This window comes from Meleagris gallopavo, chromosome 10, assembly GCF_905368555.1.
Source record: "Meleagris gallopavo chromosome 10, MGAL_WU_HG_1.1, whole genome shotgun sequence".
Taxonomy (NCBI): Eukaryota; Metazoa; Chordata; class Aves; order Galliformes; family Phasianidae; genus Meleagris; species Meleagris gallopavo.
Genome location: NC_139413.1, coordinates 12,699,414 through 12,963,023, shown reverse-complemented (window position 1 = coordinate 12,963,023; position 263,610 = coordinate 12,699,414). Strand labels below are relative to the sequence as shown.

Below are 263,610 nucleotides of genomic sequence, written 5' to 3'. Positions count from 1 at the left end.
GCAGCAGACAGAAGCGCGAGGTAGTATTTTCTCGTTGGACGATCAGGTTTAAATTACGCGCACGTGAATCACTCGGAGTTTTTACTTTTACCTCATCTGATCGCGGCACGACTGCCGTTTGGTGCGGTTCTTCTGACAGCCACGGGCCGCCAGGAGAGCTCCCAGCCTTTGGGCGACCGCTGCCGCGCCAGCAGTGAGCTCAAACCCCGCGGGAAGATCAAAAAGGGAAACCTTTGAGCGCGGTTAGAAGCGCATTCTGCATGGCATCCCTCTGACCGCACAAAGCCAACGTCAGCGCTCCGCGCGCGACAAAGCAGCTGGGGCGTGCGGGGCAATCCGGCTCATTATGTGTAAATCTCTTATCTTCGCCCTATTTTTCCACATTCTTTATTACCGGGGCTGTTTGTATGGAAAGAGGATTTGTACAAGAATTATTCCCCACCTGAAATCGTAATCCTCTTTGTGACATTACTGTAATAACTTCTTCAGCAACCACATGTAGTATCATAAATGTGTGCTGATGACTTCAGCTGGAAACCGGCAGAAACGAGCCACAAGGAGACACAATCTGTTTTCTTGGAAACATAGACTATAATCTTACAAACATTCTTGCACATGAATTATTGTAAGCATATGTGTAGTCCTATTAAACTTCCCAAGCCTAAATTATCCCTTGTGTAATTCCACCATAATCTATGGAATTAATGTGGCTCAACGGAAAACTATCAAATACACATTTCTATCTGCACTCGGCTCAGTGGCAGAAGCCGTGTAATGGGGCGACTCTGCAACCAGTCCTGGCCTGGGAGGGGTCTTCTCTTTCCTACCCATCTGATCCTGATGAAGTGCCTGGGTTTAATTATCAGGCTCAGCTGGGGAGGAGCTGGATGGTTTCTCTGAAGGATGGAGGTTGCTGGGTAGAGCTACATAGCATGTATGAAGTTCATTTGCCAGCATGGCTTTTCTGGTGGGTTTCATCCTGGGGAGAGCAGAGCCCTTTGCTGGGAGAGGGTGCTGCCAGCAATAGGGCTGGGGGAGGAAGTCCTTGGGGAGTGAGCACAGTTCTGCCTGGAGAACTGGGTTCTTCCTGGGTGGGAGCGACCCTCCTTGGGAGCTGCGTGGCTTGGGAGTGCTGCAGCAGGAGCTGTGCCCCTTGGTGAAGGCAGTGGAGGGTTGTGCTGCTGTATGACTGATGGAGCTTGCTGGCCTGCAGGTAATAACATTGTGAGCTGGCTAAAGAACATGTTTTCCAGTAACTCAGTGCTTTAAGGAAGGGAAGAAACTCTTTAAGTTTTCTGAGTCGCAGCTGTTCATCTTTGAGCTTGAGGGAAAAAAAATACTGAGTCAGTTCTGATCTGGTGAGGCAAAGGACAAAGCTGTGCTCCTGCTTCCCTCTGATGTGCTTAACTGAAAGGAAAGGTGCTAAGACCAACTGCAGTCCCCCTGAACTTGGTAGCGACTATCCTGGCTGTCCTGTCCCCTCTCAGTCCTGGTATTGTCAAATGGCCTGTCCTGTCCCACAGTGCTGGAGATGCAACTGCTTGCTGAAATTTTAGCCTGATTAACTAAGGTGGGGGTTTGAAGTTATTAAAAGTGCTGCAGGATAGATACAGCTGGTAACTGCAGCAAGGCTCACATCTCCCTGCTGGTTGATTCCAGTTCACAACAGCATGCAGTAGCAAGCATTAAAAACTGCCTAATAAGAACTCTACAGAACAGGTAGTGGTGAACTCTGTCAGTACCCAGAACTGTCCTTCACCTTTCATTTACTAGGATTCCTTTTGAAAACAATCAGTGATGAGTTGTATAACATCTGCTGACCTGAAAGATCTATTTAAAACAGTGCTGTATTCATATAGCTAATTGTAACTATTCTGGAGGATCTCAAGGGGCACAAAGTCCTGACCTCTGTGCTGTAATTAAGCACGGCACACTGTATGTATGCCTGTGTGCCTGTTTTAACACACTGTTCTCATCCCACCTGGGACTCTCTTGCCTTGCAGAACAATTACAGATGCTATGAGGTGTTTGTAGCCCACTCCTCTTTCCTCTAGAGCAAACTGTGGAAGACAACATTTTCTTGGTTGTCGTTAACTCTACCTAAGAGGCTGGCATTTACAAGTGTTCCAAATCAACAGCAAGAAAATTAAATTTGCTCCCTTCTTGCAAGTACTACAATCTGAAACATGGGGCCAGATCTAGCCTTGACAGAGTATCATCTGACATCTATGTTCTGTGTTTTTCCTGTATTGTTTGAGTAAATTCCCTTATATGGAGATGTCTTCAGTGATGCATGCAATGCCAAAATGTTCTGAGAATTGTAAAGGACCAAACCTAAAATACCACAGTAGAAAAAAGAAATAGAAACCAAGACTCCCTTGAGAGGGAGTGGTGGTGAAAATCCCTGATTTGGGAAGGGATTTTAACCATGGCTTTTGGAAGCTGTAAGATTGGAACCCTAAGTCTTCTTACTGGGAAAGATTCTCCTCTGTATTTAACTTTTTACAGTGTAAATGTTATCCACATTCACAAGAAAGTAACTTCCTGAAGTGAAAGACTTATACACATTTGTAGTTGTAGAGATTCAGCTTTCTTTAAGGTATTCAGCTTAAACATCTAGATGTTTGGTTCTTAATTCACTGCTTTTTTCATCGTATCTAATGCTGAAATTCTTTTCTGTCCTCTCATGAAAATACAGTTTTATTTTGCTTTGCATCAGGTGAGGAGAGCTGTTGACCAATAAGCTTAAGGTGGATGTTTGTGCTTTTATTTTTTTTATTTTTGAGATTCACAACCTTCTCTTAAAATGTAATAGCTGCATTCTTATCAGTGGGAGGATAGCTTGGCAGTAGTATAATGCCATATTACATTCCTGGATAGAGTTAATATTAAGAAAAAAAAAATAAAAACAACAAAACCAAACCTTATCTGCAGCACATTTGGTGCTATGGATTTCCTCCCCTCCACACCACTCCTAAATGTGAATGACAGGCTTGCTTTTTGTGTTGTTTTTTAATTCAATAAAACTAATACACGATTAGAAGGCAAAGGAGGACTTCAGACTGCTTGCTAAGCAAAATCACTGAAATCTCACAGTTTCCTTCTCTAAGGATCATAATAGCAAGTAAATTTGCTAGCTTACAGCAGATGGGAGGGATAAGTGAATCTCTGAACCTATTTGGCAGTCTTCATTTCCTGATCAGCAAGACCTAAAGCACTCCCAGACAACCTGTGTCACCAGCATATGTGTACTCGTTTTATTCCATTTGTCAACAAACTAAAGGATAACAAACATCTGCTTTATTTCAGGGGTATTTACCTACAAGAACACTGTAGCAAAGCACACAAAGGAAATGCATGCATGCGTGGATAATATGTTACCATTATTTACCTTTGTGACTTTGTAACAGAGATGAGAAACGTATCTTCCTTTTTCCTTTATGCTTGTGAAGGAAAGGACTGCTCTTTGACATGTCTCCATAAAGCAGGCTTTGGTAGGCAGGCTCTTGGCGCTGTCTTCAGGCTCTTGTTAGAGAGCACACTAGACCCATTAAGAAACAGTGTCCATTTTTTCTTAATTATTTTGTTTCTGATAGCTCTTCTGACAACTTCCCATGTGGAATGTACTCTCCGCTGTCCTGTTGTTCCCAAAACTCAGCAGACAGCTCCTGGCAGCCATCAGAAGGCCGAGCTCTGTGCCCGCTGAGCAGCACACACAAGGACCCTTCCTCCCTGTGACAGGGAGCAGAGAATGTGTGCATACCCAGCAGAGGTAGCTTGGAGATAAATTAATTGGTATAATGCTAGTACAGAATGCCTTTGAAAAGTGCTCCTGTGGCTGTGATGCAGTGAAGTGCACAGTGAACGTGTGTGTCTGTAACTTGCTGTAGCCTTGAACTTTCCTTATTTTTCTATTAACAAACTCCTGACTATTTCCTGACTATTTATTTTCATGGGTGAGTTTTCTGTCCAGTTTCCGAGGAGATCATCCTTCTAGGGAGTTAGGGGATATTTTGTGCTTCCATAGTTTTTGGCACTTAGCTACCACTTAAACTTTCCATACATGTAACAAGAGGCAATTGCTTGCTCTTCAGGATGTAGACAGACGTTTCACATTTACTACTTGGCTCCTGTCTGCTCGACATGACCTGAGCTTGATCCGAACACTTGATCTTCTTCCTCCAAACCCCAATACTTGGTTTCCCTGCCACTTGGGCATATTGTCCTTACTTTTGTTTGAGTACAGCTCTTACTAGGATCCGGATGAAGTGGTCAACCAGTTTTTAATTTAACTAATTAAACTATATTGTCCTATGAATAGGTTGGTATTTTAATAGTTGAAATCTTCACATTTGCTTATTGAAAACAAGGCTACACCTGAGCAGTGTTGATATTTTAAGGAGATGTTAAATTACGCAGCAGTGCTGTTGTTTTCCTTGTCAAAATCTGGATGTGGAAAAGAGAAATAGAAAACCTTTTCCTTGTTGCCTAGTTCTGTGACTTCTTTCAATTTTAATTATCTAGGCTGTATTTTCTAGGTGAGACTAATTTCAAATGAGAAGTACCTCCCACCCCTGACATAGTGCCCCTAAAAACTTGAGGAAATCTGCTTTCTTTTGACCTTAGTTCATTGTGCTTCTTCAGACTTCCATGGGAAGGCTTTACTTAGCAGAAGTTAGTATAAACAGTACACAAATAATATTCAGAATCCTTACACAGACTGACATGATGCAAAGGAGAAAAGGCTGACGAGTGCTGCACATGACGAGTGAATGGCTGAGACAGAGTGGCATTTAGCCAGGGGCTTACTGCTACAGAGAGGAGACTCAGTTTGCACAATAGTAAGGATCCCAAATCTGTTTGGATAGGAGAGCTTTCAAATAATCAGTGTCACTGTTAATGTACTTCAGTAGATGTCAGAGGATGTGATTCAGACTTTGGGGGAAAAAGAGAATTTGCAATAGCTGATGTTCAGATAACTGAGACTGTACCGGAATACAGGATCATGAGGTTTTTAGCTGCTTCATCCCAGATCATTAATCTTGTCCATTTTATGCTTGTATTGTATCCCACAAAACTTCAGACTTTCCAGGATATGTTGAGTGTGGGTGGTTTTTGGATTTTTTATGTGTGTGTGTACGTGTGGTGAGGAGAACTCTTTTCCTTCCCAAGCTGTTAGAGAAGCTTAATATATGAGTACTGAAGTAGTTATCCAACTAAAAGTAGTGAACTTTTAATGAAAGAGATACTGCGTTTTAAACAATAGGTGATAATAATACCATGTACTTTGTGCTAGGTGTGCTCGCTCAGTAGGAAACGCAGAATTGGAGCCACTTCTGTTCTGTACATGCAGTTCTCCTGTGTTTTGCCTGTTGACCTGCCTCCAAAAGGGGATGGGAGGGAAGAGCTGAATGCAAGCAGAAAATACGGGTATTGTTTATGTGCAAATACAAAGGAAGCTTCTAGTTACAAAGATTAAAAATGTTAAGTAAATAGCTTTATTTGGTATCTTCATTCTGTAATATACTTCCTTTAGAGAAAAAAGCTTGGAAAACAAGCATGATATTCTAGAAGTGTGACATCATAGGCAGCACATCTCAGTGTTACAGACTGGTCATAAATTCAGCCTGCACAGTATGAAAAGCTTAATTGCTTTGTATTACACATCCTGAATTTTTGAAAAACAAAACTAGAAGAAGAAGAGGAGGAAGGTGGCAGTAATAACTTATTTCTCTCCAGAATTATCTGTTAAATCTCCCCTTAAGTAGTTCTTTACATAGAAACTGCTCTCTGTATTTCCTCAAGATTGATATTCCACTCCTATTCTTATTAAACCAAGGTAAAAGCTAGATGGAGTTTGTCAGGAATTCTCTCTAGTCCGGAGATAAATTAAAAATCTGCTCCGCGTTGTGATCTTGTTCTTAGATAATTATCTTAGCAAACTAATGGAAAACTTCTAAATCTGTGACAGAAAAGCAGAGGATACCTACACCAGTAGTTTATCATGGAATCTGTTATATACCTAACTACACTGAGAAATCTGACTGGTATCCTTTCACAGACGGTACTTAATGAATTCTTACAAATTTTAATTAGAGCTGTTAAGATACCACTTAAAGAACTGCTTTTATAAATATTGCAGCATTATTTCTAGCATCTTGCTTTTCAACATAATTATTAAAAGAAAACCAAAAAACATTAACTATGATTTCCAGCTGCTATGCTTTTTTTTTTTTTTTTTTTTTTTTTTTTTTTTTAATGGTTGCTTGCAAAAACAGACCCTGTTTGCTTCCATTGAACAGTAATCTCTGGACTTCATCTTGGCAATGAATGTTGGGGAGGTATCTTTTAAGCCACTGGATTTGAGGTTAGGACATTCATTTCTGTGTCAGCTGACATCCCAAGCTGGATCATAAATGAAAAGCAGTGGAGTTCAATTGAGCTGTATAACAATAAAGCAGGAAACAGTAATTGCCAAACTACTGGCAACACAAACTAGAATTTACAGTAGTGCTAACTGAGCAGATCACACTGATGTAACACTGCAAATAGCCATGCTTTCTGAAATGAAAGAGAAGGTTTCTGTTTTTAGGAATCTACTGTGCACCAAAGCATGGAAGCAGCAGAATATTGCACAACAGTACATCTAGTTCTAGCTATCTACTCTCTTTAATTACTTCTGAAATTATTTATGACTATTCTGATACCTGCAACTTCATGGCTTGGACTAAAATACTTCCAAAATCTTTATCTTGATTAAAAAAACAATAACAATAAAGCAGTAATGCAATGATCTGATGGATAGTGCAAGACCAAATTCATCTATGACAATTACCTCTTTCTCTCTTTATGAATTAAGTCTATACAAAATCTGCTACAGCACTTGTACAGTTAAATCTAAACTAAGTGCTTGAACCCTGTTCCAGAAGACCACTGTGTTGCAGTCATGAGTATCTGATCTCTGTGGTTTGAGAAAAATTCAAATGAAATACTCTGGGTGGAACAGTGACAAGAATATGGCAGTTCTGGACAGAGAACTGGGATGGTTCAGTCTTGAGAACAGGAAGCTCAGGGGAGACCTTATCACTCTTTACAGCTCCTGAATGGAGGCTGTAGCAGTGTGGGGGCTGGCCTTTTCTCCCAGGTCGCAGAGACAAGATGAGAGATGATGGCCTTAAGTTGTGCCAGGGGAGGTTTACGTTGGATATTAGGAGAAACTTATTCTTGGAAAGAGTGGTGAGATATTGGAGCAGGCTGCCTAGGGAGACGGTGCAGTCACAGAAAAGGGTAGACATGAGGTTTAGTGGGCCTTAATGATTCTGTGATTGGTGTTTGTGCTACTGTTAATAAAGCATTCACTTGCAATAGACTTCTTAAATATGTATATTGTTTAAACTGAAACATAACTTGCAGAGATCCCCTCACTTTCCCCATTTTTGTCTGTTTAGTCTCTCTGCTTCAAGTCTCTTTCTGTTTGGATAATAAATGCCAAACATCTCCTTTAGCTTTGTTCCTCGGGTAGGAGCAAAGATAGCAAAAGCATGCACAAAACTAATGCTATCAGTCAACAAATAAATCTTTTTAAATATGTGCAAAGTTAAAGTCCATCGGTGGTATGACTAAACGTAGAATTGCTTATTTTTGTTACGTGCATATTTTGGTCTGGTCCACTAACTGGACTGCAGAATGTGCTAAACATTCTTTTATTGAATATAGAGAGGTAGGAAAAAGAAGGCAAGACAATAATTGTGAAATTTTGCACTGTGAAACATAGAATTTAAATAATCATGTTGGCAAAGGCCCATTTTTCTGTATCGCATGACACTTTCTCTTTGTTCTCCATTACCCTGCAGTGCAAGGTGAAAATGCAGATGAAAAATGCAGTCCAAAGGCATTCCAGTAAAAGCTACTGGTGTGCCTGTCCCTTATTAAGCTGTTTTCTGCAAGATGACTTACCTTCTATTGACTTCAACAGGGACTGGTCATGAGACTATCATTATGCTATAGGGAAGTCTGGTGATAAAAAGGAAGTTGCATCCAAGTTCCAGAAAGGCCTAGGTTCAAATTGTGTTGCAGATAACCAGAATGGCTTGCTGCTTTCTTTTCTGGATCCCCACCTGCCTTCTGGAACAATCATTTATTGGTGTCATATCCAGCCTCAGCATGGGCCAGCAACAAGAGAGGAGTAGCAAAGTGCAGAATGAGCCAATGTTTCTTCAAACACTTTACATGGTGCTTTCTTGTGCTCTGACTGACTGTGGCCAAGTACTAGCAGTCTTCTAAATTCTGTGACCACCAGATGTAGAGTAAGGTTATAGTTTAGTTTTGTTTAAATGTGAAAGGCTTTGCTTTCTGTTGTAAAATTTCAGGTTTTTTTTCCTGTCCCAAAATACAGACACTCTCCAGTGCCATACTCTGCTGACAAATAAGCTTTGTTTAACTTGTCTTTGTGTTCATCACATGTAAGCCATCCTTCGTTCACACAGCATTATTAAATGAATGAAAGCTGGAACGATAACAAAAAACTAATGTCCTAGGGAATGGGTATCTTAAACACTACATTCAACGGCCAGTTCATAAACTTTCAGATTAATTTCAGGAAATCAGGGGTAGATTAAATGTTGTACATTATTCTTAGAGCTGAGAAGTCTCTAATACATACCTCAATGATCAAAACTCTTGCTTCGTGGCTGGTGACGTCCCTTCTTTGACTGAAAGGGAAGACTGCCTGTGTTCAGACTAACAGCAAATACAATACAGGGATGGTATTAACTCATTCTGCTCTGATCTTCACAACTCAGAGAGTAGTTTTACAACCAACTGTAGGAAACACACATGAAAAGAATTGCATTGTTTATCCCTGATATACTGCCTTAGGTTTTTATCTAACATTGGCTATTTTACATTTCAAATCTGCAAAATAAGTTGTAAAGCAAAGAAATAATCTTTTAAGCTTCTTTTCTAATCTAGAATCAACTTTTCTCCCATATAATTATTTTATTGCAGTCCAACTGGTTCTCCTCTTTTATTTCCCCCCTCTTTCTTTCTAAAATAAAATTAACCTGTTTTTAATGCATATGCAATATATGTTCTCCCTGAGAAGACAACCAGGTAAAAAGTGAAACAACTCTGAGTATTTAATGCTTGTCAACTAATGCATATCTAGATAAAACTATCTGATAACTGAAACTCATTTTAAATTTGGCTTCCAGGCTTGGACTCAGTGAAGGAATTTTTGTATGCCTTCTGTTCTCTTCTGAATTTTTGCCAGTTTTGATGATGATATTTCCATAAAGTCATATTTGTTTTCTTTGAAGAATGTATTTGTTCCCTATTTTGCTTTAGATCCACAAGATACTGCTTTCCTCTTTCAGAAATAGGGAAAGAAGAGGTAACAGATTTTACTTCAAACTCTGTCACGTATGTAACATGAACATATTTGCCTCAAAGTTAGTATTTAAGGGAAAAAATGATTCACAGCAAAACCTCAGAAGCTAAACATTAGGAATTCAGTCAGGAACTTCTAAGTTTGTGAAGCAGGCCATCAGAAGTTTTTTTTGTGTTTCACTGCTGGGAGCAGGAAGAATGCAGTTTTCCTTCAGAACAATGACAGTTTGACCGTACCCACCTACTACAAACAAAAGATAAGAGCTATTCAATAACAAAACCACGGCTTACTTGCTCTCCACTGTGCTTTTGCAGAGAACTAGCGGTTACATGAGATGATCTTTTCAAGGAAAAGTTAATCTGGTTGATAACAGACTTTTCTTTACCAGAATTAAAGCCAGGAACTCTTTTCTACATTCTGTCCCCTATAGTTAGAAATGCAGTCTCTTGTTGCAGGCTTTCATCAAAGTTAGGCTGTGATGCATTCAGTTCTGAGCTGTCCTAAGTAGTTCTAGCTGCCTTAACTTTACAAAGTGTTGCACCATTCCTAACACAAGTTCTTACTCTGACTTAATGTAACCTGCAGAAGTTTCCTTAACTCAAGTTGGCAACTGATTCCATAAGGAAAATAGTGACAAATACAAGGAAGTAAGTACTATCCCCCTCTCTCATACCCTCATACGTGAGCTGATTATTCAGGTTAAAAACTAGTTTAAATTCTCTATTTTGACTAGAATTTCCAGATTGATCAAACTGAGTAAATAACTTGGGCAAACACAGGCAGAGATCCTTTTGGCTTTGCTCTCCTTAAGGCTGCCAGTAAAGCTAGGGGAACAATGTCTCCCCAAGGCTGAAGATCAGACAGCTTCACATCACAAGGCATGGAGCAGTTCAGTTTTTCAGAAGACACTCTTGTGAAGAAATCAACTGCTACTTTCTGAGCTTTTACAAGGGAGGTAACAAGTCCAAGCAGGCAAGTGATCCTTAAAGTAATTGCTGTACAGGTGACAGGTGAAAGAAAATCTTTGGAACTCTCTGGTGTTCAATGCCAAACTCATGAAATTTATGAATCCACGGTTTGAAAGCACACCAAACTCCCAAATCCTGCACCAAGCAGGGCTGTAAGGGGCAGTACAGCAGCCGGAGATGCTCCCACCCAGGGCAAAATCCAGAGCAGAGTGAAGGATGGGATCTGTTCTGCTCTACTCTAACAGAAGCAGCCTGTGAATGCAGAGCTGCCTGAGCCGGGCCTGTGTTTGTGTGCTTGGCCCAGGAGCCTGCCTTGCTGCCAGGCCAGCGGGCGTCTTGGGGCGGATGTAGAGCATGAATGGGAGCATTCATTGCCTTTCTCTTCTCGTGCTTCTCTAAGCCTTGGGGCGTGATGCTGTACCACTGCCCTAACCAGGGATAGAGGAAGGGGCTGCCTCTATCCTCCTTCCCCTCTACTCCAGTTCCCTTGCAAAACTAAAAGCAAGGTTCAGCCCAGAGAGGGCTAATCAAAAATAAAGTACCATTAGTCATAATAAAGTCCAGCATATCTCAAATTTACTGAACTATCTGCAACTAGGCAGAAAGTCCTGATAAGACTCCCAGTTTGGGAGAGAAAAAAGACATTAAGCAGGTCGCAATCACTTTAGTCAGGTCATTTTCAAGGACTCTAATATGTACTGTACATAGATTCCTTCCCACATGTTCTTAAGCTATTAAATGCTCCTTAATGTCAGACACAATCTGGGGTAAAACCCACGTAAAGTGTCTGTTCTGAACTCACATGTGCCCACATCAATGGACTCTCGTTGTGCCTCTCCCACTACTAAGGAGCTTGTTGGACAGGTTGTAAGGGCTGGTTTCCCGCAGGGCCTCACAATAGCAATTTTCAGCATAATGTCTTCCAAAAAGCAAAATATTCCTATAACTCCTGTTTCCTGACAGCGGACCTACATTTTCTCCTCAGCTAAATGCCATTCCCTGCCCAAGTAATGGCTGCAACTTTTCTGACATCCAACTGAGATGGGGTTCCTTCCATCTGTGATGGTATGAGGGGCTTGCTACAATGGCTCTGTGAGGCAGCCTTGCTTTTTCCCTGAGATTTTTGCTTTGTGTATGTTTCTGTAGCCAGACACATAGCTCTGTGTGTGCACAGATGACAGATGTGTTTATATTGCTTTAGAGGTAGAACAGTATGTAGAGCTACATTTCGTTGGACTAATGTGAAATATTAAAGTAGGCTTTCACACGCTTAGCTCCAACAAAACCTGTTTTAAAAATAGTTCCTATGTATAGTACCATTTTCCATAACAAAATCTTAGGAGCATTTCATACTGATGAAAGTAAGGTGCTTAAAACGTGAAAACAGAATATTCTGAAAGACAAATTCACTGTGTGAGGTAAAGGGAAGAGAATCTCTGTTCTTCCACCTACAACAGACAGTAACACTTTTTTCCTCTATATATTAGAACCCAAACCAGTTCAATTCTCCCAAGTGACAGTTTGTTTTCTGTGATATAAACCTGATAGGGACTTTGTTGTGTAGGCTTTGAAGAAAGTGCTTCTTACATCCATAAATGCTGTGCCTGTAGCATGACACTTGTCACCTTTTTATTTAAGGGCCGGGCAAAAAATTTTCAGAAGGTGTGCTACAGATTATAAAAGACAGTTTTGACAGGCCCAGAGGAAAAGTGATACTGGTTGAATGCTTTGGGGGGGGGAAGGAGGGCTTGGAAGACTGTAGAGCACAAACTGTCAAGTAGCCAACTTAATATAACTGTTTCCTTTATACTCTAAGGATTCACAAGGGACTTCGCTGCTAGCATACAGGAAATCAAGTCTGTTGTGCTAGAACAAGACTTTGTTTCTTACAATTTAGAAAACTACACAAAGTTTCCTTACAGGAAATGTTACAATTCATACAAATTTCCATATTTATTTGTAGACAAAAATTGCTATTCACATAGCAGGAAAACTAGATGAAAGCAGAAACAGCATAGACTTACTGCCATTATGGGTATTGGTGCACAGACCTTCATGATGGTGATAAATACAACTACACAAAAGTGTACTGTAATGTAGAGATATCTTTATTACCATCTGTTTTTCCAGTACAGGCCTAATTTTTAATAGGAATCTTTGAAAATAAATTATGTTACACTAATGAATTTCTTCAGTGAGGAGCCTTAAGAGTTTATTTTAGGTAAAGCCTGTCCTCTGTTATACTATTCGACCAAGATAAACTGACTTAGGATATTTTTCCTTCAGTGCAGGCCATTGAACAATGAAGTAATCCGAAAAATAGTAAAGAATTTTTCCAGACAGGGATAAAGTTTCCACGCGGCAGATGCTTTCTACGTACACAATGATTGCTCTTTTCATTCCTAGAAGCCCAAGAAGAAGAGCAGATATACAGACAGGAACACATGTTCCCGGTCCATTGCACAATATCTAAAAGAGATGAAACATTTTACAAAATGAAACATTATTTTTTTCATATGGTTAAGAATTAAAACTGTACGCATTCTTTTAATACTACGTTTACACCCCCATCCCCTGTAAAAAAAAAAAAAATAAAAAAATTCCAAAGATAGTTAAAATAAACAGAAGAGGCAATTGAATACATTAAAAAAAAAGGAGTGGGTTCGAGGGGGAGGTGTAATCCAAAGGCATTATTTCTAAGTAGCTGCCAAAAAATATCTTCTTTCATTACATGTCAAGGAAGAGGAGAAGAGTTCTGAAATGGTACAGCCCATTTCTAGGAAGGAAGCAGAAAGAACTCCTGGACTCCTGGATATATACTTACAGCTTTGTGCTGTATCACTCACAAGATTTGTTCCAGATTAAGGCATAATAAGGCCAAATAAATTTAATTAAGATTATTAAACCTGGCATTCAATTATGAACTTCTTGAACTTTGGCTTAAGTCAGCAAAACACTTAAAAGAGTTAGAAAAAAATGTGCTAATAAATTAGGATCTTCATCAAAACCTGCTAGTTGATAGGCACAATCAGATTATTTCTTTCTTTCTTTAAGCATACGTTAGTATTCACCTACATGCCTTTCTTATGTATACTTATTTCTAGGTATATGTCACATATTTGTAGCAGAGGATCTCAAATTCACTTAAAAATATTAAGAACAAAATAAAGTGGTCTTTCAAACTTAGACATTGGTAAACTGACAAAAATCTTGCTTAAAACTAAAAGCTTTAAAGCAGGATATGCATTATGTGCACTACTTGAGAATCAAAACTTATTTCAGGCAAGGAATTTCTTACTAAATTTAACAGCTACCATGTAATCAATACTTTTCTGCACAGCTGGGGGGTATGTGGAAATAAAGAGCTCTTTTACAAATCATGGCCCTCTACCCTATGAACTTACATTTTTGTTCCAAGTTCACCAGCTTGTGAAAAATATTATATTAGTAGGGAGGGAAAAGAAAAACATCAGAATTTCTGTATCAGGGCTGTAGTGAATATTTCAGAATGCTTCCTTTCCTGCTTTGTGGCAAGATCCCAGTGACAAGCTGGCTGACAGCACCTTGCCTCAGTGAAATGCAGGCACTTCTGATACTGCCAAGTTCCAGACCTGACTGCAAATACTGTCCTTTGCCTGTGAGATGGGCCCAGAAATTTAGCCTGGGGAAGTGATGACCATGATGTAAAGTTTTCTTATCAGAATCAACAGAACTGAATATTGTATGTGAAGTTATTCTGATTTTATTGTTGCTCTTAATTGAACTATTTATTCACCCAAGACTCGCTGAGTTGCCTGGCAGTCCCTCTGAAACAACGCACTGTCTACTGTTCTAATCTTGAAATGCTTGTATAAGAAAATCACAAATACTTGCGTAAGAAAATTCCACAGTGTAACTTTAATGTCAACAATCATATAGCTAAGAAGTGAATAAGCTGAACACATCCAATTTGCATACAACATTTCTGAAATGAGAATAATAAACTGGTTTCAAACCTCCCCTGCTGAACTTGCTTTCAAGTAAATCCATGCTGGAGCTTAAAAGCATACTCTACAATCTGCTGAGAACGAAAATCTGGGTCTTATATATATTTGGCATGGCAAATAAGGACATGAACCAACCACACTCTGCCTTTTAGCATTTCAAAGAAACTGTTCCATACCTGTGAACTAAACCATGTATTTTGCCCTATTTCTTGCCAAGTTTGATTAATTTGCTCTGATGTTGATCCTGTTACTGGTATACAGCTACTGATACCTAAATTTAAGCATGTTTGGGTAATAGCATTTGTTAATAATTGCATTCTTTAGTAATAGCATTTGTTACTGTAGACATAGGCACATGAATCAACCTGGAGTGTTTTTGGGAGTTCACAGAGCAAGAAAAACATCAGGGTTTTTGCTGCAGAACTATGCTGTTTCAGGCAAATATATAAGAAGAACTGAAACAGTTAAAAAAAAAAAAAGTATTTACTGCTTTTTCTTGTAAGTTAAATATTCCGTCTGACTATTGTTTTCACGTTCAAGATTCTACTTTAAATAGACAGATAAAAATGCATACCACTGCTAAACAGAAAATCCCTTATCCTCTCCTTGAGTAGAGCTACGTGCAGTACCAACACTGGCTTGTTCTTGCTGCTGCCCCACACCTTTCCCTGCTGCATTACGCTCCCATCCCCTCCCTTGTCCTTCCCTCACTGTCTGCACTCTGCTCAGCCATGGAGATGCCTTCACCCATTCTTTCTTCCTTCATCTTTTTGCTTTCCATGCTCTTCTCCCTCTGCAGCCCTGCTCTCAGGCAGACCATCTCCTGGGCTTGCACTGGCTCACCCTGGCTGTCTAAAGCAACAACAGTTTCCCATTGCTCCCTTACTTTCCATCATCTGACACAAAAAGTAACATTAGGATTCAGGTCTGGTAGAAATTCTAACATTCTCCTTGTCTCAGAAGCTGAGGGTGGTAAAACAGGTTTTATAAAAGCCAAATTATTATAATAATGGTCTTTATCAACATACTGTGCCATACACTTCACCTTCTCTAGGCTTTTTGACGTTTGGTATTCTTGTCTCTGGGTGAACACACACAAAACTAAATATTGGAATGAATTCAAACTAAGCGTACTTAGAAAAAACAGTGTAACCAAATAATATTTAAATAGGTCTGTCTGCTAATCTATGTAGATCTGTAGACCACATTGAGATGGTGTTTTTGCTTTGCTGAGGTAAGAGCCAGAAAAGAAAAGATCAAAATGAAAATCACAATGAAACCTCTTCACTGCATATGTTTTTTGATATGACAATTTACATCTCCTACTAGCTGTTAAGAAGTTATAATCCGCTTCTCAGATGCCCTTTGATTTGCAGAAAACTATTTTCACAGGGAAAAGGATCAGAAAAATTATGGAGTTTCTAAAATAATCTGTAATAAAACATTATCTGACCATAGCTCTTAAGTCCTCTGCTCCTTCCTCTTCCACACGTACCCCTTCAAACAAGATGGAGCACTTGTGACAGGATCTCTGCATGCATAATGTCCATAAGGTACCCCGGCTATGATGCTCACATTCTAAAATTCTCTGTCTTAGGAATCCTCCCCTGAAACAGACTGGTATAAACCTGCTGAACTCTATGGACAAATAGATCTCTATCTGACTTAAGGGTCGTGATCTTTAAGTCAGAACTATGAATCAACCTTTCTCATCATTAAAAATTAACCTTCAGTCAACCCTAAGAGACATGTCATACTGGAACAATCAGAGCTGCAAACCCTTCCAAAAATCTTGTCTGGCCAGTTCTGCTTACACCCTCTCACAGTCACCAGGAAGAGCCAACAGCATTCCCACTGCTTGCAATTCAGCATCAGATGCTCATCAGTAGATATACAGGAGGAACTTCTGAGAAAATAGCATGTATGTTCTAAGGAAGAAGAACCACTGCAGATCTGTGCAGATCTGAAAGGAGAAGGGCCTCTCCAAGGTCAATCTGGAAATTCAGGGCAAGTGTTTCCCAATATCTATTTACTTTAGCTACAAGGCTGCATGTAGAATATTTGCATTACATGAGATATGTCTCTAAAGACATCTCATTTACTTGGTTCAGCGTCCCTCAAAGAGGCACAGAAAAAGAGGAGAAAATTGTCAGACAATTTTTGTGTGGCTTTTGTGACTTGAGCTGCAAGAGCCCAAGGACTTCCTTGGCCACTGGCCTACCTCAAGCCAACAAGCTGCATGGAATCACTGCAGACGCCAGCACAGCAGCTCTCTTTACACCTTTTGCATTCACCTTTAATATAAAGAAGTTTCCAGATAACTCTTAAACAGGCTGCCTGGCATCACAGCAAGGCCTGTAAGCTAACGTCTATATACCACAATCCTCACGTGGTTCAACATAAGCAGTCTTCTGAATGGTAAACAAATCAATCTGCTTATTAGTGGAGGCTTGTAAGTAAAGGGTCAGTATATAACATTTATACTTAGTGACTCGATACAACTGACTTCATATTCATCACTTTCACATGAAAATGGAATCGTTCTTGCCTTTGTATTTCAGATATTTTCTACAGCTGCTAAAAGAAAAGAAGCTAAGCCGACAGGCTGGCACGTGGGGAACTCTGGCACACGGCACCAGTGCAGATAAAAACTTCTTTAGAGCTGGTGAATGCAGCACTGTAGCAGAGTGACATTTACCAGCTAAAACACTGAAATACAGCTTCACTGGGACTAAATGTCAGGCCACTGGTTAAAAACAAAACCAAGAAAAGCAGAAAACTTGCAGTTTTTCATGTAAATATGTAAACATATATTTGCTGTATATCCTTAATGGACAAGCATTTGACTACTGCGTGTATTCCCAGATTAAAATAATCAATTAGACCTCCCTGCTGCTCTGGTAATGCCCTTTCCTAACCACACTAAGAAGTCTGAGAAAAGGATGTGGTTGGTGAAGACAGCTAATCAAAGAGGCAAAGGAGAGCAGAATGATACAGGATTGACCCAAATCGGGTTATTGTATGATCTTTGTTTATCTGTGCAACAAAAGAGACCTACTTTTTTAATAAAGTAAGGAAAAAAAAATTACAACATAAGAAAAATTAGATATTTTATGCTCCCTAGAAAGAAATGTAGGACTAAAAATGGTTACTTATAAATTCCGTTTTCTTCATATTTTTGCTAGACTGCTAAAACTCATCTTTTGTTGTAAATACTTCATTTAAACAGCTTATTAACATTTGGGAACAGAAAGTAATGGTTCAGGCTGTGAAAGGCCAGAAGATATCTCTGAGGTTTGTCAGAAAGGTCAAGGAAATCTAAACAGCCATTCCTGATATTTTAAGGAAGGAAAGGGAAAAGGAAAGGAATTAAAAAAAAAAAAAAAGAAGGAAAACAGGGGAGAAAGAGAGGAAATGAGAAACTGGTTTGAATGACAATTGAAAAGCAGTCGACACAGAAGACAAAGGAGTTTTAAAACATGACCATACTGCAATGTACTCATAGAACAGATTTGTGAAATAAGCTTTTCTATTTGCAAATAAGACTTTATTTAAAAACACACAAATAATTAAATTTCTCTCTCAAGAGGAAGGAGCATAAATCATTCTTGCTCATCTCTGAGGAACAGCTTGAACCATCTACAGATGTGACAAAGCTCTTTGGCCAAGGCTATTGCCTGCAGACCCTTGATTCGGACACTGATTTCTACAAGTTTCCCACTTCACTGTAGAATGCAAATTCTGGCTTTGGAATGGGATTTCAAACATCAGCAAGAAGATGTACCAACTAGAGAAAGCTGCTAAAAGGCAAGTCAAGTCATCTGTGCATTTTCATTTTAACTGCATGTTCTTAGTTGATGACAGACACCCAAATGTTGTGTTGTCGATAGTCTGACTTGCATAACAAAAATAAATAATGAAGCTCCTTAGCAACTTATAATGTATAAAACCTTGGGAGAATCAGCTTTAGAAAACCCTCAAGACAAGGACAGACAAAAAAGCAAGCCTTTCACAAACTCAGTAGAAATAACAATAAATAAACACAATTCAGTGAGACACAAATACAGAACTCTAACAGGGGCAGAATGCACTGTCTTGATACAAAGAAATCTCCTTCAGGAAACTGCAAATCTGACCATAGAATAACTTGAAGGATCTCTCAGAAACAAAGGAAACAGAGCAGAAAGAATGGTTACAATGACAGGGAAACCAAACAGTCAGACTTAGTGAAAATGCAAAGGTCCTTGGACTCTGAAGGGAAAACTACAAGAAAAACCATAATAACAATCTTATTTTTACATATGGTCCAGTGTTGAATATTTAAGGAGTTTATTCCCTGTTACGAATTCAGAGTGTAATAAATGTATTTGTGGGTGTTTTGTTTGGGGGGGGGGAGGGGGGAGTTAAATGTTTCCTGTGGCACAAGAAGTAGAATCTACAATTAATTCATTTGTACTGCCATGCAAATTATAGAATCTCACAAGCTTACCACCACTTGCTTGTTTTTAGTACCATCTTACTGTATTGAAAAATCCACATTTATGTACTGTAAAGTACTCAGCTGAACAATTTCTTACTTCATCTACAGAAGTACCAAGCAGCTACATAGGTAGGTGTAATGCAGCTTCTTGTCTCAGCTGTGTTACCTTGCCCTGCCTGAAGACCCTCAGGGACCTGATTCAACTCACCTGGAGCCTGTGAGAAACACAACTGAGTGCACTGGCTGTGCTGCAGCTCTCTCAATATTTGATACTCTTTTAATGAAAAAATTAATAAAAAGTATTGGTGAACAAATATTTCAGCTTTTAATTGTAAATATATTTACACTATGAGCCTAAGATTGAGCTGCAAGCCTGATGAGCCGAGAAACTTGGGTTGTACTCATGGCTCTGCTGTGGATTCAGCATGAGATTTAGTATATGATGCTTTCTCTTACATTGGTAATTTCTATCTTACCACCAGAAAAACAATCATTTACTTCTCAGAGAGGATGCATCAAGATTCCTGTATATCCCTTTCACTGAAGTTCTCCAGGTATGGTAAGAATTGCTTTTATGAGCATGCATTTGTATGGGTGGCTAACACAGAAAAACTGTGACTTTTTCATAGCAAGCAACTCTAAAAGGTTTTAAAAAATCAACTGTTAGTGTATGTGGAGGTATTGCAGGTATGACAGCAATCAGATATTCTAGAAAATGTATGTTTATTTATGTCATGGTTTCATGATTTTTGGTTATCAGTATTCCACATCATAACATCATGTAATGCACTGGGGGTTTGACTGCTGATGCTCAAGTTCCGGGTGCCTGATAACCAAAAATCATGAAACCATGACAATTTAGTAATCACAAAGGGGAAAAAAAAAAGAAAGAAATGTTAGAATTTAAAGGAAAAAGGGAAAAACTACTAAGCTTAATGTAAGTATGAGAGAAGGAGCATCCTTGTTCAGTCTTCTCCTATTTCAACCGTTTTACATGTCTGAAAATTCAAGGTTTGAACCTCAAGGAATACTACCTTAGTATTTTAAATCTTTTTCAATTTTTTTTGTTTTTTGTTTTTTTTTTTTTAAGCAGGATCCTTTTCCAATAATTCCTTGCTATTACTGTTATTGATGGGGGGAGAAGAAAGTCACTTTCCATTTGAATACTATAAAGGTCAGTGAAAAACTTACTAGTTTATTCCTTTACAAGAATGAAAATACTACTCTGTTCACCTTCCCCTGCAAACTGTAAAAAAAAAAAAAAAAAACCAGCTAAAATTTCACACTATTTCCTGTTTATCTGTACCTACAGAACACAGACTAGGACAAAAAATCTACATGTGTAGTTTGGTGTAAAACAGGCAATTAAAGTAGAATGAATTATACCTGGATACACTTTTATCTTCTACTCTCTCAATCATGTGAATGATCATGAGTACAAAAGATAGTTACAGTTCTCTATAGCAAGAGCTTGTGTTCAAGCTAATCAGTGGCTACAGCCTATAGAACTGCAAGGAAAATATTTATCGTCCACTTCTGGGCATTTTATTGCTAAATTCCATTGTTATTATCACATAATATCCACAGTAGGTGAGAGGCTCTTCAGAACAAGCAGAGACTTGTGTAGTTCTGCAAGCAGATTACCTAACTAGGATAAATCAGACCAGTGAATACCAGAATGGGAGAGAGATGTGGAAGAGTAATGACTTAAATTAGAATGTGCAGTTGGTTTCCTAATGTGCAGTATCTTTTCTCTGCTTTGATGGGAGTATTATTTTCATCACAGACTAAAAAAAGTTGGAGAAAACGAGACAGAAATCCTAGCTGGGATTTTCTCTAGGGGAGAAAAGCAGTAGTTTCTTGAAAGACTATGGACCAAATCCACAACAGGATTTAATTATGACAGCACTAGGTATCATCACTTCTGCCTTCTAGGCGCTCAGTTGCCTGGCTCCAAGTTCTCAGCCACTGTACTCAGAAGCAGGGAGCCCAGATGATGCGTTTCATGTCAATCTTGGTGCATAAAGCAGTTTCTGGATCTTAGCAGAGCTCGAGAATGTGGCTACTTGATACTGTCAAGATGTAAATAACTCAAGTCTGCTTCTGGGTGTGCCTAAGGGCTTAACTGTTGGAAAGAAAGATAACTTGGGTCAAGAAAAGCCTCTGGAGTTAGGCACAACAGCCTGGGGAAGAAAGTGTTAGAATCAAGATTTAGATGCATGTAGAGATGTGCAAGTTTGACTTCTTTTTTTTTTAAATGAAGCTAATTTTAAGCTTAACCATCCTGTATTTCAGACCAAAGGTGGCAGGTCCATAAATGGAAAAAAAAGGTTTCTGGAGAAGTAATTTCCACCCACATATGATGCTTCTGTAGATACACGGAAGCAGAACGGGACATGTGAGCACAGTGTATTACTTAGATAGTTGTCATGCATAAAATAAAAATAACAGAACCAATCAATTGAAAATAATAATGAAGGACAGGTAAGAAAGTTGTACTAATACCCAAGTCTGTTGGAATGTTTGTGTTGGTTATTACAGCTTTAATTCAACAACAAGACTGTCAGTGAGACCAGACAACATCATTATCTCTGTCTGGAGCCTGCGTGAAGAAACAGTGACAGAAGTGACACTCAAAAGAAAACGAGAGAAGAATAGAAGGTTGCTTAAAAAAGAACAAGATCACAACGGCAGACGCAGACCAGAGAATAAACTCCCTGCCTACATTACCATGGAATGGGTCTGTGGTTTATTGCCACTACTGCTAAATTAATGGGAAGTAAAATTCTGACTTTGCGTAGAAGTTGCTCATAATGCAACTCAGCAAAGCGTTTTTGCCAAGTAAGTGAAATAGCAGTTACCAAGCCACACCTTCAGCTACAAACGGTGAGTACTAAGTGTCTTTCAGCAAGCCAGTGCTCTAAGCATTGCCTGAGTGTCAGCCTGACAAAGATCTTGGTCAGAGAGCCACGACAGATATTTCTAACCTTTTAGAATCTATTTAAAAGTAAGGGCATAACTCATCTCCTCATATAGAAAAATACTGCTTATTATAGTAGATTGCTTCTACTTGGAAACAGTCCCAAGATTAGATTCAACCATACATACTGCTAACTGACCTAACATGAGCCTTTAATTGCAAATATCAACGTGTCTTTCATTAGCCAAGCATTCATTTAATTAGAACTTGAAGTATGTGTTTTAAGTTAGCTAAAACTATTTTCAATGCACATTAATATCTTTGAGGCTACTGCAATACTAATTGCACTTGCTATAGCAAGAATCTACATGAAACACCTGCCTGAAATCTCAATTTTTACTGCTATTGCTGTCACCCCTCTGAAATACAGTGTGTATAAGCATGTGCAACTGGCAGTCACAGGAGGCAGAGCGACAAGCTGGCGTAAAGTTGGTAACTTGAACGGTTTTAGATGTCTCTGAGTGTTCAGCAGAGGGTAATTCTATGTTGTGGCTACAGGGTAGCTGTACACAGCATACATGATACAAGGCGGAGGGGGAAATTAAATTCATATTCATTAACACTGAGAAGTTAAACAGATTTGGACTGCTCAACTTTGTTTTCTTTTTAGAATATACAGCTTATATCACTGACAGTGTTAATCTGATATTCTTGCTCTTGCCCGCTTTGATTGTTTTGATCTTAGAAGAACAATAGTAGATCAGACAGTGTAAAATCGGTCTGGTCTAAAAGAATTATAAGCAGGGGAGAAGGATTCAGTATACAAAAGAATGTACCAGATAGTCTTAATACTGCATTACACAAAGTTCGCTTGTTGTGAAGTGAATAGAGAAAAAAATGCCACCACCCAGATTTTGTAGTTTTCCACCAAGTTCCAATAAGAACCGTGATATACGGGACAATAACTTATTATTTGCCATAGTAATTTGTTGAAGTGCTGTGAACTTAAGACATTCTGGGCAGAGCGCAAAGAACGGAACGTCTTAGTTAAATGAAATAATGATCTCCTTTCACATAGCATACTGTGAACACTTCTGTAACAACTTGAGAAACTCGTTGCAGTGATTTTAACCAGTCTGGGGACCAGGCGTGTGTAATGGGATGTGCAGGCCTCACATGAGTCATACAAGAATTGGTAGGCTGCTGGAAGCATAATCAGCTGTGCAGATTTCAGGCTTCTATAAAGTTTAAAAGGGAGAGTCCCATTCAGCTGACAGCTGGTGGGAGGGAGACAGCACAGCTTGCTGTACTTGCTGTGCAAATGTAAACTTCTTACTAGAGACTTCCCACGGGAAGGAGGCTCTAAAGTGGAAGGACCGCCTTCTCTGCCTGGATTAACCCCAGCTTTTCCAAATAGCAGTGGGCTGAAAATATCTGCTTATCTCAGGCCCTGTAGAGTACTGAAGCAGCAAACGTAGGATGTGCAGTGCGGTAAAGAATGGACCTATGGAGCTTCACGTAGCATTTCTACACAATTTCAATACACTGAAGGAGCCAAGCTCTGACCCAATAAGCATACACCCCACCTGTGGCTGAAAATGAGGGCTGGGTGCAATCTCTGGACAGTATTCTATCATGTGGTGCACCTGTAGCCCTTGTTTTCAGCTTAAATTTCAGGTATGCCAGAGTAACTGGAATGACCGTGTGCCAGCTAAAGGGCTAGATCACCTGAAGACCTGCTTTCAGGGCTGGCAAATCTCAGACACAATAAGGACAATGGTTCTGTGAGCAACAAGAAAACTGAAGACTGGGACCTTCTGAACTACTGACTGTAAGCATATCATAGTAAGACTGTAGCATTATCCCCTCTTGGACATCAAATAATCTACACAAGATCCAATAATTTTCTCTGTCTTTGGGGAAATCTCAGTGTGGCTTGTCTACTTTCCTGTAACTGCTTGAGAAGGATTTGCATCTTTCCCTAGATAGCAGATCTTCTAACCCTTCACTTTGGTTTTAAGTTTCTTCTCAACCTTTCTCTCAGTGAAGGCAATAAAAATCACTCTTCTCTGACCAGCTGCCTGTTTTCATGGTAGGAGTTTGCAGTCTTTGTAGCTATGATTGCACATTAAATCTGGCTGTGGATGACGGTGTTACGAGTTTTTTGTGGGGGAAAGAAGGTGTAGACAGAGTGTGCTGGCAGAAGCCTTGCTTTCCTGGAATTTCAGGCCTCTGCACAGGAAGCCTATGTAAGGTTGACATGTTGTAAAAACTGCCCAGCATAGACGTGCCTGCAAAACATTTTGACACCTATATTTCTGGAGTTCTGTATTTGGCTTTAAGAACATAAGACAATCATCACTTCTGACGTCTTAATTTTGTTACTTGGTTTAATATCTCTAAAGGGATTTAACTTTGCAGAGTGCAGATGCTCATAACTCAGAAATGGGCCTCTTGAAGATGATCTCAAACTGCACAACTAAACTAACTTTACATTTCTTAAACTCTCTGGAGGCCCGCTTTAAGTGTGGGTCAAGTCCTGCAAGACAGTAAAGGTCTCTTGGAAGATGTTTAGTTCTTTCTGAACTCACTGTCTTGAAGAAGAGTTAGATGAAACTGTTTTCTTATGCAAAGTTAACTAAGAAGCTTTGCCAGAAGATTTTGAGAGATACAAAGGGAACGTAGTGCTTAAGTGAATAAATGCATACGAAGTAACTTCTGTGCAGCTAGGTTTGTGTTTCCCCCTTACAGCTCTTTTGGCTTGATAGATAAGCTTGGGTTGGCATAGTTAACATATCTGCTACAAATCTTGCCTTTGTGCACTTAAAAGGTTTCAGCTCCTTTTGCAGTACTTCTCTTATCCTGCATTCCTTGCGCTGAAACTGCAACACTTATTCTTTTCCCTAGATTTTGGGTGTCTGGAGAAGAGTTCATTCGAAGGATTGAGCCTGTGTTCTTCAAACTTGCAAATGTTCCTGACAAGCCTAAAAACAAGTGTAAGGATTTGGGGACCACATATACATACAAATGAATTAGAAGCAATTCAAATGCATCATTTCCTCCTGCAGTTCAAGAAAGAATGGTCTCCTTGACTGAAAATATACAGTACCTGTAAGCTCTGCTGTTTAAAATGATGAAGCTCTCAGCATGATGTAATCGTGTGCTTGTTTCTAAACTCAGCATTGATTTCCAGGCCAAAAGTTTTAGATGGATCTTGTAAACTCCACCCTTTCTAGGTCTTTATTAATCATTTACATTCTGCCATGAGCGGGGGAGAACATTTTCCTCTAAAGGCGATTAAATATTAAGAGTTGTTTTGCATATCATACAGAATCTTTTCACTGGTAATGGTGAAGCATTTCAATTCCTGTATCACTTTACTTTGATAAGTGTTTTAAAATCTTTATAGCTTTCTGACTTAGTATGTTTTAAAGAATTCCTAGACTATGAGATACATACACAAGTATCTTGTAGTAGAGTATACAAGTAGTATACAAGCTACTCTGAAGCGGCATAAAGCTAAAGATACTTCTGATAATGGCAGTACCAGCTGCTGTCATGGGCAATGATGGTACCTGGCAAAAAAATCCTCCTCTTCAGCCCACTTTTAATCGTGGATAAAGAATCTTAGGACAGAATTTTGAACTAGTGGTTTCCTTAAAGACTGCAATGGTCTTAAGTCTTACAGGGCTTGATAAAATGTATTCTTAATTCTATGAGGACAAGTGTTTTATGGAAGCATTTGGCTTTCACTTTAAATTCCTCCCATAAACAAAAGAACCACAGAATTACATTTGTAATTTCCTGCTCCTACAATGTATCCTGTTGACACTTTTGATAATACAATAAAGCTACAGAGTGGGATTTTCCAGTTTCTTTTGCAATATTTGGTTTTAGAAACATATATATATATATATATATATATATATATATAAAATGAAACCAGTGGCATAGCAAAGCAATTCCTAAACATTTTATGCCTTTTAATTATAAACTGTCTGCTTCATGTAAACATCCCTCTACTATTTCCCCCTGAAAATGAAAAATCACTGTAAAGAAAAGTAACCCGTCCCCTCCTTCCTCCCAACTTTATCTCCAGTTTCCAAAACAACTTTGGAAAACAAGGACTGGAAAGAAGCTACTTCTGTTGTTCTGCACATTAAACTGCTCTAAAATCGAGGAAGCAAGGAGTTTTTGATCTTATAGGAGCTGACCGATATTACTGAAACTGATGAGATCAAATTATTCACAGCAGCTTCTCTAAATTTTCAAAATAGCTCAAATACATTTGAGCCTCTTTATAAATCGCCATACAGTTCACAGTTGGAGCTAAAACATTCTGTGTACAAACATCCTTTGTGTGTGTATATATGTTGCTACTAAATTATGCAAAATAACTTGTAATTGCACAAGTTCATACAGGTTTCACCGAAATATTATATTTGAAAAACACATTAAAACAGTCATTTGAAATTCTGATAAAATCTCTTTTTAACCATGAGCTTGGATATCTGATACCTTAATATGACAAACTCAGCAGAAGGTCAGCTTTCACTGAAGTTTTACTTAAAGAATTGTAGGACTTAAACCTGTGAGTCCAACGTGTGACCTTTTGAGAGCTGCATTAATACAAAACTTTATTGATCCGATATGTCATATTACTTTATTTCTATAATCTGACAAACCTGAATTCTGACCCAATTAAGCGTGTGGAATGCTTAAAAATATATTTTGTAATTAGCACGGGATTGCAGTTTTGTGAGCAGCTTGAAAAGATTACCGAAAGTGAGAGGAATCTGGTTGCCACTGTGGCAATGATGTTTTTGTCATCAGATGAGATAATTAATTGTCAGTCAGCCAAAGACTAAGTAAATATGCGTGTAGCTGAAAAGTCTATGCAAACAGAAGAACTGAATCTGTACATATTCCTTCTGCTCTGAACCTGTCTGTTCCAGACTGGTCATACCATTTCAGGAGTGAAACCAGCTGACAGTATAACCAGGTTTTCAGGCAGAGTTTGTGCTGTTGCAATCCTGAAGAGATACGATCAAGTACCTGCAACCTTGTTTGAGCTAGCTTTGCCAGCATTAATAAGGGAGGGACAAGCTCCCTGGTGTTACCTGAAAACTCTGAGAAGGGAGACTGGTATTTGCTAATCTAATTCACAAAAACTGCAACCTATTCTGTTTCTTGGTATATGGCAACTATTCTTTCAGCTTTTAAAATAAAAAAAATGTATGGCCTGTAAAATGTACATCTAAGCAAATATATGAGATACAATCTGCAATGACTGGGTATTCCAAACGCTTTTGTGATTAGATTATTAAGTTCTTAGCAAATTAAAATTTACCTACCAAATCTGGTTTCAGTCTGTACGTCAAAGGAAGGGAATAAAGTATGGAGTATGCGGTTGTTACCACGGAGGAGGTCCAAGACTGTCTAACCTCACGGCTTCTGGGAATGCGATCAAGGGTGAACTGGAAGAGAGCACGATGGAGCTGAATTGTTATTTCTCGAAGAATGTTCTTGTTCCTTCTATTGAGTTATTAGACCTGTCTGTGCCAACATTTTTTTAATTTTTAAGTCTAGCATGGAAATGTTTGGGTAGATGCCTTATTCAGTATTGTGCTTAGCACTCCTGGTGATGAGGTTAAACGAAATACTAGAACTATATATCAATTTTTTGAATCGTTTCTAATGTTACTTTAAAACATTCCTAACTTCAAAAACAATTCGGCTGGAGCAATTCGTCTGCTGTACGTTAACTTAGTGCCCCTCCTAGCGGCCACCGAGACACGTTCCCAGGTTTCAGAAGCCACGGTCCAAATTAGGTGGCTCTCTTCTATTACTTGCTTCGATTCTATGTGGATTTACATTGTAGAAAATATAACAACGTTTCTCAATTAATGTCTGGTGCATACTGTTAAAAATCTAACAGCAGATATCTCTGTCCTTTAAATGAGTACTCAGTAATTATTCAGAAGAATATAAAGATGCATACACAAAATGCAAAATATTTGCCTAAAGAAACAAGAATAACATCATTATAGAAAAAAATAAGTTTAAGAAATGTTTTTTCTTTGTTCTTTTCCTAGAAAAAGGTAAAGATCTTTCACTGTGTGTAACGGGTATCAAATTAACAAAATACAGATGTTTTTTGTTTGTCTGAGAACGCCGTGTAGTCAGGCTAGTCAGGCTTCCTGTGCTCTTCTCAAGTGACACAGAGAAATCCCACTTAAAAATTATTGCTGCAGCAGAGGTCAGTCCTGATGCCAATTAAATTTTTTATTGTTTAGATGAAAAATAAATACATTACAGTGCACTCTCCAGTGATACTGATGTTGTTTAGGTCTGGACGTAGTCACTAACTTCCTTCACATGGGACACAGATCACTACTGCTCTGGCAGAACTCATATAGAGAGTGAGAGACTCTAAATATTACTATAAGCACTCCCCATATAAAACTCCCCATTTACTGCAAATGCAACGTTTCTAAGTAAAAGAGCTTAGTCCTAGTGATTTGTGACCAAGAGTGTTACCAATAGCTGTACATGAAATACAAACTACATATCAGTCCTGAATAGCAGTAGCTGAGGGCTTTATTACACACAGTGGAAAGAATTAAACACAAAACCTTACAAAGGCAGAATATTAAACTAACTTTCTTAACTGAAATCTTGTTTCATTGCAATAAAGTTTTTTAATTGTAATAATGTTATTACCAGATGCCATTAACAGATGTTACAAACTTGTTGTTTTGCTCTATTTGAGGTGTTGAAACTGACTGCATTAGTATGATGACAAAATACAGAAAAACAAACATGCCCCCTGCTCTCTACTCAACAGGATTCTCTCTCTTTTTCAAAGGTTTGAAACAGATCAGATGATGAAAAGAAATGCTCTTAAGTGGAGTTTAGACTTTTGTGTGGTATTACATCCTGCAATAAATATATATGAAAAGGTAGTTTTAGGCAGATCAAGCCTGAGTGGAACTATTCAGATGCTCCCTTTCACCGTAAGAATGGTGTTAAATAGTTAATTTGCCAAAGTCCTGTACATAATTTTCTTCGTGATAAGCAACTGATTTCAGCAAAACTTGGAAGGAACCCCAAATAGTATCAAAGTAGCAATTTACAGGTAGCATTCAAGTAAACATCAAACTGATTTCATCTGTACTCTTCAAAATACACCTCTGAAACTTTTCATTCTGCGGTCCATATTACATGTTGGAACTTCAGCCCATGTGTCAGTCAATTATTGAATATTAAGCTGGGGAAGAAAAATGGAATTTTGTTTAAAAGCTACTGCCAGGTGTTTCTGCAATCCCTGTCTCTCATCTAATGGAACACTGTTAGTATTCTGAACAAAGACCACTCCTGCATCTTTTCTTGGAAAACTGCACAGCGTGTACGCAGTATCAGACATAGACAAGCTGTGCTCCTATCTTCTGTGGTCTCATACTATTGCATTTCTTTTTCAGCACTTCTGTAATGGAGTCAGAGACCTTGCTGTTGTTTGAGGACAAACGTGCCAGACTGGGAATTCAATAATGGTTGATGGAGTACTGTAATTTTAAAACCAGTAATGTAGTCTTTACCTAATTAACAGTACTGTTTTGCAAGCATGCAGAGAAAAGTTGATGAAAAATCACCCCTGCTATAAATTATTACAGTATCCTCAACTGAACATTCCACAGACCTTCCAAATAACCTGGCTTTATGCAGTCCCTTTTCATGCTGAGGAACAAGATTTCCTATCATGATAACTTTCATGATACATGGGAACACAGAGTAGCATATATGATCAAATTACACGAAGGCTAGTGAATCAGGCTCCTCTTCTCAGACACGATGAATGGGAGTATAAGATCCTGTGAAGAATGTGCGTTCTTCAGTCTATATATCTAAGTTCTCTTTCTGCTGCTAGACTAGGTCATTGAGAGCTCAAGTATGTTCTCTGTGCTGAGTGGAGGTAACCTGGGTATCAGCTGTGGCAGCAACCAAATACAACAGCTGTGATTATGGGGTAGAGAGAAGAGAAAGGTAAGTGATAGTGGGACCAGAGATGTCATAAAGAGGTTTTTTTTATTTTCTTTTCCAAAAGATTTAGTGGGTAGAGGTGCAGCATTTTGTTTCTTGTAAGGAAGATGTTGCTTCTGGCTTCCTTTCCCTCTCCCTGAATTCTCTAGCTTTTAGAATTGGGATGAGCCATACATCAAAAAGAGAAATTGGTTATATTTGTGGGTCTTTTACGCAGTAATTTGCTAAATGAATACACTGACTTTCTCTTCAATCATCATTATAACCTGTCTTCTGTTCAGTTCTTAGTTCTGGAAAATATACTTCCTTGACAAGAAGAGGAAGAGAATGACTGTAGATTGAAGCTGTCAGAGTATTCCCCTTTGTTGACTCAAAACTACAAGAAGCCACTAACACATTATTTTTAAATGCATACGATGCATACGTATTCCAGCAGTCAGTGCCAAAATATGTTTTGGCTAAGAGCATACTCTGAAAGTTAGCAAATGTATGTGATAGGCACGTGACCTTTGCTTTCCAAATTCATCTTCTATTTTTGCTCTGAATGTTTTTCCTCAGTGGAAAAAGAATGGCCAAAATAAAGAGAGCATCTGCTGTGCAGACAGCAAACTCAGATGCGGCCAACTATGTTCCTCTGGCTTTCAGCGCTCAAGGAAAATATAACTACATGATGTGTTAGAAGTTGGAGGGAGTCAGAACGTGAAGTTGCTTGGCAAAACTAAGTATACAAGTGGAAAAAATGCATAACCTTTTAAAACTCAAAATATTTTTAAGAAATGTAATGACCTAGGTTTGGACATTTTTCAGGTAAGTGAATTGGGAGTTCAGCATTCACTCAGGTGATCAGTCAGAAAGCTACTGGCAGTAAGATGTATTACCTTCTTTTTAAACACCTCTCTAACTAACGCTCAGTTTTAAAACCATATCAAATCACAGTTCAGAAACACACAAGAGGAATACAATTCCAAGTACATTTTTTTTAGATAAAGCATTTTAGAAAACACTTATCTCAAAAACAATTTCACCAAGGGAAAAGGCCAAACTGAAAAACACAAAAAACAGCAAACCACCATATTTCTGTCTCCATACTTTTATATCTACAAGCAACACGTCTAACTCATTTACAAAACCAAAAGAAACTTATTCTTAGTGTGCTTTTCTTAAGCAATAGATTCCCTTCTTTCTATAGTTACTTTCATTACAATTACGCTTCCCCATTGTTTTTTATCAATTATAACATTGACCAGAGGTAAAGATCATTTCAAAACTAAGTAAGGTGGCAGTAAATGGCATTGGTTATTTTCAGGTATTTTGCATTTTCAGGGTCTATCTAGTTCAGCATTAATCAACTGTGTTTATTTGGCTCACTTTTAGCAACCTAAGAAATGGTATATACAGAGTGGCACTTCAGCTGAACTTCAGTGGCAGTGATTATCAATCACTAGAAAATCAAAAGCACATGTTGATCTTAAAAATAACCTTTTAAAGAACTTCTTCCAAATTGCCTTGAATTAGAACGTCACACTAAGATCAAATTATCTTACAAAAATATACTTAACAATTTACCTGGGAATTGGAGAACCTTTCAGCCCTTTTTTGTTCGAAAGAACGTATTTTAGCTTCACTCATCTTATCAGAGTCTGCAAGAATATAACATCTAGGAGAGTATGACTCTGACAAACAACTGAGCAATCTCAGGATTTCTGTTGTGTGCCCTCCTGCAAAAACAAAATATGCTGCTGTTAGTATATGAAATATTTTGTAATTTTCAAATTTTTCAGCTGAATTAGTCACTTTTACTTTTAAAGCTTATTAGTACTAATAATATTGGTAACACTCTTCTAAAATGATAAGACTCAATTAAAAGATGATTGAGTAACACGAAGGCAATTCAGTTCCCAGTCAGCTAAACTGATGGAAGTGTTTCAGTTAAATGAGATCACACATAAATGAGATGTTTAATGTCCTGTACATGATGTAAAATTAATTTGGAAGTTGCACTGTAGTCCATATTAAAAAACCACACCCTAGTGCGACTGTCCAAATAAAACTGCACGAGAGCTCACTCGTGGCTGCGCTGTGGAGCAGAGACTGAGCACACTGAGTGCAGGCAGAATTCAGGGACTGCGCTATCCCAGCTTGTAATGTTGAAAACACGCTGGCAATGATTTCTGAAGCTAAGCCAGGGTAAAAGCTGAGTGCCAGGACACAAACAGTCTGGTCCCAGCCAAAGGCTTCACCTACCGCCCTTGAATGGGTGTTGACAACCTTCTAACTGCAAGGTCACTTTGTTCAGGAGCTGAACAGGCAGTAAACCAAAGAGAAGGGGAGACTGTACTCTTGCTATGGCGTAGGGCTGATCTTTTCACCTGTTTGGTTTCCAGAACTGAAGCTATGTGAATAACCGTAACACTGAAGTGGGGAGGGGGTCACCTGGGGATCAGTTTGGCTAGATCAGAACACCAAGCCCTGAAATATGTGTATGGCCATTTACTAGGTCTGTTACCTTTGATTCTGCCAGAAGCTGCAGACCAAAATCATGAACTGAATGTATTCCTGCTATCTCGGGTTGCATTTCATCAGCCTCCTAAGAGACCTTCGCTTTCAAAGACAGGTGTTCTGAGCTGGCAAACATCTGACGAGCACGGAGCCACGCTGCTGGGCTGGCACAGAAATGTGGCACCTTCCTGCGTGATCTATGCAGTGTTTTACAAACACTGGAGGGCTTTTCTCTGCAGCAACGGCTTATTGAAGCCTTCAATAATTTCAGTGCAACCTTCCAAGTATTTCCAAGAGCAGGAGATTCTGAATTCAAAAAAGTCTCGAACAATTGATAATGACATAATGTTGGTCAGTATTCTGGCAGCAGCACGACAGCAGGGTTAGTTCCTCACCGTCAGTGTGAAACGCGCGCAATGCTGAGGAGATGAGCCCGAGGCTGCTCTGGCCACATCCGCTGCCAGTTTTCAGGGAAATCTAATTTATTGGAGGGAACGGACCGTTCAGCAGCCCGGGGGAGGTAATCGAGGTGCAGCCGCAGAACTCGAGGGGCGAAGAGGCGGGCCGGGCTGGGGTCTGTCTGCCGCTCCTCACAGCGGCGCGCCGCGACTGCAGCTCCCGGCGTGCACTGCGGCACAACGCCAGCCCCGCGTTCGGCCTCGCGCCGCGCTGCGTGCCGGGAGCCGTAGTTCCCGCGCCCGCCGCGAGCTCCCCGAGCAGCGCCTCACTCACCGGAGCCGGCCACCACCAGCAGCCTGAGAGGGGCCGTTCGCCGTCCGCGGCGTCTCCTCGCCAGGAGCGCCCAGGGGACGAGCAGCAAGGGCAGCAGCAGGAGGAGGAAGGCCGCGGTGCCGAACGGGAGCGAAGGCTGCATGGCGGCACCCGCCGCCCCGCGGGGAAGCGCCTCCTGGCAGACGGCGGCCGGCGCGGCCCAAACCTCCCCGCGGCCGCACGAGAGCCGGGGGGGCGGCGGGGCGCCGAGGCGGAGCGGGGCCGGGTGCCGGCAGGGGCGGCGCGTGCGGGCGGCGGGGGCTGACCCGGCGCTGTCGGACGGCGAGAGCGGACAGCGATGCGCGCGGCCCCGCGCCCGTCCTCGGCGTGCGCCGCGCTCTCGCCTGTGCGCATCGGTAGGCGCGCACCGCTGCCCGTCCTCTGGCGCTGCACGGAGCGCAGGCCGGCGCGCGGGAGCGAGCTTTGCCCAGGTACGTATGCGCGTAGCGCCTAACGATGCGTGGAGCAGGAATAGTAATGCTTTACTGCCGCTCACGGTTCTCGGTTTGATTTGTTCTAATGCTTCAGCCCTGGATTTCTGTACGAAGCCTGCGGCACCAGATCTGCGCTCTTCCCGTCCCTGCAGCGTCCAGCTTTGTGCGGACGGCTGAGCGCAGGACTGATCTCGGGCGAGGGGTGCCGTTGCTGGCAAAGCGAGGGTTGCGTTTGGTGATTAGGGAAGAGGGACCTCCGTCAGAGCCGTCCTTCAGCCTAGCAGGTAGGGTCGGCGCGCTCCAGAACTTCTTGGAGCGGTCCGGCGCCGCGGCTCTGTGGATGGTGTGTCAGCCACGTGCCGGTAACCGCTGTGCGCGCCTGCCTCGTGTGCGCGGACACGGGAGATCCAACGCTGCAGTTTTAGCCTCGGAAGCTGGACGGTTCTCTGTCATTTGTCACAAAAACGTGTGCCAGCCATGGGCTCGAGTAACTGCTGCGTCATTTACAAATAAGGTGCGTGCTTCCCAGCTACCGTCCGCCGGCTTAGGAGCTGAGTGAATCCTCCTGATTCATGGCCAGCAGTTCTTCACGTTATGTGCTGTCCTTTCTCACTCGGTACAACGTGTAATTAGGCAATCGTCTGAAGCAGACTATTAAAAGTATTGCCATAGCACGATCTTCCACTCAGATGAGTAACTGTCTTATAGCCAGCCTCACAAAAGCAATTGCTACTTAATCATCACTGACATTTGGAAACAGCAAGGCTTTAATTAATAGTTCTGTTGGGGATGTATAAATCTCAAAAATTATTTTTGCTTTCCACTTAATTAGCTTCACAAAACTAATAATTAGGAACAATAGAGATACGTGACCTTACATTACAGAAGAAAGGAAGAAAGCAATGGGGTCCTCTTTTGGAAAATAACTACTATGTTAAAACAAGTTAGCAAGTTGTACAGGCAATTTAATCCTATTTTTGTCTGTTTTGGTATCTTTCTCCTCTCACGCTTTTTTCAGTGAAAAGAATGTCCTTAATGTAAAATATATCCCAATTTACTACAGGGAGTGTAGATAGCAACTGTTTTTATTTAATAATTTCTTTTTTCAGGGCTTTTCTTACAGCTTCTCTTTGCTCTATTTTTATTTTTATTTTTTCATATTGTAAGAAGTTCTAAGGAGCTGCCCTTTGTTGGGCTTTGTATTCTGAAAAACAATCTTGAAATCTTGGCAGCAGAGAGTAATATGAAAAATTTGAATTTATTTTCATCTTTTTGTGTTATTTCCCCTGTATATGTATACTTCTTTCTATGCTGAATACCTCTGTGAGGATGTTTTGGTGAAATTCATTAAAAACTATTCTAGGCCTGGTAAATTTGGAAGATTTATTTATTTATTTATTTGGTTGAGCAAGTTGTTTAGAAACAAGAGGAAAAGGTAAGAGTGATACGCACCTGTTCCTTGAACTAGGAAACTGAGGATCTGATGATTGTGTGTATACAAAGCAAAGACGCTGAGTTTCAAGGAGTCTAGAAAGGTAACAATAAGCTCCTAGGACAAGTGCTGGAAGTCTTAGTCACTGGGAATTCTGCTTGAATACCAGATATAGCTTTCAAGTAGCATACGCAACTGATTGCAAAGCTTGAGGGAAGAGCCAGAGTTTGGTGAGGCCAGTTAAAATAACTGTTTAAAGACCAAATAGGCAATCTGCAACCTGCAAACCTAAAGCTTTCAGATGTTTTATTACTTTTATTCTTTTTGAAAGCTGAGTGAGCCTGTAAAGATATCATCTGCAGTGTAACACTGCTAATTATGTCTTTTGTATTTCAGTAGGACTTTTTTTTTTTTTTTCCAGTGTGTTTGTGTTCTTTCATATCGCAGCAACTCCCTGCTTACAGTCAGTGTCCTGGAGCAGGAAAATAGCAGGCTCAGTCCTGTAGGAGTTAAGTAGCTCAATAGATGGAGCGGGCAGGTTGCTCTCCATTTGGCTGTGTTGCACACGCAGTCATCAGTTCCCTGTCCAAGTGCCTTGAGAATGCTTTGTCTCAGCATGGGATATGCATGTAAAAGTTAATAATAGAAAGCAGCAACTCTCCTGAAGATTAGCACATTGTGGTCACACTGACTAAATGATGTGAAGCAGGTGAGGTATGAGGTACAAGGAAGACCACAGTTAGTGACAGACAACAGTTCTCAAGTCTGTAAATGAAAAATGCTGCCACTGAATGCAGAATCTATTTGTGTGAGAGAAGCAGTGCAGTCGCCCTGAAGTAATTTGTCAGAAAGTGATGTCAGTGCAGTAATTGCAAAGGCTCTTTCCAGTACTTCTGCTGCATATGCAGAAAGTACCTTTGAACTTTGTCACTGGAGGAGAAATTATCCAGATTTATTCTATGTAACTGATTGCTGTTATCCAAAAGAAAATAACTTCTAAACTCACAGATAGGGGGAAAAAAAAAAAAAAAAAAAAAGCAATACCATTTTTTTTAAATCTGTTTTTTCCTATTTATTATTGTATGAAGAAAAACATGCTGCGGTCCTTTTTGTGTGTGAATGTTCTCTGTGGAATATTCTTACTCGTACATCTGCTGCATGTCTCCAAGAAACTCTTTTCCTGCAACTAAAGTACACCTTGTGTTCATGCTTTCTTAACTGGCACTTTGATTGCTTCATTTCTCCTTCTAATGATAAGTTCTAGAAGTAGGCATAAAAAGTATAATGAATGTAAAATTAATTAAAAAAAAATAAGAAAATGAAGTACTTGTGTTGTTCAGATGATATGTGGCTTTTGGTGCCTTCTTAGATAAATATTTTCTAAATTCCTTGCCCATTTGATGAGTTTTTTCAGGTTGTTCGGTCTGCGATTTTTACTCCAAAGTAACTTAAGGTAGAGTAAGTAGATGAAGTGATTCCGGTCAAAATCTTCATACAGCATTCCTAGAGTTTAATGATATTAGACTAGAAGGCTTGTTCAGGGGATTCTTGCCAGCCCCAGGGAACGTGCCCCGCACATACTTCTTGCACTTGCTTTCTTAAATGTGGTCATTTTGCTGTGTTTTGACTGAGAATGCAGCTCCACAAACATCTCCAGCAGCACAATTGGAGGGTAAACTACCAAAACAGTTCGAGGTTGGGTGACGAAAAGGGCAGGAACCTGTCAGCCAGGCTTTGCCACTGGAAAGATTGCCCTATGGAACAGTTTATCATGTAAAACCTCAGTCATGTTATGTATCTAAATATTCTCAGCTTCTGCAGGATAATTTTGTATGTGAAGGGATTTGGAAGACAAAATGTTATATAAGTGAACAATTTCTGCAGGAAACTTTTTTTTTTTTTTTTACATGCTTCCAATGTTACCTAGAAACTTAAAAGAGAAGTGATATTATGTTCTCTGATTAGAGAAAAAACTTCTGACTGGGTTCCTTATCAATCTTTTCTCATGCTAGAGTTGTAGAGCTGTGTCTGGAAGATTTTAGAACAATACCAGTGTCAAGAATGTTGTGACAAATTCCCCTGTTGGGAAGGGAAGGGACTATTAAAGTTGCGAACTGGAATGCTGTGCACCAGCTAGGGACAAGGTGGAGCAGGCAGCTGGTCAGTGTCCAAGTGAGAGGTGACCTCATGTAATGGCAGCACCAGGGTGTATCAGAGTCAGTCTGGCAAAATGCGTCCCTTTTAGCTCCAGTCACTTTCAATTATTTTGTTTGGACTAAGTTTACTTTTACTTTTTTGTGAGTCAGAAACTTAAAAAGCTGCTATCATTGCAATTATAGTAATGCAATCTTAGAAGCTCTGACTAGTATTTGGGATCAATAACATCTGTATGTTCACATTACAGTTAGTGCTGTGCTTCCTGGCATCACAACATTTCTCATATGTATTTAAGATGTTTCTCGTTTGTTTAAACACAGAAAAAACATTTGCAAACACTTGAACAGTGCTTGACCCCACTGGCTGAAAAGCTGGAACAAAATCTCTCAAATAATGAGATTAATTCTCTAAATTAAATTGCCTTCTTTCTTCCATTCACATTTGCCATTCTTTCCCTTTTAATTTCCAGTAGTGTGCTCTGGTGTCTAATGCTGCCGTCGGTGGCAGACAACAAAGTGGGTGTTAGCTTACAGCTAAATAAGGAAGGTATCCTTCCCTCCAGCTGCCTGCAGATTTTACGTTTCTTTAGAAATACCCAGATTTCCCTTTTTGGCTGTGACAAGTCTCTGTATGTGGTCTGTGGGAATGGGCGGGGAGGGAAGAGGCTGCTTATGGAAGTCTCTCTGGGCCAAAGTACCACCTATGAATTTGCAATCAAAGTAGCAACTTGTAGGAAAAATGTTTTTCTGTGCTATGCACGAGGTACGCTGCTACCAGATGTCCCATCAGCCCTGTCTGACAGCACACCAGCGAGCCAGCATTGCTCCAGTGACCCCACATTTGGTAGCAGCGTGGACATGTTCTGAATGTGGTTTCAGGAAGCATGAACATTCATGGTATACAGCACCAAAAGTGCATACTGCAGCTTGCCCTGATTACTGGGTAGTACACTTAGGGAGCGGTCCTGCAACATAATGTAAACTCGTGTTCTTTGATCTATTCAAAGTGCTGGGAGAAAGAGGCTATTGTTTCACAGCTCAGAAGTACTGAGCAGCCTGGAGATCACTGGCTGCTCAGCCTGGACAAATAAGTTCCTCCCCACTCCCCCCTTTCTTCTTTGTGTATATTTATATTCCTAAAAATAAGTATGGAGTCTGATACTACCTTCCTGGAAATAAATCTTCAAGTCTGCTTATAATGTAAAAAGGAATTTGCAGCGTACTCACTGGTGAGGTTGTAGGATTCTCTTCACGTTTCCTGCTCCACTGAAACTAGTGAGTTCCCATGGATCTGTGAGCAGAATGTGAGGGCACGCATTTGCTTTGCTTTCTTTGGATCCCTGCTGCCAGGAGAAAATTGGCCATTGCTAATGCTGCTGGTGGAGGGAGGCAGCCTTATCTATGACCTCATCCATCAGCTTGCATCAGCATATTCTTCCTCCTCTCAGAGGTACCTGGAAATTAGTACTTGGGTGATGCTGCTGGCATCTCAGGTCTGTTTGTAGGTTCCAGTACTCTGCCCTCAGCATGTTCGGGCTTTAAGGTTTTAATGTTTCTCACCTTTTACGCTCTCTTTATTCCCTGCTTATTAAGATATGAAATGTGATGCCCTCCACAGTAAAGATGAGTTCCTGAGGCGAAAGAGGAAACATTTCTGAGTGGTTAAAATTACGGAAGATCTGGAATTGAATTAGTAAAAGTACTGGAGCTGGAAAAAAAAGGATCATATAAAGAGGGAAGAGATGATGTGCTCTGGTTTTGTTCTGTGCTGTATTTGGTTCTCATTTCTCTCCCTCCCCTTTTTCTTTTGTCTTTACAGTTATATTTTAAAATGTCATTTATTGACTGTTGTTTTGGGGATGCTGCCAGGTATGGCTGGAGGTCTGGGGATTGGTCCAGACCCTGTTAAAGGCAATTTAGTGTAATGACTCCATGAGCTCTCCATGGAAATTGAATTCTTTGTAGGTTACAAAGACTGGTCAAGTTACTTCAGTATTTCAGTTTGTACAAGCCTGTGTATTGATGTTGTAAGACAATATATTAAAAATTTGGAATCCGCCATTCCTTCTTTTGCTATTTTCTGTTTTGTTACGAACATGTAAGAAGTCCAGCAAACTATTAATGAAAAGCTCTCACAGTTAACGATCCAAATAGAACAAGATAACTTGCCTTCTGCACTACATTTTAAGTCTTCAATTATGTGATCAATACACCATTTAAAAACAGGTAATTTTTTGTTTGTTTGTTTGTTTCTCCATCAACCTCAGATGATGCATAATGCTGTTCTCTCAATGAATAAATGAATTAGGAAATTATACACAATTTGCATCAAGTATTGTGAATTTAATGCATGTGCCATGTGGATTGGTCTGTTCCTGTTGTTGTGAATTAAACAATGATAACGAGACAATTGCTTAGAGCTAAGAAATTATGTTAAGTATTTTGCTGACTGACTGTTTAGGTATGACTGAAAAGAAGTAAAACTTATGCTTGAAAACACTCAGGAGATGTCACGGTAGCTCCTGATTTACTAATGCTGGATTAAAGACAAGTTAAAAAAAAAAAAAGTAGAATTTCAAGATAGAGATCTTGCATGAGATTTCATATTATTTTAAGAACACTTTGAAGACAAATTGTTTTCTTTTCTTCTGGACCTTTGAATCTGAGGACTGGTATGATAGGAGATCCCAGCAGTTTTTACACAGGAGTTAGCCATGCCAAGAGTGTGTTCATGCATTGAAATATTTTTGTTTGTTTTGCATCTGATTGAGAAACCATCAGGTAAACTGCAATCGCCTTTCAGAAGTCCTGTCCATGAGAAGTACAGTTTGTTCAAAACAACACGGAGAAGTTCCTGGCTCTGGAATTCCCTTCCCTGTGTGTTTGTTTTGGTAGTCAAGATCAGCATCGGGAGAAGCCGTGATCCTTGCAACTTCCACAGCATGGACAGGGAATGTGTTCTCTTCCAGATTATTTTATTGTTGCAGTATGCAGGAATTACTGGGACGGTTGCTGTACAAATGTAAGATGTCCCTGCTTTAAGGAGATGCAATTATTATTATTTTTTTTTTTAAACAAAGATTAATATTATGTGAAGAGCAGTGTATTGCCTGGCTTCTTGTATTTTCTTTAGGATAATTTGACAAATAAGTGTTTGTTTAGTGCCCAGATTGCCTACATTTGTGATGATTAGCTGTTCTGAGTTCTGAACGTGGTGCACATGCACTGGTGCATGCAGTGAGTCGAATGCTCGCTGTGTGCACGTGGAGTGCACAGCGTCCCTGACCTGTGTGTGGCACAATGCACGTGTGGGCCTTGGGATGGAGCAGCCAGGTCCTCGTACGTGTGGCCTGCTGCCCAAGATAGCTTGGATGTGAAGGCTCTTGCTGTCAGTGGGGTGTTCTTGTTTCTGCTGGGCATAGTTTCCACATAGTTTTTACATGGAAAGAAGAAAGAAGACATTGCCAGAGGATCTCCAGATGTGTAACTCTTGTAACTCCACAAATCAAGTGAACAAGTGCTGAAATGTAGCATCTTTATGAAATCCAGTAGTATTATTGTAGCAAAGTGAGCAGTAAAACAAGAATAAATGTACAACGCTGGACAGAAAGAGTGGTGTTGTAATTGGTGAATATTAAATTTCCAGAAAAATGGCACTGTATACAATTACATGGTGTATTTGTTGCAATTCACAGAGACTTTCTGAACTCATTTACAATGTATACGTGATATGTTTTTATGTTGACACTTCCACCTTAGCTTTACTTATACATATTACATAGACAATGAGATTATTTTTCTTGTTTTCTTAACTCATTATTTATTGTCTTTGTATATTCAGTTTCTTTCCTAATATTTGTAGATATCTGAGTAAGTTGACCAGAGTGAGTGCTGCTTGTCTGTAAAAAAAAAAAAAAAAAAAAAAAAAAAGTTTATGGTGTTTGAATAGTGTCAGTGGAAATGGAGGCCTAAAAACTTTCCCCGCTGGGTCTGAAAGGAAAGCTTTAGTTCTGTGTTTCAGCATGAAATGATGTAAATTCAGTGTTTCTTCTCTTTTTATATCTTTCTTACCAGGGCTGCTGTTTAGATAAGAGATTTGCAAGTTAAAGGACAGAGCACGAGCTCCTTCACGTGACCAGAGCTGCACAGGGACTTGTTTGAAATAATGTCCAGATCAAGGCTGTAGACAGAAGGAAAATCTCTAAACCTGCTGGTAGCAATGGAAACTAAGAATTAAACTCTAGGTAAGAAGCTCATAATTGGTAAGAGTGCCAATAAAAATTTGTTTTAAATAAATTACAGCATTAACAATTCCACAGCAGGATTTTTGCAAAAAAATATTATCAGCAAAAAATAAAGAGTAGTACATTCTGGAGCTTTGAAACAGATACATTTAGGTCATAAAGTATACTTGCTTTAGAAGCAATGTATTATCACCATTAACATTTACTCCCCAAAAAGAAATTTAAAAGGCTTAATATGTAAGAGATCAATTTAAAGATCATGTTGTTTTCTGAAAAGTTTACAGTAACTGTAAATATTTTTCAATATTGTATTAGCAAACTGTATGGGGCTGCTGAATCAGGGCCTGAACCTCTGATTGATCACCTGAGGCGAGCAATGAGTCAGCCATGGGAGCACAGGTGAAGGCAATTCACCTGTGCTGCAGGAAGGGGTGGAGCCTGGCTGCACCTCTCCTAGACCCATTTAAGAGCTGACTGCCAGGGGGGAAGGATCTCTTCTGGAGATCTGCTCCATCGGAGTCTATTTCACGAGCCCAGGATAGGGTGAGCGTTTTTTCTTTTCTTATTCCAATATAATAATTACATCAGCCAAGCTCCTGGATATACTATACCATCTGTATATTCATTGATTGTACACTGCTATACCATAACACCGGTATATTTATTAATTGTACAGCAAACCATGTAGAAATTTTTTTTTTTTTTTTAAATTCAGGATATTTAAAATGGATTTCAATAGCATTTAGACATAAGTAACGTGCGTGCAGGAGGTTTTGTTATTTCTTTGTGCTGCTGAGTAGTTTTCCTTCATTTCCTCAAGACTCACAGACCAGCAAAGGGTGGAAAACTCAGGGAAAAGAATAGATTTGCTTTTGTAGAATCTTAAAAATTGACCAAAATACTTGGGAGGAGCTGTATTGTCTGAAGAAACTATATAACACTTTCAGATTAAAGACATTTTAATGTCAGATATGTTATAAACCTATCTTTTTGCACCATGGTACGTTCTGAAAAAGGCCTCGTTGGATGCAGGGAGCTGCTATGGCATGTGCCAAAGCTGAGACTGATCTACGAGAGGCTTAGAAGCTGCCTTTAGCATGCAGATGAGTGATACTCTCCCAAGTGTGCATTCTCCCTCATTACCTGATGTGCTGCTTCTGAACATCTGATGCTGTCATGTACAATGGAATACCTAGGGTGAACACGTGGTTTTATTCTCTACTTAAATTATGCTAATTTTAATTAACAGCCTGCCTATTAAAGAGGCATTGCTTTCTGACCCTTTGCATGTTGAATGGCTGGGAAATAATTTGCTTGGTTGTAGTGCTGCTTGGCTCCAATTTCATGCTTTTCAATTGCATGCCATTACAAAATACATCTCCCATTTTCTGCTGTTCTGACATCACCAAATTCCAGTCGCTACCCCATTCCACAGTGCTCTTGTTGCTAAGAGCGTCAGCTATCACAATGCAGAAGGAAATATATGCATGCAAAGAAAATAGTCTTGAATGATTTCAGGCTCCCTCCTGCTGCTTTCAGGATTAGGGAATCTCGTGGATTAGGGAACCAAGTAGCAGCATTAATTTCAGAGCTCTCTAGGTTAAGCCTTTGGGAATTGAAAAACCCTTAGTTTGCTGATCCTAAGGATGCATCCAGGTGCAGCATTGTTTATTAAAGGGCAAAGGGCATAAGTGACAAAGCTGCAGTGCTGCCTTTATTACTTCATTGCTCAGATGTGTCTTTCGGGGACATCAGGGGAAAGAAAATGCATGGAGAAGTGTGAGGCCAATAGTGATAGAAGAAAATACTGTGACAGAAAAGGAAAAGGGGAGAGGAAATAGAGGATAAAGCAGGAAAGGCAAAAAGAAAAAAAAACACAAACTGGTGTAATGCAGTTTGATGTTTTTTCATAGTGCTGACATGATGTGTCAGCGTAGCAGTTTGTACCGCAGGATGATAAACTCACCCTACGCTGTTTTACAGGTCCTCAGTAGCTTCTGGATGGTTATACTTGGGACAGTATCACCAGTAGAGAGGGTAATGCTGCAGGTGAGGTGTAACTAAATGAAGGAGACAGCGTGTGTTGAGAGATAAATGGAGAAGACAGAAAAACTGGAAGAAAAACTGAAGAAGGGTGGCTGAGATATAGGAAGAGGTTAGCGACCAGACAGCTTTCCAGAACAAGCCTTTGTTTGAGCACTGAGAGAGTAAGTACTGCTGTCAGAAATGCTGTTTCAAATGGGGAGGTGACTGGAGCTAGGAGAGCTGAATTAACTGATCTGAGATGGAAAAGGGAGCGTGTGTTTAGAGGAAATAAACTAGTGCAGGAGAAAACTAAGATATTGTTTAATACACTGTTACTCAAATATGTGACAAGAAATGATATAGTGACCTGTGCTGGAAAGGTAAGATTTACATTCCATGGTACTTAATCTGAATGTGTGTAACACAGCATGCATCGATGTACAAAACATGTGTGCTGTGTGGAAAGAGAAGATATTGTACTGAGCTGCATACTTGCCTGAAAAAAAGTAACTGGGAACATGCAGAGCATATGTGGGGAAGCATACAGAAACAGTGTGTTTTCTCTATGCATTTTTTGTTTTTGGGCTGTGGGGAAGGTGTGGTAGGAGAAGGAGTTGTGTTGTTATTTTTTAAATGGCACCTTTTTTCTGATTTGCAATCACCATTTCCCTGCCATTTTCCAGCTATTTTAGCTAAGACCAAATTTAGATCCTTTCTTTTCAGTGTCTTTTCAGCCATGGGTTGTCTATATTAAATGCTGTAACATTAGCTGCCTACAGTTACTGTGATTATACTCCAGGGGTGGCCTGAGCAATTTTCGGACAATGGAGTTGGCTCTTTTCTTAAGCATACCAGTCTAACTGTTGGCTTCAGTGCAGTTGCTCTTGATTCACAACATTGTGAAAGGAGAATTGTGCTTGCTCTTTCATACATTCCTTCATCTCCACGATGTTTTTGCTTACATGTATAATTGATTCTCTGGGAATATCTCCTGCTGCTGACAGGTAGATTTCCTAAGATGAAAATAAATTTAAGCTTTTTTTAAGTTACTGAATTCAATCCATTGCTGCTATAACACCATGCTATATAATTTCTTTCATAAACTGATCAGGTTGTGCTTTAAACATTAAGGTTCTATTCTTAATTTGGATGGAAAGGTTAGTCATGTCCTAAGTTCAAAGCCAGAACTGAAATAATTTTCAGCTGCTGTGGAAGTACTGTGCTTTCTCACATATGCCTCACTTTTCAGTATGGTGGCTGTGATAAAAGTTTCACACTCTGCAGAGGCAAGCTCAGCTCTGAGACAACACAGTTCTGAAATAACAGGCGTACTTAGAAAGGGCGCCATGGGGTTTTCTATTCATTGTCACCTCTCAGATTTTAGTAGGAGGTACAAGCCATCATCTGACAACAAATTTCTGCCATACCTGGAGTGCTACTCTGTTTGTCAGTTACAGAAGGAGAAGGATATGGAATAGGTGTGTAAAACTTGGCTGAAGATGAGCTGCTACTTTTCTTTGACAACCCATCTTAGCAGATCCACTCCATTTCAGCCAGATTTGTTCCTCATTTGTTGAATTTTTTAGCTAGTTGGCATGAAGCTTAAGATCATCAGTGTAACCAAGAGGTTTTGTTGCATGGATGAAAGGAGTCCATTTTTTTTTTTCTCTTAGGTAGTGTAAATAAGAGGATTTAACTGAAACCAACAGAATGCTGTTATTGTAGTACCTCCATGTCTTCCCTGCCTTCCCAATGCTCTTTCAGCATATCTGCTCTTTTATGAAGATGGAAAATAATTTCTTTTTCTTGCCCCTTGTTCCTTTATCTCTATGCTACACCTCAGCTTAGCAACTCTGTTGTCCTTACTTCCTTTCCCAGCTGAAGCTTTGCTCCAGGAGTTAAATTTGTTATTGGGAAATGTCTTGACAGTTACTATTACTGGGGCAACCGCAAAGGGAGTGATAAAAATGCGCATAAGGCATATAGAAGCCAGTTGGCTATGTCACTACTGTGGTTACTGTTTATCCCACCCTTTGGGTACTGTATTTCCAATGCAAATAACAGGTGCACTAGATGCAGCAGCAGGCCTCCTAGCAGTGCTTGGTGCAAATGCTCTGAGTGGTTGTGCTGTGAGTTCATCAGTGACTTAGATGCTGGACAAGAAGGTGTACAAAGTAAATTTGTGGATAACACTAGACTGGGAGGAATCTAGTTGAATCCCTCAAGGATGGAGAGGCCTTGCAGACAGACCTTGGCAAATTAGGGAGCTGCATGAAGTTGAACAAGAGCAAGTACCAGATTGTGCACCTGGGACAGGGCAACTCTGGATATGTGTACAGACTAGGGGATGAGAGGCTGGAAGGCAGGTCCATAGAAAGGGATCTGGGGTTTCTGACTGATGGCGCATTGAATATCAGTCAGCAATGTGTGCTGGCAGCCAACGGGACAGTTGTACCCTGGTGTGCATCAGGACCAACACTGCCATCAAGCAAGAGGAGGGGTTGTCTTGTTTTGCTCTGTGCTGTGCAACCTCACCTCTGTGAGCACTGTGTGGAGATTTCGATGCCACAATATCAGAAGGATGGAAAGCTATGAGAGAGCATCCAGAGAAGGACTACAAAGATGTTGAAGGATCTGGAGGTCAAGGCATATGTGGAGCAGCTAAGACCCCTGAGTTTGCTCAGCCCAGAACAGTGGCTGAGGGAGGCTTCGTGGTGGCCGCAGCTCCTCACAAGGAGCAGATGGGCAGTGCTGAGTTCTGCTGTCTCTGACAGAGCCCGAGGGAATGGCATGGAGCTGAGCCAGGGGAGGGGTAGGTGGGGGTTAGGAGCAGGGTCTGCACTAGAGGGCAGCAGGCATTATCTCCAAACCTGCATGAGTTCAGGAAGCTTTTGGTCAGCACTGTCAGACATAGGGTTTGGGTCCTGTCTGGAGTCAGGAATTGGACTCTGATCCTTCCAACTCAGGATATTTCTGTGATTCATGCAACACTTTATGAGAGTGTAAAGTTACTATCTTGATTTTGTTGGAGTTTCCTTGCCCATGCAATACTGGCATAGTGTGTTTGCACAGAATACTTCTTGGGGTTTGCTGGATGTAGGACATCTAAGTTGAAGCTGCTGAAAATATGCAGTAACATCCAATTCTAAATGTATAGGCAGTGCTCAGAATCTTCCTGCAGGACATTTCTAGCTGAAAAAGAGGACAGATAACCAAACTAAGTTAGCCTGAGCACACAGTAACCATATTTAAACATGTCTACAGCCTTTTCTTCTGCTGCAATGCCTTTGTACCTCCTTAGCCGGTTCTCTTTTATCTGCAAATCCTTTTTGTCAAAAGGATGAGAGAGATCCCACAGGGAGAGCAGTTGCCAGCCAGGAATTCTCAGTGCATCATCATCTGTCAGCTTTCCAGTCAGCTTTGCTCAACAAAGCACATGTGGCTGTTGAAAGACAGCATTGCTCCTGGTGTTCAACAGTGCTCATTGTGGGCCAAGATGAAAGCAGCGAGGCAGGTCAGACGAGTTTCACCCACACGCTGTGCTGGCCCAAAGGAATTGTTTGGTAAGATGTGTACTACACAGGCCTGATATAGAGGTCTGGGGAGTGACTGGTTTGTCTTCTAAATGCTTCCTAACTCTGTAGGTGATGAGTTATTTTGAGGTTTAAAACTCTGATAGGTGGTCTGGCAGTTATCTGTTCAGATTAAGACACTACCATGTTCGTCTGCCTGCTTTACCCTGCTGCTTGGTACTACCACACTGATGGAAGAGCCTCCAGGTCACAAGCTGGCATATTAAACAATTACCTCCTTTAATTGTTGTGCTCTGCTAGAGCAATCATGACCTCAGGCAGCTGGGAGAAAGAACACCTTAAGACAAGGCTTAAGAAATATACCAGAGCTCGTTGGTCAGAGCCTCTGGTTGTGAGCTGTAAGCAGAAAGTCTTTGCCAGACCTGCCTCTCCGTGTCCCTGCAGGCTTGAGAACAGCCATTGCTGCCTTTGCTGGTGCCACAGACTTTTGGTCACCCCAGAGGCCTACTGCTCATTTGAATGGAAGATGCAGTCATTGTAGTCATTTTGCTTAGGAAGGGCAAGGTATATACAAAATATGTACAGAGAAGCACATACAGGGTATGCACAAAGAAATTTTAAATTTGGTGATACAGGACTAAGCAAAAATTGAGGCCTGCTCATTGGAAAGTGAATTTCTGAAGAAAATACTCTTCAGACTTTTCTAGTTTGCCATTTTGAAAGTGGTTTATGATCCCACCATACTGTTCTTAGGTTTTATTGGCTCTTCTGTTTCATCAGAAACCCTAGACATGCATAATAGAGGGCAGGTTGAAATATTCCACTCTATGAAGAATAAGTTGATACAACAGAGTAAAATATGCGAGTTTTTTTAATCCCAATTTTGTTAAGAAATTTTGTGTATGTGCTATTGCTGTGTTTTTTTTTTTTTTTTTTTTGTCCATCTGTTTGATGCTGGAAGAAGGTTGGAAGCAGGATTAAGATCTCCTGCTTTACTCAGCTGAGTATGTCATGTGGAATTTTGTTACCAAAATGCTGCAGGAGTCGGTCAGCTGTAGGACACAAGTCCAGCTGAAGTCAAGCTTCAGCAATCCGGGTCTTTACACAGATTCTTACCTGGTGGTTGATTTATTAGTTCAGCAATGGATTAAGCTTTAAAGAACTACAGGTGCTGGGGATGTGCCCTGCCCACCTCCTACAGGTTTCCAGTAAGGCAATGTCAGTTTCGCTTCTGTCTTTGAGCCTTTGCATTCCTGCTGTGAGAGACATCTTGCAAGAGAGATTAACAAGCACAGCTGGGATAGATGGTTTCTTGGGCAACGGCAGCTGATCCTTTTGCAATGTACATCTGAATTCCTTAATGTTATATTTGTTGAGAGAACTTATACTTTTTTTTTTTATCTTAAAGATTGGACATCCTTGCTGGAAAAAGGAAGTTAAAGTGGTTTAGGATGCATTTGATAAAGGTTTCAAAAGGAAGCAATTCTGAGCATTTTGTTTCCTGCTTGGTAAGATTTACCATTTCCTGGAAGAAGTTAACCAAGTCCATTAATCTTCATAGTATTTAATTTTGTTAATGCAATTTTGCTTTGATTTTTTTTTTTTAAATACGGTGTAACGGCTCAAAGATGCAAAATGAATAATAATTTAAACAAAATCAGAGCATTTGATTTCAAAACCAGCAAGTATCAGCAGTACCTGCACTCTGCACGACCCAGGATCACGGGTACTGCACCCTTCATACGTACGGTGTGGTCGAGGAACATTTTTCCCATGAAATATTTTCGGCGGTGGGGCTAGAGAAAGGCGCGGTGACTGGAATTCTGTCGAAGGGCGAAACGCTCTGCATAGCAGCCCTTTTTCCTCCCTCGACACGTAAGCCATTCTCAGCCCCGCGCATTTAGCAGAATTTGGGGTCCAGAGTCCAGAGCGGCGCATCGAGCCGGCAGCCTGCGGAGAGGCGGTGAGAGCGCTCGGGGGGGCGGGCGCGGTGCTGTCGGGAAGCCCCAGGGAGGGAGGGAGGCAGCGGCACGGCCGTCTCCCGCGGCTGACAGCGAGCGGTGCGGCCGTTCCGGTTCGCGTTGGGCTTTTGGCTCGGTGCGGCAACGCCACCGCGGCGTGGCGCTGCGGTGTGCCCGCACCCCGCCGCTACCGCAGCCGCCGCCGCGCCCCGGTCCGCCGTGCCCGTCGGCGCCGCCTCCCGCGGGCGCGGTCCGCCGAGGGCTGCGGGGCCGGGGTCGGGGGAGCCGCCCTCCCCTGGCGGAGCCCCGCGGCAGGTGGCGGCTCGGCCGCTTTAAGGCTGCGCCTGCCGTAACCCGAGCATCCCGTGCGGGAAGGGCCGGTCTTGCCGCCGCCGAGAGGCACGGCTGCAGCTCGGCCCCGGTAGCTCCGCTAGCCCCGCTTTCAGGTGCGGCGGTCGGGAAGAGTGGGCGCTCACACCAATTCTGTCTCCCCTCCCGGCTCAGTTAGCCGGCGAGGACGAGCGGACCGAGGTTGCGGAGCGGAGGTAAAGGCGCAGGGGCGGCGCAGCTCAGCCCCTTCGTTCCCACCCCTGCCGGGCTGCGCGGCGGCTTCCTCCCTCCTTCCCTCCCTCTCTCTGTCTCGGCGACCGTCCCGCACTGAGCCGCCCCCAGCCCGCGGGCCGCAGCTGGCGGCGCTGGGGGCCGTAGCAGCGCGGAGCGCAGCGGACGTCTTCCTCCCGCGGCCGACAGCAGGGTGGCCCTCCGCTCGGGCCGGCCCTGCCCCTGCCCTTACCCCCCCCCGCGGGGTCCCGCCGCTCCCGGCTGAGTGCACTTCGAGGTAACGCGGCCCCGGGCCGCTGCTCGCGCGTTCCTGCGGGGCTCCGGTGCCGCGCCTCGGGACCGCTCCGAGAAGTTCTCTCTTTCCTACCTTCTTTGTTTTCCCCCTTGCTTCCCCGCTGAGAACTTCTCGCAGTGTGTGAGGAGATGAATGTTTCGGATAAATGACATAGCAACACGTAGCTCGCCTCGGTACCAAACTGCGTCGCGTCGGGTCGCTGCCACGGCGCTCCGGAGCATAGTCGTAAGTGGAGCTTGGCGTGTAAATGTCCTTACATAGAACAGGGAATGTCTTAAGCTATAATTGTTATTGCTTTTCTTCGTGTCTCCCTTCTTCTGCTGCGATGTGGTAGGGATATTTCCTGCATTTCCTACTGAGCTGAGCTAACAAGTGCAGTCCCAAGCTAATCAGGGCAATAGAAAATGCAGTTCAGACCCAACGGCACTCGAGCATTGCAGCTGGTTTATTATTAGGTTTATTATAATGTGTGCCAACAGTCAGCAGTACCACAGCGTTCTTTGGAAATTACCATAGTAAGGTTTACAAAGGTTGGGTTGAGCTGTGAGTTTTAACCAAACCAGGAGAGCACGGTGCTGAGCGGAATGCCTTGGTATTGCAGTTTTACCACGTTATCTTGTTTGGAAAGTGATCCTGTTTGTCTTGCAGTCCAGCCTGGCAGAGGTGAGGGCTGTGGGCCTTGTGCCTCTATACTGGGTCTGTGGCAGAGCAGCATGTCTTACCGTTCTGATGGGAAAGGCTGATGTGAGCAGAGGAACACCAATCTGAGCAGGACATAAATGCCGAGTGCCATTGATGGCACAAGTGCTGGGTAACTCTCCTCCTCCTTTATGCTCTCAGTAAGTGCTGGCCTCTTGCTATCAGAAGTTGCTAATTGTTTCATACGGGGGGTGAATGAATTCTGAGTTTATATATGTCTATTTAATGGTTTTCTTCTCTGTTTTTTTCCCCGACTTTCAAGTTGAAACAGAATGTGAGGAAAAGCACGTGATGTTAATACCAGATGAAAGGATTGTATTTTCAGTTCGTTCTGAGTACGACTGAAAAGTGACGTTATTAGCTCTTTCAAAATTACTGGGGTCGGTAGAACAGTTTGATACTGTGCTGCTAGAGGTGGTGTCTGACTAACACCTTTCTCGCTGTTGTCAGCTTCCAGTGTTTGATAATATTTATTTACCTAAAGTATACTTTGAAAGATGCAAGAGTGAAGTTGTAATTACTGTCTAACTGAATGGTTAAGACAATAATCTGGGTAAGCCAGAAGACTGCTGTTCAATAACTTAATGGTGAGGATCCAACTCTGTTACATTACTCTTTTCCTGTGTTGCAAAGTAGTTACACCAACTCTCCCCACTATGAGCTGGCTGAATGGTAATCAATGACTGTGCAGTTTGGGGGATAAAGTGTCTGCTCATATATAATCCATGCCATTCTGTGTCCAGGTCAGACTTTGCTGGAATGCCATGAGAAAATACTGGGGCAGAGGGTCACAGCGTATTTGAAAGCTGCTTTTGATTTCCTAACTTTGGCTCTTCTCCTTGGGGCAAAGAAACTATATGTAATCAGAAGTGTATTATGTTTTTTTTTTTTTTTTTTTTTTAAGTAATAAAGTTTAGTTCAGCAAGGTGAATGTTTTTTCTTATTTAAAAGAGAAGATGATAAGCAACAGTTAATTTTCATGGTGAGTGGGATACAGTTGAAAACAACTTAGACATATGAGAAAGTGTCTATAGCTGAACTGTTCTTCTGTCTCATATAAAACATGGTGTTTGCAGGTGGTCCTTGAAGTGAATTAAAAAACAGCATTCTTTAATTTGCTGAAGTAAAATATGGAATTATTCCCGGACTTTGGCACTTGAACAGTGTTTTGATAAGGCACGTATGAAATCACCTTCTGAAATCAGTATTGCAAAACTCTTCTGAGTATCTGTCGGAGCAACCAGGGACTGGGTGACTGGTTTCTCCTCTGCTGCCATGGTACCTTCCTTCCTTGCCAGCGTCCCATTTCTGTACTGCTGCTGTAAGTGCTGGGTAGTGTATGTACATCATACTTTCAGAGTCTGAGCATGCACTTTCCACACGACTGCTTTTTCCTAAATTCCCCATACGATGTCCATAGAAGAAAGATTAGAAGAAAGGTTAACTCCTTGAAAGTCATTTCTTGCAGTGGATGATTGGGAGTCTTCTGTTTAATTCCATAATCTCCTGTACTAGGATGAACACCCGCCATGCACTGAAATATCACTTACCTAATGAACTCTTCAGGTGTTGAGGAGTGCTGGCGCTGCAGGAGAAATCTCTTGGACAAAAGAAAGCCATGTTTATGTCAGTGCCTTTGAAAATCAGAGGTATTGGTGTAACCATTGCAGGTGAATACAATTGGTAGCATGAGAATTGTTATCTTCAGTTAAAAGGATGTAGGAGAGGACTTCCTACAAATTAAATGATGTGATAACAAAGTTCCAGCCCCAGGAGCACAGTCTGGAATGGGCATCGCTCAGTGCTCCTCAGTAGGTTTACATCGGAGGCTATAAAGTTGAAGTGATTGATTTATTCTTTCAAATTGAGAAGTATTAGAAAATCAGACTTAGCCCCCAGAGTTTCCAGTATTAAAATTTATATAAAACTTGATTTGTTTTTTGTGTACTCTTTGTCAGTGGAGAAATGTAGGGAGAATGGCATGGAAGTGCTTGAGAGAACACGGGATGTACAGGCTCGTGTTTGAAACCAAAGTTCCGGTACAGTGCCCTCAAATATGTTCTAGAGTAATCCACTGCTGAGCTAGAACTGGTCATCAGATAACCAGGGTACATTGCAATGTGTATGCTTTCAAATTTTAATTTGGAGTAAAAGGCTCTCTGTGAACTGAACCTTCTCATTGTGCTCACTTAACTACAGTTTGTATTGGGTTGCACTGCAGATCTGGAGCATGTAGGCTGACTTCTCAGTGTTAATGTAAAACATATTTCCATACATTCGCTCACCATCTACCCTACATACTTAAATGAGTGTACCTATTTTTTTTTTTTTACAAGTTGCTATTTTAAATAAAGGACTTTTATTCTTTTCTTTCCTTTGTTCTCCCAGGTGCTCATTTCTTTCCATCTGCAATGCAGATATAATTCCAAAAATCAAATGCACATTCCCTCATTCCACAATGCACGTGAAATGAATGCGGACAACAGTGTATTATATCATTCTATCAGTTTTTTTTTCTTAATGGTTTGTTTTTGTTTTTTACCACCAGGTTGTTGTAGTAATATCAAATTATGCTAACCTGTAAGTCTTCAATTTGCTTTTAGATGTGACAGCAGTTAGCTAAATAATGATCTAAATAGCCATCTAAATAGTTTTAAACAAAACATTTGGCTTGTGAGTGTTTTCTAATTTGTGTTCAACTTAATACAAATTGACTTTTGTAAGAGTTTGTGGCCTTTGTAAGTCTTGGAATATGAAACACTTCACACACATCAAACCAGACACATGTTTGTGACGTCTGGGAAATACCACTCTGCCCTGTGATGTGCTGGAGATGTATGAGGAATGACTGAAGCATTTAGCAACTGGCATTTGTGTTTGGAATTGTTTAGCTATTGGTTTAGGCCTCATGAAGTAGTGAGGCGGTCCAGCATCTGAAACCATTGGTTCTGATGACGGGAAGCTCCTTGCTATGTCCAAAGATTAGGCTTTTGTGTAAAGAAGAAGAAAGCCTGAATGGCATTGCCTGCACGATATTGCAAGGAGAAGCCCTCAGGCACAAAAGTGCAAATCGAGAAATCCTGTCTCTGTAAAGTGCAGAAATGTAGAGCTGCAGCAAGGCTGTTGCTTACTGAAGCCGCCTCAGCTGGCCTGAAAATCTCTGCCATGCTTATGTGACTTCACTGGCACTTTTTGAAGTGCTGTTGGCAGCACTTTAAAAACAAGCAAAACACTACATTAAAAAAAAAAAAAAAAAAAGCTACAACTTTTACATTAAAAAATATAAGTCTGGGGATACTTTTATACTTTTAGTGAATAGTGTTTCCATTGAGAAGTTAGCTATCAAAGATGCTCTGCTGCTTTAAGTTGAATGGTTGATGGACTGAAATTAACAACTTCTTCTCTTCACAGGCTGAAGAACAATGGCTTCCTTCAGCAACCTGACTATTGGTATTGCTCTTGCCAGTTTTACCATATTCCAGCTCCTGTTCCATGTTTTAAGCTCTTGGGTATCCACGCGGATAACACCTGGTTTTAGCAATCTCAGCCAAAAAAGGAAGATTGAATGGAATTCAAGGTAAAGTGTTCAAAACAAATGGTAGCTAATGAACTACCACCTGTGTGTGTATGTATCAAAAAAACTACAGATAAGGATATTGGTTAAACATGCACAAAGATTAGCAGGACAGTTCTATGCGCTTAACAAAGTCTGCATGTCGAAGAAAAATCTCCTCCTTGGACATGGAGTTACAAACACCTGTATATTAAGCGGTTCTTTAGATCATGATGCTCAAGTGAAAAAGGAAGTAAAAGAAAATAGTGATTGGTGAGAGGTACTAAGTTAATGTGGATTAATTTTAGATGACTTCTCATGATGCTTCTAGTTAGAGAATGAGTACGAAATTCCTTTCACCCAGACATACATGAAAATCATATCTATTTCAATTTATTCTATGACCTTACTGATGGTATTTCTCTGGGTCATGCTTTTGTGTGCAAAGCAAGTTACTCTCATTTCTCACTACTACTACACTGCATCCTGCTTTAGATAGGTTTTCCAAGATATTTGCTAAATTGTCATTGTAGTATTGTGGTGAGGCAGAGTTATGCTACAGCTTCAGGACAGCTACATCTGTGTTTTGATGAGGAAGGGGAGGAGGATGTTGTGAGATGTAGGGTAAGTGTTCAGAAAGGAGTTGTGGAAAATTGGTCTAAAAACCTGCCTTGCTCCCTTTGTGTCTCTACAGTCCTGCCATTGGTATGTGTGTACTTGTGCTACTCCTGTCCCTTGGACAGGGCATAGGCAGCAGCTTGTGCAGCCCTGTAAACCTTTCCTGGGGTGGGTGCTGTCCTCTATTTTAAGCTATAAAGGAAGTATAGAGTAGTAACTGCAAACAGAATAATCACTGAGGTTTTATTTCAGAATACTACTTTGAAATATTATGTCTAGTACAAAAGTTCCTCCAACCAGAATGAATTGGTACAGTATAACTTCATGATCAAGTGGCCTATTAAACTTCTAAAATATTTTTCTCAAATTCTGTGTTGAGAAGTACGTGCTGTACAGCTGTTACTGCACTCAGAAAGCATTATCATTATTGCTCTCCCTCCCCTGTTCTCTTTAAAGGCATTATCAAGTGGATGCTTTTAAAGTTATTTCCTTGTCTGTGCGACGTTAGTAACTCAAATAGTTTCATCCTCCATTTGGCAAATGTCTGCCTGCAGTGCTTTTAAAGACACCATCTTAATTTCAGTCCGATCTTTGAATAATTGTGTAGCTACCAAAACATCTTTCTAGATTGCCAGCTCATGATATCAGTCCAAACTGAGTTTTATCTCTGTGATAGAAATTGACAATAAAGTCCAACAGGGAAACTAAACTTTTATCATATTGGAGCTGAACTTTTGTCTCAAAGCCACATCAAGTGACCCCTAAATTGCATAATAAGGTTTCTGAGGACATACCTCATGCCTGGTAGCATTATGGTAAGTTGCAGAGCTTTGCATAACAACACACAAGTTGTTTCACAGATCACAAGTTGTGCTGGGAATAAGCTGCCCTGTAATCTCTGGGCTACTTTGCAGTAAGGTGCTTAATTACTCAAATTGAAAGAGCACCTCAAGCTGTGCCCTTCTTTTTAACTTCTTTCCACAATTTTTCTTAGAGCAGGATGTTGATGTTATCCGCACAGATAAGTTGCGGTTCAGTTCTGGAATTAAGAGGCATGAAATGTGAGGCAGCTCATCAGCAGTTTGTTGGTTGTATATCTGAGGAGAGCGCAGGATGAAAGAAGGGCTGATGGTGCTGGTGATTCTGCAAGAGAGGTTGGCTGTTAACTCTGCTAGCCAAGCACAGCGCTTCACCACACTGCTTCCTCACTTCAGCGTCTCACTGAAGTGAAGAAACGCCCCACGGAGTATCTTATGTGTTCATAGAACAGACAGACACGTGTGTACTGTGCATATGGCCGTGCATGTGGAGGAAGTTACTATCCCCTGTTAAAATGAGTTTGATTAGCTTAAATGTTTTAAAAGTAGATGTTTGCTCTTCTGTCTTACATTCAGCTGCTCTAGGGAGGGCTCAGACAAATGGTTCTGTTGGCAGTCCTGAAGGAAACTGGCACAGAGGATGGTCATGCATTTTTATCAGCTCAGCTGGGTCTGGAAGACGGCATCTGCCTGAAATGAACTGTAGCATTGAAAATATGTTGTTAGTTTTGAGAGTTTTGTGAATCGAGCATTTGAGCTGCAGCTCTGAATCATGTTTTCTGTATTGTCAGTTTGTTTATTCTGACCTTCCAAGAGTTAAGAACCAATAAAGAAACTGATTCTGGGATCTTTAAATATGCACATTCTCAAATTGAATTAAAAGTTGCACAGAGGTACTGTAACTTTCTAATTTGTCATGCACAAGTTCCTGTCACCTCTTCTACAATATATATTTGTACTACTATTATGCAGTTGTGAAAGTACAAAGATTTGGTAGGAAAAGAATAAGTATGCAGTTTACCAGTGCACCTGTTATTTTTTTTCTTTGCAGTTTAATGAGGAGTTAAAGGATGCAGGCTTTGACAGTAATTTCAAAGAAATGTACTGAGCTTGATAGCTTGACCTAGTTTTCTCTTCTTCTGTGGAGAAACTTCAAAGTCCAGAACTAAGGAAGAAATTTGCTTTTTTTCTTTTTTCCTTTTGTTTTTTCTTCTTTTTTTTTTTTCCTCTTCAAGTGCTGTGTTTGTATATAGCTTGTAAGCTTATCCAAACTAAGGTTTGAATAAATGGCCACTCCTAAGACAAACTGCAACTGCAAACTAATGAAGTATAAGCTAGGACAAATTTTACTTCTTTCAGTGCTGTGCTCTCCTAAAGTTTAAAAAATCCCAGGTATTTCTCAAGCACTAATCTTGCATGCCATCCTTTGTTTTTAAAAGGATGCAAAGTTCCTGGTCTTATGTAGTTCTGTGTTGTGAGAGTTGATGTTTTAATTAAACCACTAATTATCATTAAAATTCTGATAACAGAATTTTACTTTATTTAAAGGAAAAATATATATATAAAACCTGTGCTGTAATAGATAAATGTTCACACTCAGCCTGTTGCATTGGATAGCCAGACCGTGTTTACCTCCATCCATTTTCTGGCATATGATTGAAAAAGCTGTTGAAAGTAGCATGATGACACTTCTTAAGCAAATGGTAAATAGGGACTTCTTTTATGAGAAGTGATAGAATTTTCTGATACCAATAAAAGATAATACATCCCTTGGAAACAGACTAAATCCCTTTTTATTCAGCAAACCTTCTAGAGGGGAGAAAAAAAAAAAAAAAAAGACAGGACCTGGCCGTACCTGGGGTCTGCCTGCCTCCAGCACAGGGTGTGCACTTGTGGGCCTGGTTGATAACTGTGACTTAGTGTAAGACAGGAGGAGTATCAAATAGTGCAAGTGAGGCTGCAGGCTGGTAAGAAGCTGCTGCTGTTACGTCTCGGGTATGCAGCTGCAGCTCTTGGTTACACAAGTTTACTTTTTGAGGGCCGGAATCTACTTCAAGCGCCCTAGAAATTCTTTCTGAAATTTTCACCAATAGGATTTTCACTTAATGGCCCTCTTTGCAAAACCCAGACTCAGGAGAATTATTTTTGGGTAATCTTGATGCCTGAAAGGAGGTACTCACAGGCCAATCTGAGTATAAAATCGAGGTGTTTTCCTGTAGGCTTTTCATCAAAAGAAGCAATGCAGTATTTGAGAACTGGATGTGCCTTTGTCTTTAAGTATTTATTAACATATAGGTTAATTTGAAAAACAAAAAACACCTGTAGATCTCAGTTACTTTTCTTTAAAACCACTCTTTCTCTTCAGTGCTCATCCCCCACTCCCCCATCAGAAGATACTTCTTTATGACTGCCTTTCCCACCTGTCACTGTGTAAGCAGTAAAGCAGAGATGCAATGGGGCATGGCTTTGGGTGTATTCTACCTGCGGTGCAATACAGGCGGTTGTCACTGGCAGTATCTCCTTGTGACTGTGATCTGTTTTTCAGGACAGTGTCCACATTCCATGCCTTGGTGGTTGGTGGATTTTGTCTGTATATTTTGTTGTACGATGAAGCTGTTAATGCTGACCATCTCTGGTAAGATGTGTTACTTATATGTTGTGTTTACACAATCAAATAACGTAATAGAGCATGGAAAAAATATCCTGCAGTGTATTAATTAGTGTAGTAAATGTTTTATTTCCCTTTAAAATATACAGTTTGATGTATTTACTTTTGTCCATACTACTTCACAATTCTAGATTATTTTGTCAGTGCTAATGCCCTTAGTGTATTGTCTCTGTGAAGTGGGATAGATACCATGCAGTCAATTGATTTGTAATTGCATATTACTAATCCTTAGGACTGAGAGTCTAACTCAGTTGGCAAGACTGAAACTATACTACTTAGTACAATTATTTTTAAATGAAATTGAAGTTGTCTTCCAAGTCATGGGGGAAGGAGGGAAGTGGAGCCTACTATCTCTATAAAATACATTTGTAAAAGGTGAGAAGTTAGGATGTTATACTGTAGCCTCCCAAAAGGCTACTACCAAGAAGTATGAAGGAGTTCTAAGGGATTCTATCTTTATAGGGAATAGAATTTTTTAATCAATAGATTTCAAATGTTTTCTCTATTTATCAAATATTTCATCTTAAGCTTCCTTTTTTTTTTTTTTTAATGCCTAGTTCTATTGAATTACATTGTTTTGTTTCATGCTTACTTTTGTGGGGCAGGATATGTCTCTTGCTTTGCTTAATTGGTATTTTGACATTTCATTCATTACCTTCTGGAAGTCTCCCTCTGGAAGAGGCCATGTTACTCCTGAAGAGTAATTAACTACTACAAGTTTCATTTCATATTTCTGCCATAGGGTGCTGGTTTTAACTTTGTTGTAGGTCTACAGTAAGATTCAGTTTAAACTCATGTAAATTTAACATATGATTCTTACTTTGCTCTTTGGTACTGTAAACTAATGACAGTGTGGTATGGACTAGACAAGATTGGGTGCTTGAAGCTATGAATTCTGATGGTATCTCTGCCACTGATTTCTTATGTAGCTTTCTTAAACGTAACACTGTTTCATAAAGCAAATATGAACAACGCTGGCCTCTTACTTTTGTAGTGATACATGATTAATTTGTTGCTTTGACTTTTTTTTCATTGTATTCTGGTGTCTTTGGAGTGACTATATACAATCTCTGGTATCTTACGAGATCGTTAACCTTGTTTAAAAGCAGTAGGTTATTATAACTTGATCTCTGTATGGATTGTGGTAAGCTTTATCATATACAAAATTCTATCTTGGTTGGCCTGAGTAGACCTTCTAAACAGTACAAAAGAAGTAAGAGTGATAGAAATAAGTATCACTTGCTGGTGATAAATTGTCTGCATGCTTACTAAATTATCCTGGTGTATAAAAAATCAAATTAATTAGAAAACTAAATTTTCAAAAATTATCTTTAATTCTTAATAAGTTTAAGAAAGGCTGTGAGATATTTTTATGTACTGCTTTGAAAACTTAACCTCATTTATGGAGCCTTAGCATCCTATATTATGTAAAAAATACCATAGGACAAAATCAATTTTTTTGGGAAGGAAATTATTATGTATTTCTACTTCTGCTTCTAAATAGTTCTTCTGTTTGGATACACTTATAATGACGATTATAATGAATTAAAACTTTGTGTTGTGCTTCTTCTGTCAGAAACTACCAGTGAAGCCAGAATCACAGGTCAGTTTCCTCAGAAAACTGCAGGTGCATATCTTCTTCTAAGGCTGACTTTCATGTTACTCTTGAAAAGGAGATAGCTAGCATTTGTCTCTGCATTTTTCCATATGTTGTGCTGATTCCCTTTCTGTGGTGACTCAAGCCCTCACTGACCGTACAGAGCTTTAATGAATTTTCAGTCTGCTTTATGACCTGGATGTACTTTAGATTTTAATCTGTCACTTTTCCATTGATTCATGGTTGAATTCACATAGTTTTGAATTTAACTGGATATGGCTGAAGAGGAAAAAGCAAATTCTAAGGAACTGCTGTAAGGCTGTTCCATCATGGAAATCAAATGCCCTTCTGAAATGCAGTCATAAGCTATGGAGCTCATATCTTCTGCAGATATGAAAGATGCATGAGCCTTTCGTTAGGAGTGTCTTATAAGCAGTGAAGAAGCATTTGAGTCTAGTTTCAATAGTTTGTGTGTGCCCAGAAATCCTTAATGCTGCTTTTACTCATGTAGTCTGAAAGCATTACACTGGTGCTCCAATTTTAGACCACTGTCACTCCTGCCTTCTGCTTATTACCACAATCTTTGTATAGCCATTGACTGTATAATCATGTCCATTTATTCTCTGCAGGATTTGTATCTTTTATATCAGTAATGGAAAGCCATAGGTTCCCATCTTCAACGTATATCAGCCTTACTTCTGGTCTCATGCGAGGCTTAAATGCATGGTGATGACAATACATGTAGGTATTGAAGGGGTTCAGGACTCCACCTAAAGCACCGGGTGCAATGGAGAGAGGATGTGGTGTTGCTGTCAGGTAGTGCCTGAAACTAGATACAGTAGATCCTAACAAAAGATGATAAAGACTGGACCATGCGTATGCCACGGAGGTTCATCAGCCTGATGTTTTTATACCTTTTTTGATGGTCTGAGACTTCCCCTAAGTCCTAGTCCCGTCTTGCCATATTTTCTATATGTTAAGAGAATAGCTAGCTAGCATAAGTAATGTAGAAATTGTTTCTGAGGTGATGAGAATAACATGGTAGAAAATGTGTAGGTGTAGAGATTAGATAATGAGAGGGAGAAGGTGTGAAGCTACGACTTAATTCACGTATTTGCAAGAGAGCAGGTTTCTTTGTACCACTCTCCACTTTGCAGTCATCAACCTTTTTTAAATTAAAGTATTTTTATCTAGTAGACTGTATCTGAAAAATATCTGCAAAAAAAAGCTTGAAGAAAGTTGACTGGGCATCCTTGTGTTTTATCTCCCTGTGTGTGTTCCTGTAATTCATTTGCTGCACATAACCTCCTAAGCAGTCGTAAAGGAGACCTCTTCTGCTTGTTCAAGTCACTCCCTGTTTGTCATTCCTGGCACTTGCCTGCGTCAAAACTGTGCTGCACATACCAGGGCTCATAAACTTGACAGCATTTCCTGTCCGAGCTGATAGATCAGGAAATCCAGAACATTTTAGACTGAATTCTATATTTTCTGTTAACTGAGATTAATTTGGGATTGTAATGGACTTTTCTTGAAGGTACTGACAGATGACAGCTGTGCTTGCTGTCAGATTGGTCCAGAAAGTCTGGACAGGACTTGTTGCAAGGTTACAGTTCTTTCAGAAATGCTGATGGGAAATTTTGGGCAGCCCACATCTTATGAATCTGTTGACACGTCACTTGAAGCTCAGTGTATTTTTTACACAAAACACATCTAGATTAGATGTGATAATAAATAATTTTTTAAATTATTATTATTAAAACAAAGAAAAGATCTTTGGGCAGAGGAAAGGAGAATTGCTTGCTTAACTCCTCAAGGTAGTAGTGCACAGAGGACAATGGAAAAAAGACCAAACAGTATTTACTTGCTGTAATGTGAATGCTTGTTCTTGAACAACGTTCACAAGTCTTGTGATTTTGAACATGCTGGAGGGACTTCGGTTTTTTATTTGCTATTAAGAGCTTTGCTGAATCTTTGGCACCAAAAGGGAAGGTACAGAAGATGTGAAACTGCTCTGAAAAACATTTTTGCTGAAAGGTTCTTTGGCTTCAAAGAACAGGCAAATAATTCCTTTCGTGTCTCCTTCTATTCTGTTTATTCATGCAAGCATTCGTCCTCTCACAGATATGAAAAGCACTAGCTGAGAGAGATATTTTTGTCATCTGTCACAAAGTTTTAATACTTGCAGAAGAAAAAAATGGAGATGAAGACCGTCAATCAGAGTGCTGTGATGCTGTCTGGGCTGTTTGCTTCTATTTACTGTTGTCAGAGAAGCTGGCCCAGGGCACTCGTTGGGTTTTAGTTCTGGTGTGTAGCCAGAGGCAGACCAGGGACAGTTAGCAGATGTTTTATATCTGCCTGGAAGGGAATCCATTTATCTAACTTTGATCTGTGGCCAAATCTCACGATGTTTGTCCCAACAGTAAGACATTAAATAATCTCGTGGACGTGATGATGTTTGATACGTGTATGTCCTCTGCAAATTACCTTGTTTTAAAGGTTTAACTGTGCATTTTTTGGTATGTTTACAGGGGTGACCCTTCAATTGTGAAACTGAATATTGCTATTACCACAGGCTACCTCATTTCTGGTAATTATGCAACATCATCTTCATAACACACTCAACCTGTTTATTTATATTGAGTCACTATCCTATCTATTTACATTTTATCTTGAGACACTGTTCTGGAGATGTGATGTGTACAAGAATTTTAAAAGCCACAGCAAAAGCTGTATTGTAATGGATTGTGGGGTTGTGGTGAAATTGCAGGATGTGAAAGATGGGAATGGTGTCTCCCCAGGCAGTAAGGGAATGCCATGGCGTGGCTTTGTGATGGTTTGGTACCCAACCATCAATTCCAGTTCAGATTGTACTTTAGCCACTTCAGAAGGTATGGAAGTGGCTTACTTCAGAGCAGCAGAAACTCAATACATAACCCTCAATACAAGTTGAGGGAAATGATGCCACTGGATCTCACTTGCCCACCTTCTAATCTCACTTCAAAGGAAAATTAAGTCACATATAAAACTTGAAAATTTAGAATTATTTTTTTTAATACAGCATTAATATTTAAATATGTTGATGTTCTGAATTATTGACTTTCAACTAAAATTGGCATGGGAATTTTGCAAAGAAACTATTTGGAACTTTTATTTTGTGTGGGGAATTGCTGACTTGCCAAAATAAAAACTCTTTAGCTTGGACAATTTTCTGGGAAAACTTGCCTAGTTTGAATGGAGTCTTTCACCAGAGACTATGCTGTATACTAAATTGTCTCTTGCAGTTGATTTCTCACTAATGGGATTGGTGAAAAGCACACGCGGTTCAAGTCTCTGATTTGTCTGTGAGAGGAACTTCATCTTCCATGTTTAAATTCATTGGTATCTATTTCTAAATAGTTATGCATTAGGCTTTCATTATGAATTAATGAATGCCTTGGAACAGAGACCTGAACTTGGCCACTCATTCTCTTCCTTATGTAGTTAATGTTTAATTATTAATATGTAGTGGAGCAGCTATATCAGATAATACGGAGTCCTGCCTGAGAACAGCTTGTTTAAAGAGATCAAGGCACTCACTGCAGATAGGAAAAGCATAATGGTAAGGTCTTTGATTCTGAACCTTGATCACTAGTATTCCATTCAAGTACCAAGTATTCATTTATTTGGAGAAAGAAGAGGCAGAAATTGCTTATTCCAGTATAGAACAGAAAATTTTCTGAAATTTCAGACAATCACAGGACAAGAAGAACTTTTCTGTCAAAGTTTTCTTTACAGCAGTAACTCAAAAACACTATATTACTTCTGCAGTAACTGGGAAGGTCTGCTTAAATAAAGTGAGCGTGCTTCTCATTCCAAGTATTTCTTGCACAGGGTTAATGGTCCCCTGTTTGCAAGTATAAAGTTTTGACTCACTAGTTCTTCACAGTTGATTCTTGCTTTTATTGTAGGCATTTCTACATTAGCTATATATGTCCTTTCCTTTCACACTCCTCTTTTTTTTGTCACTTGTTTCAAATTCATGGATTTATAAGTGTGAGTTCTTCATATCAGATTCTGGATCCACCATTTCCTTCCAGAATACTTCAGCTAAAGGTATTGTCCTCATGTTCTGTTGATATGGAAGATAACTTATGGCAGCTGTTGGAATAACATGTGCTTAATATGTTGTCAGAACTTTTACTGGAAAAAAATCTTCAGGATAAAGTGTGTTTCTACTGGTAGTGTGCACTGGCATTCATACCTCTAAAAACTAAGAGAAACACTATTCTCAAGTAAATGGTAGTATACTAACTTGCTTTTTAACATTATTTATTTTCTCTTGTAGATTTGTTGCTTATTATTTGCTACTGGAAGGCAATTGGTGACAAATTTTTTGTAATACATCACTTGGCAGCTCTGTATGCTTATTATTTTGTACTGGTGAGTGCCGTATTCTTTAGTAATGTAACAAGCAGATGAGAATGGAGACAATGCTTTTATGAATCTCATTTCCTTAATGTTTAAAAAGGTTATTTGCTGATTGGTGTGTTAACTTCATGATAGGCATATTTATATCTTCAATAAAGAGGTCACAAAATCACAAGTGTGAACACTTAGTTGGAAAACCAGGAGAAGATGGTTTCAAATGTTTTGCTTGTGATTGTATTTTTAAGACCGTTGGTCAGTGATGTCTCACTCTGAGCAGCTGGATGTGGTTCTTCTGTAGATTATTCTTTTTATTTAATTGCAGCGACAAAAACAAAGAAACAAAAAAACAGAAAACCTTTGTTTTTGTACACACTTATGTCACCTAGACATGAACACTTTATTATTATGGTAGGTAGGATTATGAAATGTATCTCACTTTTGGTTATTAAGCAGCTGGCATACAGCACATGTTAATATGTAATATACGTATACTAAACTGAAAAATGAACAATCATATGAAGTTCCCAATTGTAGATGATAAATCAAGTGACTGTATCCGCTGTTTAGCTTAGACTAACTTTAAGCTTTGTTATAACTGAGATTTCTCAGTAAGTGTATGTTTTTTGTTTGTTTTGTTTTTATGAAGGTTGATGCTGACCCTCTGAGACTTTTTCTAAGATTGCTTTGGTGGGGAAGCAGTTGATGATTCACTGTATATATCTTTCAATATCTGTGGCATATGTACATGCATTGATGATAAAAGGGGAAGAAAAGGATATTCTTCTAGGGCGAAGACTAACTCGATTACTCTTTGCTGCTGATTTACTGCTGGAATTGCTAAGATGCCTTTGTGATTTGCTAGAAAACCTGCTGACCTTCAGAGTAATGCTGCTAAATCTCTTCTGAAAAGCTCATTCAGTAAATGAAGAAATCCTATAAAATACAATTTACTTCACTTACCACATCTTTTTCACTAGCTAGTTCATGAATCCCAGGCTTAAAATATTTAAAAATGTGTTGAGATGTCAGATTACAGCCAAATTTAAACCATCTAAAGGGAATGAAGTACACTGACAAGTAAATACTCTGTTTCGGGTTGAAGGTAATTAGATCTAATATTGTCATGGATGAAACTGAATTAGAACTGGATATTAGAGAAATGAAAATATCACTACTGAGACTAATCTCTGATGCAGAAAAATAGTTATTTCTAGAGTAAATAAAGTAGTTATTTCTGGAGTAAATAATATAGCGTGAACTTTAAGCTCAATTTATTATTTGGGTCCAACTCTCCCGCTGGATGTCTATGTCTGTGCCATGGGTTGTTTAGGAATAAGGCTGAATTTTCTTTATCTCTACACCTGCCAACTGCTGCTTGCCCAGTCCTAGTGGAGTGGGATACTATTTCCAGCTCATAACACAACCAGAAGATAAGATAGAGAAGCCTGTGTACTTTGTCATTTAGAGGTAGGTGTTCAGTTACAATGTGTTTTGGTGGAAAAGTTCCATGCTGTTATCTGGATACCAACATAGGGAAGACAAAGTCTTCCAGCTTAGGGGATGTGGCAGGGACTGCAACACAACTGGTAGAAAGGATTTTCCTTTCAGAAGGCAGGAGAGAATTTCAAGGGCTTTGTGTGCCCTTTCTGCTGCCAAATAAGAGCCAATAATATATCCTGATGTAGGTAAGTTCCATTCTGAAAACAATTCAGGGACATTCTTCACCTTACTGATTTTGTTTGAGTTTGTTTAAACATGAGAAATCCAGAATATTTACAATCCTCTTAAATAGTAGCAGTACCATCATAGTTATATCCTACCAATTCCTGTGCCAGTCTGCTCTAGCTGACTTTCCATTTCCTCTTATTTCTACATCTTTCAAAGATTTATTTAAAAACAAAAACAAACAAACAAACAAAAAAGCTACTGATTCATGGTATTTAAAGGACAACAGCATCTTCTGTAGAAAGCTTTATTTTGAAATTTTATGGAAGATTGCCACAGCTAAGAAACTTGCGTACTGACAATGTTAATCAGGCATTTGGGTCATTGTATAATTCTGTGTACATTTGAGGACTTCATTCAAGGTTCATCTGCTAGATTGTTGATCTCTGTCTGCTTTGTCTTTGTCCAACCAGAGCAAAGGTCTGCTGGCTTATTTTGGGAACTTCCGTCTGCTTGCAGAATTCTCCACTCCTTTTGTCAATCAGCGGTAAGTAGCTGTGGAGTTTTTACACAATTCTTTACATTTTTATCTATATTATACAGGAAGGTTTTGTCATTGAATAGCTGCTAAAAGTGAATTTTCATTTATTTAGAGTTTTTACTATCTGGAAATCTATTTTGCTATGAAAACATTTAGCTGCTGTTGCTGCACAGCTGGTGTGCTCACCCCTGAGTTCTTTCTTAAAGCAGACCAACCTTCATATGAAATGCCAGATTTTCATTCTTCTGTTATAAAAATAGTTCTGGATTCTGAACTCTTAAATTAGAAGAGTAGTAAAGCATCTAAATGCAGCTGTGGTAGTTAAACTTTACACTTGTGATCAGAGAAGAAAGTCTGCTAAAGAGCAGGAGGCTCTTTAGCAGACTTCAGTGACAGTGGAAGACTGCTGTGGCTTCTGGTTGTAGCATCACACTCAAACTGCTGCTGTGAGAATCAGGGAAGGCATGATAATGCCAAGGAGGGCAGTCCCTGGAATTTCCCAGTGCTCTGGGCTGGGTGTCCTCTACTGCTCTGCAGCTGCTGTGACCCAACTGGGGACACCAACATGCCCCAGGACTTCACCTCGAGAGCAGGACTTCAGTATAGCATGGAGCTGCTGCCATATCCTCCTCCTCCTCTTCCATGTTTTTCTTTTGTTTGTGGTGTAGGATCAGATCTGACAGTGCACCGCATACCCATTCCCATCCTTTTTGGGGTGTTTCTACTTTACTGATCCTTCTTGTGCAGTGTCTATTTTCCTTTCCAGGTGTCAGATAGAGAAAGGGTGAGGGTGATAAGAAAAAGGGTCTATAAGCCTTCAGACAAGATGTCTGCGTATTATCTATTACTACGTTGTGATTGTCAACTCTGAAAGAGTTTAAGAGACTGTAGCATTCCTCACGTTTCTAAGAATGTAAAAAACAAAAAGGAAGGATTGTGCTGAGGACCCTTCTGAATGTTGGCAAATTCAACTTAGAGGAGGGTAGGTAATGGAGCTCTGCAGGGCTATTTCCAGTTGTCCATGGGAAGACTGTTGTGGTTTAATTCAGGCTAACCAAGGAGTGAATAAACACTTCTTCAAGCTTGTTTTATAGGAGAATAAGAAAGCAGGAGGTAGTGTATTCTGAAGGTAGTATTATATTCTAGATTTCTCTATTGGTGCTCATGTCCCAGTCATTGTTCTCATAACTGACTTTTATCAAGATAGGATTTCATATTGGAAATGGATGCTTACCTTTCAAATTTATTAAAAGTAGTATATATTATACTTTTAAATGCCTGTGGTGAGACTGTGTCCTTGAAAACCCACATCTACTGCTTTCTGAGAAAAACAGAAGTCTCTGCAGAGATGATAAGGTCCTTCACACTGAGAGATGTCATCTCATTAGTGTATGGTTTTTTTCCCATTACATTTGAAAAGGCAGCAAGTAGTGGATAATGATAATGATTTACATTAAACTTCTTGTTTGCATTCTTAATATTACCAAAAAAGAGCAGTATTAAAATATAAAATGATAGTCTAATCTCGGAACTGAAGTATTTTCTTTGTTTTGGTGTTGTTAGGGGTATTTACTTCAAGGTTGTCCCCATTGCAAGCATTTAGATCTTTTTATGTTCATGTCAACATTTATGCAGTTAATTATAAACTGTGTTGGGTAAAATGTTAACAATCACTGAGATTTACTTATATTTTTTGAATTTGCTGGGAGAGGGAAGTCTTTGAGCAGATGTCCAGTCACTCTTTTCTCCAGCAGTTACTTATCTTGGCACATTGCTGTGGACTTCAAAAACTTTCTTTGATGTTACTTCTGGAATCTGCATTATATGTACTGAGGAAAATATAGGCTCTGTCTCACCAAACATGCCAGGTCTCTGTCAGCCCAGCGTTTTGGTGGGAAGGTGTCCAGCTTCCTGATCAGGCTATCACCTGGAGAGCCTGGAGTTTGTATCAGCTGCATTCTTAACTGATTCCTGGTGTGTTTCCGTTAGAGCTGGATGTCTGGCAAGTCTTTTTAGTATATCAGTAATTATGTAGGTTGCAATCTGCGGATAATTAAAGTTGACTTTATTTTTTACAAGTTTTTAACTTGTTATTTTGTTTAATAGCTTTACCCCTGTACCTTTTTGAAAACAAATTGGTTATCCCACTTCCTCCTTCCCAATTGCTGTCATGAATACGTTGATTCATGTTATTTTCCTGTCTTTAACCTGCCATTGTTGCTCAGTTTTTCCTTGCATTTATTTATTATGTGTGAACGTGCCTCGCTCCAATTATAGGAGAGAGAAGAGAGAAGGTTCTTTAATATATATGTGTACTCAACGGTGAGATTAAGACACCATGGGTCTGACCAGCTTATTACAAATCCTAGTTGTTTTGGGAGACAGGGAAGGGAAGACGGATGATAAAAGCAAGCAGTTTTTGTAGAAAGCAAGAGAGAAGCCACCACCATAGGTCCAGTGTGGTTTGTAGTGCATCTGTAGATCCCAAAAACTCATCTGGTCACCATGGGGGATGGGAGAAAGACAGGAAGCTTTGCACAGTAGCAGCAAGCAGGGCCCAGGAGGGGGTTCTTTCTGAAGGGTTTTTTTTTCTCTTAGGGAATTCCTCTGCCAAAGGTTCTTTCGCTTTGGGAGTTTCTCTCCTCCAAAGGTTTCTTTTCTTTGGGAGTTCTCCAGAGTCCTTAGTTTAGTGGGAACCTTTCATCCTCCGCTTTTCAGTTTCTTTTTTTAATTCTTTTCTCTCTGTTAGCATGACACGCTTGGCCCAACAGATAAGCCAACATGGAGTGATGCCTTTGTTGCCATGCACAAGCATTATTGCCTTTGCAGTGGTCAGCTTCTTCAAGCTGCACCCCTGAAAAAGACTGCTTGTCCCGCTTCTGCTTATCTTTACACTCATAAGCAGAAGTACTATGGCACGGTGACACCCACCACTCACCCCTGAGATCTATGAAATATTACACCTCTATTTTATTACCATATCCAAATACAATGTTAGGATTGCTTTCAGGAGAGAAATATTTTTTTTAATTGCCTGTAGGTGCAAATTATAATAAAAAGCAATAAATTTGAATTTACCACCTTAAAAGTTATTTTAAATTATAGTGTAATGGTCATTGGCATACATAGTGGTCTTGAGCTGACTTACAATTTGAACTGGGATTTTCTATGTGTTATCCTACACGTAATGTTCTTGATATCACACAGTACTTAACTGGGGGGGGGGGGGGGGGGAAGAGCCAAGCAGAAGAATTTGCAAAGTAAGCCAAGAAACTGTGCAATAACTTAGAAATACAAGCAATAATTTAGAAATACAAGGTAAAAACAATTAAAAAATACATGCTTAATTAAGAGAAATAAAATCTTCAATTAAGTGGACTTAAGTGTGCCTGCCATCTGTGAATACTTCTTTTGCAGGTGGTTTTTTGAAGTACTGGGATATCCCAAATCTTCAAAGGCTAACATGATCAATGGTGTGCTGATGACAGTTGTGTTCTTCGTGGTGAGGATTGCCGTCATGCCTATGTATTACAGCCGTGTATTTTCTTCGTTTGGAACTGAGGGTTTCCAGAGATTAGGATTTGCAGCCCAGAGCGCCTGGATTATCTCAAGTGTTGTCTTGGATGTTATGAACTTGATGTGGATGGTCAAAATTACGAAAGGTTGCTACAAAGTTATTTGTCTTGTTGGACAGGAGGAAGCCAAAACTCATAAAAATGGAAAATCTGACTAGAGATCATATGCATAAACAGAAATTTCTGCTATGAAAATTACTTGGGTTCACTGAACCAGTGCACATTTCTGCCATGGAATGCTCCTCTTAAGGAAACAAGGTATTACCTCTGTACTGACTCTTTCCCTAGCCACACTGCCTGCGCACCCAGGGCCACGCTTTAAGGATCTTCTCTAAAGAGGAATAGAAGCAAACGTTCACAGAAATGAATGCTACATGTTCTGAGCACTTAACAAACTACTGAAATGAGGAAGGAGCAGACTGGTTACTTGGCTGTTGTCCACCAGTGTGTTTGAAGTGTTTCACTCAGGTTTCTCAGATTAATGTGTTTTATAAATCTAGTGAATGTTGATATCTCTCTTTTATAAAAACATAAACAAAACTCCCCAAATTCATGATATGGTGCAATTTTCCTGGCAAGTTTCTATATTTTCTTCTAGGAATAACAATCAAGATTTCATTCTTGAGAACTTTTTAATTTTTGCAAGAGATGCTAAAAGTCTAGCTTGATTCTGTGAAGTCTTTTACTGCTTTTTGTTCTGCCTTGTATGAATGCAAACCATTTGGGGAAATTTATGAAATAATTTTATCTAAAATGCTGTATTATAAGGCCATACGAGATATCTTAAGAGTGGTTAAAATTCTCTGATTTTTATAGGAAGGATTCATTTCTGCTTTTTTAGATTACATGCAAGAGCACATCTACTAAATCAGCCGTAGAAATGAGTTCATAAGTTAGAATGGTAAATGATGTTTGGGAACAGCATAATTCTTACTGGAGTGCTTTTTTCCTTTGCTGCTATTGCCTTTGAGAGTTAACCATTGACTTTCGGGATATGAAGCTTACTTAGAAAAAGATAAAATTATTCTGTATATGTGCCATGGAACTTACAATGAGCCTTTTTTTTTTTTTTTTCATATATCACACAAGTGACCCATTAGATATGATTGCTGATTTTTATTCTCACGTTTTCTTTGTTAATCACATCTGAGCTGTTGACTAAAGAACATTCTTGAATTAACAGTGCCAAGCTTCTTGTTAGTTATACCTTCTAACAAGGTGTGCTAAATGTACACATTTTCACTCGGTACTTCAGTACACATACCAAGTATTGTAGCATAAGAAATTTATTTTTAAACAAAGAGATAAATATTTATGGGATATTTTGTTTTCCTTTTTTCCTGTTCCCCTTAACAAAGCTGTTAACCAGTCCTTACCTCTGCAGACCACAGTGTCATTGCACCAACACTACGATGCTTTTGGGTGAGAAACAGGGTTTGTCTCCCAGGAATCAGATGTCATTGAACCCCAGAGAGAACCCCACACACTGTAGTGCCTTATAGCCAAGGCAGCTGTGTTGAGTTCCCAGTTCCAGGGATGTCAGAGAGTATTGTTTGAGAGGCACAATACTGGCTTTTATCTGCTTGGTTTCACTGGGCAGACGTTTTCCAGTACTGTTTCCAATCCTGCCCTCTTGAGGGAGATGTCTAAGATTGCTTGTTCAGTTCTACAATCACCTTCAAATTAAGTAAATTCCAACATTTTGGAGAACATGCTTGAAAGTAGAAGTATCCTTGTATTTTATTCAGGAAGTAGGATGAAAAACTGGTAGGGAAGATGAGTTGAAGCAGCTTTTAAGATGACAACCCATGAAAGCTTCTTGAAGTTCATCTCATCTTCACATTAATCTTTGGCGTCTTAGTTTTGTTTTGCTTTATTTTCAGTGTAGAGCATTCACTAAAGCAATTAATTTCCTTCTAGATAGATTTGTGCATCATAGGGGGGAAGTCAAGCAGTAATAAGGTTGTTTTATAAGTAGATTGGAAATGGAAAAACAAGCCTGCAGAGTACATATTGGACAACAACCCAAAATAGAAGGGCATTGAGATAATTATTTAGAAGATGCGATCTTTTGGATTGCTGCATGAAATTAACGTAATTAGAACAACATTTTACAATGCATTCGGTTTCATTTTTCTATTGTGATATTTCAGTGTATTACTGTTCAGTCCTGATGCATCTACCATGTGTGAGTAGGCAACTGTCTAAGGAAAAAGCATTATAAACACTTATATATTTAGTGAGAACTGTAGTCAGCAGTTTGCAAAATTGTACTGTAATGAATGCATTAGGATAGAGCACTCCTACTTGCCACTACAAGCTTATAATACAGCAGATTAGATGGCCTCGGCGCCTATTTTTTCAATTACACTTTCTTAATTTAAAAATGATGTTGAAATATTGACATCATTTTGCGTTGCAAGCTTGTCTCTTTGCTTTTTTCATGCAAGAAGTGCATGATTAGTAGGATTTTCATAAATGTTATCTCCAGAATGTAATATTACTTTAATAGTGGCTTAAAACTTCTATTTTAACACTTGCATTGTAAAGCAGACAGTTGGTATATCACCAGGTGTCTTTGCCATGGAGGTATTGAATGGATGGAATTAGCTTAGTAAAAATGCTCAAAAATCACATTTTATTTTTTTATTCTTCAGTACCGCATTACATATAATTGGTGTGGTGATCATGGGAGCGCCTGTTTGTACCAGTAGGGCTGTATGTAAATATGCCAATTTCTCTTTTCTATGGCTTTACGTTTTCATCTGAAGATGGATAAATACTGCTCTCAGAGCTACTATAGGGGAATGGTAGGTCAAGTTTTGCTTTTACAATTGATTTGTGGAAGCAGTACTTGCAGAGGGGAAAAATACTTCAAATCCTCATTTTCTTGGTGAGTGTTCCAGCAGATTTCAGTGAAGTCAAAAGCGGATTTTCAGTGAAGTCATCGTACAGAGATGTTTAATGGGTATCTGTACACATACTTAGTGATACGAATTTTATCTCTGAAACCTACTCTACCTCTATAAGTAAATGCTCTTTGGGGTGAGCTCAGCACTTTCTTAATTGCTTATAAATAGAATCTACTGAATAATGAAAGATATTCTATGAGCAGGAAAAATGCAGGGAGCTGATTGATATATATAAATTCTTATCAATTCCAAATTTTATGTCAAAGTTTATTAAAAATAAATTAATTATAATGTCTGGAAGATAATAGTTTCCATTCTTACATTAAAAATCATGGTGAAGCATTATTCATACGGAAAAAATAATATTAACCTCTGAGTAAAAGCTTACGTGAGTGAGCAGATACGTTGAAGCATGTTTAGAGAAGAGAGGTGGAGGAGATGCTGAGTACACCTGCTGCTGTGGCTGGGACAATGGTAGAATGACAAGCAGCAGAAAGGTTATGTATTCCTGTATCTCTGTAATGGTAGAAAGTGAAACTAAAATTTCTTTTCAAGCTGTATAAAAAGGCTTCTAAGTTATTGATTGCTGTATGAAGATGACTTGTGTGTTCAACTATACGTACATACAAGCTTTCTGTGAAAGGTCTTTTAGTAGAAAAGTTTGTAAAATTGTTTTGTAAAGCTTCTGCTGAGCCATTCAGAGGAAAATAAAGGGCTGACTGAAAATTACTCCAGCTTAAGGTCTATTACAGTGTTCAGCAACCGAGAAAGCCATGTAGAGAGGAACTAGAATTTTCAGATGAGCAATACAAACGTAGAAGGCTATGAGAAGTATGTGTAGCCCTCTTTCCTATTTGTAATAGCCTTCCATAGAACTTCATTAACCAGTTGCAAGGAACTTCACAAGGCAGGACTTGTTCTTGGTAGAGTGTCTCTACCCATGGAATGCATTTGACAGCTGGAGAAAGAACAGTACTTTGCTGCTGAGGTCCTGGCACCAGTCAAATGGAAAAAAATTATTAATATTTACTAACTTTAATATTCATCCAAACCCTGGGTGAAATCTCTTTGCTGGACAGGGGAAGATCATATGATTTTCTGAATGCAACTTGAGAAGTCTTTTTATGGAGCAAAGAAAGAAAGATGTGCTGCTTGGGATGTTTAGAGCTCTGGGATTAAGCATCAAATCAATACTTTTAGGTGATAACACTTATGATTTCTTATCCATTTAAAATCTCTACTAGCTACCTCCTTTGGCATTCTTGCTCTATTTATAATAACCAAGCACTTTATTGCTCAGTAAAGAATGGAAGGTAGCTATGAAGAATAACTTGTATTGTTTGGTTTAAGAAATATTTTGTCAAAATTCCTTCTGAGATCAGCTTCATGGTGTGGTGTCCTAAGAGGGCATCTGATAGCAATGTACATAAATTTTTAATCTACTTGTAATATAAAGGAAATGTCTTTAAGAGAGTGGTTTATGAGGAGTTCAGCATGCCTCGGTATCAACCATATAATGATTCAGTGTGCTATTTATAACTTCTTAGTCATTGAAATTGAAAATATAAAAACAAATAAAATATTCTGTAGTGTATCTTTATTTTTAATCTCTGTGTGGGATGTCAAAAACTGTACTTGTCTTGTGGATGGCACATGCCTTTATGAGCCTATAAATATTTAAGTATATGAAAATCTGCACCCAAGTGGAACATGTTGCATGGAAATTGTCTTCTAAGTTTAAAAATTTTGTTATTGAAAAAATTCTGATTGTTTAAATGCAACATTTAAATATCAGCAGTAAGCTCCAATACAGAGCATAACACTTTGAATGCAATGCAGGAGATGCTGGTTTTGTTCATTGTAACACTATTCAAGTTTGACAAGAGAAATCCATTATATGATAGGGAGAGGGTAGAGAAGGGCTAATCCTGAGCTCTGGTATAATTTGCACATTTAATACACATACATGCAAATATCCTGGATTTGTTTCTAGCATGTGTAAACCAAACAGTGTTTAATGTCTACAGATACCTATATGGGGAGAATGATTTAACATGTAAGCACAGTTAGACTGATGCAAAAGCAAATTACAATCTGTTGGGAACAAGTGAGTTATGATTTAGGCATAAGTAATAGTCTGTAATTTAAAAATGTTCATGTAATCTTCAAGAGAGACTCAACAAATATGGTATACCTCTGCTCTGATGCAGAGCAAGAGTGAAAACTGATCGTTCTTCCAGGCTGATTTCTGGAAAACCATGACAATCTGATTTGCGGAGAAAAGACTGATACTGTCACAGAATGTTAGGATCATATTATTAAATTCAAATAGTAATGTGGCCTGATTGTAGTGGCAATCCTTATCACTGCACAAGAACTTAAGAATGCAATATAGTAATTCTGAAGATTGGTTACAACGGTGAACAGGTGTAGTAAGGTGAATGGTTAAATACAATGCATTTAAATCTTCCTTTTGCTATAAAATTCTGAACTGTGTTTGCATTTCAGTATACTGTAGAGCATTTTTGTATTTGGTTTGAACAGTCTAGGAGCTTGCATTATATTGGCTGATTTTTTTCTTTGATATATGCAATAATGTCAATGAGCAATAAATTGCATGATGTATGCAAGGTATTGTTACTTCATAATAAAAAGAACAGAGTTGCTTATTTTGTGAATTTTTCTTTCTTATTGGGGTAATAACTTATGTATCTATAATAAATGCATCATAAAAAAATGACTTGTTTTGGGTTAAGCTGAGAAACAGCTGGCTTGTACAATACCTTGAAGTTGCTGCACCTTGCTTTATGTGCGAAGAGAGAAGGGAGTCTAAGCCAGGTGTGTAGGAGTGGGTGGACTTAGAAAGGGTGAAATGCTGTGTAGGACCTCACTGTGGCCAGGAATGTGACTTCAACTATAAATTGTTGCGTATTGTGGAAAAGCTTATGTTTATATTGGACAGTATTAATTATATCATAATGTGTTATAATACATTTCAGGAAATAAGCCAAACGCTTCTCTGCAGGCTGTGGGTATAAAGAGCTACTGTCATCTGTGTTATAGATGCCATGCATTACACAGTTCTTTCCTGAATACTGAGATGTGCAATTAAGTTCCTTAATTCTCAGTTTCTCTATGAGCAGAGATTGTACGCCTGGGAACCACAAACTGCATGGAGAAGCCTGGTGGTTTCTCTGAGCTTGCTCAAAGGAAGCTGCTGCTGTTGTGTATCTTAACTTTTGGCTATTGCTTGTATTTCTCTAAGCTTTTGAGTTATGCACTGATTAAATTTCTAGAAGAAAACACAGTGATTTTTACAATTTTTATTTCCTCTCATGTCTTAAGGGGAATCTTGTGGTATTTGTAAATGATATTCTTAGGTTACTTATTTTATACTTTCTGTAGAAAACTTGTCGTTTACCGTTTGATCTGTCTGCAGTGACTCAGGCTGGGAATGTCTGGAAGCCTTCCTTAGGGTCAGATGCTATATAGGTCAGATTTCCAACTGCTTGGGAAAGGACAATGAGGCTCGGTGGGATACTGTTGTTCAGCACCGGATGGCTTTTAGCACTGAATGGAGGAAAGGAAGGTCTAAAAGTGGCTGGGAACAAGGGATGCCGTTCTGTGAGCTGTTCTCAGTCGCACAAATGCAACAAATCTTGTTGAAAGCGTGAGAAACCCCGCCTGAGATATAGAGGTGGATATACAAAATGTTTCCCATGTCATTTTCTGGTGCATAGCTCCCCCATTTTATATATATATATACACACATACATACATACACACACATATATATACATATATGTATATACACGCACATATACATATATTTATATATAAATATAATTTTTGTGTGTGTGAATTTTGCATTCTTTTTGAAATTTTCCTCTGTTTTTGGTACTTGTATTGGTGCAATAATTCCAAACTAGGGGTTTTGTTTTGCTTGTTTTACATCTTCACAGTAACAGGGTTTCTGTCATTTTCTAAGGATGGATATTGTGAGTGTACTCTGGTTTTGCTCGGCTTTTCTGGAGTCCACAGAGGATACTTAAGGGCAGAGTGTGTACTTTCTTGAGGCTGTCACACTGTTCTTTGCAGGGCTTTACTCTGAGATAGAAGTATTTGCTGCAGAAACTCCGTGACGGACACGAGAAGATGTCTTTTTTAATTCGGGTGCTTAAAACGACTGTGCTCTTACAGTCTTGCGTGCTACAGCTGAATGCCAGCAGCCCTGAGCAGCGCAGGCTGCCGCCGTCCGCCCGCTACAGGCTCCCTGGCGGCGCAGGGGAGCTCAGCCCGCCTTCCCGCTCCGCCCGCAGCGTGGCGCTGTGCCGGACAGGCCGCCTTCAGCCGGCGGCAGCCCCCGCCTGGGAGAGCGGCCCAGGCACGACGGCGCCCCTGCGGTGGGCGGGAGCGGCTGTTGCGCAGGCGCGGTGCGGGCCGGCGCTCTCGCGAGGCGCGCGTCTACGGGGTCGCCGGGGGGCGCCGGCCGGGCAGAGGTGAGCGCGGGCGAAGGGAAGCGGAGCGACTCGACGCGGGAAGCGGCGGGAGGAGCGGTGGGGCGCGGGCTGTGGCACCGGGCCGGACCCGGCCCCTGTTGGCGAAGGGGGGCGGGCCTGACCTTGCCTGCGGGTGAGTGCGGTCACGGTGTGTGTTACGGGTCACGGAGTGCTTCCTGCAGCGAGGCGAGGCCCGGGGCTGCCGTTGCCAGGAGGCGCGGGCGCGGCAGGAGCCCGCTGCGTGCGGTATCGCCCGGGGGCTGCGGGCAGCGCCGCGCTGAAAGCCGGGGAAGGGGCGCGAGCGGAGCGTCCCTCCTGTGCTCCGCTATACGCGCTGTGGAGGCCGCGGGTTTTATTCAGGCAGTGCGTTTATGGCTCACAGTGTTTTTTTGTTAGTTATTATGGATGTGTTTTTAAGCAGTTTGTGATGCTGCGGTGTATCTGAACGTGCGTTCACTATAGTGAGAAATGAACATAGGTTTCTTTACAGGTATTTGCTTTATTCTTTTGTTTAGAAACTTGAACTGAAAGGCCTGATTTCAGCAGCCATGGGACTGTCTGCATCCGCCCCAGCGGCCACAGCTCAGTCAGCAGCCGAGCCATCCAAACAGCACCAGGCAGCCTCTCCACCTTCAGAATGCCCCATGCATCGGGAGAAAGCGAGAGGTAACTGTGCTTGAAAGCTAGTGAAGTTAGCTCTTACACTGAAAGCTCAAAGGTATTTGACAGGAAAGAAAAACAACTGCATTAAGAACTTGAGCCTGTCCCCCACCCAGGGTGACTTGCAGGTAGCAGTTGATGACAAGAACTCAGCTGTCCCCCAGAGGAGGTGTCTGCTGCAGAACCTGTGGGCTGCTCCTGCTCTGCTTTCCCCAGAGGGGCCCAGCAGGGCTTTGGGGCACTTCCATGTGGGGCCAGATTGGTGCCCATGCCCCTTTGGGGGTTGTCCCTGGGAGCAGGTGGTTGTGCATCAAGGAAGGGGCAGCAGAAGGGGGCGATGAGGTCAGTGTCTGGGGAAGGACGATGTCAGCTCTTTGCTGGCAGAATGAACACAAGTTGGATTCACATCGCTTTGGAAATCTTGGTGACAAACAGCGTGGTGTAGCAGCCTGCCATGGAGCAGGGTGTAAGCATTCAGGGCCTGTGTGAGAAGCTTAGGTTTGAGCGCGGCGTTGGATGCTAAAACAGGCAAGACAAAAATATTTACGAAAGTTGGAAAGTGTTCTAAAACACGAAATAAAAAGTAAAATAGCATTCTTGTATTTACACTAGTATTTGATGAACTGTTTTCCGTCTCCTGTTTTAGAGACTTCATTTTGTAATAAAACATATAATGTTTTTTCCTATATTTTAGGTTGTCCGATGCACATGAAGACTTCTGACCGTAGGGCTGAGGACACAGATAATGTTCCTGCACATCAGGAAAGAGCATATGAATATGTAGCGTGTCCTGTCAAGTCTGGGACATCTCAAGCAAACAGTGACATAGATCCTAGCAATATGGTAACTTTCACTTGGTTCAGATGTTTTCTTCACTCTCGTTTCTTCTGAAATCCAAAAATGTAAATACTGGATGCTGTGTAAAATGGGAACTCTGGCAAATAACGTTCTTTTTTCCATTTTAAAACTGCATTTTCTGATTGTTTATCCAAATATTTTTGGATATTTAATTTTTTAATTTAATTTAAACCAATATAGGGTTGAAGACTCTCTTCTTTAAAGTTGAATCTTTTTTGATAAAAAGTGGTTTTACAGTTTGTAAATATTTTATGCCATGTATTTCTGTTTGTTACGTACAAGCATGGTTCTTAAGTTACATCAGTGGTCTTAGGTTCTGTGCAGTAGTGGAATGGTAAGTTCTCATTCAGGTCTTTCTGACATTTCCTTTATTACAAGAAGAATGCAGATTTGAAAGTTGAAGTTTAGACAAAAGGTGTCCTTTGGTCTTTAGATGACAAACTTACACAAAGCATTTTGTTGCAAAAAAGGAAGGTGGCCTCAGTGGATTTAATGTGAAGACTGAACTTCTTGATCTTGGCTGCTTAATTATTGCTTTATTTTTTCTCAAATACTTAATAATTTCTAGTTTGCTTTTGCTTTTGTTGTTCAGGTGATTCTCTGTGTTTTCTAGATGCCTCCTCCTAATCAGTTGCCATCTCCAGATCAACCATTTCCATTGTCAACTGTTAGAGAAGAATCTTCCATTCCTAGGGCACACTCTGACAAGAAATGGGTCTATCCTTCAGAGCAGATGTTTTGGAATGCTATGCTAAGAAAAGGGTAAATACACTGAATTTTCAGCTGAAGTCTCCATGAGTCTGAGATTTTTGAAATAGCATAATTAGTTATTATTCATAGATGCTATTTAAAAGTTTCAAGCAGGAAGCAATTGACTTTCATTTATAAAAAAATACTGCTTTAAAAAAAAAAAAGCTTTAACATTACGTGTGAGCTGATCTCAAAGTCTGTCCTTCCCCATCATCAGCAAGATGGCTGAGAATGTCAAGGCAGCTGCTACTAACTCAGAAAATTTTCTTAGAAGTCACTGCATAGGTGCAAAAAGACTCTGTATGACTACCTACTTTTAAGTGCAAGAGGCTTCAGTCTAATCCTATAATCTGATAGTAAAAATTCTGCAAATTCAAGAGCATTCATTTGACTCTAATGCTGCTAAAAATTTGAAAATTAAAGTTGTTTGACTTGTAGATGTTTTCTGTCTAAACAAAAATTCAGTGTAGGCAAGATCGAACTGAATGATAGATGATTCATTGGCCAAAAAAAAATAATCTCTGCTGCTGTTTCTGCATTTCTTTGTATTTATTTGTTTGTCACTCTGAAACATACCAACTTTAAATGCAGTTACGATTAAAACAGTAGTGATTTTTGATACTACTTTTTGCTAGAGACAATATATCATGAGCAGTTTATTTTGAACACAAATTTTTATCCTGTAAATGCTTTAATGTATTCAATCTTATGCCTGTTGGAAAGGAAGCACAGTCACAGTGCAGGATCAGAGGGATGGAAGGTGTTTCAAAGTGTATCCAATATGTATTGAGTAAAGGACTTTTGTGCATTAAGAACACAAGTGGGATTTTTCCTGAGCATTTTTACAAATACTGTGGATGTGCCATTGTTTGCACATCCTGATAACTTTCTGATCCAGTTAAGCTGTTAATTTAGCTAACCTGAAGTTGTGGATCTCTGTGATGATAACTTAGATAACTATCTGTTTACATAGAAAATGAAGTGGTTCTCAGGATGCTTAAGCAGATGAGCCAGAAGTTTCCGTTCTTGCTTTGTGTCTTTGCATAAACACTTAGATCTGTTGATTCAATGTCCATTCAATAAATTAAGGAATATGGAGGAGTTACACAGTAATACTTGTGTTATTTTTTAGGTGGAGGTGGAAAGATGATGACATAACAAGTGAAGATATGACTAACATCATTAAGATTCACAATCAAAATAATGAGCAAGCTTGGAAGGAGATTTTGAAGTGGGAAGCTCTTCATGCTATGTATGTACACATGAAACGAGAAGCAAATCATTTGGTTTGGCATTTGCTTTTGTAATTGTTTCAAAGTAGACTTTGTAGTTTTCATAAAAATATTCTGGTGTTGATACATTTCAAAAGTTATGGTCTTCTATGATTTCCCATTTTGATAATCAGGGAGGAAGATTACACAGAAGGGATGACTAGAACTGAATAACTGCACCGACAAAACAGATCAGCCGTCTAGTGGTGTGGTATATTATGTGGGCTTGGAGGAAAAAAACATCTTAGTGTATCTATTTGAAGATTACCTTATTTCCATCTTTGTTATGAAAAAGGAGAGGGACAGATTTTCTTTAAGAGGAACTTGTGTCACTTTCACTATCACCAAGAACCTGACAGAAGCAATTTTCCTTCTTCATGAGTAGAACATGGTGTAAAATTAGACTTTGTTTCAAAAAGTAGAAACTATTATCTCTGTTCTAATTGTGTCTGTAGGGAATGTCCGTGTGGACCATCCCTGATGCGGTTTGGAGGCAAAGCAAAGGAGTATTCACCAAGAGCCAGAATACGTTCATGGATGGGGTACGTTGGCATGAAAATAGGACTTCTGGTCAAGATGAAAGATAGAAAGGCATGTCTGGAGATGCAGTGTAGAAGTAATTTAGAGATGATACAAAAGTGGAGTTGCAAGTTATAATCACCAGATGATGCATGTAGTGGTAGGGAATCTTATGCCAGAATGTGAATGAATAAATCTTGCTTCCACTCCCTCTCCCAGGTTCATAATACCTATCCGTTAAATTTTTCTGCACTGATCTATCTTTCCAGGTATGAGCTTCCCTTTGACAGACACGATTGGATTGTTGACCGATGTGGAAAAGAAGTGCGGTATGTTATTGATTACTATGACGGTGGTGCAGTAGATAAGAACTATCAGTTCACTATCCTGGATGTTCGTCCTGCATTTGATTCTCTGTCGGCTGTGTGGGACAGGATGAAGGTAGCCTGGTGGCGTTGGACTTCTTAACTACTCTTGTTATGTGTGATCAAAAAGTAAACCACTTGCCTCTGAGGTTTGAGGGTACGTGGACAGTAGGACATGAAATAGAAGTTCAGTAAAACTGTGATTATTTTCATCACCACTGTTCTTTGGGGAGGGGGCATGACGAGGGGTGAAGAAATGCATTGTTAAGTATACCAATGCTTTATGATACTGTAAATTATATAATAAAAGTACAGAAGCAAAAACATGCATCTTAATTTTCGTAAGACCTGGGAAATCTTTTATTCTGTTACAAATCTTGCATAAGATTTCCTTCTTTCATTTCATGCCTTTGGTGCTGTACCAAATACATTAGATTTCTGGTTCTGACTGTGGTTTTGAGCACTACTTAAAAATAGTGAAAACTGGAAGTTTCATGAACGGTTGCCCTTAGTTACAGTATTAGCATACTCAGATAAAGCGTAAAAGTTGTGGACTGCTACAAACTGCATGTTTTACTAAGTATTGAAAACTACATGCTTGTTTTCACATGGGCACTTTACCTGTTTAAATATGTTTCCTCAGAAAATTTCAGTCAAATCTATTCTGTTAAAGAAATACGAGTGTTGCAGTGTGAGTATTTCTAAAAGTGTGTTCAATTGAAAATGTGGAGAGTATACTTAAGCCTTAATTTGCAGTTTATCTTTGAACAGAAGAACAGCTGATTGTTACAGGCAGGAAATGAGTGTGTCGGCTTCTCTTAAAACAACACTTCTCAAAGGAAATAAGGTTGATCTCTAATGAGTATTTATTTAATCATTTTAAAAGTTTGTTTTCTGATATAAGAAAATTGTATTCTTTTTGCTGCACTTGTGTGCTTTTCTGTCTTTATTGTGTCTTCTCATGTATTCAGGACAGAAACTTTATTTAAAGAATGTGTCCGGCACTGCATCTGGATTTTGCATCGTAGTTTCATCACCTGTAGTGTAGTATTTCTTAATTCTTTTTGAAATATATAACAGTTGCACAGAGGTGTATGACTACGTAGTCATAACACGTTCCTTCGTAGCAGTGATAGTGAGGTGTGGTACAGATGTGTATATGACTTGGCTAAAAGGGTATCCAAAGCACAAGTAAATACTTTGCAAGTAAGCAAGGTTGAGTTGAGCATTTTTTGAGAGTGATGCTTGTTAATTTTGTGTGGATGAACAAACACTTTGTGTTTGTACTTAATAATTTTTTTTCCTTTTTTTAAAGTCTTCTACTGTAATAGCTTTAAATTTGCATGGCTTGGTAAATTTCCTGAAATTACGTTACTCCTCCCTTTCAGCATACAGTACTGTTGAGGAGAAGTCCTCTGTGCAAAAGACTTGAGAACAGAAAGAATAACCAAATACCACATTGTAGTTTAAGTCAGAGTTTCTTCTTGTAACTTAAACTGTCAACCAGCTGTACCTTAATTTTCTGAAAGTGGTTATTTTTCATTGATAACAGAAGCTTTTTGTTTTCTCTCAAGGGGAGAACACCTTAGTACTTCAGTAAAGTAACTCTTCTCAATTAAGAAAATAGGCAGGGAATCTTCCATAATTCATGGTAGTAATGGAGACTAATCACTACCACTTCATTGGCAACTGTCTGTAGGGTCAGAATAAAACTTACCCAGAAGTCTGGAATCCTAATAACTCCTATTTTTACCCGTTTCCAATTTCCCTATTATTTTTCCCTTTTTTCACTGATTCATACATATGTATGTGTGTGTGTATATATTAAATAAGAACAGTTTAGTGCAAGAAAACCCAGGCCCCGGTCTGAGAAGGCAGTATATATGCGAGATATAAGAAGTGTGTGATCTTCTATGAAGCATTGTGTCTGACAGTAAAAGAGCTACTTCTTTTAGTTCTAACAGAGACAGAAGATTGCTGCTTTTTGAGGTGGGCTTTTTGAGTTTTATGTGTGTTTGGTAACTTGATCTACGCACAATGGAGGGAGTGCTTTGGAAGCTTCAAAATGACTAGTCTGCACTGTTGGTTTTGGAAACTTGACATTAAGTGTGTTATGAAAACTGTAATTGCTACTAAATCTGGTAGATGTTTCATGCTGCTCCATGAGTTTACTGTCTTCTGTTTCATCTTTCCTAGTTTGAGAATTGTTTTTTTCTGTATTGTTTTGTCATTCAAACAAAAAGGAGACTCAAATAAATATACTTTTCTTAACTTCGGTATTTGTGATCATATTTCTAGTTCTAAGAATTGTTAATATGAGCTTCTGCATGGGCCAAATGAGGTAACTTCTTTAGGCCAATAAAACAGATCTTCGAATATGCACTACTCATATTTAGGTGAAGTGAGATCAAAAAGTAAGGACTAACTTAAGCGTTAGCTAGCCAAACCTGCAGGTTTCAGAACAAGAACATATGACAACAAATATTTTCATCCAGCTAACTTCTGCAGAATGGAAGGTTTTAGTTTTTTAAAGTAATCATTAGAAATTAATTAAGTTTATATTCTACAAGCAGTGAGGCTTAAGGAAATCTGCACTTTTCTGTTTTAGGTTGTCTACAGTTCACCTGTGTTCTGCTTTACCATGTCCGAGCTCTCCTTTGTTGTATTGTTGTATTTGGTTCTTGCATTTAAAACAGCTGATCTGCAGTTGAAAATGTGTTCTTCAAAAATACTGTGTTCAGAAACTGCAAACTCTGTGGCTCTTTCATAATCAGTGGAAAAGGACTCTGGCATAGCAGTCCAACTGTAATCAGGTCTTGGGTAATGTGCATGTAGCCAAGAGTAATGCTGATCTTCCTGGAGTATGAGACTGTTCTGCATTCAGCTCATCTGGCCTCTTGCCATTGCACTGCTTCAGGTGACTGCCCTGCAGTTAGAGTGCAATAGAAAACGTGTTTTTTTTTTTTCCCCTCAAATTAGATAGATCTTATATATATGAGAATTCATTAACTTTCAAAAACTAAGAAGTGAAATGCTATGAAAAGGCTGAATTTTACCTTAGGAAAAAATACTTCTTTTATCAGTTTTGTTTACAGAGTTAAAATTACTTTAATCCAACTAAAAGGAGCCACAGCCTCCTGCTTTGGGCTCTACCCAAAATGTTCACATCAATCAATTTCACTAAGATAGATACTAAGTCAAAGCGGTGTTTGAGTCCAAACAGTATTTTCAGTATGTTCCCTAACAAACGTTTTTGTTGAGGTAACATTGTTCCAGTGCTTGTTACGATGCTTACTCTGAAGAAATGAAACAGAATCTTCCAAACTGAATTTCTGGGTGTATGTTGTAAATGATATCACAGAAAGCTGCATGAGTTAAGGCAATTTGTTTTCTCTTTTTATCCAAAGGTATAAATATAGCATATGTTTAGTATATATTTTACTGTGTCCTGATAACCAACATAAAACATTGTGGAGTAATTCAAAGATGATGTGTGTAAAATTCTTATTATTCTTGAATTCATGAAGTTGCATTTGATAGGACTCTAGAATGCTGTTATATAATGGAAGTGGCCCTTCAAATTAGCCATGTTTCTAATTTAGAAGATGCCTATATATGTGCGTATCTATGGAGGCAAATAGCTTCCTGAGCTTGTGTGTATGATTTTCTTACCTGTGTGAGCATATTTGGGTAAAATCTTTGCAAGTTTCTGGACCCAGCATCAATTCCTGGGGGTGCATAACTTTCTATATAAGTATCTGTGTCTTAGGACCAGCGTCTATTCCAGGTAAAGAACTGGCGCAAGACTTAGGCATAAACAGGTGATGATCAGATGAATTCTTAATGAGATCTGCAGAGGTGCTGTTCTTCAGCTCTCTTTCTTAGCAGCAGCTTAGCCATCACACCTGTGCTGTATTTATGAGTTTTTCATTATTGTTTGCTCTGTGATTCATGAATGGGCATCTTAAGTGATTTTTAGGCTCTTAGTGGTCCTTTAATGCCTTCTAGAGTACACACTTTAGGACTGCTTATAATTGTGATAGCTGGCACAGCAGGTTGACTGGCATGGAAATGATGGCAAAAATATGTAGATGGATGGTCCAGGTCAATGGTTTTTTTTTCGAATGTCTGTCTTCTCTGTCATTCACAACTTGGCTTAAGGGGAGAGCGGGTCTAAATGCATGCTTTTATATGTAGTTGCTAGTGGTTGTCAATGTAACCCCTGATTGATTGGGAGTCATAATTACAGTGAGTGGAAATGAAAGGATGCTACTTCTGCAAATAACACTGGGGAGATTAATCTTTCTGATATGTGAAAGGTTGTGTTCTGTTTGCCTTGTCAGGCAAAGTGGAAAATACTGATATCATCAGTGGTATATCAATTTATGATAGGGTGCTGGGGGTGTTTTAATATAAAGTAACTCCAAAAAGTGGGTCTTTTGAACTTTATTTGCCATATGTTGATGGGAAAGCAGCCATTTAGAGAAATGAATATAGCTAATGTTTTTCTATCAAACATTGCAATGTTTGAAGAAATTAAAAAAAAAAAAAGAGAAAATAGATCTTGAGTTCCAATTTAATAATAATGGAATATGAAGGCCAGATCGTAACTGTAGAAGTTCATTTCAAATTTAAATATTTAGCATTTTCACTAGTCTGTGAATACAAGAAAATTTATTACATTAAGATGGAATTTAGATCTTTGACATGAAGCTGATATTTTCATAGTGTGAAAAATATCAAGCTGACATTATACTGTCTCATTTGATGACTTCCAAATGTCAGAGTGCAGTAACTTATTCATAGGGACCTCAATGTCTTGTGATAGTGTCAATTTAGAAGACATTTACATCGACTTTTTTTTTATTTAAACATGTAAAATGGAATATGCAAAGTGGATGAGGAGAAGGGGGAAAGACCAGGGGCAAGAAAGTTCTCAGTAATAGAATGAAGCACTTCTAAGGCTAATTTCCACAAAGCCTTCTGAATAGCTGCATGGACTGCTGCCTTGCAGCACTTCTGACAGCTCCAGGCTTATGTCTGTGCATGTTATTCACTCGTTCCCCACTCAGCATTTCTTGGTATTTCAACAGAACTTAAAGCATTAAAAATAGTATGATATGCTTTGCTGAATAAATAAGCCACCCATCCCTTGCTTCTAAGTGATTTGTAACAAACTTCAGCGATGCATGCCCACTGCTCTCTAACCTTTCAGCCTCCTGTTGCGTTTCCAGCTGGAGGAAAGCACCAAATAATACCTCTGAGATGGCTGTCTGTGGTGTCATTCCTGTAGCAGGCCTCAGCCAGATGACCGCCAGGAGAACCATCCATGCACCATCACTGACTGCAAAAGAGCAAAGTCCAGTTCCACCGAGGCTCTCTGTGTTGTGCACTGATGCCAGCAGCTGGGGCTGACCTGGTTAACTCCTTGCCCACACTGCTGCTGTACTGATGTCTATGTACGCGCACACCTGTGCACATCAACATCTGCGTGGTTTGCTCAGCTGTGTGGAGCTGAAGCACAGCTCTCATGGTGTTTCTGGTATGTCCACTGCATACTGTGTTTCCAAGCCGAGCTGTGGCTGCCTAGGGTAGCTCCGCGCTCCTGCGTGTGCCTCGGCAGGAGGGAATGGCCGGCTTCTGGTACGGGTGTGGTCATCGCACTAACCACTCATTGCAAGCGCTGTTGTGCGGTATGGCTCTACGTAGAGCTTACCAGAAATTGGCACGTTTACTTTTATACCTAGGAACCTTTTTAAAGAAGTGCCGGAGCGGGGGTCCCTGCACCCACCGCCGGGCCGCGGCCGCATCCCTCTGCAGCCCGCACAGCCCGGGGGCTGCCGGACAAAATGGCGGCGGCGCCACGCGGCAGCCGAGGGCTCTGCTCCCGCTCCTGGTGCAGCCCGCGGCCGACAGTTGGTTCGGGGGTGGCCCAGTTCCCGCGCCCTCGCACCGCTCTGCCCTTCTCAGGGCCCTCCGCGCCCGCCTAAGCCGAGGGGCAACGGAAGGCCGGTCCGTGCCACCGCCCCCAGGCGCAGCTGCGGGCGGGGCCGGCTGCGGGCGGGCGCGGCCATGTCGGAGCAGGCGCTGGAAGAACTCTCGGCCCTCGCCGCCATCTACTGCGAGCCGGGCGCCTGCGAGGTGCTGGCGACCTCAGGTGAAGGCGGCTGCGGTTCCGCACGGCTCGGTTCCCGAGCGGCTCCCGCTCGACACCGCGCCGTCCCGCTGCCCCGGCCCCAGCGGCCGCTTCCACGGGGGTGCCGAGCGCTGCAGGGGCGGCGCGCCGCCGTCCGCCTCGGTGCGCTGCTGGCCGCCCGCAACGACAGGAGGCGCTGCGGGGCCGCTCGTCGCGCGGAGCCGGGCTGCGGCACGGGCTGATCGGGCGGCTGTGCTCGCTACGTTTACGGCGGCGTGCGGCTGGCTGGTGCTGCGTGTTTGCCGTAGGCTGGAAGGCGAGCGGATCTGCAGCGCTCTGGCGTGCTGCAGGCCGGGAGCTCAGTGGCACGGGTTGTTTCGGGGTTCCCCTCCCCGGATCCCCGGCCGTGACCCTGGGCAGCCTGAGCTGGGATTCGGGCGAGCTGAGCTCATTGGTCCCCGCCGCTGTGTGAACAGCCCTTGCTGCTTTGGTGTGCGGTGGCACGGGGCTGCCCTGCAGTGACCCGTTGTAAATGGTTGCTAAGAAATTCATTGAATAAACACCATTATTTTTTTATTTGAAAATAGCCATCGAAATAGATCCCCGGAGAACAGTAGGCCGTTATTTGAAAGGAAGATGCGTAGACAGGCTCTGACGGACTTGTGCTTGCATGGAGAGCATGGATCAGCCAGAGTAGCCTACGAGTGGGGTTGGTTTGTGTCTACATCTGCAGCACGCCTCTTGCCCTGGTTCCCTTTTTTTTTTTCAGTTGGCATCTGGAGGTGTATTTTTTAAATGTAATTGATGAAATGCCTCAACTGAGTTTTGTTTTCTAAAAGACGTTAAGTTCAGACGCGTTATTTCAGGTGCTAATTGAAAATACAGTATCTAGGCTTAACAGATACTTGTAACAAATGTAAGGGTATCTGAACATCATGTGTGCACGGCTGTCTCTCCATCTCTGTGCTTCACATACAGCAAAATTACCAGGATGTAAAAGGCTTAGAAGCCTTCCAGGGACATCGTGAAGTGTCATGGATGCTCAATACAGACAGGCTGGTATATTTGTATTAGTGTTGTGCGACCTTGTGAGGTTGTTCCCATGATATGTTAGGACCATAAATATCTGATTGATTTCCATTGTTTTCAGCTGGAATTGAAAAGGTTCTTTACAGATTGTTGGAAGTTTTCCTATGTTGTGAATTTTTTGTTTTGGAGTTATGAAAGCCTTAAGTTAGTCTAAAGTAAGGTTTTGCTGTATTTACAAGCTTATATTTGCTTAATCTCTTCAAACCATAGAAATTGTCATTGACAAAATAGTGCATGGGGGTAACTTCAGTGAGGCTGTTAGATTCTTCTCTCTCATATGTTAAGAGTAATTTGGGTATAGATCTGTTGAACAAAAAGGAGACTATTGAGGGTTTACGGCTTTGAGGAATGGAAGAAAATGCTTTTGCAGATCTCTGGGTGTGCTAACAACCTCAGCTTCCCAGAATTTGACAATGAACTATTCAGAATATAAGATATGTTTTTATCCAAAGCAACATGTTGATGAATTTAAGTAAACTAATTATGGCATATCGTTCTTACCTTCCATATCTATTTAGAAAGATTAGCATTAGAGATAAAAATCCATAATTTACTTTTAATCTGTTCTTTTCTGGTTTATTCATCCAGCTTGCTATAAAAATATATTTATATATTCTAAGCTCGTACTTTATAGATGCCATTTTCTGAATATAAAAATAGTCTGCATTTGTTGCACAAAATGCCTTTGGGCAGGAGAAGAGGGGGATATCTGTCTGGCTGTCATGGAACATAAGAAAAAATCTGAAGTATGCTAGAGCTAAATATACTGATAAACGTGCTGCTGTGGGTTAAAATAGGTTAAAATGTATTGAGTTTAGTCATATTAGCACATTAAATGCCAACAGGGGTCATACCCATACCTTTATTTCAGAAATAATCACCATTTTGCTGTGAAGGCAACTCAGACCTTGTAGTGTGTGCAAACAAAGGATATGTTTCTTCAGAGCCTTGTTATAAAGGACGACAAGCGTCACTCTGTTCTGCCGGCAGTCTGCAGTGCTGGTGCAGAACATGGGCACCACCGTGCTTAAATAAACTTTGCACACTACAGCACACTACATGTTTTGAACAAGATCTCCTTTTTAAAAGTAAGTCTGAAGCAGATGTAAGTGGACATTGCCAGGCTCAGAGTAATCTGCTTTGGGACATGAGACTGCACGGCTGCACTGGGACCACTCCATCGTGCAGGGAGAGGTGTGAGGATGTGGCAGGCATATGGATGCATGCAGGGCAGTGGGAGGTCCTTGCTGAAGGGGCAAGGTTGGCCTGGCTGCTTCTTCAGTTCATTTGTAGGCTTTGTGTTTCAAAGTATATAGGCAACATGGTATAAAATGAAGTGGCTGTTGGGCAGCATCAGGTGATGCTGATGTTCAGCCAGAGGCTGGGGGCCTGGCAGCCCATGCTATTGTAATGCTGTACTTCAGTTATTGAGTTTGGAGGGTTTGCTCGTTTTATTTTGTGACTGCTCTGCCTTTGAGTATTCTTTGCATGAACCAGGAAGGAAGTTTGGAAGCAGACTTTGGCTAAGCTCTCTCAAGTACATCTGTCTGTCCAAGTCGCTTTTAATTTCTTTCACTTCACAGTGTTTAAATATAAAGTCACAGAGAGCGCTGAGGTTGGTTGGTGTCGGCAATGCTAATCAGACATAATTCAGCTGAATGTTATGTGAAGGAAGATAACGTGGGGGGGGAAGGCGGCAAGTCACTTCAAAAGAGCTCCTCAGAAACTCAACTCAGCTCTTATCTCCCTTTCAAATCTGTCTTCTCCTGCCCTCCTAGAGTGAATCAACCTGACACTGTAGCAATTTTTGTGAGAGTTGGGGTGAAGTGTTTGGAATGCATCAAAGGGGTGAAGCAGAGAACATCTGAGGAAGTTCACCTTTTATCTGATACCCTCTTTTTTGATTGCAGAGAAGGTTAGGTCTTTGTTCCCTCTTTTCACATTATCAAGTTTTGTGTTATTTTTTTTCTTCTGTGAAACAAGAAGGGGTTTATTGCAGGAATTACTGTCCTTTCATAGTCATTGATTTAAATTATGTGATTTATGGGAGAGTGTGGTCTTTTCTCCTGTATGCTTATGCTGCATACTTTTCATGTTGAATATAATTGCGTTCTGGAGTAGACTGAGAACATGTTTTGAGTACCTATGCAGGTGTATAAACATGAGCTATGGATATATATATGGATATATGTATGGATGTGTGTAGTATTTGGGATCAAATGTACAACAGAGATATTTTGATTGTCTCAGTCCAACTGTTGAGAATGTGGAGAAGTTGACAGAAGAACTAAATGTAATTTCTCAGAAAGTTGTAGGGGATGAAGAATTTGTGACTTTTTTTTCTTTCCTTGTCTCTTTTCTGTGTTAAACTGCCTTTGAATGGTTACATCTTCAAAAATACACAAGGCTGTGCTGGTAATGATGGTAAAAGCCCTACTGTTTTTTCTAGAAGCACAGTTATAGCAATGCTCTGTCCCTCTTTCCAGTTGTCCTTGCTGCTGCTACTGAGCTGTAGAAGCTGATTTAAGTTTTTAGGACGATTCTTTGTTACTGGCTTGAGTAGACTTTAAAGGAGCCAAAAGGTAAGAATGCTTTTCGGAATGTGTTAAATAATTTTCCTTCTAGTATGATATGGAAGTGTTTCATTTTAGGATTCCCTGCAAGCGAAGCTACAGTTATTGGTTGCACCTCCGCATCCCTCCAAGAAAAACAGCACGTTTTTAGTACAGAATGACATTGAGTTGAATTGATAAAAGATGATAGGAAAACTTAATAATGTTTTTCAACTTCAAACAAACTATTAATGTTTATTTTTTGTACTTTTCAGAAACAGATGGAGTCACATTTAGAATTCAAATCAGCGTGAAAGAGCTACTGGATACAGATATACTTTTAAAGCTGCTGTTTCGTTTACCAGTCAATTATCCATCAACTCTACCAGAAATTTCTGTTAGCTCAGACCAGCTTACAAGGGCCCAGTGTATGGACATAAAAGATAAATTACTTGAACAAGCAAAGAAGCATCTTTCTGAACCCATGGTGCATGATCTGCTTCTTTGGATACAGCAGCATCTTAAATATATCATTAAGCAACCAGCAACAGTTTGCAATGAAAAAACCACTTTATCAAAAGGAGCAAGTACAGAGGATGCTATCTGGATGCTCCTTTTGCATTTAGATCACATGAGAGCGAAGGCAAAATACGTCAGAACTGTGGAAAAATGGGCTTCAGATCTAAAACTGACTGGAAGACTGATGTTCATGGGCAAGATAATATTGATTCTTCTTCAGGGTGACAAGAGCAACATTAAGGTGCAGGAACAATGAATGTTGACTAGTTCTATTGATTTACTACTGAAACCTGTGTCTGAATATTTTCTATGTGTTTTTCCAAGATTAGCAATTTTGGAAGCAGATTGATCAATAGGAGAATAGGAAGGCCCAACAACATGATTCCACGTTTAAGAAAAATAAGCTATTCTGTAAGAAAGAAACCGGTGAAGCCTGTGGCTCATATTCCATTGGATTCCCACTGGAATTCTGCTGTTGCATTCCCTATGTTTCCTGACTGTAATATGCTAGATTCAGTCTCCTCTGTTTCTGAAACACCCCATAAAATAACTCCAAAGCCAGGAAATTTGTGATCGGAAAGTAATAACAGATACTAGTAGTTCATTCCTAGCTGTCTTCTTCCTTGTAACCATGTGATGCTACTTTTGAACTTGTGTTTATGTAGTCCTGCTGCATTAGGCAGGCCTTTATGGTGATACTGGAGGAGAACATTTTGATCTTTCAAACTCAACATTTTCTAGAGTATTTAAGACTGTGCCCAGCTTCAAGGCGATGCGTTGAAACAGGCATGCATTTTTTGGGATGAACTTTCAAAACGTGATTACTGTGTTCTGAAAAAGATCTTTGTTTCATATGGATTTCTGAGTTTTCACTAAACTTCAAAGATGCTGGCTGACATTTAATATTTTGTTCTTTTTGACACTTAGGAGTACTTGATTCTTCAGAAAACTTCTAAGGTAGATGTGGACTCAAGCGGAAAGAAATGCAAAGAGAAAATGATTAGTGTACTGTGTGAGACAAAAGTACAGTCGCAGCATAAAAGGTATAATTTAATACTGTTGTGGATAGAAAAGTAACTGAATCGATAATTACATTCTGACAAACCGAGGCATATTCATGAGTTTCTCTTGTACAATGTAGGTTTCAGATGTTTGAAGTCAAAGAATATTCAACGCTGAATGAGCTACAAAAGGAATTTGAAGCTGCAGGACTTGCAAATCTCTTCTCTGAGTTTGTGCCTCCTCTCTTAAAATAAAAATAAAGCACTGGACTCTATGACAAAAGTAGTATTAGACTGCAGATTCTTCTGGGAAATAAAAACTATTTTGACAAGCAAACTTATCTACAAAAAAAGAAAAAGAAAAAAAAAAAAGCCAGGAGTTGCAGTAAGGAGAAAACAACATATACATTAAGAATTGATTTTTTGACTTCTGTGCATGGTATAACTTTTTCAGTGGAATGTGGAATTAATTATGATATTTGCATGGTAAATATGAAATACTGGGAGAAAATAGTGTTAGAATAATAGTATTTCAATTAAACTGTTTTACAGTCCTGATTTTCAATGTTTGTTTTTTATCTCTTGTGATGGTGGTCTTCCATAATAGCTTGCTAGAAATTGTGACTAATTTCATTTTGGAAGCCTATGTAAAAGTATTTTTCTAAAAAGGGTAGCAAACATCTTAGTATGAGAGGACAGCATATACTTAACAACCTTTAGGTGCTTGTCTGCTAACATTTCTTTCTCTATTTATTTTAATCTATATATACTTGAATGTTGATTTAAAGAAAGAACTCATGTGGCTTTGGATATAAAAATCCTAGAAATGTTTTTCTTAATGTTAGTTTTTATTCTAAAATATATAAAACCACTGAAGTGGAGAATTTAAATTGATTTAAAAACTGTATAACAGCTGAGATAAAGCCAATTGTAGTGTTTTCTTTGGTGGATGTATGTCCTCAGCCAGATCTTTAAAATCCTCTGGTGTTCTGGCAATAGAACAGTAAGGTATCAACATCTTGGCTATTTAAGTCTCGCTGGGGCCTTATCCAGCTTGCATATAAATCAGCTGAATATTCTTTCCATTAATTTTGGGAATTGGATGGAATAGTTTTCCTAGTCATGTGATCTCAATTTGTGTATGACTGCAAAAGTAATTGAGGCGTTATGGACATCTTTCTTGCAAGCGTAGGTGCAGACTCTCCTCCAGTTTCTTCCTCACTGCTGTAAAAGCTATGACATTTAGCTGCTTTAGAAAAGCCATTTGTGGGGTAAGCGGCTCCAGTCACACTTGGTTGTAAACTCATGTATTTTCTGGAATGTTACTGTTACCCGATGCCTTGTTGGTTAACTGTTTGGACAGGGCTTTTCAAAGAAGCTAGGTGATTTTTGATTTTTGTATTCCAAGAGCCATAGAAAGAAATGTAGAAAACAATCACAGTGCCATTATCACAGGTGACTTTGTTACTTACTAACTTACACTGGTCAAATAAACAAGTCTAGTGCGGAAAGGACTGTGGTATTTATGCTTGATTTGATGTGCTTCAGAAGAATTACAAATCTGATCAGCTTGATACTGTTCAGACAGCAAAGAAGAACATGAAAACTGATGTCAGTCTGATTCTGTCAAAGCAAACGTTTTTGCCTACCCGTCAATCAGTCACTTCTTTTGAAGGATAGGAGAGATATCTTGTGTTCAGACAAGTAAACAATATTTTTAAAGGTTGTTCTTTTGGAAGAATGTTGCAGCTGTCTGTTAACAGATGGTATGTTTGCATTTACTGGTAAAAGAGATGGGTAAGCCTGTGAGCCCCCTGGGGCACAGAAGTCATCGAAATGCATGCTGTGGTGCATGTTCCTCCCTCCAAAGGAAGTGAAGCAGACACAGAAGTACAAAACGCAAGGAAACGAAGCCAAAGCTCCCGAGAATTGTTAAGAGGGCATGTCTCGGTGTCTGAAAAGTAAGTGAAATATATATAGTTATTGGAGTAAGACATTTTACTTGCAAAAAAAGGAAAAAAAAAAGAAAAAGAAAAAACTGCAAAGAAAAATATTTCAACAAATAAAAAGCTAACTTTCTTGTGAAAATTGCAGTATAAACAATCTTTGAACAGCTTGTTTAGTAAAGTCTTATTTCCTATGGACTTGCTTGTGTCTAAATTGTACGCATGAAACCTTTCCTGTAAGCAAAGCACTCATGACTGCTTTCCCAGGGGGATTTCCCTGTGTCTGATGCTGGCTATGATCTGCATAAATCATTAAAGGATCAGTAACATTTTTCTTCTCAGTCTGCTACCTGTGTTCATCAAACCCATTAGAACTTCCTTCAGTTGTTAACCTCATTTTACTTGGAATAAGTTGAATTTAAAACTTAAAGAAAAAGTGTAGTAAAAATATGCACGCTTCCTTATGGGAGCCATGTAACCATACCTTGCTATGGAAGTCAGGCTGCAATGAAAGCTGTAGCAGTAGGACTGATGACTTGATAAATCAAGTTTTTTAGGATAAAACTGTGGTTTAATTGGCCTCTATGAATCCCTTGTTTTATTAAGTGTGAACAAAGCAAAAGATGGATTAAGAAAGGTACACTGACACTGGGGTAAAAACTCAAACTGCACATCAGCCCTACTTGCACAGTTGTTCTTATGTGAATGCATTGCATCCAAAGTATCTGTTCTAATCTTGATGAGATGTGCTCTGCTCCACAGAAGGATGTGCTACCCCCAGCCTTGGTGCCTGTTATTTCCAGAGATGTACCTAGATGTCTCAGGCAGGTTTACTATAAGGCATGTTTAGAGGGAGGAGCCAGAATAAAACTCTCTTCTTTATCACCTTTGAAAACATTATTTTTAATATATATGGACTGTGGTTAAGGGTTGTAACTGATAGATCTTGAAAAATAATCTGTATGAGCAGCCAACCATTCAGGACAGTTTCATGGCTTCAGTGGAAGTAATGCAGGGTTCCAGATGAGGGAAGTACTTTTCCTGAGGGGCATCATGGGATTTTTGGGAATTTGTCAGTCTTTTTCCCTCTCCACCTATTCAGTCTCATTTAAGATTATAGTTCCCTCCCTCCCTGCTCCTCATTTGTTTTTGTTATTCCAAGAGCAACGAGACACTGTAAGATGAAACTCATTGATTAAAAAACTAATTGAAAGTAGATTTTTTTTTTGTGAATAAAGCTAATTTTTATATTTCTGTAGTTTTATGTCATTTTTCCATAGCAAGACTGTATCTTATTTCTGTGTGAATGACACACAATATTAGAATGAATTATGCACCAAAGAGCTGTAATGAGCCCCAAATTAAAAACAAAACAAAACAACAAACAAAGCCACGTCATAGTGTAAGAACGTTTTGTTTACATGGTTTCTTTTAGAAACAGTTTAATAAAACGCATAAATGGATGATTTAAAACCCAATGTCCCTTGATTTGTTCGGCTTATCTGTGAAAATAGAAACAGCAGTGTTGGAGTTCATTTGAAGCAAGATGATGAAATGTTGCACATAGTGTATTTCTGTCAGAGTTTGAAATGGAAGTATCTTGTATTATGAAATAGTGCTGTTGCAGGAATCAGCTTTCATATATCTCACAATTTTATTAACCATTATTATCCTAGTTTCTTGTCCGTAATACATGAAGTGCTGGCTGCACTCTGTTCTGGTTTTTGTGTTTTGTAGGTATACTTAATTTTTTGTTATGTAAGATCATGAATGTTTATGTGCTTAAATATCAACATAAATGGAGCTTGAAATGTAAATACTGTAGCAGCATCTTGCAGTTAGTGTTCTGAGCTATTGTCACGGATAGGCTTTTACATCAATATTAGTTCATGTTTTCTAACCCCATATTATTAACCTGAAGCAAAGACAACTTTTCAGTGTAACTGAAGAAATTGCCTAAAAGAGATGTTTTCACACTCATTTAAGAAATTCTTTGTACTCTAAAAATGAATACCTTATATTTTCAGTCGATTAGGTATTCAGATGCTTTAATTTTATGCTAATAAAGCAGCAATCATTACACTTTTGATTTTCTTTGCATTCTTTAAACAACATAATGCAAGTGATTGGTTTGTATCCTCTATTAGAAAATGGCTAACTGTGGAATTGTGGTAAACATTTTATCAGTATTTCCCATGATATAATAACTTGGATGGGAAGAGCCATTTTAAGATTAAGCTTGAGACAAAAGATTTCTGCATAAGAACGTTTTCTTATTGTCCACTCTTATTGTCCATATCCGTTTCTGAGGATAAGAAATGACCAATTTATATGGGAAATAGTGAAATGATCACTGTTTTCTTGAGCAGACCTAGCAGGTGATTCTCTGTAAGTCTGCGTAGCTGCTGGCTGAAGGTGGGATGCTCTCTAGGTCCGGGGGGGCCACTCCTGGTACAGGTGACACTCCTGCTACTCACAAGGAACACTGCATGCTAAATCAAGGCCATGATTTTAAGACCAAAGGCGCTAAAATCATTTGTGTACATTTGATGTTCTTGGGATTCACTTAGAAAAAAGAAAATGCAAAATATTTTTGTTGGTCTTTGCTTGAGCACTGAATTTGGAGTATTCTACAGAAGTGGGGAACAATTTTTGGAAGTGTATGCTATGAATACCTTTCAGCAAAAATAATAGAGAAATCAGTTCTTTCTAAAGCAAATGGAGTTAATCATGAGAGTGCTGCCCTTGTGGGAAGTTGAAGAGAAGTGGAGCTGTATAGATAGAGCTGTGCCAGAGTATAGTTTTTATTTGGTAGAAGTGGAGGTGTTAAAAAGGAACAGACAGCAACAAAAACTAGTGATGTGGCTCTCAGAGAAGGCAAAAGAAGGATTATTTTATTTTATTTTATTTTATTTTATTTTATTTTATTTTTGATGGATTACTCCCTGAAAAGAGTTTGGGGGATATAAGCAAAGATGTTGCTATTGTATCTAAGCTTCAAATGAAAGTGCTTGAAATAAAGGTGTAGCCTTATTGTAATTTTCTCTTTTTTAGCAGAAACAGCCTGTGCAACTGAGAACAAATAATGGAAGGTTTCATGGATATAGAGATGACTAACATAGCTCAAGAGCTGTACATTGTGCAAAGGAATTGGAGCAATTCTTTGAAATTTTTCTCAAATGACCAAGGGATGATAGAGGCTTTGTTGAGGCAATAACCCGAAAAAGTCTTTCTTACAAGCTGGGGAAAGCAGGCGTTCCAGGTGGCTGGAAAGATTGGAGAGGTGAAGGCAGCTTTCAGGAGCTGGTCGCCTGCAGAGACAGGCATTCTGCAGGGTAAGGACCAGGAGAGTTGGCAAAAGAAATGTCTGCTTGTGTCTGGGATCAGAATACAGGTAAATGTTTAATTTTTGTGAGACTTTCTGCATAGGTATTATAGAAACCTGGAGTGGAGATGTTGCATTGTCCTTTCTCAATTGTGCAGTGTTTTGGGAAGCTTTTGTGCTTTGGTTCCACATAGATTGCAAAGGCAGTCTCAAATGATAACAGGGTGGTCGGTGATGTTACAGGGTTTAACTGCTGCAAACCTGTTATGGGTCAATAATTTCATATGGGTAAGGGGTAAGATCCACCCTCTCAGTATGAGTTAGGCATGGCATATCTAGTAAGAACAAGGTGAGAGGGAAAGTAATAGTTTTTTTACAAAGGGAAAGTTAATATCTTACTTATGTAGCTTGTACATTTTTCCTGTAAATTCTTTGCCGAGTTGAAACAAATGACTTGTGGATAATTGTTTAGTGGCAAAAAAGTTTTCCTGCCTTTAGGCAGAAAGTGTGATTGAGAGTCCTAAGAGGGAACGAACTGTTATGTTTCTTGTGAATCTGAAGTAGGAATGTGCTACAGCTCTCAGAATATTTCTTGCTAACAGCACATCATTAAAAGTGCTGAAGCGAATGTTACAAAATTTCAGGGCCTTTTTAGGAATTGTAACAAGGAGGCCTAAGTTTTTTCTGGGTAGAAATGAGGATTTTTATTCCTGAGCCAGCAGCAAGAGATTATATTTATGCCATGTAGTTGCCACCTCATCATTTTCCAATAGTGCAAAGGAAAAAAAGTTTGGGATGTACTTTTGGAAGCACATCTTGAAGGCGTAACAAAATGTTTAACAGATTTGTAGATCACACTTGTAATTTTTTTTTTTTTTTAAAGCATTTAAAAAAGTCTTTTTAAAGATTTCTGATTCTTTATCCTGAATGAAAGACTTTGTTGTTGTGAAACAGGCTTAGCTTTATGCTGACTGGTGGCAAGCAGAAGAGGAACCGGAGGCCTGGGGAAGAATTGCTTCCATGGCAAAACATAGCTTGTGACAATCGGAGGTACAACTCTTAGGTCATGCATGGCTGTACTTGAAAGGCTACTGTAAGGGCAAGGGTTTTTTATTATTATTTTTTGCCTAGTAAGGCTGGAGGGGATGCTGGAGCACACAAAACCTTTGAACAATAACTACTATGTGAACAAATAATCTGCAGCAAAGCTCAGGTTTTTGCTCCAGGACAAACATGATGTGAGTTGTTCCAAAATGTGGAACTTTACCTTTGGATACAAAGTGAAAAGGGTGAAGTTTTCACAGCCAAACAGAAACCCATGGCTCCTCAGAAACAGGAGAAATAGAGTTTTTGCACAGTCTGGTAAACCGCAGGAATGTTACATACGCTACGTGGACATTTTCCCGCTAAATGTCATGGTTATTACAGGGGTTGTTTCTATGTGAGAGCATTTCCAGCACTGACACTAAAAGCCATCTGAGGGCAGGAAGACCTCACTCCAAAGATCTTGCTATGCCGCACAATCCTGCATTCTTACTGTGAAATAACTTTCCTTTTGCCATGTGTAAGAAAACAACCAGACACAGAGAGAGGACCGCACAGCCAAACATGAACAGTGTGGGATACAGGCTGCCAATCTGTGAGAAGCCATACACTGTCACTTATATAAATGGGACAATAATTGTTTGCTCCTCTTCAGAAAAGCAGTTTATACAGTCTATATAAAGGCAAATTATTTAATGCGGTGCAAGGAAAATTCTTCTATTTCTATCTGAAGGCAATTTAATGTTAACTGATGAAACCATTAGAAGATACCGAGCCCAGTATAAATCCCTTTGGTGGAATATGCGACATGGAGGAGTGGCTTATCTCACCAAAGCCTGCCTCCATTTCCAAGGTAATGGTTTTTTTCACATTTTTTCCCCCCACTTTCTTAATAACACAGGAAGGGAGAGAGACAGATCTGCTAGAATACTGCCCTTATCATCTTTTCAGCCTATGCTTATGTGGAGAGGAGTAGCTGGGAGTTGAAAGGGGAAAAATTCGGGCTATTGTGCTTTCTGTGAGATAAAGAGTATTTTAGAATCCGTTGTCTCATGCATGAAACCCAGCAAAAGGGAGTTATATTAACATAAAGAAGAGTTTGGAAGAAAAACAGATCTTAGCCTCAGGAGTCTGCTTTTGGCTCTTGGTTTGTCTGTGCTTTGTGTGTCTTTGAAAATGAGTGCTGAAAGGGAACTATAAGCCATTCCTGCAGTGACCCAGAGAGGTGAAAGCACCAGTGGAAAGATGTATTTTAAATGTTTAAGGAATTAATAATTACTGAAAAGTGCAGGTTAAGAGAAGAACAAGCATCTTCTGTGCTGCATTACTGACAGATCCAGCACTCACGGGAGACATTTGTGACAACAGTCTTTCAATGGGTGACATTTATGTAAACGATAAAGAGACAAGACCACTTTATGTAAAATTTACAATGAGCTTTCTAATGTCATCTGTTTTTTTAGGCTTAAAAAATCCCTCGTCTAAAAAATTAACTCCTTGCATGCAGCGATTTGTTGTCCAGGATCAAGGAGGATAAGACCACAGGTGTGTGCAAGGTGGAATATTGCTGCTGGCTGTGACTGCTGCTCTCGGACTGAGAGTGGCAAAAGAAATTGAGGAAAACGTGTGCTATTACGTGTTTTTCTGCAAATATGTCTGGGGGCTGGGAAGGGAGGTACCAGTTGGCAGTATAGGACCCAGCCACAACTCTATTGAGTTCACAGAGTAGGATTTGATAATAAGTTTTAATAGAAGGCAAAAACATTGTGTCTCTTGAAAGCAGCAAGACTTCTTGTCTGTTGAAACCTTACAATAAACTGAATCCAGTAATAACTACAGGTGACCAATCTGAATTCAGTCTAATAAGATAAACCCTTTGGACTCGTGTTTTTGCTGGGTGACAAATGGGCAAAGCTTCTCATTCAGCCATCACCTTACATTCTTAGCTTCAGAAGCGAGTGCAGTGTTTTTAGGATATAGAAATGTGGGAGTCTGAAGAACAAATCCTGACACTGTCTCTATAGGATGCACATTTCTCTCCCACATTTTGCATGGAGTAGAGGATAGGAAGAGGCAGGCTGCTCTTTACCCTGTTCACCCCCTGCAATCCTGCAGCAGTAGTCACACGAGAAAGCTTTGTGGTAGGAGGTGTGCTCCCACTGCTCTCCTCAAACATTGCCTTCTCACAGTGACCTTGATTTAATCCAGAATAAGCTACATTTTGGTAAGAAGTGACTAACCCATTCAGATACTGTCTTAGATCTGGCAGGCTGCAGTGCCTCAGAGTATTTTGATAAGCATCATGTCTCCTTGGAAACTACTACTTAGCAGAAACTTGACGCTCCGTTTGGAGTGTTATGATTAATTTAAGCCTTGCTTCTGCCAAGACACATGGTATGGGCCGCCTCCTACAGAAGTGAGTAGTCTTGTTGAGTTTATCAGGACAGCTCTCTTTGTTCAAATGCGTCCCTGTGGGGCTTAAGAGTTCTTCACCAGCACTCTTCAGGCTGTTTTTTAAGCTCATTGGTTATAAATCTCAGTTGTTATCTTTAGGTATACTTTTAGGATTCTCATGTCTAATTCAATATCTTAAAAGCATTTCTAAAAATTCTACACCAACAGTTACAAATAAATGCAAAGCTCCTTCTGAGGCCATTAAATAGTATTTTAATTAGGCTGGCAAAATTGCTTTCGGCTTGTCTTTAAAGTCTTTAGAATCTTATTTCTATTAACAAAATGGTAATCAACATTGAATTATAAAATGTAACCAAAGTAGGTCGTATTTTTATTAACTGAAGATAGATAATGAATGTGCCCTATATAAAGATTTGGATTAAATCATCTGAGATGCTGAGGATAGTATTTTAATTAAAGTAATCCTTATTTGCATCTAACAAACACTACTGCTACTTAGGAATTTAAGACCTTAGTGATGCATATTAGTGCATTACCTCAATGAATCTGATAGAGATTTAATACTTGTATTTGAAGTAGCAATCTGTCATAAATTAAAAGCATTTGCATAATGCATTTAAATCATGTTATTCTTTGCAGAGTTGATATAATTAAGAAATAGATTCAACTGTATTTTTAAATTTTTTTGTAGTGCTAGGAAGGTGTAATTTGTTGTTCAGTTAGTCCTTGTAATATCCTATGATATGCATGTCTGTATGGTATGTATGATAAATATCTTACAATATCATACAAAATAAAAATTGCTTGTAATACAGAAAAGCTCTGCTATTACAATAGTCTTACATCTGTGGATTAAATTTCTCCCCAACCTCCTCAGGTGGTTCAGAACATTTTGACAACAGACTGAGAGGGTGAGTTGCTGTGCAAGTTTCTTGGGTCTGCAGAGAAATGGGACTGAGCAGACTATCCCACTGAGTTCTAGAGCAAGGCCATAATGTCCTAAAAGCTTGAAGGAAAAGTTAATTGCATCACTGACTATTACAACCCCTGTGTTTGAAGTAGAGACTGGGCCTGTGATACTGGCAAAAGGACCGTGCAAAAGTGTGGTACAGCCTGGTGGTGCAGATGTGTGCACAAGAGTGGTACCCACACGATTTTAGTGAGAATTATCTTAGAAATGTAAGTCATTTTCAAATGTTAAATAACGTAACTAGAAGTGTTTAAATTAAATAAATTCCCAGCATGCTTTGTCCCTAACGACCTTATCTTTCCTTTGGTTTCTAGGTTGTATTACCTAATTTTTGAGCTCCCAGGAGAGACAACTGTGAAGATGACAGACACCTTGCTCATTGCTGTGCTCTCACTGTGTGCTGTGGCTCCTTTGCTCTGTGACACTGGGTCTCGCTGGAGTTTAGTAAGAGTTCTTGTAATACCCTTCCCTGAGTTAGGAGAAATTCTCGTTTCTGAACCTGGCAAAAGAAATGGCCATCCAGAGACCACTGGAATCCTGTCTGCCTTAGCCCTTGCCCCCTGAGAGCAGCCAGCAAGACGGTTCTGGACTGAGTATAAGGAATGGGCAACATCTGCAGGGGGCTCTTCTCTGGTTAGCCTCCTTGTGCTGTTTGCTTTCACTGGTTTCTCCCAAGGACGCCATTTGACACTTGGGTGACGTATGGGGACTCTTTAGTCAGGCTTGCTATTTACCATCAGCAGTACCCCACTGGGAGGGAAGGGTGTCACAGCAAATCTGCTGTCTTCCTCCATTAAAAGTGCTTGCTGTTCTGAGGTTGCTCTTGCTATGCTAGATCTTCTTTCCATTTCACGTTGGGAGAAGCACAGAAGAGACTCAAGGCAGCAGTGGGTGTGCTTTGCTGAGCTCCTGTGTGGGCAAGGATTTCCCTACTTCTTTTAATTCTGCTCTTCTCCTTAGGAAAATTTGTACTGATATTTAAAAATCTCTTTTTTGTTTGTGTAATTTAACCCTGCTGCTGTACTGGGAATCATGCTGTGCATGGTTCTGGGGTATTTATGACCATCACAAACAGTATCTTTCTTGCTCACAAACAAAAAGTGAATCAATGGGAAGATCGTAAACATCATCTTTATTATCTTCCTCCCAGAATAACCCCACAACCATAAAACAAGTGTCCTATAAATTAACATAAAAGAATGCTTCTATTAGGAGTTTCATATGCTATATGTAGCCAAATAATATTTAATACTTTATTTATGTCAATGTGATTGAACGTAACATTCTTGCTGTATGTAGGTGATGATTACAGCAGTTACAGATGAGTCTCTTTTCAGGAATGAATGACTTTGCTGTATTATCTTTGATTTTCTAGTTTTACTTCAGGGAAATTGGGAAGAAGAAGACTATGTAGCACAATGGACTCTTTACTACCTCAGTACTTTATCATAAATGTCCTTTAAAATGGTAATTGATTTGTGAAATTTGTACTCATTTGTACTGTTTGCATTTGGCATCATTAATTATCAAATTATAGTCTTTCCTATGTTATACTGTGGTTGCTGGTTGCAGCAATTCTGCCTCTGAGAACTGTTTATTTTAGTATTCCTTAGATTGATGCTGAAAATTACATGTTATTTTTTCTTTGTTCATAAACCTATGTCACAGACATAGAAAGACCTCAGATATTGAGATCAAAGGTTGCTAAACTTTGCTAGATAGCATGGCATAGAGTTCGGCTGATGAATGGTGCTGGGACTTGAAATAAGGGTAGCAAGTCTAAGAGCATGAGTCACTGTACTAGGTCTTCACGTCTGCAGAAAATTTGTGTGAACTGCTGGCTGAAAGCATTGACAATTCTCCATTAGTAATGAATTACAGTAGTAATTTCATTAATTTCTTCACCTCAGTCAGGATATGTTAGTGTAAGTTGCTTAACCGAGCATCAGAGGAGCCATTGCAGTTAACCTTTAGTCCTTTGCTGTGTAACCAGGACCAGTTAAGAAGTAAATTAGCGTAACACCCCTTTAAAAAAATTACTTTAGATAAGCAGTGGACATAATTTTTGCCTGTTTTTAATTTAATAGCAGGTTTATGGTTTTATGCAAAACCATTCACATTACATCTGACCCTCTGGGAGCTGGGTTTTTTCGTCTGTGTAATTTGGTGTCTTTAATAATCTGCTGTCTGTTAAATCCAACACAGGCTTGATTAATGAATTGTGATGAACCAATGCATTAATTTACAGGTTCGGTCTAATACCCTAAAAGGCTACATCAGTGCTTCTAGTTATTAATGCTAATAAATTTGAGAGAAAAAGTGATGTGAGGAGGTGTAAGGGAAGGCAATATGCGACAAGTCTTGTCTTTATTCAAGCATTTGTATGCAGCTACTTTTCTTACAAGAGGGTGGCAAAAGCCTTTTACAACACACAAAATCAAATCAAGAACTGCTTAGTACTGTTCAAAAATATTACAGAATTCCTGAAGCTGTTTGCGCTCTGCAGTCAAATCTTTATTGACTACTTAAAGTAGTTCAATAGTTTTTCATGCTGTATTTTTAAATACTGTGTAACAGTTTTGAAGTCATTTGCTGTTAAATCTATGGCTGAAATGCAACTGTGAATATAAATTTTGCTGAAAAGTCACAGCAGAAGCCTGGTAGATGCTAGGTAGTTATGCACAGAAGTACGTGTGTACATGAGAACGGTGGGCATCTGAAACTAGCAAGCAACTCATTCCTAAGACAATGCCAAGGCTTTTGAGATGATCCTTTTCCAGACTTAAAATAAATGTATGAGCAGAATTATGTATATATATGTACATATACACATTTTAGAACCTTAATGTGTCTATTGCTTGTAAGGTTTCAAAAAAGTAGAGTGTATTTTGCTGAGTGAGTCTCAAAATGGGAAAGGAAACTGTAGTTGATTTATTTATTTTTTATTGAGACAGTAGTGTTTGGGAATGGGATAGCAATATGGTATGACGGTTTTAGGCTGGTGTAAAATGTATGAAATTTTGTCTTTGATGCTGAGCCTTTAGATCTTGAAAACATCTTAAAACAGCATAGAAGCTCAAAGAAGGGTTTTTTTGTCTTCTCTCTGTGGGTATTAGCTCACAATACTGGAGCTTAGGCAACTTCAAATTATAATTCCAGCCTTTCCTTGTTCTGATAAATATAATTTAACAATTATTATTTTAGACATTGATGTATCCATCTTTCTGTCTATTAAAATATAGCATGACGTTTAAAGCCCATTTTAGCAATCATGCCTCAGGCATTTTCTTTTCTAGTGGGGCACAGGAATTTTTGCTTGTCCTTGAGATAAATGACACTGGTAAGGATTTGGCATTTGTAAGTCTTCCTTTCAGCATCTATGACTCCAAAGCGTTGCTGGAAATCTTGGAATGATACAGAGAAACTGCCACTGTTTAGACTAAGCCAAATCATTTATCCCTGTTTCTCTTCTTCTTACACTTCCCTACTGATAGGGAGAGAATAATCTCTGCTTCATCTCAGCTATTTTAATAGGATTCAGAACACATGATCACATTAGATACTGTACCTGAGGCAATCTGTGTTTAGACTGGTGATAATTACATGCAAAAGTCATTCAACAATGAGGCAATTAATGCTGATGAACTTTAATAAAGTCAGCTGTCAGCAATAGATATTGCTGGCAAGTTTCCTAATCCTATATTTATAATGCTTTGAAATTCCCTTATGCTCTGTTCTATAATACGTTTCTGTTTAACAGGATAAAAAAACAAGTAGTTTACTACCAGAAAATATTGCCAGCAACATATTTATATATGACACAAATATGAACGAGGAGGTCAGAAGTCAGCCTAGTTATCAGATTTACTCCAGTGATTGGTGTTTACCAAAGAAGATGATAGACAGAACCAGACAAATCCTCTAACTCTCTCAGCAGAGGAGAAAAAAAGCATTAGATAAGGAAAGCAGGGCTTACACTTTGTCTCATTGTTGATTAACAAGCATTAAATTATGCTTAATGTCAGATGTAGACAGGTCATTGTAATGCGATGTCAGTGTAAATTAGAGGATCAAGTCTGTCTGGGATTTGCAAAATTCTGGAATCAGTACTCTTTGCGACAGATAAATACTTTTGTGAATTTCTTAATTATCCTAATTGGTTGTATGACCAGATTTACTTGCTGGAAAATTCCATTATAAAGCCATTATTCTTTAGAATAGAAAAGGAACAGTGACTCCTCAGCTTCTTTGCCTTTCTTTAGGCAACTGTGGAGTCCCAGTATTTGGCAAGGCATAGTTTGAAGGGGGAAGAATAGTGTCCTCCTTTTTGAAACTGTTGAATATTGTGAAGGCAACTGTGAAGGAGCTGTGGATCCTTCCTGTAGATCAGTTGCTTTAATTCTGTGGGCTGCAGCTTAGGAACCACTGCTCTAACACAAGGGAGGTGAAAAACACAAAAGAAATTAATACAGCTCATGAAAGAGTATATATAATTCCATGAAATGATATGTAAGCACTCTGAAATGTGGAAATAGATTTAAAATGGTGGAAATAACAATTGTCTCATTGTTAATCCTGTATAATACATATAAATCATGTATCATAATAGAGATGTAACTTGCTAGGCTTATGGCAGAAGTTTGCCCTGGATCCTGTGGAAGAGCTGTGCTGGCTGGAGTAGCAAACACTGTAGGTTTGCAGAAAGACATATCTCCATATCATATCTTTAACAATGATGCTTTTTCTTTTCTGTTAAGAATGCAATGGAAAGCTTCAGTGTTATTTTTCTATCGTGTGTATTTTCTTATAATGTATAAAGGTGTTAAGGCCAGAGAGAATATCCTGTAAATTCATATATATTTTTTCTTCTTTTCCCTTTTGGCCATGGTTTCAGCCCTTGTCTGGCAGTCCTGGTGGCCTAAAACTGTGTGACCCTTCTTTTACCTGCCTGTGGCACAGGCATTACTGGTGGTCCTGTAGGTTGGTGAGCAGCCGCTAAAGGCACGTTCAGTAGCTGAAACTACATACCATTTTCTATTTAAGCTGTTGGACTATGTTAATCATGAAAAAACATGCACAGCCAAGGAAATCTGGTTACATCCATTGAAAGAGTGTTGTGGTAAATGTTAAGGTTACAAGTGATGGTTCGTGTGTACAAATCCTTGGATTCAAATAGAAAAACTCAGGTATTTTGAATGAGGTTAAGTTTCTAGGGTGAAGCTGGAGATGAATCACAGCTGGATTTTGGCTTTTGGCTTTAATGTCTACTAATCTTTTTCTAGCAGCTGACAGAAAGATCATATTGAAGTAGATAAGCTGTACAAAATTCCTGCTGTTTTAACCTGAAATCATATGATAGAAAGGTTGAGAGTTGGAAATGAAAAATGTAATGGAAAATGTTCCTCATGAAGTGCTGGAGGCAACCTGCAGCACAGCCCCAGCAGGAAACAGACGAGAGTCAGGCCTGACTCACCTGGATCTGTATGACCATGGAAAAAACCTGGTCTGGTCTGGGTTTGGCTGCTGGTGTCTATTAGAACTGGAAAGGGAGAGGAGAGGGGGAATGGAAATATGGAGAGATGAGAATAGAAATGCCAGAGAAGTAAAAGGACAATGCAGGGGAGGGCTGTTCCTATGCTGGGGAGAGCAGGAACAGTCCACAATCCAGCAGCACTCTCAATTCTGTGCTGCAGTTTCAAGTGGCAGTTCTGCACCAAAGGGCTAGCAGGGATTTTGCATGGGGCTGCTCTAAACAGAGCTGTGCTGCTCCCCAAGAAAGGAAGAAATTAATGCTGTGAGAGAAAAAATCATGTGTGAGTATGTGGGATCATCTATCCCTGTCTGTGCTAAAGGAGGTGATAGTAACCTGGTATGGCTTTCACTTGCTACTGAGATCTGTAGCATTTTTAAACATCGATTAGATTGTGTAATAACTCCTTAAATTGCTGAGACATTTACAGTATGAGGTAGTGCTGCAAACTGCATAAACAGGCTCATCTCCACTATCAAACGTTGGGTGTTTTTGTGGTTTCCTTGTTTCTTTTTCCTCGGGTGATAGTATGTCCCTTGGGGTCAGTGACTGGGCTGCAGTGACTTAGGCTACATTTTTTTGTGTGGAAGAAAACAAGGAAAATTAATTAGGAAAATAGCTGTAGAATTGAGCCACAGGTATCCTTTGAGGCCCTGGAACGAACAAAAGCAGGTGTTTCCCAAGATGTGGGCTTGAATCATGCATTGTGCTGGGGCAAATGTGCTTTGCCTCATATTTCCAGCTGCTAAAGCAGCCTGCAGCTGATTACAGTGGCCCAGCAGCAGAGGTGTACTACTTGAGATGTCCTGGCTCAGGGAGGTGCCTTATTAGCAGCTGTGTCTGGCCCTGTCTGTAGAGAGGAAGTAGTTCAGTGGAGCAGATAGCGAGTGGTGTGTTGGTTCCCCTCACCAGGAGGCTGCTGCAAGCCAGCAAGCCCGCTCTGAGGTGGCCCCAGTTTCTGAGCAAGACAGGACCTAGTCCTCCTTGTTTTGGGAATTATGTGGATGTTGGAGAGAGCATGTGGAGACAGAGTTCAGGGGCTTAGCAGCAGCCCTCATGCTTGTGAAGGCTCTGTCCCTGTGTCTTGTGGGACCTTTGATATGAGCAAAGCAGCAATTATTAGTCATCAGTTAGGGCTGACTTTGTTGTCACTGTTTGCTTTCTGTATGTTCATTTCTCCCTTTACTGTTCAAATAAAGCAACATATAGGAGAAACTTCCCGAGGAGCTTTTCATCCTCCTATTTCATTCTCTCTCATATCATGTCAAACTGACTTTTGAAACCAGAAAGTATGTCACGTCCTTCATTCCTGTGCATCCAGGCCCTGGCCAGGGCCTAGGCTGTAGGCAATTTGACATTTTTGAACACGACCGGCTTGTCATTTCTTTTGCGAGTGCCCCAAGGGAAAAAATGAGTAGGAGTGTGCAGCCCGTCCCCGCCGCGCTTTCAGGACGCCTCTCCGCCCAGGCCGGCCAGTACGAGCAGCCCGCCGGGCAGCCGGGCTCGGGCAAACCCTTCCCGGGCTCCGCTAGGGGGTGCTCGAGGACCGTGCCGGGCCCCGGCCGCCGCTCCCCGCCGCGCAGCCCCGAGCCCTGGGCCGGGCCGTCTCCGCGGGTCCCGATCCCCGCCATCACGAGCCGTGATCACGAGCCCCCTGCCCCCAGCGTGGTATTTTTCTCAAAAACGTTAACATGATGGTTTAACCGTTCCGTTCAAACCCGATCGTGCATTGGAAAGGCTCGAGTGTCACTCAGCCTTAATGATAATCTACCGTCAGCTTATATATAGGGGATAAATAAGGCATCTGCCTTTCTTAAGGCAGCACTGGGGAGGTTTTCATCCCGAGTGTACATTAAGGAAAGTGTTGTGATGCCTGATTATTTCCCTTCTCGTGTTTTAAGATCGTTGGCTTCTTTCTGCTTATTTCCTGCAGAACATCGACTCGAAAAAGTTATTGCTTTAACAATGAAATTCTTGTGAAATGCCCTAAAAATACCTCTAGTTATGTGACTGTTCAAAATGTTGATGCATGACTGAGACAGCAGGCTTTGATTCACTGCCGACGTTTGTGAGATAACATGGCACTGAGTGATGCTATTTCTGTTTTCACTGCACCAATCTCCCACTGCTGATGGTTAATGAGTTAACACTGGAAAGGCAGAGACACGAAAAAGGCAAGGCTATCCAGAGTTCAATGAAATTCTACGAAGGAGATCTGGTGTCAAACCAAAATGCCGTTTCATGTTTCACCGAGGTGAACTCCCAGTAGTTACAGTGTTTTGATAAAATGTTGCACTTAAGTATTTGGTATTGTTGTAGGTGTCTTCTGTTTCTATTGCCCCTGAGGTCTTTTTTTTCACAAACTTTTACGAAGGTTGCAGTGAGTAGAGCACTATCTAAGGTTTTTTGGGGACAAAGCAGTTAGTTTCTTGCCTGGGTTTTGTTTCACTTCTGAATATGCTTAAGGAGCTGTGTTAGTAACAGGGCTGGAAACATGTTGGTAACTGTGTAATAATTGTGCACTCTGCTGTCAAAAAGCCTTAGCAAACCCTTATGTGAGTCTAATTAAAGCAGCCTTTGACAATAGCAATAATAAAGGATTGCTCTAATTTACACTGTAATGAAAGGATTGTCCGACTAACTATTACAGGAAGCAGATAGAAATTGCATGCTGTGGTTTTATGATCTGAGCAAAGTCCAAGCAGTCAACTTCCATACAAACAGCAAGAACTTAAGAAATGAAGCAGTTCCTCCCTCTTATGAAGAAGAAAAAAGGGGTGGTCCAGTTATCCTGGTTTGTGTTTCTAGCATGTATTTCTTCTGTAAACCTTGCTCACATGCACAAATCCAACCATTCTACTGCAGATAGAGCCTAACAGGTTTTGTGTTGTCTGAACATCAAGTTTTGGTCTGGAAATATTGTAGATTTACAGTAGTTTCTTTTTTTCTTTCCTTCCTCCCTCAGATTTCCCCCCCCCCCCCCCCCCCCCCCGTGCTTTGTTTCTTGGCGCCTTGTACATTAAGTCAGGGCTGTTTCAGAGACATGAAATGACAGCTTCTTTTTCAGAGCACAATGCTAGATACCAATAGGATTGCCCTTCTCAAGTAAACAGGTTGCCAGCCTGTGAAGGATCGCGTGGTACGACAGTCATGTCAGCTGGACATATGGCTTTAAACTGCAGGTTAATCACTAGGGAGCCTCATGTCAGTTCTCCATTTTTTCTGCTATGGAATCTGTTTTTGTTTTTATAGTTTACTGAATTTTGTATTTCTGTTCATGGGATGCTGGATGAGATTAGAGTTGCAAATTCTTAAGAAGGGATAGAAGAGAAAACAAGCAACGTACTTATTTTACTTCGTAAAGAAAACTAGAGTCCTGAAGTCAAGTTTCCTTTCATTTTCTGAACTTCCAGTGTTACAGTGAATGAACATATGAAGTGACTGGAATGTGGTTAATTTGCACATTATACTACTCTATTTAGATGATAGCTGGTAGAAGGGCTAAAAAGCTATATGTTTAAATATTGAGAAAAAAAGAACAATGAGAATCAACAGCCTTAGAACAGAATATAAAAGGCTGCTGCTGCCAGGCCTCATGCTGATTCTGTATATTATAAAGAAAACACAATAATAATAATAATAATAATAATAATAATAATAATAATAAAGGATAAGCAACTGAACTGTGGATTCCGGCTTCATATTTTAGTTCTACCTAACTCTTGGTAACTTTACAATGAAAGATTCAGAAATTGCAGCCAATTACCATAATATGTGGTGGTTTGGTGGGAGCATGTTCTACATCAGACAGTTAAAAGGTTTTATTGCTATTAGGAGCTTGTTAATGCCCTTGATAATGTCTCTAGTTGCTTTGTAATGTCTCTTGTTGAAGTATAGAATTCTTTTATCTTCTTATTACATTATGCAGAAACTTGAATTGAAACGATATTTGCAGGAACATTTAAAGTAGTGCATCAATCAGTTTCAAAGAAGAGAAAAATGTTCTCAGAATAGCTTATAAAAGGATAACTGTCAGTTTTATTTTGGAGGAACAAAGAAACCAACGTAAAAAGCACTTTATTGTAAAAGCACAGTGTGCAATTCAATAAATATTCCATATAAATATAAAGGAAAAGAAAGTTCATAATTATCTGATGACTTGAAGGTAATTTAAGTAATACTTTCAGAATATAGCGAGCAGTGAAGCACCTTCTTTCCAGTGTATTCCTTCTCCCATATCAAGCCCTCAGTAGGAGATAACTTAAATCATCTCTTTGATGATATGAATCAATAAGGTATGGTTATAATTTAACATTACTTCCAGGACTGTAAAACTCACAAACCACATCACTGCATTAGAAAAACAGTGGCCGTGCCATCCGTCACCTTTTTCCCCCTTCCTTTTTCCCCCTTCCTTTTTCCCCCTTCCTTTTTCCCCCTTCCTTCCTTCCTTCCTTCCTTTCCTCCCCAAACATGATTTCTTGTTATTTGTTTTCCCTCTAGCCTTTCTTACCTGCTTTAGCACAGTTATTTGAGTATTTATACATTTGGATTCCAAACCTTCTATACGACTTGGGTATAAAAGACTTTCACGTGTTGTTATTATCCAGGAAAACAGTTGCAAATAGGATGCTCCCTGAACCAGTATCTTGCTAGACCACACAAAATATGGTATGTTTCAAATCCTGTCTCATTCTTGTAAGGCAGAAGCAGCACACCCTCTACTGTATTTTCTGGAAAAAAAAAAAAAAAAAAAGCAAATAAAAACAAATAAGAAGAGAAAATGTTGATGATTTCTTATACAGAAAGGTAAATAAAAAGCACAGCAAACACTTTCCAGAGAAATTTGACTGTGTTTTGTCCTCTGAACCTACAGATCTTTCAGAATCCAGTGTGCATCCCTGGAGTTCAACAGAACAGGTTTCTAGTGTAATAATGCAATGTTGATTTCTGAAGGGTTTAGTAAGACAAATAAGTAATTGACTGTAAATACACTGATTAATTTTTTTAGTAACTGAATTCTATAGACATGTGATTTGTAGCTTATTATTATTATTATTCTGGAAGGGTGCACACCTTAAACATGCATTATTAAACTATTTTTCATTGCTAAACCTTTGACAGAAGCATTTGTTTTTATTTAATTATCATTATCACCTTCTTCATGCCCCATTCTCAGCTTCAAACTATGGACATTTTTAAACACGCAGGTGTTTCTAAAAATTACATGTTATTAACAAAACATGGATTTTAAGTGCTTACAATAGCAGCTCCAGTACAACTTGGTCCATCAGCTGTACATTCATGGTTTGTTTAAGCTGCAATTGCATTTCCACAGTATGTTTTTCTGTAAGGGACATCCCTTCTGAGCTGATTTCCATATCTGTGGGCACGCTGCAGGGCTGGAGGCAGCAGTGCCAGCTTTCCCTGGCCCATCCTGCCTCCTGCCCTTTCCCTGGCCCTCCTTGGCTGACACAGCACCCTGAAAAAAGCTTATTTGGCAACACCTTCAATGACTTCTGGGAAGGAGCCTTCATGAGTAAGTGGCAGCGAGCAAGTTGGCAGGCCTACTTGTCAGTGTACTCTGCCTGGGAAGGAAAGGTTGTTGCCATGGCAACTGCAGATGCTATGGCCCATACTTTATGGGCGAGGCTTGGGCGTTGCATGCAGGCCCCTTTGCCCTGTGCTGTGCCACATGCTGTGCTCAGCATCTGTGCCTGCCCGCTGTGCTGTTGGAAGTGTTACATGCCACAGGTGTGGAAACGGTATGGTTTAGACAAGAAACCTGTGACCGGTAAGGAGTTATACAAACATAGGGCTGCATAACATTGTTACTAGCTGAACTGGAATGCCTCTTACGATATGTGGAGCTTCAAACAACTTGGAAAACAAGAAAGGAGGAGGGAATTTGGTGAAGTGATGGGTAGAAGGAAACAGCATGGCTCAGGTGCCAATCCTGTGGAGCCGCAGAGAACCTCAATGCTGAGGGTTGTTTCTTGTTTTACTGGGATGTAACAACAAAAACGTTAAGTGTGTGGGAGCAGCTGCAGCACCCAACCAAGAAATAGTGAAATGGGAGTCGGCTGCCCAGCATACTGACTGTTAAAGAGAATACGGGGGGGGGGGGGGGGGGGGGGTTAGGAAGGGAAAGGGACAAACTGAGGAGCCTGGTCCTGCTTGTGCCAGCTGCTGACAGTTCTCCTGCAGGTGTTACTTGGCCTCAGCTACAAACCCTCCAGCACAGGTGCTGAGCATTGCACCACCGTGACAGAACTGGGCTTTCTAAATTACAGCAGAGAAGTGATGTCTTAGCAGAGAATTGAGTGGGAAGTGACAGATCTTGCTGTAAAGGAAGTGGAAAGCATATAAGAGTTAAAATAGATTTTTCTCTGAAATGCCCATGTAACTTCAATAGCTCCACAGGAGTTTTAGGATTACAAATGACAGCAAAATTTGTGCCATTCTGCATAATTGTATTCCCTACAAAGAAAGTTTCCTACATCTTTCAGCAAGGATGGTACTTTCCTTAGAAGGAAAATAATTTCCAAATGACATCTTTTATGCTGAGGATTAAAAAGGTCTAACAAGGAGTTCTAAAAAATAATGAAGCGTTTACATTGAATTCTTTAGTTTTACAGGTTGAATAATGGCATGAAAATAAGAGAAAATTTTAATTGGTGGAGGGAAGGTGAAACATGTTGGTTCTCGACTTGTCACTACATTCATCCTCTCTCGTCGCTCCTGCCGTTTTCGGTGGCAATGTGCAGAGCTATATTTGTCTTCATTGGGGTTTAGTTCAGTTAAAATCAATCCAGTTTTATCATTGCTAACATATGATTTCAGCCTTGCTTAAGGTGGGTCTGTGACAGCCAAGAACACATCAGAATATCTTGGCTTGGTGTTGGTTCAATTTCTCCTAATTTTATTAATTTAAATTTAGTCATAGGCAACACACTCGTGAAATGCTCTCTCTTTTTGCCCTATTGCAGCCCAGACTCAGCAATCTCTTGGTAGTCATAGCTGGTGAGCACCAGCCTTCTGTGTTGAGCATACAATTCTGCCTGCCATCTATGGACATTTCTAATTACTTTGGAGGAGCTCCATTTTGTGGCTCATGCATAATTAGTTAGTTATTTACATTTTATTTTAGCATCTTTTCTAGCTGGTACACTAATGAAATCCCGTCATGACATCAGACCTTTCCTGTTGAAGTGGGTTTTTCCTTTGGGGATCAACTACCCTTTTAAATTAATGAGCCGCTTTACAGAAACTGCTTCATAATCTTATGAACAGTGTCTGCAAGGAAATCTATAAATTGCTTGACTCTTTTCCTAGGGTCTGATCCAAAATCTATTGAAATTAAAGGAAAAAAATATGTTTGTATTACATACTTTGGGTCACCTCTTGCATGGGTTTTTTTGATTTCACATATTTACAATAACTTAGTAAGGAAAGAGGGCCCTTAAACCTTCACTCTCATGAGCAGAAGTCCATGTAGGAAGGAAGGGATGGACACGGGAAAATTGATGCACACTGGAGACCCAAGGTGTAGTAGATGGACTGTAGGTATGAATTAGTAACATCCTATTAATACCAAACTTGTTTGTTATTTGAAGACTGAGGAAAATATAGGAAACAAATTGTGCAGATTAGCTTCCTGTAGATCTGAGCTTTTTTTAGTCAATATTTTGATAAAAATTAAGAAATGGTGAACCCTAACTTTTTATTAGAGACTGTGTGATACCGTTAGTAAAACTTTAAGCAACATCTCTCTCTGCTCACATCCAACACATCCTGGATTTTTTTTAAATGTAATTGAACCATAGGAAAAAAAAAAAAAAAAAAGGAGAGAGAGAGAAAGAAAAGGTGTTGCTTAGCAACAGCCTCATTCAAATGATCTGAAATTGGTATACTTGCTGGAATTTGGGAGACATCTCAGAGAGCTTGCCAGGTACACAGGCTAAGAAAGAAGCGAGTGTCCAAAATGGAGAAGCTGGAGAAGTAAAACTCTGCTGTGGTCAGTTTAAATAAGTGTACTTGATCCAACTTTGTTAGAAATTCTGTTGTAGGTGTGTGTTAAGCGCATTTGGGCTTCCTTTCAGTAATGGAAGAATGGTTTTGTGGCAGGTAAGTGTTGATAGTTTCTTTGTAATGTTTGTAAATGTATTTATTTCCCGTCAATTTTAGATATGCTTCTCTCACTTCACTGTAGTTTGCTTGATGAACACACCTGTCCTGACCACAGAGCTTCCCTTGCTGGTGTGGAAGGAGCAGCAGGGTGACAAATTTGCAGCACTGTCTGTTTCCTTGCCTGAACTCCCCTTTCTGACTGCAATTCAGCGCAAATGAAGAGCAAAATCTCAAAGCCTGACTTTGTGTCTGCCTGGGTGAAATAGTATGTGATAAGGAGTAGAGGAGAGGAGGGTTTGGCACTGATTTCTCTGAAAGAAAATTCTGTGTGTGCCATTTTCTTCTTTTCCTAGGAGAGGTCAGCCTTTTGCTGCAGGCCTGTGCAAACATTCTTGCTGCTGGCTAGGCACCCACAAGACACAGCAGGGGACTATCCTGTGGGATTCTGGATGCGAGCTCCAGTCCTAGATGTCTTTGTTTTCCATGCAATGCCATCAGTGCTTTGTGCACTGCCAATTTGATCAGCTCCCCTTTGGGCTGCTGTGTAGCTGTTGTTTTGTGACTGGGCTTTTTTCTTTTTTCATTTTTTCTTGCATTTTGAAGTTCCCCCTCTCACCCTCCCCCTATCCCCCCCACTGTCTTTCCATGGTCCATGAAGAAGGAGAGAGAAGTGACTCAGTAGTTCCTCTCTATGTACTCTTGATTTGCCATTCAGCATTCAGGAAGGGATTTCCAGTCTTCAGTGACTTTAGGTCAGGAAGGATGAGAAGAGCATCTGGGATGGCACTCCTGAGTTCAGGAGTTCAGGAAAGGCATCCGTGGTGGTATGTGTTATCCTGGTGTCATAGGCTAATTAAATATCTTCTCTTTTCCTCGGTATTTTAAAGAGTACTTTAAAATCCCAGTAAATCGTATTCGTAAGCCTGCTTGTTCCCCTGCTTGGAATTCAGTGGCTGAATTCCCGTGTGCAGCAAGAACCAGAGCACATTGCCTCTTTGTGGCAGCATAGCCTTAAGTATAAACACAAGGTACAAGGGAGAAACTGCAGGAATCTGAAATATCGTCTCTATTTTGAATTGGACCATTGCCTTATTCTTGCCAGATTCGTTGATTTTTGGAAACGTCTGCTTTTCCCAACTAATGCACACAGCTCCAAGTAAGAAAACAGGCAGGTGAAAAATGAATAATTTTTTCCCTTGCATGTCACACAGGAAGGAGTTATGAGAGAGAAAAGGTGACCATAGCTTCCAGACAATTAGAATGAAACTAGTTAAAATTCTGCACCTCACACTCTCGTAGGGGGAGAATTGCATTCCTATGTGGTTTAACTTGCCAATTCACTTGTAGAATCAATTATAAAATGCAAATATTTATGAATCACTGTATATGTTGTAATCTTATTTTCAAAACAAACATTGCTTTGTACTGAGGCTCTTAAATGTTGTGACTCAAGAGATTTTGTATCATTTATCCCATTTCAAGTAATAAATTGCAGGGAATAAATGCTGCTGTTCTGATAGAAGGGCTGTGTAGTGACTATTGGGAAGATGTCCCCATTCAACAAATTTTTTAAAAATCACAGTAGAGTTAAAATAGTTTTTTGTTGTTGTTATTTAGTCACATCATAACAAAGTAGATGGCAATATTCATATTGAATTTGGCTTGTGAGCCTTGGACTGCACATATCTCTCTGCCTTGAAAGGCAGGAGCCTTCCTGCAGATTGCTGCTTGTGCTGCTTTTCCCCTTCAGCTGAGTGTGGATGGTGAGAAGGGAGAGAAGCAAGGCAGTTTGATGAGAGAGCTCAAGACAGAAATAACTAAGAAGGTATGGAGGATGGGAAGAAGATGGAGGGGATAATGGAGGTTTAGTTTTTCATGGTGAGTGCCCAGAACACGAACATGCCCTGCTAGGAACGGGTAGGAAATTCTATGCATCCCAGCTGTTTGCAGAAAAGGATGAATGTATCGTCAGGAGCAATGTGAGATGTACAGGGAAAATCCCCTCCTGATCTGCAGGCATGATATAGGAGTTGGTTTTCCCCCTGAGTCCTTCTATCCAATGAGTCCTTGATTGGGGACTTGCTGGCGCCCTGTGCATTGCCCCACAGACCCTTGGGCTGTACCAGTGCCTGGTTAATAACAATTAGCAATGGTGTAGCTACAGAGGAGGGACTGGGAGAGCTCCTGCAGAGATGGTGACTAGGATTTGTGTTTTCAGCCAAAGGCCAGCTAGGTAATTCTGAGCAGAGGAGTGTCCTCATTCTAGGTTGCATTGGAAAACCTTATGAGGAAAATCAGCTGGACTGATTTTGAGAGCAAGCACCTTGTGATCTGCTCTGTTGGGAACTGACAGGAAATAAAGCTGCTGCCATAAAGTTATGCGATTAATATCACTTTGCAAGATGGATTCTGGTGCCTTACCTTGATTATATTTCTCCCTACAAGAGAAAATAGCAAGCTTTTTTTTAAAGGGCAGCCTGGCTGCAGGAAGCGGCTCTGTTTCTGCGGCAACTTATAATGTGGCTGTATACAAATACTAATGTCTTGTGTGAAGCCCAAGTATTTCAGGAGCTGGGTTAGGTACAAAGATTAAGACCAGGCCTGATAGGCAGGTACAATGTCCTTTATCAAACTACAGCACAATAATAAGGGAGAGTAAATCAAAGTGTGTGGAATAACTGGATTCTTTCATTGTGGAAAATACATTACACATTAATCATCAACTTCTGTTTGCTGGATAGACATAAACATGACAGGGATGGTTATTTTCTTCCAAATTATGTGATTTTATAAAGATAATTCATCCCTGTGCAGAAAGCCACTGAAGTAGGTGTTGGCCTCTTGTACAGGGCACTCACAGTATGCAGTTCTGAGCTGAAGATTATTTTGCACTTATTAATTTGTCTGAATTTATAATTAAGCTCATCACATGGAGTTTGAATAAATCACGGTGTAAAGGTATTATTAGAATGTAGTTATATAATATGCATGTGTCTCCAATATTAATCTACTTTATATATCTGTATATTAGGTCTATAGCTGCATGACACTGTGTTTATTAAGACCAAGCGTTTATATATTCTGGTAATGGCAGATCTTTCCTTAACTGCTTGCGAGCCTGGGGGTATGCAACATCCATTTGTCATTGTACGCTGATGAAATACTGATAAAAATGAAAATGCTGCTAAGCAATGTGGACCTGCAGTAATGTGAGAAGCTACAATTTCAGGGGCCTGTATGCTTCTGTATCTCACATACTGACTTATTCCTTTGCTTATTTTCCAAAAGTTCTTCTATGAAATAGCAAAGGACATGTAGTCTCTGTTTGCACAATAAGGTAGAGATAACCCAAAAAGCAAAATTGCTGAAATGTTCTGTATTTAAGAGAGAAGAAAATAATCTGAAAAAAATGTACTTGGATAATTTGTCTGCTCTGCTTGTACTCTGTACTTTGTAACATTCTTAACAAATGCTGTTTACTTAATTATAAAATGATAGGAATGAAAAAGAGGGTAGTCTGTGATGTATAATAGCTGTAGATGTCTTAGATTGCAGTTCTGAAGGTACTCACTTTTCATACAGATAGAGCACTTGGAGAGGGAGTAACAGAGAGAGAAAACTTCTCAGTTACTTCAGAAGCCCAGAAAATCCCGTGGTGCTGGCTGGGTGGAGAATAGCTGAGCAATTATTGTTTAAATCAGTACACAAATCATGTGTGACTAAAAGTCTCCTGTCACATGCTGCCTGCTGTTGCAGAATGCTCTGCACATCTGCATGCATAGAGCTTCGTGGGTCACTGACCCTGACGGCGCTGCATGCCCTCATCTTGCTCCGGTGCCCATCACTCGGCAGTGCTGCACCTCACGTTGGCTAGCGCTCTGTCTGGAGGAGCTGTGGCAGACTGTCTGGCTTTTTAGGCTGGTTTTGGTGCTCTCATGTATTTCCCAAAGCAGTCAGACTGCTTAAGGAATAAATAAATGTTTGAATTACAAAACCCAGCCGTTATCAGTAAAGATGACAAGGGGCAATAAATTTTTGAAAGTTAGAGAAGTCAGAGCTTTTCAAGCCTTTCCTTTTGTCCTCCTCCTTTTTATTTCTTTGTTTTTCTGGGGAAAGATAAAAATCAACTTGACAAAGAAATATTCGTACTGAATGATTGGGAAGTAGACCAGAAAGATATTATTTAAATGAAACATATTTCTAACAATTTAGCATTTGGAAAAAGTCTAAACACATAGAAAAGTCAACAGGCAGAAGTTTGGTTATGAATTATTAGAGGGAATAATTCACACACAAAATGGAACTAGTATGTGCTGTCTGGAACATGATGGTATTTCTTCTCACTGAGAATTTCAAGTATTGTCAGATATTGTAGTTTCCCTTTCCTTTTCACAGATCCAATGACTTCACAGGTCAGGCTACAAAGACAGACTCAAAAAATGGTCGGTTATGTAATACTGAAAATAGAACAATCGCTATGACATAGTCCAAAATTTTACCAGTCATGTGGTATCTTTTTTTCCCCTCTCTTAAGCCAAACTACTGAATGATGAGAGCTGGGTTTGTGCTTCATCATTTTCTCTCACAGGAACAGGGAAGCACAATGCGTTTTATTTTATGTTATTAGCTGGGCTATTGCTGGGCTGCTTTGTGATTGCAGGTCTTTTCCTCTTGCTTCATCATTTTCTGTCATAATGGAAAAAGCGCAGTGGTGATGAAGGAAGCAACCAGCCATCGGGATGGGATGTAAAGGCAGTAAATTACTGTTGGGCAAGAGGATCTGTAAAGATCTCTTGCTCCCCCTTTGCAGATATCTCTATTATCCTGCCTCCTTGGAGGTGATATGAGAAGGGAGTAAAATTTTAAATAGCACTGTTGGCTCTTTCAGCACATGACTGCACATATATGCAAGTACTCAAATAATTCTATCTCCATGTCAATACTCAGAGCCATATATTACCCCTTTCTTGCAAGCTTTTATGTACCTGTTTAGGAATATTGGAATAGGCTGAGCGTGCTGCAAGGGATGAAGATTTCCAGGAGCTGCTATGGTGTTCCATGTGGCAAAGGGATGGCATGAAGTAGGTTTAGTTTGAAAATGCGTTTTCCTGGTAAAAAATTCCAGAGAGTCTTAACACTGGTGTAATAATGAATAAAGTAGGCAGATTCACCAGCTTTGTTTTCTGCATTCAATATCAGAAGAGCAAGAATAGAGATTGTCCCAACCTTCATAAGGCTGTTGATTTATGACAACTGCCTTATGATTGCTTAAGTTCAGCATTTAAGCAAGTGCTTATTTAGATCTTGTCCATAATTATTTTCCTAAAGAAAGTTGCTTTACTGGAATTGTCAAAGGCAGTGAAGAACAAATTCTGCTGTAACTTGTTCTTCATATTTTTCTAATTTAAAATGCTTTGTGGCTAAAACTTTTCTAAGTTTCATGGTTAAAACAAACAACAGGTATCTTTTCAGGAGTAAGGCTGCCTGAATGTATCACTGTTATAAAAGCTAATTTTTGACACAACCTTGTAGAAGGGGAATTAATAAACTCAAAATACTGTGCTGCTGTTGCAGTGAGTAGATAATAGACCTTGGTCTGTGTTGTTATTTTTACAGAGGTGGGCACAGTGAGCTGGGGTGGGAGAGAAATCCTAACCAATAACAGAAATACAAAAATTCTGGTCCAAAGGAACATGACCTTAAAAAACAATATTTCCTAATGGAGTTCATAAAACAATTGGTTCTAAACTGATGAAGGGTAAAATTGAGTCTTCATACTTATTTTTCTTGGGAGTAATTGTCACATTAGCTGTGAACTAAAAAGAAATATTAGTAACAGCATAGTTTTTAACACCCCTCACTGGGATAAAACACCTAATTTTTGCATAAGAGTACAATTATATTGTATGTATCTGGATGTACAGACCTGTAGTGCTGTCAGTAGGAGGTGATGAACTGTTGCTTTTTGGCAGCCTTTGGAGATAAAATGCAGGATTGAAAAGCATATAAAGAGAAAGGCTCAGCATAGACCTCAGTGACGTGCCATTGACTGAAGGCAAAAGTATGGGAGGTCAATCCCTCTGACAGGACTTCAAGAAAATAATACTCAAGGCCAATCCACAAAGTAGTGTTCAGTACAGCTGTAATGTAACAATTAAAAGATAAGCTGTTTGAAGATTGAGCAGCCAAGAAAAATCAAACTGAGAAAGAAAGAAATGGTCCAGAACAGCAAAATACGATGAGCTATGATACAAAACTGTTCATTGTTTCTTTGTCATCTTGAAAATGCCAATTCTGAAACATGAGCAAGTTTTAAATAAACACCAAGAGCAAGAACTGCCAATCTAAAAACATATTATTAGAACTTTTTGCCGGCAGCACAAAATACAACACTGTGTAAGCTTTTAAAGAAAATAGCACTGCACTGGATCATAAGCTAAACCAATATTGTACAGTATCCTCTGGTACTAACCTCTTTCGTGCTTGACTTTTGAAACGCTTGCAAGTAGCTTCTTAACTTAAGATTTTGTACTCTGAATGCCTGAAAAGGCCATCCCATACAAACAAAATAACGTTAATTAGTCCCTAGTTTTTCCATTAATACCCTAAAGAATTCCAAAAGAAACTTTCATTATTATCCTTGCCTCTCTGTTCTCAGCAGACTTGTTTTGCAAAGAACTTTTTGTTACAGTCAACTCCCCAGACTAATGCTTCTGTGTGTATGGATGGGCAGCCTTTAGATAGGTTTTTGATTTTTTGAGTTTATATCTTATTCCTGCACTGGCTAGAACACATTTTGGGAAAATTTATGGATTTTGTCTTAAACCAATCCATAAACCATTTATCTCTGCATATCCTTATTGTCATAAAATCTGAGCAATGACATTGTCCTCAAATGACAATGACTGCGTTGAATTTCCCTGCCCTCTTTTAAGTAACAACATCTTTATTTGCACATACTATGGAAATCATTTAAGTGGTTGGCACTGGGATGAAGCAGAATGTAGGACACTGATTTTTAGGAATGTTGAAAAGCAAGACTGTGATTCGGACCTTATGGTGAAAATGCATTCTCATCTGTAAGTAGAACGTAGCATGTACAAAGGATGGAAAGCTACCCAACAGATTTGCAACAAGAGATTTATTGGTTAGGGTGCCAGAAAGGCAAAGAAGAAATATATCTGAAAAAGTGTCTGAGCATGCCCTAAAAAATTAATCACTTATACCTAAGAGATATAAGCCCCATTCAAGTTGGTTTTTCTTCTAAAAAGCTGGCATTGTCTTCACAGCCTTCTAACAGGTGTCCAGAACATAATAACTATTCAATGTTATTTTATACAATGCTCAGCCCCTAAAATTGTATTTATTAATTTGTTTATTTAATGAATGATGCAAAATCTACCAGTCATCCATCAGTAACTATTCTATAACGATTCTATGACTTGGAGGAGGGATGCTGTCTGTGCTCATCACTGCTGGCACAACTTCCTTGTGCCCGTGTTTTTAAGAAGTGCCAAAATCGGAGTCTTGATTCTGTAGACACCATTTCTTTCACTTTTGTACTTTTCTTACTGTCATTTATGAGCTCTTTTATGCTAGCTGTTAAACACTTCATACATGTGGTTACAGCTTGCAGGCTTTTGATGCTTAGGCTCTCTCTATTTTTCTTTATTTACTGTTAGAAGCAAATGAGTTCCTAGATTAAAAAAAGAGATGTGAGAATAGAGAGGTTGGGTCAGTGACAAGCAGGGGAAATAGGAAGTGTAACAGCCTTGTTACACTGAGGCCTTTCTTGCTTCTAGGTGGAAGACCTTTTCCTAATGCAAGCATTGAGCACTGTGGTGCTCCTGGTGTGGGGTGGGTGTGTGCCCTTGCTATGCTCCAGGGCCATTCCCAGGTGTGGGCCACGATGGCTGGCACTGGCACTGGCACTCAGCTGTGCTCTGCTCTGCTTGTCTCCCTGCTGTGCTGCTCTCTGGCTTCTCTGCTAAGTGGGGTGCCAAGGGAGTGTCTGGGAGCTGAATGCATGGAATGCCTCCTTTGGGGATTGGAATCTATGTCTGAGTGCAACGCTTTTGAGGAAGCAAACAAAATTCATACTAATGCAGCTTGCCTTAATATAATAAACATTGTGTTATAAGCATAGCGCACAATTGTAATGGCCTTAGAAAAGGCAAACAGGCACAGAAGACTAACAGAGATAGAAAATATCCACACAACTGTAAATCTAGTTTTTCTGTCTGGCATTACTAGGTACTGTAACATCTGAGAGCTAATCTTTTAGTGTAGCTAGCCCATAGAAATATGTGTCACCATAAGCTATTCAGACTCAACTGAAAAACAAAGAAACACCCTTTTCTGTTAAAATCATTCTTTAAAGTACAACTTTGAGAATTATGTGTAGCCTGGAGCCAGTCTCACTCCTTGCTCAGGCTCAAAGAATGCTGGCCAGGGCAGTAAGCTTGGCACAGAAATGGAAAATGATGTTGCAAGTGTTTGGAGTGCCTGCTTCCAGCAGAAAGAGAACATAATTCTGACAGCATAGGGTTTTGCTACCTCCATAAATGCTCATGCTTATTCTGAGGGTGAGAATTAAGAAAGAAGGTGGCATCCTTCCCTCCCACCCCTGCACAAAGAGTGAGGAGGCTGTTTGAAGAAGCAGAGGCTTTAGGTGTGACAGTACAGTCAGTTATGCTAGAAATACTGAGGACTGATTCGATGAAAGTTAATTCTTTTTCTCAAAGCCTGAAGGTTGTATACAAGGGCACCGGAATATATTGAATAGCTTGGATGGATGCGGGGTTTAAGGAGTTTGAGGTGCTTTGTGACACATGTCATTTCTGGAAAAATGAGCCATCCAGAGAAACAGTTTGTCTGCCCTGATGTGCCAAGGAACTTTATGTATTGGCAACAATGATGGAGTGAGAGTGCAGCAAAAGCTAAGCATTGCAAAAGACTAGAATTTTCATGAGGGACATGAGCAAAAGACAGTCAACACTTTCAGCAGAAATACATACAACAGAAAGTGGTAATTTAGGGGGCCTAAGAGGTTAGAGTGGATATAGTAACACACGTGTACTTATAGCCAAATTGAGAATGTTAGTACCCACTCAATTACTTAAGAGGCCAAGAGAAAGCTAGAGAAGCTGCTTCTGTTTTCTTCTTCTTTTCCAACCAGTTGTTTGATTTCAAAAGCTTCCTTGATTATTTTGTAAGGGTGACATCTTCAAAAGTCCTTAGGAATTGTGTAACTTTGTTCCTATTGCAATTAATTAGTAACTTCAATTTGATTTCTAGTTGACTCTTATTGAGAATCCTACCCTATCTATGTTTGAGGGAGTAGAGGTGGGAAAAAATAAAGAAAAAAAGAAATATTGCATACAGTAACTCTGGATGATCTGATGTGTGTTGAGCGGTGTATTTATGGAAAAAATATGGGAATCAGAGGGACAGTGCAACTCTGAGTGGTGTTAATGTGTGAGCCACTTGCTGGCTATCGGGTTTCTTGTCTGTAGCGTTTTTTTTGAGCAGCCAGACTGAGCAGTTCAGACTGGAGGCACTGCACCGTTCAGCAGGAGAATATTGACACCACACACAGCTTCTGATCTCTCAGAAACCTGTCATCACAGATCGTGAGGAGAGGCCTTTTGTACACATCTCACCTTGCCTCTCGGCTTCACAAATGTTTAACAGGAATGATTTTCAAAAACAGAGGTTCTTATTATAATCAGTCTATCATTGTCCTCTAGAAATATTTGAATTTCAGGTTTATGCTTTAGATAGAGTCTTTCAAAATGAAACTTTTAAGTTCTGTTATCTGCAGGTTTGGGAACCATTTCCACACGATGGAGACTTGGGTTGCCTTCTCTTTATGGCTGAAATCTCTCCCATCTCCTCAGCACTTTAATCATTTAAGGATGCAGTGAAGTTTCTAGCCTCATGTTGTGCGTATCTGAGGAACAGATGAGCTCTCTTCAGTGGAGATTGCTCTTTTGGGGATTGCTGCTGACACTTGCAGGTGGTATCTGAAGAGGTGAGGGGTTCTTGTGAGGGTGGTAGATCCATTCCTTGTATGATAGGCAAAGCACGTCATCTGGGAGAGAAGAATTTTTTTCTCAAATAATGGATTCCTATTGAAGCTGAAAGGTGAGAACTGAAGTCAGAGCACCTGCAGGGTCTGCATAAAGTGCGGGGTGCAGGATGGAGGTGGTAGCAAGGAATTTGATTTTTGCAATTGCTTTTTTTTTTTTTTTTTTTTTTGGAGGGAAGAGTATGCATTCAGTGAAGCAAAGAGAACACAGAAAGAAAATACTGCAGGGGTTAAAGTAGAGCATAAGAAAAACATAAATGGAAAAAACCCAAACTCCTAGCATCTGAGAAGCTTCAGTTTATGATTAGTTTTCAGCATAGTTTCATAGACCATTTCTTAGCAATGAGTCATTGTAAGTTATCCAGTCCCTTCATTTCCACATGGGCTGACTTGAATGCAGCAGTTATAATCATTGCTTTTGACGCCTGTAGTTGGGCTCCCTTCCTTTGTGACTCTGATTCTGTAGGATTTTGCAACTGACTTAAACAATAGGAAATTTGATCTCTGAATTATTCCCTGTTGAGCAGAGGCTTCTATCTTTGAATCTTGCTTCAACATACAACCGATTAAAAGAAAAAAGGATGCTAGCATCTCTCCTGCTATGATGCATATGAAGAATAATTGGACACCACAAAAGGATACGTCCCCTTCTATAATGGTACTGCAGGGCTGGAAGGATGTGCAAAATCTGGGCCACAACAGATGACCACCTGGTATTAGAGGTTAAATCTCTAAATGTTTATTATTCATTCCCTACTATGCTATAAAAAATTTACTTCCACTCAGGAAGCAAAATGCAATTTGAAAGTTGGTATTCTCAAAGTTCATGTTTTTGGCATTTTTTTCTTAATACAGGAGTCAATATTCCTTTTATTAAATACGCACAGTGGCTATGCTTTTTTTTTTTTTGGAAGAACAACACATTACTTTTCTGAATATAGAGGTAATCAAAATTCAGTCAAGTGGGATGACTCTGTGAGTTCTGACATCAAAGGGCAATACATTTGATTGATATCAGTCAGATGGCAATATTGTTTGAAGAAATGTAGTCAGAAGACGGGCAATTTAAAGGCTGTAAAAAGTTACTGGAGATGCGAGTGCAGTGTTCCATACTGATTTCCCACGTACAAGTCTGTGTATTAGAGAATTGGCAGTAACATGGCAATCTTGTCTCTCAGACACACACATCGTCTGAAAGGACAGAGGAAGAAAATCAAGCTCCTACTTTTCAGACAAGATAGTAAGTGGGGCATTAAAGATACACTAGTAAATATTTTTTTCATTGTGTTTCTTGCAAAGAGAGACTAGGGTTTATATTTTGCTTGAAATATATAGAGCACATAATATTACTGAACATTAATAAGCCACAAACAACTTTTTTTTCTTTGTCATATGTTTATTTGTAGAATTGTATTGATTACACTGTCTGCATGGAGAGAACAACAACTCTGTTATGTCTTTCTGACAAATATCAAACATTAGCTATATAGATACAGTTGGTTTTACTCTATTTCCCTGTCTTGTTTTTTGTCTTTGTTCCTTAACATAAGTAATGCAGCAATGTCCTTTTACTGTAAATGGTTCCTTTGCAGAATATGTCACACAGTCATTACTCCCTGCAGGGTTAAAGACAATGCAAAAAGCTACCTATGGGATTAGAACACTGCCAGCAAAGCCAAGTGAAAAGAAATCATTACAATCACTAGAAAACATTTTCCACTGCTGGTGAAATGTACCAAAATTGCATCAAAATGATTATAAAAAATGTTAGTCGAGCAATAAAACATTATAATAAAAACCAGTCTGAATAGCTATAGAATATTGCACAAATTTAATGTTGAGGAAAAAGTCTATATGGCATCAAATAAAGGCTAGATACCATTTGATGTATAGATGTGAAATTGGTCTTAAACATTAATTCAAAATATACTGGTCTGGGAGGCAGATGGAAGGTAGTGTTGAAGAGATTCAAGGCTGTTGTTAGAATGAAGTGTCATACCATTGCAGTATGGGTAGGGAAATGCTTAGAAGTTCTGGCTTTCAACTTGGATCTCACTATGCCAGGGATTGCTCAAATATGAAGTGAAAGGTGGCCTCATTAAAAAAAAAAAACAACAAACAAACCACCAAAATATTTTAAAGATGGACATAGTTGAGCCAGCAGAGGTTCAGCATGGGCTCAGCGTGGGTGGTTTCTTTCTTTTTTCTTTTTGAAGGAAGTAAATCAAAGCAGTTTTAAGGAAAGGTAGCTAGAGATATTTATGGGCTGCTGCCACTTGAGCATGAGGAACAGTTAGAATGAAAGCAGTATATCTTCAGAAATGTAACATGTGGAAGATGGGGAGTCTTAAAAATACCTCAATTTCATATTTTAACTTACCAGTTTTTTTTAATCAGTTTTTTTTTTTTTTTTTTTTTGTATCATGAAAGGTAAGATCAGACTTGGTGTTTAAAGCATGCTGATTTACAGAATCACCAAATCAAAGACCCACTGAAACTGGAAGGGACGGCCAGGGACCCTCCAGCCCAGCCCCTTATCAACACTGGGCCAGCTGCAGCAGGTTGCTCTGGACTAGTGGGGTGCTGAATGTATCTGGGGGTAAATTTGGGAGTGCTATTCCTATTGCCATATTCTTCCTTGCCAAGGAAGGGAAATGAGAGGAAGGTAGTTCAATGGCGAGCTGCAAAACAATCCTCTTACTTAGTTGCTTTACTCTTTATTGTCTCAGTTTCATCACCTAAGACCCACAGATGGAGGCTGGCATTTTGAGCATCAGCATTAGTCATTATAGCCCTTCCAGAAGCTCAAACCTGAAATGGTTTGCATTTGAACAGGAGAGGAGAGCCACTGGGTGCAGAGATGAATACTTTTGACCTGCTATTCATTGCTGTTTTACTCCAAATACAAAAGGATCAGAATAAATCCCTGTAGCCCCAGGTTCTCAGGCCAGGCTCTTATCCAACCCCAATGGACAGTTTAGAGCTTCACACTCCAAGTACATGTCACTTTGCGTAAAATGCTTATTGCAACAGAGCTGTCAGTAGAACAGAAATAACAGTCTCACAGAATGAAAAACTTCTGAGGCTTTTCAGGGATTATAGACTGTGTTGTTGCTGTTTAAGAAAAGATAATATTTCTTGAAGGTAAGTTACCTTTCATGGCTCTTGAATACTGAGCCGTGCAAACTTCTCTCTCTCCTGTAATTTAGGGATATTTTCATAAGTGAATGGAGACGCTAGCTTGGATTTTCTGTTGGGCAAAATGACCAACTTCACTGCGGAAAGAGACTTAGGATGTGAAAATGCGAAATACATGAAGACTGTAGCACTATACACCTGATCAGTGGTCTGTCTTTCCAATTAAGCGCTAGTAAGCTTGTTAACCTAGAGTTTTTGTTGTCTCTGTCTCTTTCTTTTCTTTCATTTGTGAAAAAAAGGAGTTTGGAAACTCATTTGGACATCTCAACACAGTTTTGTTGCCAGCAAGCTGGGGGATGTAGGCTGACATGCATCCCGTTTCTAATAGCACACACACTGTTTCTTTATTTAGAGCCTCTTTACCAGTATCAATTAAACCCCAGTTAAATTTGACACATCTTAACCTTGCGTTGGATCCAATTCATTGCTACAGCAGAACCCATATGGCACTGAGACAGTTGCAGGCATCAATTCTTTGCTTATGTAGAGTTACTGGCTAAGTGCCAAGCAGTAATCACTGCTTTTTGTTAATAGACATGTTTGCTTTTGCAGTCTTTTCTATACACAGTGCTCTAGATTAATTAGAACAAAATCTGTCATCCATCTAAGAAACAACCAGAACTCTTGCTTTTTTTTCTTCCCCCATTCCCCCTCCAGATTTAAAGATAAATGAGTACTAGCAACTAAAGGTGGGGGAAGAATTAATTTACTTATTCTAGAGTAACCAATTTTGTGTACTAAACACACATGTATAAGTTATTTTACTTAAAAAAAGAAAGAGGGAGAAAATTACTGGTAATGTAAAACAAACACACAACTTGAGGCAGTAATTGCAGAAAGACTAATAGTGATTTTTAAGCTGACATTTTAGTAAATGCAAGACAACTACTATTAAAGAAGTCATAATTGTGCATGTTTTTCTGCAATTAAATGACTTTTTTTTTTTTTTTCCCCGCAGAGACATTCAAATTATAGAAGTGTATGTGTAGGTGGACTTGTAGAATTATGTAAATATCTCTGAGACTGGGGATATTGAGGACTCCTTTTACTGGTCCCTGCTTACAGCTTGAAACATCATCAGCTCTAGTAGGCAGGTAAGGAAAATAATAATAATATATATTTTTTTTCTTGCATTAATGGCATTTTAGAGAAATTTTAACTTGTGATTACATCATTTATCTTCTCATCCTCACCTTGATGCCCGAATAATTAATACAGTTAGGGAACTTGTGGCTATGGAAGTTTTCTGGTTAGATCATTAGCATTTTAAGGTCACATTACATTATCTCCAGAACTGTTGTTACGATGCATACATACTTAGTAATGTATACATGCCTAGAATGCACTCAAGAATATTGCTTAGCAGTGAAATTGTGGAACAGTTTTAAGCTGCTGCACTACACATTAGTTACACCATAAGCTCTTTCACTGGAGGTTGGTACCCTGGTGTCTACTGTCGTCAAAATAGTATAACAGACCATTCTTTGCTTGATATTTAATCAGTTGTGTACATTTAAGTGTATCCATAAAGATATCTTTGTGGTATTCTCCTCAGATTAACTATTTTTGCTTGCATGCACTTATAGAAAATGATTTTGTTAACCTGATTTAGAAGTAAAGCTTTCTGGTTCCCAGTTCTTGCTCTCACAGATATGTCACATAGGTCTGGATTAGAAATCCATTGGGACGTTCCTTTAGATTCTTTAGTGTTTGGATGTTACCCACTGTCCTGATAATTAGTATTGCTTCTGAAAAGACTATTGCTAGTCACATTAGTGCTTGTTTGGCTAATGCTTGCCGACACTTTGCAATTACCCAGTGTTAGAAGGAAGAGATTCACCCTTCAAGGACTCCAGTCTTCATTTAAAGTAGCCATGGTATTTATGAGCTTTGAACTCTTTGTTTACTTGTACTGTACACATTACCAGAGGATCCTGTTGTCACCCTTATTACCTCTTACTCAGTGTTCATGATTTATGCTCTGTACATGCTACGTAAGAAAGTGTCTGTGCGTATATACAAACGAGGGCTGCTCTGAAAGTAATGCCTCCTATTTTATGCTGTTGGCCCATGATGTCAGAGGCAGGTGTTGGTGCTATGGCAGTAGAGGCTGAACCTTCCCACCAGTATTCCACTACATTTTGTTGCCATGTGACAGATGGCAGCAAAGGGGCAGTCTGACAAAATGGTGTCTGACGTGGAAGTACATATGAAGCAAAGGTGTGTTGCTGTTCGGAATTGAATTCATGCCCCACTGACACCCACTGACGTTCATCACCACTTGCTGAATGTTTCTGGAAAACAATCAGTAGATATGAGCACAGTGGATGGTTGTGGATGGTGCATTTTAGCAGTGGTGACAATGACAATGAGTCATGTCCGCTGGTGTAGATTTTTATGAGTGCTTTATGCAGCCTCTGGTTCATTACTGAAGAAAATGCACAGCTAACGGTGGTGACTATGCTGAGAAATAGTGTTTCATATCTGAGAATTTGCTTTATCTAATAGTGTTATTGTGGTCTTTGTAACTGTTGTAGTTTCCATGGAAATAGGGGGCATTATTTTCAAATATATATGATATATATGTTTATGCACACAACTACCTAATTCCTCTTCAGGTGAAAGAACAGTAAAAATACCTATGTTTTCCTACATTTTCTGGAAGTTATAATCTCTCTCAAAACTTTTTCCTAATGTTGAGCTAATGTTTTAGTATTCCAGTGCTGTTGGTCCATTGTTCGGAAGTACAGCTTTATCAGCAGAATGTGTGGCAGATGGTTTACATTTGCATTAGCCTTCTGGAAAAGGAATCAGCTCCCACCAACATAAGCTTCAGCTTTTCTTTTCAAAATTTACAACAAATTCGTCAGAATGGCATTTTTAGAGGAAAAAAACCAACAATCCTACTATCTTCGTATTCAGTTTTTGAAGAGGAAAAATGAGTCCTGTTCTAATGCCCTCATCTGCACATATATCTTCTATCCCCTCCTCCAGTGTTTGTTAAAATGATTTAAGTATTTCATTATGCAAAATGACTTTTATAAAAAGACCTTCCTTTTTGCCCCACAGTCATTCTTAATTTCGTTTGTCACTTGTTATAGACTGGAGTTATGTGAAGCTAGGATATATTATTTGTTCTAGTCTGTATTGGATAATTTATTACATTAAGAAACCAATAATTTTCAAATATAATCAGATTTAAGTTTTTAATAAGATTCATCCTCCCATTCACACTTGCTTAATTTAAGGATATTAAATCTGCTCAGGAATGAGCTGCCTCTCAAAGCCTCATGTGCCTATTAAAGGATTTTATTTCTGATGTGTTAATAGGATTTAATTATATTAGCCCTACAGTCCGGAGACACACTGCAATTGTTAAACTTGATGAACCAGACAAACACATGTTAAAAAAGTGACGGTCAGCAACTTAGAAGCAAACAAAAAACTAACAGCAACTACAACAGAATCCAAGATGTTAATGTTTTGGTATCTCTGTTATGTCAGTATGTACAAGCATCGTGCTAAAATTTTAAATCTTGAATGCTTAACATTGAAAATGCTTTTTTTTTCCTCTAAAAAAACAAAGTTGATGCAAACACTAATAAGGATTTTTAAAATCACACTTTAACTCTGTTTCTTGTTTCTGACTCTCAGAGATTAATTTATCTAAAGTGATTTTTTTTTCTCTTATAGCATCTTGTTGCATGCAGATAAAACTGCAGCAAGCCTATCTGAAAATCTGGTGTATTAAGAACTGTCTTGATTTCTTTGTTTCCTGTGGCTAATTAGGTTAATGGAATATGGCAGAAAGAGCAAACAATTTTGGGACATTTTACAGGGACAGTGAAAGGAAGAAGGGGAAGAAAAGAGAGGTGCAAACTCCTGTAGCCTATAATATTTGCCAAGTTCTCCCTCAGCAGCAGTGGCACTGATCAGAAGTGCTGGCTCTTGTCAAGCTCACAAGAATACTAAATACACAGAAGTCAGCATTTTTGATGGCTGCAGACAACTCCAGGATGGGGGAAATGACAGGATTTGCATAGAATCACAGAGAAGGAGAAAAAATTAGCAATATGCCATTCGGTTGGACATTTTGCTTCCAAATTTAGATTGACGCATGTTATGGCACATTTCCACCGCTAATCACAGACATTCAGCATGTATTTCAAGAAGATTTAGGCCCGGAGTTTTTTTCTCACTTGCACAGAGCTAGACTTTAGGCCTCTCAAAACACAATGTAGGCTGCATTTATTTGGAGAAGCTAAACATGTAAAGTAGGCTTTCATTTAAAAAACACTAACATTCTGGCACTTTTCCTTGCTATGATAGCCTTGGAAATGTAAACTGCTATAAACTGTTTTTTGGGTTAGGAGGGAAGTAGAAGCGGCACTCCGCCCTGCCCAGAAAGAGCTTGGTGATGGTGCTCAGCCTGGGCTGTGACCCACAGAGAGGCGCTGAGCAGCTGTACCCTGAGGTGCCAGACCCAGCAGCACAGGTCATCTGAATAAAGGTCTTCTTTAATTGCCCGAGGTGGGTTCTAGCTTACATGTGCCTTTGCAATGTCATTCCTAATTTACACAAAGCTATGTATATCTTTTTAAGACAATACTGGTGGCTTTTGTGTCCATGGTTTGATAAACTTCTGAAAAAAATTACTCATTCAGGTTTGCTATCTACTGTTTAAACAGTGTTATTGATCACCTTGTATTGACTGCATTGGCGTACATAAAATGTTGTGCATATTTATTGAAGAAAAGCTAGACTACTCAAAGATGAGTGGCTGTAAACATGCAACTTGTCACCATTTGTACACACATTTACTTTTTCTTTGCCTGCAGTGCTGTGTGAGAAGGTCTTTCCTAATTTAACTTCAGATTTATACTTCTGTATTACTTTTTTTTCCAGTTAGATGCCCATATTTCTTTTCACACAAACCTCCTAGGCATTTAGAGGGGCATTAGATGCCTTGTGTTGCCACCAGACCCAGAAACTGAAATGGTAGCTGCCAGCAGGGATTAACTGAGTGTGCTCTTTTTCTGTATCAGATAACAGGAGCAGGAGAACAGCCTGTCTGCCAGACCTTGGGAGGTAATCACGTAGATCTGCCTCCACAATGCTCCCCTGGTTTTGTCACTCTGTTTATAAATTATGGCTGGGTAGGAAATAGGAATTCAGTCTCTGAGATATAGAATAGTCACCCAGCAAAGCTCATTCTCCCCAGGCTGTGAGGCTCATCAGAGACACTGAGGCCATTCCTTATGGAGTCAAAGTGTGAGAGAGATGCTCATGTGGATGAAGAGTCTGAAACTAAATATGAGGTCTGTGACCAATGCTAAGGAATTCTAACATAAAAAATTAATTGCAGTGAGAAACAGGAGAGGCGACTGCAGGAGACTGTACCTCATGTCGAGTCTCAACAGTGAACTGATTTACAGTTTGAAAAATAATAGCAGGGCTGAAAATAATCAATGTTATTGGACGGATGCAATGATAGAAATTAGGAAGCATTCTCAACAGAGATGAGGATTAGAATGTTTTATGGGCAGAGAGAGATAACTGTGCACACTGAAGTATAAAAGTAGGATGGATATCATAGCATGAAGTGCAAGTACTTGCAGTTCCTGGTAGGAAAAAGAAAGGAGGATTTGTGCAGGGGCTTTTCTGCTGAGACATTTTAGCCCATAAGGAAAGATGACTTCATCTTAGAGGGCATAAAGGAAATCTAGAAAAACTTACAAATAAACCTCCCATTCTTGCATAATGTAATATAGCTCGGGAAAACCCAACATCCTGATGCTCATTGCTGGTCTTTAATACAGTTTTGAATTTATTCTGTATTTCTTTTTAATATGCAATGATTTCTCTCATGCATAGTTTAGGGGGAACGATGTGATTTTGCAATTGTGATGCCACCTTTTTTCTCATGATCTGTATCACACATGTTAACTCTTGTGTTGTACTGTTGAGATCATTTTACTTCTCTCTCATCCTTTCAGCTGCCTTTTAACTTGCTTGTCAAGCTTCTGCATGTCTTTATTTCTTTCTAAGTCTCTTTATCCTAACTTATGTGCAAGACATTACTAGAAATTCACATTTCAACTGTGTTTCACTACATTTTTCCTTGCCCCTTCCTGCACCCATCCAAACTGCTCAGCATGTTTCCTAGATGGTGCTGTTATTCATAATGTGTTCTTTTTTTTTTTTTTTTTTTCCCTGAGTAACTTCAGCTGCTGTCTGGAGTCCTTTTTACCTTCTTCAAAGTGGAGACCATATGGCACACCAGAGCGTTTGCCAGGGGTTTTGGCAGAGGCAGGAGCAACGACCAACCCCACATCCAGCCGTAGACACCTGCTCAGGGCTGAGTAGCAATTGCTGTGTCCGCTCCCCTCCCAGGCCGCATTTGTTGCTGGTGAATCTTGGTGTCTAGGGTGAGTGCTCTTGAATTCTCCTCCTTACTTCTCCTATTCTTGCAGCCTTAAATTGAGGCTAAGAGAAAGATCACATTAATAAGAGAAGTATTAATTTTTGTGCGACCAGAATAGTTCGCTTCAGTGCTACCAGGCACTGTTTCGTCCTGCTTGTGTGGTTCATGAACTACATGCTAATTTTCTTTATATTTAATTACCTTAGAATGTCTCCTGTGCTTCAGGGTACAAGCCATCTTCTAACTAATTAGGGCTTTCTCTCTGAACCTACTATTCCCTAAAAGCCTACGAAGGGTTTCTTGTACTTGCTTTGCAGCCTGTGGCAGCTGGCCTGTCAGCAGTGCAGGGCTTGCTGGACAGTCTGCTCCCCAAACTCCTCTGTTATTAAACCCACAAATTTATACAAAGCAAAGTTAATAATAAGCATAGCAAGTTGAGCTGGCTTGGATCAAATCTTTAGCACAAAGCTAGGGAGTGTATACTGGGTGAGCTATTGTGGTTAAAAGGAAATAAAAATAATTTATCTTAAGTCAATTACCCATTATTTAGTGATAATTGTGCACTGTCAACTCCTCCCGACTGTGTTTTTGTCAGGCAAGTCTCCTTTGTAGTTATGCAAAAACCCTGCAGGCATCAGAATTTTACTCTCAGCACTGCTTGGTCAGTGGTTAAATAAACCAGTGCATGCTGCATGTGAAAAGCACCACAGCCATGCTGAATACTATTATTGATCATGTATACATCAGTCAATACAAACATATCGTGTTTTGACTGCAAAAATGATCATCTTAATTATCTAATGATTTTTAGCCTAATTTTTCAACGAAATTAGACATTGTGTGAGGACTCTTTCTGTCCACCTGCGCTCCCTCTGCCCCATCCTTGACAGTCCTGGACCTCTTGGGCTCAGTCAGTGTCAGTCTGCTTTGGCTGAGGTTGGAGGTTTCAGAGTCATCTTATGTGTCCTTACATGTCTCAGTACGTGAGCGAGGGCAGCCCTGTGCTAAACCATTCCGGGTACCAGAGCTGTGGCAGGCACTCACTGTGGGAGCAGGTGCTCATGGGAGCAAGATATCTGTGATTCTGTTACTCGTTGGATGATTTACAGGATCTTAGCAAAACCTTCAGTGTTTGTTTAAGAAAGGGATGTGTGTCCTGTGTTCTCTGTTGAGTATCTGAAATGCTGAGATCATGTGAAAAACTGAGTCATGGTTACCAGTAGCACAAAAGCTAGGCTTTTTTCTTTCCTATGTAATTCAGGTTATCTATAAACAGTAACAAACACTGCTAAAGCCACTCTTTTAAAAAGAATAGGAGCCCTTTAATGCAGCAAACAGCCTCTAGCTGAAATGACAGAGTCCCTGTCCGGACAGACGATGCCAGGCTGCCTCAGCCGGCAGCCGTGTTCTACCAGGAACAGCATCTCCAAAGCATTTGTACGGAAATACAACCAACTCATTTTCCAAAGCTGGGTCATGTCCAAGCATATGAGATTCTTCAAGCATGAAATTCCACTTGACCTTATTAAGGCTTTCTCAGCATCAGATATATACACTGCAGAGTGGATAATGTTCATAACTCATTTCACATTACCCCTGGGTAGTGCCAGTGGAGAAATCCTGTCTCGTCTAATGCAATCAGAATTGTGAACACGAGGAAATTGAAACATCTGGCCAGGCTTCTCTACGGTGCCCCAGGAGGTGGGACGTGAGAGGTTCAGGTCAGAAGGCGAGGGGACAAAGGCCTCTCCCCAGGGCCCTGTGTGCGCAGGACGAGGTTCCCAGCAAGGTCACCAGCAGCACCAGAGTTTGCTGGCTGGGCAAACCACCTCGGCTTACTTCTTATGCTGCACTAGAGTTCATAGGGGCAATTGCAGTTCATGTATACTTGTCAGAGTGCTCCTGAGAGCAGGTGATCTGTGCTCACATAGCCACATTGCTGCAGGTTGGTGGAGCTCTGCGCTAGTTGCTTGAATATTCGAATCTACTCAGATGGTGTGCGTGTGTGGAGGGGAATAGCTCATCTATGGGGCTAGGCACTGCACATTGACCCAAAGTCAAGGCTCACTCTGTACCCCTGAAACAGCCAGGGCCTCTATGGGATCACAGCCATGCAGAGCCCTGTGTGGCCAGAGTCTATGGGGCCTGGCTGCTCTTGTAGTTTTGTGCATGCATGTGTGGCTGTGTCAAGCTCAGTGCAGACAAAAAGGACATTGCCTTGGGCAGCAGTTTTCCTTCTGTGGCAAAACAGCCATGGCCTTGCATCACCTTAACCAAGAGGTAATGGGCTGGCAGCTGCAGGCAGGGACCTCCTAGTGCTTGTCCCTGCTGTGGTGCAAAAACAGTTTCACTAACTGGTATTCAAGATCAAGCCTTCTCCCTCCATCTTAAGCCTCCTTGACATGGTAGGTACAGTCAGGACCCAGCTTCACAGCCAGGGGATGTAAGTTCCAGAAGTATGTGGCAAATTTATTCTTTCAAAGTTATTGGTTATCTTACAGGCTAAAGGTACAAAGCCAGCTGCTAAAGAAGTGTAATTAATCCAACCATAATAATCAGTGAGAAAACACATGCACGTAAACAAAAGTCAACAATGAAATCTAGAACTGTGCTGAATATGTCTCATAAGGAAATGAAAGAAAGCACATGTCTTATTTTCTCCTAAACCTTCTTTGCAGGATGCGTTTAATTCAGAATTAGCCTTCCAGTCAGGACCCTCACATGCATACAACTTTTGCATCTCCTCCTGGTCTTGGAGTTAGCCTGTACTGCCTCTGCTACAGATGAAAGTGGCTTAGTGAAATTAGGCTGGTGTAATCCTTGTCTTTCAACATCCTGCTGGGGCTCAGAAGAAGATTCCATGAAGGCACATATAAATCCTTCTAGAAAGTATTTCAATTATACTAAAAAATAATGGTTATACTTTTATATAATATCCAAACCCTTAGCTTTGTTTTTGCCAGGTGTTCCTGTGTAGTCTTTGGATTGTTACTACTGATTGTGTTTGGTTTTGTTTTTTGTGAAGCTGGATTTCAATACGAGGGTCCTCAGGCCTGTTCCCCACTGAATGAAGCAGTTATCATGGTGGGGGTCTCCAAGACACACTGTCGTGCCCATCAGAGATGTTTTTTCAATGGTGTTTTTGCCTTACTGGATAATTCTGCTCATGCTCCAGTGGATTTTAGCCTTTCTGTTTATAAACATTTTCAGCTCATTTGTTTAAATTTGCCATATGCAAAATGCAGGGTATTATTCTTTCGTTGTTTTTATTAGAACGCAAGGCATTGCTCTCTGCTCACAAACACTAAAACCTAGAGCAATCTGTTGTTTCCTCCTCCATAATTAGATATTTTTGCTAGAGTTTCAGCTGTTGTGATAAAAACAGTTTCTTCTGAAATAGATGAGACCTACTGGTGTGCCTTGAAGGGGAAGGGAGAGAGGAGAATGTGGTGATATCAGACTTCAGCTTCTAAAACCAATAAAATTTTTATCAGGTGTCTCCTAAGCTGAAGCTCCAGTATGGATTGATGACTGGATATTTCCAGCCTTACATTTTCTTGCTCAATGACTTTTGGTACAGAAGAGACCAAAAACATGGTCTCACACAAGAATCACGATGAACAGAGAGAAAGTAAATAGTTTGTAAAACTGCCCTATCTCCAAGTTTCTGAGAATAATTCTTTTACCATTTTTGTTCAGCAGAACTGACAATTGTTTACCTGGATGCAGTAGCTTAGTTGTATTTCCTTAATTAAGACAGTCAGAATGGTTCTTCATGAAGTGCCAGTGCACCTGAGCTATGTGTTTGGAAGGTATTAAAGCTGGCTTTCTGGAGGATGCTTTTTCTGTGGAGTGTTTATAACTCACTCTCCAGGTTCACTTCCCAACTGAACACATCCAATTTTTTCAGTTATCACTGGCTGTTCAACATGATGGTGGATAACAATGTAAAAACAAGTAGTTATTTAACCATTAAAAAAAAACACTTTCAAAACAAGCCTTGAAGAATTGCTCACTTTGTACAAGCAGGGATGGGACATTGCCAGGCTGTCTGAACCGGAGCTAATCCGCTTCCCCCTGTGACAGAAGGATACAGCGACCGCTCTTGGAGAAATTAAGGTTACGTGTTCCTGTCTGCTCAGAGCTACTGCTTCGAATCTGGGCTAAGATGACACCACTCGAAAGCTACCCTCAGGCAGCATACCGGACCATATTTGATGATTTTTGGGTTCAGTCCTACTCTCTTTGGGCATATGGTCATATAACAAAAATATGCTCCCCTTCCCTTTCTTGACAGTTGTTGCTCAGCCAAGAAGTGAAGGATTCTGAGTTTGATTTAAGCACATGCTTGATTCTGTCATCCCCAAGCCCCGAAATCAGTGTGAAATACCATATATTTAGTTACAAATTAAGGGCAGATTATACTTAATTAGCATATGCTGCAATACTGTCCTGAAAAGGGACACTTAAGGTTACTTGTTGAAAATGGTGAGACAAAATGTGGGAATAGCCTGGGAACCGGGAAAAGCAAGATCATCAGTGGGGCACTTCTAGAACCTGTGACACTGCCCTTCATTCTCTGTGCATCTCCTGCGGGAATTCTCTTCCTTCCCTCTCCTTAAATTAGCTAGCTGGAGCCTTGTGTACTGTGTGGAAAGTTTTTTTTGTTTTTATTTAAAACTGCCAGTGTTGACTCTGTATCATTCAAACTCCTTTACTAGAACTATCAAGTCAAGTACCCTGTGTAAGGCTAAGGATATTGCCTTTCTCAGTGAAAATTGTTTTTCCTTAAGAAAGGTAACAACTACCTGAAGAGATCTTTTTTTCTTTTCCATAAAACCACGTTGCTTGACATTACACTACCTTTCATCACTTTTTTTTAGCCTCATCCTGTACCAGCAGCTTCATTATTTTTCCCTGGATTGAAGTCAGGCTGAGAAGTCTATAATTATCTGGCTCATCTCATTTATCCCTGTTAAATATTGACACTAAATATTTAATATTAAATAGTGATACTAATGGATGAAATGTAGGCTTTAGGAACGTACCAGGTTCCTGGCCCTAGAGCTGACCACACAGAAATGACCCAACTATGTGCATGGGCCTGTGCCAGGGTCAGGGCCATGTAAGAGGACTCAGCTCCTTTGTTGCTTGCTGTTAACCATTCTGCACACGCGCCCGCTTTTTGTTTCGACAGGGTCTGAAAACTCCTTAGGAGTCATAACGACAGTGTCACGATTCCCAGCTGAATCCACGGTTGTCTTTGGTGTTTCATGGTTTCAGGCATTTCTACTGAAATTTGGAGCAGAAGGCAGATTCCTTTCTGATCAGCGTCCCTGTGTGATAAATGTAGGGCTATTCATCAATGGTGTTAGGAGAGACAGTTCATGAGTGAAGCAGCTGTAGTTACATCTATTTGGAAAGTGAAATCAGATCCCATAGGTACTTTGTGTGGATGAAAAATAGCCATAGTGTTTTTTTGTAAGGTTTTCTCCTTTTTTATTTCCAGGTGTGAGTGTGAAGTATCCAGCATCACAAGCTGGTGTTCTTAATTGTCCTGCCCTGTATTTATTAGTATGTTTTTACTGATTGCTCCTTCTGTAGTATCCTGCTTGTTATCCAAATTAAGGCTCTACAGAATCAGAAAGTCTTGTCACCAGGATGACCTACATCAGCTGGTTGTACTTAATTTCTTCACATGACCTCTCGCTCTTGCATGGCAGCCTTCTAGTAGGTAGATGTTTTGTAGTGCAAAACTCACCTAGAATGCAGATCATAAAAAACTTTCCTGGAGCTGCCCATTCTTAATTTCCTGTGCTGGGTCTGTTAGAAGCACTTCTTTTGAAAAGCCAATATGATCTGTGTTGCTGTTTCTAAACAAATGCCTCCTTATCTGGTAAGGTTATGTTTTCTTTCATCTTCCCAAGCAATTCTACTCAGAAAGAAAAGCAAATCAAATGTCATTCTTCTCTTCTTTTTTTGCTTTCATATTATTTTCCTCACTGTTAGAAGCAGGAAAAAAAAGCCTAATTTTTTTTTTTAACACTTACAAAATAATAATACTAATAGTATTATATAGAGATATCTTGTCTGTAAATCAGTGGTGAAAGTCAGCCTGGAGTCCACAGAAACAAATGTGCAAATGGCTTTATTGAAAATCAATGTGTTTTTGTAAGAGAGGACTGTTTTTAAAATCCTTTGTGCTTATTGCTGCTCTTCTAGTTATGACATTTTATGTTGAATTCTTTGTTTCTGAGAGTTAGTCTGAAAATGTTAGGGCAGGTAACTGCATTTCCTCCCATTTTCTTTTTTCATCTGCACAAGCTGGCTTTGTGCTCCAGTAAAAGGAATGCACATGACCAATACCTCTGTAGATGACAGTATTGCCTACAGCACAAGGCAGAGAATGCCCAGCAGTAGATCGTTTGCCAAACACGACTGGCCACCACATCCCTGTACCTGGTGGCATATCACACTAGCAGAGAACATAACATTAAACATGAATGTGGGAAAAGCTGGTGCCAAACTGCTTCAACCATGCTATTTTTTCATGTTTACGACACTTTTGACTCCATGGTGGCAGCAAGTTTTCCAGCAGCAGTTTAAGACATTACCATCTCTGGTTGCTTGCTGTATACATAGAAGAAGAGTATGCTTGTGCCTTAGCTCATCTAGTGAGAACTGGTGGAGATGAAATAGATGTAAAAGATAGATTTGCATAAGTGGCAGGACCCGAGGTGAGGCAGCTAAGGCACTAGCTTATGAACTCTGCTCCAATCCTTCTGCAGAGACTGCAGCCTCCCACCAGGCCTGGTAAGAGGCAGGTTGATGTAAAAACCTGCTAAACTGGTGCAGCTGTGTCCTCAGGGCACAGGTCACAGCCCACCTGCCGGTACTAGGTGCTGGGAACTATTTAGGCTCTACTGAGTGGGTCTGGGAAGGTTTGAAATGTGTGTAGTGCTGCAGCTCCTTGTGCTGGGTTTTCTGATAAAAAGGAAGTCACAATTTTTTTTTCTAATTCAGGATTATGTTTCTGTATTTCTGTTGGATGGTGGCTTTCCAGGAATTTCTGCTTTGTTCTATGTTGGTATGTGGTATCTTACCAAAGTGAGGCCTGGCTTAGTGTAAGAGTAGAAGTGGTCTCTGGTACCATGCTGTGGTTCAAATCTGATGGTCTGATTTATGCTTTTTTTTTTTTTTAATAGTATGGGATTTCAGGTTCCATCCTATCATGCCCCAAACCTTTTCCTTTCCCATTTGCCTCGAGTCTCTCATGAACCAAAGCTACCTTATTTTTAGATCCTGCAATCTGATGGACTTCCAAGGTTGCTCCTCCTCAGTCGATTTCATTCCTGTGTAGCTATTCCACTCACATATGCGCTGTAATCTTTAGTTTCCCTATGCGCATCTGTCAACAGCATGTGTGTGTCTACAGATGTTAAATCACTGAAACATTGTGATCAGGTCTGTGTGCTCTGTGCAGCCTCCACTGACTAAGCCTTGCTAAGGAGTGTTTTAGGAAAGCAAGCAATAGAAGTTAAGGAAAAAATATTTCATAGGGTATGTGGTAGTAGTCTGTAAAATAAATAAATAAATAAATACACCAAACTTTGTGAAAGATATGGAAAAGCTGTCCATCTTATGACTGGAGAAAGCTGCTCTGATTTTTGTCTGATTACCTGAGAGGTTTCATGTATACCATATATCTGTGTTTCTTATGCTTACAAATGTGAAATAATGTAAAATACCTGTTTCACCACGTGAGTTTCAGCATGAGTTATTTTTCGGAAGTCTTAGCTAATATTTTTCCTTATTTCTTGCTAGAACGTTCACAGTTTCATATTGTGCATAGGAATATTTTCTTCAGTTATGACCTGCTGTGATTTGATTAAAAAAAAAAATAGAGTGAATTAAAAAAAAAAAAAAGCATAATGGTTGCTATAATTAAATTGACTTACGTTACCCTTGGTCATTTCATCTGAGTAACTTTACATATAAAATGGCAGTGTTCCTTGTGCACAAAAGTTCCTGTAGAATAATTGAGAAGAAAGGTAAAAAAAACATGTTACTCTTCACCTAGTATGTGAAACATAAAATACATCCTCAAAGCAGGCCATTGTTAATTACACTCAGCGTTCAAGGCAGTGACTGAAAAGGCCCCTATCACCTACTTTGCTGCTTAAAGAAAGGATTTTGGAAGGTGTATTCTTTAGTTTCAGAAATAGTTCTATCAGCAAAGGAAATCTCTCTGAAAAGGGAATGAGAGAGAAAACAAAGAGAGATACTCCTTCAAACAATCTGTTAAAATTGTGTTCTAGCTGCTTACAATATATTAGGTTTCTAGTAAGGAAAAAAATTCAGACAAAGCTTTTCATGGTCTACTCTCCGAGATATCACAGCTCGTTAGCACCTCTCTTCAGAGGAATGCATTAATGAAGGCTGACTTGGATATCACTATGATGGACATGGTATAGAAAAAGCAAGGAAGAAGAAACTTACCAAAACATGGTGAATTTGATTTATATTATCCTTCGTGGCATAGAAAATGAAACAGAGAGCTTCATATAATCTATGTTCAATGTGTGTGAGGAAAAATGTTTGTTCTCAGTCCATATACTGAGATACAGTACTGAGATACATACATATGGACTGGTGCTAAGGATTTAGCTGATGGTACCACTGCTACCACTTCACTAAATGTCAAACCTTTCAGGAGCTTCTTTGTCACTGAGATAGCGAGTCCCATGTAATAACTGGCAGGACTTCAGATATATCTATTCTACATGATGCAATCAGTTAAGCTAACTGTGAATTGGGTAGATAAAATATCAGTAATAGGTGAACTGCATAAAACATGGTGTATGTGGAGATCTACTTTATCTTGCTGGGCAAACAAGAATGGTTCTTCTTTTGTGCAAGTTAGCTTTGTCTTGACATACCTGTAGCCTCCTCAACCACCTACTACTTCTGAAAGTTTTTCTGCTATGCTCGTCAGTCATTTTACATGCTTTAGAATGCTACGCAATGGCTGTTTAATTATGCAAAGTGAAGGTGTAATTAAATTTCACTGGAACTATAGGGATTTGAATAGGATGAAATAAAATAGGTTTAGTTTTACAAGCTCAGTGTGCCACAGAGGAATTGCAGAGCTTTTTGATTTTCTTTTTTCATATCTATAATTATCTTCAGGGGAATGGTGAGTTTGGGCCCAGTGTTGCTCTCTGTTTGTGACAGACAGTGTAGATGTTCACTTGTGAAAGTTGTATGTTGACATATACCACTCTAAGATGAGATTTCTTTTTCTCTAAGAAACCTACCAGAGCTGCAAAGGGAAGAGGGGTGGAAAAAAGAAAGAGGAACAGTGCTATTTTCAGACAACACAGTTACTTCCATATTCTAGATATAGTGATGACTTCGAACTACTGAGAATATTGAAGAGTTATATGTTCACAAAGAAAGTCATCTGGTATGTTTAACTTGACAACTACTAGTTGACTACTTCAAGAGCCATCCAGGCTGGGAGCAGGGCTTTCTGCCATTCTGGCACTTCTCTCTGCTGCTTGTTATTCCCACTCGTCTTCCAAAACCTGAATGTGTTGACCTGCAAGTCAGGACAAAAATAAATAAATAAGAATTTATTGTCAACATCCTTACAGTGGGGACAGGAAGAAGCCCTTTTGGGTTCATCTGAATTTCATATTAGATACTATTGTCCTACTAGTTTCTTTAATACTCAACTTCTGTAAACTTTCCTTCGTAACTGCCTTAGGTTTTCATTGTTTATGAGACTATCTTGAATAACAGCAAGAATAACTGCTGAATTGAACATTTTAAATTATTTCTGTCACCTTGCCAGTGAATTCAAAATGCTATCCAAGTTCCTTTACCTTTCCAGAAATATGATGTTATCTCATAACTTGAGCTAGCATATATAATGAAGCTGATAATATTTTCTGCCATATGATTAAGCTTTGTGAACAAAACTTTTTGGGGCTCGCAATGAGCTGTATGCATGAGCTGTAATTCCTGCAGGGAGGTTATGGCCAAGCTTGCAGGTGACTAAATTGATTTGTGTTCAGAAGTGCTGAATGGGTAGATAGCAAGACCTGGTTCTTGCTTGTCTGATTGTTGTTGTTTTATATGTATGTTATTTTCCTCTAGTATGCAGTGCAGATCCTTTTTAATGTTTTAATCTCTATCTGGGCAAGTTCACTGAGGGTGACCTTATATTATAAAAGACTCATTTTTCATTTCTATGAAAAGAGCTTGTCTACCAAAGAGACAACTTGGCTTGAAAAACTGTAATTGTATTTAAATGACGCACCGCAGAAGAATTAAAGAAATACTTAAACAAGAATAAGTACAAACTAGTCAACTTAAAACCATAATAAAAATGGTTTGCCTGCAACTGTTTTCATTCCTGCTGCCCAAATGTGTGTTACAATACTGTTTATTTTTATGCCTTGTCTCTTTACTCACCTGTGTTGTCCCAGCACCCGTGTTTGTTCTACAGTATGTGTAAAGGTGAAAGATTTGTGGTGGTGTTGGATAAGGGGGTGATGTGACAGGAACATTTTCTACTGTACTGGAGAAATCTGCTGGGGTGCAGTGCATCTGAATCGTTCATGTTTTGTGTTAGAAGTGTCTTGTGGGGTAGAAAACAGAATCAGCAGTGGGCAAGGTACTTGCTCTTTTCTTTGTTCTCTGAAGAAGGATAAAAATCAGTGATAAGCTCTGGTACATATACTATGTGAACTGAGATGTTTCATGACATGAAAGCACATCTTTATAAAATCAGAATGCATTTCTGGTTTGGCTGGTGGTTGCCACTAAAGGCTTTATACTAATGCTGTTATGGGGGGCAGCTGTATTATAGCACCACTTACTTATTTATTCACTGTAGTGACAGTTGCATTTCATGTAGCAGCTGCTGAAGCCAAGACTATTCAGCAAGGGCAAAGTGTGATAAAACTTCAATGAGATTTTCTTGTGCAACATTAAGGCTTTTTATTTTATTTTATTTTTTTTTGTACAGGAACAAATATTTTCCATGGCCATTTTCAAACCTTTCTGTAGTGTTATCAAAGAATTTCAGTAGCCACTAATCAGAAATATCAAATTCATTTTATTTGACTATCCTATGAGTGAATCTATTCTGGCTATATATATTGCATGCATGTTTGTTCACATCCAGCTTTATAAACGCTAGATGAGTGAAAGTCACTAATATATAGAAAGAGCCTACTTGATGTTTTGGAAACTTTCAGCTTTACTTCTCTTCAGTGTAATGAGAGCTTGGTCTCTGGGTAGTGGGTGGAGAAAAATGATTGAGGCAACTCTTGACACATACAGAAATTTGTATCTTCTCTGGAAGGCTTATTGATAGCTTCTGAATTTTAACTAAGAATTTGATGGAGAAAGAACAAATTCTGCCTTGGAGGATACCAATGAGATTTTTGGGTTTGTGCAAATATGACCAGAATGTCTGCAGTTCCAAGGTTTTTATTCTGCTATTATTCATCCAAAGTTTTTTTTTTTTTTTTTTTTTTAGGTGTAGTGACTTCTATTTTACTGGGAACTAGATCAGACTTGAAAAGTTACTTTGTTGTTTGTGAGTTTCTATTGTTATTTTTTATTTCTTCTTCATTTCATTTTTGTGTTGCTGTGAAGGGAAGTCCTGAGCTTTATTCCTTCTGGCAGCTGTATTCTTGTGAGTGGATACAGTGTGTTTAGTCACCAGAGTAAAAATGTCCACGTTCTGCCTAGTTGAGGTGAGCCTGCAGTGAAGTACCCATGCACATACTTGTGCTGGGTTGTGGTGGTTGGCTTCAGCAACAACCCTTCTTGAGGTAAAACCACTGGTGCTGTGGACCATGCTACTTTTGGGCATAGAGTGCAGGTTAGAGATCAGACAGTTCACCACCTTTTGCCCTTCCTGCCTTAAGCTGCTATCCAAAATTTTTTGGGCTCTGTGCTGCACTATGGTAGCTCTAAGAGGAAGCGCTTTTAATCCAGGACTCACTGCCTTGGTTCAAAATAAAGGAAGTGAAGTTGATGCTTGCATTTTACATGTCAAAGGCCTGTGAAAAGCAGTGCTGTTTTGTCTTTAGTACAGGTGATGCCCATAGGATGCCACCAAAGGGACAAAAGTAGATAGTATTGTACTATCTCGAAATATTGCCCCCTTGCATTTCAGTTTGCATGAGCCATTATGTACGTGGATTTCTCCAAAATTAATGCTTCCAGTTTGTTTAATAATAGTACTTGATAACAATACTTGATAGAGTAATTTCTCAGTTATATAAGGCCATTTTTCAACATAGTCACTACAACTAGCTATGCATTTCCTGAGCGATGAACAAGAGCATGCATGCTGCACTTGTAAAAATCTGCACCAGTGGAGATGGCCCACTATCACCAGTGCTGAAATGCATCACTCACTGCCTCTGTGCACTCACATCCACTGTCATCTCTGTAAACATTCAGCAAATAACAATGAATGTCAGTGGGTGCCATTTTTTTCCTGCATGGAGTAATTCAATAACACTCCTTTGCTTCAGACTGCCCCTCTGCTTCCATCTGTCACACGACAGCAAAACGTAATGGAATATTGGTGGGAAGCTCCAACCTCTGCTGCTGTACCACCAACACCCACCTCTGATGTCATGGGCCAACTTCATAAAATGGGAAGCATTACTTTTGGAGTAGCTCTTATAGCTGTAGTGATGGAAACAAGCTGTGGGACCTGTTCAATTTTGGCAGAGCACGGACTTGATCCTGGGGAATCTTGAATATTTGGCTCACGTACATCCCATCAGGGAATGTGGAAACCTTAAATGTCTCCAACAGAACCTGTGTGAGTGTAACAACCAAATTTTATTAAACTTTTACAAGTGCCAAAACCTCCACTGATCTCTCGTTGGCTCTGTGATATAGCCAGCAGTGCTGAACCTTTACAGTCAGTGGCTGTGCAGAGATGCCCTGGCTGCCCCATCAGCTTAGCCTGTTTAAAAAAAAACAACAACCTTCACACTCATTTAATTCCTTTTGAACACTGGATATAAAAAATAAAATGTCGTGCCTGTTTGTCCTGACTTGAGCTTGTCTCAAAGAACCTAAACACATAGGAGATTTGGCAAGCCCGTTTCTCTACCTAAAGACTTTTATGATAAAGGGGTCTGTAAACATCTTGTTTGCAGGGAGGTGGACTAAAACAGAGGTGGGCTAATTTTCCTCAAATATATGCATTTACCTTCTATTTTCTTACATGAAAAGCTGGCAGATTGTTTTCGTGTGGACAAATCTTTTAGAAACAATCTTACCCTGTGTAGTCTGAGACAAAATGTTTCTGTGGTGCCACCTGGAGAAGCCTGAACTTGGTGTGGTTGGGCTACCCTACGTGTTCAGAGAAGGTTTTTTTCTTCACTGAATGATGGGTTGGAATTTCTTCTTTCTGTGTTTTTGCTGAGCTTTCTTTTAGGACTGGCAGTTCCCCTTTGTGATGTCACAGGCTTTTAAAGTAGCTGATAGCTGTTTGGACCCCCATATCTTGGCCATTTTCTGTGCATCTTCTTGCTCCTATATCACACAGATAAAGCAAGCCTCAACAACTCTTTTCTGGCTCCACTGCTTGTTGCAAAAGTTCCAGAAAAACAGTACTATATTTTCTACCTGTATTGCATCTTTTCCCTTTTTTCCCTTTCTCCTTTTTTTTCCCCCTTTCTCCTTTTTTTTCCCCCTTTCTCCTTTTTTTTCCCCCTTTCTCCTTTTTTTCCCCCTTTCTCCCTTTTTTTTTCCCCCTTTCTCCCTTTTTTTTCCCCTTTCTCCTTTTTTTTTTCCTTTCCCCTTTTCCCCCCTCTTTTTCCCCCTCTTTTTCCTGTTTTCTCTGAGCTGTATTTCCTTGCAACTGGATGATGCTGTTTTCATCATTACCTACATAGGGTCTGACTTTGAAACACATTTTCACTATGGTGAAACCATCTGCTACGCATGGAAAATTAGCATTACTAGGCATAATGTTTCTTTATAGCTATCGAAATGTGCCCAAATAGTGCAGTGTAACCAGAAATAATAGGATTTAAATGACTTTTCAATGTGTAGACCTGTAGTAAGGCCCTTTGTACATCATCTTGCATTGGCTTACATTATGTTGTATTGAATTTCGTTTTAGGTCTGTTTGTTGCTATAGTATAGGACCTGCTATTTTATTACCCCAGATGTGTGTGCTTTTAATGATAATATTCTGAGATTCAGATATAGTTCAATTTACATGATCTGGACAATGAATGTGATATAAGCTGCCTTGTATTTACTGCACAATAAAAGCATGCATGTGGGTAGATACTACAAAGCAGTAAATGTGCTGTAAATCCACTTTTAACCTCCCAGGTGGAACCTGTTTGCAAAGCTATATCTAAGTGTTGTCAGAACTTAGAATAGTAGTACTTATAGTAATTCTTTTCATAAATCCATAGCATTTGTAGGTTTCTAAACATGCTGTATACTTTTTCCACAATTGCTATCTATCTTTTCATTTTCTTGTGAAAACTGTATCACATACAAACCAGGATGCATTCTTTTCATACATGTGTGGGCATTGTTAATTTTTTTTTTCCTGATAGCTGATATCACTCCGTATTTCAAGCCTTGGGTCCATTTAAAAATATTAACTATTTCCTAGCCCATCGTTTATAGGTAGCTACAATCTGTTATACGCAGAATTTAAAATTGAGGCAGAGAGGTTAATTTGCTGTAAATGTCAATGCTATAGAAATAAGCATGAATTAATCATTGCAAGCATCCTTGTAGAACCATTAGTGAATAATCCTGTTAGACATCTAAAGTATGAGATTTCCCAGATCTCTAAGGTGTGCCACTAATCTTCATATTTTTTTCTTTGTTTTTTTTTTTTTTTCTGTGTTCCCGATGATAACTGTTCATTCAGTGATGCATGTTAAGCTGCTATTTGTGTTTCCAAATTGTTGGAATATAAAAACTACTGATGATGGAAGATACAGGAACAACTTTCCCTTCCTCTCTCCTTCCATTTTCTGCCAGCCTAGTTGCAAGTTGTCAGTATGGAAAGAAGGAAGAATGAATGACTGAAGAAAACTTCGGATACTAAACAGCAGATGAATTTCTAATGTCTTTTTGCTTCCTAGCAGGCTGTACAGGACCAGAAACCTGTTTTGAACAGAGTGTTTTTAATTTTATGAGCTGATGTTGGCTGAGAAAAGACTGCTGAGGTCAAAATATTACTTATAAAATATGCCTCATCATTCTTTTTATTCTGACTGTAATGTTAAGTGAAAAAGTAACTATCTGATCTGGGTCCTTGGTGTTTTAGGGCAGAATTATAGAAATATCAACTCCATTCTCAGCACACCAGAATGGCAAGCTGTAGCTCATGTCATCACAGAGTAGACCCTCTCTTACCAGTGCGTTACTGTATTCTTTAGTAGCACTTTGTATATCAGAAGTAATACATTGTAGGGAAGAACATGAAAAAGCCTTTCCCAAATCAGCCTTGGCTCAAGTGTAATAGATATAGTTATCCTTTGGTTTCTGACTTGTTTTCCTTCCATAAAATTATGCTCATAATAAAGATCAAATCAGTTTTTTTTTCTCTTTATGTTCCCCCCCACTGCTCCCTACCACAAACATTACAGCTCGTGGTTGAAGCACAATCCTGGGTATAGAGTACTGTGAGCATTAAAGGTTCAGCTGAGCACCGTTTTGAGCAACAGTAGCTGACAACATTTATCTCCACCTTTACAAAGAGATGGATGAAAATGCAGAAATCCAGTGGGAATTCGTGTTACTTAGAGGAGTGGAAGGGTTTGTAAGTCTTACAGTTGATAATAACAAGTTATGTATGTCTGCCATTTGAAAAAGCAAGTGAAGTACTCAGGGAAGAAGGATAACTATTGGAAAAGCTCCCACAATAGTGTATCAAAGCACATGTTGAAAACATTTTTATGTTCAATGGATTGGCCTGCATCAACTTTGTTCTTGTTATTTGAAATCGATAACAAGAACAGCTTTCACTTGGAAGGCTCCTATAGGAAGTATATTTCTTTCTGTAGCTTTGTTGTCCTTTGAAACTGCAAAAACACTTTTCTCCTCTCTCCTCCAGATCTTTTAAATACATTTGGGTCTGCATTGGACCTAAGCAATGTGAAGCATTGAGGCTTAACCTTTTGCAAGAAAGTCTTTGACTTGCATGTGAAGCATCATTCAGTTCTATTTTGGTTGCCTCTTGGCTGTGAGTGCTACAGCTTGTGAAGGAAGTTTGGGTACTCTAAATGCATTGCTCTCTAGGATTCACATGGACAGCTTTTTGGTAAGGCAGTGCTGTGAAAGTTTCAAGCCTGTCACAGTTTCAAGTCTGTTTTATACAAGCTGGTGAAGAGGCAATATGCTTGAATGCTGTTCTGTGACATTCATAATGGTTACCCTTGAGATGGGAAGTTTTTACCCCGTCCTGCTCCTTCCAACAAAATTTCCCTTCCCCATAATGATCTTCTGCTCTTCTTCCATCCTCTGTTCCTTCAGAGCAGAGCTCCCATGTCTCTGGCTGGTATATGTACGTTGTCTCTTTTTTGTTTTTTAGTCAATTTGTTTTGTTTTAGTTTAGCGAAATGATTAGCCACAAATTCCTTTCATGCTGATTCCTATAAATGGTAATAGCAGCCTGGCTGACCAAAGAGTAACCATGCAGATAGGAAAAAAGTTACTGCCAAACACATGTAACTGTCATGGAATGCGCCAAGAACTCTCTTACTCCTGTGTAGCCCTGCTGACACTGAAGGCAGCTAGAGGTAGAGTAGACAAGATGTGAAGAAAAGAACATAATGTTATCCTTGTTGAACAAGATGGATCACTTCTGTTTATTCCTAGAGATACATAGGATTGCATTTAGGGCTCTTATGAGAAGCAATCACTAATGTCAGTCCTTTCCCCTAGAAAATGGACAGACTGTCTCTTTGTGACAAAGACTCTCTGACACGTATCAAAGCAAGTGAAGCTTGCTGTGTCACGCTTTGCAGGAAATAAAATTGGACTCATTCTATCAATCTCCTTCTCTAACCTTCTTTGGTTTTTCCTTTGCACACCTCAGAGGATGTGATTGTTATTGGATGTATTTGTTTGCCATGTCAGTTGAGTGAGCAGCTTTACTCTGATAATGCTGCAGCTTGTTCAAGACCTGCTCATGTGCTCATGTCCACAGTCATGAGTGGACACAGTACCTCATTCCCAGCCTGCAAGTGTGTGTACACAGATGAAAACCTAGCTGCTACTGCTATGGCATCTCCATGGCAGAATTTTCTTCTTCTGTGTGGTCATTGTGGTTTTTGCTCCTGTTCTGGCCTCCATGGCTGCTTTTGACAGAGCTGCAAAAGCTCTGGTGCTCTGGATAGCACCCAGATAGCTGCAGAGTGGGGCTGGGAGGTGACCAGGTGCCCTGGTTTAAAGCACCGCCAGGCAAAAATTGAAATCCTCAATCATTTAGATGGAAAGAGGATATTCACTCTTCATGTTTGTGGATTCTTTGAAATAAACTTAAATCAGTTTTTCAGTTTAAAAAAGCTCATTCAGCCCAGTAACTAGTTATGTAGCACTTGCTAGTGCACAAAGTGCATGAATACAATTAGAAGCAATTCTAGCCTTGTTAACAAATACATATTGTGCAAAGAAAGCCTCTATTCTGAGAATTTTCCCTGAATCTTGCTTTTCTTGGATCCAATAAGATCCAGACAGATTTCTGGATCCTATTTAAATCAACCTACTTGGCATTTGTCTGTCACTTTTTTAACACAGCTTTTTTTGCATAGTGCCACTTCACAAAATGTCTGTGGCAGTGCTTGGGGCACCTGCTGCTAGTGACAATAAATAACAGCCCAGGTAATGGCATTGATTTGTGTTCAATGAAGAGAAGTGAAGGAGTTAAAACTTCTCAGAAATGGACTGTAGATGGAACTGAGCTGTGCCGATGCTGAGCCTCTGAGATCTATTAGTTTTGACAACCTCAGTTATTCTGGTGCTTCTCATCATCTGTAAAGTTAACAAGGGCTGATAAGAGATGATGAGGCACCACACGGGTTTGTATTTCAGAACTCATAAATATTTCACAATACCATTTTTCTTACAATCAGATACATTAATTTGTCGACTGTAGATGTTGCTGAATATTCACTTGGTGCAGAGGTTTAACAAAGGCACTGCAAGGATAAACATTTTTAAATCAGCAGATAGAAGCCATGGGTTGTGCTGTGTGCTCAGCTGTTACATGTTTTCCAATGCATGTTTTAATTTTACTGAAATTGTTGATTTTTTTGACCTGCTTTCTTCCTTGAAAATATATTATGATTCATAGGCACTCCCTTCCTCCAGCTGTATTTTTATCCCTTTTTGGTGTGACTTAGTAATTTCATAGTGGCGAGGCAGATACCCAAGGGTGAATTTAATTTGAAACAAACCTTACTCTTGGCAGAATGATTTTTTTTTTTGTGAGGAGATCAAACAATGCAACATACAATTTTCTCAGGCTGCACATCACCTGGAGATGCCTGCAACTCAAATTAAGTAAAGGTGCTCTTTGAAGCACAAAACATTTCTGTGAAATATAGTGTGGACAAACTCTCCAAAGTAGCAGTTATTCTTTCTCCTGCTATAATAAGATGGAGCACACAAATATCACTTGATTAACAGCTGCAGTATTAATTTCCCTTTTTGGTTGCTTGACTCACAGCAAGAATCATGTCAATGCAGCAGAGAAGCAATTAAATTGATTTTAATCTTTGTCGGAGAAGATAACATGGCTCTTTCTCTTCTCATTTAAATAATTAAAGTTTCAGCAGGTATTATTTCTGGCTTTAAAGAAATTGGTATCTTAATGTAATAAAATCCTTGTAATTATACACTTAATGGGTCCTAATAAGTTAATCATGGTTTTTCATTTAAAATGTTTTTTTTTTTTACTTATTAAACTTTTATTTGCTTTGATGGTTATTCTTTTAAGAGGGTTGAAAATATTAAAAAAATAAAGTTCTGAAGTCTCATCTCTTTCATATTCCTACATAGCCTTTCAAGTTCACAATCAGTGGAATAGTTACATTTCAATATATGCTTCAAAAATTCTTATCCAGTGAAGGTTTCTGTTATGTTACAGTTAATTATTTTGTTGAAAAAGCTTCACATAATGAGGAAAAACAAATATTCTTTTATGTTCCTGTAGAGCAAACTCCAATTCAGCTGGAGTACAGGGAACATTTTCATCCCCTTTGATCCAAGCTGTTAGGCAGTGTTTGAGGTCCTCCAGGTTATTCCCATTAGGTGGAAAAATGGATGGCAGAGTCAGGTGCACCTTTGATGTGGTGCTCCGTTTGCATGGGGTGGATACACAGTCTCTGTTCCTGCACCCAGAATGAAGTCAGTGTCTTGCCTTACCGAGCTTGGCAGCACTTTACCCCCAGCTCCTTCTTTTGGTAATGACTTGAAATGGTGAACTATTTTTTTTTACTTCTCCTTTTGTTATGATTTCTCTATTTAGAGCAGGAGTGCCCATCCACCTCATGTTGTTTGTTCTTGCGTTCTGGCTTGGAAAGGCTTAACCCTTGTGGCTGAGAAAACAACTTAGCTGACAGCCGACTGCATTTCTTCTAAGATGGAATTCTTTTGCTTTGTAATGATTCATTTCATGCAGGAAAAGCCATAGCAAAAGGCTTGGTTGCTTTCTGGAGACGGACACTGGCCTGGGAAGGACTGTCCCCAGGTAATTGCAGCACAGAGACCTGCTAAGGACTGTGTGTTCTTTGTGGGTATCTGTGGACAGTGCATCAGGTGGTGCTGGAAGGGGTGGACCTTCCACGAAGTCTCACTGTTTTGCAGAAGTGATGGGCCATATTCTCTGTCATCTCAAGGTCTTTAATGTGTGTTTGCCCAACACAATGGCACAAAGCTGTGTGTGTGTGCTTGTGTCCCATGCTGTAGGGTTACCAGATCAAGGGTTTGGGGGCAGCTAGTAGTGTGGGCTGACTTGTGCTTTGAGGGGCTGCAGCCCACCTCTTCCATGTTCCTTTTTCCAGTGGGTTAGTGGTTGGAGAAAGGTAATACAAGAAGATTAATACAAGAAGATTTAATACAAGAAGATTTAGAAATAGTTGAGGTAGCAAATAATGAGTTTGGTTTCTAGTAATGTGAAGTTGGCCTTGTTCTCTCAAAATTCCAGGTTTCTCAGTTACCTTAATGAAAAATGTTTTGTTAGTGATGATATTATTCAGCTTTGAGTATGTGCTGAAATCGAAGTAGTTTTTTTTCCCAGTATAAATTATGGTAATGATGAGCAACACCACACACAAGCAGCAGGGAGCACACCAGCATCTGATTTATGTCCATGCTCAAGAAGAGCATTATATTTCTCTTATTAATTATTGTATCACTAGGATTCTTATGATTTTTTTCTTTGTCTAGAAAAGGACTTCATGTTTGCTTTTTGAATAGGTATAAAATCTTTTCAACTAAAATATCTTGTTAGCACTGCTATGACTTGGAAGCTATATCAAAGTGATGGATTTCTCGTATCTCAGATTTCATTACTGGAAATGCTCAACTAATTTTAGTAGACTAGACTTAACAGACAGTAAAGATACATGAACACTGCTCAGGGGGCCTGTGCGTACCCCTATATCCCAAGGTACTCAAATGGTTTGAAAACAATAGTGAGAGAAGCAGAGAGAAGCACTTGTTCGCAGTATCTCAGCCTGGTTCTAATATCTCTGCAAGTAAAATTAATGCAACATGCTTACTGGACTCAAGATTTACATTTCTTTGTTTGGGAACAATTTTCACTTACTTTCTGAGCTCCAGAAACTGCTCTGTGTGATCGCAGCTATGCACACAACAGTGGTACAAATACGTTTTCATAGAGCAAACACAGAAGTGTAGTCTGCAGTTCTCCATCTCCAGTTGAAAAGGAACTGTCAGGCTGAATGAGCGAGCTTATCAAGGAAAGAAAGATCCCTTCTTCTGTGGGCAAACAGCTTACGTGTTCTGTTCCTCTGCTATTCGGGCAGTGCCTCTGTGTTCTGCATAGGTGCAAAAATGTTCATAATCAGACTGAATCTGTTTCATGGGGTCTAATATGACCAATTAACTTAGTCTCATCTCATTTGTATCATTGTGCCATATGGTGTGTGTGCAGGAAGAGACAGCCCAGACAGGAATTTTATGGAGGAGAATTGCAAATAGGGAAGGAAGAAAGAAACAGGGTTATTAATCAGCAGAGACGGGGTTCTTGATAAATACGTACTGTTTACCCTACGTAGTGAAAAGATACGTAACAGATGCTGAATTCTTTAGAGTGCTTGGCAGCGTAGCACGCTTGATATCAACAGGAGTATGAACAATGTAAGTGATGTAGTACGTAGGAAAGGCTACTCTTTAAGAACGAAGTAGGAAAGGATATTTCTTGTTGCCTTGCCTACCGAGTCATTACTGTGAACATTACAGGCAGACTGCAGATAAAAGATAATACTGTCTGAATGGACTGACATTAGCAATTATTGTCTATATTTTGCTCTTTGTTTTTCCTCCTTCATAATCTCTGCTCAAAATATGATTGCAATTGCTTTCCTGGTATAAGTTTTTGTAGGACAAATCTACTGTGCTGTGAATCCCCAATTGCATCTTAAGTTCTTGATCAGAAATACAGAGATATAAACTTCTATCAGAGACATTATTTTAAGAATAATATCTTTTTGTCACCTGGAACTCTTAAATGGTAGTTTACCACTGGCAGCCCAGTGCAGGAATCTGTTTAACTTGTATAGGGAGTGGATCTAAATGCTGATCTTCTTGTGATTAACATAAATGTGAAGGCTTTCAGTGTTATGAGAACTTTGCAGGCTGAGATTTTCCTGTTTTCATAGTTCTACAGTGCCTCCTTGCATGTCAGATAAATCCAGAAGCCCCAAACCAGGAACCTGAATTTTTGCTTTCCTTAGAATTTCTCTACGATTGACATGAAATTGTTTATGCAATGGAAATCACATGGTAACAGACATCTCTGATAGATGGATTTGTCGTATTTGATAAGGTTCAATTAGGAACCAATTTGACAAAAACCCTTTTCACTGCATAAGGAGTCATAAAATATTACAGTCAGCAGAAATCCATAGCAAATGCCTTTAATGAGTCTTCTATATGAAAAGCTATGAACTTACATATCACATATAGCAATACCTCAAATCTTCATCACTCGGTGTATGAGTTGTGTGTTAATAATGCCCTCAGTAACCATGTGTGACGCACGCTGCTATCAGAATGCAAAAGATTTTCAATCTTCTTTGTCACTTCACTTATTTGAATATTTTATCTGGAAGTCAGTGATCAAAATCAGCTGGTATTTGTGTTCAGAATGAAGCTGTACTGCACTTTGCATCTTATCTGTGCTTGAGCTAAACAGCCTCTGCAGACACATTCCTTTTTTTTTTTTCCCAATAGCAAATTCTGATGTTCTGGCGGTAGCATAGAACCAAAATATTTCTTAGATTCTGCAGATCCAATGGCTTCGATTTCATAGTTGGCCATACCTTTGTCTTAATCTACCTTCCCAGCTCCTCCTTGATATCTCAGGTGAATTTTACTTTTGGAATCTGCAGGATGCTGGCAGCTTATACAGGAGGGAAGGAAACTGGAATTCCAGATCTCCATTGGGCTCATCATGACATCTTGGGCCCCTGGCAGTCCTGAATTCCTTGGTGAAATATGTCACACTGGTGGTACTAATAGCATGAACAGCTGTTTGCAGTTAATTTGTGTGTTCCAGACTGAACATGACCACCTTGCTTTTGCCCTCCTTGTGAAATGGCCCGTTCTCAATGCTATGAATAGAGAGTGTTTAAAGTAGCAGTGGGAGGATGTAATGTGGTAATTATCATGATGGAGGGCAAGAATCTGTTAAAAAAGGCAGAATTGTGGTTGCAGTGCACAGGCCTTTAGGGCACAGTAGTTACAGTAATGGTAAGATGTGAGACTCTGGGGAAGAAGCAGAGAATAGGTACTGACAGATTTGCTTCTCTCAGCTTTCATGTATTTGTCTGAAGTTTTACTAACAATCACTGTTTTCTTTGCTTTATTTTAAGGCTTTTTTAAGATCCTGCAGTGCTTTGGATAAGTGGTAGATGGAGGTGCTTAGCGGAAAAGGATGTGTTAGTTGCACAAGAGGCTTTTTGTACACAGAGTTGCATACAAGGGCGACTTATGATTCAGCAGGGACACAGAATGCAGTCCACCCACCTGTGTCTTATGTAGTCTGTGTTAGAGCAGTGGCTCATTCTGTGGTATTCCTCTTCCTACGAACTTGTCCCTCACCTACGTGTTTGGCTTCTGACACGACCAAATCAGCACCTACCAGTTCTGGCCCTGCTCTCCTTTTGAAATGTTTAGCTATTCAGATCGGCTCCCATTCCTATATCTTGTGTACACTTGGTCTCCAGTAGTCACTTCATATGAGATCTCCAGGAGACACCTAGCAGCAACTGCTGCTCTTTTCACAAAGGACCCAGCAATTCCATCATTTCATCCTCAAAATAGTCCTAGACTTGTTTCTAGTTTGCTGTGAGATCTGACAAGCATACTTGCCTTACGGGTTTGTTTACACCTCTTCTGAAAGAACAGACCAATAAAGCACAGAAAAACTCTTCTTCAAATAATTGTCTTATTCATATAATTCAAATAAGAATGAGGGACTTTCAAGCTTGAGGAACTCACAAGGTGATAAAAACACCACGCTTTTGGTCGCATCTTCACAAACCTGTACATTTTCTGCTCTTTGCTGCCCTGTAGGGCAATTTTTGTGTACGATATGCTGCTGCATTTGTGCAGTGGCAGCCAGCTGAACCATAACTGCATGAGCTAACCAAGAACTGTGCAGTGGGTGACTCTGCTCTTCCAGTGCGAGATGTAGCTACCAGTACTGGTAATCAGTAAATGAAAGTAAATTATGAATTGGCCACCGATGCAACGCACATACCATTGTAATAACTTCTGCAAACTCATATGTCATTCTTTTCGCTTTTAAATGCATTGCTTTCTCATACAATGAGAACACTGTGTAATATGACATCTTTGAAAAGATAGCTGCATAGATGCACTTGGCTGACCTATCTCATTCCATTTATTAGCTTGTCATAATGTCATCTTTTGTTCATCTCTTAACTATGCTAACTTTCCCCCTATTTCTTAATTGTTCATTGCAAAGATTTTTTTCCCCAAACTGGTAGTGCTTCTTGTTGAACCTCTCTGAACCTACTGTATTTCTCTACTTAATGTCTTTTTTTCCTCTGAAATAATTGACCATAAAGGAATATGGTATCAAGATGAGGAATAATGATAGCTTTAGCCTTATTTTTCCTCTTATACAACTTAATGGCTATCACTGGTGATAGGATAGTATCTTCACTATTCATGTTTTCTCCACCAGAAACAGGTAAGAGAAAAGGAAGAGGAATAATTTTGACGGAGGCAATATTCTTTCTCACCTTGCTATTTTTAAGCTAGTACTGACACACTTGTCTGTTGTTTCCCATCTATGATATTATTAATATCATAATATTTATCTATGAAATAGATACATTTATCTATGAAATATCTATGATATTTACTAATATCATAGTAGCTAATATTTCTCTACTCACATGTAGCTGGGGACCATGAAGTCTAATGCTTAGGCTATGTGGTGTTTTATGTCACTGATGGTCATTCAAGTGAAGAGCAACTTCATGGTTGTGACCATGCTTAGCTGCTGTATGTGTAATTTCTTTAGGTTTATTACTCATTCTATCACCTGTATGAATTCTAAGTGAACCCACTTCTGAGATTTAGGACATGGGAGAAAGAAAATATGGATTAGCTTGAGTCTTGTTGACAGTCTTGCTATCTCCTACAGCTCTCCTTCTTCACCCAAAACTCTCTGCATCTCCAAAACTACTTCTGCTCAGCGTCTGTTAAGGGCAGCCCAGTGATCTCCTCTGCAAGGGATGCCAAGGAATCATCTCACCCCACTGGCTGCTATCTGATGGATTTTTGAACAGCAAATCAAATGATTTATTGAGAAACAATGGTGATGTGCCCCAAATAAGAGCATTTTATCTTCCTATGAATATGACTTCAACATTTATAGTTTTGGAAGTCTAATTTAAAAATAATTCAGTGCTTTTCTATTTAATTCTCTCGTGCTGTTGATCTGGGAGACTTTAAAGCTACAGCAAAAATAAGGTAATAAAAGCAGACAATGGATATAGTTATGTATTGCGTATCATAAATATTTGTCTCTGTCTGGTTGCATTTTAGCTGGCTGAGGAAATGTAGCTCACTGAAGGTGGTTACCTTTGTTCGAAGCCCAACTGAGACAGCACCAGCACTCAGTAATTATAGCTGTACAGTTTCCAGGAGACTCCTTCTTCACCAAACCTGTCGTCTTGTGTCCCCATTTGTAACACTGTTCATTATATCCAACCTGCTGCCGTCACTCTGGAGCTTTCAAAAGGTATTCTGTGGGCTATCATGCTGCAGGATGTGGATAATGAAATAGTTAGACGTGACTTGTATTATAATAGTCTCATCTAACTTTCATTTGGCTTGAAAAGTAGACTTAAGAGTGAAAGGCATTTTATGTTTTTAATAAGGAGTCTCATATGGTATTACCTGCTGTTTTTCATTGTGTGCCTCCTCTCATGGCTTCCTTTTGAGGCACCTGATAGAAGAAGAGAAGTGAACATCTCTTAATCTTAGAGCTTTTTGAAAAACTGCAGTGGTAATCAAGTTACTGATCAGTAATTTCCAACTGCAGTGAGTGACTGAAAGTTTTTACATCTCTATTTTAGTTTTTAAAGAGGTAATAGTTTGTTTCCTGGTGAAAATAGTCCTTCCCACACACACACACAAAAACATCTTTAAAAAAATCTATAAATCCCCAAACAAATAATATCTTTAATAATATGTTAGTGTATTTATTTACAATATGTGTTTACAACCTTGGAAAAATTAGTCTACCCTTGCAGTCTCTTAAGTTAGGCTGTAGTGGAAATGCTAAGTCACGGCTTGAACCAATGATTGAGCACCTGGTGGGAAGGCAGGGCTAACCAAGGAGAGCTCAAGTGCATGTAATGCCCATGAGTGACTGGAAGGGGTAGAGTTAGAATCCACCCTTTCCCAGACTTTGTTTCAGGGTTAGTTGTGGAGGTGAGGGGATCTTGCTGGTAGTCCCTACATACTTGAGGCCTTCCAAAGGTAAGTAGCTTTTTGCCTTTGTTTCTGTGCTCGTGATTGTTGTGTTTTGCAAATCCTCACTTGCCACAGTCTAGGACCTTGCTGCTCTGCTGTCATTGCTGCACGTTACAAAGGTGTTGAAGGAATTTATGCTGTCCTGTGCTCCTTGTAAAGCTTCAGAAATTCTTACAAGTGTAATGAATGGAGAAAGTATCAAATTACTTTGACAGAGGTGATCCTTAACATAGCTCCAGTCACATCCTTCCTGCTGTAGACCCAGATTGGCACAGGACTGAGGGCAGGATAGATAGAGAGTGAGGTTGAGTAGGGGAAATAATCTCCTTAGGAAATTGAAAATATAAACATGATTTCTGAAGTTGTGTTAATAACTGTACCAGATCAGTTGCAGGGAAGAAAACTCTGTTCCCCAAAATGGGCAACTGCACCATCAGTGGAAGGAAAGTGGTAAATGCAGACACAACTGATGCGATTGGCTGAAATGTGAAGTGGCAGAAAAAAAAACCTGTTTCTCTCTGAAGAAGTTGGAAGTGCCAATGGAGCAAAGCAGGTTGAGGAGTAAGCAGCTGGCAGCGTTCCTCCTTGATTAAGGACATCTGCACTTTGATGTGTATAAGCTCCCAGTTCTGCTGCCAACTTGTTTTGAGCATAAAACCAGGGATGCTCCACCAAAAATGCTACTTTTCATGGCATTAGCTCATAATGATCCTATTTCTTGTAAACTTTAAACGTTTATTTTTTGTGCTGTCTTCTACTTAGCGTTTCCCTAAGCTCTACCTGAAAGCTGAAAGTGATGGAGCACTCTAATCCTCATAATATTAGTTGATCTGAGTAGAAGGTAGCATTACTTCACCACTGGCTTGTTTTGACAGTTCTTGGTGGACTGGTTCAAGTACTCATGTCAATACTTTGTTATGTAAATGTTATGTCTCTTCAGCTCTGCAGAAAGTATTCAGGTGATGGCTGGATTTCAAGTTTCTTTACTTGATATGGGAAAGACATACACAGGGGAGAAAAGCATATGCCTGACTATGAAAAGATCTTCAGGTTTCTGTGTTTATAAATGACCAGGGAAGGAACTGGAGACATCCGAATGGTGATGGCTTCAGACAAGAGGAAGCCAAAATCATTTAATGAAAGAAATAGTTTACTTATTTGTAGAAACTGAGTGGAGTCAGCCATTCCTCAACAGCTTTTAATCACTACTTCTTGCCTCAGTGTCTCATTCTCAACTTTGCAATTGGTGCAGTTGCAGCAGGTAATGGTTTGTTTTCAATTCCTTTAGCCTGGCAGTACCTATGCAGTATGAAAGGGACCACTGCCTCACTGTATTAAACAATTCAGCTATTCAATGAAGTATCCTTAATTACAGGAGATTGAGCAAGCTGTAATGTATACTGTGACTAGTGGATGTTATAATTATTTTAAGTGGACCTTAAAATATTTCTATTGAATGTTGTTTTAAGAAAGGTCTCTACAGTGGGACATAATCAATCCATTGAAGTCAGTGATGAAAATGTTTGAATTCAGTAAGACCAAGGTTCAACCCATAGCTTACAAATCAGATAAACAGCTGTGAAATGATTAGATCATTTACAGGCTACTCGCCAGTATGGTGCTAAAACTTTATGTGACTTAGGCCAGCTTGGTAAAGCTGTTACCTTAGAGCTGTGTATGGCTGTCCTGAGCTTCACAGCTGTAAGTGCTGATGGACCTCTCCACTGGTGGTGTTCAGTACTTCTTTAGTGTTTTTGCCTGTGTTGAAAAGGCAGGTGTGGTATTAGTCTAAAACCTTGGTCTATGGGGAAATGACTTGCTGCTCCCTGCTCTGTGTAGGAGGACCTCTGGACACTGACATGGATATACTTCACTTTATGTATGGATTTCTCTCGGTCTGAGTTACTTATGGAAGAAATAATGTTCCTTGGAAATGTCAGTCAGAACTTTTCATTTTAATAACATGCCTGGTTGAATTCAAAACTGGCATTTTATATTGACACTGCGCATGAACTGACATGTCATTATACACATGCTAACTGAGATTTATAAAATAATAAAATCACTGTGGTTTAAATTTCCACAAAATATTGATGGAAAAGGTGTTATACACTTATGGGAGTAGCTTACTTGCTAATGTGCTTGCCATTTTTTACTGACCTTATTGTGAATGCAACCTTGCTGCAGGCTCCTGCAAATTGGAACTCTGCTACAGTATTTCTTTCAGTTAATACCTGCAGAACCACATACTTACAGTAAGAGCACTCTCTTCTTCCTCCCTCACTTCTGGAATACATTAGCCTAATAACCAAAATGACAGTCTGGAATAATACATCTTTATTTATTGATGTATTTCTTGGTTCTGTTCTGTGATAAGAGGCATAGTGACTTCATTCAGGCAGTGTATGACATTGACAATTTCTTCCCACTTCGGTGTTCATCTACCTGAAAGAAAAATAGCTTGAGTCAAGAAGAGAGAGTTTTCCTTTATTTGTTATGTTAAAATGTAGCTATGTTAAGGGAATGTGAAGGTTCCTGAGGGACGCTTTAGAGGAGGAGAAAATTCTAGATTAACATAATAATGATTTAGGAGCTTCATGCTCCTGATACTACCTTTTGTTAAAATTTACTTACTATTTCAGGTACACAACCTAATAATGCTGGTAATGCTATTTCAGTTTGAAATGCTCAATTGTAAGAAAAGTTAGATCTCTCAGGGGAGCATGAAGACAGAAGTCCGATTTTTGTATCTACTAAGTCAGAGAGGATGGAATGATTGAAGGAAGATACCAGGGATGTATTCATTTGGAAAAAAGTTTTCCTTTATTTAATTTCTGAAATGTAAGAACCAAAAATGGGAATGAGATCACTTTGTAACAGCTGAAAAGCATTGTAAAGTGACTAAAAATTGGAGGAGAATTTCAACAGCTGTTTGGTATTATTGTTCTACTGGAAAAGAAAGAAACAAAAAGACTGACCTTTACCTAAGGTCGTGTGTTGTTCTTCATGTGTTCATTTGACAACGGTATCTGGTGATCCTAGGCTGAGGATATCTGAGTTCTATAGGGTTGAATTACAATTTTGTAGTTGTGGCAACAAAGTAATTGGTTTATTTTTCTTTTTTAATCAATTCACTGAAAACTATCATTCTAAAACTGTATCGGTGGCTGGGTATCAAAATCTTGATAATGCACTTAAATAGAAAGCCATGTTTTTAGAGGAGAGTGGACACTCACAAACTATAACTAAGGAGTTTGTGCTGATTCTTCTGCCTCTATTAATTGAACTGTAGTGGAGTTTACCTTTCCTGGAGATGATTTGTTTTGAATACAGAGAACATGAAGGCTGAGAGTTGTATATATCTCTGTGCATACTTACCTTTAAAAAGAGAGAAATGGTGGCGTCTGCAAAAATAACTTGTAATTTTCTTCTGAATTTTCAAGCTGTGTGTAATTTCTGTGTAAGGAATTTCTACTTGTGTTTCAGTAGAGCAAGGTGAGATGGTAGCTGCAGAAATGACCTAACAAATTTTTTGTAGAGGTAATTAATTGTCTATTTATATGGAAGTAACAAATCCAAGAAATATGCCTCTAAAACTGGTAAAGTCAAGTTGCCTTCAAGTGATTGTGTTGAACTGAGGGCTGTGGAAAAAATACAGCTGAGCCAGTCAAAGCCATCCTGGGCAGTAAGTGTCAGGGTCATTAAAGGCATCCTTCAGATACAGTAATGAATTAACTTTCTAAGATAGTAGAGACAGAAAGTGAGAAAGGAACTGAAACTGTGACACTTGTCTTTGAATTTAAAAAGCACACAGAAATTGAGGGAGAGCAGTACTGAGGTGTTAAGGGAGGCACAGGGAGCTTGTAATGATCTTGTCGCTTGTATTCCACGGTAATGTGCAGTTCTTCCCTTCCTGCAGAGATCTCTATTGAAATTACCTATATCTATTCTCTTCTAATAAACCTGCTTGTAATTAGTTGAACCCGAGTCAGTTTTTGAGATTTTTTTTTTTTGGAAAGAATAACAGAAGTAGCTGTTATCAAGAAAAATGAATCTGATACAATTGCAGAGAGGCAGAACTAGAATAAAAAGAGTATTTTGAGATTTATTTTTAGAAAAAATATAGGATGTTTCATTTAACTTTTGAAGAAACAGGAGAAAATAACTTGGTGTTTTTCTGTGCTGATGAATAGAAACACTGCAGGTTGTATGAAACAGTGGTTTGTTTCTATTAGAATAGAAAAAATATGTTGGTGGGTTAGTGATGGTAGTGAGCTTGGAAGCATTAGAATATACCATGGTTTAAAAGTAAAAGTCATTTTGGTTCAATAAGTTGCTTATAAGTAGCTTTGAAACAAAATAATGGTGCTTTAGATCAAACGTTATGCATTTTGAGGACGTAACTTGTAAAATACTTCAATAGTTTTCACATAATTAACTACTTCGAACTTGAAACCTAATAGATATTTTCTCCTTCCTTTTTAGAAATGTCAAAGGGGGCCATATTGTGAACATTAAAGAAAATAACAAGACAGACTGTGTTCCTCTAATTCTTTCCAGAATTATGTACAATTTTACTAATATTATTGTTCTCCACTCGCCCACCCCCTCTTTTTATAGATGTACATGGATTAGTGTGCTAAAATGGAAATGTAATTTAGGGCTAAGCAGGCTATTTACATGGAAATAAAAATATTGTTGATGTCTTTTTGTTTGGAGAATGTTCTAGAAAACACAATCTATCAGCTTTTCTATCAGAAAAATCACAATTCTATCGAGAAAATCACAATCTATCAGTTTAGAGACAGACCAGAAATAATGATGATATTTGCAAAGGAATGCTGTGTAAATAGGAACCTTTGTACTGGGATTTTCAGGCCTGTAAACAGCTGCTGTTTATATGCGTGTATATTTATGAACACACAGATATGAATGTCCTAGCATTTAGAACTTCTTGTTACCATTTCAGTTTTCCTTTTAAGACAGTAGATGTTCATCAAACCTAAGCATATCTGTGGGCAACTTCCAGTCTGCAAGCTTCTCAATATCATTTGTAGATGTAACAATATAACTGGTTCCACTCAGCAAGTATGTACTGATTGTGTGTCTATGATCTTTATGAGACTACTGTCTTTCTTGAGATTATTCACAATTGAAATTCTAAATAAACTTAAATACTTGGAGTCAGTGATAAACTAGTATCATTAAAATGTTAAAATTCATTCTCCTGTTTTGTAATGATCTGTGGACATACAGTATTTTTTTTGATGGGTGCATATTGATGGCTCTAGTGAAGCTGAGAAATTATGCTGCATCTTGGCTAAAAGCACGTTAGTATTCACTTTGCTTTTGCTTGATTCTCTTGAGTACTTCCAAATGGTAAAACCAGCACAGGAAATGTAAACGTGCCATAATCTGATATAATCACTTTATTTATTGAGAAAAATATTCAAAACTGTCTTCATGTGCTACTGTTATTTGCATTGCCTACACTAATAAGTGTAAAACTGCTGGACCAAAAGACCATTGTTAAGCTTTACGTTTTTATAAACAGGAGAGAAGGTGAGCCATTCCCTTCAATGGCAGTAGATATAAAACAATATTTACAAAGACTTTATAAATTACAGTTTTTACTGATGAGGCATATTCACATTGCTGCTCAATTTATTTACTCAAGAGACCAATTTATTTTGTTACCTCAGTGCTAACTGCTTCCATTGACATCCGGGTCTGCTCTGACCAAGCAACTGTGACAAGCTGTTTATTGAACTGTAAACAGGCATTGTCTGACTCTAAACAATGGATTTATCTAATTATGAAGCCCCATGCATCATTTTAGTCCTCTGTTGCTGGATATACAAACAAGATTTTCATGTTATTAAAAAAATAATTTAAGTCTGGGTACACCAGACAGTTCTGCCCTGCAACTTAATAGAGTTGTAACTTGCATCTGAAGAGAACTGAACGTAATGTTCTGACCGAGGTTTGCTAAGCACTTGAATTCCTGGAAAAGGACAAAAAGAGAATTGTTTTTATAGGAAAATATGAGGGAGATGGAATGAATAACTGAACAAATTAATTGCTTATGCTTTAAATGGATCTTGTATCATCAAAATGAACTCTTAAAAATAACACCAGCAGAAGAAATACAAGTGTGCTTATGGTAAGCAAAACTTGATCCTTGAGAAGTAGTAAACTTTCTGGTTTAGATGAAACTAGTAGCAAAAACTGAATAGACCCACTTGAAAAAAACTTTATATTCTTACCATTGCTTTGTGTCAGAAGATAATTGAGTGCAATCAATGGTTTTTTGTCTTCAGCTGTTGGTAAATCAGCTTCTCTAGGAGGGCTTCAAGGAATAATCCCAGATAGGATTCAGGGTTTATACTCTTCTGTGTTGACATGACTTTATTTTATTTTTTGGCAATATAAAACTAGCTCAAGATTTAAAAAGTTTTGATACCTTGAAGTATGTATATATATAAAGTATATATAAAGAGACAAAAGAGGTAGGACTATGTGTATATTAAGGAATTGAAGTAGATTAACATACTAATGTTTTATTAAAATATATGTAATGTTTTGGGGGAGGGCAAATCTCCTTCCCAGTGAGAACTTGCACAAGCAATGCTGTTTGTAAACAAAATTTGCTTAATTCATCTTTATCACTAAAAACTTTTCAGATTTCTTTTCAAGGCATAACTTAATGATCTTTTATAATTTGTTTCCCACATTAAATCCCTATTGGTAGTTTCACTATGATTTCCTTATGAAATATGAAACTCTTTAAAATTTAATGGTGAATTAATATTAATTTAATCAAGTATGTTAATATTAAAACTATTAATATTTCATTTTCTACATGGCCGTGCAGGTTTTTGAAAACTGATCCAGTGTTTTCTGACAAACTGCTGTGTTATACAAAGGCTATTTTGAAGTCTCTTTGCTCACATGGTTCCTGAGTGATAGCCAGGCTGCTGGGGTCGCTGCGTATTTTAATTCAGCCTCTGCTGAATGCAGATGAGATGCAGAACACAGGGAAGCTACAGAAAGTTTACTAGACCTGATAGCCTGTCTTTTCTATGTGCCTGGCTAGGATGTGCTTAAAAAGGGCCCCGTATAGTTTTGCAGGTTAATCTCTGTTTGCAGCAGGATTTGACTAGAATCAGAGCTGGCACGCTTTGGCTCCTGCGGGCTGTCGCTGACAAGGGGCTGTGAGGAGATGGACTGCCACCGGCCGGCTCTAAATGAGCCAGTTGCATGGAGCTGATAAAACCACAGATTTACTGAAGTAGACAGGTCTGTGCTAGAACGAGCTCCTATCCCTATTGAAACCCTGCTTGTCACTTCCATCATTCATCTCCTGTTGCCGGCACTGGCTGAATGCAGTGGGGACACGAGGGATTTCTGTCTATGGTGCCCTACTGCCCCTGGCACCAGGTAGCTGCCTGGCCCGACTTGCTCTAGGAAATGGTGAGAATGTTAATGTGGGACTGTACTCTCCAAAGGGGCACTTGCCTCCTCCTATGCCTCAGCAGAGCATTGTTCTTGCGCTGACTGTGCTTTTCTGGCACTTGGAGCTATCTCCTGGACAAGAAGATGTCCAGGCAGAGCTTGAAGACTCCCACCCCATGTGTGTGTAAGAGCAGTTATGAGTCCCACTCATTGTAAGAGCCAGACATCTCACTGGGTTCTTCCTATGAAACTGGGAATCTTGCAGTAGTTCTGAATTGCTTGTTATAAAGAAGTAAAATAAATGGCAGCATCCTACAGTTTTTACTGAAACAAGGGGCATTCCTCAAGAGCTACCGATGTCACAGGGATGTGAGTGAGGAAAGAGGCAGAGGGATTTGGTGTTTGGTAGGAAAAAACTTGGTTTGGATGGGAGATGAGAAAGTGTCCAGACAAAACAAAACTCAGAGCATCTTGGATTTATCTGTGCTCAGTACCAGAGGGGAAGGCCATAGGACACCCTTATAGGGTGCCCTGGAGCCATCTGGAACTGCTCACGTCTGGTGTTCAGCAAAAAGATATGAGAGGTTGTTGGTAGAGAGCTGGCTTGGAACAAGTAAAAGGAAGAAATGGGCTCTGCATGTTTGGAGAGCAGGACGATATCTGTGGAATGGTGGATAAATTATCATTAATGGTGGAATGGCAGCAATGAAATGCAGAATTTATGGTTACTCTAAGCAGAAACGGCATGTGGCAGGCCAGGTGAAATATCAACTGATTGCTGGTGTAGTGGGTCACCTGTTGATGGATTTGTCCTTATGGAATTCAGCTCTTCCACCTCTTTTTTTAACCCATATGTAGCTGTTGCTTTAAGTGCTAGTCAGAATGCTATAATAATACACCAAAGCAGCAATCGAGTAATGAATCTTGATATAGTAAGGAAAACTCCAAGTAGATCTTTTTCTTAAAGCAAAATTGGAAATTTCAGTTTCCTGTTCTTCACATTCAGGAATCAAAATCTTTGGGGGTACATATAAAATAATGAGAAATTGAGCCAATGTATTCAAAATAGCTTTGACTCTAGAAGCAGACTGTGGCAGGCAGATGTACTGTCCTGGAACAGAAGTAGTACACTGAATCATGCAAGGAACATAAAGTTAGCTCAGGCATTAATTAAGCACGGTCATCCTAAAAGAGGAATTCATGCTTCATCTTGGCAAGCTGCCTGTAAGAAAAAGATAGATCTGTCACAGTCTTGCGGACTGCAGTAATTAAGCTTTGAAATACTTCCCAGACTAAAACAAGGATAGCTGAGATGAAGCAAAGGGATGTTCAAACATCTCTTATGAACTGACATAACTCTTTCACTTCAGACTGACACGCTTTACTATTTTTTTCCCTATAAGTTTTTTTGCAAAATGTAAAGGAAGAACAGAAATTAGGAAATAATTACCAAAACTTATTATCTCTAATTGAAGCTGAGAGGCTAGAAAACAATCACATGGAGTAGTCAGATCATTCTATGTCTAGATAGTGGAAAAGGTAGGAAATTAAATTTTATATCTCAGAGTAGTAAGGAAAAAGGTTATCTGTCTGGAGATTTTGTTCTTTTCTGTCTGTGAAGATGTTCTATGGATGTTAATTGGATCCAAACATCTTAAGACTTCAAGGATTTTAAATTTATTTCCAAATCCTATCTGTCGGCTCAGATCCAAACCTGTGAGTTCTGGAGGAGAAAGATCTCCATCAGTGCTTCAGTCGAACTGCTTTAAGGTTTGAATTAGCAAGTAAATACAAAACAAAAGGTCAATTTGATTGCACATACCTGTGACTTAAATAGGATAAATGCATTGTATGGGTGTGCAGTCTCCAATTATAATTTTGGATAACGTGCTATCTTTTTAGATATATTAGCTCATGCAACTTATTTTCAGTCAGAAAGCTCAGTTTCATTATAAGGATGCGAGGTTTTCAGGGACTCAAGATCAACCTTTTTGTAGTGCCCTATTATTCTGTGCTGCATTTCTGGTGTAATCCAATACTCGTTTCAGAAAAGTCTGCCCTCTGGCACAGTCCTTCCACTGTCATAAGAGTTTAGTTTTCTGTGATCTCGGTGGTATTTAACAATAAGGTCTGAACTGCATGTTTAGTGGAAGCTGTGGGAACATGGATGTCAAGTCCATTAATCATGGATTAAAAAAAAAATCTCTCGGCTGGACTGTCAGCCAAGGATTAGCTGTGCCCCCACTGCAGAACCTATTCAAACAACCCACCGATTAGGTCAGCCTGTCCTTCTGCTCAGAGATTTTTATTTTTTTTTTTAACAGAAACTGTCAGCTACAGCTATAATCCTTACAGTACTCGAAGTTGTGTATAGATATGCGATTGGAAGAACATAGGCTGCTCCTGTAGACTGTTTAGTTCCTCGATGTCAGGTTGACACAATTGCATAAAATCGATACAAAACGGTGTGTTCTGAGAAGCAGATAAATGCATGAGTTGGAACGTTTTCAAGGGTATTTTGATATTGGCTTAAAAGCATGTTGCTGTAATGCAGCAATTAATTTTTAGTCTGTCTTATTTGGAAAGCAAACGTTAACTATATATGCTCATCAGAAGATAAATCAATTATTATCATGTTTTCTAAATATCATTATATATTGGAAAAATCAAGTTTTTGATGTGATGATATGTATAGTTATAAACATGCATGAGATGTACACAAGGAGATCAAACATGTTCTGCAGACGTTTTGACTGGTTCCACTGCTGTGAACTGGTGGCTAGTGAGCATGAGCAGTGCCCCCTTTGGTTGTGCCTGGTGAATTGCCACTGTCTTTTGAGTGAAGTGGTAGGCAAGGTGGGGTGAGGCTTTACTATTTATCTGGTTCAAGGTGGCTAAAAACATCTCAATGCTCAGTTGTGGCAGAAAGTTTTATTTTCCTACACTGCAGCTCTCAGTGTGGCTGTTCTGCATGGTTAACAATACAGTTCCAGAATTCTATTACTTTGTGAAGTGATTTCAAATTATTTCACTACTAAATGCTCAGACTGTTGGATTTCCTAGTTTTCTGGATTTATCATGAATTCTCATAACCATTTGGCCCCGTCCATTTTCATTTGCAGAATTATCTGTAATGTGGAAATAGGTGTTAATTGTTTCTCTAGCCACTGTTGTCTCCAGTAGCCAAACCTGGTGTTGAAATCTGTGCCTTATAATCAGTGCTGCTCAGGTGTGTTCCTGTGAGATGTCCCTCTGGCACGTTCATTGAGCTGGGCTCCAAGCTCAGTTTGCAGGCAGAGCAGGTGGGGATGTTCTCATCCTACATTGGGCTCAACAGTGTTCTCTCACTGGCTGGCACCTGCCTGGACTTCAGGGGCTCTGAGGTGTCCATCTTGAGCCATATGGCATGAATTGCTTTGTGTCTAGGCCTGGCAGATTCTGTCCCCTTCGCCACCTCCAACTCTGCAGGAATTTAATCTTGCTGCCGCTGGGAGTGGGCTGCTTGCTCCCAGCGTCGGCTTGGGATCTGGCCCTGGACCTGGCTGGCAAGTAGCAATGCGGGAGGCGTGCCCAAGGAGCTGGCTCTGTGCTGGCTTTTGGATGCACACTGAGAAGGGCTTTAGCTTGAGCTCATCCTTGTGGTATGAAATGTTTGTAAGGTGTGCTCTTGGGTTTGTAGTTTGACACATTAAAATTTATATTTAAAATTTAATTATATGTATATTAAAAGGTTGAGGCAGAGGAGGAAAATGTAAAATGGGAATTGAAATTAAATGTCAAACAAAGGTTTTAGGGCTTTAGGGTCTGCAGGATTTGATGCACGTAGAATATAGCTTTAAAATGTATAGCAGCCTTAATGAATTCTCAATATACCCGTGCTTCTGAAGCTCTTGAGAAAGCAGACTATTTTGTTTTTATAATGAATACTAGGCCAAACAGAGCAAGTTCTGAGATTTGATATTTTTCAAAGAACCATATATATAGTAAAATGATGACAATGAAACTTGTTTATTAAACTAATGCAGTGATTTTATCACTTCATTCTTGGTATCTTGGTACCTGATATGAGACGACTGGGGTTGCCATGGTGACTGAACACACTGTTCCTTTCGTTTGACCTAAAGTTCAAGCCCCGCTGTTGCAGTAGAAATGCCAAGAACACCTTCACTTTTATTAAAAACAAAACTATCAAATACATGCAAAGAGAAAAATGGGCGAGAAGAAAAGACAATGTGACATTACATTGTGAAGCCAAAAAGGAAAAGAGCCTGTTTTCAATGACAGGACCAAGAAATAAATAACTGTTAGGATGCATGCTTTTATATAGTGTTCTGTCCTCAAATTTAACTGCACTTGAGTTGATTTTCCGCATCACCATTTTATTTGTTATTCAGTGTAGATGTGGCTATCCTCTATACGTTTGCCCTTATTCATTTGCTTTTAGAACCTGTTGGCTTATTCTGACCTGCCCAGCTCCATGTGCTGACCTACTGCTGAGACAGAAAGTGGTGGAGAGGTCAGAGGAGACTCCAATCAAAGTCTGGCCAGAGGAGAGCTTTTGCCAGCTGCTGTCTGGGGACTTGTGTGCTTTTTTCAACTGGCTAAGTCATTCCACACGATGTGGGTTCAGTGAAATTTTTTTGAAGCTCTGATCCACATCCAAATAAAGCCTGTGTAGTTTTGGATAGTGCCCTGAAAATAGAGAAATTCTGGATATTTCTGGAGGAGCTGCCCTCTCCCAAAGCCAGATGAAGCGGGTGAGCTGGGATCAGCTCCTGGAGTGAGGAGATAGCTACCAGTGTAGGGCAGGAGGGGCAGCTCAGCGAATTCTAGAGGGAGGCCAGGAGATCATCTGAAGTCGTGGGGCTAAACAGCAAGGAGGCTTTCCCGGAGGTTCATGGGGATGGGTGGAACTTACTACAAACTGGGAAGCAATTGGAAGGTGCTGGGTCTCAGAACAAGCTAGAAGGCAGAGAGGGCAGACTGGAGGATGTTTTGACTTCTCGTGAGCTTTGCTCAGAAATCTGCATTTCCTTTTTGCAGAGCCACGGGGTTGTAGTTTCCAGAGAAGAAATATGTATTAAATTAGAGCCATGTTGTGACTGTATGTAAGAAGTTTCTGGACTACTCTGCTCTTCCCTTTGGGTCTAAATGAGCCAAATCTGCTGATGAGAGGGAGATGAGAAAGAGGATGAGGATTCAAAATGTTTGGTTGTACTCTCTACTGGCACCCTCCTAAATTCTGAAATAAATATGTATCCTGATCCTGGCACACTTGACTCCCAAACTTTGGGTAATGTTAAGTGACATGAGGTTGTTAATCCCAGATGGCTTCAGGAAATACTTGGTATCCCTGAAGATTAAGCATGAGACTTTAACTGTATAAGGAATTGAGTAAATCAGTGAAACACACAGTATCTAAATGTTGGTGTGGCCAACTTAATTACAAATTTCAATTTTTGTGAGCTGGTTCTATTCTGGTCATAAATTAAAGTTAAGAAATCTTGTTTATGAAAATTGGGACTGATTCTTACCCTTCTGGCTCCAGATTACAAGTGATACAGCTGACTGTCATTTCTTAATGTTTCCAATAGTTTGCTCTAGATAGAGATGGTGCGAAAGAGCAGATATTTTTAGGACTTGTACAATATTTGAAAGGAAAAATTAAGGATATGTGGACAGCAACTAAAGGATGACAAAAAAAAAAAAAAAAACGTTGCTAGTAACAAATGTAAAAGAGAATAAGATAAAGATTTATGAGTATAGAGGAAACAAGAAAATAATAAAAAAGTTCAAGTTTGCTACCTATGGGGAAGAGAACAAGTAATGTCTGACATGGAAAATGATGGAATACTTAATAGTTACTGTGCTTTCTTTTTCAACTAAAAAAGTATAACAGTTACAGGCTGTCTAATGCAATAAATCAATGTGCTAAGATGAGAAGAAAAACCATCTCAGAACATACTCTGAAAATCTGAGTGGTAGGTCAGTGGAGTTTGAAAACATGCTATGCGGAAGTAAGCATCAATGTTACTGTCATTTTTAGAGATTACTGAGCAAAAAATAAACCTATGATGTAGTAGAAAGGGAAAACACTTGAGCCTTTCTGCCTTTGCTTATTTTTTTTTTAATAGTCTAATCATCCCTTTCTAAAAGTGAGCCATAGATCTCATCTGAAAGGCGTTACCATTTCCCTCATATGTATTCAATTGTTAAAGACACCTATATTCATATTCATTGTATAGAGTGGATTTCTGTTTTAACCCAGTGATGTCATGTAAACCATAAACTTTCCTGGGGTGAAACAATCAGTTGGGATTTTGACCTGGAAGATACTATTGCCCTTAGTAATAGCATACTACATGGTTACTAGGACTAATCCACCATTAAAAAGCATCCAAATAATGAAACAAGAATTCAGAATATTTCACTCTGTTTTTATAGGAAATACTGTCTGGTTCTAACTTGGATTTTTATTATTTAATTTTATTTTTGTTTTTGTAATAGTTTTTTGGCCAAAAAGAATACCAGAACTTCTGTGTTTAAGATGTTTTCAATTAAGTTTTTATTGACTTCAGTTGTTCCTCTATCCTGTATGTGTAAAGGTGTCAGAGCTGTCTGTGACATCCAATAATAGCACTCCCTTCAAAATAGTACATGCAAGAAAATTACAATATTGTCATATTCCAGAAGCATGAAAAGGGCATATCTGTCAAGATATATTTCATAAAAACCATCTATTCTTGTTAAAGGTGATCCAGGTTATAGCATGTTGTGCTTAAGTATGTTTTAGTTACCTACTTAGATAAGTAACTGGTGGAAGAGCTTTATAAAAGTAATGACATTATTAGGAATAACTTGCCTGCTTAAATGTGAACTTTAAAACATTTTCTTTCTCAGATCAACTCTTCTGGAACAAGTAGGGAGGGCACATCTGAGTTTTCATGGCTTCACTGTGAAATCAAGAAAAACTTTATTTCAACCTAGTTTTAACTCCAGTCACTGTGTTAGCTTGAATGAAGATTGTCTTGGTACCATGATCACAAATAAATTTTGGAGTGCACAGCAAATACTTTGCAGTATGCCAGCATTCTATACATCTCTATTAATGGCAAAATTCAATTATTTTTTAAAATGATCCTTCACAACTCTTAATTATTTCCATTGATATGATGTAAGCCAGCGGTGGTGGCCCTCCAGCGCACTGTGTGCATGGAAGTGCTCCGGTAGCTCCTTGGGGTGGTGTTGACTGTCAGGAGGGGTGAAGTGGGATTACCAGAAATGTGTCAGTTCTTTCATTTCATTCTCATCAAGCTATCTGATCACTCAGTGGGGTGACAGCATAGCAGGTGATGGAGTGGCATAAAATAATTCTGAATCAGTTGGAAACACCTTTGTTGTTTTTCTCTAGCTATGGGTCAGGCCCCACTGCAGCCAGCTCCTGGCCCCAGCTGTGGAAGCAGCATGCTCACCGGAGCCTTTTGAAAGGGGGGAGAGTAGGGATTTAATTGAGGAGGGTGATCCCTGCCACAGCTCTTGATTATCAGCGTCCATTGTGTTCCTGTCCTAAAAATAACGAGTAATAGGATGGTGCAGTAGCGGTGGCACATTGGCTGGTGGGTAGCATATTGGACAGGAGTTTCTCTCTGAGCACCATTGTTCATCTTTTCATTGAAATGTGCTTTATTAAGGAATATATTGCAATTTGCTTTCAGCATTGAAGATCCTCTTAAAGTCTAGAGAAGCCACTATAAGTTGTGCTGGGAACTTTAGTATAGCTGTTAAAGTCGGAGGCAGCTGTCAGCCTCACAGTTCAGGAACTTTTTTGATGGTGAACAAACCTTGAAAGCATTCTGTGTGCACAGCTCAAAATATTAACTCTGCTCCTAGGAGAGTGTAGATGAGGCCAGTGAAGTTGCCAGCTGTCATTTTATCTTAGTGTGCATTTATTTATTTATTTTTTAAGTTACCCTGTTGTCATCACGCAACTGTAGTGGTGGGTGGAATGGTGGCTCATTTTAGCTACTGATTGGTGTCAGGGCTGCATCTGGAGTTTTAAAGCAGTCCTGGTGCTGACGGAAAGATTTTACCCATCACAACAATCTGACATCCTTTTAAACATGGCTTGTATTTTCTGTCATGTCACATCTGTGAGAACAAATCCTAGTTTATTGTATCACAATTAGGCAGGTGTACTGTAGCCATTAGATTACATTTTTAAGATCTTCCATGAGTGTGATGTGGAATTTTTGCTCTTAAGACTGTTTAAAGAAAATGCTTCCCTTATTACCAACAGCATTTGCATTTTCTGTGTCTCAAGCCTCAAGATGAGATTTCTGTAATAAAAATTGAAGGTTAGAGGTTTGGGGAAATGAAGGAAATACTAAAATAACAATGTTATAATGGTAGAGAAGTTAAAAAGCTTTCATTCTTAAGGAAATAGGCTGAGATGATGTCCTGTTAGTGTCTTCTTAAGTGTCTGGCCAATTTAGCCAAATTTGATGGATGGAGAGAGAGCTCAAAGGTGCTGAGTTTCTACAAGTTTTGTAAGAATAGGAGTCTGGAGGGAAGAGAGAGAGACATTTGTACCCCTGCTGTGGGAAGAGCTGCAGGGTGAGCTTGGATAATTATTAGACCTCAGAGAGCTGGCAGAGAGGAGAACTGCCAAGACCAGAGCTGGAGAAATTTTCCCTGACCTTGCTCTGTTATTCTTCATCTCTGGGGAGTATTCTGACCAAACCGAAGGAGAAGTAAAGAAATGAGGTAGCATGGAAAATACTTTGGGGACAAAGATGCCCGGTAAGGGGAGAGGATTCTATAAGCCAATCCCAAATTCAGGAACACCATGTTAGACTTTAAATATCAGTGATGCATCAATTTTGGAACAATTCTTTGTTATCTCCACTGGGTCAGATTGGGCAGCACTGAGAAAATTTCCCTGTGATGGAAAACTTTTTTTGTGGGACTTCTTGCACTGTAACTCACGGAGCTCTGTGTAGCACTGCTGGAAGTGCTAGGGCTTCGCTGCCCATCTCTGCCACTGCTCTGCTCCCACTGCTGTGTCTCCAAGGGGCTAGATTCAGTCACAAAGGCTGGTAAGGAAAGTTCAGCTTTCCATTGGTGTGTGGAAACCTGTCAAGTAGCGTGCTATTCTTAATTTTGCTCTCTTGCTTTTTTAAAAAACAAAAAACAAAAAACAAACAACAAAAAAAAAACCCCAAACAATGAAATGACTTTCACAATACATCTCATAAGTCTTGGCTCCTTAATGGATCCCCATGTAATTTTGATACACACCCTCTTGTGTTTGGCAACTGTAAAACAACAGCTACAGCTTTCACTGTAGCAGCTTTCCTTCAAAATCTGTTCCATAAAATGGCATGTTAAAGGTCTTCAAATATTTCCTTATTGTTACAGGCTTCCAAGGCACCACCCTGAATTGTTTACTATACTTCTGCTCTTTCTTACTTTCTTTAAAGAGTGTATATATATATATTTATTTATTTTTATTAGGTCTTGTTCCTTAAGCACAGAGTCACAGTATGAGGCTTGTTACAAATTTAATGGAGTTTCCTGTCACTTAGTCTTGTACATGGGCCATGGTTCTTCAGGAATCTCTGAGACTTAATGTTATTTAAGAAGTGCCTCCTGCTTCTTCTCTAATTAATTGCAATCAGAAAGGCTAGTTGGTGGACACATGGTGTCACAGCTTCTGTGAAATGCTGCCTGATGGCTATAAACATTGCCATATGTTCTCTGTGAAATATTGCCATAATCACTGGCAACAGGACAGCTGATAGGAGGTGAAGGATTAGTTCTTCTCCTTTTTCTGCTTTACATTCAAAATCTGTGAAGTACCTTATGATCACCTTGGTGGCTTTTTAGTTGCTGCAGTCAAATGGGTTTATCATCTTTACAAATATTATTTCAATGAATTTTTATACTTCTATCTTTCATGTTACAGCTGCCAGCAGTGGCTTTGCATCCTATGTGTACTTACTAACACCACTAGGTAATCAAAGGAGGCAGTTAATTTAAAAATAATTTTTATGAATTAAACAGATATTTTCTTATAAACAGTTAAATTAATAAGAACTCTCAAACTTGACTGCCAATGAAATATAGTTTCTTATCTAAGAAGCTTCTGTTCTTCTCGTTGTAACATAGAAGGGTAATTTTCAGGCTGAACTCTTAATCAGTGTGCTTTTGATTGTGTAAAAGTAGAACCTTCAAAGCTGTGATCTTAATTTTGGTTTATTTTGGCCTATCATTACAAAAAAATCTGCTGCTGCAGGGTGTGGCAACATCTAACAGCATTAATGCATAAGGTTATTTCCATTGCTAGACAACTTCTAGAGCAGTAGTCTAGTTCTTCCCATGAAACAGCACATTTCAGATTGTTCATCAGTGTTTCCAAAAGGCTGTCTTTTGTATATTTTGCCTCTGACATTAAGTTTTTAACACTTTGGCCTCCATTACAAGGGGGCCGTTCACTGGAAGCAGCAATCCCCCAATTACTACAACACAGCTAGAAGCCTCAAAAGATTGTTTCCGCAATAAGTGTGATTCAATAAGAGAAAGGCAGTGCATTAAGCATATAAGCGTTTTTTTCTTCGCTGGTTAGAAGCATAGGGCTCTCATGGAGGTAAGAAAACAGAATTGATTCTGCTCCTTTCATTAGAATTGGTTTCTTTTAAGCATTGCTTTTCTGCCTCAAATTACTAATTCTAATAGGGTGCTTGGCTAGCTCTGAGAAAAAATTTTGTTTTATTAAAGCAACAAATGGTTTTACATGCCTTTCTATACTTGGGGAGTTGTGGGCTATTGAAGCAAGTTTTGTCTTACACACACACAGCTCAGGCTATTAAACTGTACACAGGTGATTGATCTCTTTAATAAAACCCTGTTCTTTAGTAAAGAGAGAGTGATAAAGATAAACAAATGTACTTGTTTGTCCAGTGCTTTGGAGATTACGGTAACACGAAGACATCAAGAATGCCATTTTAATGAATAAGGTAGATGAAACACATCAATTTGGACTTCATTTTAGGCATGCCTGGAAACCAATATGCTTTAAGTTAATTTGATTCATGCTTTTCATTCGTTTGTAACACCATGTGCATTTTAACAGAGAACGCTTCATACTTAAGCAAAGGCAAGACCTGGCAGGTAGAAGACTGTCACTTTCTGCATGAGCATTGAGTGATGACTTTGTGAACCTGCTCTCATGCGGCACCAGCCCTGACGTGTGTCGATGGACACACATCACAAGCATGCCTGAGGGGGGCTGACTGCAGAGTTGGGTGTGGGAGTGGATAGTGAGCTGCCCTGGAAATACAGAGCTACACAGATTGCTGCAGTGCCATCACCAAAAATGCTCTTCTGTGCATGTGCTGGGTCTGATTGTTTGTTCATATTGATGTTTCTCAGGAATAACTCTGATGTCAATAATTTCAATAGTTAGATTTTTTTTTTTATAGATAACTATGAGAGAAGAATCAAGCCCTTGTTTCATTTGCTGTTTGCTAAAAAGCATTCTTTCCATGGCAACCTCTGTTTCCATGGTACACGCTGTATTGCCCTTCTGAGAAGCTTTATTAAGGGACACATATACACACACATGCTGTCATGTGAATGTGGTCCCATTTTATAGCACTATAAAGGAAAACTACAGTAAATAGTCCTTTTTTTTTAAAGTTATGTTTTTTCTTTATTCAGTGTGATGAATGATTATTGCTGCCACTGCCTGGCAGTGTCATGGGAATGCAATAAATTGTGATTCTTTTTACTATTGTTAGAGGTATATTCTTCAAACTGCTGTATTTACCAGTACATTAAGATCATTGTTTTCTAAATCCTCTTTGGGTGAAAGTTAGCATATGAAGTAATCAAACTCCTTCTATTACTTGAAAAATTACTACATAATAAAGATTTCTTTTACTGTTAACTTCAATGTGGGAAATAAGAGATCTTGTTTTCAAAAATTACCCTGAAAGATTCTTTCAAGAAAATCAGAGCAAATCATTCTCTCTGCAGAAAGAAGGAGGCTTTGTTGTCCTGAGCTTGTAAAGGTAGGATAGTTCTTTCCAGAAACCTTCATGAAGTTTGTTTTATTTGGCCATAGGAGTTGTAATTAGTGAAGTAATTTGAGTTCATATGGAAAAATATATTTCACTGAAATGTTTGGAGAGAGAGTCTTAAGGGTTCAACACATGAAAGAAGGAATGTAGCTAAAAGCAGTTCTGATTACTGGTGAGACTGGGAATGTTGAAGGAAGGTTATGAAATATCAGGGGCTTATTTTGAGCATCAACATGTTACCTTCAAAGTTCACTTTATTAGTCAGTAGTAGACTGAGAGTTATATACAAATTAGAAGCTTTTATTTTGCTTTCAGATGTGATCATTCTACTTTCATCAAGAACAGAGCCCCTTAGCAGTGGCTTCATTAGCAACTCTTAGTGAGATTTACACTTCCAGATAAACTTCTTAAAATAGAATTGATGGTGTCATTTCAATGAACAGTTTATTTCCTTCCACGTTATGTCCAAACAACTCTGGACTGATGTTTGCGAAAGTGCGAAGGAGTAAGGTAAAATTTTTATTTTTAAATTGCTGAATACATCCGTTGCTGCACACTCTGCTGTAAGATTGCAACAGCGTGATGCACAAATCATAGAATGGCTTAGGTTGGAGCAGACATTGAAGACCATTGAGCTCCATCCATCAGATCAGGCTGCCCAGGGCCCCGTCCAACCTGGCCTTGAACACCTACAGGGATGGGATATACACAGCTTTTCTGGGCAGACTGTGCCAGGGTCTCACCGCTCTCTGAGTAAAGAATTTTTTTCCTACTGTTTAACTTAAATTTCCCCTCTTTTAGTATAAAGCCCTTGTCATATCACTATTAGACTGTGAAAACAGTCACTTTCTCACTAGTGTATAGGATCCCTTTATGTACTGGAAAGCTGCAGTGAAGTCTTCCCCAAGCTAAACAAGCCCAACTCCCTCAGCCTTTTTCATGGGGAGGTGCTCCTGTCCCCAGTGAGCCATGGAAGTCGATGATAATGCCCTTAACCATGAAGCTGTGCTAAATTTTGGTTTTATGGAGCCTAGGTTGACTGTTCTAAGTAGATTTTACCAACAGCTCCAGCCTAAGCCTAGGTTGAAGGACCTGGAATCTCTGGCAGGATTTACACAGATGTTGACACTCATTTCTGTCTGGACTCTAACATTTGTGCAGACAAATGTCCTGCTTCCTCCAGTCCCTTTTGGCAGCTGGGAGTCTGTCAGCCGTAGAAGCTCTGCATGCATGTCCTGCTGTTCTCCTGTCCTGTGGAAGTGGGAAAGACAGGTGCTAAGACCAGGCCTCCCCTGACCCTGTGCATCCACCTTGCTGTTCCCTGTTGCTTATTGTGATCTCTTAAAGTATGAACTGTGGAGGTTAAAAAATAAGAAATAGATCTCATGTCTGCATTTTTTGTAGCCAAATAAAATAGAATATGCTCATGCGTTGAAGTAAACTTTCACTGGGTAGCTGCGATGTTCCTGAGGACTATAACTACATCCCTGTGCACAGTAATCAAGTAGTGTATGCAGACAGTGAGCTCAGAGCAGTGTGCAGCTGGTGCCTGGTGCCGCTGGCGGGCAGGGGATGGCTGGAGCCTCCTCACCACTGCCTTCCTGAGGAGAAGCCCAACCCTGCCAGGCGGTGCTCCTCCTATGCAGCTGGCTGTGTGCTTCGCAGCAGAAACATTATGACATCTTTCATAATGATCAGTATGTCTTACGTTGTATGTTGATGACTAAAGACTTATCACATATACAGAAATTCAAATGTTGGAAATTCTTATAGCCTTGGTCTGGTTGAGAGGGCTTGAGTGAAATTTTAATATTGAAGGTTAAAATCAATAGACTGTATTCTGGTTATTTTTTAGATGTCTGTTGTATGTTTAATACAGTATATTTGTATCATGGGCTCTCATTGCTGTAAATCTGAGCTCGCTTTCTTGAATAAAAGAAGAGAGGCAATTGGATTTGAAAGATACTTTATGCAACAGAAAAGCAATTTGGTTTCTGCTTATCAAAGGGTAAGAAGCAAACTAACAATTGAATGCTCACTATTTATAACCCTTCAGTTGCTGGTTTGCCCCATGCCTCTGGTTTTGCACTTTCTCCCTGTGCCAGGGATCCTCCCACTGTCCTGTGAGGACTGACCCCTGCCTGATGTGGCTGCTCTGGCTGTGCTCACAGAGCATCAGAGCTGCCCGTGGTCATATTGGAGACCTGGGAATGCAAATGTGGCTGGATTTGGCACAGACACTGCATATGACTGTAGTACTTTAGCACCTTAGACTTTGTAGTTTTAGGAGACTTGAAAAAAAAATTAGTTATGTGGAAGTGGTGGTTGAGACTGAAGTTGTCTGCCGATCTGGGTTTCTGTGCAGTGGTGTAACTCAGCTGTGGGTGTTGACAGTAGGAACTGGATGTGCAGACCTTTGTAGAGGTCTGGAATAACAGGAGAGGCTGTTCAAGCGGGATCAATCTGAGAGAGAAAATTGTCAGCAACATAGCTTCATCCAGACAGTGGTCTGGAATGGAGGAAGGTACATTTTGCTTAAGAACTTGAGAGTTTTCCATCTGTTCTTTACACGTGATGTGGTAGTTCTGAGTGTTTTAAGAGACAGTCTCCTACAAAGATGTCTTAAGCCCAGTGGATGGCAAGGGCTGTGGTTGGAGCCTGGTTATGCTCACGGTGATAGCCAAGGGGTGCTGTGAATGTCAAATTTTAAACTCTTCCGCTGTAACATTGACTTTTGTTTAGAAGTTTTCTGCTTTGTCGCTTTGATTCTGCAGGAGCTCTTCCAAAAGTCTAAATTATTCTTATGAGCAGTAATTTCTTTACTGAAAAGAATAAAAATAAAAGCAGAATAAGAAATTAAAACTATTTCTAAGAAGTAGAACAGCATTAGACATTTATTTGGGCTTTTTGGAGTTAGTGAAAAAATTTCTCTTACAAACTGAGCGCTCTCAATAAAAGGAGGTGTTTCACATCAGATTTCCATTGAATTAAAGGCTAGCTTTCAAAATGATAGCAACAAGTACTACCTATGGCTATTTTATTTGATTAATGCAAGTCAAAACTGGCCAGCTGTACTAAGAAATTAGTTGCATCAATCACAGCTTTGATCCCTGTTTTAATATGAAGAAAATATATTTATTTCCATAGGGGTGATTACTGTTTAGTTAAAGCTGGTAAATATGGCGATCACATACTTCTTTGTGCAGCTACTTCACACAACACTCTAAACTCAAACTTACCTTATTTTGGGTTGTTCGGTTAGCGGAATTGAACCTGTGCAAATACAATGTTTAATTTGTTTTTGGTCTTTGGAGGCAAATGATAGATGGTTTCATACATCATTTTCAAAACTCTTAATAGGCTTTAGAAACTACTGGAAGTAAAATAAAATGAAACTTGTAAAAATAAAACTTGGTGTGTAAGAGGAAATTTGAAATTGAGATCCACAAAATTAATACAACCTGCATACGTACAATTTAAATAGTCTGCATAGTGAGATTTCTGTGACAAGTTTAATTTGACGGTTCTATGTATTTCACTGTGACGATATTGCTTCTTTCCAATCTTTATTTTAAAGGATTCTAGAAAAATGCAGGTGCAATACTATGTGCTAATTGTTATAAAAATAACTGATTTATCTAGTTATAATATTTAACATTTTTTGTTAGTATATGAATGTACCCAAACTGTTTTTATGTCAGAGGGCTCTCAGCGTGCACCTGTATTCAACCATGGAGCTATCATATGCAAACGGTGGTGCAGTAGCAAGCGCTACAGAGATGCAAGTTTGTGTTTGCTAAACAATATTTACTAGCGTTGCTTAAGCTTACAGCTCTAAACTAGTTAACAGGACACATTCCCTCAGTGGCAAATGTTTGGGGTATTTTTCAAAGAAAATGAATGTACTTTGCTTATCCTTTGTCAATGGTAGTTACAAATAGAACTACAATTCCATGTAATAGCTATAAACCATTACTCTAATGGTTTGACAAATACCTGTGAGGATAGACTGCAATATTTCATCTGAGAAGGGGCTGAATATTAAATAAATGTAACCTCCCATTGGGTCCTTCTTTAACCTCCTACTGGTTTTGGAAAGTGAATTTAAGAGTTGAAAGCATTTTAGATTAAATGTTAGGGGAGAGGTTCAGCAAGACCTAGACAGCAGATTAGCACTTGGTGCTCATAATAACAATCCTTTCCCTCTTCCCATTCTCTCTTCACGCACATCATTGCAGAGGGCTGAATTTAACTTGAATCAGGTGTATGGTTGACTTGTGCTGATTTTCTAATAGTTATGGCTATGAACAATTAATGGTGTCTTTTCCCCTCTTTAATTTTTCTGTACATGTTATGTGTGGAACTAAGAATTGGAATTTCCCCATTAACTCAGTAAACTGAACTCCTGAGTTTAGTCCTTCAGGCCAGTACTTCAGAGAGGATGTTCCCAAGTCATGATGTATTTTTCTTCAAAATCCAGAAATGATGAGTTATTTCTAATGTTTAAAATAATAAACTGTTAATGCACCAAAGCAGGGGGCTTTAAACCGTTTAGAGAATCTTTCTCAAACCAGAGGAAATACTTCCTATTAGTTCTTACTGAAAAATATTTGTGATATTAGTTGGTGTCAGTTGGAGGGGATGAGATAGCAAATATATTTCACATTGGCACTCCATTATGAAAAGAAGAAATGAATTGTTGACTGCAGTAGAAGTATTATTTATTTTGTTTCTTTTTTAACTATAATGATGTAGTATGGAAATATTTGCATGCATATGCAGAGAGACTTTAGAATAATTCCTGGTCACTTCAGTAACAGCAATAGCAAAACAGCTATTGGCATGACAAGACCTTTAATTACAGGGGGAAAAATAGAAATATTAGAAGCTGTATATAATATCTGATTTTGTTCTATATTTTTATTTTCTGACAAGAGAAAGGTATTTAGAAAGGATTTGATTTTTCAGATTGTAATTTTTATAAAAGACAGACAAGAAAAAGGCAATTTGTCTGTCTTAGAAAAATGATGATTATCAACTGTCATAGAGAAAACTTACAAATGTTTTATAATTGTTCAGGTGTCTTTCTTGCAAGCACAGTTCAATTAGTAATGAGATAAACCAAACTGATGTGCAAATCTCTACCATTGAAACAAAATTGCTACCTGTTAAAACCTTTGTTTTTCCACTCTTCTGATACATTGCAGCACCTGGCTTGCACCTCTGACATCTCTTATGAGCTAGTTGATACCTGGAATGATACTTTAATGATAGATTAAAAACAGACCGAATGTGCAGACAACATAAAAATTATCCTCTGTCTCTGGGTGAAAGATGTGTAGCTATAGCAAAGCATGAAGATTTTCTCTCTGAACTTCCCTGGAACTAGAAGACAGCCAGCTTGTTCTACAGTTGTATCAGCAGGCAGACCAGCATGATTCTGGTGCCTAGGTGTTTCAGTGTGTTTTTGTTCTTCATCTGAGCCAAAAGCCAATCTTTTGTAAGAAATGAAAGTAATAGTGAGTGACTCACAGATGTCTCAAACACAATTAGAAGCTAAATGTCTTCCTATGGCAGCAATAATAACATAGTATTAAGAGGTGAAGGCCATCAACCCAGTCAAATGAAATTAAAAAATAATCACACACTTTTTTTTTTTTTTTTTGCTTAAGTATTATTCATTACTTTGCAGATGTACCCATGATGGGCTAAATGCTTTCTTGCAGCCATAATATTCTGGTCTCAGCAAGAAGTGCCTAATTTGACAGTTGGTAGTTGTTTGGTAAGGAGATAGAATACAGATAAGGTTGCACTGAAGAAGTGATGAATCCAAATATTGTGATCAAGTCTGATTTCAGATAGCCTGACCTTGACAATTCCATGTTCAGCTTTCTTTGCTCTTCTGGGCTACTTAATTTCAATCTTCTATATTCCCCTGTAAGTGAGATAGCTCTGTTGAGCTTTTCTGTGTGGGTGTCTTCCAATTTGCTGTGAAGAAGGCAGCGTGAATCTTTTCAGGGTGAAGCCTGATGAAGACTGCACAGATATTGCAGAGGGTCCCAATTCCTCTCTGGCAGATGATGTGCAGCTGAAGATGTAAGTCTTGGGGAAGGAAGGAAGCAGCTGTTGGAGAAGAGCAAACTGACATCTCAGGTGCGGCTGCCTTCATGTCATAGTGTCATCTTGAGTGAGGTGCATTTACAGCAGGAGCAACCTCAGGGACAGCAAAGCCAGGAGCTGCAGTGGGAATGTTTGATGTACTTCTGAAAATGGCTGCAAGGAGGAAGAAGGCAGTGTAAGAATTAGGAGTGTCCTATCAGAGGCAACTGCAATGCATTTTAATATAGAATGTGAAGAGATAGGCAAAACTTAAGGCCTGAAATACCAGATGAGAGATTTTTTTTGGTGTGAAATTATAACTTTGAAGGAACAGGATTAATGGAAGGAGGATAATCAGTGTGTTGGGTTGCTGTATCAGCTTTATAGGGGAGCTGAGGAAGGCATACATTCAGCTGAGTCGTGCCATACATGAAGTATTTTATGAGTGTAACAGCATAGAAGTATTAAGGGAAAAGAGGACTGTGAAATCCTGTAAGCAGAAACCCTGTTGGGCTGTGTTATCAGCCTCCTGCTCAGAGTTATAATAGTGCTCAGGAAATGTGAAATGGAAGTAGAGAAAACCTACAAATTCAGGACAAGCAGCAGCAGTGGAAGGCTTCAATAGAGGCTGGGCTGGTGCCTCCTTAGGACGGGAAGCAGAGATGTTGCATCCAGATGTGCAAAGTGGCTGCATCCCAGTGCACCTGATGCTCAAACCTCAGAGATGGGATGGTGCTGTCCTGAATGTGATCTTTCAGGTTCAAGTATGTGGTCTGCAGAACAGTGAGGGAATTGGTCAAAATAACCCATAAAATATTGCCCCAAGATTATCATTATTGTTTTAAGGTTATTAGAATCTTTCAAATACCACAAAGAAAACTGAAGTCACTCCTGGAAGCCTCCACTACTCAGAATGAGGAAGATATTGTAGCAAAATGGTTGGCAGCCAAAGAAGGGGAAGCTGGCCTGATCTTACAAGTAGAAGAGGAAAGTCTTAAAAAAGTGGCAGGTCAAGACGAAAGAGTAACTGAAAAATTTGCATAAGGAATTAGGAAAGCACTTTACAAGGGATTCTCAAGCTGTTAGGAAACTGTTCTGAAGTATATCGTATTTCAAACCCAGGAAATCCTTGGGACTGCTTGATGGCAGTTACACTGGGACGCTTGTGGAAAAGGTTGGGGTAGAGAAGCTTGTTGAATTTTCTGCATTGAGCTTTGCTGCTGAAGGTGGGTGTTGCCTTGCCTTGAGTGGCACAATCTGTCTCTATCAAGGAGGTCTGCAGAGGACTTTAATTGCGAACACAATGCCATTATTATCTTCTCTTGTTGAGGTTTTTTGAAGTTAAGGATGGGTTCAGAAACTCTGCTTTCGTTCTCTGTAGGAACAAGAATATCAAGGTAGATCTCTAATTTGCTTTTCTTTAATCACAAATATGTATGTTAATCAGCTAAAAAACAGAAAAACTAAAATTTGTATTACTGTGCCTGCAAGCTTGAGAGAAGTGTGCTTTGTGCTGCTTTTCACTTGAAAGATTCCTCAAGAATCGGTATGTCTTAAAATATAAAAATAACAAAAGACAGCTGTAGTTAATTTTGTTTCAGAAATCAAACTGTTGCAAATGAAAGTAGCTATTTGTGTTGCTTCATTGGGATTATAGGGCACAGGGCGCATAAACTTAATTGCAGAAATATTGCTATGAAAATAGCATTAAATATTGACCACAAGTATATAAGTTTATTACCAAAAGAGTGTTTTTCAGTAATTTGTTTTGTTGAAGTAATTTTCTACCCTTTTCTCCCCTAGGCAGTGATGCAGTTTTGTTTTTTTTAACACCGTGTGTGGGTCCCAAAACCATATGGTGGTAAAGGAAAATTTATATTCACTAATTATAAGTTTAACACAGAGAATTTTTTTCTTTTTAATTGATGCGAGCATCTCTAAAACCCTCAGGCAAATCACCAATAGTAAGTCTGTAATCTTTCTTGACTGTTCAAATGGGCTTTGGTTCTTTCAACCTGGGTCTGGCACATTCAATTGATTCTGAAATGTTGAGGATATCTGTTGAGCCAGTTCTTTCATGGTTGTGGTCATAATGTAACATTTTCTCTTGCATGAGGTCTTCCTATCATGAGGTAGAAGCCAACATCTTGGCTTTCCTAAAATGAAATTCAAGTTTGAATTTAAAAAAAAAAAAAAAAGCAGCATTCTTTGTAATGTTTATAATGAGGTGAGCTTTCCCACAAAATTGTGTTAATTGTGCTTTTGTTAAAGGCATGTGTAAGAAACGGTAAATGAGACTATGTACATTCTGAATGCTTTTAGAACCTTTATTTATTATCTCCAATATTTCAGATAATTTATGGGAAATGTAACTAAAATTGTGTTTTTGTCATGGTTGGTGAGAAACTAGAAGTATGTGTAACACAGGACTAATTGAGTGATGCCTAGGATGGTTGCACTGCCATTAGATGCCTATTGTTAGATACTTTGAAAAAGAGAATGAATTAGTTAATGACTGTATTCCTGAGTTTACAGCCTTTAATTTTCTTTGGTGACTACATTCAGCTTTTCTGTAGTGTGAAGACCATTAAAAGAAAGTTTGATCAATGTTTATTTTTCCATAAATGCATCTAGTTATGTAGTATAGCATGAACGTGATTGCTCTGTGCAGAAAACCTTGCAAGATTGTGTTGGGAAAAAAAAATTACTCCATGAACAAGAAATCATCTGATCCTTTTCAGCTGAGGGAAGTGTGCATACATCTTATACATAGTTTCAACTGCTGAGTTTGTTAAAGAGCTGTTTGAGGTGAAGATAAAGCACTGGATTTTCTATACTTCATACCCAGAAGGGATATTTTGACATTGTTACTTCTTGTTAGGCTTCACCTCTCCTTTAGTGATATTAGGTACTTCACCTACTTTGTACTCCTTTTCACCCATTTCTCTTTCTTCCTTTTCCCATATGGTTAGATTATCTGATCACAAAGTGGGTTTGGGTGGAGATAAGTAGGACAGTGAGGTGGCCTCTTCTCATGCATGTAAGCTGTGTCAGTGGGTTTAGAGAGAGGCAAAAGCACCAACCCTGGTGACTAAAATGTACCCAGTTCCTAACTTCTCCATATATCGCTGTGAATTTTGTTTGTTGTGTTGAGCACAAAACTGTAGCAATGCTTGTGGGATAACCGTGACTAAAACTACAAGTAATACTTGTTAGTCAAATCTAAATGTCAGAATGGCCCCACAAAAACATGTTTGGGAAATATGGGCCTATCGCTGTAACCAATCTGCCCTTACTGATTCACCTTGTGCTCTTTTTTTCCCCTTCACTTTATGCCCGTTTGGTTCTCACATAATCCTCTTGTAAATATGAACTGACAATTCCTTTTGTTGTTTTTTTTTTTTCTCATCAATCTTAATTTCATGATCTTTTGATTTCAGTTTTCCCTCAGCGTTCCTACTGTTAGTACCATTTACTGGAAGGTAAACAACAGTGGCTGTTTAAATTAATTCATCACTTAAGAATTCATTATGAGAATCAAAGAACATATACTGTTAATTTCTTGGGTTAATTTTGTGCCTCTGACAACTATATGTCACTTTAGGAAATAATAAGCTTTAAATTCTGTAGTTCAAACTTAGTTTTTCCTAATTGTATTTCATTGAGGAGTATATAGGAGAAAGAAAAGTATAAATACAGATTATTTAGGCTGCTTCTTTATTAGTGTGCTGAAGAATTATCTCACAAAGCTTTCTTCAATATCCATTTGCAGTTTTGGCTCTTCATGAGCAGGGGCTCTACTGAACAATGACTTACACTGCGTAGCTCCTACTATGCTATCCCTGTATTTTGCATCGTGATTCTCACTGTACTTGTCTATACTTGTCTATTTGATAGAAAAGTCTCTTCCACCCCCTGAAAAGAGGCTGAACTGGCTCAATCCAAATCCCAGCTCTGCTCTGCAGTGATTATAGGAAGGCAATTGCTGACTCAGGTTCTTGAGCTTTCCCTCCCAGGAGACACACAGGAACTTACAAGAAATATTGTGACCTACACATCAGTTTAGTAAGTTCTGCTGTTTCTCCTCCCCAAATGCAAAATGCCCTTCAATAAGCCATTTATTGCTTCCATTTGAGCAACAATCTCATGTCATTGTACTCGTGAATAGTACCTGGTCCCTGCTCAGCCTTTGGGACCTGTTTGTTGCATTCATTTTTCACTTAAGCAGTGACCTTGCTTGTATTCCCATATTCTTTCAGTTTCTTTTTAAAATCTTTGAACTTTGCTGTATTTGTTGGAGTAATATCATTCTACCATCTCAAATCATGTAAGATGTATCAAGAAATGTAGATGCAGATCAAAACAACTTCCAGCTTGGCGTTTTTTATTTTTAGTTATTTTTTTCAGCTCAACACAGGATTAGTTGATTGTCTTGAAAAGCCTTCTGCTGAGCAGTAGTAAATGTAGCTTGTGCTTGTGTCTTGTCTGCATATGTTCTCCCCAGTCTGAATTATACTCAAGATGATAATTTTTTGTAGGTTTGGCAGCCTTGGCTGTGTCTGTTTTCATCTGATGAGATTCTAAATGGTGCCGATTCTAGAGGAATGAGGGTGCAGATGACCTGAACTTTGTTTCCCTTTCCACATATCTTTTTATAAATCAAAAGATTAGCTTTTTTTCATGGAAGTGCGTAAGCAGACAGAACTTAATACACTGGAAGAAAACATTCAAGTGCATATTGTTTATAAGTAGGGAATTAAGAAAAGAAATAGAGGGAAAGAATATGAGATGACATCTCTGTATGTCTCTTCTCCTGTTTATCACTGGCCCTTTAGTCTTTCATTAGGTCTTAGTCTGGAAAAGAGCAGAGGAGAAAAGGGTTTAGTTAACTGTGGCAGACAGAACTTGGTGTATGTTATACATATAGTGTCTACACACAAAAAGGAAATAATGTACTTCTCTGCAAAGGAATACTTCTACCATACGAGAAAGTGTGTCTAATTATAGTTAACTTCCTGTGTTATAAGAAATTAAAAAATGAGGGTTTTAAGATTTGCAAGAACTTTCTCTCACAAGATAATCCTATGAACAGGCGGAAGAGTTGAGTTACTCTTTTTTCCTAATCATTTTCAGGACAAAGAATGCATTAGTTACCAATTTCTGACAGAAGGCAGAGCATGACCCCATCTTTTGTGGATGATTGATGTAAATGGCTTTGTGCACTCAGAACAAAACCTGTAATACTTAATCATTCATAAATGTTTTTTTAGTACACATCTAGTTTTAATGAGATGGGATGAAACTGATTTTAACCAATAATAATTTCTGTGCCTTTACTTGAATTGAATAGATACAAGGAGAGCATAAAAAGATAGAGTCTAACTGCTTAGGAGTTTATTGATATCCATTTATTAGAGAAGTTAAATAGCCTTTTTCTTTCTTTAGATTAGTTAATACACCTATGTATATGAGAATTCATATCTTTTCCATTGTAGCTTATTTCTTCTATTAATCTTCTGAATTTTGCCACACAGATACAGGGAGTAGAGCTGTAATGATTAATATAGTTTTTGGTATTTATCTAGGCACAAACTGCGTTTAGATGAAATACTCTTCCTTAGCATTTCAGGAGTAGATACTGCTGACTTTCTGAGAACTACTTTCTGACAATAGTTAAATGCCTTTACATCCGGTTATTCACTTATTTGGGTACATTTTGTCAGAAATTAATAAAACTATAGACAAATACTCAAGTGTATTCTTTTAAGATGCAGTTCTTTTTTTTTGCCACCTTAGAATATTCTAAACCCATAAGATGCACTTAATACAACCGCATGATTGTGGATCTAAAATTAATTTTTATTATTTGTGCTAGCTCCAAAGCAAAGAGAAGACTTCCTTCAGGTGATCTTGCTGTTGAAACTCTTCACATCGCACCACTTTTTGGAGTATAGGCACCAAAACTCAAACTGATGTTTTAACAACCTGTATTGCTCTGTTAGTTCTGGCAATTCAGAGAAGTTGCATGATTCATTTTGTTTTTGATATGCTTCCATTATAATATCCATGCTCACAAGCAAACCTTTATGGTGGAACAGATCCTTTTTCTTAAGAGTCCCTCCTTATTCAAAAGTCTGAATCAAAACTGGCTTGTCGTATTCACTAAGAGATAAATTTGATGTTGCCTGGTCCATCTTCTTATATAGACACATTTTGACACAGTGTATTTGAGTGCTAATAATGACATTAGAAGATGTTGGAAAGAGATCTAATTCGGCATGCAGAAGTGACTTTGCTGTCATCTTCTATTTTCTGCACAATTGACAGTAGATACTTGGGGCTGAATTTTTCTTTCAGGTCAAATTTTCATGGCATGAGGCTGCCTGTTAGAAACAGATAAGACCAAAACCAATACTAAAGTACTTGTTGGAATTGCCAGCAGTGCTGAGAATTTAAAAAGGATCCTGCAGTTTCCTGTTTAGGACATGAAACAACAACATGTATCTTACCAGCAGTGAAATCCAACCAACTACTCCATGTCAGTTCAAAATTTCTAACTATGAAAACTTTGTAAGAGGAGTCTTATTTTTGAAGAATAAAAGTTGTTTCTAACTAATATAGCTCTTTGTCACACTCCTTAGTCTATATATCCTGAAACTTTCATTGTCAGACAACATAAGTCCATGTTTTCATCTCATTTTTAATATTCAAGAGTCTCAGAATATTAAAAAAAAGAAAGTTAAAGTCCTCAAACAATAAAAACTCCAGACCCAAAAATACAGCACCACAAGTAAGTAAAAAAAACAATCCTAGAAAAAAAAAATCAACACTTTCCAGTGATGCTGTAGATATTATAAACACAATTCACAAACTATCCATTTTTGTATTCTCTCTCTCCATTTCAGGAAAAAGAAAACAAACAAACTAAAAAAGCTAAGTAACTTCTAGAGCTCCACTTGTGGATGTTACTGTCAAAATTAGCTCTGCAAAACCTTGCTTGAAAGGCACCTGTGGAGAACAACTTCTAAACATCATATTTCTGTGCAGACATCAAGTGTGGTGCTGCACCATGCTGTTATGATCTGAGACAACCTCATCCAAGCTTATGAGTGCTGAGCAATGTGAGAGCAACTCTGGAAAACTTCCAGCTCCATTCATGACTTAGTCCTTTCTGACCTCTGTGATGCCTTTTGCCTTACCTTTCCCCTAAGTAAGATCAACTTATTCAAGCCATAGCATTAGCTCAGCAGCTGTGAGTTTTCCAATGAAAGCTGTAGTTTATTTTTGTAAATAGGATAAGTGTTGAGGATGGAGGTTTTTTCAAACATTTTTTTCTAATGACTTAAAACTGTATATATTATAATGCCTCAAATACTGTAATACTAAAATCTATTTGGCATTGCATTGACTTTCTGGAAATGGGTGATATGTAAGAAACAGCAAGCAGCAGTTTAGGGTTATAGCAGTAGTTCCTATAGCAGTGCTATCCCTTACAACTCAAGATTTGTAGGTTAGGGCTGCCTCAGCCTGAAAGAACATTTTTACAGGTAATAGTTTTTGATAAATTTTCTTACTCTGACTCTTCTCGGCCTACATAAATCTTTATCACTTAGTTTCTATGTTTCTATAGCGGTCTGTTCCTCAGTTTAATTTTTCAAGGGATGAAGCAACATCACTTTTGATATTACCGGTTTCCCTTTTGACCCTGATGCTTATGTTGGAGAAGAATAGTGAGTAGTGATTTCTCCATCAACGTTTCTGTCACTTGTTGTTGTGTATGTGTCCGTTGCTACTTCCATCACTTTCCCTGAGGCTGAGGCATTGTGATCTATCTCATCATCTTCAGAAAGAATTTATTTCACAGCTTTTTTTTTTTCCCCCCCTGCTTTCTTACCCCTTCTAGCTGAAGTGCAGGGCAAACTTGTGCAGAAGTATTTGAGTGTCAGCATTATATTTTCATAATGGCACATTGTACAGCATTTTGTTCTCTGAGTCCTTTGCTAATAACTTTGATCATTGCTTTTTGAACGCTTCTGAAATTTTGGAACAGTCCTGAAATATTGACAGTGTTATACATAATCCCAAAGTCTCCATCTTGATTGGTGGTGGTTGGCTTACATAACCATTTTCTATGGAAAGTTATTTCTGTGCTTCCATTCCCTATTACCCCGTATTACTTCACATTTGTCTTCTTTTGAATTTAATCTGCTGTTGCATCTAGCACCAAGTCACTTTGTATTATAAATTTATTTTGGAGTGTTTTGTTGCTAAGCTATTTGGGGTTGTAAGAAAAGGAACACTACAAACAATCGTATTCACTTCCATACTTACTTTTTCCAGGCTATGGAAGTTGTGTTTCATACTTTTGAGCACACATTCCTAAAGTCCTACTGGAGATCTCCCTGTAAATTATCGTGCTTCATCCTTGGGAAAAAGTTACAGCAATATCTGTTTTGTCACTTCTGCCTCATGTGTACTAAAACATCTGCATTAAAAAAAATTGTTTGCAAAATTAGAAGAATGTGGGGAAAGTATGTGTTCAAATTGTGCTGTGTGTCAGGTGTAAATTACATTCTGCAAGGTAAGGACATAACCCTGCAGAAAGGATAAGTTCCTGCTGCTGGAAGGCATGGTAGTAACAGGATTTGTAGTCTGGCAATATGGCAGAAAGTCTCCTAGCTGAAGGATATGGTTTAATCAGATGTTAGAGATTAATTTTACAGCTTGATCTCATGAGACCAACAATCTGCAAAGTGACCAGTCACACACTGGAGCAGATGCTGTTGGCAGGAATTCAGCCTCTATTTCTAGGAATTCATTGTCTGAAGCTAGATCTTTGTTCTCTGGAAAAATAGGATAGGAAAATTCTAATTAGTGTAATTAATCACCCTAATTAATTCAAATTGTTTAATATAAATTCCAATTCTTTGCTTGAAATTGTGGTGAAAATGTTCAAGGAGGTAATTTGAAAAGTTTGGAGTGATGAGTGGAAGATTGGCTAGTAAAGAGGGAAGACATTCTTTTCTAACTAGTAAATGTGTTGGGGAGAAAACTGCAGTTTTGTCACAGTGTGGGAAGACTGGGAATGTTCAAGAGCTGAAACAGGTTTTTTCCTCATTTGTTCTTTCCCTGTTTGTGAAGGTAATGTTGGGAAGACTTTGAAAAACACTGAAAAGTTTTGAGATTTTAATAAAAAAAAATCCAGGAAATTAAAGTTTTCATCTTGACAGTTTCAAGATGAAATGTTCTAACTTTCATATCAAAACTCATTTTTCAACTTGAAACAGCTTTTTTTAAGCAACAGAAAACAGTCTTTAGTGCAGAGATGGTTGATCTTAATCCTGGGTCTGATGTCCTGGTGGATTACTCGTGCAGGGGATGGAGCTCAGCTATTGGCAAGGATACATGTGCTACGTGAAGAAATATGGCTTCTGATTTTGGCTTGTAATGAAGTATTTTTCTGTAGTGGCAATAGCAAGGGGTTGACAGGAAAAAATAATACAGTTAGTATCAGAAGCAGCCATCCTGGAAATTACAGACCACAAACGTCACATCCCTCTCAGCAGGAGGGGTGGGGGGACTTGTGCCTCACTCTGTGTTCATTAGCAGAGCTCAGCCCCACCTCAGACTGAACGTCTGCTGATGGTTCTCAATCTGGAGATGTGAGCCTGACTGTAATATGCACCAATTTTTATCTGTCTCTAAGTAAAGGTCCTTTGAGCTCTTTACCTCTAAATGCCATTTTTTTTGTATTAAATTGTGAAATGCTGAGATTGTATATTGTAGAGAATGTAGATCTGGATATACAAGAGCGACATAGCATGTGAATGTCTATTAAAATAGAAAATGTTCTCATAGAAAATACATTTTCCAGCTACAGGGTAAATATTTGTTATGGGAGCAGTGAGGTAGTTTTTACTAGGCCGGTATTCTGAGCTGGTAAATGATAATCACCCACTCAAATGGCACCAATAGATCAAAGATCGAAATAGCTAATGCCATGCTGGAATATCATTTTACAGCCCTATAAATTTCAAATGTATTATTAGGGCAGAAAGCATAAACAGATTGAATATTTTTCATTCCATGGTAAAGAACAGACATAGTTGGAAAATAGTTTTCTCATAAACATGGAATGTGTGACCAGGATACTCCCAGAATAGTTAAAATGAAGTGCAGCAGGTATGGCAAAGATGAGGTAATAAATTGAGAACGCATTTTTAGTATATTTTTGTATGCAATAAAACTTTATTTTTTTTGCAAACATATATTTACAGTGTTTTTTCTTTTTTTCTATCACCTTGCTTGTAATACAAGTGTAGATCAAGCAATAAAACAGCCAGTGATCAGAATTGCAGTAAAAAGAAAGTACTCATAACTTTATAAGACTGTGGTGAGCAGAGGGTTACTCATCCCTATTTGGCCTTTGATCAAGCCAAGAAAAGATTCAAGCAGTGCAGGCATGGGGATGAGCCTGTTCCATAGCCTGGTTTCTTGGGATGGTGAAGAGCTGACTGTTACTTGGTTTGGATCTAAGTGGTTTGTGGGAGCTAGTGTTCCTTCGATCTGATGTCCTGTGCTGAGCATGCTCCTTGTTCAGGCCCAAGTTCAGCTTTGTTCCTGAGCTGCTCCTGAGCAGCTGTCACTGCTCAGGAGCAGTGCAGCCTCTGCTCCTTCCTGGGCTGCCTCTGGCTGACCAGTGGCTGCATGCAGTAGTGAGAAATGTGCCAGAGCTCTGCAGTGATGACTTGCTCACCGCTGTATTTAGACAAAATTAATCTTCTGGCTTCTGTGCTTGTCCCTTGTTCTGATACCAGGTTTTTGGGGGAGTTCCCCAGCAATGAAATTGAGGTGTGTGTTTGTGGGCCTGGCTACTTCAGAATGCTTTTGTAGGGAAAGCAGAATTAACCAGGATAATGCTTTTGATCCACAGATGTTTTATTACCTTTTAAGACAGTAATAAAGGAAGCTCTTCTTGAGCAGAAAAGCCAGATGTTGTTGCATGCCTCAGGTGAGAGAAATAACAGTCATGATGCATCTGTGTGGGGCAGTGCCCGCATTCAGTCCTTACCTTTTCTCTACATGAAAGTTCACATTTGGGGAGCAATGAAACTTTTCTCTCTTCTTTCCTATTTTAGCCCTTAAAGCAGCCATTCCTTTTTGAAGGTTACCTTCTGTATTATTCAAATTTTAAGTCAGCAAGGGAGCCAAAGCCTGTTCCCGTTTCCTGTGCTGGCAGAGCTGTGTTTGTGGGTTTGGTAACTGGCGGATCATTTTCTAAACACAGAAATGTTGGTATCTGCTTGCTCTTATTCTCTGCCTTCTCTGCAGATAAGCTAACGAATCTTCTTAGGGTATGTGAAGAGTGAATCCAGATGAGTTAAACAGTTTTAATTTCTGATTACATTTAGTAAATAGTGGCCGATTGGGTTAGCTGCTGCCCTTCTCTGGGCAATGAACTACAGCTCACTTCCTGTAGGAGTAGGGGGCTGTGAATATGTCCCTTATTCTTTATTGTCTCCATATTTCCATCTTACAGGCTCCTTGCTCCTGGGTGGGAAATGCTGGATGCGTGTAGGGGTGTGTTGGGAAGCTGTGATGGCTGTGCTGCTCAGACCTTCCTCTGTAACCTAAATGAGTTTCTGTGGGGACTTACTGATGGTCTTTGTGCTTCAAGAGCTAGGTGTCTGTTCTGAGGATGCCCTAAAATTTGTCTATAGTAAGACAATTCTTTTGATATTTTGTTTTTTACAAGACTATTATGACTTTGACTTTTTCTCATGAGTCATGAGATGGCAATTGGTAAGCCACTAATATTGCTGCCCACAAGGGTTTGTAATTTTAGAAGTAATCACTTTGTGGCTGATGTAAATTTTGTAATGAGAAATACTAGATTTATGACTGCAGGATTTCTCACAGACTGTTTTATTGCTTAGAGGAATTGCTTTCTCTGTTGGGAAAATCCATCATTAGATGTCTGCCTCAAATGTTTTGTGGAGCATTTATGCTTGGAGAATGCTAATGCAATCATTGAAACAATAATGATGATTTGAGATAGCGTAATTGTTCCCTTTTTCTTTACTCCAGACACTAAATGAGCTGCCAGTCAAGTTACACACAAATTTGTGAGAGGACTTTGCAGCCAAAACGTGAACAATTGCAAAGTCTGGTCTTTGGGTTCTTGGCCCACCTGATAGATTCATTTCATATTGCTGAAAAAGACACCTGGTTTTTGCACATAGTAGCTGAGAAGAGCTGCTTGTAGTACAAGATCTACTGCCCCTGCCACAGTGATGGTAACGATCAATTCTGAAGAGAATTTTTATTGCTGCCTTTTTATGTGGAACCTGTCTAGGTATTTTGAGCACACTTGTGAGGTCAACCTTCTTAAGCAAGATGTAGGAGGGAGAAAATCCTAATGAGGCTTAGGCCTTGCAAAAATGTGAATTTCTCAGACCTCTGGAGATGAAATATTTCTTGGCATTGGGCTGCATGTGAAAATTTTGGGGTCTATCCAACTTTCATGAGGAAAATTTTAGCATCTCCAGAGCTGGTTGATGAGTGTTCTGAGGTTTAAGGTTACAGTTTGAAATATGAAATATGGGTACCTAGTGCCTGAATTGGTTGGATGTGTGGCTGTTGTGTTTTATGGGCATGTAATCTTCAGTAGTTTTGCAGCAAGCTTCTGCTGCATGATGCTCGCCATGGGCACTGGTCAGGGATGCTGGATGTCCTTGCACTGGCTCTTAGCAGGGGGCACATTAGCTTGGCTGAACAGAACTTGGTTTACTCAGCTGTTTCCATTTCTCCCCTATAAGAATGAACTAGCTTGTTGGACTGGGAGCACTAGGCAACAACTATGACTACACTACTTTTACTGCAGCTAAAAAAAGATGATGTTATGTATGGTTTTATTTTCTTATTCTCTTCTTCACTGAGAGGAGAGTATACGTATGGTTTTGTGTTTAAGTGAAGATAACTTAAGCATTCTATTATTTAATATAAATTTTTCAGTTCTATGCCAATAGCACATCTCAGCAGAGAAAACTGCTGCAGTCAGCAAGGTCTTTCCTTCGTAGGTCTGTCTATAAAAAGAAACATAATGAGAGAGTGCTCTTAGAAACATCATGCTTTGAAGCACCAGCATATAACCTCTGGTGCTGGAATTTCTCAAAGATGTTTTTCCTGCAGTGGTGATGCTTCATGGAGCACTGACCCTACGGTAGAGAGGGGGAGGTAAGAGCCCTCACCTGTGCCAACACCTGCCTAGTCTATTTGTGTCCTGCCTCATCTAGTTTTGGCTCAGTGCTTGCTGTGAAGTACTGGGCTGAAATACTTGTTAGTTCTCTGTTCCCATGAAGCTGAATTGTTGTGTAGATTAACATTTCATTTTCTCTTTTGTGTGTGCAACAGGTATATTCTGAGTGAAAACACGTATTACTGCAGAACTGCCTGAAATGTACAGGAGTTTTGAATCTTGCTCTGATTTGGCATATTCTTACCTTTTATTGTAATACACTTCTGTGCTGCTGATCTTATTCCTTATTGAAACAGCCCATTTCTGCATGATTCAAGTTCATTTCTTGAAACTGGTTTCAATAACTTTCATTTACTTAAACTATTAAAATAGTTTAAAATATGGAGAACAGTACTACTCGCTTCCTATTCAAATTGCTGCTCTAGCCATTGAAATAAGGTTGAAATAAAGTGTCTTGGGTTCTGCTTGACCTGATTCAATGTAACTGTTAAAATGTAGAATTACAGAAAGATAAAGTCAGATGCATTCCCTATTTGGCTCAAACTATTGAAATGGGAATGGTATGAGTTTGCACAGCTATTAATATGTTATTAATCCTGGATACATTATGTAGTACTTTTAAGCCTTATCTGAAGGACTGGATATTCTTTTGTAATGTGTTCTTTTGCTTTTCTATACTCTGACATTTTGTAGATGAGCCATTGCTCAATATGTAAAGTCTAAATGGCTCCTCTTATTCAATCAAGTGCTATGTCATTGAACATGTTACAAAGAGACTATATGCTCTGCACATTAAGTTTTGAGTCTGGTGCTTATTGCAAAATTAAGACTTTTGAGATGCTAAATATGTGCTATATCTTGCAAGCTAAAAATGGCAGACTCCTGACAGTTTTGGGTTGTTGAGACTACAAATAACTCCCTTATGTCCATCCTTCTCTCTTTTGTCCACGGCTTCCATGTTAGGCCCCAGTTCTTTGTAATGTTCAGTATCCCTGTAGCTCCAATAGGCTAGAAAGCAGTAATGCCATCCCATTCCTGGTTTTCTGAATCAGGCTTCTGTTATTTTGACTGCTTGTAAAATATCCCTGGAGAAATAGTAGCTTTTAACACAGCGATGGCTTATTTTGTCTCTTCAATTCAAGTTAGCTATAGAAGCCTTCTTCACTGATTAAGTTACTAACTCTATAAGACCTTCATGTTGCTTAATATCACTTCCACTTTTCTTTTTCTGTAGGTAGGTTTTCAGGTATGCAAATAGCAGATCCTAAATCATCTACATGAACGATAATTTCTGTGACAGGCAGCATTCATCAGTGAGACTGAATGCTTTCAATTTAAAGCAGAAGCAGTATCAAACCTCGTCTAATCTAAACGGTATGTTAAAAAACATAGAGCTCTTGTCTACAAGTGAAAATTCAGAGGACCCCTATGGTGTTGCATAGGTGCACTCTCCCAGAGTCAAGGATCAGAAAGGTTCCCTTGATTCACAGGTCTTATGAAGGTGTGGAAGCTACTGCTGAACTTCAGCCTTGTATTTCCTCTTGGCAGCAGCTGCTCGCCTGCAGGTTCTGGAGCACAGGCTTGGACAGGAGGAAGGTTTGCAATGGTTTGGGAGAGCCGTTGGAACGGTCTGCTATGGGATGGTGCTTTTAAGGTAAAAGCTGCGTTGGTTAAGACTGTTAAGTGCCAAACTCAAAGGCACTTTTCTCTCTATTCTCTTTCCTCAGGGCAGATGGCACGTGAGCACGCATGGTTATGGCACAGCATGGGCACTGTGAAATTACAGGATGTCAGACTAAGCACATGCTGCTGCTGCTTAGGAAATGTGAGCTGCCCTGCAGTTACTCTTGCTTGTTTCTTAGAAGGATTCCAGGATTGGCTTGACTGTGTGGCCCAGTGTCATGTCACGTAGGGATGCCTGAGTTAGCTCAAGAAGACTTTGCCTTACTGTTGAAAACTGTCTTTTTAGTTTAATATTATGCTTATACCAACGTATGATGCTTCTCATCACACAAAATGCTTCCAGAAAACCTACAATGAGACAAGTTTTGAAACACTAGCTCCTGTACAGTAGCCAGAAACATGCCTACTGCATGCCCCCAAAGCAAATGTCACATGAAAGCTAGGAAAGCAGCAGTCCCCCATCCCTGAGGCTTATGGCATTTGCACAGAGAGGGTATATCAAATGCATCCCTGAGTATTCTGATCCCTGTTGTACCCTCCTGGCACTGCTTTCTGTGAGGGGCTGCCAGGTGTGCAGTGTGTGAAGGAGAGAAAAGCAAGTAACTGCGATACTTTTCTCGCTTCTGTCGCTTGATGCCAAATAATGACCATTATGAATAGTGAGTACTGAGTATTAAAAACCTGGGTAGGTAGCTGCAGCATATCCTTGCCTCCATGCAAGCACATAGTTCAAGATTTTTTTCTTAATTTCTCCTGATAGTAGTCAAGAAAATTGCAGTGAAACCAAAGAATTTGTCTTATCTGCTTTTATGAATATTGACACCTTCCCCCCCCTTTCCCCTCATAATTATTTTTAATTTATTCTTTTCCTGAGTTCAAGATTTGTGTCAACAAACTGCTGGTGGAAACTTTATGGTCTAGTAAAAGTGAGGTAATTAGAAACAAGAATCCCCACTCCTGCTTTTCTGCATCCAGTTCAGCAAAACACTGGCAGCAGAGGCAATGTCCTTCACCCAACCTGGTGTTCAGTTTGCCATTCATCAAGATTAGGAATAATCAGGGAGCTCACTTATAGATGGAGGAAGGTATTGATTGTCATTAAGGTGTTGGATTGTATTTGAAGAAAGATGTGGATGCTAGGACTCCAATTCTCATTCTCTTAAAAATGCTTAAATTTGAAAAGTATACAAATTAAATTAGATTGTTCTCCCTTCCTCCCAACCCCCCCAAAAAAACCCAACACTAAAATCCCCCAAAAACCTACCCCACAAAAAAACAAACAAAAAAACCCACCCAACTAAACAATGTAAGAAGCAGACAAAGCCCAAACTCAAAAAACTCAAACAAAAAACCTTTATTAAACACAATTGTCACTTCAATTTTTTTTGGGGGGGGAGGGTATGCTATGAATAAAATTGCCTGCATATCTACCTATATGGACTTTGCTGGACAAACATGGCAAGTGGGTTGCTGCTTTTCCAACAACTTTTTGTGGCTTCTGCAAGCCAATAAAGAATAGTTACATAAGTCACATCTCAGTTTGTATACTGACATGAAAGAGTAAAAGTGCTACAACATAAAATGTATCAGGAACCTGGTTGAAAATTAAAAACAAACAAAAAAGCCTCAATTTACAGAAAATGAGTGATTCAAATGACTAATAGTATTAAATCATTTCTTACAAGAAGATCTCAACATTTCTTTGGAAAGCGTTAATACCTCAACTATCAGAGCACTCTTTATGAACTTATTCTGCTTTCTATCTCCTTGCATAGAGAAGATTTTAGCCATGAGAGGACTGCAGAGCAAGCTTGGGGAATGCAGATTGTGCCTCTACGCCTAAGCCAGGCCACCCTTCTCTCTTTTGAAACAGTGTGTAACTGTTGGTTAAAATGTTTTTGGTAATACTCACAACTTAAATATATAAATATTTTGCTATCAACCACTTTGTCAGTCTTCATTCAGACAATGTAGACTGTTTGCTTTGTTCATTGCTGCCTAGCAGGAGAGCAGGTGATGTGGAGACGGGGGGGGATGGGGGGTTGAAGAGGTGAAGTGAATTCTCAGATTTTGCCTGAAGAAGTTGTGTTTCTTGACACACAGGTGACAACCATTTCTGTCCTTTTACTGTCTGCCTCCATCTCCTCTCTCACACTCTCCACTAGCCTTATGAAAGAAGGGGCCTTCAGCATTGCAGCCATGTTTCACAAAGGCAGCAGTTGCAGTGATCAGATGCTGACTCTGTTTAAAGGCTAAACTGTGCATATTTATCCTCAGATGAAAAGCATCATTAGATTATGCCCTATGTTCATATGAAGTCGACAGTAACATGTGCAATGAGCCTGTCCTCTCTTTTATGACATTACAGAATCGAGTATTTTACTTGTAAATAGGGCAAGATATGAGGCAGAGTGCATACTTCCTTGAGCTGGGAGACATGCACCATAAATCAGGATATGTATGCGTAATTACAAGATATCAGAACAAGTCCCAGGGGTATTTTTAGCACTGTAAAATGTTAGATAGACCTGCTTTCCTGCAGAACATTGTCCTTTTTGTTTCTCCACTCCTAGGTACCAGACAGTTTTGTTGGTTGGATTACTTGAGATGGAAGCAGTGTGATAAATTACAACTGCAGGAGTATACTGTGTTTAACTGCACAATCAGAGTTTAAAACTTCAGATTAAACTGTACAAAGCCTCTGAACTAATTGTCAGAAAATATCGTCAGGGGTGAGTACTTTCCTAGCAAACTGTTGGATATGAAATCAAAGGCTTGTTTTTTTCTACTGATGTGGAATATTTTGGGTGGGTAGTTGGACCTGTGTGAATGAGTGGCTTTGGGAAACAAGAAAGAACACAGTTGTTACCAGAATTGAATATCTGTATTTATAAGAAGTGTAAATGAAGCGTTGGGAAGGATTTGACAGGAGTGAGGAAGGACCTGTTTTGAGTTTAAATACTCCTTTACGTTCTTTTCCTAATGTGTGCGTGAATATGAATTTGATTGTAATTATACCTCTTATGTTCTTAAGGCTATTTTCACCCTTTTCTCTGTTCCCAGGACAGCCTTGGCATCACTGAAATCACTGAATTTTGGAGATGCTGTTACTCTCCATGCACCTTGTCCTTGTGACAATACTCATTGTTAGCTGTGTCTACTGGGCTGCCACAGTTCGGGATCAGCTTGATGAAAGCCATCAGCAGGTCTACAAAGTGCCACAGATTGTTTGACACAGAATTCTGTCTTGGGCATGGTTCTTATGTTGATGCAATTGTAAAGCAATGAAAAGCGGACTAAAAGGAGGGATGGAGGGATGGATAGCAAGGTCCCATTTGTTCTGTCTACCTGGGCTGCTTTAGCTGTGTTGGCAGACTGAAAATAAACCACCATTAATAAGAAAAAGGATGTGACCTCAGCTGTAGGAAGAGCTGTGCCCTATTCATGTAAAGGAATTTTCTGTATAACTCATGCACAAGTTTTCTCCATTACAGCAGGGCTCACGCTTAGGCATGTTGTCAGAGCATTTACATTATCTTTTTTCCTAAGAGCAAACTTTAAAACTGCAGTTCAGTCAACATCAAAGCTTATATCAAAACAGAAGGGAGGATTTTTTCCTACATTACTTGGTGTTGAATCTCTAATAAAAACCAAACCAAAAAGCAAACAACTCACAAAGCAAAAATAAACAACAAAACAAAAACCAAAAAATCATAAAAAAAAATACAACAACAACAAAAAACAAAAACAAAAAAAGCAATCAAACAATCCCAAACCAAAACAAAGGAGCTGGGGCAAGTATGAGAATAGGAATGGCCAATAGGAAGCTCCAATTTCATTCACTTCACAGAAGAGGGTCTATACACAATGCTAGCTTGCTCTTACTGTGAAATACTCCACTGCTGCTACAACACCTGTAAGCTTTTGAGTGAGATTCTAACTATGAATTACTTATCATCCTTTTTTTTGTTTGTTTGTTTTTGTTTTTGTCATCTTCTATTTAGGAGATACAAACACAAGTGTCTTTTAATGTGCTTCTAAAGTTCAAAAGGAATGACCTCTGTGCAGATTTAATTATCTGAAAGTCTCTTACTGTGCTATACTTCTAATGTTTGTGGAGCAACTAGCTGTCATTTAGCTTGATTTAACCAACTTACTGATAATGAGCCACAGGCAGGCTTTAGGCATCACACAACTATTTTCCTCTTTTCATCGTTTACTGCAAGTGAAAATATAATAGGATTTCCCCAAATATTCTGACAGTATATACCTATTTTAATCAATTCGAATTTTAATGATTTCATTCATTCTCGCTGTCCTTGATTGTCCTCCAATCAATTGTTAGATTATAGTTTGACAACTTTGATGTCTGAAAATTTCTGCATGTTGCTTAAATGGTGTGGCTGGCTCCAGTAGGTCTGTGGGTGTTTATCATTAGTAGGTATTTTTAAAGTTAATCATTAATCTACTACATTGTCATTTTAGGAATGATTTTTTTTTTTTCTGGCTTTGTAAGCCATTTGTAACAGACTCCCAGATGTTCTGAGATAAAAGATGCTGCACAGACCAATGGGAATATTACCAGTGTGTTTCCAAAACAGACTTTGTCCACTGCTTAAAAATAAATGCAAAGAAAATTCCTTGCAAAGGTATTAAACATTTAACAGCCTTAAAAATGGTTATTTAAATAACTGAGGGGCTCATTTCCTTAATCAAGAAGGCTTTTAGATTAATTTTTGCAAGATTTTAATTATTCTGTTGTATGTAATGGTAATATTCCTCTTCAGATATTCACACATGCTGATTTCAACATCAGAACTATAAATGTTAACTTTACAAAGCATTCAGCAAGCTTTCTGATAAATCTAATACTTGTACTTTTGTTTTCGGTTGAATTATTATTTGACCCGTATCTGCCTACTGGCTTTCTATTCCCATCTAGATATACTAGTGAGTTACGTCATACTGAGCCCTACTGGTTTTGAGAGGGGGATATGGCGTTCAGCAGCAGCCCATGGCTCCTGGACTTCTCATAGTGTGATGGACTTCCAGAGTTCCCGGTATTCACACCCTGTGCATCTCAGAGGTATCTTATCTGTGAGCAGATGATGCTGAAATGCGTGTGTTACTGCATATACTGGGATCAGTTCTCGGGAGCTGACATCTCTCAGTCTCACAGTGTAGAAGTACTGGATCTGTGACTTCTGAATCTGTCTACTGCTTTTTCATGTGCAGTTTAAGTATATGCTTAGAGTAATAAAAGGTATGTACTGAAGGAAGATGATGTTTTTTTCAGATTTATAGTACTGTTGCTTATTTCAAAGTATGCAATTTAGACTTGTTCTTATTAGGGAAAATGTAGCAGTGAGAAAGTTTATGTTAGTTCCTGAACTAGATGCTGAAAATAAGGGCGAGGCTTTTAAAGTTATAATGTGTGTTTTGCAACAACTGGTGTTTTCTCTTTTGAGGGGATTAATGAAATGCTTTAGAGCTGCTTTCTGTGATGGCCTGCAGCACATTATTGAGGGTTCATTATCTTGTCAAAGCCTGTAAAATATGGACCCTACAGGAGTGATGATGAGGTGCACAGTAAGTTGATAAGGAGTCAGTCCCCCTGCATGGAGCCAGGAGGAAAAATGCTACAATAGATACAAATGGAAAGGAAAGTACAAGACCCTGTGAGAATCTACCAGCAGTACTGGTTCTAAATTTGTTTTGGACAAATTGGATTTGTTGCTTTTCAGTTTTCTTTCTGTAAACTCTCCTGTGACTTTATTGTCAGCTGAAATGCTTATTGACTGAGAAGTGCTTGCATTTTAGTGATGGATATGGTGATCCTGGTAAACACTTTGGGGCAATATTGTGATGCAATATGCTGTGTAAGTGTTTATGTCACATAATGGAATGGGCAGACACTTATTTAAATAAAAATTAGAGTAGAAATCTCATTGTTTCAGCAGCCATTAGTTTCACTAAAGCTAATATAAAGATAAGAGTTAAATGATCTGTGGATGTATACAAATGTATTAAAGTAGAAAAATAACGCCAAATTCAATGTCATTATTACTGGGAGAAGTGCCAGCATTCTTGTTATTTTTAATGACTTCCAAACTGTGTCCTTAGAGATTGATGAGGTAAGCGATTTCAGATGGGAAACTTGATATCCTCAGTGCTGAAAGGTGTTGAGCACTCTCACTTATTAGGGAGCATGGCCAAGCCTGGGATGCTCTGTGAGACAGTAGACAAGAACCATAGGTTAAAGGCAGCTGTGGCCATTCTTTTTAGTAGGAGAAAGGAGAAATACTTGCACTGCAGGAAATCTGCAGAGTCCAGCTCGTGTGATGATGAAATGACTGCTTTGGAAGTTAAAACTACTGGAAAGATGACCTTGTGATAACAGACCAACTCACAAGTTTGGCAGATTTAAAGCAAACACAAAGCAAAAACTATATATATGTTTTTAATGCAATAGATTAGAAGGTGGAGATCACTATAAGAGATTGCAAAGAGATAAATTCATGAAAGGTTGGCTAACTGACGGCTGACATACAGCCCTCAGCTCAGAAGACTCATAAATCACTGGTTGTTCAAATTTGAAATAAACCAGAAGTAAGTGTCTACTATGCATCTCTTCTGGTTCCTTGGTCTCTGTTACTGACCACTACAGAGACCGGTTGCTCAGTTGTCCTCCCTATGGAACAACTGCTGTATGGCTGACTCTAAATCCAAAGATTATTTGCAGAGTCTATCTTAGAGCTGAGAAGTTATTATCTTGTCATGTATATTTCAGCTGGCTACATTGCACTTACCACTAACGTTGATCTCTGGCATCCTGGCTGTGACTTCTCTAGCCAAGGTGATGGACTGGGCTGTGGGTGCAAGGAGGAGCACCTTCGCTAAGTGAATGCTGTCAGAGCTTTGGGAAGGGCTGGGAAGCCCTGCAAGACCTTTCTTTTGTTTACCTGAAAACAAGGTTGTAGAGAGAGAGGATGGGAGGGATATGAGTTGCTGGGAGCACACAAAACATCTGTGTATTTTAATTTCTGTTCTATGGTGGAAAAACTTCCTGACTTGCTTTTTTGGGATGTGGATTTGAAAGTCTACTTTAAAATGGGACAGAAGAACACGTACAACGAGACAACTGTCAGTGAGGAACAAAATACTATTGCTCTGCAGTCTCAGGAGTAGTTTCTGCAGCAGGACATGTGCAAGGAGAGCTGTAGCTACTGGAAGTATAGGTGAGCAGTCTACTATGTAAATTTTCACTAACCTCAAGTGTAAGTTACTTTAGATACAGTAATATCCATAATTAAAATGCTCCCTTGAAGTAAATAATTAAATGAGGATTACAATTATTAGTCACAAAGTGACACAGGTGACGAGCTTTCCTAAAGTAGGACAATTAAACTGTAAATTAAAATTAAATTTCTCTATGAAATTAGATTATTATGCAAGGTAATTATTTAAGAGTAACAGGTTAGGTCCGTATATTGCAAAAATAAATCCTTTCAGAGATCTCCAGGTTTTTAAAAGTATTTCCCAATGGGAACAAAAGACCAAATTAAAACTTCATGATTCTTGAACAGAAAATGATATTTCATGGATGCAATTTTGTTTAAGTAAAGTTTTCCTTACCAATATCTTCTATATTATTTTTTTATTATTATTTTTATCCTAGCAGGGATACTGTTCTCTGTGGGAATGTTTGCTGCTGGAGAGATGCTCCTGTGCCTGGGCAGATTTCATGTTCAGTGTCAGCAGGAGAAAGCACCATCTTTGAGGCTTCTCTCTTGCTGCATGAACAATGAACCATTCTTCTTATTGGCACCTTTGTACATGCTCAAGAATTATCTAGTACATGAATTGCTTAATGCATTATTTAAGATATTTTGCCTTCAATGTTTTTGTTCAAATTGTTCTTGTGAGAATTAAATGACAAAATTTTCTTATCCTGTTCTAAAATAATAGATTTCTTTGTCCAGGCAAGAAGTGACCATAGATCTCGGCAGTCCCTAGATCAAGGGATTATGAGCTGTTCCAAATATTCTGTAGGTAATAAAGGAATATATAGAATAATTTCTTAAATCAACTTTCTGGAGCTCTGTGGCAGAATTAGGATGTCTGAACAATCCTAATCCTAGTGGTAACTTCAGGACTGTTTCTGGAGTTAGAGAAGTCTGGTTTTGTGTCCAAGGTAACAAGGCAGTATCTTATGGGGTGCAGATAGGGTTAACTGCATGATAATGTCAAGATTTAGCAAATCCTTACTTGGATTAGTAGTCCTTCCTCAATTATGTAGTCTGACTTATTTCATTGAGTTATTTTTGTGAGAGAGAGCATTCAGAATATGTAAAGGAACTTAGGTGCTTGGCACACAACTGGTCAGTGGCCCATAAGCTTGCTGCTGTGGCCATTACAAAGATGGGCTGGACTGGGCGGTGGCTTCTTGGGGAAGATGGGCTGCTTGCTGCCCCACTGGCCTTGCTGGTCTAGAGCTATTTTAGATATTTCTCAGCATATGCAACATTTTGTTTTATTAAAGTAAACAATCAGAAATTATACATTATTTTTAATTTTTTTAAAATATTAATTAAAAACAATGAATTAATAATAAATCAGTGTTCTTTGATAACCTGACATAATGAACTGCATGAACCTGCTGAATCAGTATCAAAGCATCAGAAATTGTTTTTCTTATTTTACTAAATTCTTCTATGATGTATTTTTTAATTTCTACTTCTAGTAATACTTTCTATCCACTTCATTAATAAGACAAACAAGAATCAAATTTTGAGAGCTTTTTTACTCCCAGTTCAGAGAAAAAGAGAAGTTTTTTTCCATCTTTGAATATTCAGTCCTGGAATAATTTAAATCACTTTTTAGATACTGTACTCCATTCAGTAAAATATTTAGTGCTATTATGGTAGTGTAAACCATTAGACTGCAATTAGAGAAACACAGAACAGAGACTGATAGTTCTGCTGGAACACAACAGAGATGCACGATTGCCCTATTAAGATCGGAAGTCTTTAAGCACAGAGATTATTAAAAAAAATTAATCACTGTTACAGTCAGATTTTCTTAGATTGTAGTAAAAATACCTTATTTATGAATAGAACTACCACTTTGTCAACCACTTAAGAACTAAAAAAAAAAAAAAAAAAATCTTAATAAGAATCCTTTGGGTTATGCTTATATTGCCTTCTTGCAGCTGCAGCTGGGAATTCAGAACTTCATCTGTACTTTCCAGAAGGTCTCACTCAGGTGGGTTGTACTGACGAGTGTTCTCAGGAACTACACAGGGCTTTGTCACAGATATTCATGAGAATAGAGATTTAAAGGACCTCAATAATTTTCAGTTATATTGTTGTCTAAATATACTCTTATCCAGGTGTGCACCAAATACATTCACAGATTTCTAAGACAAGTGCAATGAATAGTGGGATTAAGTACTTTTTCTACTTCATTTATTTTGCAAAGTATTTAATAGGAGTGTTTGTATGCACAGATGTTCACAGCAATGGGGGAATAAGAAGCATTTTAAAATAAAAAGTAGTCTGATTGTAAAAGTAATAAAATTAAAAACAGGATCAGGAGCTGCATTAACAGTGGTAGTAACATCGAAGTAGCAAAAACCAAAACCAGTTTCAACACAAATCACTGGCATTCCTCCTGTGCATGTGGGTGGCAGCAGCATTTCTTCATATGCTTAATGTAACCAGAGAAGAGAATTCAAAATGTCTGAACTATTCACCACTGAGGTAATGGTTGGGGACTGGGAGCTTGCAGGTATTTGAAGATAATTTTCTAACAATCCATATACTGAAAAATAAAGCAAAAAATAATCACTGTCAACTGACACGCTCATTTGAGAAACTCACTGAAAAGTTAAGAAAGCATTAATTTCTGAGAATGGAAGGTAAGAAAGATAGTGAAAATTCTGACTTCCTGTGGCTGTTAGGCATAGTTAGACAGGGCTGCCTGTGCTGGATTGGTTCTTAGTTTGGTTGACTTGTCCCTCGCATTCAAAAGTAGTTTGTCAGTGCAAATAAACCTACATTGAATAAACATAGTTTGACTCGCATGTCAGCTGCCTGCATCTGTGATTAACCTCACACCTTCACTGATGATAAATATGAATCAAAACCATAATTTCAACAGGGCTTTAAATAATGTGTGGGCATAACTATTATAACACTTAGTGAGAAAGGCATGCATTGAAATGCAGAATTAGCAAATATGACTCGAGGGTAGGAGGTATTGCTTTAGAGAAATGATACCATTTAAATATGGTACTTGAAAATAACACGTTAAAATGTCTTTAACATTATAAATTCTCTCAATTATCTGTCCAGCTCTCCAGTGGTATATTAGGAGCTAGTTTGTTTGAGCCACAGTACATGAGTGAACTGGACCCTGTGAAAAGGTTGGTCTGGTGTGGGGTTTCTCTCATATAATGCAAAAATGAGTGTGAGCCTCTGTTATGCAGGGTCACATCCCAGCCTGTGTTTGGGGCTTGGGACCAGCAGCCAGCTGAGTCCACCTACGGGCATGGACCTGAGTTGGCTGCACAGGCACAACCCAACGTGACGGTGATCATCTGCTCCAGTAACACCGCGTTCTGAATGTCAGAAGAACACAGGGTTCTTAATGCTGATGATTCTGACTTAGGCAGACTACTTGGAGTGTCTGTTTAACGACACACTCCGCACTGATGTGCGCTTTGCCAAGGCTGCAGGGAGGGTGTTGAAGAAATGCTGAAGTGGAAGTGTAGTTTTGGGCAGAGAAGAACAGATAGTCACAGCACCCTATGTCTGCTATCAGAAACTGCATGTGAACAGTATCCAATAGCACAACAGACACTGTTTCTCACTGTTTTTCTCTTTGTTTTCACCCTGATGATAATCTGCCCCTGGCAGAATTGGCAATTCAAGTGCACTTTCTCAGAAAAGTGCCCTGTTTGATCATTTTGACCTTTTTTTCCCTCCTAAATATTAGGGCTTTGCAAATCATGATATCCCTAATCAATGTATGATTCTCCATTTTTTTTTTTTTTTTTTTTTTTTTTAAACCTCAGTTCCCTCTGGCTCCCTGCTCAAGCCTGTCCACCCTTGTAGGGCAAATCTGATTGCTTTCCTCCACCACAGAGAAGCACTGGTAACAACTTTAAGTGAAGTTTGGACTGAGTCTGTACTTTGGCAAGTGACTCTGCTGTCTGTGCCTTGGCTTCTGCTGAATCCTCTGGCTGTCATCCACAGTAGCTTTTGCAAGATTTTGAAGCTCTTTTCTTCACTGGCCTGTTACATTTTGCTGCTTAAAATGATCCCTGGCTTTGAATACTGCAGCTTTCTGAAGCTTGATCTTTCAAAAACTGTCTCTTGTACAGATTTTAATTTATTTTTATTTTTGACAGGCTTTCTAGGGAAATGAGGCAGATGCAGCCATGCTGTTTACCCAGTCTGTGTCTCCTAAATAACTGCTGAATGCCTTGCTGCGTTTCAACCGCATTTGATGGTATGGGACAGAGCTTCGAAGGAAGCTCTGCGTGCTTTGCCGGTGCCTCGTACTAGCACAGCTAATCTTAGCTCTGCTTTTCTTGACTCCAGTCTAACGCAGTTAGGTTCCTAAAAAAAATTGTAGCTTAACTTGTTTTTTCTCAAACACCAGCTGTCAGAAGCTCATATAGGTCTCATGGAACAGGTGCAGTTTCTGAACTGATTTAGATGAAGAAGGGAGAGACATTTGGTAAATATTAATTGGCAGGCATTCTGAGCAAGGACAGCAGACAAAATGGAAAGCATGTGAGTTTGGTTCCATACCTGACAAATGGGATCATTTATTATTTATTTTAAGAAAAGGAAAAGAGGATGCAATTAACATTTGATTCTGCTTCTGTGGAGCCCATCACAAAGGCCATACCCTTTGGCTCATTAAGTGTGCTGCCACATTTTTTAACTAGCTGCGTAGCACCTCACAGGCTTGCTCTGCACCATCAGTATTGCTCTCATTCTTAATTGCTTCCCATGCTTTCTAATATTTAAAAGAAGTAAAAGCATCAACACAGGAAATAAACACAGATATTTTTTTCCCCTCAGATAACGCATGGTGCACAAATGATATCTGGGAATTCTTGAGTGTGGAGAGTCTTCATTTACTCTAAGTGCTGCCATGGCTTTTTGACAATGTACTGCAGAGTTTCCCAATGAGTGGATCTACCTTACATCAACTACTTGCAGGTGGGATTTCACAGATGGAAGGAGTGGTTAGGAGAGTATCACTTTGATCTCTGACGATGCTGAAAACCTACAAATACTGTTGCCTGTTGGAACAAACAGGAAAATAGGTAGTTATAATACCTAGTACATAAGTAAAAGTTTCTCAGCATGATGGTTATTACAGACCATAATAGACCTTTGACATTGGAAAGAAGAACTCGTTCCCAGACGAGATGGATAAGGATTGAATCAGACTCCTTTCCCTGGTGACTCTTCTTCATCTGCAGACCAAATCCTCAGGTATTTGTGTGCTCAGTACTTCATGCAGAGTACTTCAGCACAGTGTGCCTAGTGGGAGCAGGAGGTTCTGCTTCTAACAAGTGTCCTTGAGGTGGAAAAGGTAGGAAGGTGTGTTGCTGTGCATCCGCCTCAGCTCATGCAGATAGAGCCCAAGGTAACCTACACAGTTCAAGAGAAACTGTGTAAAGCAGGAAGCTTTACTCTATCTGTTCTGCATAATGATGCCTGTTTTTTGCTGCACATGGATGCTCGGTAGTCCTGGGATTTTGTGAAGGATGTGGAATACAAGTGGATTTGCTGTACCTATTTCCAGCTGATAGCTTGGAAATGGAGTGAGTCAGAAACAAATGCAGCTTTTTGGATCATTAAAAATCCATTTTCATTAAAAGCAAAGTATTGATGTGACATACTTATTTATACATTCACCCTCTGTCTGTCTATGCCTTACAGAGTGAGAAGAGAGCCTGTACATAAGTTTTAAAGCATTCTATTTACCTTGAATTACTTGCATGGCATCTTTTTTTTTTTTTTTTTCCCCCCACACCTTATTAGATAGCAATTACTCTGCATTCTTTCTTCATAACCAGTTTTGTTTTTTGTTTTTTGTTTTTTTTTTTAATTCAATGTATCTATCATTTGTTTTTATCTATATCTTCCACCTATCTATTTCATCTTTGTGCTTAGAGTTGGTTGCAAATTATATTTGTGATTCACAGAGCTTTCAATCTGCCTGTCTTGATGTTATTTTATGCAACCGTGACTACCGTAAGAATTGGTTTTACTGCCTCTTTTGTGTTATTGATTCAAGCCTGTTTCAGAATTAACGTGTTTGAAATGATCGGGCAATGTTATGTGCCCCAGAATCTCTCAGTAAAAATTTATACCTCATAACTAAATGCAATAAAATTTTCAAATATATCTAAACACAGTTATATTTTGAATTTAGATGAAAACCTTATAGAACCAATCAAATATACAAGACATGCACAAGTGTGTTGTTCTGGGCTTACAAGTAGCATATGCAGAGAAAAGTACTCGAAGACTCACATTTTCCTAGAGATCTGTCCTGTGTGTGCACTCTCTGAGACACTTAATCACATCATTTGTGTTTCCGTCGCGAATTAGATGGACATCATTTTGGCACTTTGACTGTAGGACTGTATCTGTAATTTGAGATTACTGACTTAATTCAGTTAGGGATTTGATCTTTCAAATCTTAGTGTTGCATTTGTTCTCGTGGTTAGGTAGAAATATTTGTGTGCTGACAGTCAGTGGAAACTGATCTACAAGAAAGAATCTTTACTCATTAATAGCTCATCTGGTCGATCTGCAACTTTGTGTAATAGAGAAGAATAAGCAGTGAGATTTGCAGTATGAGTTAACTGGGTTTAAAAACCCCAGAGTTGGTATATCTGGTCCCAGTCCTGAACATCCTTATCTAAACAACAGAGAGAACCACTAGCCTAAAACGTCCATCTTTGATCAAGTTTCCTTTTGGGTCCCAAGCATGTGAAATAGAATTTGAAGTACCCTGTAATTTCAGCCTTTCTACTTTGTACACCCACCCAGCCCTGGGCCCTGATGCCAGCATGAAGGCAGAATCTCCTGAGCTGCAGGGTGCAGGTGTGATGCTGTCCCCTGAGCTGGTGACAGCAGCAGTGATGGGACTGCCTGTACTCAGCAGGGTGTGAGCAGCCCAAGGGGTGCTGGTGGCATGGCACCCACTGGCTGTGCTTTGTGCTGGTGGCATTGTGTGAGCTGGGTGCCCCGGAACTCAGCTCTGTGCCAGCTGCCCTTTAAATGTTCTGGCAGCTGTGGACTTAGAATATAAATTCCTCTTTTTTTTGTTTCATTTCACAGCTCTTTTCCTTACTGATCTCTCTCAGTTCTTTACTAATCTTTTTATTGTCTTTCAGAGTGCAGAGCCTTTCTTGAGTGTGTTTATTAAAAGTAGGGAGAGGAAATATCTACTCAGTGTGAGTACAAAACAGATGCACATATATCCTGAGATGAGTGCATTATGAATAAAGAACCATTATCATTCTTCCCACATCCACGTTTCCATCTACTTACGAGATAGATACGTGTGCCTTGTTAGCAATGATGTTATAATGCAAAAGCTCAAGTTTTCATATCGGAGGAAACATATATTGTTAAATGAACTGAGAACATTCTCCCAAGGGTTAGCATTTCTCTTGTATGTGTGAAATCCTACAGAAATAAATGGCCCTATTATTTTAATTGGATCTTGTGCTATTAGAACATCTTTCTTTGTACTGCGGTAAAGAACCTTCTTTTCCTTCCTTCCCTTAAAATGTGAAATAAGCAAAAGCAGACGATGCATTTAAACATTTATGATTTCAGTATAGAAGACTATACACACACACACACACACATATATATATACACACAAACATATATATACACACATACTCGTATAAAAATTAAATTCATATTTTATGATGTATTTCCCTCTTCTCCCTGAAAATATATAAATAGGACTTCTAAAATAGATATATTTAAAATTTTGCCTTGTCCTTTTGACTGATACCTTGCTTAGAATGGAATGACTCAGGCACTTAAAAATTTGCAAACAGCAGTGCAAATTTAACCAGAACATAGTAGAATCTTTTTTTTTTCCTGGAAAAAAAATAGTATCTGTTTAATAAACAAATTAATCCATAGGCTCTAGTGCTCCTAGTAGCTAAGGATAGACTTTGGTGCCTTAGGTATGTGGATTCTGCGCTTAATTTTCTCCAGTGAGTGAGGGTTCATACAGTATAATGAATTAAATGGCTTTGCCCCTTTCTAATCTGTTTTGTAGCAGTAAGGAACTTGGTTTTCACATGTTGTGACCAAAAGCACAATAGAGTAGAAAATTTCCCATGAACGTACGTTTGAAAACTAATTTCTAAGTGTGTTTGTTTCCTCTTTCTTTTCTGCAGCTGTTCAATTATGGAGGGGTAGTGCTGGTAGGAAAACCAAATATCTATTCTCCAGGGTAGCTACATTGTACTCCAACATTCGAAGATTTGGTTTCTTTTATAATTGGAATGAAATATTGATTTCTTTTTTTTTGGAAAGGAATTCTCTGTCTCCTCCATCTGAATACTAGCTGAACATGCTCACATATGTATGGATTGTGTATTTAATGTGACATGTGAATACAGCAAAGATTTAAACCTGAAAACAAATATTTTAATTACCTAGGGGAAAATAAATTTTCATTGTGCAAAAGAATGTAGAGGAATGACTTGTTATGAGCAACATGAGAAAGCTATAAGGTTAGATCTTGATGAGTTTACTAGTTTGTTTTTGCCAGGTCTGTTTAAAATTTAGGAGGACTGATAAGCTCTTGCTACTGAAACTTTCAGGGTTCACGTTTGTTGGTGTTCAGCCTGGCAGTTGAATGGAGGCTGTGGGGCCATGCAGTACAAGGGTATGGGATAAGGCCCTCCAGGCAAGTACTGGCAGATGGACAATGCCTTCAGGTGGCATCATGCACCCATGTAAACAAATGACTGCTGGTTAGCTGTCTATTGCCTAAAAAAGAAAATATAGCAAACTAGCTGCAAGGAGAAACACCAAATTGTCTAATTTTGGAGGCTTCTCCCCCCAGTACAGATGATGGATTTTGTTTTCCATCTTTTCATACACTGCAATCTGCTTTTTTGGGCTGATAAACAAAGATACCTGGCTGCTTACCAAGGTGACTTGCACCAGTTCTTGGGGCACTGATACTTCCTCCCTGCTCCTTTCCCCACCAACCAGACCTGCTGCCAGGCACAGTGCTTGCTGGGTGCGGAGCTGCCCCAAACCCATGCTGGGGCTGCACGTGCACAGCGCTTTGTGACAAATGGCAGCTCGCAGCTGTTTCCATAACAACACACTTGTTGGAAAATAAGTATTTTCTCTGCTTTCAAAATTGTCATTTTGCTGACAATTAATTGATATTAATGCCTTCTTCTGTCTTTGTGTTGGAAAGCATTACAGAAATAACGCAGAAATGTTTATGTGGTGGTGAGAGCACTGTGGCTAGCTGTGCCCTGCTGTGGTTGCAGGCTGAGAATGTCTTTTAAGCTCTTTTTGTCACCCCAAATCACTTGGTTACTCATATCATTCATCATAAGTTATCTCCCAAAACTGGGGAATGTATTGGGGTTGTCCTGTCACAGTGACTGTATGCTGAGTTGTATTTTTGTAACTTTAGGACATTGTGGAATAGATAGTCATACAAATGTGCGAAAGATAGCTTTTTTCTAATACTTGTTGTACTTTCTAATTTGAATGCTTAAAACTGTGAATTCTTATCTTTTAAGAAATCAAATTCTTCAAATTTCTGGAGTTTAACCAGTGATACAATCATTTAGGCTACGAATCTTTTTGGAGATAGCGATTTAGATTCTTAATGGAGGAAAGTTCTCTGGTTGAGGTAATTTTTGGAGTCTGGCTTTCTCTCTGAAGCATAAGCCTGGCTGAACAACGACCTGTAAAAGGGGTCCAGAAGCTCAGCAAATAGCAGCTGTTGCAGCACTGTCATGTGGAGTGTGCTTAGCTGACATGTATTCCCTTACCTTGAACCATCACCTTCTCTGCTAATAAGATGCACTACTATTATACAAAGCCAAATGTGTTTTTCTGCTCTGTTTGGAATATTTATGTGCTCACTCTCGTGGTGCCATAATATGCCATAAATACCATAACTTGCATCTATCGCTTGTCACAACAGATGAAACTGATGCAAGTAGGGGACCAAATAGAATGCAGCCACCAACATGGGGCCTTTTGATAAAGCTGAGTGCCATGGCAGTTAATTCATCCCATTCAAAGCAGGCATTACTGAAGTGGCTGAGTCATTGTTTAACAGCGGCTCATTCCTCAGTGTTATGGAATGTCTCTTATCTATCAACAACTCATCTACAGAGACACAGAGCAAAAGCAGCTCTAGAAAAAGACTTTAGCCCCGAGAGACAGGAATAGCTGAGCTGACTCTTGCTGCTAGACAGACAGTAGTAAATCACAATTGGTTAAAGGAAGAAAAATGTAAAACTTGTAAATTGGAGTGAGAATTGGTGATAGTAGAAAATAAGACTTATTTAAAAGAAGTGGATCTTCAGTCTACATGTTTACATTGAATAGGTGATTTACGTAAAGATGAAAGGAAAATGCTTTTTACTCAACATTGGAACACTTTTAATGTCTGTGAGTGTCTGTTCTTACTGCAGGACTTTTCATTGAGATATTGTAGATCTTGCAAAAGACAGGAATTTGTGTGGAAGTAGGTCTTCTTATTTGAAAGTCATGACGTCCACACTGCAGAGAAGATTTTTGAAGATGGTCTGAAACATTCTCGTAATTTCATGTACCCAGAGTTAAGTGAACATTGACTATCTATGGAGAGTGAATGATAAGGATGCAGATGAATTCAATAGTTACTAGTTTGCTTTAAGTCAGCTTATTGCTTTTAAAATTTTTCATAGAAATTTTTAATTACTTTGAAGATTGCTACAAGAATTAGGATAAGAGAAGATATATTTCAGTTAATGAATGGGGGCCATCTTTTGTTCCTATTTATGCATACCAAATGTTTTACATAGGTGGATCCTGTAACAAACTTGAGATCTGTGTTTGATCTAGGGGATCTTTTTGTATACAAGCCAAAGGAAAGCTATCCAATCAGATTGGTATATCAGTATGTTGATATAATATACTGAGGTAACATAGTATTAATTTTGCTAGAGCTTACATATGGTTTCTTTAGCACTCGATGGCTCTGTCAAGAAGTTCTTCATGTAAAATATACCCTGCTATTTGTATTGCAGTCTAAGCCACCAGAGAGACAAGGCCATATACCTAAGCTAATACATGCTGTTGAGCATTGACTTTAAATATTGATGTAGTTGGAGGTTGATGTTTTTTTTTTTACTGTGTAATTTTTTCAGGTTAGAAAGTTTTCAGTTTAAATTTAACAATGTAGGAGGAGATGAACATTTTGTCCTCTCAGTACTGTATGAATGTGAAGCATGGAGTTGAATAGGAGCATCAAGAAAGTGAAATCTGCTTGATAGGCAACAGAATAATGATTGGAACTGAAGGGTAAGTATGATTTACTTTGGAAAATGAAGTGGATGTAAAGAATGTAATAAGTTCTTATGGTAAAATGTCTTAGTTTTGAAATCACGTTTAACATCTGTTCTGAAAATATGCTCCTTCACTCATGACTGGGCCCCCCTGAGCTTGGGCTGGACAAAAATCTGCTGTTTTCTGGTGGTGTGGAGAGCAGGAACTTGACAGATGGAAAGAGGTGGTTGGGGTTGGGCACCCACTCTGAGGGAGCAGTTAGCGAGCAGCAAGACAACAAAGCTGTGTTGTGCTGAGAAAATGTGCAAAGAGGGGAGGTGGTCAGGGTGTATAGAAACTGTACTTTGGACAGTGACAGTCTGACTTGGGACTTGGTTTACAGGGGGCAAAATACAGAGTCCTCCATAAACATTTTAAAGAGAAGTTGTTGAAACATTTCTCTAAAACGTGAAGCTGGCTTGTGTTGTCACATCAAGTGATGCAATCCTGAATTTTCCCATTAGGGATCATCTAGTCTGAATATCATCCTTTCTGATCTTTAGTTCTACCCATTTGATTATTGCTCTTTTGTTTTTCTTTAGCTTCTTGTCTGAATTGGTGACACTGGTAAGGAAAAGCTGGGAAGACAAAAAGTGAGATTGCTTTGGCACATACAAGGTGACCCTGGGAGTCGAAACTTTGGAGGCATCGTGGGTTCCATGCGCTGCTGCCACTGAAGTGTAACTGTGGGTCAGGAGAGGTGATTTCACTTGTTGTAGAAATAAATAACTGGTGCATTTATTTGAATTTTTGAACAGTACTCTGACTGTTTGAACATCTCTTAGAACTATAACAGTTCGTTCATTTGTAGTCCCTTATTTCAAGCATGCTTTGGAAAGTTAATAGAGAGCAAGGAAAGCAGCAGCTCCCAGACAAAGATTGGAAGAAATAAAGGGCATCATTTAAAGTCAAACATTAATGCTAATAGTATTTGAAATATGCATTAGATGAATTTACATATTTACATAATGTGGAAAATGAAAGGTGTTTTTTTTTTTTTTTTTCTGTAATTTATCCTCCTGGATCTATGTTTTTCGTTTATTTTCCTTTTAGCTGTAATAGTAATAGATACCTACTTTTCCAATGGGACCTCTAAAGACTGTGTGCAGTCCAGTTAACTCCAGAAGGAATTTCTGTTCACTTTTGCTGATTCGGATTTGCAAGTATAGGATTCTTGGTCTTCTATTATGAAATTTATTCATAAAATCAATTTCTCTATGAAATAAATGTATTTTTATCTCTGGCATTTGTGCTAAGAAGTACATCACAACCTATAGTGAGCATAGCTGATTAAGAGAATAATTTAAGTTTAGTGAGCCAAACTTTCTCCACAAAGCAGAGGGGGACTACCAGCAGGTCTGTTTCTGTTATGCGTATGACCTGTTTTTACCTTGAAAATACCCATTTACAAGAATCCTACATCTTATTCACCATTGATTTTGTTCTATTGTGCAGTGTCATTTTTTTCTTCTTACTTCTTTATGCTAAACCCTTTTTCTCTTCTTCCTCTTCATTTCCTTTGTTCTACACTTTTTTTTCTCCTTTATATAGATTTCCCTCCCCTCTGACATTTTTACCATTTTAAAGCATAAAATAGGGCCTCTCCTTTGCTTTTGCAGCTGTGACCCCTATCCCCTGCTGTACCAAATTGACACTTCTGCAAGCAGCGGCTCCAGCCAGTCACTCGAAGGCTGCTGCTTTCAGAAGTGTTGATTTAGTGCAGCAGGGGATGATATGCCAGCTGTAAAACGCAGGCAAAAGTAATAACAATAAAACAACTCTATCAAAAGTCTTGTAATGAGTAGGAAAGATAAAGCTTGTGGGACTGAGGAGAAGAGAGGGGAAAGGGGGGAAAGGGAGAGTGGCCCATGCAAGCAATGGGATGCTGGCTGCTGATAAAATGGGCAGGAAGCACCCTCTGAGCAGATGCTTCTCCTCCAACTGTGCTGTGTGCTGGCAGCCCTGGGATTGCTGAGGCAGAGTGGCATCTCTGGGACTCTTAGGGGTTTTGGGTTTCTCCCAAACTGGGGAGTTATTGTCGGTTAAAAAGTGTGATTTAGGGACCAAGAGGCACCTATACTCTAGAGTCACTTAATCTTTGCAAATGGCACTGCTGGACAGCAAAAACTTGGTAATTTCATCCTTACAGATATATCCTGTATGGTTCATGCATGTGCAGGCTGAATTTCTTAAAAAATACACAAATAACCTATTGGTATTTAAAGCACATAAATGGAGAGCTCCTTCCAAAACAGCTCTCAGTAACGCTGCTAGAGGAAATCATTTACTACTTATTGGCAGAAAAGTATTTAATGAGAAGTTGTATTTGTGCTGCAGAACTAATAAAATTCTTTAAAGCTCTAGATGGGCTAGCATTTTCTATTACAGTCTCCAGATGCTCAGAGTAAAGTCTGTTCATCCCTTTTGATTTGTTCTTGCTTGGTTCCCTAGGTATTTTCATAGGGGAAGTGAAACCCTGGCTTTCTCCTTGACTGGTTTTGTGGCAGCTGCCAGTAATGCCTGCACAGGAATCATATCTGTACAGGTGCTGGTGTGGTTACAGCCAGGTACCACTGCAGCACATCTACAGGGCACAAGGTCTGTGCTCTCTCCCAGCACTGAATGAATGAAATGCAGTAAATGAAATACACTGTGTGCTAAATATTGATGCTAATAGTGACTGAAATGTGTGATAGGATGATTTCAGGACGAAGCTGTAGAACACAATTCACAGACTCTTTCCCAAAGTACTTTCACCATCTTTGTTTATGATGTATAAGTCAATATAACAGACTGTAATATTCATTAACACTGTTCACAGTGTCAGGTTGGTTAGATTAAATAGGAAACACTGCAGAAAGGTGTGCAATTTTGACCAGTTCTGAACTAACTTAGCCTGTCCTTGTCAGTGGTGGTTTGAAAGGTGCTAATAAAGGTGCAAAAGGCATTATTTGCTTGTTTAAGTTTGATTACACACAGCACCTGCCAATGTTGTGTTGAGGATGGGAAACTCTTCCAAGGACTCTTGGAAAATTCTTTTCTTACAGGCATGTTTCAGACCATAGGTTTGGACTGTCTTTGGATTAATGGGAGAAAGAAAGCACACTTAAAATAAAGCATGTACTTGAAAACAGGATTGAGGTCATATTTGTCAAATCTTGGGGAAAAACCCCGCTGTCTGAAAAGCACCTGCTTTTCAGCATTTAAAGAAATACTTTGTAATAGTGTTTCACAGTGACCACCTTTGTAATCTTGTTATCCATCATATTAATTGGATGAGCTCCTTTCTGATAACCTTTGACTGTTTACAAAAGATTAGCAAATCATCAAAAGCTGAAGCGCATAGAAAGAGAAAAGACAGGATGGCTTATTCAGTCAGTTTTTCTGCCAATGTAGGATTATTTCATAGAGAACATTTTTTAGTCTTCTGTCAACTTTAGTTTTTAAAATCCCGAGTGAAAGCTTCCATATTTCTCCTTGGGAGACTATTTCACAAGGTAATACATCTCACTGTCAGGAAGATTTTCCTGATACTCTATTGAGATTAAGCTTTTTCTTTCCACTATTTCTAGTTATATCCCTTTCCCTTGATGGCTTTACACACTTCAAATATTTATAGATTATTATATTTTTCCCTTAAGAAGTTGTTCTTGAAACTTTCTTCAGCTATCAATATCCTTTTGGTTTTGAAAAACCTACCTAAGACCTTCTAGGCTGAGAATGACATTTACTATCAGTAAATGCGTACCACAGCATTTTCTTCAGGTCTTTTTTTCTCAGGGTCCAACATACACATGAGATTCTAGCTAAGAGAAATCTAATAGGTAGAATATTTTTATCAGTTCTTTGAGAATTGTTCCTTTGCTTTACTTCTGCTTCTTGATGAGCATCTCTTCTGGCCATGGTGGATGAGGATCCCCTGCTGCTATTCAATTCTTCTCACATCTTGGTGCCCTGCTGCACAGAAAGCTTGCATCCCTATTAGTATTTGTGCTTCTGGAACTTCCAAAAATTTGCTTCATTCTTGTAAATGTAACTGCTGTGGTTAGGGCTCAGGATATTTCCAGGGAAAACAGAAGTGAGAGGAAGAGGGTAATACTCTAAGGTGGCTTCTTTGCATCCCCCTCTGTTGCAGAAGGGAAAATCATCTGCTCTGTGCTGAATTGAAATGCATTCCATACGGTTGGTGGTGTAACTGTTGTTGATGATATGATTTCTAACTTCCTTTTCCAAGGAAACGCTGTTAGCCTTCTCTAATAATTCTTGAACACAATGGTAATTTGCACAGCTGAGTCTGGTGGTGGCAAAAGTCCCAAAGATACCAGCACTTGTGGCAGTCCCATGCAGTCTAGGAAGTAGCTGGGTTTGTCTGGAGTCAGGGCTGGTGGCAGTGAGTCAAGGCATATCACAGCTCAGAACTGCTTGGCTGAGGGCAGCATGGGAAAGGTGGACATGGAGAAGAACATAGACACTTGTGGGTGTCACAGGGCAGGAAGCAATGTTGCTGCTCAAGGAATTTGAACCTTTCCCCAAGATTTTTAGCCCCTTGAACACCTGACAATGGTCCAATAGTTCTTTACCCAAAATCAATAGTTAAACTCTCAGTGATTCCTGCTAACACCTTATACTTGTTATTCCAGTTGTATTTCTGAAGTTGAGATCTATCTCCGTGTCTTGCAGAGGACTAGTTGCAACAGCAAATTACAACTTACATAGCTGTGAGTATGGGGTTCCCTGAGAAGTGCCCGGCATGGGAGCACCAATGTGGGTGCCACCAAAGCGTTGGTAGGTGCTGCTGGGCTCCTGCTTCTCCATTCATGTCACAGTGAAAGCCTGTGCCTAGTGTGTTTATTGCCATACCTGCATCTCTTTCTCATTCAGTTTGGCATCTTCCTTCTCTCCTCTTCCTTTTGACTATTTCGGAATGTTTTCCCTAGATGTTTTAGCTTATACTTACCCAAGATAATTTTAGTTTATTCCTTCTTAAGTGCCTAATTTCTGGAACCTGCTGTGTTTCTTCTTTTCTTATGCTTGCAATATTTTCCAGTTTTACATTTTCCATGACTCTTGACTATGAGATTTACTGCTTAATACAGAGAATTCAGTGCCTTTATTTCTATATTTAATTTTTAAGAGATTACTTTCAAGTGTATTTCTAAAACTGGTATAAAGAACAGTGTTTACTAGCAAGTTTCCTTAGCTTCTTTCCATTGAGAAATGGAATAAAAAGAATAATGATGTTGCATGTCTGCTGACTACTCCACTTGACTGATTCACAGGGTATTTGCTCTTAACATGTTGCAAGAGTTTAAAAAAAAAAAAAAAGTGTCAAACTTTTTTTTTGGCACCCAGCTACAGTAGATGCTGTTAGAAGAAACATATGGCCTCACACTAACAGTGTTAAAGCACTGCTACAGTACTGCATGCATGACATTGACAAATTTCCTCCAGGCTTTTTGTTTTCTGTGCTATTAAGCATTCAAAGTCCAGTATTTCATTACCACTGATGATACAGAGAGCCTTATTGACATTCTATCCATCTGTTCATAACATGCATTATTAAATATGAAGCAACTAGTAGGTAGGAGTGCACTTGCCAGCTGTACAATGAATTCTCACCAGTTTAGTGCCCTCTATAAATTTTCTAGTATACTACCAGTTTTTCAACATAATTTACAATGGGATTTTTTAAATTGTTACAGTGCGTTGTTCACAGAAAAGTTGCTTCAAGAGAATTCTTTATTTCATAATCCTTAGTGTGTAATCTTCAGCTATAGTTTCAAAAATCCAGGAGACCTTAATGTGCAGGGAGTGTCTCTGATATCAGCTCTCACTGACTGCATTATATTTCCCTAGGAGCAAATATACTGCATTACCTAAGAACAGGACAATGGGACCTCAACGAGTCACCCTATTCATGTATTTTTGGAACCCAGAGGACTTGGTTTGACTATTTACAGATTATAACAGTTGGTAGTTGAATGTTTTATTTTCATTCCCAGTTGGTACAATATGTTCACAGCTGATGTTAATGGCTTGCCCATTTGATATCACATATGGTCCACTATTTGGGTCTCCTAAAGCTTTCTTTTGTGGTCAGGCTATCTTAAAACTATCATATATTTAGGTTTATTCTGTCTGCTGGGAAAATGACCATGGAACTCTGTACCTTGTCAGCGGTGGAGAAAATCAGTTATTCTGTTGATAAAGCTCCAAAACATTTGGGTCAAAATGATCAAGAAAGAATATTTTTAATATAAAATTTAATACAAACAATGCTTTTATTAGGTCATGTGAAAATTGAATAGAAATACTCTTATTTTTTCCCCTTATTTTTGAAGCTGTGTTTGAGTATCTTTCAAGTGTTATAATACAGTTGAATGTCATCAAGACATTTTTGAGTGTGTTTGTTTGCATTGGAAAACAATTTGTGCAGAATTTGTATTATTCAAATCATTATTTATATCTTTATTTTGATATTAGATTTCTGGTAACATTTTACAAAAGGAGAAGACCTGAAAAACCAAAGTTAATTTTGTTTTGACTTCTAGAATAAGAACACAGGAGAAATGAACAGAAATAATATGAGAGCAAAAATTAAAATTACAAGCTTGTCTGTAGTTCCTATCCTGTGATACACAAGTATTTATACTGACTCTAAAATATAACTGATAAAGCCACAGTCTCATGAAAAGATTTTTTCCAAAACTATTACATTGCCCTCTGAGAGCAGAAATTCTCATTTATTCATAGGAGTAGATCATAATAGCTCTAATTCCCCGAGAAGTGGGCATTGTATGATAATTGAGCAGGCTAGTACATTAATTGTCCTCCACTTCACCTCTAGACGTTTAACTCCTTATCTGGTCAACCAGTAAACAATAACGCTTGCTTATTTCTGCCTCATAGTTCAAATAATTTTTTGACTGGGTAATTTATGTGAAATAAAGCAGAATAAGTATATTCTTGTGGAGGGGCATTGAAGTAGTTAGATTAACATATTAAATGCCATTGATTGGTAAGATAGAGTTTTTAATTAAGGGTGTAGCCTTTCAGTCGTATGATTTTCATAGTAACAACAGATAATCTCACACACAGGGCAGATTTAGCAGTTCTGACTGTGTGGCTACTGCTTTTTATGTTACCCCTCACTGCTGCTGGTTAGGAAAGCACCTGTATTAGTTGGATATAACTTGTGTGCCTACGATGAGCTGCCTGCCTTTGCTAGGCTGAAAGAGGCAACTGGTGGTAGGGGTGAGCTGCTGGCTTGTTTAGCTCAAGGAGATAAGGTAAACTGATCATTTGTAATTGGCTCCTGGAAAGAGGTGGAAATGGAACTCAAATAGGAGGCTTTTTCAAGTGAATAACATCAGAGCTGATCGTGGGACACTATAGAGGGGAAAAAAGCCACCAATAATAAAGCTAATAGATAAGAAGTAAAATTCTGCCCTCTATTATGAGCAATTTCAGTGAAATAGAAAGTGACAGTAACACTTCAGCATGTTAATAGGTTCAAGACTTGAAATGTCTTATGAGAAAAACAAAAAGGAAAAAAAGAAGACTGAGGAAATCAAATTATTCTTGAATAATCACAGCCAAAGACAGGTGATTGATGATGTGGTACAACGCATTTCTTAGGCAAATCTTGGTTATGAGAGAACTAAAGAAGTCAGCAACATGTTGCCTCTTACAACTTATTAGATAGCAATGGAAGATTATGCAGGAATAATTTGGACAGACTTGGGCACAAATTAAATGGTATTAAAAAAATACAGTATTTCTCATAGATAACTGAACTAAATGTCAAGATCTTGAAACAATACTGTTGAAACATTTTCTTTGCTGTATTGGTCTTCCTCTGCCACCAAACTCTGTAGGCAGAAGTGGATAGGGACGTGACTGGCCACTGTCTTATGGCACATCTATAGATTATTCTTTCTACTTCCATGTAAGTCTGTTTTATCCAATAAAAATGAAGTCACCTTGTTCCAGTCAGGCTTCCCTATTCAACAAATCAAGTCTATCCTCACCATTAAATCACTGGTACTTTGGATAACTCCTCAAATGTTATGTATAATGTTGAAATCCATGCATTCCATCTATTTTACTGGAAAGGAAAATTTGTCTGGTCTGTTTTTATTTATGGTTGCCTAAATCAGGCTTTGTGGTAGTATCCAGCCTATTTTAGGAACATGAAAGAACAGGATCTTTTCGTGTTAACAGCTGGATAATATTAGATACCCTGGGAGATATTTTTCCCCAATTCTTTTTTTTTTTTTTTAATATTATATTATTGTAGTCACCCAGAATGTTAGCATAACAGCAGGAGCTTCTTCCTAAGATACTGTCATCTTCTGGGAACCTGCCGCAAGGGTGAGTGGCGCTGTGGAAAGCAATAAGATCTTTGCAAATCTCCATACTTACTGATATGGAGATATAAATACTATACTTTCTCCTCCTTCCAGCAGAGGAAGAGCCTGGGGTCTGCTGAAGCTTTGAGGGCCATGTGGGAGTGATTTGTTCAGCAGCAATTTGTACACTGTGCATAGTCAAGGATGAGATGGGCTTGATGGAGCCCCATTTTGGGAGAAGATTGGTTAGAAAAATGTCATTGAGTTGTAACTTATCAGTTCTAGATGTGTTTTGGGGTGTTCCTTCTCCTGATCGAGATTAAATTACATATAGTGCTAATGCAGTCTTCTGCAACAATGTAAATGAGTTGTTAACATGGCACTTCATTGCTATAATAATTCAAAGCTAGTAGCAGGCTTGATGGTTCTGCAATAAATGCTTTATTATTTAGGAAAAATATACTATACAAGTTGCAATGTGCCATGCTCATTCATGCTGTAAATCAACAAAGATCAGCAGACTGAATAGAAAAATGAAAAGCTTATTTAGGAACTGACACAAGTTTTCAGATGAGCAGGGATGGCTGAAGTTAACTGCATTCATTTTTCTTTGCTTGTCACAGTTGCCACTTGAATTTCACTACTAAAGATTGTGGGGAGTTTTGCTTTATGAAATTATATCTACAGAAACAGTATTTGCATTTATATAGGCTTAGTTATAATAAAGTTAAACCTAAAACACCCCCTTGCCTTCACAAACAAACAAACTGACCAGCCAACCAGAAACCCCTGTTAAAATAATATTTATCCCTTGGTTTTTGTAGATCTGAATAGGATTCTGCTAAATGGGTCCTATCAAGTGCTTTAAAGGCATGAAACTAGTGAGCAGGTGAAATGCAAGATTGCAGAGCTACAGCCTTCACTGCAGCTTTGCTCTAAGGCTCTGTCCTCACATGGATAAAATCAGAGCTATCAAAAATGTGGAAAGTGAAAGCACTTAAGATAGGATACGAAATTTGGGAGACTGCAAATTAACACGGTCTTCATGGCATGCGTTAGTGAGTGAGTTACACTGGGTTAGGTGTGATCCACCAACCCCCAGGAACAGAGGTGAAACCCTGCTGGAAGCACTGGCTGCTGAACTGACACCATCTCCTGGAGATGGGCAAAACTGGTGCCTGGGCACTGTGCCCTGCTGAGATGGGCTTCAAGACCATCTCTGTGAATATTTATCAAATAGCCCATTTCCTTCATGCTTTGCAGATAGCATGAGGCTGTCCTTTGCTTATTCTCTGTGCTATCCCACTGACACTAAAGAAAGAGAAGGTGGGATTTCTGAACTGTTGGAAAGTTGTTGTTTTTTTTTTTTTTTTTTTTTTACATTTGATTGTGTTTTAAAACAACTACTGTATATTTTCAATGACAGAAACATCATATATGTGATGTGTAAGAGTTCTTTGGAAGTGACATGTTTTGTTTCCCAAACTATTTGTCTTACTTGATTAACTTGAAAAGTTAAATGCCTTTACTGCTTTGGAAATGTAGCAAGGATTTTGTTTGAGACTATTATCTGCAAATAAAAATAGAAAATTGAGAGCTGTCTTACACTTGCATGATAGTGGATAAACTGCAAATTTTGAAATTAGGATCATTAAAAAAAGACAAAAGTCAAAGATTCTAAAAAAGTCAGAAATTGTCCATAATCTACATCTTGAGTTTGTTTCACAGAGGAAAGGTTTTGCTTTTGAGCCAGCTATGTATACGCCAAGGAAAGTCCAATTAAGATGATCGAATTGTTAGTGTCATAAAACAAAGAAAGCAAAGGACATTTAATTATAGCCATGCTGCCAGGCACTAATATAACAAAAGAAAAAATGTTCTTTGTACACAGAGAGCTGCTTAATGCATTTGGTGCAATAGGAGAAAATATGTGGTCCGAACAAGTACTTTTAAATAGTTCAAAAAACTCTATCTGCTGATTTTAATGTAGATATTTTCCAATTATCAACACAGTTTAAGAAAAAGTAATATTTTTTTAATATTAAGACCTTCAACTTTGTTCACAGGCTGAAGAGAGAGCGTCATGCATTAAGACAAAAAGGTTGCCTAAGAAAATGTGTTTGTGACCCAGAAGAATGTATAATTGATGTGTGTAGTTGTCTGGATGGTAGAATAACAATAGCAACCATTAGAGATGAGAGCTGGAACAAGTCAGGCAGTGAGGCAGGATGTATTTTATAGGTCATCTGGGCTCCATTCAGATCTACAGGTTGCTATTTCTTCTCCATACTTGAAAGCATTTAATGGATTATTATAAAAGGAAAAGGATGGTATGCAATAATGGTTTAAATTGAAGCTGTGTGTATATATCACCACTGTGCGACTCCTAAATGAATGCTTCATTTTTAAAATTCTCCCATGGCATACTTGAAAGTTTGCCAGAGCATCAAGGAATTAAAACAATGAATTCACCGGCAGCAAGAGTAAAGGACACTTAATAGTGCCGTTTTTCTCTTTCATGACATGGGCCTTTATGAATAAGGAAAGTTCACCAAGAAAGATTTTTCCAAAACTACTGCCTATACTCTTCAGGGCAGATGAACTATTTTTGTTCTCTGTTGTTTTATAATATTAGAAAAAAAAAAAAGAGAGAATTTTGGAAACAGGCTTAACAGTCAAACAATCAAAGCTGAAAGCACATCACAGTGAGTTCAAAATCAGCATCCCTGCTTGCCTGGAAAATGCTTCTTTCGTATCAAAATTGATATAAGTTAAAGGGTGGAGAATTTTTCTGCTTTGTTTCACATGAACATAAAAGTTTTATCCCTGCTTTTAATGGGTAGTATTTTACAAATGTAATGGAACATAATTTTACCAGGCTTCCCTAAGGGGAAGTCATGGCATGATTACGCAGGCGGTCCCATCTCATTTAGTATAATGCTTACAATATACATGCAAATACACTTAGGCAACTCAAGTTAAAGGTAGATTGAATGGTGTTCAGATAATCATAGAGTGATGCAGATGTTGAAGAAAATTTTGCAGGAGAAATATGGATTGAATAGCTGCAGACATACATGCCCTCAAGTAATATTTCTTTGTGATGCAGAAGATTCAGGCTGTGCCAGACAGAAGAACTTGGCATGCATACGTTCAGCAGTTTAGGCTGAACATCTCAGCTTGGTCCTGTTTAAAGACCCACTGACAGCATAGCCCAGCAGAGGGTGAGAGGGATGGATCTTGAACCTTTGTGGCTCAAAGGGTCTCCTTCTGGGAGAAGGAGCTGTCCTCTTCCAGGGAGAGCTCTTTCACTGTTCCTTAGGATACCTGATTGCAGGATGTTGGAGGGATGCCAAGGGGTTCTGTAGATATCGAAGGTATCAGATTGGGTCAGATAAAGGCACAGGGTGACAAAGTTGTGAATTTCAGACTAACGGAGTCTGCTCTCCAGAGAGTCATTGAGTGCAGAATTTTTTAGCTCTACAGATCAAAACTACCTTTTTTTTTTTTTTTTTTTTTTTTTTTTTTTTTTTTTTAAGAAATGAATTAAGGCAGTGCAGTTCAAACTGCAATCCCAGCATGTTGGATCCATTTGTTGCGAAACTCACAAATAAGGAGGAATCTATGTTACCAAAGCTAGTATGAAAGGACTTATGTTTTCAGGGTTTTAGGGGTGCTTTTTCTGGCTTAACTTGTGCATTAGTGAAGGAGAGCCCTGACAGAAAATGCATCAAAACTGCCTGTTTTCTTGCAACAGGTTTTCCTTGGTGAAGTGTTTTAAGGCTCTGGTCTCCAGGAACCCAGATTTGTGTGGAGATGCATGGAGATAATAGTAACCAGACTAGATCTGAAGTAACAGCAGGTTCTACATACTCATGTGGGACTGCTGCAGCAGACCTCGGAGCTGTGTCTGTACTTGGTATCTGGGTTGCAGGTGTGGGGTCAGCAGTGAGACTGGAACCTGCAGACCTCTGTGGGTAGTCACATCCTTACTCTTTGGTTTTGAGAAAGCCAAGGAATAATGAAGGCAAGCAAAGAAATAAGAAAATTGAAGTACAGGAGCTCTGTCTTTGTTAGATTTTTCTTAAACTTTCCCATTATCACTGTTTGTAGTTCAGATCTGTAAGGAGCGACAATGGATATGTGGGTTCAAAATATATATTACAGATATGTGTCTATGTCTGTTCTGGAGCAAACTATATGAAGTCAGTGTTTAAATTTTTTTTTTTTTTTTTGCATCATTATTAGTGTTCTCTGTTCCCTGAGATGTTTGAAGCCAAACTGCTATGTAGCAATCAAAGGGAATATTTGGTTAATATTTTTTTACTTTATTTTCTTTGTATTTATTTGCTACATCTCAGTCACTTGGCATTACTTGGGAACATGAATTGCATCCATTTTCTTTCAGTCATACAAAATTTATCATTCAGATGAACTAACACCTGAGTTGGTAACAGGCTGTGAAAGTGTTTGCTTTTCCTTGTTCATTAGTTAGCATTTCATCTGTGAGCCTGGGATGGGTAAATTTCAGAGTGCATCTTATTTAACCTCTAAAAATGTATCCTTTGCTCAGTGACAAGGGGCACCCAGTGCTGTGCCTGCCCCACTCTTACTTCTAGAGGACAAAGTTGCCAGATGCTTTCCATTGCAACCTTGTCCAATGAGGCTGCCTTGTTTGCCTGTCTTTTTCTATCTGAACAGATCCTTTCAGATGGGATGTAAGATTGATTTAAGGTTGTGTTTCTTTGTTTGTTTGCTTTTCAAGATTAGGAAAAGCTTAGTCCAGCACTGCAGTTAGTGATCTGTCAAGTGCCCAAGGCTTGAGGTATGCTACTGTCATTTTCCTCCACAAAAGGATGTCTCTGTTTCTGCTACTTGCAAAACAGCTTTAGCTGATTTATTTTTTTATTTTTCACAAGACATTTTTGAGACATTTCCAAGTAACCAGGTAATGCATTGTAATATCAACCAGAAATATACAAGAGGGGAGATTTTTATTTAACCAAGGATTGTTCCAATTGTAAGAAAATCCAGATGAATGAAAAGTGTGAGGTAAGTACACTAAAGCTAGAGGGCTTTAAGCTGCTGTGTGGATGATCTAATTCTGAAGGAGAATGGCCTCAGTTCATGGTAGCTTAATCCTCTTTTACAGTAAAGTCAGACCACTTCTCAGTGAGAATATCCACATAGGAATTTAATGCATTTTAACTTACATGTATTATTATCGTGGGTTTAGTTGATTTATCTAAACTTTCCTGAATTACTCCTTGTAGAAAAACCGCTAGACATAGATGTATGGTACTAGCTTTATTTAAACTGTAGTCATGCCCTTAACTTGATGTGGGTTTTCATGTAACCATGTGAAGTGATAGATGAAAAGAGGATCATAAGCTGCCTGCCTTCATCCTGATCCCATGGTGTAGCAAAGATAATTCATTATTTGTGACTACGTTGCCCAGAAACATTTGGATAGCCTCAGAACAAGTGTTTGGTATTTGTTCACATGTTGGACAGCATCAGGGACTTTTCTTTATCCAGAATTCTGAACTCTGAGATTTTGGAGCTTGAGAGTCAACAAAAATAATTTTTGTGATTAGTCCTTGTGTAATGTATCGTGTGCTTCTTACTGAATGCTAAAGATATAAAATATCTATCACTGTAGAGAGACTTTGCCTAGCATGGTGACAATACTAGAGAATCCCAGAAGCATCTCTGAATGTCGTAAGATCTATGTTGCCACACAGCCACTGCTGCCAGGTGCGCTGCCTTTCATCTGAGTTCCTTTTGTCATCACACATGAGGTTAAGGAAGCACTAGGAGCAGAGTTCCTTGCTACAACAGGAGGAGCAACAAATTCTTTGCAGGTCTGTTTAATTTTTTTCTTGTTTCTCAGCTTCATTTGAGCAGTTTACAGCAAGTTTGGCCTGAAGCTTAGGACACTAATAAAGCTGTCAAATGAAAGCATTACTGGTATTTGAAGAATTAAGCCTGTGTTTGAGAAGTTAAAGTTTGCCCTGCATTATTTCTTTATTTCTTATTTCAGCACTGGTGGTTTGCGTACCACGTCTTTTTGAGTTAAAGCACAACAACTCAAGTCGGCTAAAAGTATATGGCATTAATGAAACTGTGAGCCACACAAAAGATGAAATTGCTTTTTCTCTTTCTGTAATTGCCACCACAATAAATGCTGCCTTTACTGTAAAATTTTTCAGGGTTAACCCCTGCAGAGCTCCCAGCTTGATGAAGAAGTAATGTGATTAGAGGTGTGTATGGGAGGCAGAAGCAGAACAGCTGACTCATTGTAGTTAAGAGTGTTCAAAGGCTGTAGGCAGCAGAAGGCAAAAGTTGCAGCTGTGCTGCCCGGTGCCCCGATGAAGTGCAGCATACTGAATGAGGGTCAGCTGCGGTCCTGCAGCCCAGCAGCTCGGGCAGCCCTGCCCTAATGTGCATTCTTTTCAGTCAGCTTTGCTGAATGCTGTAGAGAGTAGCTGGAAGGGAATGACAGTTTTTGCAATTCAGGAGAAAAGGAGGAAAGAATATTTTGTATTCTCTGTGATGGTCACTGTGACCAACAGCCATTGATATTCTAGAGTGAGAAGGCAGATGTGGGCAGTCCCTTTATGCAAGACCTGGAAACAAAGCTCCTCATTTACAACCTCTTTTTTAACTCTAAAATATTCTTACATTTGACTGGCTGCATCCATTCAAGTAATTATGCCACCTTTACATTAATCCTCAATCTAAACAATTCCACTTCCTTATTCCTTTCACATCAGCAATGTGCGTTTAAGTATTAAAGCATCCTCAGCATACCATACTTTGGTAATGTAATACATTGCTGAAAGTTTAAAAGAATTTCTGCTGAAGATACAGGCTTGTTTTAAAATCTACTTTTATTTTTAAAATGTAATAAAAAGACTGTATAATTATGATAAAAGACCATCTCTGGTGAGAGAATGAACACGTTCTTGTTAGTGCTCATGTACTCAGACATAGCAAAATGTGAACAAACACTGGTGATAAATGCTTCCTCTGCATTCAGTATCCTATATGATTTGTTCTGTTTTTTTCTTTTTTTTTTTTCTTCCTGTTAGAATGGAAAATACATTTAAGAGCCTGGAAATTAGTAGATTTTTAAAATGTCTTGAATGCCATTTCATCTGGAAAAAAGGTTTAGAATAAGTAACCTGCCGTGTTAGAAAAGGTTGCTAATTATCTGAATTTCACTATGGTTTAATTAGCAGCATCTACAGTAGAATGTGGAGGTGGTGCTTGTCACCTGCCAAGGAAAATGTTGTCTTTTAGAGGAGAGTAAATGATGTCTACCAAAATACAGCTTGATTTTAGATCTGCAAAAAGAGATCTGCAAAACAAACAAACAAACAAAAAACCCTTAAATTCTTTTGATGGGCAGACATGAGTGGGCCTTAAGCAACGCGGTTCAGAACTGAGGTACCACTGCCCCCAACCATCAGCAGCCCTCATCTGGGGGTAGATCTGAGAAGCCACCAGGTCAGTGCTGGCTCTAAAAGCAGATTGCAGATACTGGCAGGAGCACTCAGGGTGCTGCTAGATGGTGTGTGCTGCAGTCAGTACTCCTCATGGTTAGCAGAGAAATTAGCACATGTGAGGGTGTCAGATCATGTGTACCAGACTAATAGTGTGCTCCCTGTGAACCAGATGCATGTGAACAGGAGTGAAACATGCGTGATAAAACATGCCTCATCTTGAAGTTCTGATTTTTTTGTTGGCCTTGTTAGCTGTTTTAATAAATGCAGTTTGTAATTTTCTTTTAATGTACTTCATAGCTAAGGGAATTGGTTACAGATATTGGCCATTTGTTATGGACAGCTCTACCTGCAGTAGTTGGATGCTTGGAAATGCTAGAATTGTGTTAATGAGGTGATGGGTCAGAGCTGGACGTTGCTGGGGTCAGAAGAAAGGTGACATTTAATGTCTGCTGGATCAAATAAAACAGGGCTGGATCCCTGTCACAGACTAGACTTGGTCAAGTTTCTGTAATCCAAAGGGTTATTTTTCTGCCCGCTCTGTGTTTCCAAGCATTTTTATCCTTCCTCCCGACTTCAAATGCAGCAAGTTGGTAGGCACAGTTGAATTAGTGAGTAGTTTGTATTTAGTGATTATTTCACATTCCCAAAGGTGTTCTGAGCTCTTTGTTTGGAAATGGAATCATTCTCATGGCAAGGAGCTTACATATTACATCTCTTCTTTGTAACAGAGGAAAGTAAAAGAGGGCATTCATTTCTGTGACCAACAGTATTAAATTTATATGAAATTTTATCTCTTAATTATTACAGAAGAAATTATTTTTTAAAAAGTTACAATCTTTTCCATAGGTGTATTGGGATTGACTTTATAACAGTGTCTGTAATGGTTTTGAATATATTAGGCAAAGCAGAAAAGATCAAACAGTTGATCTGCAGCTCATAGGTAAATTATTTTTCACTAAGGTACAGAAACACCATTATCACCGGATAAACATTTTCAGAAAATAATCTGCCTGCTCTGGCATTCTGGTGCTCAAAGTAGATTTACAAAACAACCAAAAAGAAAACTCGCAAGTGGGAGATACTTTATAGCAAGACCCAATAGAGGGGCTGATGACATACTGTCATTTCCACTCCCTTCCTGCTAACTTTTCAATTACATTCAACTGCTGTCTGGTTTCTCTGTCTCTCACTTCTCTGTCCCACTGGAGTGAGTGACCTGTGTGTGGCTCCCTGTGCTCGAGCTGCCTGCTGCTCCAAGGTGCTAGTTGTCCTTTCCTCTCCTATCATCTAATTGATAGCATAATAATTTCATCCCAGAGCACATCTTACCAACATGCTTTTACTGCAGTTTGCAACCTCTGTTTCAGACCTGACAATGGCTTATTTGCTTGTCTATTTTTTCTCCCAACTCTAATAGCTGGTCTCATAAAAGATATTGCCTCTCCCCATAAACCTCAGCTTTCTACACTACATACATGTTCCTCGGGGGAAGTGAGCAAGGAAATAGCCTCAAGCCTGGGATTTCACTGTGAGACCAAAATGTATCCTTCTGCCATGTCCCAGAATAGGGCCTGTATTGCAGGTGGAGGCTGCAGGGCTTTGGGCAGCTTCTTGTTCATGGGAGTTTCAGGGCCAGGTGCTGGATGCCAGCCTCTTGTAGGAAGGTGGCTGTGGTCTCACTTGCACGGCTCTTGCAAAACCCTCCCAGGGTTCTCTCCTTGAAAAATCACTAAGGTGTTTCTTAAATAAGACAATGGTTTTAAACTAGAGGAAGAGAGATTTATACTGGATATAACAAAAAAGTTTTTTGCAGTGAGGGTGGTGTGGCACTGGCACAAGGCTGCCCAGAGCGGTGGTGGGTGCCCCATCCCTGGAGACATTGAAGTCAGGCTGGATGGGGCTCTGAGCAACCTGATTGAGCTTTGGTTGTTCCTGTTTGTTGCAGGGAAGTTGAGCTAGACGGCCTTTAAGTGTCCCTTCCACCTCAAAAGATTCTATGATTCTATGCTAATGAGACATTTCTGTAAATAAGTGTCCACTATGTTATGCAATGTTAAAACATAAGCATAACATAAATACTCTTCTTCAAGTCAGCAGCCAGCCCTACGATGAAGTTTGTTCTGTGACTTCTTTGTGGGCAGTTTTCTTTACAGTTTTTTTAGCAGTATTTTGGGGGTAATGGTGTCACCCAGCGTGAGCCCCTGGGGGCAGCAACAGGAGCAACAGGGCAGCTCCACTGCTGCTGTTTATCACCTTCCTGTGTTTCTCTGTTTTGGCAACTTCATGGGTGTATTTCGGGGCAGAATCGGCAATCGGGACCACAGATAGCAGCAGTGCCGGCCAAGGCACGCCGACACCCAAGCCATGACGGCCGAACCGCAGGCCAAGACAAAGGGAGAAGAAGGAAAGCTGGCGAGCCGAGACAGCAGGGAGCAGCATGGAGCCGCGCTGGCGGCCGCCCACGCCGCGGGGCCGGGCCTGCGAGGAAAATCGTGCAGCGGGTGATGGCGTGAGGGCTTCTGCGTGCGGAGCTGGGCTCGGTGTGAGGGCGGCTTCCTCGCCTGGTAGCGCTGGGTGTGAGTGCAGGGCGCACGCGGCTGTGCCGGCCGAGCCTTGCGCAGCGTGCCCTGCTGCCGCTGGCACTGTGGGTTCTGAGCGCTGCCGGGAGGCTTCTGGGCACCCACTGAAAGGAGTGACATGGTATCGTGCTTTGGGGAACGGCGATGATCTCTTTTGGCATTGTGCTGTTATAACAAGTGCGTGTGTGTGATTTATCCTAATTTAAAAAGTACGGCAGACTTGAGCCGGAGAAATGTCTGTAAATGGCACGGTCTGGTCCCGTCTTTGTTTATCACCACTGTAATGCACTGCTGGCATCCTAAAACGATGAGCCTATGTTACTTGATGTCAGCACAGGCTTGGCCAGAGGAATTAAAAGTGTCCAGTAGTGAAACAGTCTGAGCATTTAGCAAGGGGATCCGCAGCTCAGGTTTGCTCGCTCATTCCTTGCTGCGGTTTGGACTTTATTCTGTTTATTTGTTAGCAGGGGGAAGGAGATGAAATACAGAAGCCCTTTCTTGCCATGAATGAAAGAATTATCCGCTGCATAAGACCGCCTCTATGGAATTAACATAGGTCCTTTCCCTATGCGTGTAGAGTAAGTTTTCAGATCAAAGCAGACCTCGGAAGGAATATACACCAGTGCATTAAAGAAAGAAGCTGCAATATTCTGTATCAAAAAGGTTAAACTCGTGGGATTCTATGTAAACACTCATTTTACCCTAGCTAACCTGTAAAGATTTCATTTTGCTTCATTTATCTTTTTCCTTACCATATGCTATACCATCCCGAGCTTCGATGAAAGAATCATGTCTCCATTCATTTCCTATCTTGCTGAATTGCCTTCGCATTTCCTATCATCTGCACATAATCCTATTCTCTCCATTATTGTCTTAATACCAAGTACAGCAGAAGATAATGGATAGGCACTGTAATAACAGTGTGGCCTGTAGGAGCCCCTCGAGGGAAATATCTTTGACGCTGGTAGAATATTAATGCATCCCAGGTCCCTGATCTTCCTCTTTCACTTCATCTCCTGTTTTCTAAACTACATAATGACTTTCATATACATGACAAAAGCATTAGAACAGAAAAAGACTCATTGATGAGCGGCGGAGCTGTGTGATATTAAGAAGCACTATTCTCAGTTCTTTGTACAATTTTTGACCACCATCAGAGACAGCGTGTGCAGGTAATTTTTGATTTGAATAGATACGGGCACAAAGAACCATTATCATATTCTGTTAATCCAAATGCCCATCACAGGCACTGCATGAAAATAAATTAAAATGTAATTCTTCAATAATGCATCTGTCTACAGGATGATTTTCAGCAGATTAAAAACAAACAACTTGATATCACTTAGAAAGGCTAGTGGATTGTTTTTGAGAAGCTTAATCATGAGCAGATTATGGATGGAACAGTAAATCAAAGCAGGGTATGTTAAACAGTGTAGATTGTGTTGTAGCAGCAATTTACTGTACATAATTTTTTAATAAAAGCGAAAAATTGATTTTTGTGAGCGTAAACATTGAATCCTGAGAGAACTTAGGTGCTATTAAGAAAGGGAATGTTAGAAATGCTATTCTTGTCATGTGGAAGCAACAACCTTTGGTTTCTTTTACCAGGAAGAGAAGTTTGCTCCTTTCAGGACTGTCTTTGGCACAACTCTTTTTCTTTCTCTTCCCCTCCTCCAAATATTATCATTTTAGTATTGCATTTTGCTAATGTACACCAGAACCATTCCCTCCCAAACCCAAGTGTGTGCCCTAACAAGGAAGAGGAGCCCCCAGACCTTCCCTTTGTGCCAGTAGGAACTTGCCCAACCCATGGGTGCTGGAAGGTGGGAATCTGAGTGAGAAATGAGAGCCAATGTATAAAATACTGAGGGAGGGGCATTCTGAGGTCCAGAAAGAAACAAAAAAGTGCTTGAAAATTAATCATTCTTTAAAGCAATGATTAAAACAACCTTCCTACCACACACAGGCACCCAGGAGCATGGCTATCCTCACACCTCCAGCTATGCCAGTGTTGAGCAGTGCCTCCAGCTTCCCAACATGGCTCCCAGTGCTGCCAGGCCCTGGGAGCCCGGGGAATGTCACAGTGAGAGACTGAAGCTGTGCTGAAGGAAATCTGTCCCAAGAGGGAGTGAGGAGACGGTCTGTCTGTTCCTGGCCTTGCTTTTGTTTTATTTATGCCCTAATTTTATTTTCAGATGATTCATTTGATTTATTTCACTGCTTTTAATGCTGTTTCTTTTCTGTTCTGAGCTTGAATGGTACTGTGAAATAGTCTAATATTAAATTACGGTGATTCTGCATTTTAAAACGAGCTCGGCAGGGTGGAAGAACACATGTGAAGCTCAGAGACATCATGTTTCATGTTGGAAAGCTGAAGTTGTCCCTTTGAATCCTGGTAAAAACTATGTTAGCAAGTTCTGTTGCTGTCATTATAAATGTAATGCCTTTTCTTTCGCATGTGCTTACTTGCCAAGAGAAAAAAATGACATCCTGGGTGACACTGGTAGTGTGGGATCCCAGTCTAAGAGACTGTAAACAAGAGGAGGTGAGAAAGAACTCAGCTTACTACTCTAAGAATTCACTTAAAAGTTGCGGTCTAAATTTAGGTCTGGAATAAAAATATTATTGTTCCCCTCCACACCTCCCCAGCACACACACACTTCCCCTTCAAAAAGGAGTTTGACTTATGGCTCCTCCATAGTTGCACTACAACTATGTCAGTAGTAACTGATTAAAATAGGGTTCTAGGAAGCAGACCCCCAGACCGGTGCTGTGGGATGCACAGGCCCTTTTCTGCTTTACTGGTGTTTGTTGCCTTTACTGGCTCTGTCATGCTGTGTTGGGCTTAGTGTGACACAGCATGGCAGGAATTACTAGTGACATAGTGACAAGAAGAAAATCTGAGACCCTAGAAAATGCTAGGAAAAAGGAAATAGTGCTTTTTATTATTATTTATCTACAATACTGAAAACTGATGGCCACCACAGTCCTGGCCCTCAGAGCTATACCACTGATAACCGTTATCAGCGTGAAGACTCTGAAGGAGTTCACATCGCCTTAGATGAAGGCTGAAATCAGTGAACCTGCTGTCAGGCTGGGCAAGGGTCAGGCTGAGCAAGGGTCAGGCTGAGCCAGGTAGGGCAGGAGCCTGTTGTAGTTGGGAACTTACTGGTGTTCTCATATTGCTTGAATGGGTCCTCCTGCCTGGGATCTGGTGATGAGTTGCCATGGCTTTGGTCTTGGAGCTGGGCTTGAAGAAGAATATATCTTGTTTTCCCAACAAGGGAACTTGTTTTAAAAAATATTTCTAATCATGTATTAATTAGTCCCTGTGATGCGTCCCATCTGAGTGTGGTGGGCTCGTGGCTGCCTGCAGTTACTGTCCTCTGCTTGTTGGGATTTTGTTGGAGGGAAGCACAGCACATATACATTGAACAAGTGTCCAGTTTGCTGGACCCCTCTTTGTTGCTTTGACATGCTGACAGGATTTTTTTTTCTCTTAGAATCACATTCAGGATTTTGATGATGAATGGTTTTATGTTTTTTTTTTTATTTTTTTAATGCTAACGGTTGGGTTACCACCATGAGTCTGAAAGTCTGGGAGGAAGTACTGTCTTTGCAGGGCAATGACAGAAATACAACTGATGTCTTTGTACGCTGTGTTCCTCCTGTAGCTTCTGGCATACAGCAAAATTATCTTTTGACTTCTAACAATCAAACTCATTTTTACTATTCAAATACAGTTTTGTGAAACAACTCTGCTTACCAACCTTATGTTGGTCATTTTTGAGGGGTAAAAAAAGATTGAATTATGTAATTGAACTTTGCAACTAATAAGAGAAGTGACACAGATTTTATTTGTCATTTAAATATTGTACCTTGTTCTACAGATTATTGTCTTTCCTCTTTTTTTTTAAGGTATATTGCTAGCAAGCAATCTAACTAGATCACAGCTTTTCTCTATTCTGTGTAATACATCACATTAGATTATCTGTAATGCTACTTTATTATTATTTGTATTTTAAGAGATATTGCATGCGTTGTGCTTGAAATATACTTGGAAGGATTTTATCTGTGACAGCAACTCATGTTGTTTCTAATCTTAATCCCGACATCGCTAATTTTATGTTTATGAGTAAACATAGTGATAAATGAGAATTCTCCTAGAATGGTAATTGGTGCTGCTCTTTTGTACGCTGGGTTTCAAATCTGCGTGTAATTGTCGGTGCCCTATAGAAATGTTAATTATCTTGGATAATTCTGTTTGCCTTGATCGGTCTAGTGCAGTCCCAGTTAGTAAGAAGGTGTCACCCAGGAAAGTTAGGGAGCAATACGGCATTGAACTGATGCACAAGTTGGGGGAAGTGCAGCTGCACTAGGTGCTGCTGTCTGCAGGACATGCAAGTGCACACTCAGCATGTGGGGCATGATGTCAGGCATGGCGTGGTCTCCTGCTCCATACTGTTAGTACATTTATAATGAAAAATAGAGAAAAATTAAACTGCAATTTGGCATTTCCATGTTTCAAGTGCTGTGCTGACTTGTACAATTGTGCGGGCCCCTATGCTGACAGGCAATGCCCTGAGAAAACTGCCAGCCTTGAAGGAAGGACAGCTACCTCTACACGTTTGGGCAGCCCCAAAGACATGACTCTGAGTAGTGTGATGAGGAGTGCCCCACTGTCATTGTGCCCACACCCCCATGCGTGCTCCTGTGCGGGGCCTAAAGTGGCTGTGGTACTGCTGCTGTCCTGTGCCCAGCACACAGACCTGATTCTGCTTCTTTCAGCAATCCCCTGCCTTGTAAAGGAAACTCCTTATTTTTATACAGAAACTGTGTCTTCTGACTATAGCCCTTGTTGCCATCTCCCAAAGAATATTTCATGTTATCTTATACCATTTTCTTAGATAACATTTTCTTTTCTTACAAAGTCTGAATATAAATAATCACTTATAGCACATCTCCTGAATCAATGAGGTTCTGCAGGCAGGAGCTAAGCTTTTATAAAAATGCCATTGTCAGGCAAGGTTTGGTACAGCTCCTACAGTCTAGATGAGGAAAAATTTGAAACTGTGGATAATTTCTTATCTACATATCCCTGATGGCTGAACTGTGCACCTGTAACTGGGAACACTTCTTGTAATGCTGCTTTTAAGTGGAAAAGATACTGAATAAGGCAAAGAAAGAATCAACATAAAAAAAATCTTAGCTATAAAATAAGTTGAATATAGGTTTAGAAGAGGGGATATGTAAAATGCCTAATTAAGAATAAAGAAAACCCCTGTGCTGAAGTTTCAAAACCCAAATGAGCGTTGTTGTGTGGAGATAAAGCATTCCCAAAGGAAAACACTGCAAGAAAATTATTCTTGGCATTTTCTATTCATTTCTATTACATTGATTTTAAAATCAGCTCTTCTAAAATATGGCACTGTTTTATATACATCTTGAGTAGTATCTGCAGAAAGCTCTATGCAGAGCTGTGTTGCACCAGGCTATGCTCAGTTCCAGATGATGTTCTTGGGTATCCAGCCAAATAAAAAAGCAGTGACTACAAGTATGTGTTGGAAATGCCCACTCATTGTCTTCTGTTGTGATTCTTTAACTTTCAGAGCATGTTTTGGGCATTGCTGTTACGCAGCCATCTGGTAGCCCCTGGATTACTGGAATCTGCCAAGGGGACATGTGCTGACATTCAAAAGAGAGTAAGAGACTGTTAGCCAAAATATTCCTTTTGTCTTATAGATAATATTTGGCTTGCAGTTGGCACACCAAAAAAATCTGCTTTAGAAGTAAAAAAAATAATTTAAAAAAGACAAATGCTTCTATAATTAATTAAGCTGTGCTCTTACTACTGCTTGACCTGCTTTTGTATGGATGATCATACCATCAGATTGAAGCAATCTTTACATGCAGTGGTGCAAGCCCCTGAGTTCTGTGTAGAATGTCTGTACCTATCATCTACTTGCCTTCCTGTATGAAGGCTTTAAACACACCTTGATCAGGTTTTTGTCAGAATGAACCCTGAAGTGTTGCCCATGGGCAGGACATGCTGTCTTTCATGTATAACTCTCATGTGTAAACAGATGCATTTAGCTTATTATTTTTCTGCTTCTTTTAAGTGGTGCAACCAGGAGAGCATAGTTTTCCAGATATGAGACCTCTAAAGCCAAACACTTCACCAGTGACATCAGAATGAATTTGAAATCTCTAATGGAAACACAGAGAGAGCCTTTCCAGGGGTAGGCTTATCCTTTCCTATAGCTGTTGGTATCTCTTATGGATAAGCTGTAAAGTCCTCCATTCAGTCCTGAATTATTTTACAGGTGTGTGATTGAGTTTGATTTTTCTTAGAACTCCTGGAAAGTAAGTTGCTAACTTTTTAAAGGCAGTTTGCTAAAGACTAATAAGAAGCTTGTCAAGCTACCAAACATTAGATAGATGCACTATTTACAGATGTCTAACTTGCATATGTATGTGTGCTGCAAAAGCTACAGTGCAAACAAAGTGATTTTAATGCTACTGTGGTTTTTAATATCGATGCAAGAATCAAAGCTTTAAAAAACCTATGGCAGTGGATGAGGATCATAGGATCTCATTGCTCAATTTTTGCACAAGCTCATTAGCAGACCTCGCCAACGGCAGATGACACTTCAGCTAACCTGAGAGTAGTCTGGAGGCAGTGCAGGAGGCACCAGGACCACACCATGTGCTGAGCCATTTCCCTTTCAGAAGGCTTTAACAAGAGCCCTTTGCCTCTGGTCTATGATGTGACCGTGTTATTTTGTGGCAGGGTGAAGGAATAAATCACTGCTTTCTGCTAAAAATATCAACTGAACCAACCTGTGCTGGTGGATTTTCCCTTTGTTCTTCCACTATAGCTTGTGCACCAAACCACATGTATTGCATCAGCAACTGCTGCACAGCAGCCTCCTGTTTGGAGGACAGGGAGAAGGGAGCTGCCTGCTTGCCAGCCTTGCTGTGTGCACGGCCAGTGAGCTGGGATAGATGCACCAAGCACACGCTTGCAGGCTGTAGCAGGGTAATGCAGACTGTACAGCTCTTCCAGCATCTCTTAGTGACCTCCAGTAATTTGTGGGCTGAAGGATACTGCCATGAGATTGTCAGTATAGATTTAAGATGAGAAAAGAGTAAATAATTAATCTGAGGGTAATAATGAGGTCATGTTAGTGCCCTGGCAGAGTGGTGCTGTGTGAAGATGGGCAATCCCAGGGGCCATAACACTGTGGGACATGGGGCTGCTGTCAGCAGCTCTCTGTTTTCCCTTACTTTTACACAGTTCCCTACTGCAGTTTGATTTGTGAGTCTGAACACAGAAAAATATTTCCTTTAAATAACCACTTTGTTCACCATTCATGTTATGTTTTGGTATAAAGTAGGCAAGAAACTTAAGCAAAATGTGTAAAAATAGTGCCTTCTGCTGGGACGGGATGTGTGTAACTGGTAGCACCAGAGTCGTCTTGTTCCTCAAGATTACAAACAGAAACTTCTCTCAGGTATGGTAGTCTTCCAAGGGATAGCACATTTGAATTCACAGCGAGTGCTTTGGAGATGCTGGACCAGCGCATCTGATTCCCCACATCTCCAAATTTCTGAGTTTTAATTCAGATGCATCTTTAATATCCGTAGAGACTGATGTTCTCAGCACTCAGTATTAAACAAATACTGAGTTAAAGCAAATCTTTGTATCTCTGTAGACAAATACTTGAATTATCCAACAAATGTGCTTTTTCTCCCTTTAAAACAAGCTTTTAACCATATTATTTCACTATTTTATTTCTGGAGATCCAATGGTCAGACAGGAGTGTGGTTATTAACCTCCAGCAGCATATTCTAGGTATAATGTGATAACTGGCTCTTGCCAGGACAAGCCGCTTAAAACATTCATGCAAAGGGACAGTAGTGTTTTATAGTACTATTGTTTAAAAAGCCACTTTATGGTGCGTGTTAATATTTTTGTAGCAATTTGGAATGCTAAAAATAAGTAAAAAGAAACCCCACAAAACTGTGTCTCGCTGTGTGGAATCACTGCTTTATAGAAACCAAAATTTTTGTATCTGTTTTCGCTGTTAAAATTGCAGGGCACAGGCATTCCTTGTTTTACGTATGAGCACAGATATGCCAAAATCTCAAGTGTGTTTGTGGAGCTGTGCAAAGAAGATACCAGCCAGAACCTGAGGAGGAAACTGGGGCTTCCAAATAGCCTTGGGATTTATTTGCTTTTAGTTCCCCTCTGGGTAACTTGTTGGCAAATCCTACATAGCACTGAAGGCAAAATGACACTTTTTCTCATTCCCAGGAGAGACAAAACATGAGTTCAGTGACAAAGTGCCCTGTGGCCAAGAATCTGCACGCTCGGGGTGATGCAGCCTGTGACTGCAGGGAAATGGGGCTGAGGTTGTCCAAAAGGAAAGAATCTGTTCTATGACATGCTGCAATCCAAGTGCAGACTTCAGGAGATGCTCCAGGAGAAATGCTGAGGCTGCAAAGGGTTGCACAGGATATTACAGACAGAGAGCTGTGCAGGCACGGAGGTAGGTATGTCTGCTGGAGATGCTGATGTCATTCCAGCATGTTGTTAAAGACATAGAATATATTATTTAAAATGTGCTAAAAGTAGATGGCATGCAAGTGAATTGTAATATGTTGAGGTGAAAATGTGATAAACTACTCTTAGCCTTTGACAATACTCAGTGCCACTTCAGTTCTTGGAGAAAATGATAAGCTTTTGATAAAATAATAAGAAAAACAGAAGAAAATGCAACCCTATCTTTCATCTGACTCAAACTCTTTTGTTCATAGGAGTGAATGCTCAATGAGAGCAAAAGGCAGAGGGTAAAGGGGGGTCTGAGATGGGAAAGATTGTGATTATACTGAGAATACAGGGTATGACCAAGAAAGATAATAATCAAGATTAAAGAAGAAAGAATACTTTAAATAAAGCTCAGATGGGGAGAGCTCTGTATGTCGCAGAACAAGAGAAGAATAACTGATTGTTTGTCTGTGCTATTTCTCCCAGAACTGTATATGTAAAATAGTAGTATAAATAAAGTGTATTCATCTGTCCAACGGGGCTGCAGCAAGACTGTTGCTAAGGGATGAACTGGCAGAATGGTGATGAAGAGTGTTACTATAAATTCTCTTAAAACAAAGAGGAATTTGTTTTGTTTGTAGGAGGGATTGTACTAGTGTGCCATTTCTTAGGAAGTTTTGAGACTAATTTTTCTTTTAGAGCAATTGTTGCAGGTTACGATGAGCCTGAGAAGACAGAATCAGTAAGCCCGGAGTTGCAGTTAGATGTGAACTGCTGCCAATATTAAGGCTGAGGCTAAGAAAAATACTGATGTAAGCAGAGGAGCATTAACAGTTCCATCTCCCCTGTTCCCAGCTTTTGGAAAGAAGATGGAAGGGCAGGAGGAGAAAGCAGGTTCTACAGAAATCAACAAAAACGGTAACTTGGTGGAAATGATATCAAGAAATGTATAGAATGTGGAAAGACCTGAAGGACTTGTTCCTAATCAATAGTACCTTCAAGGTATGAACAGTGCAAAAAGGCAGAGGAATAATTCATTGTCTGAGCTGGAGACAGGAACAAGGGCCTGAGACAAATGAAGGAAAAGTTGAGGATAAATATTAAGAAGAGTTCTCAAAAGTGTGATTTTCTCCTGAAACTGTTGCTATGCTCTGTAAAGTGCAGTGGTGTGGTAAAATGCAAAATATACTCTTGAATGCATTTAAAATATAATGTCACAGCTGTACAAAGGTTCTCCATCATCCTTTGCTCAAATACTGCTTGGAGTCCAAGTACCAGGGTAACGTCCTTCCTCCTGGGAAGTGTAGTTGAGAATGATGTGTTAAGTACACAGTTCAGGTTTGAAACACTGGTTTTATGCAGGGTTTTGGTAACTTTCCTCCTGTGGTGATGAACTTTGTGAAGGTCTGGTGTACCTTGTCCCTACTGTGAAGACAGTACTGCATGAAACAGAAAGGTTAACTATCACCTGGAATTTACAGACTTAAAAAACAGATGAGCAGATTGAGTAGAAAGGGAAATATAATACTACGTTATCTTCAAACCCGTTAATTTCAACATCTTCACAGAAATGCTTTTCTGAGCTGAGACTGTTCAAGTATTTCATCCATACAACAAATTAGTGATGGTGTGCATGGTGTACGAAGTGGAACAGATTTCTAAGAATTAAAAAAAGCACAACAGATTTTTAGCCATAATCAACAGATTCTGACTTGTATCGTGTCACTGTCTGTAACCTGATGTAATGCTCTGTGTTCAGGATCATTGAACAAAGTTCTGTCCTGGAGAAATTGATCTTCCTCCCAACCTTAGCCCCCGCCCCCAATCCCCCATAAAGACAACTGCGAAGAAGTTAGAAAAATCTGTTGTATTGGTAGGTTTATTTTCTGTTCCTCTCTCCTATAAGCCCTATTCAATACTAAGGATGGAAGTCCTGGCACACTGTTGTTGCTGCATATGGAAGGGGACAGGCAGGCATGTGGGACAGTGCCCATACAGAGAAAAAGTCCTTGAGCAACCTAGCTTTTATCTTGTAGGGCTCTTGTAGCAGCTTTATAGGAGCTCATGTTTACGTAGCAGTGTAGAGAGCTGTCAGGAGAAGGGGGGAAAATCAGGAAAATAATGTTTGGTTTATAAAGCAAGGTTGCCTCTTGGGTGAGGAGCATCGGTAGCTATACCAGTACCAGGCTTTCAAGTGCGGAAGAAGATTTGTCCGTAGGGCTGTACATCCTTGGTTGCGTGTTAAAGATTAAGGAAGGGCTTCGACACCCTGAGCTGCCAGTCTCCCTGCTTGTATTCCCACAAGCATTGGCTTGTGCCAGGGGTTTGGGTGATGCTGTTTCATGTTCAACACAGCCATCGGCTTCTTGGAGAATCCATCGTTTCCTCATATCATGATTAAATCGTACAGGGAGAACACATGTTTCTCAAATCTGCCTGCAGCCTTTGGGTAAGACTGTTTTGAGTTTGACAAGGGGAGCTGAGGGTGCATGTGAAAGTGTGCAGTTCTGAGTTTGTTCTTTTGGGTGCTTTCATATTGCAAAAATCAATTATTTACTTCCTGTCAGGTGAAAGCAGAAGATTAGTTGCATTAATTTTTGAATGCTTAAATTGTGTGTGTAAATTGATCTCACCTTGCTGAGGTCCTATTTGCAGCCTGCCAGACATCAGTGGCAGGGGAGCTGTGGTAGAAGTGTGTGCAGCTTGTAAAGCACTGCATATGGGTAAGCAGGAGGCAGGGAAGAGGGGGAAACATTGACAGACTTATAGTTTGATGGGGCTGGGTGCTGGTTTGCTTTAGGCTGCTCATTGGATCGGATTGATCACCCAAGGCAATGTTGTATCTGCCGCAATACTCCCTTTGCTCTCCGTTCAGCTCGTCATCTATACATACAGCACAAAGTTTTACAGTGATTTCTAGTGCTCTCCAGAAAGACAGTTGGCCCCTACAATGGCCAGCACTCCCTGTAAACAGCAAGGTTGCAGAAATGCTGTGCTCACATGCTGGTGGGGTAAATATTTAGCAGAACGTGGAGTGGGTGCAGCTGCTCATCCTGGCAGTAGTGGCTGTGGCACTACGTGGCTCTGCCCTGCTCCACTCCGCTGGTCCTGTCCCCCTCCTGCCCTGCTGTCTGCCTCAGGGATGTAGTCTCAAGTGCTTGTGACTCCTTCCAGCTGGTTGCCTGTCTGTTTGAGGTTAGTTTACTGGACCTATATGTTTTTTTCTTTGTTTGATGTACCAAAGCATTGCGGTCACAAAGGAATTTCTACTATACAGTTGCAACATTTGATGTTCTTAACATGTTAAAATTGCCCTTCTATCCCTCCCTTACCCTGCTCAAGACACAGAAAGGGATTTATTCACCAATTTAATATTTACACATTGCCCTGCTGGTGTGCTGAGCCTGGTTGCAGGCATGAGCTGCAGTGGAGGTGTCTCAAGTCATAGCTTTTGTTCACAAACTCTTGCTTTTCACACAGGGCACCTATCCACCCTGTATCTATGTGTGGTGCTACGCTCACTGTTGGGCACATGGCTGAGGGAACACCAGCTGCACCCAGCTTCCCGCCAGTGCGCTCCCTGGGCACCGCAGAGGTTCCTCAGATAGGAGTTTTGCTCTGTTATCTCTTTGCAAACACTATGCCTGGTGGATATTACAGTGCTGCCTAAAATGTTGCTTACTTACATTATTCTGAAAAAATGCTGGTAATAATCACCTAGCAGCAGGCAGCCTTTTCCTCTGTGTTCAGAGGAATCAATTGCCCGCCACTGCGCTTCTCTCCTCCACCTCTCAGAACTGCCTTAGGTTCATTGCAGTGCTCTCTGTGCTACTGTGAATAAATGTAATGCTCTGATCACATCTCTCATTTGTGCATTGATTTTGAACTAATGATGTGTTTATGTGTGCATACCTGGAGAAAAAAAAAATGTTCTCAGCTAGAATGCCTCCTCCATTTTGGACTGTGTAGCTCTGGGCTGTCATCGCGGTACTACATGGAACACTGCTGCTGGGCTTTGGTTTTTATGAAGTCCTTGGAAAGATTTAATTAAAATACCTTCTAGATTTCATCTTCTTTAGGAATGGCCCTTTACAGGTTCTACCCATGGGGTCCTGTTTATCCAATTTAAGGCATTTAAACACAAAATGTTATTCTGCTGTATTTATTCTTTGGAAATGTATGTTTTTTTCTTCCCTTCTCTCCCCCAAGCATTTTGCTGTTATGTGAAGCAGATGCAGGCCGTATCTGCACAGCCATGAGAGATGGGATTGGAACGATTTTAACTCTTCAGCGCTTTGTCAAAAGCCTGCAGGTAACTTGGGGCTCCCCATGTATGAACATTTTAGGTATTTCTTATGGTTCTACTGCGGTTCTTCCAAACATAATGCTGTCATTTATCTTATTCTCTGTTTAACAAAATACATTTCTCTCCTTGGAGATTTTCTCCACCTCTTTCAATGTAGTTCTCTTTGCAAGCTGTTCACTCAACCTCTATTGTGTGTTTGCAGGGTTTGCTTTTGTATTTAATATTGCCATGTTCTCAGGTGTTGACACAAGTACAGCATGAAAACACTTCTCTTGCACTATCATTGCACTAGCATCAAAATTCCCATGTTTCTCAGTGTGAAAGTCACAGCTGGCAATTCAGTCAAGCCGTGAGGTTACCTGTCTGTGTCCAAAGAACCCACAGCTTGGGACTCCTGCTTTAGATGCCGCTTTGGCAGACTTGTTTACCTACAGCTCATTTCTCCATACATCTTCATGGGTTTGCAGTTTCCTGAGATTCAGTGAATCTCATTGCAGTCACAATTAGCTTTTCTCATTGAAGACTGAGCAACAGCAAATATCTTACCTGATCAATTCTTTTCACCCACGAAGTATGACTGGCCCTTTTCCTCAGATCCCAGTAAATTCCTCCTCCATTTGACTTGGTTCTACTTTCAGTCTTATAGTTAAAATTCTAAAATGTATGCATCCAGACTCTCGGGTCATATTTTGTTCTATTCAAAGTGATCAGGCTTGCACCTCTCCAATGCAGGATGCTTCTAAAGTCAGAAATATTTTCTTTGAATGAAATTCTGTCCTTTTTTTTCACATTTTAGACCTCGCTCAGGCACCTGCTGAGTAGGTCTGTACAAGCCTGTTTCCATCTTTACCAGACTCTTCCCACTGTTGCCATGCATGGGGCACCTTTACAGAGGCCAGGAGAGAAACAAGCTCTGCTCACCAGGCGTGCAAGTAAGGAGCAGAAGTGAGTTATGGCCCCACTGAAACAGCTTGTGATGTGGCTCCCTGTCAGCCATGATTTTCACTCTACAGTGAAACAACCTGAGCAATTCCAGATATTTAATTTTGAACTCATGTGATTTTGAGTTATATTGAAGAAAAACATGCAATAGCTTTTAATGATTGCAGTATAATTTCTTCCTGTTAGTTTTCATTTTCCATTATGGTGCAAGTTTTATGTTGTTATTCATTTTATGTACTCTTTATCATATTTGTCAGTAAATCTCTAGCAGACAGAAAGCAGTGGGGTGTGTTTGCAGTACTACAGCTACCAGAGCTTGGCAAAATAGCAGTGTAAAAATCATTTGCATTAGAACTAATAAAGACAGCTGGAATGGACCCCAAAATATGTTCAATAAACCAATAAGACTGACTGCTGATTATACTCCTACTTCAGTGAAAGTAACTGGTTTTCATTCAATGTTTAGAGTACTGTAATTGTGCAGTGTAGTATTTTACCCGCAATTTAAATCTAATATAACGGTCAATGCTTGCCTTTAAATGCTGGCAGTTTGCTAACAATTTCCAGGCTTATGCCTCTTGCATTTTATTTCCTCTATATAAGGGCAGGGTAAATTTCTCACCATGTGGTTTACCATACGTAACTCTTGGCAAATGTTGACTCTTTTACTGCAACCATTATAGACATCACTTTATGGATTAAAGGTGTTTATTTTGTTGTCTTGTGTTGTTCCCCTCTCTTCCCCCACTGCCCATGATCCAGATTTTCCAGAAATCTTCTGGAGTTGCTGAGAGATCATACTTGGGAAAAGGAATTACATGAATTAATCAGCTAATAGAATTATTTAAAAATCTAGATGCTAAAATAATGTAGTAGATTCCCTCTCCGTTTTCCCCTAGAAAGTTTGGCTTCCCTGCTCCATGGAAATGATTTATTTAAAATAGAAACGTCTGACCTTGAGACAATAATATCCTGCCAAACCTGCATGTCTTCAAAATGTGTGCTCACTCTGAAACATGCATATATTGGCATTGCATAAAAGAATGTGCCTGTTTTCCTTTTTGCTTTATGTAAGCAAGCAGGTTTTTTATAAAAAGCTGAACTTATAGACTTTCTTAATGGTATTGATAAATAAATAACATCTCTTTCCTGCAGTACTTGGCAATAGAAGGATTCTGCCCAGGATTATTATAGATAAAAATAGCAAGCAGGATTTTCTTGTACCCTGTACCATACATGAAACAACAAATCGGTCCATACCAAGTTCGTTTAGCCATATTTTACATCTTCTAGAACTGGAATTGTGTAGCCTACAAAACAATTTATATTTTATCTGTACCATCTAATTAATTAAATGGCCCCGGAGTACCAGACTCACAAATCTCGTTAATAGCTGAATACTGAAATAAAGGCTGTTCACCCCTACTAGAATAATATTTGCATATCTCCACCTGCGATGGGTAATAAGTACCTGCCACAAATCAGAATTATGAATTTTGTACGCCTAACAAAACCGCAGGGGAAATTATACCTCAGACATTCCATAATAATTGCAGCTAAGCTGTTTAGTGCCATCCACTTATTCTGCCTGAAGTGTTTAAAGCAGCAACAGTTGTAAATGAATTCAGGCACACATTCAAGAGAAAATGTTTTAAAAAGTTTTTCTGTCTTGCCATATGTAATTATCTTTATAGAAATGTTCAGTTACAAGTTATAACATGCTCACATTTAAAATTGCAAATTAAAAAGTTCTTCTGATTAAAGAATGTTTTGTAAGAGTGCTTTTTTAAGCGTACTATGATAACATAGAAAGCTGCTAAGGCCATGTTTATCACATTGGTCTCCCAGAATCAGTGATCTGGTGTATGAACAACCTCAGCGAGGAGTCTGCTTTTGCAGTGCTTCTTTCTCCAGTAATGTTCTGTTCCTGGGGGAGAGTTAACTGCTAAAGGCTTGGACAGAAATACGCTGCGATGCAGATAGTCTTTCGTAGACCAGGGAATTGGGACGTTAAAGTAGGCAGCACAAGCTGCCTCTGGCTTGTTTATTTTCATGACAGGAAAGGAAACTGCATGTAGAGCAGAGCTGGGGAGGAAGAGCTGTGAGATGCTTGTGAATCAAGCAGTCGGCTGGAATTGAGGATGGATGATAACACAGAAGCTAGCATTTGAACAGTGATTTGTGTTCAGTAGGAGCTCAAAGCTCATGATAAGTATGGGTTCAGCTTTGTCATCCTTGTAAGGACAGCTCTAGGGACTGGACCTGTACTTTCAAGAAGCTTGTGGGCGATGCTTTTAGATCTGTGGTTTAACTTTTAGGTTGCCCTATGTGGAGGCATGAGTTGGACTTAATGATCCTTGTGGGTCCCCTCCAACTCCAGATATTCTGTGATTTCCTTTGGGATTCCAGAGTGCTCTACAGATGTGGTATGAATCCATCCTGTGTGTGTGTGTGTATATGTATGTATACACCACTTCTGACAATATGTGGTGGTTTCTGGTTTATCATGAAAAGATAATAGGCTTATTTGGCATGAGTCAGAAGATGGAAGGGGAGCAAAAGGAACAAATGTGGTTGTAGGCCATGCTGGTTATATTACTGAACCCCTATCCCTCAGTCTTTGGCTTTGCTAGTACAGCTAAGGCAGTTTGAAAGGCATTAGATGGCGAACTGGGAGGAGTCCTGCTGCCTCTTCTGATTTGAATGCATGAGTCGTCATGTTAGTGATTTTAGAGGAGGCAACATACCGACAAACATAATGTGTCTTTGCCCTGGTTCTCACTGAACATTTTGTTGATTATAAATAGCTAGGTTTCAAGCCTTTGCAGCGGAGAAGAACAGAACCTAAGCTGTAGCCTAAACCAGACACACACAAAAAAATGTTATTTGTGATCACCGGAATAATCCCAGGTTTTAAAAGTTACTCTCAGGACATCGGCAAATTGATTGTACAGATGACCAAACTCAGCTAAGGGCTTGGTTTAAGCCATTTGTAACACTGACCGCTGTCCTCCTGCATGATGAGGCTGTAGCCTCACTGTAATGCTTGCTGCCCCCCCCACACCCCACGGAGGACGAGCAGGAGAGGTTAGAAGAGAACTGCTGCTGGGAGGTGGGAGTTTGTGCAGAGTGCCACTGGGGACACACAGCTCACTGGACAGGAGGGCCTCTGAAATCCTAGCTGTGGTTCCTGTGCACATCCACATTTGTATGCCACAAGCATAGCAGTCGTTTTGCCAGTGTTCTAGCAAAGGATTAAAAAATAATTAGGATTTATATATGTTCAAAAGGAAGGGGCACGCTGCAGTGAGTCACAAGGAGGTGATTAAGTCAGGATGTCTGACTCTTCTTAGACTGACAGTGGTTAGTCTGAGTGTTTAGAAAAATAGCTGATAGCTTATACCATGGTGGGAAGTGTAGCTTAAAACTGTATTTTATATTTTAGAGGACTAACTGACAAAGTCCCTATGGATTTTTTTCATATTACATAAAATGGCTATAGAAGTTGAACCATACTATATCTCACTAACTTACACATTAGCCCAGGGCAATAAAGATGTTTTTATTGGAGGCAGATTTCATGAAAAGTTGTATGGTTTTTATCTTCAAATATTGTACTTTGCTGAAGGCGTTTAAGCATCCTGCTGGGACACTCTGTCCTGGAAAGCCGTTACTCTCAAAAGGACAGAGAGGTCATTGGAAAAGCTGCCCGATTTGCAGCATCTTCCCCTTCCCCTCTGCTCCTCTCCCACTCTTTGCCTTTGTTACAGAGACAAAGCTACAGTTTCAGGCTGCCACCTACAGAGGCTGAAGTCCTTGCTCTGAGGGACCCGAGAACCCAGCCCAGGCAAAAGGGAGACCCTGCTCTTCCTGCTTGCCTCCTCAGGCCTTGCTACATCCTCCTTGTTGTCTGCAGGCAATGCTAGGAACCTGCCTCTCTCTTGCAAGGTCACAGCCCTTTGTGCCTTTGGTGACTTTGTGCCAATTCAGAGATCGACAGACTGGTTCCCTGCCTGATGCTGCTACTTTTGTCCTAACTCCTACCATCTTATCTTGATTTTTCACAATAGCCTGTTCTCTAATCTTGATAATCACAGCAGTGCCATCCAATCCATACTGTTGCAGCAACCACCCTCTCCCTAGCATCTCACGCCAGCCACATTGCCTCTGTGGATGCGTCCTTCCATTGCTACATCCCTTGATATTGCTGATAGCATAGCCTGATGCTAGCCTGTATCAGCCTACAACTGTCTCTTGGCATCTGTTGTCTTTACACAACTCTTAGATTTTCCCATCAAGGACTCATGCCTTCCCTCTGATTCTTTCCCTTTCCCTCATTGTGGTTGGCAGCGGTGCCTCATAAATATCCATAAGCCTAACTGCTAGCTGTGATTCAGCACTGCATGTTTGTCTCCATGGCTTGTACACTTGGAAGAGCATTTGCAGTTCAGGGGTGCTCTGTGCCCCAGTGGCAGTCCCTGCTCCCCTGCAGGGACACTCCCTCTCCAGTTCTGTGTCTCACTTTTCTGTTTGGTTCTTGTAAAACCTCAGTTGTATGCAAAAGGAAAGAAAGCATCTCTCTAAAGCCAGAGGCTTTGGGAAGTGGCTAATGACAACAGAAAATAGATTGAAAAAGAACTATTTGTATGGTTTTCACCACAGAGGCTGCCCTTCTCGCACTGCTGTGTAAGTGCTGCAGTGTATGGCATTAGCAACTAAGTTATATGAGTTTATTGCCTTTTCCAGCTGTATCTGTATCAGCTTGCTGTTGTCTAGAAGGCAGATGAAAAGCTGGTGTTAGTGGTTTCTTTCTATAAACTATTATGCAGAGGATAATCTCTGATTGATGAGGTCGTGCCCTGCTACCTTACAAAGAAACACGTATTTCTCCTAGATTTAAACCTAAGGCTGCACTTGACAATCAGCAGTTTCTCATTGATTATGACTGGCAGGGATTTTTATTATGTTTATTTTTTTGTTTGTTTGTTTTATTTCCTTCATTTATCTAAATCTACCAAATGTTTCTGTTTAATCTTTCAATCTACACAAAGTACAGATTTCATCTTATGCTTCAGAGTCTACGATAAAAAGAAAATTTTCCCTTTACCTTGCAATTTCCATTCACATTGTAATTTTTTGTTCAAGCTTAAGCAGTCCACATTTCATTAAAAAAAACCCCACACTATTCATACTTCTTTCATCCCTATAAGATGGTAAAAGCAATGTCACTTTGATGAAATTTGGCAGGTAAGAGAATCGAGTTGAATCATCTCAAACCCCTGGAGTTTTGGGCCTCCAGCTATTATAGTAGAGCAGCTATGAGTATTCAAAAATTGGTCCTTTGTTTGCTCTGAATTTCCAAGCCATCTGTAGCACACAAAAGCCACAGCTCTCTTTATAGTTCAGAATGAATATTTAAAAGTTCAGTTTTAGATTTTATTTGTAGCACTTCAGATCTATCTATCCCATCTGTCTCATGTCTCAGCACTGTGGTATTAAGCTTGGTTGGTGAAGTCAGAACTTGGTGTTAGAATTTAAGGTAAATGCTCATTCCTTTATAATTTGTAATATAAAGTATCCACCTGCATAATCAGGGTCTGCACAGAGGACTGATAACCTGGTGTTATTTATTCACGTGCTGCAAATTATTATTAGAATATTAACAAGCCGCTGCAGATAGCAGTTGCCCAGTCTGAACCTTGCTGTAGGCAACTGCAGGGTGGGCTCCACATGCTGGTGCTGAGAGGCCAAGCCCAGGCTGTGTCCTGAATGTCTGCCTGCACAGGTGGCAGGATGGTGGTGGGTGCCCCAGGGAGGGGATGCGAAGAGTGTCACAGTGAGCGGGGCCTTGTGCCGCTGGTGTGGAGGTGGGGGAGCTGCTCCTTTCAGACAGAGCGTGCGTGCATGCTCATATAGATGTGCCTGCCTATTTCATGGAAAATTTAGCTAGCAGTAACAGAGCTTCCTTAAATCATAGGAAAATATCTCCTTATGGTAATTTATTCTGTAGATTAGCATCACCTGCTTGAATGATGATACTAATGCGATGGTATAGGAATCTGGGATTAAATGAAGGTTAATCTATGAATATCCTGAACCATGTCTCTGGATTTAACTGGGGAGCTGGAGCTTGAAAAGCCAACAGTTATTCTTAAAACAGTATTATACATTTTTTTCTCATCAGTAAAATAAGAATTACTCTGGTTCATATACGATACAAGCAGCTCTGCCTTAATAGCAATATAAAGTGCATTCTTGTAGTTATTTATTTAGGTCCTTACAGAGTGCTGTGTGCCGGTCTGATGGGGGTATGTTCAGCCTCACTCACCCTTCAGGAGACTGAACTGTTGCTTTCTCAAAGACAAACCTTTATTTTAACTAATTTTTGAGTTAATCCGTGCAGATGTGTATCATTTTAAAAAGCAAACTGCGTCATTGGAAAAGTAATACATTTTGCCAAATTGATTAAAACACTACGATTAAGCAACTGTTTTTTCTACGACTGCACCTAGGTCTGGCAGCCTTGGCAGTAGTTAATTCCAGACTAGGGGAAAAATCCACAAAACTTGATCCTCAGAGGCGCTTGCTCATGGGGAGAAGGGATGTTTACTTAGTGAAAGTCAGACTTGCCTTCTGGGTTTGCTTTTCCTTACACCTTCTTTCTTTATGAGCTTTTTTCTTTCTTTTTTTTTTTTTTTGTCTTCCCTTTACTTCAGAATAATGTGATTTTTTTTTTTTCCACAGACTTCTGTCATCTACTGCTAGCACTCCCTGAAGAATTGACTGTCATGAACGTGACGAGTCCATGCTCTACCCATGCAACCATTCCCATAGCTTCAAACAGGCTATGCGCAAAAATGTGACTCCAAATTTTGTTTTTATTATTTTTATTCACTATTTGAGGAATTTTTGTGTGTTACCACTTGATGATAGACTGAAAAACACAGGCAAGTAAAATCATTTAATGTGTCTATGTTGCTTCTTGCTACATCTCATTTGGCTGCAGCGGTATCACGTGGATGAGAAGAGAATGCAGAGTATGTATAAGTCCTGAGTGGGGCTGGGATGGAGGCTCTCCTAGCAGTGAGGATGGAAATGTCTTCATAAATATGTTTCTTGATGGTAAAATACTTCTTGTAAATGGGCATCTGTTCTATAAATGCTCCACCTCACTGTACTTTCATATGGAGACCGGGAGTGAACTTTGGGATTCGGATTGTAAAATATAAGCTAGAAAATGTTTGGAGGTAGGTGAAAAAAGAATAATTGAGCTGTTCCTCTTGGAAATTAGTGGGGCAAATGAAAGGATTCAAGAAGGAAGGGATTGAAAGTTTTTCCAGAGGATGGTCTGAGTTAGTTTGCTAAAGACAATTTGTAGAATGCTGTGTCTGTTAACATAGGGCTAGCCATTGTTAAATGTATGCCAGAGCACTACATAGTTGCAAAACGCTTCAAGTCAGAGAAATAGTCAAAAGAAAGAAGAATCTCTCTAATTTCCACATAATGAAATCTCTAGGTGGAAAACATGAGTGAATCTCAAACCAAAGTCTTACGAAGAAGGCATACACACAAAACCGATGGCAACAAAAAGAGTCTCTCTGGGGAGCTCTATACCCTTCAGTTTCCACCTGCCCTTCCTTGCCCTCTTGCAAAGGCGTGAGCTCCTGGCAAGCAGCCAGGGCTCCGGCAGCATCTGGCAGCCTTTGGTCTGACTAATAATCCTCTGAAGTCTCTGGGGATCTCTGCAGTTTCAGGAAAAAACAATATATGTAGATATATTTCATTTACTCTTTTATAAAACTTTTGTTCCTTGAAGATGCATGACCTCATCCCATTGTAAATCTTTGTTTTGTATAATATTTGTAATCTTTTCACTTAGTATATAAAATGCTGCATACTTCCTTTGCTGTGCCTGTCTTTACCCTCAGCAGTGAAGCTCCATCCACACCAGTAGGACGGAAGGATGGAATCACTGCTACGTCGGATTGCAGCCTGCTTGTTTGTGCAGCAATCCTGGGCTGTTCACTTTTGTTCTTGTTCTGCAGTGCATTTAAATATCAAGATGGGTTTGTTTCTAGTCCAAGATTTCTAAAAATGAGATCCTAAAATTAGATGCATTCAGAAATACTGAATGCACAGCATTTTTGGCTGGCCTCAAAAAAGCTGTCCAACAGCCTAAATTTCTTAAGAAAATGGTTATTTTTTTGTCATCTCAAGCACTGATGTAAGGACCTAGTTTCAGACATCCAACTTTTGGATCTGGACTGCACTCCTACAGGTACACGGCAGGACATTGAGCTGCAGTCTATCTAAGCAGAAAGATGATGGAATAGAGCTTTTTCTCATTCAGGTGCATGTATGCTCCCCATCTTCTCATGCACACACTGGGAACAAGCAGACAATACCAGTGTTTTGTATCAGGTTCCTGCTGGCTGATGGTATAATCCAGCTGCTTCAGTGTAAATAAAAAAAAAAAGATTCTAAAAATGCACAGGTTTCAAATGCTGACAGAACAAGGATTTAAAAATGTGACAACTGCAAGTTTCCGAGAGAACATCTAATCTGAATGTGTTGTTCAACACAGCCATGTAGTTTGGCATTGCTGTGGGGCAGGAATGAGTCTTTTTCATGCAGATCAAATCCAGGTGTTCCATGGAAGCCGTGGAAGCTTTCCCTGGGCTGGTGGTAAGAAAACAGCATTGCAGCAAGCCTGGTGCTTGCTGTCAGAACAAAACTGAAATAAAACCACTTTGACCATTTTTTACCCAATGCAACCCAAAACCTCATGAGGTTGCTGCTCATCCTGCTGTCTTCAGCAGTGCTGTGCTGCAGGCAGGGCCAAGGTCCCTCAGCAGCCCAGGGCTGTGCACTGTCTCTGTGGAGTGAACACCAGCTGGAGTGACCTGGTCCGCCGGAAGAGAAGAGCCGGAGAGTGTTTCCAGCTGGGTTGCAGATACAGAGGAATACTGAGCTCAAATGCTGCTTTTTCAGTGTTTTGTTAGGACAACATGCACTCACCTCGTATCTGTGATTGTACAAACCTTAAAAAAGTGAAAACAGAGTAAGTGCAGGGACAAATCCCCTTGCTCCAGATTATTGGTGCATTTATTTATTTTACTTTTTCCTTTTAGCTATCAGAATCTGTAGATGGGGAGGACAGGTCAGATGTGACAGCCTCAGCTCTGCCACCGCTCAGTCAACAACTGCTGGTTGTTCGATGCTGGGAAATTTCCAAGGTCTTCTCAACATGAGCAGAACAAGAAGTAGGTGAACAGAGGTGTGTTTGAAGTCCCAGTATTAAGATGCTGAGTAACTAATAGCCTGAGATGCAATCCATGTATTATCATTTTTATTTGCACTCAACTTATTGTTTTTATAGCATAACCAGTGCTTGATGCCCCGTAGCCACAGTTTAAATGAATATTAATCTAAATTTTGAAAAAGAATAAATTATAGGCAATGGGGAGTTGTTTGTCTGTGGTTGCTGTTACCAGTGGAAACAAGAATGTGTACCTCAAACCTTGTATATGGGTTTCATAGGCCAGATTATGAAATTGCAGAGAAGCACTTTCAAGTATTTATTTGTTGCATAAACCCAGACATATTTTAATCTGTGTATTAGCTGAACTTCTAGGATTCCATTAGGCTGCATGTATGCACTTATAGATCTCCATAAACTAGTAAGATATCATTAAAACATTCATTTACATAGTCACTGTCTAGTTTAGCTAGACTTTCAACATTACTAATTCAGGTATTTCTGAATTTGCATGCAGCACCTCAGCTACATGGCTTTAATGCTGTTCTCTGTTTTGTTCTGCTGTCAGGTATTCAGCT

General features: G+C 39.4%; 4 protein-coding genes and 3 long non-coding RNA genes across 18 annotated transcripts; 5 read left to right on the top strand and 2 right to left on the bottom strand.

Moving 5' to 3' along the window:
- Positions 1-12,443: 12,443 nt before the first annotated feature.
- Positions 12,444-33,155, bottom strand: ALG14 (ALG14 UDP-N-acetylglucosaminyltransferase subunit). Its single transcript, XM_085231888.1, has 4 exons — positions 33,014-33,155; positions 31,349-31,500; positions 27,097-27,219; positions 12,444-12,825 (listed from the first exon to the last, which is right to left on the bottom strand). The coding sequence occupies exons 1-4, from the start codon at positions 33,153-33,155 to the stop codon at positions 12,595-12,597; spliced, it is 648 nt and encodes a 215-aa protein (XP_085088014.1). The 3' UTR covers positions 12,444-12,594.
- Positions 33,156-33,345: 190 nt separating this feature from the next.
- On the top strand, positions 33,346-75,415 carry TLCD4 (TLC domain containing 4). 8 transcript variants are annotated; one of them, XM_085231886.1, is made up of 9 exons: positions 33,346-33,483; positions 41,149-41,318; positions 43,302-43,525; positions 53,804-53,969; positions 57,927-58,016; positions 62,175-62,233; positions 63,971-64,065; positions 66,192-66,265; positions 69,677-75,415. In XM_085231886.1, exons 4-9 carry the CDS (start codon positions 53,815-53,817, stop codon positions 69,990-69,992), a joined length of 789 nt encoding a protein of 262 aa, XP_085088012.1. In that variant the 5' UTR covers positions 33,346-33,483; positions 41,149-41,318; positions 43,302-43,525; positions 53,804-53,814; the 3' UTR covers positions 69,993-75,415. The 8 variants fall into 8 exon arrangements, with proteins under 8 accessions (XP_085088012.1, XP_085088013.1, XP_085088011.1 ...); XM_085231887.1 differs by lacking the exon at positions 43,302-43,525; XM_085231885.1 differs by lacking the exons at positions 33,346-33,483; positions 41,149-41,318; positions 43,302-43,525 and adding exons at positions 48,824-49,382; positions 51,469-51,568.
- On the bottom strand, positions 40,979-49,902 carry LOC146543708 (uncharacterized). Its single transcript, XR_014885290.1, has 2 exons — positions 49,766-49,902; positions 40,979-48,826 (listed from the first exon to the last, which is right to left on the bottom strand). It is a non-coding gene; the product is annotated as an uncharacterized LOC146543708 (long non-coding RNA).
- Positions 75,416-77,089: 1,674 nt separating the features above from the next.
- On the top strand, positions 77,090-83,939 carry HCCS (holocytochrome c synthase). 4 transcript variants are annotated; one of them, XM_085231878.1, is made up of 7 exons: positions 77,090-77,245; positions 77,761-77,911; positions 78,600-78,748; positions 79,377-79,525; positions 80,646-80,765; positions 81,240-81,326; positions 81,573-83,939. In XM_085231878.1, the coding sequence occupies exons 2-7, from the start codon at positions 77,794-77,796 to the stop codon at positions 81,769-81,771; spliced, it is 822 nt and encodes a 273-aa protein (XP_085088004.1). In that variant the 5' UTR covers positions 77,090-77,245; positions 77,761-77,793; the 3' UTR covers positions 81,772-83,939. The 4 variants fall into 4 exon arrangements, with proteins under 4 accessions (XP_085088004.1, XP_003208748.1, XP_031410625.1 ...); XM_003208700.3 differs by having other exon boundaries at positions 77,238-77,378; XM_010715605.4 differs by lacking the exon at positions 77,090-77,245 and adding an exon at positions 77,446-77,608.
- A 3,561-nt stretch (positions 83,940-87,500) lies between these two features.
- RWDD3 (RWD domain containing 3) lies at positions 87,501-96,384 on the top strand. Its single transcript, XM_085231879.1, has 4 exons — positions 87,501-87,825; positions 91,721-92,205; positions 92,892-93,007; positions 93,106-96,384. Exons 1-4 carry the CDS (start codon positions 87,741-87,743, stop codon positions 93,218-93,220), a joined length of 801 nt encoding a protein of 266 aa, XP_085088005.1. The 5' UTR covers positions 87,501-87,740; the 3' UTR covers positions 93,221-96,384.
- Positions 96,385-113,902: 17,518 nt separating this feature from the next.
- LOC146543706 (uncharacterized) lies at positions 113,903-261,308 on the top strand. 2 transcript variants are annotated; one of them, XR_014885222.1, is made up of 4 exons: positions 113,903-113,989; positions 130,572-130,707; positions 135,841-136,041; positions 260,518-261,308. It is a non-coding gene; the product is annotated as an uncharacterized LOC146543706 (long non-coding RNA). The 2 variants fall into 2 exon arrangements; XR_014885221.1 differs by lacking the exons at positions 113,903-113,989; positions 130,572-130,707; positions 135,841-136,041 and adding exons at positions 221,362-221,509; positions 222,076-222,233.
- On the top strand, positions 207,840-214,129 carry LOC146543707 (uncharacterized). The gene is made up of 3 exons (XR_014885158.1): positions 207,840-210,136; positions 212,110-212,162; positions 213,976-214,129. It is a non-coding gene; the product is annotated as an uncharacterized LOC146543707 (long non-coding RNA).
- Positions 261,309-263,610: the final 2,302 nt, after the last annotated feature.

Bases quoted from the DNA above. Each gene is read 5' to 3' on its own strand.
- TLCD4 (XM_085231887.1), top strand. From the start codon at position 53,815: ATGGCTTCCTTCAGCAACCTGACTATTGGTATTGCTCTTGCCAGTTTT. The intron at 58,017-62,174 runs GTAAGATGTGTT...GTATGTTTACAG, and splicing joins GTTAATGCTGACCATCTCTG to GGGTGACCCTTCAATTGTGA. The intron at 64,066-66,191 runs GTGAGTGCCGTA...TTGTCCAACCAG, and splicing joins ATGCTTATTATTTTGTACTG to AGCAAAGGTCTGCTGGCTTA.
- HCCS (XM_085231878.1), top strand. From the start codon at position 77,794: ATGGGACTGTCTGCATCCGCCCCAGCGGCCACAGCTCAGTCAGCAGCC. The intron at 77,912-78,599 runs GTAACTGTGCTT...CCTATATTTTAG, and splicing joins GCATCGGGAGAAAGCGAGAG to GTTGTCCGATGCACATGAAG. The intron at 78,749-79,376 runs GTAACTTTCACT...TGTGTTTTCTAG, and splicing joins ACATAGATCCTAGCAATATG to ATGCCTCCTCCTAATCAGTT.
- ALG14 (XM_085231888.1), bottom strand. From the start codon at position 33,155: ATGCAGCCTTCGCTCCCGTTCGGCACCGCGGCCTTCCTCCTCCTGCTG. The intron at 31,501-33,013 runs GTGAGTGAGGCG...TTGTTTTTGCAG, and splicing joins GCTGGTGGTGGCCGGCTCCG to GAGGGCACACAACAGAAATC. The intron at 27,220-31,348 runs GTAAATTGTTAA...GCTCTCTTCCAG, and splicing joins AAAGGTTCTCCAATTCCCAG to TTCACCCTTGATCGCATTCC.
- RWDD3 (XM_085231879.1), top strand. From the start codon at position 87,741: ATGTCGGAGCAGGCGCTGGAAGAACTCTCGGCCCTCGCCGCCATCTAC. The intron at 92,206-92,891 runs GTGCAGGAACAA...TTTGACACTTAG, and splicing joins GTGACAAGAGCAACATTAAG to GAGTACTTGATTCTTCAGAA. The intron at 93,008-93,105 runs GTATAATTTAAT...TGTACAATGTAG, and splicing joins GTACAGTCGCAGCATAAAAG to GTTTCAGATGTTTGAAGTCA.